The sequence below is a fragment of the Hemibagrus wyckioides genome, linkage group LG07 (genome assembly GCF_019097595.1).
Source record: "Hemibagrus wyckioides isolate EC202008001 linkage group LG07, SWU_Hwy_1.0, whole genome shotgun sequence".
Lineage (NCBI taxonomy): Eukaryota > Metazoa > Chordata > Actinopteri > Siluriformes > Bagridae > Hemibagrus > Hemibagrus wyckioides.
In genome coordinates this window covers 26711058-26999415 of record NC_080716.1, presented here as the reverse complement: position 1 = coordinate 26999415, position 288358 = coordinate 26711058, and the positions used below count along the sequence as shown (strand labels likewise).

General features: G+C 38.4%; 19 protein-coding genes, 3 long non-coding RNA genes and 4 pseudogenes across 27 annotated transcripts in view; 13 read left to right on the top strand and 13 right to left on the bottom strand.

Moving 5' to 3' along the window:
- Positions 1-4327, bottom strand: part of mylk4a (myosin light chain kinase family, member 4a) — a 34518-nt gene extending 30191 nt beyond the window's left edge. The window contains exon 1 of the mRNA XM_058395365.1: positions 4188-4327. Coding sequence (XP_058251348.1) covers positions 4188-4243 — 56 coding nt within the window. The 5' untranslated portion in view covers positions 4244-4327. The remainder of the gene's footprint in view (positions 1-4187) is intronic.
- The window catches only part of wrnip1 (WRN helicase interacting protein 1), a 16753-nt gene extending 3491 nt beyond the window's left edge, over positions 1-13262 (top strand). The window contains exons 3-8 of the mRNA XM_058395366.1: positions 2347-2541; positions 4258-4481; positions 9638-9852; positions 12207-12362; positions 12546-12625; positions 12747-13262. Coding sequence (XP_058251349.1) covers positions 2347-2541; positions 4258-4481; positions 9638-9852; positions 12207-12362; positions 12546-12625; positions 12747-13025 — 1149 coding nt within the window. The 3' untranslated portion in view covers positions 13026-13262. The remainder of the gene's footprint in view (positions 1-2346; positions 2542-4257; positions 4482-9637; positions 9853-12206; positions 12363-12545; positions 12626-12746) is intronic.
- Positions 13263-14463: 1201 nt separating this feature from the next.
- On the top strand, positions 14464-26065 carry dhx30 (DEAH (Asp-Glu-Ala-His) box helicase 30). Its single transcript, XM_058394677.1, has 20 exons — positions 14464-14653; positions 15850-15977; positions 16119-16229; positions 16540-16712; positions 17022-17130; positions 17732-17881; positions 18552-18704; positions 18952-19428; positions 19586-19954; positions 21257-21335; positions 21471-21575; positions 21931-22106; positions 22373-22579; positions 22790-22871; positions 22983-23176; positions 23462-23612; positions 23993-24150; positions 24651-24754; positions 24959-25098; positions 25487-26065. The coding sequence occupies exons 1-20, from the start codon at positions 14482-14484 to the stop codon at positions 25744-25746; spliced, it is 3498 nt and encodes a 1165-aa protein (XP_058250660.1). The 5' UTR covers positions 14464-14481; the 3' UTR covers positions 25747-26065.
- Positions 26066-26216: 151 nt separating this feature from the next.
- On the bottom strand, positions 26217-40009 carry LOC131355988 (alanine aminotransferase 2-like). Of its 4 annotated transcripts, none has more exons than XM_058394680.1 (14): positions 39878-39994; positions 38504-38748; positions 36702-36828; positions 36251-36298; positions 34955-35044; positions 34661-34769; positions 34141-34271; positions 33801-34044; positions 32756-32835; positions 32387-32523; positions 31596-31770; positions 31328-31483; positions 27095-27207; positions 26217-26778 (listed from the first exon to the last, which is right to left on the bottom strand). In XM_058394680.1, exons 3-14 carry the CDS (start codon positions 36756-36758, stop codon positions 26688-26690), a joined length of 1431 nt encoding a protein of 476 aa, XP_058250663.1. In that variant the 5' UTR covers positions 36759-36828; positions 38504-38748; positions 39878-39994; the 3' UTR covers positions 26217-26687. The 4 variants fall into 4 exon arrangements, with proteins under 4 accessions (XP_058250663.1, XP_058250665.1, XP_058250664.1 ...); XM_058394682.1 differs by having other exon boundaries at positions 36251-36303; positions 39878-39993; XM_058394681.1 differs by lacking the exon at positions 38504-38748 and having other exon boundaries at positions 36251-36303; positions 39878-40009.
- Positions 40010-49867: 9858 nt separating this feature from the next.
- Positions 49868-59769, bottom strand: LOC131356286 (alanine aminotransferase 2-like; annotated as a pseudogene).
- Positions 59770-59772: 3 nt separating this feature from the next.
- LOC131356285 (alanine aminotransferase 2-like) lies at positions 59773-69982 on the bottom strand (annotated as a pseudogene).
- A 15763-nt stretch (positions 69983-85745) lies between these two features.
- Positions 85746-93191, top strand: LOC131356840 (lactose-binding lectin l-2-like). The gene is made up of 7 exons (XM_058396048.1): positions 85746-85813; positions 85888-85961; positions 86334-86360; positions 86978-87078; positions 87478-87612; positions 92720-92834; positions 92941-93191. Exons 2-7 carry the CDS (start codon positions 85907-85909, stop codon positions 93009-93011), a joined length of 504 nt encoding a protein of 167 aa, XP_058252031.1. The 5' UTR covers positions 85746-85813; positions 85888-85906; the 3' UTR covers positions 93012-93191.
- A 5033-nt stretch (positions 93192-98224) lies between these two features.
- Positions 98225-101144, top strand: LOC131356718 (lactose-binding lectin l-2-like). Its single transcript, XM_058395905.1, has 8 exons — positions 98225-98286; positions 98361-98434; positions 98757-98780; positions 98869-98895; positions 99755-99870; positions 100415-100549; positions 100713-100821; positions 100945-101144. Exons 2-8 carry the CDS (start codon positions 98380-98382, stop codon positions 101013-101015), a joined length of 537 nt encoding a protein of 178 aa, XP_058251888.1. The 5' UTR covers positions 98225-98286; positions 98361-98379; the 3' UTR covers positions 101016-101144.
- Positions 101145-103425: 2281 nt separating this feature from the next.
- Positions 103426-107172, bottom strand: LOC131356719 (lactose-binding lectin l-2-like). The gene is made up of 7 exons (XM_058395906.1): positions 107130-107172; positions 106976-107055; positions 106508-106534; positions 104363-104475; positions 104004-104138; positions 103765-103876; positions 103426-103623 (listed from the first exon to the last, which is right to left on the bottom strand). Exons 2-7 carry the CDS (start codon positions 107034-107036, stop codon positions 103553-103555), a joined length of 519 nt encoding a protein of 172 aa, XP_058251889.1. The 5' UTR covers positions 107037-107055; positions 107130-107172; the 3' UTR covers positions 103426-103552.
- A 6496-nt stretch (positions 107173-113668) lies between these two features.
- Positions 113669-116201, top strand: LOC131355647 (lactose-binding lectin l-2-like). The gene is made up of 6 exons (XM_058394057.1): positions 113669-113756; positions 113835-113904; positions 114529-114629; positions 115448-115582; positions 115797-115905; positions 116013-116201. The coding sequence occupies exons 2-6, from the start codon at positions 113850-113852 to the stop codon at positions 116081-116083; spliced, it is 471 nt and encodes a 156-aa protein (XP_058250040.1). The 5' UTR covers positions 113669-113756; positions 113835-113849; the 3' UTR covers positions 116084-116201.
- Positions 116202-118779: 2578 nt separating this feature from the next.
- Positions 118780-120992, bottom strand: LOC131356284 (lactose-binding lectin l-2-like; annotated as a pseudogene).
- A 7075-nt stretch (positions 120993-128067) lies between these two features.
- LOC131356730 (lactose-binding lectin l-2-like) lies at positions 128068-130978 on the top strand. The gene is made up of 8 exons (XM_058395916.1): positions 128068-128123; positions 128198-128271; positions 128594-128617; positions 128706-128732; positions 129592-129707; positions 130252-130386; positions 130550-130658; positions 130782-130978. Exons 2-8 carry the CDS (start codon positions 128217-128219, stop codon positions 130850-130852), a joined length of 537 nt encoding a protein of 178 aa, XP_058251899.1. The 5' UTR covers positions 128068-128123; positions 128198-128216; the 3' UTR covers positions 130853-130978.
- A 365-nt stretch (positions 130979-131343) lies between these two features.
- LOC131356731 (uncharacterized) lies at positions 131344-134735 on the bottom strand. Its single transcript, XR_009205063.1, has 2 exons — positions 132555-134735; positions 131344-132416 (listed from the first exon to the last, which is right to left on the bottom strand). It is a non-coding gene; the product is annotated as an uncharacterized LOC131356731 (long non-coding RNA).
- Positions 134736-139416: 4681 nt separating this feature from the next.
- LOC131355679 (lactose-binding lectin l-2-like) lies at positions 139417-141870 on the top strand. Its single transcript, XM_058394102.1, has 6 exons — positions 139417-139549; positions 139628-139697; positions 140322-140422; positions 141239-141373; positions 141494-141602; positions 141710-141870. Exons 2-6 carry the CDS (start codon positions 139643-139645, stop codon positions 141778-141780), a joined length of 471 nt encoding a protein of 156 aa, XP_058250085.1. The 5' UTR covers positions 139417-139549; positions 139628-139642; the 3' UTR covers positions 141781-141870.
- A 4087-nt stretch (positions 141871-145957) lies between these two features.
- LOC131356665 (type-2 ice-structuring protein-like) lies at positions 145958-146967 on the top strand. The gene is made up of 4 exons (XM_058395816.1): positions 145958-146038; positions 146436-146570; positions 146663-146771; positions 146897-146967. Exons 1-4 carry the CDS (start codon positions 145958-145960, stop codon positions 146965-146967), a joined length of 396 nt encoding a protein of 131 aa, XP_058251799.1.
- Positions 146968-150665: 3698 nt separating this feature from the next.
- Positions 150666-153111, top strand: LOC131356283 (lactose-binding lectin l-2-like). The gene is made up of 6 exons (XM_058395189.1): positions 150666-150726; positions 150916-150939; positions 151048-151074; positions 152111-152274; positions 152830-152938; positions 153041-153111. The coding sequence occupies exons 1-6, from the start codon at positions 150666-150668 to the stop codon at positions 153109-153111; spliced, it is 456 nt and encodes a 151-aa protein (XP_058251172.1).
- Positions 153112-155021: 1910 nt separating this feature from the next.
- On the top strand, positions 155022-158323 carry LOC131356471 (lactose-binding lectin l-2-like). The gene is made up of 6 exons (XM_058395525.1): positions 155022-155116; positions 155349-155375; positions 155467-155612; positions 156488-156622; positions 157942-158053; positions 158150-158323. Exons 1-6 carry the CDS (start codon positions 155056-155058, stop codon positions 158218-158220), a joined length of 552 nt encoding a protein of 183 aa, XP_058251508.1. The 5' UTR covers positions 155022-155055; the 3' UTR covers positions 158221-158323.
- Positions 158324-161377: 3054 nt separating this feature from the next.
- Positions 161378-169952, top strand: gpaa1 (glycosylphosphatidylinositol anchor attachment 1). The gene is made up of 13 exons (XM_058395969.1): positions 161378-161491; positions 163054-163151; positions 163355-163534; positions 163687-163798; positions 163897-164044; positions 165156-165257; positions 165682-165878; positions 166553-166749; positions 167142-167295; positions 167476-167547; positions 167828-168024; positions 168375-168545; positions 169064-169952. The coding sequence occupies exons 2-13, from the start codon at positions 163078-163080 to the stop codon at positions 169305-169307; spliced, it is 1848 nt and encodes a 615-aa protein (XP_058251952.1). The 5' UTR covers positions 161378-161491; positions 163054-163077; the 3' UTR covers positions 169308-169952.
- A 761-nt stretch (positions 169953-170713) lies between these two features.
- Positions 170714-180017, top strand: sharpin (SHANK-associated RH domain interacting protein). Of its 2 annotated transcripts, none has more exons than XM_058395856.1 (8): positions 170714-171166; positions 172634-172808; positions 175371-175460; positions 175641-175782; positions 176210-176300; positions 176418-176709; positions 176870-176949; positions 178575-180017. In XM_058395856.1, the coding sequence occupies exons 1-8, from the start codon at positions 170900-170902 to the stop codon at positions 178701-178703; spliced, it is 1266 nt and encodes a 421-aa protein (XP_058251839.1). In that variant the 5' UTR covers positions 170714-170899; the 3' UTR covers positions 178704-180017. The 2 variants fall into 2 exon arrangements, with proteins under 2 accessions (XP_058251839.1, XP_058251838.1); XM_058395855.1 differs by having other exon boundaries at positions 170715-171166; positions 176870-176970.
- A 2230-nt stretch (positions 180018-182247) lies between these two features.
- On the bottom strand, positions 182248-182967 carry LOC131355828 (uncharacterized). Its single transcript, XR_009204947.1, has 3 exons — positions 182838-182967; positions 182423-182742; positions 182248-182327 (listed from the first exon to the last, which is right to left on the bottom strand). It is a non-coding gene; the product is annotated as an uncharacterized LOC131355828 (long non-coding RNA).
- Positions 182968-183720: 753 nt separating this feature from the next.
- Positions 183721-189489, bottom strand: LOC131356282 (pneumococcal serine-rich repeat protein-like). Its single transcript, XM_058395188.1, has 13 exons — positions 189370-189489; positions 186676-186719; positions 186450-186546; positions 186238-186281; positions 186012-186108; positions 185800-185843; positions 185574-185679; positions 185362-185405; positions 185136-185241; positions 184924-184967; positions 184678-184783; positions 184494-184531; positions 183721-184327 (listed from the first exon to the last, which is right to left on the bottom strand). The coding sequence occupies exons 1-13, from the start codon at positions 189487-189489 to the stop codon at positions 183721-183723; spliced, it is 1497 nt and encodes a 498-aa protein (XP_058251171.1).
- A 13829-nt stretch (positions 189490-203318) lies between these two features.
- On the top strand, positions 203319-205126 carry LOC131356785 (uncharacterized). The gene is made up of 4 exons (XR_009205086.1): positions 203319-203397; positions 203478-203548; positions 203938-204004; positions 204144-205126. It is a non-coding gene; the product is annotated as an uncharacterized LOC131356785 (long non-coding RNA).
- A 1228-nt stretch (positions 205127-206354) lies between these two features.
- exosc4 (exosome component 4) lies at positions 206355-208887 on the bottom strand. The gene is made up of 3 exons (XM_058393859.1): positions 208587-208887; positions 207570-207776; positions 206355-206972 (listed from the first exon to the last, which is right to left on the bottom strand). The coding sequence occupies exons 1-3, from the start codon at positions 208755-208757 to the stop codon at positions 206613-206615; spliced, it is 738 nt and encodes a 245-aa protein (XP_058249842.1). The 5' UTR covers positions 208758-208887; the 3' UTR covers positions 206355-206612.
- A 2912-nt stretch (positions 208888-211799) lies between these two features.
- prkacbb (protein kinase, cAMP-dependent, catalytic, beta b) lies at positions 211800-230019 on the bottom strand. 2 transcript variants are annotated; one of them, XM_058395070.1, is made up of 10 exons: positions 229751-230019; positions 221218-221279; positions 220646-220774; positions 219510-219608; positions 219299-219381; positions 217745-217871; positions 216457-216552; positions 215468-215590; positions 214623-214787; positions 211800-214499 (listed from the first exon to the last, which is right to left on the bottom strand). In XM_058395070.1, the coding sequence occupies exons 1-10, from the start codon at positions 229794-229796 to the stop codon at positions 214374-214376; spliced, it is 1056 nt and encodes a 351-aa protein (XP_058251053.1). In that variant the 5' UTR covers positions 229797-230019; the 3' UTR covers positions 211800-214373. The 2 variants fall into 2 exon arrangements, with proteins under 2 accessions (XP_058251053.1, XP_058251054.1); XM_058395071.1 differs by lacking the exon at positions 229751-230019 and adding an exon at positions 221648-222102.
- A 4231-nt stretch (positions 230020-234250) lies between these two features.
- LOC131355667 (desmoglein-2-like protein) lies at positions 234251-260139 on the bottom strand (annotated as a pseudogene).
- Positions 260140-267356: 7217 nt separating this feature from the next.
- LOC131356281 (desmoglein-2-like protein) overlaps positions 267357-288358 on the bottom strand; it is a 23947-nt gene continuing 2945 nt past the window's right edge. Inside the window, exons 3-13 of the mRNA XM_058395187.1 lie at positions 284571-284711; positions 283855-283996; positions 279742-279908; positions 278889-279038; positions 277989-278174; positions 277166-277431; positions 274566-274708; positions 273496-273717; positions 273109-273363; positions 267538-267773; positions 267357-267371 (exon numbers count right to left, since the gene is read on the bottom strand). Of these exons, the coding sequence (XP_058251170.1) occupies positions 267357-267371; positions 267538-267773; positions 273109-273363; positions 273496-273717; positions 274566-274708; positions 277166-277431; positions 277989-278174; positions 278889-279038; positions 279742-279908; positions 283855-283996; positions 284571-284711 (1923 nt within the window). The remainder of the gene's footprint in view (positions 267372-267537; positions 267774-273108; positions 273364-273495; positions 273718-274565; positions 274709-277165; positions 277432-277988; positions 278175-278888; positions 279039-279741; positions 279909-283854; positions 283997-284570; positions 284712-288358) is intronic.

Below are 288358 nucleotides of genomic sequence, written 5' to 3'. Positions count from 1 at the left end.
GTTTAAAAATTTAAAAAAGCACAAAAAACTCAGCAAGTCGTTTTTGAAAAAGAAAATCAAAGCTGCATCAAATTCAAACATTTTATTCCTCAAAAATTACAAAAATCTCTTCTGTAAAGACTTCTATAAAATCTGTTTAGCAATATTTTATTTAGTGTCGACGCTGTGAGCAGCAAAAAATATTCAGGTCATGGTGTCCCGAGCCGCCTTTCCAAGTGAGACACTCAGTTCTGATGTGAGAAAGCCAGTGCTGACAGCGAAGCCTCTTCAGCTGCTGTGGAACGTAACCCAGCCCTGTCCTGCCCCATCATATCAAAGAGGACCTTTTTTAAGGCCTTGGCCTTTTCTCCTCCTCTTGCTTTCTGTAGGTTTGTTGCTTTATATAGTCCAGTGACACTGATGCAGGCTTTCCATTGCCCTTGGCCTCACAGAGGTGATGTTTATTTAGCTGTATTTCACGACTCCATGTTGATGTTGGATAAATAGTTTCTTCCCCGTTAAGGAGGATGAGATTCTTAGGATGGTTCAGTAAACATCTCAGCCTGCCGAGTGCTGAGATCGAGTCTCGATCATAAACGTTCCCCTGAACCATTATTAAGTTAATCACTGAAATGGTTTTTAAGGAATTTTCTGCCCAGTCTAATCACTAAACCTGTTCATGCCACCTAAAATGGACGTCTAAGGACCGTTAGTGGGTGCGGCCTTTTCGTTATTTTCTCTAAACATTATTAAAATATTTGTCCGGATACAGAAGAGTAAATCTCAAACCGATTAAAATAAAAGTCATATAATACTGGATCAAAGATAACTCTCAAGTTAGAACTGATCCTGATTTACTGACTGAATAAACTAACAGCTTTTACATAAAACACTTTGAGATGAAATATCTCTGGCTTTTACATACAAAAGACTCAACTAGACAAAGCTTATTAAAATATAATTTAATAATGCCGCTAATGTCACCAGTGCTCTTTATATTCAACAATGGAACTTTAATGGATTAATAAATCATTATTTTGTGTAAGTGCTCAGTTTTACTCCGGACATCCCTTCCTGTTTTCAGAAAGGATTTGCAAGAAAACATCACTTTAATGACCATCACCGATTAGTGTTGTAAGAAACTGTAAAAGAAATTCCACGCCCCATCAGTACAGATTTATTTTATAAACATTATTTAAATGTCAGCTCTAATATTCTGACCGATTATGGGTTGCCATAGAAGAGAACTTCACACTGAGAACAAGTTGGCGTAGTTTACCAGCCGACTTGTTTTTGAGTTATTGAGGTTTGGATTAAACCTGATCAAGTGACCAGTCAGTCAACTTTATAATGAATATAATGAACTGAAAGTTTTTGGACACATGATTATCACACTCATATGTGCTTCTCATTCCCTTTTGTTATAATAAGCTCCACTTTTCTGAATAGTCTTTCCACTAGATGTTGTAGCGTGGCTGTGGTGATTTTGTTCGTTCAACCAGAAGAGCATTAACAAGATCAGGCAGTGATGTGGGAGCTGGTCTGCTTTCCAGTTCATCCCAAAAAGGTGTTCAGTGGGGTTGAGTCAGAGTCAGGGCTCTGTTAAGGACATTCGAGTTCTTCCACTCCAACCTTAACACACCAGGTCTTCATGAAGCTCTGATTTGTGCACAGGTTTAATGTCATGCTGGAACAGGGTTTGAGTTCTAGTGAAGTGGAATTGTAATGCTGAGAGATAAAAACAAATACAAATTCCGTACAATTGTCTGCTTTCAACTTTGTGGAAAGAATTTGGGGACGCTAAGATGTTTTCTTTTAATCAAACCAAATTTTCTGTTATTTTTTCTTAATGCAAAGAAATGTCAAAGCTCTCATCAGTGGTAATCACACAGGCTTTAGGATTGTCCCGCAGAAGGTGTACGCTACATAATATTAGACTGAAGAGAGGTGAAAGATGATAAGAAGAGGCAAGCCAAGTCAAAAAATTAGGACAGCTTCTTGTGTGTGTGTGGTTTCAGGTTATATTATGCTGCTTAGTTGGACAAGTCTCAGTGATTTGTGATTAATCTTATATTTAGATCAGCTCTTCTGCAGGGCTACGCTTATTTCAGATCCATTTTCTCTCTCAGTCTGCAAATCAGCACTCATTCTGTATCCCTGATGGACAGTAATCGCTCAGTTTAGGATATTTTATTAACATTTGCATATCACCTTTGTTTATTTATCTCACTTTTTAAAACGAGGAAAGAATAATAAACCTAATTTATCGAGCAGCCTTAAAAGGTTATGTTATTTCTGTTTGCACTGCACGGTCAGTGATATCAAGGAAATCTGAGCCAGGGTTCTGATTTTCTTGTTTGTTTACAGACGACTCTGGCCCACATCATTGCCAGCTCCAGTAAAAAGAAAGGCACGGCTCGCTTCGTGACTCTCTCAGCCACCAGCACGTCGACTAGTGAGGTGCGAGAGGTGATCAAACAGGCACAGAACGAGCTCCGACTCTGCAAGCGGAAAACCATCCTCTTCATTGATGAGATACATCGCTTTAACAAATCCCAACAGGTCAGTTCTTTGAGCTTTGTTTTGTTTCTTTTTTAAGAAATGCTGGCGATAAACCTGCAATTTATCTTATATACAACCTTTATTTGAGCATGGGGGTAAAAATTAATTCCACATGGTCCACTAGACAGTAAAAGTTCATTATAGGATTTAAAGGCGTAATAGCATTATAATTCTTGCACTAAATGATTATATTTAGCATTTTATTAAGCATTTTCTTATATCGTTTTGGAAATCTTTATCATTCGATCCAATTTGTGTTGTTATAGACAAGTGGATCTCCAACTTAAGATTTAAAAACTTAAAAAAAAAAACCTAACCATGACCAAAAATCCTAACCATGATGTGAACCAGTCAAATAGGTAGATTCCAGTCCCTGTGATCTGCTGTCAATCAAACAGGAGTTTTTAATAAGTTATTATACACTCAACATTCTTAGAAAGAGTTGAATGTTCAGCTACTTGGAAAGATCAGATGAATCAGACACACGAGGCGTTAGACGACATGGCAGCTGGAATGCGGCGGCTGTGTGGGATCAGGAGCTCTCTGTACTGTACATTATATGGAGCAGATGTTATGCCAAGCATCCCGACTGCCTGTCCTCAGAGGCATCAATACCGAGGAAACTCACCGACAGTAGTCAGTCCAGAGGATTTGTTCAGATTGATTTGGACTCTCGGCCCGTGTTTTAAAAAGCACAGAGGGCTTTAGAGTATACCCTCGATTATTTTTCGATCTGAGGGAGACCAACATAGCCCCATTACGATATCAAAGCCTCGTTGTTGAAGTGCACAGAATTTTACACGTATGTGTTCGTACATGCCACAGTTTTATTAGGGATATGGAACTGAAGCCCTGAAATAGTTATGAGATTCAGGTTGGGACTAAATTAGCACTGGGTTGACTTTATTATTATACTGCAACACTAGGCATTCGTGATATGTGTGTCTGCCTGATAAAGTCCTGTCCTGAGAAAGTAAAATTCTTGCTGTTCAAATTGTGGTTAAAGTGAAAAGGGTGGGAATTTTTTTTTTTCCCCAGTTGTAGCTCACAGACATTTCCACTGATTACAAGCAGATTCTATTAGGATTAGGTCTGTTTTCATTTACTGTAGCTGTCCAGGGACCTCATCAAAGAATCACGTTCACACATCAAGTATGGTTAGACTGACTTTTTACTTATCACGTTTATTCGTCACCCAACATTAAGCCTAGGCAAGATAAAAAATTCATTAAAAGTATTTCCAGCTTGTTTTTGGTAAATATAGATTTTTGGCTGTAAATGGGTTAAATTTTCTAAACGTCCATAAAAAATTAAGAATAATTGTATTTTCCACATATTTTAGATTATACAAAGTGGACAAAAACAGCACATTGTAGTAAATGCTACCGCTGTAGCTGCTAGCACAAAGATTTTAAGTAAACAGAAGGGTAAGGGTAATTTTAAGTAAACAGAAAATTTAATACTTGAATATTTTGAGCCAACTATGAAATGTGTAAATTTCTCATTTGCATGTTGTGTTTTGTTTTACTGTGTAAGACTACAATGCTTAATTAGTAAATAGATCTAAATGTAAATGTAATGCCATCAGGGGTTTTTTTTTGTCCAAACTTCGAATCATCAGAACTTCGATGCACTCACTCACTCACCTTCCATGAGTGGCCACACTTGTGATGCTGAGGACCTTGTTCTCTTTCCTTCCCATCTTCTTCTCCTCAGGACACCTTTCTTCCTCACGTGGAGTGCGGGACGATCACGCTGATCGGAGCAACCACAGAGAACCCGTCCTTTCAGGTGAACAGTGCTCTGCTGAGCCGCTGCAGGGTTCTGGTCCTTGAGAAGCTGAGCGTGTCGGCGATGAGCTCGATATTACGCCGGGCCGTGGATTCACTAGGGCTGATTGTGTTGCCAGACGACTGCTCAGGACCGGACTGCTCGGCAGAGTAAGTGTGTGTTTGTGTCTGAGTACTCCTTGTTATCACTGCACGTGTGGAATTCTAGTCAGCCCGCCTAGCACTCAGATGGATATCTCCCTGATCACTGATTGGCTGAAAAGGAGCTCTAAGCTCTCTCATCGCTCCTCATTTGGGTGTTTTATTGCCTGATGCTGGAAGGTTTCCTCCAAATGACCCTCCCTCTTTCCAGTCTGGTAGCCTGAGATTGCGTGTGTATGTGTGTATGTGTGTGTGTGTGTGTGTGTGTGTGTGTGTGTGTGTGTGTGTGTGTATGTTGGATAAGAAGAGACAGTTGGCAGGTGAATAGAGGCGAGTATCAGGTTTTCAGGAGATGCCAGCTCCATGGAAGCCCCGCTGTAAACATGATGCTGTTTGCACTTGGAAATGACTTTCCCCTCTTCACACAGCAACCTTCCACACAGCATCGGTTAAACCCAATAACACATGCTTTATGAGTCTAACACAACACAGACTTGCACTATCAACATTTAATAATAAAATAAGACAAAGTTTCACTGAAACACTACATCAAAAGAAGCAACATAAATTTTCAAACATGAACAGTCCTAAATAATATTTATATCCTTTAAGGAACTTCTTTCAGAATATGTTAGAATCTGTTTAGATCTTTCAGTGTCTTTTACTTTAGAGTATGACATTTTATAAATTGACTGAATTTCTGTTAATCCTGTTAAATATATTTTGGACATTGTTCCTTAGTTATAATGGAGAACATTTCAGTGTCTAGTATAAATCCTCAACACAGAAGATATAGAGGGATATAACTATGAAATAAAATTTTAAACTTAATTTTTAAACATCAATTTAATTCAGTTTTTTTTTCAGTCCTGTAAAGCTGCTTTGCAACAATATTCATTGTTAAAAGCTATACAAATAAAATTGAATGGATTTAAATAAATAATAACATCTAAACAGTGCAAGCAAAGTCTTTGCTCATTGGGACGTATTAATGACTAAACAAGTGCTTTATTAAAGTCCTCTATTTAAAAGACATTAGAGGTAGATTGTCCCAATAATACAGTCATTTCTCAATTTATTAAGACCTATGATTAGATTTTCATGTTTTAGACAATGACCTTTTACTGGAAGTTTAACATACAGTACATAAGGAATAAAACACATTTACCACATTTACATTACATTTACCACATCAAAGATGATTACATTTCGATACACACACAATCTATAGTATTTTTCCCCTCTTTCATCTTGGCTAAACTAACACTTTTTAACACTTTTTATTTATCTTATCTAGTTTATGATTAAAGATGCGTAACGCTGTTTGCGAGACCTCCTGAAACATCTCTTTATAGTCAGCTTCAGCATCTCAGCTACTATTACTGTCGCTATGGCAACAATAACAGTAGCACAAGCGCATTATAAACCTGTGATTTGTATAGATGTATTCATTAAGTTCAGAATCTTGCACAGTAAAGAACCTTTTAACATCCAGTGATATGTTGTTCAGGTCCTTATTATGGCATTACAGATACAGATCCTTTTGTGTATAAAAATGGTTTTGAGTTTCTGTGGGGGTTTTTGAAGGTTTTGGTTTGATCTCGGAAATATTCTGAGACGGTTAAGGAAAAATGTTGGTTCCTTTCAATAAAAGTATGACTTAATGTGCTGTGGATTAAGACTCACCTTTCTTGGAAAAGCTGCGATGTTGTTTGCTCAAAGTCAGCAGCATGTCCAGTAGAAATTGGACATTTTATTCCCAACATAGCATTAATGGGTACACTGTGATCTTTATCAAATACAAGCAGCAGTTTGTATTCAAGAAGTTCACTGTGTTGCTATGTTTAGACTATGGTGTGTTTCCCATATATATATATAAAGTTCTTCTTCTGACATTAGTGGTTAAAGCCAAATTGGTTCAAACTTAAAAAATGAAATGATTAAAAGTTAACAGAGCAGTTAGTCTTCCCTGTATGACCTCCCAGCATCTGAACTTGTAAGCCTCAGCAGATTTATTATGTCCTGTCAGTTTTAAGAGAGCTCCATGTTCAGCAGACCTCAGGACTTCAGGACTGTGCCCAGATAGTTGGCCTTGTTTTCAGTCGTAATCTTCCTTGCATTTAAACACTAAGTACTCATTTGGTTTTGAATTTTACAAGGTGTCAAGTGGTGACCCTTCCAGAAGACCTAGTGCTTCCAGCTATGTGCAGTTTGTTGTTCGCTGTGCTGGTAGAAACCTTAGAAAGAAATGTCAATTATGATAAACAACATGGATGGAAACTATTGAGTGAAATAACATACTGGAAATACATTGCTATGGATGATGATCATCCATAAGTTGTCATGTTTTTTTTGTTGTTGTTTTTTATCAGCAGAAGATGCAAGCTTGTCAATGCCATAGATGTCAGTTCCATAGCATAAAGATCATGCTTGACCCTGTGTCTTTTTCCCATCAATGAAATCATCATTAAATAATTACTCACTTAACTCACTGGCCATTTAGCTTTCTTTCCCAAGCATGTTCACCTTTCCAGTAAATTTGATAAGATGCACTGGATTACCATGGGCTTCACACATTATAGATGAAACAACTGTTTCTCTTCCTTTCTCATGATGGGAGCTGATTAGTGGAGGAAAATTATCCAGCCATTCATCTTCACTAATCATGTCACTGCTGGTGATAATTCCAGAGTCTATCACTGTGTAGTAAAGGTGGGAATACTTCCTAGATGGGACACACTAACTGACACTCAGAGAGTCACCAATTGGAGGTTGGAGGAAACCCAGAGGAAATCCACTCACTGACTCAGTGAGAGAGTAATTTTGAGTATATAAGGCTAAACTCACCTTAGCAATCATTTTAAGGAATATGTTCATTTGCTTTTATTTTTTCTAAATATTCTTGATTGGACAGTACGTTTTGGAGTGCAGCTGTAATCTGTGAATTTCTCCCTTAGATTAATAACGTTATTTACCTATCTGTCTTTCTGTCTGTCTCTCTGTATATACATGGCTATTAAATCAACGTTATATATGTATAAGACCCTGGAGGCTTGAGCTGGCTACACAGCCACCTGTAAATTGGGATGCATTTGGGGGGAAAAAAAAAAATAGAATTGGTTATTATCTTGAGGAACACTTTGCTTTAAATAAAACTTGTCTAGGCTTTAGAGCTTAACTTCTTACTGGTGTTAACAAAAAAAAACAACTGTACCTCATTTGAAGAATTTTTTCTTGCATCTCTTCCCCCACCAACACTGCAAAAAATGACATCTTAGCAAGTTAAAATATATCGAATCTAGTCAAAATGAGATAGCAAAGCAATCAGAAGTACTGAAAACGTGAATAAACTGTGAAAAACTTCGCTCTCCAAGTCACACAGCTTTAAACACATAACCGTGTTTTCTGTTGTGATTTATTTAGTAATGGTTTATTCATTAGTCTGGTTTTGACCCACTTCCTGAGTGTTTTGAGACCAGTGTGTCAGGAGTCATTTAAGACCCAGCTGGGTTTGGTGTCCCGGTCATGGCCAGCTGACTCAACAATAACATCATCCTGCCAAACCGTGCCAGGAAATCCAGCACAACCCCCCCACCCCCCCAATTGGTCTCAGTTTCTGGAGAAAATTCCACCGAGTAATCCGAGTTCCTTTTGGACGGGTCTGTATCGTCTGCTTGCCAGGGACACCCACAGTAGGTCAGGAAGCCATAACACAGTCCATCACTGTCGAGACTGAAGCAGGCTGTAGGTACGGCTTCCTGCACAGGCTTTATGAGTGATATGTAAATGATGGAAAGATCTTTTAGGAGAAATTCATCACGTTAATGTTAGGTTCTGCTCCGTTTAGCTCGGTGTCTAGGCATTCCTACAATTCATAGATGATGGAGGCAGTTTTATATCTGTTGACTCAGGTCCATAGGATTTTTTTTCTTTCGTACCTCTTTAACCACATTCACGGTCATAGCTTTCATTAGTCCATTTTACGAGACCACTAGATGCCTTTGTGAAAGTCTAGTTAAAGCTTTCCACCAGCAGCCCCCATACATCTCAGAAGAATGACATTTATAGTCTAGCGCCATTTTTAGCTCTACTCTGATCCTGGATTCAAATGTGTCTATCAACTAAAGGGAGCTTTACAAGGTCACATAGACATCCTGCAGTTTCGGTGTACACAACTGCGTTCTACTCAGAACCGTCAGTCAGAAGTTCATTGCAGCACTCTTGAGCAGAAATAGTGCTCATGTCAGCAGCATTTGGGCTTCAGTTGTCTCACACTCTTCTTATATTTCAAGAAATTGAGTTTGGTTCAGATTTTTTATTATTTGGAGTTTGTGCATGTTGTACTCCATGTTGTGTGACAGTTTGGATAACCAATCAGCAGTGAACAATAGTGCTAGCTCCGCCCACAACTACTAGTAATTACTGTTGCTGACATCTTGAGCACATACTGTACCTACAGTCATAATACTGGAAGCTTTGGTCCTGAACCAAAAAACTGTTCCAAAATCTAGTGGAAAGAGTTTATTATGGATGTTATTATTAACAGCAAACTGAATCCTTAACAAGATGTTTATAAATCACACGTGGGTGTAATGTTCAGGTCCACAAACTAATGTCCATCACCATCACTGCACTGGATTTATGAAACGCATGGAAGTAGATGATAGATTTCTTTCTTTCTTTCTTTCTTTCTTTCTTTCTTTCTTTCTTTCTTTCTTTCTTTCTTTCTTTCTTTCTTTCTTTCTTTCTTTCTTTCTTACTCTGTTTTTTGGCATATTATTTCTCCTTTTGTTCAATCTCCCTCTTTGTCTCTTCTTTCATTTTATTTACATTTTTCTCTTCCTTTCTACCTTTATAGAGTCTTTTTTTCTCTCTCTTTCATCCTTCTTTATTAATCCTTCTTTACTGATCTTAATATCTTTCACATTTTTTCATTCCTTAATGCTTAAATTTTTGTCATTTTGTTTGTTTGTCATTCTGTATCTCAGGATTTCTTTTTTTCCTTTTCTTTCTGTTTGCTCTCTCTCTCTTTCTTTCTCTCTCTCTCTCTCTCTCTTGTTCTCTCTCTCGTTCTCTCATTCTCTCTTGCTCTCTCTCTCTCTCTCTCTCTCCCTCTCTCAGGGTTAAACACTGTTTGTGAGCTCTCTGTGTGTGTCTGGGTGCAGGAGACAGGTGTGTATCGAGCAGAAGGCCCTGGACACCATCGCTCACCTGTGTGACGGAGACGCTCGAGCGGCTCTCAACGGCCTACAGCTGGCCGTGCAGGCGTGTGTGAACAAGACCCTCAGCGCAGAAACACACACTCCTCAGAAGACCGTGGTCCAGGAGCAGCATGTCAAAGAGGGTTTACAGAGATCTCACATCCTCTACGACAAAGCAGGCGAGTATGAAGTGTGTTTCAACTTCTTATACCTTTAAACATGATGTGGATGGAAAATTCAAGCCCAGGATTTATTCATTACATAAAACAATGTGTAAGAAATGTCACAAATATGAACATTTATGTGTTTAAGAGCTTTTTTCGGACTTTCAGTCACCTAATATAAGTCAAGGTACACAGTCAAGGTTTCCAAAATTTCCACTTGATGGTGGAAAAAAAACTCATTTATGACATACACTATATTGCCAAAAGTTTTGGAACACTCCTCCAAATCATTGAATTCAGGTGTATAAAATCAAGCACCTAGGCATGGAGACTGCTTCAGCAAACATTTGTGAAAGAATGGGTCACTCTCAGGAGCTCAGTGAATTCAAGCGTAGTACAGTGATAGGTTCGCACCTGTCACTACTAAATATTCCACAGTCAACTGTTAGTGGTATTATAACAAAGTGGAAGCAATTGGGAACAACAGAGAAAACAGTTACCAGGAGAACGGTACTTGCCTGACTGCACTGTGCCAAGTGTAAAGTTTGGTGGAGGGGGGATTATGGTGTGCAGTTGTTATTCAGGGGTTGGGCTTGGCCTCTTAGTTCCAGTGAAAGGAACTCTTAATGCTTCAGCTTCATACCAAGACATTTTGGACAATTTCATGCTCCCAACTTTGTGGGAACAGTTTGGGGATGACCCCTTCCTGTTCCAACATGACTGCACTCCAGTGACCAAAGCAAGGTCCTTAAAGACATGGATGAGTTTGTGTTTAATCTGCCTGAAGATTAGTGATGGTGGATTTTTACATGAATCTTGTCTGTAGACCTGAGAAATGTAAAATAAAGCTAGGTATCAATAAAAAAGCACAACTGTTGGTAAATAAGGAAATCATTAATGCTCATTAATATTCATATTTAACTTTACCTTTCAGATAAAATGTGAAATTTAGTTAATAATGCTGTTTCTTTGTTTTGGCCATCAGAACATCTCAGTTCATTTATCTGCTTAGTAATTTATTAGAGTCCCATGCTGTTAAAGTGGGAGTGTAGGACTAGTCAGCTGTTTGTTAATTAAAAAAAAAACAGTAAAGAACAAGAGTTGGATTGTGCCTTGTGCTTTTGAAATGTTTTTAGAGTGATAGATTCTGCTTTGTAGTCACTTTGAGATATAAATTGCACTTTATGTTAAGGTCAGATTTCAAAGCCACAAAACAGTGACCTCTGGGGGGAAGAAACAGATATGAACACTATTAACACATGACACCGACATCCCATGCCTGCTTGCCCTGAGCCTGCTATTTGGCACCAGAGGGTTTCTAATGTGTCAACAGCCTGTTAGGTTTGAGATGGATTAATTGGTGGCATATCACTATTACAAAACAAAACTACTAGGGTACGATATGATGCATCACAATGTGTGTTATAGGAATGTGTGAATGTGTGTTTCACGATGTGTATTATAGGAATATGTGAATCACATCGCAGTAATCAGTATTCTGTTCATTATATAGCTGATGGAGTTGCACTGTTTGAACACCAGAGGTTCTTAGGTGGCCCTACGTTGATCGCAATGACAGACACATAAGTTATATGATTACACAAAAATGTTATAGCCACTAAAAATTAGCACTTCATTAGGTTTCAAATGACACCAGACCCACACAGCTGTGATCTACAGTGACAGAGAATGAAGCAGTGGAAATGGGCATTTTAGCCAACTTTGGAGCTTTTCCAGTTAAAATATCACCTCATTTAGTGCTACAGAGCAAATCATTTTCCCTGGGTCAGAAACCTGTTTTTGGGAGGGTTTTTTTAATATTTATTTATTTAATTAGATTTATAAGCAATTTATTTCAATGTTGATTTTTTTTACAGACAGAAATGCACATTGTTTTGCATTATTTAGTATTCAGAAATAAAACAAGGAATCTTTTCAGACATTATTTTTCTTTATTCTAGTTTTGTTCAAAAGATTCTCAGAATTAAAATGAACCACCAATCACAAAGCCAGTATTGTTAATCAAATCAAATCACACAGGACCGGGTTTTAAATCTTGATTTACAGTGATCTCCTGTTTAAATGAAGCGTATAAAAAAAAAAATCTTTCCACTTGTATTTTGTGCTCATGATTAAGATCCAACATTCCCAGAATTTTCCTTGAATTTGTCATCACTCTGGATTGTAGAAATTAAACCAAGGAAGAATAGAGAAAGAACAGAAAGTGAATAAATAAACAAGTAGATCAAAAAAGGAAAAAGAAACTTGTGCACATTTGATGGCAAAACAGTAACAAATACATGGGAGGAAACTAATTAAAATGTACACAAGAGCTGAACAGTGATTTTCAGTATGTATCTGACTTACAGGTGAGGAACACTACAACTGCATCTCAGCCCTGCATAAGTCAATGAGGGGTTCAGATGAAAACGCTGCCCTCTACTGGCTGGGCCGGATGTTGGAGGGAGGTGAGGACCCGTTGTACGTGGCACGCAGGCTGGTGCGCTTCGCTAGTGAGGACGTAGGTGAGTTAGTCAGGAGGTTAGTTAGGTGAGGTTGTAAGTGAGTTATGAGTAAAAACAAAATTTTATATATATGTATGTATGTATATATATATATATTTATTTATAAGTTTTATTTAAGTCTCAGTCTTAGAACTTTTCCTTATCACCTGTGTTGAATATTCTGAACTATGGCTTTTGTTTAAGGTTTGGCTGATCCTGCTGCACTCCCTCAGGCCGTGTCTGCGTTCCAAGCCTGCCACTTCATCGGCATGCCTGAGTGCGAGGTAAACATTCATCCATGTTTGTAAGAATTGAATATAAAGATTAATATAAAGATTTATCACTGATTAAAATCAGGAGCAATCAGTCAGAGCTTTACCTGTAAACATTTACCTGCTTGTCTAGGTGATCCTAGCACAGTGTGTGCTCTACCTGGCCAGGGCTCCTAAGTCTATCGAAGTGTATAATGCTTATAACAGTGTTAAGGCCTGTCTGAGGAACCACAAAGGCCCGTTACCCCCAGTGCCGCTTCACCTCCGCAATGCTCCCACCAAGCTAATGAAGGAGCTAGGCTACGCTAAAGGCTACAAATACAATCCAGCATTCAAAGGGCCAGTGGACCAAGAATATCTCCCTGAGGAACTCCGCGGCATCAACTTTTTCACCTGGACACCATCTGACTGATGAACTCATACCACTTTTTGTACGTGGGAGTGTTAGCTGCTATATTTACACTTTTATTGTCTAACTAATAATCATACAATTTGCACTTAAATGTCATGTGTGGCTTTTGTTCATGATTTCTGTTCTTTCTCGCTTTTGCACTATTGTTTTTTGTAATTAGCATACTGTAAAGCTTAATTGTACTTAATTGTAATTAAATAACTTTACTTAAAAAAAGACATTTTTCTTGTTTTGTCATGTTATTTTCTTTTTTTCTAATTTTTATAAATGTATTTTTTTTACTATTTCCTACAGTGTTTTTACTGTAGAATTCATTCTTTCTTTTAAAACTTTGTTCTTTTGGGATTTCTTTCCCCACAAAATTGATTATTTTATTGTTATCATAAAATATATTGTGAAGATAGACACCTTTTATACATCTTTAGCTTTTTTTTTCTTTTCTTTCTTCAGAATTTATTTTGGTATTTATTAAATTTTTATTTTCCTTTTTTTGAAAATCATATTCTAATTCTAAAATTAAAAACAATTTATTTGGAAATTTCAGATTTCAGACTTTTTTGTAAATTTCTTTTTCTTGATTTCCTTCTGTAGAGTAGAATTTCATTAAACATTTCCAGCTATACCAAAGATGGACAATCAGTGATCTTAAAATTTTGTCATAATAAACTTGTTTACTTAAAAAAAAAAAAATTGGCAGTGAGCAGTTTGGATGTCGAAAAAGTCAATTCTTATTGGTGAGCTGAAACAAATAATATGAAAAAATATGTAAAAAAAAAAAAAAAAAATTATATGTAAAAATTTCCCTCACAGCAATCAAGCACAAAATTAGAAGTATAAAAGTTGAACAAATATATAAAAATAATAATAATAAAATAAATAAATTTATACAATTTATAAAACATTTATACATACTCGATTATTAAAGTGTAAATATTTGTGAAAACTGATGAAATTGCTGATCTTCATGGCTGACTGCATGACTAGACATGAATTTTTCTTGTGAATTAGCTATTTCTTTAACAAATCCTTTGTAATGAAACATGCAAGCTAACTTATTTGTCAAGGAAATTTACAACACTTAACTAGCTAGCTAAATAACTAGCTATATTACCAAATATTGAGTCTAAATTACCAAAGCAATAAACAACAAAACTGATCAATCTGCTTAGCTAAATAATAGTGCCCCTTTTTTAATGGTCATGCTGTTTGAGATTTAAAAGCAGTATTTTAAAACTCAAAAAGAGTGGGGGGGGGTGGCTGTGGTGTTTGTAATCTTTTAAATTTACTTTGGACATTGTTTTTCATCTTCATGTTAGCATTTTGGTTATCAATTAGCGCGTTAGCATCACCCTGAGTGTAAACGCAGCGCCGTTCTCATGCCGCACCGACAGATGGCGATGTTGAGCAGGTATCGCCTCCTCACAGAGACCCGAAGCAGTGTGTCTGTTGTGTAAATATGGCGGCGCACTGCAGCTCCATCATGCGTCTCCGGACTCTGTGCAACCTTGGGAGGAAAACGTTTGATTTGAGATTCACAGCCTATTTAGACCGGACCGGAGTAAGCCTATACAGGACCCGAGCCGGAACCGCGCACAGCCGGGGAGAACCTGCCCCTGACACGGACAGAGGTAGTGCTACAACCCGGCTGTCATACCGGCACATCACCATGGCTGCGTCCTAACTTATCGGACATTTACTCATATAGAGTGATGCAGTGTCTGGTGTCAGTGTGTTAATGATGAATATAGTAATATTCAGGCGAACGTGGGATGTTAGAGCAGAAGGATAACAGAGAAAGATTGCTCTGTGTCCTGTGTAGTGCATCTTTATATAGAGGATCTCTGACATCTTAGACATCTACACTCTTAATATAAGATTGATGTAACTCATTGTCCTGTACTATAACAGGATGGAGGTATCCATTATTTAGTGCTCCATCATTTAATGACTTTATAGAAGGGAACGACTCAACTCTTGATACTCTTCTTTTATCTGTCTTGTGTCTGACTTGTCCTTCTCACACTTGATTAAAAGCAAGAAATATCAAATAAATATTTTCATCTATTTTCAGTGTAGTACATCAGTAAGGTGTGTATTCCTAGACACAAGTTTGAGGTGATGTGGTTTGATGAAATCACAGTTTCACATTGCTATGTTAAAATCACACAGGTCATGGTGAAAAAGTTATTGCAGACAATTTTTTTTGAAAGATATGTTTGAGAGCAACTTCTCTAAAACCTTGTTAGTTATCATCTATAACTAATTACCATGCTGTTGTGTTTAATAGGATGCGTTGACTGCAGTAGTAGATAGCATTAAAATGTAAATTGAAATAAAATTTCAGTAAAAATAAAAGTGAGAGGTGAGTTAATCGTCTGCATTATGCACTGTGACTAATCTTAAAATTGGTGCACTTTAATACTTAATACCTTTACTTAAAATCTAAATCTAACGGGCAGCAGTTGGAAGTCAATAAACCTTGTCATGATTTTCTTGGAGAAATCTGTGAATCCTTTCTAATGAGGGAAGACTTTTGTTTTAACAACATATACCACAAAATGCTTGTTTGAGTACATGAGTATTACTTTAACTCCACTGGCATATTTCTCATGTGTCTGCATCATCACACACTTAAAGTTTAAGTATTTTAGTGTTATTTATTATTAATATTTGATAATAATTAATTATGGTTTTGTTAATTGTTTTCTGTGGTATTATTTACAACATTTCTCTACTGAATTTTTATTATAGTTTGCACAGGAGAATGTGTGGATGATTTGTGAGGTAAAGCGTCACCTAAACCTCGACTGTGTTTATTCACTAGGCCAGTCTGACCCCCTCATGGAATTTCCCGAGCCAAAGAATCTCCTACATTCAACTCTGTCTAGATCCCTGGGACAATCAAATATCTCTCGATATATCCAGTATAACTGCACAGATGGAGATGTTAAGGTACAGGCAGATTAAACCCTTACAAGTTTTTCTAATTCAGCTAAACTTTCTAGTAATGTCTATAACTATCACAATAGAAATTCATAAAAAATTATATGAATGAGGTTATGTTTCATGAGATTTCTCTTGTTGTTGTGTTAGAGGGCGACTGTTACACTATTCTGGCCTCAGAGGATCGAGGTAGAAGGATATGGATCACGGAAACAGGAGGCAGAGCGACGTGCTGCAGCAGCTGCCTGCTGTAGGCTAAGAGTGAGTAGAGGCCATGCCTAGATTTGCTTTCTGAAGACATGAATTTTAGTGGCTCTTGAGTCGAGGATAAGGCCACTGAAATATTTATATATCATGTTTATTGTTTACCATTTATGTTAGTAAATAATATGTGTATATATATATAGAGAGAGAGAGATTAGATAGATATCTGTATATGTATAGATATAAATATAGATATTGATGTACATATCTTTCTTTATATACATACATGTAGTGTGAAAGCAGCAAAAAAAAAAGAAAAGAAAAAGGTAGATAAAGCTTCAGATATGTCTTTGTCCTGTGTAAACAGGAACTGGGAGTTTTGGGTCCGAGGAACCAGCTTCCCACACACAGGTTTGCTCGGCAGTCTGGATGGCGCTCATCTGTCTGGGAAGATGCAGAGGAAGACCTGAGAGTGTGTAAAGGGAGAGAGCTACGACAAACCCAGAGCAACAGGATGAGAAGAGCTGCAGGAAACCTGGAGTAGGCTGTTGATTTTAGTTAACTTTGAGCTATGACTTTGACCTTTTCCTTTGTGACTCATTTAAGAATCTTACAAATTTTGGGATAGCTTGTTGGAAATCTTGGGAATAATTCAGAATTTCGGAGCTGCTATTTTAGTATTTGTTTGGAACCATTTTTATTGTTTTATGTTTTAAGTTTATTGTCATGTGTGTTGAGTGTCAAGTGACTTTTTTTCTTAAATAATATTTGTTTATTTCCAGTTTTCCCAAACTTTTTGGGCTCTGCTTTTTGCTTGCCTTGAGTGTATTTATTGGCTGTTGGTTGCAGAGTGGTGGAAGAAGATCCGAAGGTCTCTGAGGCGCTCTCTATCTTCTCAAAGCCAAAGGCACTTTTGTCGAGGGTTATTCAAGTGGCCACAACATCTGATAGCGTCAATGTAAGTTAAAGGAAATCACTAAACAGGTCACATTAAGATAATACATCGGATTTGGGAAGAATGAATTAAAGTCAGGAATATCCTTATGTTACTGACAATACAGGCTGTTACGTAGGGAATGAAACATGGCAATGTGCTGTTGTAGAAAAGCTGGTGTGATACAGTCCTGCATGATGCACAGTTTCTGAATTGGATCAATTTTATGACCGCTATTCCCAGAGTCCTTTATTTCTCTTCTATAAACCTGATCTGTTGTTATAGAAAACAAATCCACACTCCTAGATCAATCTGACCTGAGAATTCAGCAACACATGTGTGGTGTTAACATAAGACTGGAAAACGTAACCATACAGTGATGATATCATGGTAAATTGTCACAGCACTACTTTCTGACTTCTTGTGTATAATTCTATAATGCTGAATGTGTGGGCATTAAAATGTCAATTAATGCACCCACCCATTTTTGCACCCAATCCGTCCATTCAACTTTTAATTGTATTAAACGTCTTTAAAATCCATGTTTAAAACCCAGGTCACATGACCAGCATCTTTTATGTCCTTCATCTCACCTCATTGTTCGATATTTTGTTGTGCTCCTCAGGAGCTGCTGCGCTACCGGACAGTAGGTGGGAAGGTGAAGGAGTGTGAACTCACTCTGCACTGGCCCGAGGAGATGAGCTTCACCGCCCGCGGACGCCGCAGACTGGAGGCTGAAACACGAGCAGCAGCACTCGCCTGCCTCAGACTGAAGGTGTTTTAAGCATAAAATTCTAATTTTGCCACTCGAGAAAAGCAAAGGATATATAAGGTGTGTGTGTGTATATATGTATATATGTATATATGTATATATATATTTAAATATATTTATATATATATATATATATATATATATATATATATATATATATATATATATATATATATATATATATGTATATATATATATGTGTATATATATATATATATATATATATATATATATATATATATATATATATGTATGTATGTATGTATATATATATATATATATATATATATATATATATAATATATATAATGTATGTATGTATATATATATATATATATATATATATATATATAATATATACACACACACATATGTTGAAAAATCTCATTTGTTGGTCCAGTACCAGCTTTAATCTGTAGACTGATATCATAGTAAATTTTTAACATGTCCATTTCCGTGATCTTCTAGGATTAGATAATTAGAGTGAACATAAACACACTCTTTTAACAATTTACCAGGCACAGATTTAATGTGTTGTGATTATTAACCCTGATTTTAGATTGCGCCTTTGTGCTTTCATCAGACTTTAGTTTAAGAGGCAAAGCTAAAAAGGTGAGAGCTAAACTTGGCCTGAGCTGGCTTTGAAAATGTGATGCTGTTGTGATGCTTTCAGGAGCTGAAGCTGTTGGATGAGCAGAATAATCCTCTCACACATGCCAAGTACAACCAAGAGGAGGTGAAGGAGGCAGGAGAGCGAGAGAAGAGGCCGTGCTGCCTGGAGATCCCAGACGACCTGGAGCACAGGATTAAAGATTATTTAACGCGGGTTTGTATCTGTTATATCTGAGCTAAGAAAGAAGCTAGCAAGAGACCATTAGGATTCAAGCTGCTTTTGGAATTGATGCAGTTTTATAGATATGTGTTAATGTTGGGGATTTGTTAGGAAGATGCAGACATTTAATTGAAGAAAGTGATAAAAATTGTGCTTGAACTTTGAAACTGAAAAAAAAAAAAAATTCCCGAATTCTCTTTTGTAGACACATAGATAAAAACGGTGATTTTTGTTATTTTAGTATCCAGTGGAGGAGGAGGTGCAGAAGCTGTGGGAAGAGCAAGCTGAGCAGAGGCAGTTCTCTTCCTTTAACAAGGACGATGAAGAAGATGACGATAAGGATCCTGTGCTCGATGCAATCACTGGCAAGCCATACCGCCCGCTGAACCCCGCAGACGTGGAGCTCCTGAGTGACCGCCTTCTGAGGCAATGGGAGAGGGCGGGTCCGGTTCGGGGAGCGGAGCTTCCTGTAGACTCTCATCGTGAACGTCTAGTGGAGGCAGTGGAGGCATCAAGGGTGGTGGTGGTCGCTGGAGAGACGGGCTGCGGGAAGACGACACGGATACCACGCTTCCTGCTGGAGGGCCGTGTAAGGGATGGGGCCGGGGCTCACTGCAACATCCTGGTCACGCAGCCGCGCAGGATAAGCGCAGTGTCAGTAGCTCAGCGTGTCGCAAGTGAGATGGGCCCCACCCTCAAACCCTGTGTTGGCTATCAGGTACAACAGAATTATTTAGTGCTTCAAGATAAGAGTATAGTTTGGGTTTGTTTAGATTGTTTAGATTTTGTTAATGATGCTCCTAGTTTCTTGAAACTGATCCAAGAGCAGTGATTTCTGGAGTAATAAAAAGTTTTTATTTTCATTTTCTTTGCAGGTGCGTTTAGAGTCTCGTCCCCCCGAGTCCAGTGGTGGTTCACTCCTCTTCCTCACCGTGGGTGTCCTGCTGAGGAAGCTGCAGTCGAATCCATGGCTGCGCGGCGTGAGCCATGTGCTAGTGGATGAGGTGCATGAGCGAGACGTGAACACGGACGTGCTGCTGGCCCTGCTGCGTCGCGCCCTTACCAACAATCCTGAGCTGCGTGTGGTTCTCATGAGTGCCAGTGGAGACACGCAGCGCATTGCCTCCTACTTTGATGGGTGTCCTGTTGTGCATGTCCCTGGCTTCATGCACCCTGTGAGACAGAGGTACCTGGAGGAAGTTCTGAGGGAGATGGGGCGACCAGCGGAGATGGCAAACACACAGGTGAGGAAAAGATGCAACAGGTGAGATGAGAGAGTGAGACAGATATACAGGTGTGATGAGAGACTGAGAGAGATATACAGGTGAGAGAAGGGAGAGTGAGAGAGATATACAGGTGAGAGAAGGGAAAGTGAGAGAGATATGCAGGTGAGAGAAGGGAAAGTGAGACAGATATACAGGTGAGAGAAGGGAGAGTGAGACAGATATACAGGTGAGAGAAGGGAGAGTGAGACAGATATACAGGTGAGAGAAGGGAGAGTGAGAGATATACAGGTGAGAGAAGGGAGACTGAGGCAGATATACAGGTGAGAGAAGGGAGACTGAGGCAGATATACAGGTGAGAGAAGGGAGACTGAGGCAGATATACAGGTGAGAGAAGGGAGACTGAGGCAGATATACAGGTGAGAGAAGGGAGACTGAGGCAGATATACAGGTGAGAGAAGGGAGACTGAGGCAGATATACAGGTGAGAGAAGGGAGACTGAGGCAGATATACAGGTGAGAGAAGGGAGACTGAGGCAGATATACAGGTGAGAGAAGGGAGACTGAGGCAGATATACAGGTGAGAGAAGGGAGACTGAGGCAGATATACAGGTGAGAGAAGGGAGACTGAGGCAGATATACAGGTGAGAGAAGGGAGACTGAGGCAGATATACAGGTGAGAGAAGGGAGACTGAGGCAGATATACAGGTGAGAGAAGGGAGACTGAGGCAGATATACAGGTGAGAGGAGGGAGAGTGAGGCAGATATACAGGTGAGAGGAGGGAGACTGAGGCAGATATACAGGTGAGAGGAGGGAGACTGAGGCAGATATACAGGTGAGAGAAGGGAGACTGAGGCAGATATACAGGTGAGATGAAAGACTAAGACAGATATACAGGTGAGAGGAGGGAGAGTGAGATAGACATACAGGTGAGATGAAAGACAGACAGATATACAGGTGAGAGGAGGGAGAGTGAGGCAGATATACAGGTGAGATGAAAGACTAAGACAGATATACAGGTGAGATGAAAGACTAAGACAGATATACAGGTGAGAGAAGGGAGAGTGAGATAGACATACAGGTGAGATGAAAGACTAAGACAGATATACAGGTGAGATGAAAGACAGACAGATATACAGGTGAGATGAAAGACTAAGACAGATATACAGGTGAGATGAAAGACTAAGACAGATATACAGGTGAGAGAAGGGAGAGTGAGACATATACAGGTGAGAGAAGGGAGAGTGAGACAGATATACAGGTGAGAATTGCAGTAGAATATACCTAAACACTAACAGTTCTTTTCACTGTTTTTGCATTCAGGAAGAACAGGATGATTTGACCCCTGACATTGATTTAGTTGCAGATGTGATTGATCACATTCACACTCGTGGAGAGCCAGGTAAACATAACTCACACCTTTTCACACTTCTTCATTCTCTTTAGTCTCTTTTAAACATCTGTTTCACCTAAGAGCCATGTATTTTTTTCTAATTCCTGCTCAACTTCATCTTTCTCGTCGTCTCTCTCTGAGCAGGTGCGGTGCTGTGTTTTCTGCCTGGCTGGCAGGACATTAAAGCCTTGCAGCAAAAGCTGGAGGAGAAACGGTCCTTCAAATTGGGTTCACAGCTCATCCTACCATGTAAAACACTCTTTATCACTTCACTTCATTCACTCCTTGCTTCTCTACCTCAGTTAAACCTGAATAAACCTCTATTTATTATTTTATCTAAAACATGTACAGTCCAGTGCAAAAGTTTGCATCCCCATGATTTTCTGAAAAACAAACATGGACAGTGTAAGGGCATGATCTGCAAGAACAATAAAAACACTGAACATCTGTTTATTGTGCTTTGTAACTATAAAGCCATCAAATTAACAGTGTGTTAAATTTGTGTAAATAAAACGCATCTTTTATTCAGGGATGTGTTATAGCTTTAAAATAAATCTTCCTCTTTGTCCTCTCTCTCTCTCTCTCTCTCTCGTCTTCCTCTCAGTGCACTCCAGCATGTCTGTAGCAGACCAGCAGGTTGTCTTTAAACGACCTCCAGAGGGTCAGCGCAAAATTGTCCTGGCAACCAACATCGCAGAAACGTCCATCACCATAGATGACATAGTGCATGTTGTGGACCTGGGCACTCAGAAAGAGCAGAGCTATGATCCCAGGACCAAGGTGAGACCAGTGATCGTCTAAGAGGAGAATAAGAGACTTATGGCTTAAATATTCATAACTCGAGCACAGCAAGTAAAGAGATATTTGCATTTGGACAGAGTGATGAAAAATGGCTTTTAAAGAATGCTTATTAACGTCACACAATGCTGATTGGTCCCTAGTTAAATCAATGCCATTAATTTCATTTCATTAACTTTCTTTTGTTTTCTTGCCATTTTGTTTCCAAAGTAGACTGTTGAAACAATCTTTAAATTTTCTCTGTACAGGTCTCATGTTTGGATACAGTCTGGATCTCTCGCTCAAACGTCATTCAGCGACGAGGGAGGGCGGGTCGATGCCAACCTGGACATGCCTATCATTTGTTTCCCCGGAAACAACTAGATGCCATGACAATGTTTCCCATCCCGGAGATTCTGCGCACCCCTCTGGAGAGCCTGGTGGTTCAGGCTAAAATTCATAGTCCTCAGAGTAAGGTATGTTCTGTGGGCTGTACCAAAAACATTCAGGGGTTATGGGGTTGTCTGCGGAGATGAGATTGATTGATTGATTTATTCAAAAATGTATTTCATTGAAGTTTTAGACTTACACTTATCTTACACAGACTTAAGTGTCTCTCTGTGTTCACATGTAGCATTTTAATAATTATTTGTTTGTTTATTTATTTATTCATTCGTTTTATATAGGCTGTAGACTTCCTGTCCCAGGTGATGGACTCTCCAGAACAAGGAGCAGTGAGAGAAGCCGTGAGGACGCTGCAGGAAATCGGTGAGGTTATGCAACAGTTTGTGCGTTGCGATGCCCTGTCTGCCGTAAAACAGCACATAAAAAAAGACATTATTATATTAACCCATGTTTATGTTCCTTCTGTCTCTGTAGGTGTGTTAGACACCCGGGAGTGTCTGACTCCACTGGGGGAGTGTGTGGCATGTATGTCATGTGACCCACGCTTGGGGAAGCTCCTGGTTCTCTCCTCTCTTTTCCGTTGTGTCCTGCCCATGCTGTCTGTTGCAGCCTGTCTTACTCGAGACCCGTTTCAGAACAGCTTACAAAACCGTTCCACAGTCAACAAGGTCTCTCACACACATACACATTTCTGTTTTCCCTGTGTGCTGTTTCTAACGTTTGCGTCAAAATGACAACATTGTACGCACACCTTTTTATTGATTTTACCAACATAAAACCTTGTGTGCTTGGCTTAGTTTCTGTAATGAACCTTTACAAACATTTTTCAAACAGTTGTATAAATATCAAATTCGACTGAAAAGGAGCGTCAGGATTGAATTACAGCATTGCTATAGCTATTATAGCTAAAATATTATCTGTTATTTAATAAATCAGTCTTTCTCTTTCTGCAGGCTAAAGCGTCTCTAAGCGGCTCCAGCTGCAGTGATTATCTGGTGTTCAGTAGGGCAGTACAGGGTTGGCGAGAGCTTCGTGACAGACGTGAACGGCAGGAGTATTTGGACTCGTACAGTCTTTCAGCAGCCAGTCTGCGTTTTATACACGGCAAGTTACTTTCTCTCAGCCCAAACACTCGCTCTACTGTATTGCATAGGTTCCAGCATTGTCCTGGAGATCCCTCAGTATTTTTCTCTGCTCCTTACAAACCTGGTTCAACTAATCAGTACAGGTTTATATCCTGGACAAGAGGTTCTCTAGAGGTGCATCCCAAATCGCATACTTCTGCACTAATCTACACCATTATTCTACTGCTAATAATATTAATATTTGGTCATACCTTCTAATGGCAGAGGAACAAAAGATGCAATTAAACCTGTCATTAAATCACCATCTTCATATTTTGTCATGTCATGCAATATTATAGCTGTGTTTAGATTGCTCTGATGTGTGTGCTGCTCTATGTTTGTGTGTGTGTGTGTGTGTAGGTTTAACTCAGCAGTTCAGTGAGAATCTGGTGGAGGCGGAGCTAGTCAAACACCCTGCCGAGAGTCTCCGCACTTTATCCGTGTTGAATCAGCACAGCAATCAGGAGGAGCTTCTTAAAGCTGTGCTTCTGGCAGGGTTTTACCCCAACCTCATCCAGGTAGTGTAGCGAGCAGGGGTTTACACCAAGACACGCAGTATCGCTATGTAAATAAATCTTATTCTGACATTTAAAATAAAATGTAATCTACTTTTGAGTACTTCTATATTTAACTCTTTTCTTTAAAAACACATTCCCTAAGGTTTTTAGCCTTGTGGTGTGTTGTGATTGAAGAAGTTAGAACAAGGTCATTACATTAATACCAAAATGTACTGAGCATAAGTAATTAATGGTGAGCCTTGTAGGATTCAGGGGGGGTATAGGTCTGTGGTGTAGGCTTAGTTTTGAGACAAGTCAACATCGGATGCTATTAACAGAGGGGTGAGAAATGCATATAGCCCCCTATTAAGCAGTGAGACTCTATTTTGTGTGTGTGCGTGTGTGTGTGTGTGTTCATTACAGAAGCCTTACAGAGTGACATTACCACAGTGTAATCGCATTACACTATACAGTTTGAGGTCTGAATGCACTGCTGAAACAAATCTGTATGTTATTTTCAGGTAAAGAGAGGCATTGTAAGCAAAGCAGGCAGGTTTCGTCCCAAAGACCTGTCTTACCGCACTCAGAGTGGGCCTGTGTTACTCCACCGCTCCTCCGTCAACCGGTAACCAAGTAACCCCATTTACACTCTACATTAAAATACTATCTACAAGTTATATTTTAGCTAAATTATTATTATTATTATTTATTTATTTTTTTTTTAAAAAGACATGGAATGTCTGAAGGCATGATATAAATTACATTTCATTAGTGTTTAATATGGAAGTCTGTTGTGTGTGTGTGTGCTTGTTTGTTTTTATTTATTCAGGACCGAGAGAAAGCTTCCCAGTCGCTGGCTCACATTCTTCTCTGCAGTTAAATCAAACGGCAGCGTCTTTATCAGAGACTCATCTGCAGTCCATCCTCTGGCCCTCCTCCTCCTGACTGACTGTAACCTGATTGAGCGTGGTAATATATTACACATACACACAGGAAAAGGAGGAGATGCATCGATGCAAGTGAGAGAGAGAGAGAGAGAGAGAGAGAGAGATGCACATAGACAAAGATGCTCACAGGCAGAGTGAGGGAGACATGCACTCAGAGAGGAAGAGGGAGAGAAAGATAAAATGTATGCAGGTACATGAAAAGATAGAGACAGAGAGAACATAGACAGTGAGCGAATCTGTTCTGTCTCATATTATACTCTCCTCTCTGGCACGGTTTGCACACATGCACTTTATGTAGTAATGTGTTCTGTGTTGTCTCTCATTATGTAGCCCCATTATCTGGGAGGAACATTGTTATTTTTTCCTATGTACTGCACCAGCTGTTTAACATCACCCCCTTTCTCTCGCAGCATATGGCGATCGGGTGGAGGTGAGCATGCCGGGCCGTTCTCTAATACGATGGGAACTGTCTGCTCAAAGCTGGGAGCTGCTGTGGTCTTTACGCACCTCTCTGCAGGCTATGCTTCAGCGTAACCTCAGACCTTTAACCTCTGGCTGTACTGTCGAACAGAACAGTGTACAAGACAGCCAGCTCATCTCTTTATTAGTGGACCTTCTGAACAGCACAGAGCCGGACGCTAACACTGCAGACTACAGTGACACAGACTGATGGAGCTTTTTTCTGCTTTATTATATAAAGGTTGCACTTTCTTTGCCTTGTAATGTATTTAATGGAGACTAGATATCTAGACAGGTCCATGATGTCTCATAGTGGCGCATACTGTTTGCTCTGACCAAATCCCAGGACGAGTGTGGAGGGAAATCAGACAATGGCAATTTAATGAACTGGATAAACAAATTTGACTTCCACGTTGTCACCCTTGAAAAGCATAAAAGTAGACATTACGAAGTGTTTGACTTTCATCTGTATGTAAAATAAAATGCACACTATTCTTTATTTATTGAACTGACATTAAATAAAGCTCACACTCTCAAATAACCTCAATGCAAATAGTTTGTCTTTCTTATTGTTAGCAAGCAAGTGTGGTGGTGTGTAAGATTTTTATGTACCTGCCAGTGAAAAAAAAAATGTTTTTGTTTTTTGTGTAGTTTAATTTAAAATAGCTACAGTCCTTTCTGATTGAGAAGTGTACATTACCATATATAAAGTGATTTATTACATGTATTTGATTATTATTAATGCAACAGTAAAATATAAGAAGTGTTTAAAATTTGGTGGTGAGTTTGCTTACTAACTCTAAAGGCTCTAAGGACTGAGGGGTGTATTCAGAGTAAAAGATTTAATACAAATTTTGTGCAAATTGGTATACAGATCTCAGACATAACTACAGAACTGATTGCTTTTAAGAAGTTGTATGAGATTTGCACTTGGAGTCTGAATAATAGAGAGAAGTGTCTGACCCTGAATTCAAGAAAAATCTGGCAACCTAGTGATTTGCATGCTTTTATAACTGTACATAAACAGAATGTACATAAATATTGACTCAACCTTTGGACTTTAGTCATGAACTCTGAATACAGCCCCAGAAATGCTGGTTCAGAGGAAAACCTGTATTTGATTAGATTTCTTATGTTTGTCAGCATGGCTGATCAGGGAAACTCTTTGATGAAGCGGAGGTGGAAACTTTTCAGCCTCTGCAGCACGTCCTTCATGATCTCCTCTGAGATTGCCAGGCAAATCCTTTAGAGAAGAGATGATACAAGGCTTAGTGCTAGGACAGTGCATAATAACAGAGCATTATTAAGGTCAATAGAAACAAAACAATAGTAATTATCATGGTCATTTCAAACCAAGATCAAGCCTGTTCATTTGATCTTGATCAATTCACTAGCAGATTTGAAAACCTACAGTCATACTGAACATTTCAATATAAAATTAAACATCTCTGTTTGAAGCATAATTTAAAAAAAACAAAAAAATTAACACCAATAGGAAAAGATGAGTTTTTAATTAAGAAATTCATATAAATAAATCAGCGTGAAGGCTTTAAGAGCACCTGATGTGATAGGTTCCCTCTTTTTGTCCATGTACACATCCAGCTCCCACACACAAGCCTTCATCCTCCAGCAAACTCAAACAGTACAGCAAGTCCAGCTCCAGCTGCTTCTCCTATACACATAAATACTGCAGTTCACATACTGAGTGTGGAACAGAATAATAACCACATGGTGGTGGCTTATTACAAAGTACACAGGACCTGGAACTAGCTACGGTGTACCATAAAGTTGTGCAACTGATGTTTTGCAACATACTAACACCTATCACAATATAACATACAAAATATTAAATTTCAGTGGAAAGTTGCATCATCCAAATGTTTCTGAAAATTACAAAAAAAAGAAAAGAATGTTTTCTCAATGTGTTTTTATAATTATTATTATTATAATTTATACTGTGATATTCACTATTGGGGTCACTGTAAAAGTACAGCTCCCGCTCCCACTCACTGTGTGTGTGGAGTTTGCATGTTCTCCCTGTGCTTGGTGGGTTTGCTCCGGTTTCTTCCCATAGTCCAAAGACATGCTTCTAGGCTGATTGGAGTCTCTAAATTGCCCATAGTGTGTGATTGCGTCAGTGAATGAGTGTGTGTGTGTGTGTGCGTGCCCTGCAATGGGTTGGCACTCCGTCCAGGGTGTATCCTGCATTGATGCCTGATGACACCTGAGATGACACCTGAGGCTCCCCCTGACCCGAGTATAGATCGGTGAGTGGTACAGACAATGAAATGAAATAAAATATATGTACTGGAAGATCTTAGCAGATGTACAGTATGTTCTATTTTGTTTTGACTCTGTGGTGGCCTCAGCCATCTTCTATGGAGTGGTCTGCTGGTGCAGCAGCATCTCTACTGCAGACAGGAAGAGACTGGACAAGCTAATCAGGAAGGCCTGCTCAGTTCTGGGGATGCCCCTGGACACAATACAGGAGGTGGGAGAAAGGAAGATGGTAGCTAAACTATCATCCTTGCTGGAGAATGACTCTCACCCCCTGTATGACAGAGTTACATCTCTGAGCAGCCCCTTCAGTGACAGACTGTTACATCCTAAATGTCTTCTGCGATACAGAAGGTCTTTCTCCCTACTGCTATTAGACTTTACAATCAGAGCTGCTCTCAGTGAACCGGTCACCATAATACACACTGTTCATACTGATTTTTATACTGTGTTCTAATTGTGAAATAACCTGTCCTCATAATACACACTGGTGTATGTGATATTCTTAAACTGTGAAATTACAATTTAAGACAATTTAACAACAATTTAAGATGTGCAATAAGCAAGTGCAACTGTTTGTTTGTGTGTTTTTGTGAAATTATTATTATTGTTATTCTTAATTTTCTTCAATCTAGCCATGGGGTCACAGTCCAGTGACTTCTGTGCCGGTCAGTCATCAGTACTCTGAATTTCATACCGGATCGGTCGAGCTCCGGGTTAACAACGACCACCATTGGCGCCGTTGACCTACAGGGCGCTGGTGGAAATTGGGCTACTGTTGGTCGAAGAAGTAGAGGAGGGAGGAGAGAGCATAGACAGAGAGGAAAGGTAAGGGTGTAGGACTGAAAATAGGAACCCTGAATGTTGGTACTATGACAGGGAAAGGTAGAGAGCTAGCTGATATGATGAAGAGAAGGAAGGTGGATATACTGTGTGTACAGGAGACCAGGTGGAAGGGTAGCAAGGCTCGTAGTATAGGAGCAGGATTCAAGCTGTTTTATTATGGTGTGGATAGTAAGAGAAATGGGGTAGGTGTGGTCCTGAAGGAAGAGTTTCTGAGGAATATTCTGGAGGTGAAGAGAGTGTCAAACAGGGTTATGAGTCTGAAGTTAGAGGTTGAAGGGGTGATGTTGAATGTTGTTAGTGGTTATGCCCCACAGGTAGGTTGTGAGTTAGAGGAGAAAGAGAGATTCTGGAGTGAATTAGATGAGGTGGTAGAGAGTATTCCCATGGATGAGAGAATGGTGATAGGAGCTGATTTTAATGGACATGTTGGTGAGGGGAACACAGGTGATGAGGAGGTGATGGGCAAGTTTGGAGTTAAGGAAAGGAACCTTGAAGGGCAGAAGGGTAGTGGACCTTGCTAAGAGGATGGACATGGCTATGGTTAACACTTATTTTCAGAAGAGGGAGGAGCATAGAGTGACTTACAAGAGTGGAGGTAGGAGCACACAGGTAGAATACATCCTATGAAGAAGAGGCAATCTGAAAGAGATTAGTGACTGTAAAGTGGTAGTGGGAGAGAGTGTAGCCAGACAGCATAGGATGGTGGTGTGTAGGATGACTTTGATGGTCTGTAAGAAGAAGTCAAAGATAGAGATACAGAAGAAAACGAAGTGGTGGAAGCTGAAGAAGGAGGAATATTGTGAGGAATTTAGACAGAAGTTGAGGCAGGCTCTGGGTGGTCAGGTAGTGCTGCCTGATGACTGGGAAACTGCAGCAGAAGTGATCAGGAAGACAGGAAGAAAGGTGCTTGGTGTGTCATCTGAAAGGAGGAGAAGATAAGGAGACTTGGTGGAATGAGGAAGTTCAGGATAGTATTCAGAGGAAGAGGTTAGCCAAGAAGAAGTGGGACAAGGACAGGACTGAAGAGAGTAGACAGGAATACAAGGAGTTACAGCGCAGAGTGAAGAGGGAGGTGTCTAAGGCCAAGCAGAAGGCGTATGACGAGTTGTACACTAGGTTAGACACTAGAGATGGAGAGAAGGACTTGTACAGGTTAGCTAGGCAGAGGGATCGAGATAGGAAGGATGTGCGGCAAGTTAGAGTTATTAAGGATAGAGATGGAAAGGTGCTCACAAGTGAGGAGAGTGTACAGAGGAGATGGAAGGAGTACTTTGAGGAGTTGATGAATGAGGAAAATGAGAAGGAAAAAAAAAAAAAAAAAAAAAAAAAAGAGTAGAAGGGGTGAACTCTGGAACAGAAAGTAGATAAGATTAGAAAGGATGAAGTCAGGAAGGCTTTGAAGAGGATGAAAAGTGGAGAGGCAGTTGGTCCTGATGACATCCTGGTGGAGGTCTGGAAGTGTCTAGGAGAGGTAGCAGTGGAATTTTTAACTAGTTTGTTTAACAGGGTTTTAGTGAGTGAGAAGATGCCTGAGAAATGGAGAAGTGTATTAGTGCCGATCTTTAAGAATAAAGGTGACGTGCAGAGTTGCAGCAACTATAGGGGGATAAAGTTAATGAGCCATACAATGAAGCTATTGGAAAGAGTAGTGGAAGCTAGGTTAAGGAAGGTAGTGGAAATTTGTGAGCAGCAGTATGGCTTCATGCCCAGAAAGAGCACAACAAATGCAATTTTTGCTCTGAGAATGTTGATGGAGAAGTATAGGGATGGTCAGAGAGGGTTGCACTGTGTGTGTGTAGACTTGGAGAAAGCATATGACAGGGTGCTAAGAGAAGAGCTGGGGTACTGTATGAGGAAGTCAGGAGTAGCAGAGAAGTATGTCAGAGTGGTGCAGGACATGTATAAGAGGAGCAGGACAGTGGTGAGGTGTGCTGTAGGGCAGACAGAGGAGTTCAGAGTGGAGGTGGGACTGCATCAGGGATTGGCTCTGAGCCCCTTCCTGTTTGCTATGGTGATGAATCAGTTGTCAGAGGAGGTCAGACAGGAGTCTCCTTGGACAATGATGTTTGCAGATGACATTGTGATCTGTAGTGAGGGCAGGGAGCAGGTAGAGGAAATCCTGGAGAGGTGGAGGTTTGCGCTGGAGAGAAGAGGAATGAAAGTCAGTCGTAGTAAGACTGAGTACATGTGTGTGAATGAAAGAGAGGGAAATGGAATAGTAAGATTACAGGTTGAAGAGGTGAAGAAGGTACAGGAGTTTAAGTACTTGGGGTCAACAGTCCAGAGTAATGGAGTGTGGGGGAAAGAGGTAAAGAAGTGAGTGCAGGCAGGTTGGAATGGGTGGAGAAAGGTGTTGGGAGTTCTGTGTAATAGAAAAATTTCGGCAAGAATCAAGGGGAAGGTGTACAAGACAGTGGTGAGACCGGCCATGCTGTATGGTTTAGAGGCAGTGTCACTGAGGAAGAGACTGGAGTCAGAGCTGGAGGTAGCAAAGCTGAAGATGTTGAGGTTCTCTTTGGGAGTGACAAGGTTGGACAGGATTAGGAACGAGTACATCAGAGGGATGGCTCATGTTGGACGTTTGGGGGACAAAGTTAGGGAGGCCAGATTAAGATGGTTTGGACATGTTCAGAGGAGGGAGCGTGAGTATATTGGTAGTAGTAACTGACCTTGGCATGTTTTATTGCAGACTGGGACAAGTGCAGACGTGGGAAGGCAAAAATTCCTCCATTTACCGGCTGACAGCTGATTCCAGGTAGGCCACTGAGAACCTCCAGAGTCTTCTGGGCATTATTGCTTATTGTGCTCCTAATTAACTGAACCTCCTGAGAAAGTCAAGTTTGCAATTATAAGAATTTACATTTAAAATGTTTCATGTTTTAAAAAGGTAAAACAAATTCTAATGAAAGAAAATGGTTGCATTGTAACACATCATACTTGAGTATAGAGTTCATATGAAGGCTGTGTGGGTTGTGGAGGTTCAGCCATCACATCCACAGCGATTTGACCATTCAACGTTCCACAAGTAAACGTGTTGAAGAATTTGTGGATGTATGGAATCACTAAAGGGTCAAGGTTCACCAACTCCATATAGCCTCCACGCAGACCACACCTGACCACACAGAGGGTTTGCAGAAGATTAGATGTCAGTTGCTGGTATTTCAGCTACATTATTACACGTCTCTTCTGAGCACAATGACAAATACAAATAGTTTAATGAGATCAAATGAATTAGGTATAGTTAAAAGAATAAGGAATAAACTAAGTCTTAACTCCTTCTGAATTTAAAAACATTCAAGAAAATCAGTTATTTCCTTTAAATACCATAAAGGCCAAAATATGTGTCTCTTCCCCAAACAGTTAATTAAAGTTAAAGCATACAATTGTACAGAAAATCTTTGTGCACCACTGGAGCCAAGAGGCCCAAACACTGTTGACAACACATCTGTACACAAAGTGAGCTCCATGGTGTGTTAATGCTGGAGTAGAAGAACCCAAGTGTCCAGCACAGAGCTCTGACTCAACCCCACTCAACACTTTTGGGATGAACTGGAACAGCGATTACATCCCAGACTTTCTTACCTAACGTGAATGTCTGACCTAATATTATTGTAGCAGAAAAGGCACAAAGGCCCACAGACATGCTCCAAAACCCTGTGGAAAGCTTGAGATGATCAGTAAGCAAATATTGGTGTGATTAGTCAGATATTAAAAAAACAAAAACATACTCTCCCATGACACTCTTGGAGATGGAGTTAAAGGAGGCCAGCTCCACACTGCTGGAGTATGGGAGCCCCATTTCAGAGAGCACTCTCCTATATGAATAAAACTCAATTCCTTTCCCGTACACAATGTCCTGATGCACCTGTTGTGACAAAATAAAAAAGAAGAAAGACATTCATGTTTTAAAGATCCCTTATGTCTCTACAGTATTAATTGCCTAATTCATTTTAAAATGCAGAATTAAATGTAAATAATAGGATTCAGTTCAGATATGAAGTTCACATCTTCTAGTGCTTAGTACTTTTAAATGTTGTGTAGAAAATGTGTGAAATGTGTATTTAAGAATTTTATATATTTTTATGAAAGACTGCTACCTCATCTACCATTAAGAAGAGCTTTTCTTTTGCAGAAAAGCGAATCACTTCAGCAATTGAGTCCTTACTCTGCACGTGACCTGGTGAAACATTTATGTTACTTTGGTTAAGAAGCATACAGAGTAATGAAAATGAGACAGTCTTTGTTTTTTAAAGAATGTGAAAATGTATCAAGTCTGTTCCTGGGTGGTTTTATTTATTTTGTATCTCATTTCTATTTCATTTTGTTTTTTACAATCAAATCAAAGGGAAAAGCATTTAGTTAGTATTGCAGTGAGATGATTCCACAACTGGTGTGTCATTTAATGAAAGCCAAAATGAAAATCAAATCTAGGGAGTGTGTATCTCTGTGTAATCACATATACATGACTGTCACCAGGGACAATTCTAGGATTTTCATTTAAAGGGGACTCAGCCACCAATGAGGGTATAATAGTAAAAATATATATATATAAGTAATAAAATTAAACAAACGGTAGGATGGTAAACTTATTGCATAACATTTGAGTTCTGAACAAGCCAAATACAAGTCTTCCTGATCACACACACACTTGTCCTCTGATCCTTGCTCTGCGATGCCGCAGTCTGTGGAATTGAAGTCTGTTGCCGTTTCCATATGAAATTGAAAGGGGACTGAGGCGATCACAAATTTGTGTACAGTTTATGGGGAAATCGCAGAATTTTTAGGGGGGCTGAGTAGAAATGGCTTAGTGACACCCATGACTGTCACTGATAGGCTGCATGACTGTACAGTCTGGGCTAGAAAGAAGTTCTGTGTGTTTAGTATGGCCATTTGTGGTGCTGTTACTCTTGGTTCCACAAAAATCCAAAATAATTTGCATTAAGACATTTGAAAAAACTATTGCTGTTTTTTATGTTAGAAAGAATGGAGGGCTTAGTCCTTCTTGCTCACTCATAGCAGCTTTTCTTATTAATACCCTAAAATCATGTTAAAATGCTTGAGGCTTTTTTGCCCTCATTTATTTATTAAACTTCAGTAACCAAATATACACAAACAAATCTGTAGCAGCAAAATTTCCATTACCTGTTGGACTTCCTGGATTGATGAGGTATAACACAGTTGGGTTGCATTGCCCCCTGGCCATGTGCACAGCTCTTTGCAATTCTTCGATCTGTATTGCCCATCCCTGTTCCTCACACAGGTAGTAGGGCACCACAACTCCCCCCTGAGCAGCCACTGCCATGTTAAAGGTGGGGTGGGATGGTACAGGAGTAAGAACCCCGGTCTTCAGAGAACCCTCACTCTGAACCAGCAGCTTCATTACCATCTACAGAGACAGTATATTGCTCTTATATTACCGTTTATTTTCCAGAGTGAAAAGTACATTATTTAAATGTGTGCTTATTGTTTTGGTGTTTCTCACTATGAGGGACATCTGGGATCCGTTAGTGATGTAGATTTTGTCAGGATCAGGAATAACACCATCACGTTTTGTGATGAATTTACATATGGAGTCCAGGATTTTTTTAATCCCACGTGCAGCAGTGTATGATCCTGTTTATGTAAAGTAGACACATAATATTAATATTTATATATTATTAATAATTTGTGGGACTGAAAAATGTTAAGAGGATTTTAAATTAAAGAAAGTAGCCAGATCCAATTCTTTGCAATATTGCAAATTAAAGATTTTTTAACGTGTACTGATTTATTTGATTTATTTATTTGAATTATTACTATGGCTCTAGAAACACTTTTGAACTAATAATGAATTAAGGGGACTCTAGAGCACAAAGCATGATCTCTCTTTTTTTTTAATATGTTGCTGTTCCTTCATGAACTTTATTTTAGGAACATTACCATTTTTGAATAATGCTTTTCTTAATTGGTTTTAGCTGTCAGGTACTGTCATGATGAGATAAGAAGTTATTTAAATAGGTCACCTATGCTCCCTCCTTCACATTCTGCCAGAATCCTTTGTGCTCTTTCTCTTGCATCCAAGGGTAAACTCTCATCAGTTAGGAGGGAGGGGTAGAAACAAGTGGCCAGAACCTGAACCACAATCCCCCGAGACAAAGTTTATAAAACATGCAAGCTTTAAAAGACACAATGATGTACATGTCCTGTAAATACCTTTATCCATGGTCAATATTTTAGCCAGTTCTTAAAGAAGTTTGATGAACACTTTAGAAAGGGGAATATTAATATAATGACCCACTCTATACAGAACAGTTTACCTGACGAAAGAAGGTGATGGGTTTTAATCCCATTCTGTGGAAATCAGCTGACGAAGCATTGAGAACCTCTTTATAATTTTTTCCCAAGCCCTGTGAAACAGAGTAGCATCACAGAAGAATGTATGATGAACCTAAAGGTCTCACTTCACTTAAATAGTAGGACCTTAGTTCTAAGGTACTAAATTTAGAGACATAAATAATTTCAAAAACAGTCTTTATGGAATCAGTTTCATTATTTGATCACATAGGCAGCTGTTTGACTAATTGTGATACCTTTAATATAAGGAGGCATGTTGTATTCCTTTCATGTTAGCTTAAAAAGAGAAAGTGTAAGTACAGACAGTGTATCTGTGATATAGAGAACCATTTCCATTATTGTGGGAACTAAACAGATATAACCAGGATGTGCTCCAGGGAAGAGAGTGCTTTAGTCTACACCTAGAATGAAAAACTGTACATGGTTTTTGTAATGAACAGGGCTTAGACACAGAGTAAGGTCCTTTTTTGAAGGGGTTATTGGACACAATATAGTCAAACAGTCCAAGGTCAATACCAAAATAACAGCAGTAAATCGAAGCAGATAAATTTAAACTACACCAAAAAGCACAGAGCAGAGTTTAAAAAAAAAAAAAAAAAAAAAGACAGACAGAGGAATCCACAATAACAGTTTAGAAGGGCATGAAAAGGGACTAAAAGCAGTCAAAACAGGCCAGAATCCAAAATATTAAGGATCAGAACTATCATGTAGGCAAACTGTAAAGCTTTGCATATTATGATTTCATTTATAGCATTTGGCAGACACCCTTATCCAGAGCAACTTACATTCATGACATTTTATACAGCTGAGCAATGAAGAGTTTAAGGGTCTTGTTCAAGGGCTGCTTGATGGTCCTGGGATTCAAACTCACAACCTTTTAAGCAATAGGCCAAAACCTTAACCACAGAGCTACCACTTCACTTAGAGATAAGTGAGAATGACTAAGAAAGAAGCAGTTTTTTAATATCAAATTTGATATTTCAGCTTTGTTTTATTTTTCTCCTTTGAATAAATAACGTTGTGACATCAGCAAGACACATTTTTGACTCAGGTGACTAAAAAATGTATTTTATCTAGCCAATGACTGAACAAACCATTAAAGATGTATTTTTTGGCTGAGACCTGAACCCAATCCCAAACCCAAGCATAGCACAAACAAAACAATTGGCTTTGTTACAATACTTTTAGAGGGGACTCTTAGTGGCAAAATCACACATTTTATTTCAGATATAATTTTAAAAGATTTTTTAGAGTCCTACCTGTTCAATTTCTGCCGTAATTTGTCCTGCACATCTGTCTAAGATGTCCTGTGCTGAAACAAAGAGGCCTTTTAGCTTTGGAGTGATTTCTCTTAAGAGAGATACGCTCCTCATATTCCGTATTGTATTTCACACCTTTATTTATTGCCTGTATTTTATAGGTCTTGTGTTGACAGCTGAGCAGAGCCAAAAAATTTTGACTCAACATACTGTGTGTGTGCTGTTTTTTTAATGTCCTCCCACATAGCAAATGTATAACGCATTTGACAGCTTTTTCCTGCTCACATGATTAACAACTCTGGCTGTCAGAACATAGCCACAATTGGAGACCAGGGCACACAGATGAGCCACTTCTAAGATAAGCACATAAGCAGAATGTGTAGATTTTTTTCTTTCTTTCTTTTTTAAATTTCATGGTTCGTGAAACATTTGGACCAGGATTGAATGATACCTGAGTGAAGATCCATGGCAAGATAGTTACTCTTAATTCCTGCACCAGTTCTGGCATTAGCTCAGCTCAGATCCATGAGGACTGATCAGATATTCTTGCTTTCTGCTGTTTTCATGTTGACTTAGTCCTGCAATAATAACAGCTTGTTGAGCATGCCCAAGCACAGACAATAACATTGCCCTATTGTTACAGTGTAATTCTGGGTAAATGCAGGGGTTAAAGAAATAGAGGATTGCTATTACAGGTATGGGTTTTGCGTTTTCTTGAGCTGGGTAACTTGAATACTGATTTTTTGTCTGCAAGCATGCAAAAAATCATGCATATACAGGCCAAGAGCTTCAGCTAATGTACAATTCAAAAATCTGTTCACAGTGACTTTAAACATGTTGTGCTGGTTGGTGCCAGATGGGCTGGTTTGAGTATTTCAGAAACTGCTGATGACTTTATTGTTGACACAGAATATTGAAAAAAGTTTCAATATTCTGAGTGGCAGCTCTGTGCATAGAAACACACTGTTAATATAAGTGGTCAGAGGAGAACATCCAGACTTGTCTGAGCTGACAGAACGCCCAACACTCTTTACAAATGGGTTTAGCGAATTCCTGTCCACTCCTGTATCTGAGAACAGAAGACAGTGGTCACAGGTACACAGAAACTGGACAGATGATTGTTTGAACATTGCCTGGTCTTTCACTAATCATCAACTGTCAAGTTTAATAGTAACTAAAGCTCTTTAACTGTATCTGCCTGATATGTACTGCACTTGTACTGCACTATGTACTGTATAAATGAGCAGGTGTACATGTGTTTCTATTCAAAAATATCGTCCATACATATAAAAAGTATTAAAAGAATTAATTAAATCTTACAGTATACAAAATAACCAATACTTGGCTTGATAAATTAATCTTAGTGATGAGGATTTAGGAGATGTAAGTGGTACTGTAGGTCCAGTTCAGTGAACACCCACAAAGGAAACGAAGAAATTTCTAATTGAATAAATTACTATCAGACTAACAATTTTACCTGTCATGACCTTCCTCTCCCTCTGCCTGTTGCACCTCCTAGTGGAAACTCTGACATTTGGGCCAATTCATGCTCAATTTGTAGTTTGAATTTGAACTTGGACACCCTCTGGCAGTCGCAAGAGGTAATACCAGCTACTACTATGGTAATAAGGTAAGGTAAGCTGTTCCTGCAAAACCAGGAGGGTTTAATAAAGACAAGACATTGAGAAAAAATGTTAAAAACAATCAAAGTGATGATAACTGACAGGAAAACAAACAGGAAAAGCAAACAAACTAAATAAAGGAATGAAAATTCTACACATGAAAAGATACTAGTGGTGGGCTGCCATGGCCAGCAAGGCCTTCTCTGCTGGCCTAAACAGCAGTGATCTGAATCACTGACTTGCATTTTAATATATATAATATATTTTTCCATGAATGTGTATTAAATTATTCCCAATAGTCTATTCTCTACATTTCATGCTTCCAGTAGTGTATATTTACGATAAGAGTATTTATCCAATCATATTTCAGCCAGTGGCTGACATCATGTGTTGCCAGAGTGAAAGAAATCTGCTTTAAGGCCTTCAGAATTAATAGTGCAGACACCCGTAGCTTAAAATAAGTGGCAATGAAACTGTTACATTAACCAATCAGATTTTGAGTTGGCGTCACTGGGGCCACCTAGCAGGCATATGATTATGTAAGCAATTTCCTGTCCTTTGATTGGATAATTGGAGTAGACAGAGGCAGGGAACCGCACAAACTAAATAAAATATATATATTTTAACTCACAATGGCTGACAGAGGAGAAGAAATCGATTTGGTCGCAGACATCCTTACAAATGCATTTTCAATGCGGACTGTAATAAAATTAACTATTCCTTGTGAGGTGTGAAATACTGTAGCCTAATTTCTTTTTTACTTTGCTATTTAATGGTTGATTAGTATCTATTGCCGTGGCGTCATGATGGTATAGTGGTGGATTAATTCAGGAAGGACACCAGTGAAGGCCTAGGTGTGAAATGCACAGCCCGCCACTGCAAGATACAGAGCAAACAAGGTAATCAGAGGCAGAGCAGAATCACAAAAACTGAAACAAAGAAAGTCCAAAACCAGAAAAATTGCTAGAATTACAAACTGCTTGGTAACATGATTACAAACAGCACAGAATGAACAGAGTAAGCAAAGCAGCAGAAACTATTCATCAGCCTCAAGAATTAGAAAATAATGGTGAAATTTGCAGAAGAACATGTAAGAAAGAGAGCAGCTCATGAAGAAATGCCTTATCATCAGATTAATCCAAACTGAACTTAGATGGATCTGATAATAGAGAGTTTGCTGAACTAAGCTGAACTAAGAGCATTATGAAGCATGGAGGTGGCTGAGGCTGTTTTTCCCTCAGTGCTGCTTGTGAACATTCAGTTAATTGATGGCATCATTAACTCGGATGTGTACGGCTGTTGTGAATGCAGTTAGGGAGAACAAACATCCACCAATCAGCTGTTGGAAAAAAGCATTCACCAGCTGATACAGAAACTCGTTACTTCAAAGCACATACGTTATTAAAACTTTCTGCAAAACAAAGGATGGCAAACTATATTCAAACACACGGCTTATTGAAGCCACTACTGTGTGTATAATTATATATATCCATTTTAGCCTCTGACAGCAGCTTTGAACAGTTTTTCTTAGTGAACAATTGAAACAGCGTGCGCAATAGTTTCCTCATAACAAAGACTAGACCTACATATAACTTTCAGAGATAATTCACACATAGGATACACACATACATACACATACTCTATATACATGCATACAAAGAGATATACCTCAATATATATAGATATGCGCATATATTTATACATATATACTAGTCCTGTAAACACATTATCACTTCAGAATGATTGTCCAAAATATATTCAGAGATCAAACATCCAAAACACTCATTCCTAATATGCAAATACATGTAACCCATGTCTTCAGAAAGTCATATAAACATTTATAAACATTTTCAGAGCATACTCCGTTTTAGCCTCACTCACTGCCTTTTTTTTCCTTTCGCTGACTAAAGCATTAGCACGTAACAAAACTTTTACCCATTTATTGAACCAAACGTTTGTGTTCAAAAGATGTACTTTTGAGTATCTTTCTTTAACATGGACTGACCTGAAAAACAGGTGAAATGTTCACAGGAATGAAGACACGAACCGCTTGTTTCTCTTTCCAAATTGCATCTGAAGGGGGCGGATACCCACACCTAGATACATCCCGGAGCGCCACTTCCTGATAATAGCGGTCCCGCTCTTCCGGTTCCTAATAAACTAAATTTATTTAATTTATCACTGGTTTTCTCTCTCCGAAATAAATATAAAATTATTTCTGTGTCATAAGCTATTTATTATCCTTTTAGGACACTTGTCTTTCCCCTTTTGGAGTTAGCAAAACATATAAATAAATAAATAAACAGCACATACCTTTCATTCATTTACTACGAAAAAAAACTCAAATGTGGTCACCCGATTTATGTGCATCACATGCTCCCCGACCAACAAAAGTGGCTCCTGACACTCGACCAAAAAGCTAACTATTGCAACGAAATTACCCCCCTCCCCTTCTTTTTTCCTTTTACTTACTACCCCTTCACAAACTTCTGAGGGCCCTAAAAACAACACACCGAGTAAGTCATAGGTGAGGTTGAATGTGGGGCGATGGATGAGAGTTGGAAAGGAAATAAACAAGGATATTGGCAGCACTGATACAAACAATGAGTTGGTTGGATTGCAACTGCATTCACAGTGGGACATGGCTGGTAGGTTGGTTGGCCAAGGGATGGGTATGTGAATATGTGTGCAGGCCACCTTTCTCTTACAGACCTCCTTGAGGGATTTTGTGGCTCAGAGTGAGGCTCCAGGCTCTGCTCCTCCTGACAAGGTGCTTGAGGTGCCTCCTGTTCTCTATCAGGTTCGAGCTGCTCCAGATCACAGCCACCTTCGCTATGTGTTTCCTCCCACCCCTCAATGGTGACATCCTCCTGCCTCTGTTCGGATCCAACTTGAATCCCCTTGTCGGAACCCAGAGCCCCTCTCCGGGTGGACACTTCAGGGTGGTTCTAGAGCCTTTTTCACTTACCAATATTATCAAAAAGTCTTATAGTTCAGATAAAAAATGCAGGACAGAAACAAAGAAATAAAGTACTCCTCCAGGCTTGGATGAGAAGAAGCAACCGGTTTTATTAAAAAATATCACCGGAAATGACACTCAAATACACAGATTCCTGAACCGATGCAGTCAAGCACACCCCCCTTCACAAATCCCCCAGTATATATACTTTCTAGCCCAGCTGTCTAAACATGCTGGGCTCTACTTTTCTATGGATTGTTTTGACGTTCACTAATTTTTCCCCCTGAAAAACAGCCCCACCTTTCTGTGGCCTTCATACAGCCTATGAGTCACAAGTTTTAATTTTAACACGTATTAGTTGTTGATCTGTCTAAACTTCAGAACTTATTTAAACCAAAACCACATTTATTTCATTACCCCTTTAATTTATCACTTATACTTTAACCTACATAACCCACATGTTCCATATGTTTGTGTACTTGTTTGTTGTTCCTATGTGGTTTATGGTGACTGCCTGGCAATTACTTAGAATCCTGAGGATTTTTATTTAAGGATTATTATTATTTGAGGAAAGGGTGCTGCCCTTATTTTACTTCAGTTTTCACTCATTGCCTAAGTGGTAGTAAAAGGGGTAAAATGGCTCTGTGATATTAGTCTAGTTTTTTTAATTTAATAATAATAATACATTTTATTTATAGGCACCTTCCTCAACACCCAAGGAAACCTAGTTTACCTTTAACCTATTTATTTAGTCATTTATTTATTTTATTATTTATGTATTTAGGCTAGGATTCCAGTTTATTTTAATCTAGTTTAATTTAATTCTCTAAATCTTCCATTGCTTCATGTTTTTAAGTCTGTATATTTCCATTACACCTATTCAGCATTTTCTCCCTATGTTTACATTAACATCAGCCACTACAATAATATTTTGCTGGCGCTTCAATAACATCTCCTCCAAACACACTCCCGCCTCGGTACCTATTGTTTTGTTCTTACTTATGCCACAAGGAGTTTTACCAACTTTCCACTTACTACAGTAAGCTACTTTTTATTTGCATAAGATGATAAGACACAATATAACACCTGTACATTATATAAAGGTAGTTTTAACATTAATTTTTCTAAAATAAACACTCGAGTCAGAGTCGGGTCAAATAAGACTGTTATGGTGTTCTCCCCCCTAAGCCCAAGGATTCTGAACTTTGTCAACATGTTTTCTTGGTCTCAGTGGAGCCAACTCCATGATATGGTACGATGTGCTAGCCCATGCCCTTGTGATGTTTACGCCAAAGCCAGAAAGTTCGAGAATACTAACCCACTAACGATGATTCAGCCAGTTTTGCTCATCTCTATTTTTGTGATTTTATATAATTTTTTCCCCTCTATAATGAACCATCTGATTCCTTCTGACTACTCAAATTCTATAACTATGTTTGTGCTAATTTTATCTATTTATCATAAGTTTAACTGTTGACTAATGATTATGAAAGGTGCTTAATACTGAAAGGATTATTAGATAATCAGATAACCCGTAGATTAGACACGTTAATTAGACAGGCAACCTTGAATGAAACATTGAACATTGAAAAAATGATCGAAGTACAGGGGTTGGACAATGAAACTGAAACGCCTGGTTTTAGACCACAATAATTCATTAGTATGGTGTAGGGCCTCCTTTTGCGGCCAATACAGCATCAGTTCGTCTTGGGAATGACAGATACAAGTCCTGCACAGTGGCCAGAGGGATTTTGAGCCATTCTTCTTGCAGAATAGTGGCCAGGTCACTATGTTCATGTTCATCAAATCACTCTGTCACCAGTCTTGCTGTGTGTATTGGTGCATTATCATCCTGATACACGGCACCGCCTTCAGGATACAATGTTTGAACCATTGGGTGCACATGGTCCTCCAGAATGGTTCAGTAGACCTTGGCAGTGACGCGCCCATCTAGCACAAGTATTGGTCCTAGGGAATGCCATGATATTGCAGCCCAAACCATCACTTATCCACCCCCATGCTTCACTCTGGGCATGCAACAGTCTGGGTGGTACGCTTCTTTGGGGCTTCTCCACACCGTAACTCTCCCGGATGTGGGAAAGACAGTGAAGGTGGACTCATCAGAGAACAATACATGTTTCACATTGTCCACAGCCCAAGATTTTCGCTGCTGGCACCATTGAAACCGACGTTTGGCATTGGCACGAGTGACCAAAGGTTTGGCTATAGCAGCCCGGCCATGTACATTGACCCTGTGGAGCTCCCGACGGAGAGTTTTGGTGGAAACAGGAGAGTTGAGGTGCGCATTTAATTCTGCAGTGAGTTGTGCAGCTGTGGTTTTATGTTTTTTGGATACAATCCGGGTTAGCACCCGGACATCCCTTTCAGACAGTTTCCTCTTGCATCCACAGTTACTCCTGTTGGATGTGGTTCGTCCTTCTTGGTGGTATGCTGACATTACCCTGGATACCATGGCTCTTGATACATCACAAAGACTTGCTGTCTTAGTCACAGATGCGCCAGCGAGACGTGCACCAACAATTTGTCCTCTTTTGAACTCTGATATGTCACCCATAATGTTGTGTGCATTGCAATATTTTAAGCAAAACTGTGCTATTACTCTGCTAATTAAACCTTCACACTCTGCTCTTACTGGTGGAATGTGCAATCAATGAAGATTGGCCACCAGCCTGGTCAAATTTAGCCATGAAACCTCCAACACTAAATTGGCCAGTGTTTCAGTTTCATTGTCCAACCCCTGTAACTTAGGTATATTACCTTAAAATCATCATTTGATTAAGCATACTTGAGTAAGTTTAATGATTAAACACTTTGTCTCGATTTAACTAGTAATGTCTCTTTGTTAGTTTTAATGATTAAACCTGAATTAGATTTGTCTTAAAGACTAAAGGAGAGCATCCAAAGTTATTAGAATCAGAATTAGAATTAGAATTAGCATTAACCTTCCCTTACTGATTAAAATCAAATGTACTTAATGACTAGGTGCATGGAAAGCAAATGTTTAAAAAAAAAAAATTCCCACACCCTCCCCTGAACAAGACTTGCTGGGCTCCCCTTCCTTCGGCGACTCGCGAATGACGATCTGTTCCTTGGAACTGTCTGGAACTTTTGGGTTTCCTACAGGTATTCGTAGCCAGTACTGGACCACGTTTTCCTCTTCTTCTGAGTCACTTGAGTCTAGAATCTGCTTAGGTGTCCTTTCAGGAGTCCTTGGGGGTCTGGTTTTACTTTGCATATTGGCTGTCTTTGTGGCTGGGTCCTGGTCTGGCATCACTGGCAGATCATTCACTTGTAACAACAGGTTTCTGTGTAAAATGCGAACAGGTGATTTCTTTGCCTCTGGACTTACTTTGTAGACTGGATTCTCCCCAACTTGCTCTCTCACGATGTAGATGGTCTGCTCCCAGTAAGGTCTGATCTTGCCAGGACCACCTCTTCCCCTGAGGTTCTGCACAAGGACTCTGTCCCCAGGGTGAAGAGTCACACCCTTGCATCTCTTATCATAGTACCCTTTCCCCTTTAAACTGGACTGCTGGCTGTTTGCATTCGCTATTCGATATGCCTCCACCATTTTCCGAGCCCATTTCTCTGCATAACTCCCAGGGCTTCCAGCTCCTTCTTTGTCTGAGATCAGCCCAAAAAGGAGGTCAATGGGTAAGTGAGGCTGATGGCCATACAATAAGTAATATGGTGAAAAGCCTGTAGACTCGTGTTTTGTGCAGTTATAAACGTGAATCAGATGGGGCAGGTGATCCTTCCAATTCTCCCTTTCTTTGTCCCCCAAAGTCCCCCGAAGCATTTGTAACAGTGTACGATTTAGTCGCTCGGCAGGATTACATTGCAGGTGATAGGGAGCGGTCCTGGAGTGACCCACACCGGCTAGTTGCCTAAGTTTCCTGAACAGCTCATTCTCAAACTTCTGGCCCTGGTCGTGGTGGAGTTTGGTCGGATATCCAAACTTGGGGATATAGTCATTAAAAGGTCGGTCTGCAGCAGACTTACCCGCTTTATTTCTGGTGGGATAAGCCTGTGCAAACCGGGTAAAGTGGGCCACTACTATCAAAACATACTCAAACCCTCCCCGACAAGGTTCCAGGTGGAGGAAGTCGATGCACACGAGTTCAAGCGGTGTTGTTGTGATATTGCCCATGGGTGCTCTGTCATGCACGGCTGGCCTTTTCTGTTTAATGCAAGGACACTTTCTGGTTACATACTTCTCAATCTCCCTCTTCATGAAAGGCCAATAAAACCATCTCTCACAAGACTCAGGACTTTTTCAACACCAACGTGGCCCATGTGGTTATGTAGATGGGTGAGAGCTATCTGTTTGTAGGTTGTGGGAAGGACCAACTGTTTCCGGCTGGTGCTTTGCCGGTAGAGTAAACCATCCTCTATTTGTAACTTGTTCCATTCTCTTAAGAGTCTTCTTGTGTACGTGTCAAACGTCCTCTTCTGGGCCTCTGTTAGCAGTACATTAGTTTCTTTTAACTCCAACACCCTCCCGATGACAGGATCCTCCCTCTGCTGTTTTATCAAGTCACCACAACTAATAGCCTGGAATGGTTCTGTGTCAGGCTGATCTTGGGATGACAATTCGAGGGCTGCTACCCAGGCTACATCCCCCTGTTGGGCTCTTTGACTACCCTCCCATATAGCTCCAACTGTTTCCTCGGTCAGTTCCTCCGAGCACTCTCTCATGAAGGCATCAATGTCCAAGGGGCAACGAGACAAGGTGTCTGCATCTATATTAACTTTGCCTGGTCGATATCAGATGTCAAAGTTAAAGTCTGCAAGTTGTCCCACCCAACAGTGACCCACCACGTTAAGTTTGGCGGTACCCAAGACATATGTCAGAGGATTGTTGTCAGTAAAGACTGTGAAATGTGGAGCGTAGAACAGGTAGTCCCTAAACTTGTCGCATATCACCCACTTTAGAGCTAGGAACTCAAGCTTCCCACTGTGCATGTGGTAATTCTGCTCTGCCGGTGTTAAGGTGCGTGACCCATAGCCAATTACTCTCATCCTTCCATCTTGGTTCTGGTAGAGGACTGCACCGAGGCCTCTTTGCGATGCATCTTTGTGGAGTATAAAGGGGCGGGTGAAGTCTGGATATGCTAATACTGGGGGTTTGGTCAGCATGTTTATTAGATATTCAAGGACCTGCTGACACCCACCGTTCCATTCTATTGGGGCCCGGGAAGACAGCTGGTGGTTTCTGGTTCTTCCTCGTGACGGTTAGAGACTGGGGGTTTCAGACTTGGTCTGAAGCAAGTCATACAGGGGCTTGGCTAAACGCGAGAAATCCTGCACATAGGTCCGATAATAACTCAGGAACCCGAGCAACTGCCTGACTTCTCCAACTGTTTGTGGTGTCTTGTCCTTTAGTGCCCATACGGCTTCTAAGTCTTTTGGGTCCATCTTTACCCCTTGTGTCGACACCAACCGACCAACATAGCGGACCTCTCTGCGGAGTACCTCACACTTCTCTGGTTTCAGTTTTACCCCATGTTGTTGAAGGGCTCGTAGAACCTTCCACATTACTTGTACATGTTCATTAAAAGACTTGGAGAAGCACAGCACGTCATCCAGGTAGGGGATGCAGCATTCATCTCGGAGCGTGTCAAGCATCTCCTCCATGCTCCGTTGGAAGGCTGCCGGCGCATTCGACAGTCCGAACGGTATCCGGACCCACTCATACAATCCCCAGGGAGTTGTGAACGCAGTTAGGTACCTCGATCCTTCGGCAATAAAGCCCTGGTGATACGCTTTGCCCTGATCGAGGATTGAAAACCAGCTGTATCCTCCGAGTGAGTCGGTGAGGTCCTGAACCCGGGGGAGGGGATGTCGATCAGGTACCGTCCAGCTGTTTAAGAGACGGTAGTCAATACACAGACGTAATGACCCATTCCTCTTTCTGACACATACCACTGGCGCGGCATAGGGCAACCGAGATTTAACAATCCACCCCTTCACCTAGAGCTCTTGAATATATTCTTTGACTTCCCAGTAAAGTGGCTTTGGAATAGATGCATACGACTTTTGCACTGGGGTGTTATCTTTGAGCCATATCTCCATTTGTAGAGAAGGGATACACCTAATATCATTACTATCACAGGAGAATGCTCCAGCCTCCTCATAAAGCAACTTCTTTACCACTTCTTGTTGTTCAGGGCTTAGGTGGCTAATCTCAACGGGCGGTAACCAGGGCTCAGTAGGAGGATCCCTAGATGACACAATGTTGTTTACCCCCACCTTGGTGGCTTCCGCTTGTGTCCCCTGTACGTCGGTTTCAAGGACTTTGGGGACATGCTGGATGGTGCCTAGGGGGGTTCTTTTGGGCAGGGTAACCTCATGATTTGAGTGGTTGGAGATGGGCACCTTTACATAAGGCCTTTGAGTGTTCCTGACTTCTAGTACATTTACTGCAGCAAGCTCTCCTTCCCTTTTCTTGGGCAGTGGTCTGACTTGGGAGGGGCTGAGGGGGTTTACAAGGAGGAGGTTGAGGGGGAGGGTGTGATAAAGTCTGGGCTGTTGGTGCCACCGGGCAAGTGACCTGAGTATTTGTTGTCTGCTGAGCCATCAAAGCAGCCACCAGTTGAGTCAAAGTCTCTACCTGGGTACTAAGCTGTTGTATAGTTTCGTAGTTCTTATTGTTAGTCATAGTGTCTTTCGCCTGGCCCTTCCCCTGCCATTCTTCAGCTCCCACCTTGGTGCTATGGACGTATGTTGTCTTTGCTCAAAACGTCTGCTCAAGCCTATGCTGATGCTCATTTTCATCACTTATTATTTTCACCGCCTGGCTGAGTATTTCCTCATCAGTGACACGGCTGTTAGAAATGACGGTCCTTAGTCTCTGGAGGAGGTCTGCATGTTTTGTTCCAAGGCCCTGGTAAATAGTGTGGAGGAAAACTTCCTGTATGGTTTTAGGATCATAAGAAATATCTGTGTTGGCCTGTTTTGACTAGAATAGCAGTTTCTGCTTGAGTGCCATCATGCGATACAAGAACTGCTGAGGTGACTCTTGCTCGCTTTGTCTGGCACACATCAGCTCCTGAAACATCTCGGTAATTGCCCTTTCGCCGAGGTGAGACCTGAGGATGCCCCTGAGTTCAGAGACAGCCATCTCATCTTTGTTCACAAGCATATCCCTATAGGTGCCAGGTTTCACAATTCTCAGCACGCCTCGAACCACTTCTCCAACACTATTATAGCTTATATCAGAGCTTTGATCCCCTATTTGACCTCCATATACCTTAAATTCTCGATGTTGTAGGTAGGAGAGGTCCCTTAAGGGGACCGTCCTGTCTCGCACAGTCAGTGGCATTTGGTGTGACCTAGGCTCAGATTGTAAGCTAGGTGGCACGGCTGGGGAACTAACCCTAGTTTCACACCGCCTTAATCTCTTGCCCAACTCTTCATACGCTATTCTCAGTTCTTCCACTGGCTGTATAGGTGTGTTGAGTGGCATACCAGGGTGAGGGTTTGGCTGCATAAGTGTACTGCTTGCAGGCGGGTGTGGTTGGGGTGGATAGTCTGGGTGAAAGTGTGGCTGTGTAACTGTGCTGGCAAAATGTGTGTATGGTTGGTGAGTGTGTTCTGACTGAGGGTGTGGTCTCACAGTGGGGTCACTAAGATGTGCACGCAGCTGATGAGAGTGGTGTGGGTGTACATGGGGCTGTGTGACTGTGTTGTCTGGAGATGGGTGGGGTGGGTGTGTGCATGCTGTGTGGGGATGTGACTGCACCGTTATAGTGTTTGAGAGTGGATGAGTAGGGTTGGGGAGAATAAATGGATTAGGACTAGTCATGACAGGGGTAATAACATCACTCTGTACATCAACAAGGTCAACAGTAGTAGAGGCACTAATTTTACATATAACATCATTCAATAGCAACAGGTGACTCATACCTTCATCCTCAAGCTCAAGCAGGGTGTCCGATTGGAGATACGAGAAAATATAGTCTGTGAGGGTTTCTTCGCCACTCAGGCTTAGCTCAGCAACCTCTTGGTTGTCAGTGGTGATGCTCTTTGCCACTTTGTAGAGGTTGGTGCCTGAGAGCCTAAATAAGCTCTTTTTGATGCTCCATACTAGTTCCTTACTGGCTGTAGACATGTTTAGGATGGTCTGAATAGCGGTGATGGTGGTTCTCTATGTGTAGTACCTGATGCTCCCACTACGTAGCCCTCTGGTAACCAGCACGTGCTTATCTCCCGGTCCGGTGATGCAGCTCCCTGGCGAGGTGATGACCCTTCTTTACTTGGCTCCTCACCTCAGATGCCCATCAACTGGCTCCCGGATATTCTACGCCCCGTCACCTTGGCTGGTCTCATGGTTCTGGTATCACTGGATCTACTCCCCAGTAGTGATGAAGAGGACCAGATCCCGGACGAGCCCCCACTAATTGTTACGGGCACAAAGAGAACGAGTGTCTCCGCAAAATAAGGATCTTGTAGTCAACGGCTTCCCGCTCTGCATAGGCTGGCCAGAAAAACAGGTGAAATGTTCACAGGAATGAAGACATGAACTGCTTGTTTCTCTTTCCAAATTGCATCTGAAGAGGGGGCGGAACCCACACCTAGATACATCCCGGAGTGGCACTTCCTGATAATAGCGGTCCCGCTCTTCCGGTTCCTAATAAACTAAATTTATTTAATTTATCACTGGTTGTCTCTCTCTCCGAAATGAATATAAAAATTATTTCTGTGTCATAAGCTATTTATTATCCTTTTAGGACACTTGTCTTTTCCCCTTTTGGAGTTAGCAAAACAAATAAATAAATAAACAGCACATACCTTTCATCCATTTACTACGAAAAAAAACACAAATGTGGTCACCCAATTTGTGTGCATCACAGTATACTATTTCATCCTTAGTCCATTCAGTCTGAATGTACAGCAGCAGTAACAATAAACATGTTAAATCATTTATTTAGCCAAACATTAGTCCAAATTCATCATTATGTAAGGATCACCACTTACCTCAGTATGTTACATTAAGTGAGAAAAGACTCCTGATTAGATGAAATAATAGAAGCCTTTATTTGTCACATATAAGTTACAGCACAGTGAAATTCTTCCTTTGCACAACCCAACTTTGGAAGTTGGGGTCAGAGCAGGGTCAGCCATGGTACAGCACCTCTGTAGTAGTGAGGGTTATGGGCCTTGCTCAAGAACCCAACAGTGGTAGCTTGGCAGTGCTTTGACTTGAACCCCAGCCCTCTGATCAACATTCCAGAGCCTTAACCATTTTTTCTACCACTGCCCAAGAGTGGAGTTGCTCAAAGTTGCACACTATTCTTTATTTAATGAACCGACATTAAGAAAGACTAAAATTATTTGCATTTGGGTTATTTAAGAGTATGACCTTTATTTATTGTTAGGAAGCAAGTGGAGTTGTGTGTAAGCTTTTTATGTAGAAGTTGTTTTGTTTGTTTGTTTGTTTGTTTGTTTTGTAATTTAAATTAAAATAACTACATTATTATGGTGTTCATTACCATATATAAAGTGATTTATTACATGTATTTGATTATAATTAATGCAACAGTAAAATATAAGAAGTGTTTAAAATTTGGTGGTGAGTTTTCTTACTAACTCTAAAGGCTCTAAGGACTGAGGGGTGTATTCAGAGTAAAAGATTTAATACAAATTTTGTGCAAATTGTTATACAGATCTCAGACATAACTACAGAACTGATTGCTTTTAAGAAGTTGTATGAGATTTGCACTTGCAGTTGGAGTCTGAATAATAGAGAGAAGTGTCTGACCCTGAATTCAAGAAAAATCTGGCAAAATAGTGATTTGCATGCTTTTATAACTGTACATAAACAGTACATAAATATTGACTCAACCTTTGGACTTTAGTCATGAACTCTGAATACAGCCCCAGAAATGCTGGTTCAGAGGAAAAGCTGTATTTGATTAGATTTCTTATGTTTATGTCAGCATGGCTGATCAGGGAAACTCTTTGATGAAGCGGAGGTGGAAATTTTTCAGCCTCTGCAGCACGTCCTTCATGATCTCCTCTGGGATCACCAGGCAAATCCTTTAGAGAAGAGATGATACAAGGCTTAGTGCTAGGACAGTGCATAATAAAAGAGCGTTATTAAGGTCAATAGAAACAAAACAATAGTAATTATCATGGTCATTTCAAACCAAGATCAAGCCTGTTCATTTGATCTTGATCTTCAATTCACTAGCAGATTTGAAAACCTACAGTCATACTGAACATTTCAGTATAAAATTAAACATCTCTGTTTGAAGCATAATTTAAACAAAATGGTGCACCAATAGGAAAAGATGAGTTCTTAATTTAGAAATTCATATATATAAATCAGTGTGAAGCCACTAAGAGCACCTGATGTGGTTCCCTCTTTTTGTCCATGTACAAATCCAGCTCCCACACACAAGCCTTCATCCTCCAGCAAACTCAAACAGTACAGCAAGTCCAGCTCCAGCTGCTTCTCCTATACACATAAATACTGCAATTCACATACTGAGTGTGGAACAGAATAATAACCACATGGTGATGGCTTATTACAAAGTACACAGGACCTGGAACTAGCTACGGTGTACCATAATGTTGTGCAACTGATGTTTTACAACATACTAACACCTATCACAATATAACATACAAAATATTAAATTTCAGTGGAAAGTTGCATTATCCAAAAGTTTCTGAAAATTACAGAAAAAAGAAAAGAATGTTTTCTCAATGTGTTTTTATAATAATTATTATAATTTATACTGTGATATTCACTATTGGGGTCACTGTAAAAGTACAGCTCCCGCTCCCACTCACTGTGTGTGTGGAGTTTGCATGTTCTCCCTGTGCTTGGTGGGTTTTCTCCGGTTTTCTCCCATAGTCCAAAGACATGCTTCTAGAATGATTGATGATTCTCTAAATTGCCCATAGTGTGTGATTGCGTCAGTGAATGAGTGTGTGTGTGTGCGTGCCCTGCAATGGGTTGGCATTCCGTCTAGGGTGTATCCTGTATTGATGCCTGATGACACCTGAGATAGGCACAGGCTCCCCGTGACCCGAGTATAGATCGGTGAGTGGTACAGACAATGAAATGAAATAAAATACATGTACTGGAAGATCTTAGCAGATATACAGTATGTTCTATTTTGTTTTGACTCTGTGGTGGCCTCAGCCATCTTTTATGGAGTGGTCTGCTTGTGCAGCAGCATCTCTACTGCAGACAGGAAGAGACTGGACAAGCTAATCAGGAAGGCCAGCTCAGTTCTGGGGATGCCCCTGGACACAATACAGGAGGTGTGAGAAAGGAGGATGGTAGCTAAACTATCATCTTTGATGGAGAATGACTCTCACCCCCTGTATGACAGAGTTACATCTCTGAGCAGCTCCTTCAGTGACAAACTGTTACATCCTAAATGTCTTCTGTGATACAGAAGGTCTTTTCTCCCTACTGCTATTAGACTTTATAATCAGAGCTGCTCTCAGTGAACCGGTCACCATAATACACACTGTTCATACTGATTTTTATACTGTGTTCTAATTGTGAAATAACCTGTCCTCATAATACACACTGGTGTATGTGATATTCTTAAACTGTGAAATTAAAATAATTAAAATCCTGTGCAGTACAAGAGTGCAATAACAACAGTTTAAGATGTGCAATAACCAAGTGCAATTGTTTGTTTGTGTTTTTTTGTGAAATTATTATTATTGTTGTTATTCTTATTTTTCTTCTGTATTTATATAGATTTCTTTATCTTTCTGCTTCATATTTGCACATTTTCTTCTTTTGTTGCTGCTGTAATGTGGAAATTTCCCCACTGTGGGACAAATAAAGGCTTATCTTATCTTATCTTATCTTATCTTATCTTATCTTATCTTATCTTATCTTATGAAAGTTTGAATACAATTAGTGTTGCTAGTCACTTTTGTGTTTTTGTTTGACTGACCTTGGCATATTTTATTGCAGACTGGGACAAGTGCAGACGTGGGAAGGCAAAAATTCCTCCATTTACTGGCTGGCAGCTGATTCCAGGTAGGCCACTGAGAACCTCCAGAGTCTTCTGGGCATTATTGCTTATTGTGCTCCTAATTAACTGAATCTCCTGAGAAAGTCAAGTTTACAATGATAAGAATTTACATTTAAAATGTTTAATGTTTTAAAAAGGTAAAACAAATTCTAATGAAAGAAAATGATTGCATTGTAACACATCATATTTGAGTGTGGAGTTCATATGAAGGCTGTGTGGGTTGTGGAGGGTCAGCCATCACATCCACGGCGATTTGACCATTCAACGTTCCACAAGTAAACGTGTTGAAGAATTTCTGGATGTATGGAATCACTAAAGAGTCAAGGTTCACCAACTCCAAATAGCCTCCACGCAGACCACACCTGACCACACAGAGGGTTTGCAGAAGATTAGATGTCAGTTGCTGGTATTTCAGTCTCTTCTGAGCACAATGACAAATACAGATAGTTTAGTGAGATCAAATGAATTAGGTAGAGTTAAAAGAATAAAGAAAAAACATTAAGTCTTAAAATCATTCAAGAAAATCAGTTATTTCTTTTATACCATACAGGCTAAAATATATGTCTCTTCCCCAAACAGTTAATTAAAGTTAAAGTATACAATTGTATAGAAAATCTTTGTGCACCACTGGAGCTAAGAGGCCCAAACACTGTTGACAACATATCTGTACACAAAGTTCAATTCAATTCAATTTATTTGTATAGCGCTTTTAACAAAGAGTATTGTCTCAAAGCAGCTTTACATGAAAAACGTAAATGACATAGAAAACAACAAACATATAAACAGACAAACAGACAGACAATCCTAGATGTTATTAAATGTTATTAAATGTATGCCAGGCTGAAGAGATAAGTCTTTAGTCTACATTTAAACTGGGAGCCTGTGTCTGAGCCCCGAACACTGTCAGGAAGACTATTCCAAAGTTTTGGAGCTAAATACTAAAACGTTCTACCCCCTTTTGTGGACTTTGATATTCTGGGAACTACTAGGATTCCGGAATTTTACGATCTTAAAGAGCGTGGTGGATCGTAGTGTGTTAGAAGACTGGAGCTCCATGGAGACATGGTGTGTTAATGCTGGAGTAGAAGAACCCAAGTGTCCAGCACAGAGCTCTGACTCAACCCCACTCAACACTTTTGGGATGAACTGGAATGGCAATTACACCCCAGACTTTCTCACCTAACGTGAATGTCTGACCTAATATTATTGTAGCAGAAAAGGCACAAAGGCCCACAGACATGCTCCAAAACCCAGCAGAAAGCTTGAGATGATCAGTAAGCAAATATTGGTGTGATTAGTCAGATATTTAAAAAAAAAAAAAACATACTCTCCCATGACACTCTTGGAGATGGAATTAAAGGAGGCCAGCTCCACACTGCTGGAGTATGGGAGCCCCATTTCAGAGAGCACTCTCCTATATGAATAAAACTCAATTCCTTTCCCGTACACAATGTCCTGATGCACCTGTTGTGACAAAATAAAAAAGAAGAAAGACATTCATGTTTTAAAGATTCCTTATGTCTCTACACTATTAATTGCCTAATTCATTTTAAAGGCAAAATGCAGAATTAAATGTAAATAATAGGATTCAGTTCAGATATGAAGTTCAAATCTTCTAGTGCTTAGTTGGTGGTACATTTAAATGTTGTGTAGAAAATGTGTGAAATGTGTATTTAAGAATTTTATATATTTTTATGAAAGACTGCTACCTCATCTATCATTAAGAAAAGCTTTTCTTTTGCAGCAAAGCGAATCACTTCGGCAATTGAGTCCTTACTCTGCACATGACCTGGTGAAACATTCATGTTACTTTGGTTAAGAAGCATACAGAGTAATGAAAATGAGACAGTCTTTGTTTTTTAAGGATGTTCCTGAGTGGTTTAATTTATTTTCCAACTCATTTCTATTTCATTTTGTGCTTTATCATAGAGAAAAGTATGTAGTTAGTATTGCAGTGGGATGGTAAGCATGGTAAGCAAGAAACCTACCACTGAGCCACCAGTGCCCTCCTTCAGTAACCAATTTTAATTATTGTAAATATACGAAATATATACATTATAAAATTTCCATCAAAATTTCCATTACCTGTTGGACTTCCTGGATTGATGAGGTATAACACAGTTGGGTTGCATTGCCCCCTGGCCATGTGCACAGTTCTTTGCAATTCTTCGATCTGCATTCCCCATCCCTGTTCCTCACACAGGTAGTAGGGCACCACAACTCCCCCCTGAGCAGCCACTGCCATGTTAAAGGTGGGGTGGGATGGTACAGGAGTAAGAACCCCGGTCTTCAGAGAACCCTCACTCTGAACCAGCAGCTTCATTACCATCTACAGAGACATACAGTATATTGCTCTTATATTACTGTTTATTTTCCAGAGTGAAAAGTACATTATTTAAATGTGTGCTTATTGTTTTGGTGTTTCTCACTATGAGGGACATCTGGGATCCGTTAGTGATGTAGATTTTGTCAGGATCAGGAATAACACCATCACGTTTTGTGATAAATTTACATATGGAGTCCTGGATCTTTTTAATCCCACGTGCAGCAGTGTATGATCCTGTTTATATAAAGTAGACACATGATATTAATATTAACAATTATGTTTTTATACCAAATAGTCTGTATATGTACCAATTATGTTGTACCAAATACAAAAATAACTGTTTTTATAATTATTATAGTTATCATACATTTTAAAGGAGAAAGATGTAATAGGTAAATATATAAGTTTTGTGCCCTCCTGTCTGTAAAGTGCCTGGCAAATGCAATTGAAACTTTGACAATCCATCCACAGTTAAATATATGTATGCCTTGTAAGTTTCCTTATAAGGAAAAGGGGTCATTGTTTTTGAATAATGCTTTTCTTAATTGGTTTTAGCTGTCAGGTACTGTCATGATGAGATAAGAAGTTATTTAAATAGGTCAACTATGCTCCCTCCTTCACATTCTGCCAGAATCCTTTGTGCTCTCTCTCTTGCATCCAAGGGTAAACTCTCATCAGTTAGGAGGGAGGGGTAGAAACAAGTGGCCAGAACCTGCACCACAATCCCCAGAGACAAAGTTTATGCAAGCTTTAAAAGACACAATTATGTACATGTCCTGTAAATACCCTTATCCATGGTCAATATTTTAGCAGGTTAGTCCTATTCAGTTTTGTTTTAGCTTCTTAAAAAAGTTTGATGAACACTCAGTCTAGAAAGGGGAATATTAATATAATGACCCTCTGAATACAGAACAGTTTACCTGACGAAAAAAAGTGATGGGTTTTAATCCCGTTCTGTGGAAATCAGCAGACGAAACATTGAGAACTTCTTTATAGCTTTTCTCCGAGCCCTGTGAAACAGAGTAGCATCAGTATGATGGTTTAACATAATTTTTCCTAATATACATAGTTGTTTACAGCATTTTTTAAGAACCTAAGCCATGAGAGGGTCTCACTTTATTTAAATAGGAGGACCTGTCTAAATGTCATTTAGTTGCCAAATCACACATTTTATTTCAGATACAATTTGAAAAGATTTTTAGAGTCCTACCTGTTCAATTTCTGCTGTAATTTGTCCTGCACAACTGTCTAAGATGTCCTGTGCTGAAACACAGAGGCCTTTTAGCTTTGGAGTGATTTCTCGTAGGAGAGACATGCTCCTCAAATTCTGTACTGTATTTTAGACTTTCATTTATTGCCTGTATTTAACAGGTCTTGTGTTGACAGCTGAACAGAGCCAAAAAATTTTGACTCAACATACTGTATGTGTGCTGTTTTTTTTAATGTCCTCCCACATAGCAAATGTATAACACATTTGACACCTTTTTCCTGCTCACATGATTAACAAATCCCCAACCAGGGCACACAAATGAGCCACTTCTAAGAATAAATAAGCAGAATGTGTAGATTAATTATTTTTTTAAATTTCATGGTTCGTGAAACATTTGGACCAGGATTGAATGATACCTGAGTGAAGATCCATAGCAAGATAGTTACTCTCAATTCCTGCACCAATTCTGCCATTAGTTCAGCTCAGATCTGTGAGGACTGATCAGATATTCTTGCTTTCTGCTGTTTTCATGTTGACTCAGGCCTGCTGTCATAACAGCTTGTTGAGCATGCCCGAGCACAGTCATAGTCACATTAGGCACAATAACATTGCCCTATTGTTACAGTGTAATTCTGGGTAAATGCAGGTGCTAAAGAAATAGAGGATTGCTATTACAGGCATGGGTTTTGCTTTTTCTTGAGCTGGGTAACTTGAATACTGATTTTGTGGCTGCATGTGTGCATAAAATAATGCATATACAGGCCAAGAGCTTCAGCTAATGTATAATTCAAAAATCTGTTCACAGTGACTTTAAACATGTTGTGCTGGTTGGTGCCAGATGGGCTGGTTTGAGTATTTCAGAAACTGCTGATGACTTTATTGTTGACACAGAATATTGAAAAAAGTTTCAATATTCTGAGTGGCAGCTCTGTGGATAGAAACACACTGTTGATATAAGAGGTCAGAGGAGAACAGAAGACAGTGGTCACAGGTACACAGAAACTGGACAGATGATTGTTTGAACATTGCCTGGTCTTTCACTAATCATCAACTGTCAAGTTTAATAGTAACTAAAGCTCTTTAACTGTATCTGCCTGATATGTACTGCACTTGTACTGCACTATGCACTGTATAAATGAGCAGGTGTACATGTGTTTCTATTCAAAAATATCTTCCATACATTTAAAAAGTATTAAAAGAATTAATTAAATCTTACAGTATACAAAATAACCAATACTTGGCTTGATAAATTAATCTTAGTGATGAGGATTTAGGAGATGTAAGTGGTACTGTAGGTCCAGTTCAGTGAACACCCACAAAGGAAACGAAGAAATTTCTAATTGAATAAATTACTATCAGATTAACAATTTTACCTGTCATGACCTTCCTCTCCCTCTGCCTGTTGCACCTCCTAGTGGAAACTCTGACATTTGGGCCAATTCATGCTCAATTTGTAGTTTGAATTTGAACTTGGACACCCTCTGGCAGTCGCAAGAGGTAATACCAGCTACTACTATGGTAATAAGGTAAGGTAAGCTGTTCCTGAAAAACCAGGAGGGTTTAATAAAGACAAGACATTGAGAAAAAATGTTAAAGACAATCAAAGTGATGATAACTGACAGGAAAACAAACAGGAAAAGCAAACAAACTAAATAAAGGAATGAAAATTCTACACATGAAAAAATACTAGTGGTGGGCTGCCATGGCCAGCAAGGCCTTCTCTGCTGGCCTAAACAGCAGTGATCTGAATCACTGACTTGCATTTTAATATATATAATATATTTTTCCATGAATGTGTATTAAATTATTCCCAATAGTCTATTCTCTACATTTCATGCTTCCAGTAGTGTATATTTACGATAAGAGTATTTATCCAATCATATTTCAGCCAGTGGCTGACATCATGTGTTGCCAGAGTGAAAGAAATCTGCTTTAAGGCCTTCAGAATTAATAGTGCAGGCACCTGTAGCTTAAAATAAGTGGCAATGAAACTGTTACATTAACCAATCAGATTTTGAGTTGGCGTCACTGGGGCCACCTAGCAGGCATATGATTATGTAAGCAATTTCCTGTCCTTTGATTGGATAATTGGAGTAGACAGAGGCAGGGAACCGCACAAACTAAATAAAATATATATATATATTTTAACTCACAATGGCTGACAGAGGAGAAGAAATTGATTTGGTCGCAGACATCCTTACAAATGCATTTTCAATGCTGACTGTAATAAAATTAACTATTCCTTGTGAGGTGTGAAATATTGTAGCCTAATTTCTTTTTTACTTTGCTATTTAATAGTTGATTAGTATCTATTGCCGTGGTGTCATGATGGTATAGAGGTGGATTAATTCAGGAAGGACACCAGTGAAGGCCTAGGTGTGAAATGCACGGCCCGCCACTGCAAGATACAGAGCAAACAAGGTAATCAGAGGCAGAGCAGAATCACGAAAACTGAAACAAAGAAAGTTCAAAACCAGAAAAATTGCTAGAAATACAAACTGCTTAGTAACATCACTACTCACATATAAGTTACAACACAGTGAAATTCTTCCTTGGCACAACCCAACTTTGGAAGTTGGGGTCAGAGCAGGGTCAGCCATGGTACAGCACCTCTGTAGTAGTGAGGGTTATGGGCCTTGCTCAAGAACCCAACAGTGGTAGCTTGGCAGTGCTTTGACTTGAACCCCAGCCCTCTGATCAACATTCCAGAGCCTTAACCATTTGAGCTACCACTGCCCAAGAGTGGAGTTGCTCGGAGTTGCACACTACTCTTTATTTAATGAACCGACATTAAGACAACATTAACATTTTATTGTTAGGAAGCAAGTGGAGTTGTGTGTAACTTTTTTATGTGAAAGTTGTTTTGTTTGTTTGTTTTGTAATTTAATTTAAAATAACTATATTATTATGGTGTTCATTACCATATATAAAGTGATTTATTACATGTATTTGATTATAATTAATGCAACAGTAAAATATAAGAAGTGTTTAAAATTTGGTGGTGAGTTTTCTTACTAACTCTAAAGGCTCTAAGGACTGAGGGGTGTATTCAGAGTAAAAGATTTAATACAAATTTTGTGCAAATTGGTATACAGATCTCAGACATAACTACAGAACTGATTGCTTTTAAGAAGTTGTATGAGATTTGCACTTGGAGTCTGAATAATAGAGAGAAGTGTCTGACCCTGAATTCAAGAAAAATCTGGCAACCTAGTCATTTGCATGCTTTTTATAACTGTACATAAACAGAATGTACATAAATATTGACTCAACCTTTGGACTTTAGTCATGAACTCTGAATACAGCCCCAGAAATGCTGGTTCAGAGGAAAAGCTGTATTTGATTAGATTTCTTATGTTTATGTCAGCATGGCTGATCAGGGAAACTCTTTGATGAAGCGGAGGTGGAAATTTTTCAGCCTCTGCAGCACGTCCTTCATGATCTCCTCTGAGATTGCCAGGCAAATCCTTTAGAGAAGAGATGATACAAGGCTTAGTGCTAGGACAGTGCATAATAACAGAGCATTATTAAGGTCAATAGAAACAAAACAATAGTAATTATCATGGTCATTTCAAACCAAGATCAAGCCTGTTCATTTGATCTTGATCTTCAATTCACTAGCAGATTTGAAAACCTACAGTCATACTGAACATTTCAATATAAAATGAAACATCTCTGTTTGAAGCATAATTTTAAAAAAAAACACCAATAGGAAAAGATGAGTTTTTAATTAAGAAATTTATATATATAAATCAGTGTGAAGGCATTAAGAGCACCTGATGTGATAGGTTCCCTCTTTTTGTCCATGTACACATCCAGCTCCCACACACAAGCCTTCATCCTCCAGCAAACTCAGTACAAACAGTACAGCAAGTCCAGCTCCAGCTGCTTCTCCTATACACATAAATACTGCAATTCACATACTGAGTGTGGAACAGAATAATAACCACATGGTGATGGCTCATTACAAAGTACACAGGACCTAGAACAAGATACGGTGTACCATAATGTTGTGCAACTGATGTTTTACAACATACTAACACCTATCACAATATAACATACAAAATATTGAAAGTTGCATCATCCAAATGTTTCTGAAAATTACAGAAAAAAGAAAAGAATGTTTTCTCAATCTGTTTTTATAATAATTATTATAATTTATACTGTGATATTCACTATTGGGGCCACTGTAAAAGTACAGCTCCCACTCCCACTCACTGTGTGTGTGGAGTTTGCATGTTCTCCCTGTGCTTGGTGGGTTTGCTCCAGTTTTTTCCTATAGTCCAAAGACATGCTTCTAGGCTGAATGGAGTCTCTAAATTGCCCTTAGTGTATGATTGCATCAGTGAATGAGTGTGTGTGTGTGTGTGCCCTGCAATGGGTTGGCACTCCGTCTAGGGTGTATCCTGCATTGATGCCTGATGACACCTGAGATAGGCACAGGCTCCCTGTGACCCGAGTATAGATCGGGGAGTGGTACAGACAATGAAATGAAATAAAATATATGTACTGGAAGATCTTAGCAGATATACAGTATGTTCTATTTTGTTTTGACTCTGTGGTGGCCTCAGCCATCTTCTATGGAGTGGTCTGCTGGTGCAGCAGCATCTCTACTGCAGACAGGAAGAGACTGGACAAGCTAATCAGGAAGGCCAGCTCAGTTCTGGGGATGCCCCTGGACACAATACAGGAGGTGGGAGAAAGGAGGATGGTAGCTAAACTATCATCTTTGATGGAGAATGACTCTCACCCCCTGTATGACAGAGTTACATCTCTGAGCAGCTCCTTCAGTGACAGACTGTTACATCCTAAATGTCTTCTGTGATACAGAAGGTCTTTTCTCCCTACTGCTATTAGACTTTACAATCAGAGCTGCTCTCAATGAACCAGTCACCATAATACACACTGTTCATACTGATTTTTATACTGTGTTCTAATTGTGAAATAACCTGTCCTCATAATACACATTGGTGTATGTGATATTCTTAAACTGTGAAATTACAATAATTAAAATCCTGTGCAATACAAGAGTGCAGTAACACCAATTGAAGATGTGCAATAAGCAAGTGCAATTGTTTGTTTGTGTGTTTTTGTGAAATTATTATTATTGTTATTCTTATTTTTCTTCAATCTAGCTATGGGGTCACAATCCAGTCACTTCTGTTCCAGTCCCAAGCCCGGATAAATAGGGAGGGTTGCGTCAGGAAGGGCATTCGGCGTAAAACATTGCCAGATTTAACCATGCGAATCTAATTTCACTCTGAATTTTATACTGGATCGGTCAAGGCCCGGGTTAACAACGACCGCCATCGGCGCCGTTGACCTACAGGGCACTGGTGGAAATTGGGCTACTGTTGGTCGAAGTAGTAGAGGAGGGAGGAGAGAGCATAGACAGAGAGGAAAGGTAAGGGTGTAGGACTGAGAATAGGAACTCTGAATGTTGGTACTATGACAGGGAAAGGTAGAGAGCTAGCTGATATGATGGAGAGAAGGAATGTGGATATATTGTGTGTACAGGAGACCAGGTGGAAGGGTAGCAAGGCTCGTAGTATAGGAGCAGGATTCAAGCTGTTTCATTATGGTGTGGATAGTAAGAGAAATGGGGTAGGTGTGGTCTTGAAGGAGGAGTTTCTGAGGAATGTTCTGGAGGTGAAGAGAGTGTCGAACAGGGTTATGAGTCTGAAGTTAGAGGTTGAAGGGGTGATGTTGAATGTTGTTAGTGGAGTTAGTTAGAGGAGAAAGAGAGATTCTGGAGTGAATTAGATGAGGTGGTAGAGAGTATTCCATGGATGAGAGAATGGTGATAGGAGCAGATTTTAATGGACATGTTGGTGAGGGGAACACAGGTGATGAGGAGGTGATGGGCAAGTTTGGAGTTAAGGAAAGGAACCTTGAAGGGCAGATGGTAGTGGATTTTGAGATGGAAAGGTGCTCACGAGTGAGGAGAGTGTACAGAGGAGATGGAAGGAGTACTTTGAGGAGCTGATGAATGAGGAAAATGAGAAGGAAAATAGAGTAGAAGGGGTGAACTCTGTGGAACAGAAATTAGATAGGATTAGAAAGGATAAAGTCAGGAAGGCTTTGAAGAGGATGAAAGTGGAAAGGCAGTTGGTCCTGACGACATCCCGGTGGAGGTCTGGAAGTGTCTAGGAGAGGCAGCAGTGGAATTTTTTAACTAGTTTGTTTAACAGGGTTTTAGAGAGTGAGAAGATGCCTGAGAAATGGAGAAGTGTATTAGTGCCAATCTTTAAGAATAAGGGTGACGTGCAGAGTTGCAAAAACTATAGGGGGATAAAGTTAATGAGCCATACAATGAAGCTATGGGAAAGATTAGTGGAAGCTAGGTTAAGGAAGGTAGTGGAAATTTGTGAGCAGCAGTATGGCTTCATGCCCAGAAAGAGCACAACAGATACAATTTTTGCTCTGAGAATGTTAATGGAGAAGTATGAAGAAGGATGGTCAGAGAGAGTTGCACTGTGTGTTTGTAGACTTGGAGAAAGCATATGACAGGGTGCCAAGAGAAGAGCTGTTGTACTGTATGGAGCAGGACAGTGGTGAGGTGTGCTGTAGGGCAGACAGAGGAGTTCAAAGTGGAGGTGGGACTGCATCAGGGATTGGCTCTGAGCCCCTTCCTGTTTGCTATGGTGATGGACCAGTTGTCAGAGGAGGTGAGAGAGGAGTCTTCTTGGACAGTCATGTTTGCAGATGACATTGTGATCTGTAGTGAGAGCAGGGAGCAGGTGGAGGAAAACCTGGAGAGGTGGAGGTTTGCGCTCGAGAGAAGAGGAATGAAAGTCAGTCGTAGTAAGACTGAGTACATGTGTGTGAATGAAAGAGAGGGAAGTGGAACAGTAAGATTACAGGGTGAAGAGGTGAAGAAGGTACAGGAGTTTAAGTACTTGGGGTCAACAGTCCAGAGTAATGGAGAGTGTGGGAAAGAGGTAAAGAAGCGAGGGCAGGCAGGTTGGAATAGGTGGAGAAAGATGTCGGGAGTTCTGTGTGATAGAAAAATTTAAGCAAGAATCAAGGGGAAGGTGTACAAGACAGTGGTGAGACCGGCCATGCTGTATGGTTTAGAGGCAGTGTCACTGAGGAAGAGACAGGAGTCAGAGCTGGAGGTAGCAGAGCTGAAGATGTTGAGGTTCTCTATGGGAGTGACACGGTTGGACAGGATTAGGAACGAGCACATCAGAGGGACAGCTCATGTTGGACGTTTGGGGGACAAAGTTAGAGAGGCCAGATTAAGATGGTTTGGACATGTTCAGAGGAGGGAGCGTGAGTATATTGGTAGGAGAATGTTGGACATGGAGCTGCCAGGCAGGAGGGAAAGAGGAAGGCCAAAGAGGAGGTATATGGATGTAATAAATGAGGATATGAAGCTAGTGGGTGCAAGTGTTGAGGATGCAGAAGATAGGGATAGGTGGAGAGAGATGATTTGCTGTGGCGACCCCTGAAGGGAAAAGCCGAAAGAAAAAGAAGAAGATTCTTATCTTATCTTATTATCTTATGAAAGCTTTAATACAATTAGTGTTGCTAGTTACTTTAGTGTTTTTGTTTGACTGACCTTGGCATGTTTTATTGCAGACTGGGACAAGTGCAGACGTGGGAAGGCAAAAATTCCTCCATTTACCAGCTGACAGCTGATTCCAGGTAGGCCACTGAGAACCTCCAGGGCCTTCTGGGCATAATTGCTTATTGTGCTCCCAATTAACTGAACCTCCTGAGAAAGTCATGTTTGCAATTATAAGAATTTACATTTAAAAATGTTTCATGTTTTAAAAAGGTAAAACAAATTCTAATGAAAAAAAATGATTGCCTTGTAACACATCATACTTGAGTGTAGAGTTCATATGAAGGCTGTGTGGGTTGTGGAGGGTCAGCCATCACATCCATGGTGATTTGACCATTCAACGATGCACAAGAACTCGTGTTGAAGAATTTCTGGATGTATGGAATCACTAAAGGGTCAAGGTTCACCAACTCCAAATAGCCTCCACGCAGACCACACCTGACCACACAGAGGGTTTGCAGAAGATTAGATGTCAGTTGCTGGTATTTCAGCTACATTATTACATGTCTCTTCTGAGCACAATGACAAATACAAATAGTTTAATGAGATCAAATGAATTAGGTATAGTTAAAAGAATAAGGAATAAACATTAAGTCTTAACTCCTTCTGAGTTTAAAAACATTCAAGAAAATCATTTATTTCCTTTAAATACCATACAGGCCAAAATATATGTCTCTTCCCCAAACAGTTAATTAAACAATAAGTTAAAGCATATAATTGTATAGAAAATCTTTGTGCACCACTGGAGCTAAGAGGTCCAAACACTGTTGACAACACATTTGTACACAAAGTGAGCTCCATGGAGACATGGTGTGTTAATGCTGGAGTAGAAGAAACGAAATGTCCAGCACAGAGCTCTGACTCAACCCCACTGAACACTTTTGGGATGAACTGGAACAGCTATTACAACCCAGACTTTCTTACCTAACGTGAATGTCTGACCTAATATTATTGTAGCAGAAAAGGCACAAAGGCCCACAGACATGCTCCAAAACCCAGCAGAAAGCTTGAGATGATCAGTAAGCAAATATTGGTGTGATTAGTCAGATATTAAAAAAACAAAAACATACTCTCCCATGACACTCTTGGAGATGGAGTTAAAGGAGGCCAGCTCCACACTGCTGGAGTATGGGAGCCCCATTTCAGAGAGCACTCTCCTATATGAATAAAACTCAATTCCTTTCCCGTACACAATGTCCTGATGCACCTGTTGTGACAAAATAAAAAAGAAGAAAGACATTCATGTTTTAAAGATCCCTTATGTCTCTACAGTATTAATTGCCTAATTCATTTTAAAATGCAGAATTAAATGTAAATAATAGGATTCAGTTCAGATATGAAGTTCACATCTTCTAGTGCTTAGTACTTTTAAATGTTGTGTAGAAAATGTGTGAAATGTGTATTTAAGAATTTTATATATTTTTATGAAAGACTGCTACCTCATCTACCATTAAGAAGAGCTTTTCTTTTGCAGCAAAGCGAATCACTTCAGCAACTGAGTCCTTACTCTGCACATGACCTGGTGAAACATTCATGTTACTTTGGTTAAGAAGCATACAGTGTAATGAAAATGAGACAGTCTTTGTTTTTTAAAGGATGCGAAAATGTATCAAGTTTGTTCCTGGGTGGTTTTATTTATTTTGTATCTCATTTCTATTTCATTTTGTTCTTTAGAATCAAATTATAGGGAAAAGCATTTAGTTAGTATTGCAGTGAGATGATTCCACAACTGGTGTGTCATTTAATGAAAGCCAAAATGAAAATCAAATCTAGGGAGTGTGTATCTCTGTGTAATCATATATACATGACTGTCACCAGGGACAATTCTAGGATTTTCATTTAAGGGGGGCTCAGCCCCCAATGAGGGTATAATAGTAAAAAATATATATATATATATATATATATATATATATATATAAGTAATAAAATTAAACAAACAGTAGGATGGTAAACTTATTGCATAACATTTGAGTACTGAACAAGCCAAATACAAGTCTTCCTGATCACACACACACACTTGTCCTCTGATCCTTGCTCTGCGATGCCGCAGTCTGTGGAATTGAAGTCTGTTGCCGTTTCCATATGAAATTGAAAGGGGACTGAGGTGATCACAAATTTGTGTACAGTTTATGGGGAATCACAGAATTTTTTAGGGGGGCTGAGTAGAAATGGCTTAGTGACGCCCATGACTGTCACTGATAGGCTGCATGACTGTACAGTCTGGGCTAGAAAGAAGTTCTGTGTGTTTAGTATGGCCATTTGTGGTGCTGTTACTCTTGGTTCCACAAAAATCCAAAATAATTTGCATTAAGACATTTGAAAAAACTATTGCTGTTTTTTATGTTAGAAAGAATGGAGGGCTTAGTCCTTCTTGCTCACTCATAGCAGCTTTTCTTATTAATACCCTAAAATCATGTTAAAATGCTTGAGGCTTTTTTGCCCTCATTTATTTATTAAACTTCAGTAACCACATATACACAAACAAATCTGTAGCAGCAAAATTTCCATTACCTGTTGGACTTCCTGGATTGATGAGGTATAACACAGTTGGGTTGCATTGCCCCCTGGCCATGTGCACAGTTCTGATCACAGATCTGCATTGCCCATCCCTGTTCCTCACACAGGTAGTAGGGCACCACAACTCCCCCCTGAGCAGCCATTGCCATGTTAAAGGTGGGGTGGGATGGTACAGGAGTAAGAACCCCGGTCTTCAGAGAACCCTCACTCTGAACCAGCAGCTTCATTACCATCTACAGAGACATACAGTATATTGATCTTATATTACTGTTTATTTTCCAGAGTGAAAAGTACATTATTTAAATGTGTGCTTATTGTTTTGGTGTTTCTCACTATGAGGGACATCTGGGATCCGTTAGTGATGTAGATTTTGTCAGGATCAGGAATAACACCATCACGTTTTGTGATAAATTTACATATGGAGTCCTGGATTTTTTTAAATCCCATGTGCAGCAGTGTATGATCCTGTTTATGTAAAGTAGACACATAATATTAATATTACTAACAATTATGTTTTTATCACATCAGTTGCAATTACAGTAGTTATAGATATGGGTACACAAAATGACTGTTTTTCTAATTATTATGGTTATTGTACATTTTACAGGCAAGTTTTGTGCCCTCCTGTCTGTAAAGTACCTTTCGAATGCAATTGAAACTTTGACAAGCTATCCACTGTAAAATCTTTGTATGCCTTGTGAGTTTCCTTGCAAGGAAAAGGGGTGGTCTTGGGGCGTGGCTAATTTGTGGGACTGAAAAATGTTAAGAGGATTTTAAATTAAAGAAAGTAGCCAGATCCAATTCTTTGCAATATTGCAAATTAAAGATTTTTTAACGTGTACTTGAAATTATTACTATGGCTCTAGAAACACTTTTGAACTAATAATGAATTAAGGGGACTCTAGAGCACAAAGCATGATCTCTCTTTTTTTTTTTTTAATATGTTGCTGTTCCTTCATGAACTTTATTTTAGGAACATTACCATTTTTGAATAATGCTTTTCTTAATTGGTTTTAGCTGTCAGGTACTGTCATGATGAGATAAGAAGTTATTTAAATAGGTCACCTATGCTCCCTCCTTCACATTTTGCCAGAATCCTTTGTGCTCTTTCTCTTGCATCCAAGGGTAAACTCTCATCAGTTAGGAGGGAGGGGTAGAAACAAGTGTCCAGAACCTGCACCACAATCCCCAGAGACAAAGTTTATAAAACATGCATGCTTTAAAAGACACAATCCTGTCCTGTAAATACCCTTATCCATGGTCAATATTTTAGCCAGTTCTTAAAGAAGTTTGATGAACACTTTAGAAAGGGGAATATTAATATAATGACCCACTCTATACAGAACAGTTTACCTGACGAAAGAAAGTGATGGGTTTTAATCCCATTCTGTGGAAATCAGCTGACGAAACATTGAGAACTTCTTTATAATTTTTTCCCAAGCCCTGTGAAACAGAGTAGCCTCACAGAAGAATGCATGATGAACCTAAAGGTCTCACTTTACTTAAATAGGAGGACCTGAGTTCTAAGGTACTAAATTTAGAGATACGTAAATAATTTCAAAAACAATCTTTATGGAATCAGTTTCATTATTTGATCACATAGGCAGCTGTTTATGCAGATTTGATATTTCAGCTTTGTTTTATTTTTCTCCTTCGAATAAATAACGTTGTGACATCAGCAAGACACATTTTTGACTCAGGTGACTAAAAAAATGTATTTTATCTATCCAATGACTGAAAGAACCATTAAAGATGTATTTTTTGGCTGAGACCTGGCAACCCTGCTCCTGGCCAAACACTCCACAAACAACCAAAAATCTACTCCTGATCCATGATCAAATTTCTGACTTTTCCCCCACACCACAAGTATACAAGTATGGCTACTCTCTTTCTGAGTACTCTAACACTGTAACAGCAAGTTTCCTGCTATCAGTGATAAATATATAATATAATATTATATATAATATTTATATAATATGTGTGTATACGATATATTGTAATCTTTATCAAATCTCACTTATGGAGTGAGAAAAATAAAACACTTCAGGATGTTCTGTTACCAGACAATACTTCTCATAAACTTTGGGGTGCTAAATGGCATCACCCCTGATTATTTTTCTATAATAGTAAACCCTGAGTTTTATTCTTCACTTGTTATTTCTTTTAGCTAACTAAGGGCCACCAATCAAGTAGATTTAAATTATGATAATTTATTATCATAATTTAAATCTTTTATTTAATGTATTGGGTATTGGGTTCAGCCTGTCTAACAACTGAGGGTTGATCTGAATCTTTTTCTGGTTGTAGATTATACAGACAGATGAAGACATGAGAAAGGAGACAGTTTTATAAAGTTAATCATAATAAAGCTTAGAAATAATTAGACTTAACTTGTAAGAAATTACTCAGAATTGCCCTGTCCTGTCTGAATTTTCACACTATAAAATGTGTCCCAAACACTAATTAAACGATTAGCAAAAAGCTGTGCTTGAAATATACAGTTCCCTCTGAACAGCAAGGCCAGTTGTTTTGTTTTTGCTATACACTGAAGACATTCACCACAAAAAGCATGACAAAAGAAGAATGCAACAGTTTGATGATGTCAGTGCATTACTGGTTTGATGCAGTTATTCCAACAAAGGGATATGAAAACAAATAATAAATGGTTGTTACTTTAATATACTATCTGTCCCTGTACATTTGCTGATGGAATGAAAGCTGAAGTTCTATCATCTTATATTCATCTTTTAATCCCAAACCCAAGTATAGCACAAACAAAACAATTGGCTTTGTTACAATACTTTTAGAGGGGACTCTTAGTGGCAAAATCACACATTTTATTTAAATTTTATTTCAGATATAATTTTAAAAGATTTTTAGAGTCCTACCTGTTCAATTTCTGCCGTAATTTGTTCTGCACATCTGTCTAAGATGTCCTGTGCTGAAACACAGAGGCCTTTTAGCTTTGGAGTGATTTCTCTTAAGAGAGATATGCTCCTCATATTCCGTATTGTATTTCATACCTTTATTTACTGCCTGTATTTTAGGTCTTGTGTTGACAGCTGAGCAGAGCCAAAAAATTCTGACTCAACATATTGTATGTGTGCTGTTTTTTTAATGTCCTCCCACATAGCAAATGTATAGCACATTTGACAGCTTTTTCCTGCTCACATGATTAACAACTCTGGCTGTCAGAACATAGCCACAATTGGAGACCAGGGCACACAGAGGAGCCACTTCTAAGATAAGCACATATGCAGTATGTGTAGATTTTTTTTTCTTTCTTTCTTTCTTTCTTTCTTTCTTTCTTTCTTTCTTTCTTTCTTTCTTTCTTTCTTTCTTTCTTTCTTTTTTTTTTTTTAAATTTCATGGTTCATGATACATTTAGACCAGGATTGAATGATACCTGAGTGAAGATCCATGGCAAGATAGTTACTCTTAATTCCTACACCAGTTCTGGCATTAGTTCAGCTCAGATCTATGAGGACTGATCATAGATCTGAGCTGATATTGATATAATGATATTTTTGCTTTCTGCTGTTTTCATGTTGACTTAGTCCTGCAATAATAACAGCTTGTTGAGCATGCCCAAGCACAGTGAGAGTCACATTAGGCACAATAACATTGCCCTATTGTTACAGTGTAATTCTGGGTAAATGCAGGTGTTAAAGAAATAGAGGATTGCTATTACAGGTATGGGTTTTGCGTTTTCTTGAACTGGGTAACTTGAATACTGATTTTGTGGCTGCAAGCATGCATAAAATCATGCATATACAGGCCAAGAACTTCAGGTAATGTATAATTCAAGCACCAGAATGTATCAAAATGTGTTCACATTGACTTTGAACATGGTGTGTTGGTTGGTACCAGATAGGCTGGTTTGAGTATTTCAGAAATTGCTGATCTCTTTGAATTCTTGCACTTTATAGTTTACACAGAATATTGAAAAAAGTTTCCATGAGTGGCAGCTCTGTGGACAGAAACACCTTGTTGACGGTCAGAGGAGAATGGCAGAAAGGTTACAGTAACCTAAAAAAACTGTCATCAACTGTCAAATTTAATAGTAACTAAAGCTCTTTAACTGTATCTGCCTGATTTTATGTACTGCATTTTAGTGCCACATAAAAGGCAAAATGAATAATTGTATAAATGAGCAGGTGTATGTGCATGTGTTTCTATTCAAGAAGGTGACGTCCATACATATAAAAATATTTAAAAAAAATTAATTCTTGCAATTAAAAAAAATTTAATAAAATCTTGAAGTAGACAAATTAATCAATACTAGACTTCATAAGTTGATCTAATGAAGAGGATTTAGAAGATGTAAGTGGTACTGTAGGTCCAGAGGAAATAAACAAATTTCTTTAAGTTGGCACTATCAGATTAACAATTTTACCTGTCATGACCTTCCTCTCCCTCTGCCTGTTGCACCTCCTAGTGGAAACTCTGACATTAAGGCCAATTCATGCTCAATTTGTAGTTTGAATTTGAACTTGGACACCCTCTGGCATCTACTACTATAGTAATAAGGTAAGCTGTTCCTGCAAAACTAGGAGGATTTTATAAAGACAGGACATTGAGAAAAAAATGTCAGAGACAACCAAAGTGATGATAACTGACAGGAAAACAAAAAATGAATAAGAATTCTAAACATGACAAGATATAGAGCAAACAGGGTAATCAGAGGCAGAGCAGAATCACAAAAACTGAAACAAAGAAATTTCAAAACCAGAAAAATTGCTACAAACTACAAACTACTTGGTAACCTCACAATAAACAGCACAGAATGGAAAACCTAAACAAAACACTGAGTATACATAAGGTGAGTGATGAAGACAAAGGATGGCAAACTAAATTCTAAAACACTGCTTACTGAAGCCACTACTGTGTGTATGTATATTTATGTCTAATTGAGCTTGTGGTATATTTCTTTAAAATAAATGCCACTTCATGTGACATGTTTTCTAATGCTTTAAAATTCATGAATTTGTAAGTGTGGTTTAATTGTCCAAATACTTTTTGGGGCCACTGGTCAGTATGCCTCAGTATACTTTTTCATCTTTAGTCCATTCAGTCTGAATGTACAGCAGCAGTAACAATAAACATGTTCATCATTTATAAATCATTTATATAGCCCAAATATCACCTTTTTATTTTATATATGCAATATAATATATTTATAAAATATATATAAAACAATATATATTTATAAAATAAAAATTTTGTTAAGATTATTGCTATTTTTCTTTTTAAAGACGTAGTTTCTATCAGAATTACTATATAAGCATCACCAATTATCTCATTATATTACATTAAGTGAGAAAAGACCCCTGATTAGATGAAAGAATAGAAGCCTTTATTTGTCACATATAAGTTACAGCACCCTGAAATTCTTTCTTTGCACATCCCAACTTTGGAAGTTGTGCACCTCTGAAGTAGTGAGGGTTATGGGCCTTGTTCAAGAACCCAACAGTGGCAGCTTGACAGTGCAGGGGCTTGAACCCCAATCCTCTGATCAACAGTCTAGAGCTTCAACCACTTGAGCTTCCACTGCCCACAGTTGGAGTTGCTGTGAAGTATGACATATGCAATTCTTATTACATAAACTCAATTTATGTTTTTCTTTCAGCACAGGAAAATTCAGAATTATGGCTCATCAGACTGAAGTGGTGATACTTCTAATTCTCACCACAGCAGCTTTGGGTAAGAGACTTAGCTCAAGTAAACTGGATACTTATAACTAAAATTAATACATTTGTGGTGAACATTTATATTAAACCATAATGTGGTGAAGCTTCAGTCAGGTCAAATTTAAATTATAGGCTTGAAAATCATCAGTAGACTTATCACTGTAACCACCTGCACTAACATTTTTCTTAAACTGATTATTTTCTATTACAAAAGTAACAAACATACAAAGACACTGAGCTATCTTTGTGGTTATTTTAATAAGATTTGACCACCAAGTCTCATACTGATGCCACAAATTAATATATTAAGGTCACCGTTTAATGTATTAAGGCCAAGATTTAACAAATAAGGCCCACTTGCTGTCTTCCAATAGTGCATCCTGGTACAATTTCTTACCCAGGTAAGCAATGACACGCATGACATGATGTACAAGAAAATGTTGTTCATCAGACCAGACCACCTTCTTCCATTGCTCTATGGTCAGCTGCTGATGCTCACTGTAAACACTTTTGGCAGAAATGGGGTCATCATGGGCACTCTGGCTGGCAGCTACAGAGCCCCATACGTGTTCTGAAACTTTTCTATCTTAGCAAGCATACATTTTTTTAGCAGTTTTTTGAGACAGTAGCTCTTCTGTGAGATAGGACATGATGGGCTAGCATTCACTCCCTACACACATCAATCAGCCCATGACCCAGTTGACCCTGTTGTGTAGGTACTACCCTCTTCATACCGGAAACACACAACAAGACTGCTCTTTTGGAGATCATCAGCATAGAGAATTGACTATTCACGTGCTGCCTAATATAACACAATTGCCACAGTAACAAGATAATCAATGCTATTCACTTCACCTGTCATTGCTTTTAATGTCATGGCTGATCATTATATGTTTATGTTTTTCTTCAGCTCTAGCAAGCTGTCCATTTGGCTGGTTGAAATATGGTGAATGTTGCATGATATATCAGGCCTCCAAAATAAGTTGGGCTTCAGCTGAGGTATTTACAATTGATGTCTTGATACAGCTTATAAATAATAGCTTATCAGTGAAGGAATGGGTATAAACATACATATAAATGTGATATTAGGAAAAGATAATAGCACATGACAGAGAATTAAATATTTATTTCAAAATGGATGAATAATTTACATCTATACCTACCATATCTGCTAAGTCTGTATTTATCTGCTTAGCAAGTTATATACAGCAAACATTCATTTTCTGTATTAGAGTAACATGTAATGCTGTAACAGCTCCATTTGTTTTTCTAGAAATACTGTCAGAGGTACAATGCACACTTGGTTTCAATACACAGTGAAAATGAATATCAGATGGTTAAATCTCTTATCCGTACTTATGACCACCTGGAGGGGCCGACATGGATCGGCCTCAATGGCTGTCAGAAGGTTAGCTAAAAAAAAGACTCCCTGAGTTCAGTCATATGTGTGAGCAAGGAATCATGTGAATGTATAGTGCATGATTTATTGACAAAACATGGTCACAAGAAAAAACTTTTTAAATAAATATTAAGCCCTGTCATTTCCACTGTTCATCCTTTCAGATGTTTCACTTTTTTTTGGTCTGATGGCACCAAATTCACTTTTACTAAGTGGAATTCAGGAGAACCAAATTTTCTATTTGGAGAGTGCTGTGTGCATATGAACTGGTCTTGTGAGTATAAACTTCTTTGTGTTGCTGTTTTTACAATTTCTTATAACTGTGTTTTGATGATTCAATTTTAATTCAGATGATTTCATTCAGATGATTTCATTTTTAATTCGGCTAGTATAAGTATATATTTCTTATTCCTCTGCAGACAGCAAGAACTGGAATGACATTCCATGTACATGGAGCTATCCCTTTGTGTGTGCCAAGAAAAGTAACTGAATCTGCCCACTTTGCCTTATGTTGGAAAATAAAATGTTTTCTTGTCACTGATGGAGGTGCAAAAACATTAATTAAGGCAATCTCCCCCCAATTTTTTTTTCAATGTATTTCATTGAATGTTATCATTTTGATGTTATTTTTAAATTAACTCGTAGACAAATGAATCCATCTAGCACACAATAAATGGTTTCGACAGTTTAGGCAAAAATGTCACAATAGACACAAATCTACTGAACTGTTACTGTTACTGTAGTCTTTAAAAATGCTAGCTTTTTAAAAATGCTAGCTTTTTAGGTTTTTGAAGCTATGCAGCATTTCTGCCAACTTTCAAAAATAATAATAATTATAATAATCATAATAATAAAAAGTGTGTAATCTGCATTTTTTGCAAAATTTTATTTCCCCCACACAAATCTGGCAACGCAATCAGCTTGGAAACCACCACGTCTGAGACTTGGAGCAGTAAAGATAGATGATAATAAAATGACAAACAACCATCTTGAGCTGCAGATTTTAGCCATATTTTCTCAAGAGATTATGCTTATTTGCTTTGTTTACCTTCTACAACTCATTTTGTTTGTTGTGTCACCACCCACTTCGAAAGGGAACACCTGCACATTCATACGTTATCTAATCAGCCAATCATGTGGCTTTATTTTATAAAAAATAAAAACTACAAAAAAAAATTCTGTTTACCAAAAGAAAAATAGAACTAATGAAATGGCATGACAAAAATAGAAGTCCAAAATGTAAAACCAGTAAATTAAGATCAGCACATGCATTCTCTTTAAAGGATTATACACTACTCACAAAAAGTTAAGGATATTTGGCTTTTGGGTGAAATTTATGGAAAACGTAAAAAGTTCACGCTACAGTGATATTATATCATGAAAGTAGGGCATTTAAGTAGAAGCATGCAATGGTGATTTCCTCATCTCAAACAATTTATTGAAACAAAAGCCAACAACAGTGGTGGGTATACCACAACAAGAATAATTGACATGTGCCCTTGACCATCAATTACAGCTTGACAATGATGTCTCATGCTGTTCACGAGTCGACTTATTGTCTGCTGAGGCATGGCATTCCACTCTTCTTGAATGGCGGCCCTCAGGTCATTGAGGTTCTGGGGTGCAGGGTTACGAGCCGCCACACGGCGACTCGGATGATCCCATAGGTTTTCTATGGGATTCAGGTCTCGAGAAAGTCCACTACATTTGAGGTACCCCAGCCTCCAGCAGCCGTTCCCTAATGGTGCGACCTCGATGAGCTGGAGCATTGTTGTCCATGAAGATGAAATTATGCCTGTGTTGTGCATGCAGGGGCCCAATGACTGGATTAATGATGTTATTCAGGTAGTATTGGCTTTGTCACTGTACCATTCACAAGATGTAGGGCAGCTCTGTATTGAGTAGACACACCTGCCCACAGTGTAACACTACCACACCAGTGGCTCATGCATAGCACTCTCCTTGACATCTCCAACATTGTTGGCGGCCATCATTTCTTCTCAACGTGAAACGACTTTCATTAGAGAACAGCACTGAGGCCCACTGGTTACTTGTCCAGCATAAATGCTCCCTGGCCCATCCAAGATGATGACGCCTGTGCCTGGTGGTGTGGTCAGGTATCCTTGCAGGTCATCTAGCAGACAGACCACGCTGATGTAAATGGTTTTGAATGGTCTGACGTGACACTTGGGTGCCTCTCACCTCCCTTAAATGTGCCTGGAGTTGAGTGGCATTCATCATCTGGTTCCACAGGACACTGTTCACAATGAAGCAGTCATCAATGTGGGATGTGGCCAAACGACGTCCACTTCTATGCCTTTCTGTGACTCTTCCAGTCTCTCTGTATCTCTGTCGCAACCTGCTAATGACACTCTGTGATACTCTAAGCTCAGTGGCCACTTCCCTCTGAGAACATCCTGTTTGAAGACTTGCAATGGCGAGCTACTGTTGATCTATTGTTAGGTGTCGTCTTGGTCTCATGATGTCAAAATGTGAACAGCATGATGAAGAGGACTGTTTAAATACAATTCTAATTGAACCAGAAAATTTATTGGTCGATTCATGGATCAAACACCAGTTGTGAATTTTGCTGTTAAGCACCTTGTTAGAGAACAGAAAGTTATGCAAAAAGTACTGAAACAGTTGGACATGTGCATTCAAAAGTGTAGAGAAGGTCAAATTAAGTTCACCTGTAAAAGTTATAGTGCATTTTAGGTGCATCCTGAAATTTCACCCGAAAGCCCAATATCCTTAAATTTTTGTGAGTCGTGTATGATGAGGAGACATTTTAATGCAAATGGATACCTGATGCTGTGTCAGTGAAATTAGTATGAAGCTATGTGTGCACACGCACCAATTTAAAGTCCAGATAGGACACATGACAAAGGAATACATGCTAACAAGTCCATAGAAGAGCATTTACATCACATTACTCTAACTTCATTGTCTTCAGCAAGTGCTTTGCATATGATTTGGTGTTTGTCTTGTCTGTCAAGAATAGGGAAAAAGAAGACTCACTCCACAATTTCTCCTGACCTGAATGAGATGTTGTTTTTGTCTGCATCAGGATTCTATACCATCATCAATACGTATCAGGAAGCAAAACGCCAGTTGGCGGCATTTAGAGAGTTTATCCCTTGCCGTGGTCAGGAGTACAGGCCTTCCTCTAGCTGGTGGCCTCAATCTAGCACCAGCAGGCAGGAGAAAAAATACAGTGGGCAGTCAGCACACTCAGGGCCAGGCCCGTCAGATGAGACAGGACCTGAGGTCTTTTGTCAATACCAGCCAGGCCAACAAGGAAACCTGACACCACTTCTACAGGGCAGGTATAGTGGTGACATGTTGAGGCTTGTGACTCTATCAGACCATCAGGCAGCATGGAAACTTCTGACAAATGTTTCTCAATGGATTCTGAGCACCATAGAGAAAGGGTACAGAATCCAATTTGTCTCCCATCCTCCCCCCTTTCAATGCCTGTTGTCGGCTCAGGGCAGGATAGTTCCTCCAGCATGAACTGTGTCTTAAAAAAGATCTGAGTACTGGTTTGTGATGATAGAGCTTAAGGACACGTATTTTCATATAAAAATCTGTGATCTGTATTCATGCCCTTTGTTCAGACTGGCGCAGCAGAAACCAGGTTTTTGTCACTGAGAGCGATTTACATTCCAGGGTGCATAAACCAGAGAGCAAACCTCTTGTTGAGGCAGGAGCTAACACCCAGAGAATGGCGTCTCCACCCTCCAAGGAGTCAACCCACTTTCCCCTGTCATTCTCCCTCTTCACTTTCCCCTGTCATTCTCCCGCCACTCTGGGGTTGGACACCATGGTACAGTTGTGGCCAAGGCTTTATCTGTACACCTTTCCTCCAGTGTCTCTGCTCCCAGAAGTCCTTGCCATAGTGCACCAGGACAGAATTTGCCTTTGAGGACTTTGGGACTTTGTTTGATTTTGTTTCTGGTGCAACTGGTGCCAACAGGACTCAGTCAACTGCTCCATTGGTTCAGTGCTGGAATTTCTGCAGATGTGGCTCTCTGAGTGCTTAACACCCTTCACTTTAAAAGTGAATGTTTAAAACACATACACATTTTAGAGCCATCCCTGGGGAGGCACCCTCTTGTCTCTGATTTCTGTGCATTGCTTGGAGGCTGAAGCCCTCCTGTAGACCATGTCTCCCTTCTTGGGACCTCTCTGTTGTCCTAGAGGAGCTGTTAGAAGCCCCATTTGAGCCTAAGGAGGCAGCCTTTGAGATGTTTCTGGCCCTAAAGATGCCTTTCCTCTTAGCCTTGACATCTCTGAAGCAAGTGGTGGACTTACAGGCCCTGTCAGCCACCCCCTCCTGCCTAGAGTTTGATCTAGGGAAGGTCAAGGCTATTTTGCATCCCAGGCTTGGATAGATTCCCATGGTGTCCACTGTGGCCAGCTGTCCAGTTATTTTGTGAGCCTTCTCTCCTTCACTCCTTGAGTCAGCGGAGCAGGAGAGGCTCACCTATTGTGCCCTGTTCGGGATCTCTGCACTTACATACATCTTTCGAGCATGTGGCATAAGTCTGCTTTGGCAGCCTTGATAAAGGCATTCTGGTCTCTAAGCAATGCCTAGTGCACTGCGTAGTGGAGGCTATTTCCAGGGGCTATGAGATGCGCGACATGTCTTCACCTCTAGGCATTAAGGCTCATTCTACTAGAAGTATTGTTTCATCCGGTGCCTTGACCAGAAGTGTTCCTCTTGCTGATATCTGTGCTGCAGTGGTCTGGTCCTCTCCGCACACCTTTATTAGATTTTATAGTTTGGACTTGGACCCAACTCTGGTATTCTGCATCTTACAGGGCTAGTCAGTGTTCTGCTCTCATAGTTGCCCTCAAGGCCCTGCAGTGTGGCATGTGGCGGTATTGACGTTCCCATAGCATCAAGCTATGACGCAGCATTGAGTTCGTTTGTAAGGGAACTACACTGGGTTGCATGTGTAACCCGGTTCCCTGAGAAGGCACTGCTGAACATCCTCTCATGCTTCACTTAGATGCCCTTATGTGGACTTGTTGGTGTGTAATCCTTCGTCATGTGCCCTGTCTGATCCTTTAAATTGGCATGTGTGCACATGCTTCAGACCAGCTTCTTTAATGAAGCGTTCCCATAGCATCAAGCCATGACGCAGCGTCTTGTTCCCTTCTCAGAGAACTGGGTTACATATGTAACCCAGTGTAGTTTTGTCCAATTATAAGCAATCGGATCATAATCTTATAACAGAGGTGTTCAAAGTTCGGCCCACTGCCATTTTTTTTAATTGGCCTGAATGGTCTTAATAAAATTAAAATTGCCTAACTATTAAGAAATTTTAAATGTCAGTTTGAACACTCATGTAAAAATAAATCTGAACTAAGACAGCACCAAAGACATGAAAAAAAAGAAAGACTGTATAGTTATAGAATGTATAGTTTCAGAGCTTGTGTAATTTATCAGAAAACAATTGCTTTAAAAAAGTATAGTGTCGAGGGATAAAATTGGGAGAAAAGTGACCTCATGGAGGTTAGTGCCAGACCTACTGATTTCAGTCTTTCAGAAACTGCTGATCTGCTGGGATTGTCATAGATAACTGTCTCTAGAATTTGAACTAAGAATTTTGATGAAGAAAAACATCTAGTACAAAAACACTCAGTAAACAGTAGGTCTGTATGTGGACACATCCTGTTAATGAGAGAGGTTAAAGGAGAATGGAAACTTGTATTAACATATTAAAAATTACAGGAATGGTAAAGCAACTCAAATAATCACTTTTTGCCTTAGAACAGAAAAATATGACAGAAATCATCTACATTTGCACAGTGTTACCTAGATTTAGCATGAGGTCCTTAATAATTTGGTTGCGTAGATTTTTATTCAGTTGTGTGTGATGAAAGCACAAATGTTACAAACATGGCTCCACATAAAAACATGAGCATTTTGTATGTCTTAATAAAATATTGAAATCTAACTGGTCATGGTGAGTAAGCTAGTCCATATTTGATAAAACACTCCATTAATGCCAATCATTTATGATTTTCATGGGGCGTGTCGTCATTCAATGTTTCACATACTTTTAACCAGTCTCCTACTTACAATTAAGGTGTTTGATTATGGCTTCTCCATCATGGGCTGGAATGATTCCACATAAACTCATTACATACCTGTCAAATCAATCTATATTAATATATAATTAATATAGTCTATAAATTATATGTTATTAATTGTATATATTTATATCAATATTGAATCTGCCAACGTCAAGTAAACAGTGGAGGTTACTCAAGCTGTCCATTTGGCTGGGTGGAATACGGCGGACGTTGCTTCACATATCAGGCCCACAGTTTGAACTGGGCTTCGGCTGAGGTGAAATTAAATTAATTTTAAGTGTATTTACATTTGATTTCAATTTTATGAAAGTCTCATTTATTAGCATATCAGTGGTAGAATTGGTATTAAACATACAGTTAAATGTGATATTAGCAAAAATGTGTGAACAGTAATATCACAGGACAAAGCATTAAATATTTATTTGAAAATAGATGAGTAATTGAATGTCTTTTTCTGTTATATCTGCTTGTTCTATATCTACTTGTTTAGACCTATATTAACTGAATATTTACCTCATGTTTTAGAATATAACATTTAAATTATTCATGGCATTTATACAGTACCAGGGATTCTCCCTTACATTACACATAATTGTGCATAATAACGGCAGTTAATAAACATTAAATGATGTTGCAGATCTTTTTTCTTTTCTAGAAGCACTGTCTGAATTATGACGGACACTTGGTCTCGATACACAGTGAAGATGAATATCAGCTGGTTAAGGCTCTTATCCGTGCTCATGACCACAATGAGAATCCAACATGGATCAGCCTCAGTGGCTGTCAGAAGGTTAGCTAAGAATTAAACAGTACCTGAGTTCAGTCATATATGTGAGCAGAGAATTATATCACTGCATAGTGCATGATTTATTGACTAAAACATGGAAAAATAAAGAAACTCAAACTTTTTAATGACTATTAAGCCCTGTCATTTCCACTGTTCATCCTTTCAGATTTTGACTTTTTTTGGTCTGATGGCACCAAACTCACTTTTACTAAGTGGGATTAGGAGAGTGCTGTGTGAATGTAAATTGGCCTTGGCCTGGTGAGTAGAAACTTCTTTATGTTGCTGTATTTACATTTTATAACTTTTATAACTATAATTCAGTTGTCATGCCATGTGTAAGTATGTATTTCTTCTTCCTCTGCAGGCACTAAGACATGGAATGATGTTCCATGTCTGTGGAGCTATCCCTTTGTGTGTGCCAAGAAGATTTACTGAAATGCGCCCTGCTTCACCTTGCCTTATGTTGGAAAAAAATATTTTCTTTCACTGATGGATGTGAAAAAAAAAACATTTATTAAGGCAATTTACACAATTATTTTCTGTTTTCCAGGAAAAGTTATCATTTTGGTGTTATTTTGAAATGAACTCTTGAAAAAATAAATCCATCTAGCCCACAATAAATTACCTGTTACTTTGGGCACAAAATCTTGTGCTAGCATTTTAGATTTCTGAAACTATGCAACATTCCTGCAAACTTTTCAAAAAAATAAATAAATAAAAATCTATTTTTTAAAAATTTAATACATTTTTTTTGTTTTTGCACTTTTCTTTCTCCACACAAATCTGACAACATGCAGTTCGGAATCCACCACATCTGAGATTTGAAGCAGTAAAGACCAACAACCATCTTCAGCTGCAGATTTTAGCCATATTTTCTAAAGAGATGATGCATTTACATTGTTTCCTTGTTTCTACAACTCATTCATTTTGTTCACTGTGTCACCATCCACTTTAATAGTAACACCTGCACATTCATGCAGTTATCTAATCAGCTGAACATGTGGTATCAGTGCAATGCAAAAGTCTTACAGATACAGATCAAGAGCTTCAGTTACTAATCATATTAAGCATCATAATATAAAAAAGTGATCTTTTTGTGTCATGGCATCACAAACTACTGCAGTTCATACAGCATGGTCTAAAAAATAAAAACTACAAATAAAATTTCTGTTTATCAGGGGAAAAAACAGATACAATAGAACTAAAGTAATAATGACATCTTTTTAAAAAAAAAAAAAAAATCAAAATTCAAAATGTAAAAGCAGTAATTTAAGATCTGCACATGTATTCCCTTTAACTGATTATATGGTGAGGAGACATTTTAATGCCAGTGGGTTCCCTTTTGAGGGAACTCGATGCTGCATCATGGCTTGATGCAATGGGATCACTTCATCTTCTTGAAGCTCTGTGTGCACACATGCCAATTTAAAGGCACATATAGGACACGTGATGAAGGAATATATAAGGGCATCTATGTCACATTACTCCAGCTTCTTTTTCTTCAGGAATCGCTCTGTATATGATTTGGTGTTTGTCTGTTTTGTCTGTCGAGAATAGGGAAAAAGAAGATATATAAAAACTAGCCATTTATTATGTCTTCCAAACAATTCAAGGGATGTGTGCATCCATGTCCACGCTATATCATGGCAGATGACACACATTCTCTTCGCATTGTTTGTTTGGGTGAGCAGCATGCACACATAGAGCTGGCAGAAATGGAACAAGAGATGGGTGAATCCCTTTCTCTTGTCCTTTCCGCTGACTCTGACATCTCCACTTTTGGGGCAATTTCTTCCGCCCCAAACGAGATGTTGTTTTTGTCTGCATTGGGCTCTGAGGAGCTCGATGTGGACAATGACGAGTTTGCTGCTCCTGAATGGGCTTCTCAAGAAAAGCAATCAGTAGCATTTGAAGAGCTATTGGAGGTGATTACGCATGCCGTTTCCAAGCTTAGGTCGGATTGGCCTGATGATCAGGCTACTGGTGTCCGTTCTAAACTTCACGATCATTACCTAACATCAAGCCAAGTGCTGCCTCCACAAAAAAGCTCCCCTTTTTTCCGGACCTCCACACTGAGTACACACAAATACCTGTATTGTGCTCACATGTTTACTCTGGCCTCCTCTAATTATTCATCGGTCATAGGCCTCAACGAGGATAATGCTAGCCAGGGTTGAAGAGACATTAGCTAGCTATCTCTAGCTTGTCTCTGTTGCGACCAGTGCCAACAGGACCCAGTCAACTGCTTCATTAGTTTATAGCTGGAATTTCTGCAGATGCGCCTCTCTGATGGCTTAATGCCCTCCACTTTAAAAGTGTATATGGCAGCCTTTGCTGCAAACCACTTACCAGAGGGCCTACCTTGGGAGGCAGCCTCTGGTCTCTTGATTTCTGTATGGTGCTAGGAGGCTGAAGCCCTCCTGTAGACCACATCTCCCCTCTTGGGACCTCTCTGTTGCCATAGAGGGGCTGCTGGAAGCCCTCTTGCCTATGAGGGCAGCCTCTAGAAGTTTCTTACCCTAAAGTCACCCTTTTCCTAGCCTTGACATCTCTGAAGAGAGTAGTGGACTTACAGGTCCTGTCAGCCACCCCCTCCTGCCTGGAGTTTACTCCTGGTTAGGTCAGGGCTATTTTGCATCCCATGCCAGAATAAATTTCCAAGGTACCTAGTGTATATGTCATAAGTCCTCCGCTCTGCTAGTCTGCTTTGGCGGCCACAAGATTCAAGATTCAAGATTCAAAGAACTTTATTAATCCCAGGGGGAAATTCCTTTGCCATGTTACAGTTGCCCTAATACAAATGTAAGAGAGAAATAAATAAATATATACACCATTACATAAACTGTAAAATAGAATAAATAAATACAAATACTATACAAATATTGTACAAATAATAGTGTTGAACTGTAGTATTGCACACAAGGATTGTAAATTGGTGGTAATTTTAACAAGTGATAATGGAAAGGTCTATAATTAGCGCACTGGGTAGTGGAGGATATTTCCCAGGCCTATGAGGCACGTGACATGTCTTTGCCTCTAGGCATTAGGGCTCATTCTACTAGAAGTGTTGCTTCATCCAGTGCCTTGGCCAGAGGTGTTCCTCCTGCTGATATTTATGCTGCAGTGGGGTGATCCTCTCCACAAACCTTTATCAGGTTTTATACTTTGGACTTGGACTCCATTCCAGAAACCTGCGTCTGAGAAGGGAACAAGACGCTCCGTTGCTTGCCACCCGCCAAACAACCACTTGGTCTTCCTTCAGACTAGTGGAAGCCAGAGTCATGTGATGTAGATGCCCTTATATGGGCTTGTTGGTGTGTATTCCTTTGTCACATGTCCTATCCAATCCGTTAAATTGGCAAGTGTGCACACAGAGATTCAGACCAACTTCCTCAATGAAGCATTCCCATTGCATCAAGCCATGACGCAGCATCTCGTTCCTTTCTCAGGGAACCGGATTACATATGTAGCCCAGCATAGTTATATCCAATTATAAGCCATTGTGTCATAATCATATAACACGAGTGTCCACACTTCAGCCCACTGCCATTTTTTTTAAATGGCCTGAGTAATATAATAATAATAAAATTAAAATTGCCTAACTATTAAGAAATTTTAAATGCTAGTTTAAACATTCATGTAAAAATAAATCTGAGCTAAGACTGGTTAATGTAGTAAAGTTGCCAAGCTCCTGACAGCACCAAAGACATGGGGACAAAATAGTTTGTATAGTTATAGAATGTATAGTTTCAGAGCAAATGTTGTTTAATTTATCAGAAATAAAAAATAGCTTGAAAAAAGTATAGTGTCGAGGGATAAAATTGGGGGGAAAGTGACCTCATGGAGGTTAGAGCCAGACAGACTGATTTCAGTCTTTCAGAAACTGCTGATCTGCTGGGATTCTCATAGATATCTAAACTAAGAATGTTGATGAAGAAAAACATCTACTATAAAAGCACTAAAACAGTAGGTCTGTATGTGGACACATCCTGTTAATGAGAGAGGTTAAGGAGAATGGAAACTTGTATTAACTTGTTAAAACTTACAGGAAGGGTACAGTAACTCAAATAAGCACTCTTTACCCTAGAACAGAAAAACATAATAGAAATCATCTCCATCTGCAAAATGTTACCTAGATTTGCCATGAGGTCCTTAATAATTTGGTTGTGTAGATTTTTATTCAGTTGTGTGTGATGAAAGCACAAATGATACAAACATGGCTCCACATAAAAACATGAGCCTTTTATATGTCTTAAAAAAAGATTGAAATCTAACTGGTCATGGTGAGTAAGCCAGTCCATATTTGATAAAACATTCTACCATTAATGCTAATCATTTGTGACTTTCATGGGGCGTGTCGTCATTCAAGGTCTCACATGTTTTTAACGAGTCTCCTACATACAATTAATGTGTTTGATGGCCTCTCCATCATGGGTCAGAATGATTCCATATAAACTCATTACATACCTGATTGTACGTTCTACTATAACAAGCTATGGTCTGGTGCTCTCTTTCTCTGACCTGTACTTCACCTGTCCTTTCACTTGTTACTATCTGTGAATCTCATTTCAGTTAGTCTTAGTCACCCTACAGAAGCAGTTTTTTGTTAAGTTGCTGGCAACACAGGAAACATCTGTTCACTTGAGTAACAGATGATAATTATTGCAATTATGGATTATAATGCTTCAACCAACAAAGAACATTTTTAACTCTTTTTTAAACACTCTAGTAAACAGCCCAAGAAGACTTATAAAATTATAAAAATTGTAAACATGTGCATGTATACATATATCCAAACAATAGGATGATATGCAATTTTACACCCGTAAGAAATATTACAGTAGAACTGCGATTAAGTTCGTAAACCCTTAAATCCAACGTTTCTGATAACTAGTGATCAATCCTACACAATGGGTTGGAGGAATGTTGGCCCATTCCACCTTACAATTCTGCTTCATCTCAATTATGTCAGGCTTCCTTGCATGAACTGCTCTTTTTAGTTTTTTCAATAACACTTGTATTTGGTGGCTATTTGACCCAGCCGTTCCAAAATGTTACATTTCTTCTGATTATCCATCCATATTCACATCAATAACAGTAAGCCTTGTGCACCATAATACTGCCATCTTCAAGCTTCACGGTTGAGATGAGGTGCTAATGTTGAAATTCAAAGGTCCTGGCTTATCCACATGATCTTGAGCATTTACAGCATTATGCAATAATCATTTATTCAGTTCAGATGATTGTTATTTTTCTTTAGAAAGAGGAAGTTCATGTCAGTGGCACTATATAAGCATCACCACTTACCTTAATTTGTTATATCAAGTAAGAAAAGACTGCTGATTAGATGTAAGTAGAATTGCGAAGATGTATAACATAAAATATTCTTTTTTACATTAACACAAATCATGCTTTTCTTGCAGTGCATCAAAATTTAGAACTATGGCTTGTCAGACCAAAGTGGTGATGCTTCTTATTCTCGCCACAGTAGCTTTGGGTAAGAGTCTTAACTTTATTAAGTCAAATATAACTAAAACTAAAATATTTAAAGAATTGTATGTTATAATATAGTATAGTTTTGATATTGATGTTTGGTTTTATATTTGTACCTTTGAAAATATTAGAGAAATTATGACTTGGTTCCTGTCATGTGTTTGTAACCAAAATGCTAGGATCAAAGCATGACAATGCTTTTTGAACATCAAAATTCATCATCTGTGTGTATAAGTAATATAGAGAAAATGATTGACCAAGAATGATGACCTTTACCCATTCTATTCTTTTTACCTGATGTGGTGAACACTTTCGAATTGTCGTTGTAACCACCAGCACTTACTTTTCTCTCTCTTTTTCTTTTTTTGATTTCTAGCAACCAATTTTGATGAGCTTGTGAAAGGTAATTAAAATACCTCCACAGATCAGCATGATATTAAGAATACCTCATTAGTACCACCGTTCCTGTGTTTTTTTTTATTTCTAAAATGTATATATTGAGACCAAAACTTAAAAGGCAATCTCATTTCAGTTTTATTTTGCTGTTATAAAAAGCTCCACTCTTCTGTGAAGGCTTTCCAATATATTTTGAAGCATGGCTGAGATCATTAGTGAGATCATCTCACTGGTGTTTAGTGGGGTCGTGGTCACAGCTCTGTGCAGGACAGTCAAGCTCTTCTACTACAACTTTGGCAAACCAATGTCTTTATGGAGTTCACTGTGTGCACAGGGTATTGTCATGGTGGAAATTGTTTCTGGCCCTTAGTTCCAGCAAAGGGAAATTGGAATGTTAGCTTACAACAGCTACAACAGCATTAATTACAATTGTATGATTCTGACATTGTGGCAAAAGTTTGGAGAAGAACCACATATTGCTGTGATGCACAGGTGTCCACATACTTTGACCATATATTGTAGATCTCTAGAACTCTTGGCCTCAATATATAATTAATATAGTCTATAAATTATATTTTATTAATTGTGTATATTTATATCAATATTGAATCTGCCAACGTCAAGTAAACAGCGGAGGTTACTCAAGCTGTCCATTTGGCTGGGTGGAATACGGCGGACGTTGCTTCACATATCAGGCCCACAGTTTGAACTGGGCTTCGGCTGAGGTGAAATTAAATTAATTTTAAGTGTATTTACATTTGATTTCAATTTTATGACAGTCTCATTTATTAGAATATCAGTGGTAGAATTGGTATTAAACATACAGTTAAATGTGATATTAGCAAAAATGTGTGAACAGTAATATCACAGGACAAAGCATTAAATATTTATTTGAAAATAGATGAGTAATTGAATGTCTTTTTCTGTTATATCTGCTTGTTCTATATCTACTTGTTTAGACCTATATTAACTGAATATTTACCTCATGTTTTAGAATATAACATTTAAATTATTCATGGCATTTATACAGTACCAGGGATTCTCCCTTACATTACACATAATTATGCATAATAACTGCAGTTAATAAACATTAAATGATGTTGCAGATCTTTTTTCTTTTCTAGAAGCACTGTCTGAATTATGACGGACACTTGGTCTCAATACACAGTGAAGATGAATATCAGCTGGTTAAGGCTCTTATCCGTGCTCATGACCACAATGAGAATCCAACATGGATCGGCCTCAGTGGCTGTCAGAAGGTTAGCTAAGAATAAAACAGTACCTGAGTTCAGTCATATTGTCACGAGGCCTGAACACCAGAGGGAGCCATCGCCCGAATATTAACTGTTTCTGCTCACTTCCGGTTCAGTGACGCATAAAAGCAGCACGCTATCTCAGTCTCATTGCGAAGCATTGTTTCCTTAGTGTTACCTGCCAAGCCTTGATTTATCTATTGTCTAGTTTCCTCGTGTATGACCCTGCTTGTTTTCTTCTGACTTCGTTTTCTGGACTAGCGTTTTGGTTTTGACTGTTTCTACATAGCTTTCTGGTTTTGACCCTGTTTCTCCGTGACCTCGACCAAGATCTTAGCCTTCGGCCCTTTACATTGTCCGCGAATGGATTCTAATACTCCTACGTCTGACGGGACGTTACAGAATGCTTCACCTGAGATGAGTCCAGCGGATATGCAAGCGGCGCTATGCCGACAGCGAGTCCTTATTCAAGCTTATCAGGCGGAGGTCGATGCACTGAAAGCAGCTAACCAACAGCTCCAGCAGCAGCCACTGGATCAGGCAGCAGCTGCGGCGCCAGCGTATGACGCTCGCAGCGAACTTCCTCGTTTTGCTCTACCTGAGAAGTTTGACGGATCCGCCGATCGTTGCCGGGGTTTTCTTCATCAGTGCGATAACTATTTCGCTCACCAACCTGAGGCATACCACAACGAAAGAACCAGGTGCGCGTTTATATTATCCCTGCTAACCGGTAGAGCCCTAGATTGGGCAGAAGCAGTTTGGGACTCCGACCCCCAAGTTAAATCGTCCGCTTGAATGTTAGAATGTTAGAATGTTAGAGTGTTAGAATACCCGGCGGGTGGCAAGGATGTTTCCGTTCAGCTGCTGGAATTACGCCGGGGGGGGGACACAGCCGCAGATTATGCTATAAAATTCCGCACGTTGGCAGCTCAGTCGGGATGGAATGCTACTGCTCTCATGGCGGTTTTCCGCGAGGGGCTCAACCCGGATTTACAAGCAGAAATGGCATGCCGCGACACGAACGCCACGTTGTCTCAATACATTTCCACTGCCATCCGTCTGGATAACCTGCGCCGCCAACACCGACCTACAGCCACCACCTCACGCCCCCTGCCGCATTATAAAATGGAAGTGCGACCGTACACAGAGGATCATTCTGAACCCATGCAACTGGGAAGGGCACGAGTCACAGCGGAGGAGCGTGAACGGCGTACTAAACTCAACCTCTGCTTTTACTGTGGAAAACCCGGTCATAGAGTGCTCCGATGTCCTGAAAAATCATCTACACCACAGGTAGAAAACATAGTACGCTTATCCAAAGTTTCTCTTCTGGCATATCTCTTCTTTGCTCATTCTCAGTTTTTTGTCACAGCATTAATTGACTCAGGCTCGGCGGTCAACCTCATGGACGAGACTCTGGTGCGCGATCTTCACATCCCCACAGTCCCATGCATACCCCCGCTCAGAGTGACCGCCATCAACGATCAGCCCATCGGAGGGGGTCTCATTTCTCAGCAAACCCAACCTATTGACCTCCAACTCGGATTATTCCATCATGAACGTTTATCTTTCTTTGTCATCTCTTCCCCGTCCAACCCCATAGTGCTGGGCCTTCCATGGCTACAGCTTCACAACCCAGACATTTCCTGGAAGGACGGTGACCTCCGAAGATGGGCCCCTTTCTGCATAAAGAACTGTTTTTTGAATCACACTCCTCGTCCATGCCTCGCTACTTCTATTGAAAGCCCAGCTTCGTCCAGTCCCACTTCGCTCCCTCCTGAATACTACAACCTACGTGAAGTTTTTAGTAAGGAAAAGGCAACCAGGCTCCCACCACACAGACCATGGGACTGCACCATAGAACTCCTCCCCAATGCCGTACCACCTAAGAACCGAGTTTACCCTCTCTCCATCCCGGAAAAAAAGGCTATGGAGGACTACATCGAAGAGGCCCTTGCAGCAGGTTATATACGGCCCTCTACATCTCCGGCGGCGGCAGGCTTCTTCTTTGTGGAAAAGAAGGATGGAGGGCTCCGTCCATGCATTGACTATCGCGGTTTGAACGCTATCACCGTGCCTTACCCATATCCTCTCCCCTTAGTTCCAGCCACCCTTGAACAGCTACAAGGGGCCAAAGTATTCACTAAACTCGATCTACGCAGTGTCTACAACCTGATCAGGATAAGAGAAGGAGACGAATGGAAGACTGCTTTCCACATCACTAATGGACACTACGAGTACCTAGTCATGCCTTATGGACTCACTAACGCCCCGGTGGTGTTTCAATCCATGATAAATGAAATATTCAGGGACATGCTCCACAGCCACGTAATAGCCTACATTGACGACATTTTGATCTACTCATCAGACTTGAAACAACATGTTTCCCACCTTCGAGCAGTCCTCCACCGCCTGGCAACCCATAACCTCTTCGTGAAGTTGGAAAAGTGTGAGTTCCACTGTTCCTCCATCACATTTCTTGGTTACGTGATCTCTCAAAAGATGGACCAGTCCAAAGTGTCCGCGATCATGTCCTGGCCTGAGCCCACCAATGTTAAAGGCCTCCAGCGATTCCTGGGGTTTGCTAACTTTTATCGCCGTTTCATTCGGAACTATAGCACCATAGCCAGTCCTCTAACCTCGTTGTTAAAGGGTAAACCACAGAAACTAAAGTGGACTGATCAAGCCCGTACAGCCTTCGATAAGCTTAAGCACAGCTTCTCCTCCGCCCCTATACTCCGACACCCACGACCTGACTTACCTTTTACAGTAGAGGTGGACGCCTCGAACAGCGGGGTGGGAGCAGTACTCTCAACGCCAGCCAGAGTCCGGCAAACTACATCCATGTGCCTTCTACTCTCGAAAACTAACACCGGCGGAATTGAATTACGACGTGGGCAACAAGGAACTTCTAGCTATGAAGGTTGCCCTGGAAGAGTGGAGACATTGGTTGGAGGGGGCAGCTCACCCGTTCCTCATTCTCACTGATCACCGTAACCTTGCGTATCTCTGAGAAGCAAAGCGCCTTAATCCACGCCAAGCCAGGTGGGCATTATTTTTCTCACGGTTCAAGTTCACGGTCACCTATCGTCCCGGCTCGAAGAACGGGAAAGCAGATGCCCTCTCCAGAATTCATGAGGTCAGTGAGTCACCCTCACACCCTAATAATATCCTCCCACCATCTGTTTTAGTAGCCCCCATTCGTTGGGATTTCATAGGAGAAATTAAAAAGGCTTACACATCCGAGGCTCCTCCCCCAAATTGTCCACCCTCCAAACGTTATGTTCCCACCACGTTCCGTCTAAGACTGATCAGGTGGACGCATGAATGCCCCAGCTCCGGCCACCCAGGCATCCATCGTACGGCCCAATTGCTGCGTCAAACCTTTTGGTGGCCTTCTCTTCATCAGGATGTGGAAAAATTTGTACGCTCATGCTCCGTCTGCGCCCAGTCTCGAACCGAGTGCCATCTGCCTGAAGGTCTGTTGGAGCCGCTACCCGTCCCACGCCGTCCCTGGTCTCACATCTCTATAGACTTTCTCACTGACCTCCCTGACTCACAGGGCTTCACGACCATCATGGTCATCATTGACCGGTTTTCCAAGGCTTGCAAATTGGTCCCCATGAAGGGATTACCTACATCTATGGAAACCGCCTTAGCCATTTTTCACAAAGTATTCCGGAATTTTGGGCTCCCTGAAGACATAGTATCGGACTGAGGGCCGCAGTTTACCTCCAGGGTCTGGCAGGAGTTCTGTAAGCAGCTGAAAATCAAAGTCAGTCTGAGCTCAGGATACCACCCCCAATCTAACGGGCAAGCCGAACGTCTGAATCAAGAACTAGGAAGGTTCTTGAGGGCTTACTGCAGCAAGGAACAGCACTGATGGAGTGAATTCCTCCCATGGGCCGAATATGCTCAGAACTCCTTAACCCATTCCTCTACGGGGCTGACACCGTTCCAATGTGTATTTGGCTATCAACCACCTTTGTTCCCGTGGTCCGGGGAGCCCTCCGACGTCCCCGCGGTTGACGAGTGGTCCAGGCGAAGCCAGGAGATCTGGGAACGAGCCCATGTTTGCCTTCAACGGGCTATACGTAGGCAAGTAATTCAAGCCAATCGCTGATGCCAACCCCATCCTACCTACCAAGTGGGTCAAAAGGTTTGGTTATCCACACGCAACCTGAAACTCAAGCTGCCCTGTCGTAAGCTCAGCCCCAGATTCCTTTCAAAATTATTCGCCAGGTTAATCCCGTCTCGTTTCGCCTAGAGCTGCCTGCCTCTTACCACCTCGCACCCACTTTTCATGTATCTCTGCTCAAGCCCTATCACGAGCCACAGACCGCGGGCCCCACTGCCCATGAGCCACCCCCTCCCCTGGACATTGACGGTTCCCTCGCCTATCGGGTTCACACCATCCTTAACTCGCGTCATCAGGGCCGCCGCCTCCAATACTTGGTGGACTGGGAGGGATATGGCCCGGAGGAGCGCTGCTGGGTCAATGCACACGACATCCTGGACCCCGCTCTCATAGAAGCATTCCACCTGAACTTTCCCCACAGACCCGCTCCTCGCCCGAGGGGACGCCCTCGACGTCGAACACCTGGAGGTGTTCTTAGACAGGGGGGTTCTGTCACGAGGCCTGAACACCAGAGGGAGCCATCGCCCGAATATTAACTGTTTCTGCTCACTTCCGGTTCAGTGACGTATAAAAGCAGCACGCTATCTCAGTCTCATTGCGAAGCATTGTTTCCTTAGTGTTACCTGCCAAGCCTTGATTTATCTATTGTCTAGTTTCCTCATGTATGACCCTGCTTGTTTTCTTCTGACTTCGTTTTCTGGACTAGCGTTTTGGTTTTGACTGTTTCTACATAGCTTTCTGGTTTTGACCCTGTTTCTCCGTGACCTCGACCAAAATCTTAGCCTTCGGCCCTTTACATTGTCCACGAATGGATTCTAATACTCCTATGTCTGACGGGACGTTACACATATATGTGAGCAGGGAATTATATCACTGCATAGTGCATGATTTATTGACTAAAACATGGAAAAATAAAGAAACTCAAACTTTTTAATGACTATTAAGCCCTGTCATTTCCACTGTTCATCCTTTCAGATGTTTGACTTTTTTTGGTCTGATGGCACCAAACTCACTTTTACTAAGTGGGATTTTGGAGAACCAAATTTTCTATTCGGAGAGTGCTGTGTGAATGTAAATTGGCCTTGGCCTGGTGAGTAGAAACTTCTTTATGTTGCTGTATTTACATTTTATAACTTTTATAACTATAATTCAGTTGTCATGTCATGTGTAAGTATATATTTCTTCTTCCTCTGCAGGCACTAAGAGATGGAATGATGTTCCATGTCTGTGGAGCTATCCCTTTGTGTGTGCCAAGAAGATTTACTGAAATGCGCCCTGCTTCACCTTGCCTTATGTTGGAAAAAATATTTTCTTTCACTGATGGATGTAAAAAAAAAACATTTATTAAGGCAATTTACACAATTATTTTCTGTTTTCCATGAAAAGTTATCATTTTGGTGTTATTTTGAAATGAACTCTTGAAAAAATAAATCCATCTATCCCACAATATATTGCCTGTTACTTTGGGCACAAAATCTTGTGCTAGCATTTTAGATTTCTGAAACTATGCAGCATTCCTGCAAAAATAAATAAATAAAAATTTATTTTTTAAAAATTTAATAAAATGTTTTTGTTTTTGCACTTTTCTTTCTCCACACAAATCTGACAACATGCAGTTCGGAATCCACCACATCTGAGATTTGAAGCAGTAAAGACCAACAACCATCTTCAGCTGCAGATTTTAGCCATATTTTCTAAAGAGATGATGCATTTACATTGTTTCCTTGTTTCTACAACTCATTCATTTTGTTCACTGTGTCACCATCCACTTTAATAGTAACACCTGCACATTCATGCAGTTATCTAATCAGCTGAACATGTGGTATCAGTGCAATGCAAAAGTCTTACAGATACAGATCAAGAGCTTCAGTTACTAATCATATTAAGCATCATAATATAAAAAAGTGATCTTTTTGTGTCATGGCATCACAAACTACTGCAGTTCATACAGCATGGTCTAAAAAATAAAAACTACAAATAAAATTTCTGTTTATCAGGGGAAAAAACAGATACAATAGAACTAAAGTAATAATGACATCTTTTTCAAAAAAAAAAAAAAAATCAAAATTCAAAATGTAAAAGCAGTAATTTAAGATCTGCACATGTATTCCCTTTAACTGATTATATGGTGAGGAGACATTTTAATGCCAGTGGGTTCCCTTTTGAGGGAACTCGATGCTGCATCATGGCTTGATGCAATGGGATCACTTCATCTTCTTGAAGCTCTGTGTGCACACATCCCCAGCCCCAAACGAGATGTTGTTTTTGTCTGCATTGGGCTCTGAGGAGCTCGATGTGGACAATGACGAGTTTGCTGCTCCTGAATGGGCTTCTAAAGAAAAGCAATCAGTAGCATTTGAAGAGCTATTGGAGGTGATTACGCATGCCGTTTCCATGCTTAGTTCGGATTGGCCTGATGATCAGGCCACCGGTGTCTGTTCTAAACTTGACGATCATTACCTAACATCAAGCCAAGTGCTGCCTCCACAAAAAAGCTCCCCTTTTTCCCGGACCTCCACACTGAGTACACACAAATACCTGTATTGTGCTCACATGTTTACTCTGGCCTCCTCTAATTATTCATCGGTCATAGGCCTCAAAGAGCATAATGCTAGCCAGGGTTAAAGAGACATTAGCTAGCTATCGCTAGCTTGTGCCAACAGGACCCAGTCAACTGCTTCATTAGTTTATAGCTGGAATTTCTGCAGATGCACCTCTCTGATGGCTTAATGCCCTCCACTTTAATAGTGTATATGGCAGCCTTTGCTGCAAACCACTTACCAGAGGGCCTACCTTGGGAGGCAGCCTCTGGTCTCTTGATTTCTGTATGGTGCTAGGAGGCTGAAGCCCTCCTGTAGACCACATCTCCCCTCTTGGGACCTCTCTGTTGCCATAGAGGGGCTGCTGGAAGCCCTCTTGCCTATGAGGGCAGCCTCTAGAAGTTTCTTACCCTAAAGTCACCCTTTTCCTAGCCTTGACATCTCTGAAGAGAGTAGTGGACTTACAGGTCCTGTCAGCCACCCCCTCCTGCCTGGAGTTTGCTCCTGGTTAGGTCAGGGCTATTTTGCGTCCCATGCCAGAATAAATTTCCAAGGTACCTAGTGTATATGTCATAAGTCCTCCGCTCTGCTAGTCTGCTTTGGCGGCCACAAGATTCAAGATTCAAGATTCAAAGAACTTTATTAATCCCAGGGGGAAATTCCTTTGCCATGTTACAGTTGCCCTAATACAAATGTAAGAGAGAAATAAATAAATATATACACCATTACATAAACTGTAAAATAGAATAAATAAATACAAATACTATACAAATATTGTACAAATAATAGTGTTGAACTGTAGTATTGCACACAAAGATTGTAAATTGGTGGTAATTTTAACAAGTGATAATGGTAAAGTTGAATTGTACATGATAGATAAAGGTGAAATTGTAATGTGCATGAAAGGTCTATAATTAATATAGCACCCATTATTAATTATTGTGCATGAAATTGCACATGAAAATGTCCCAACATTTAAAAGGAAGAATTGTACAGTTTAATTGCCACAGGGATGAAGGGTTTCCTAAATTGCTCAGTGCTACACTTGGCAGTGATCAGTCTCTGGCTGAATGTGCTCTTCTGATTAACCAGCACACTGTGTAGTGGATGAGAAGGGTTTTCCAGGATTGAATGGAATTTTGACAGCATTCTTCTCTCAACAACAACGTGAACTGGGTCTAGCTCCATGCCAAGTAGAGACCCAGCCCTCCTGATTAGTCTGTCCAGTTTATTCCTCTCTGCCACCTTCATGTTACTTCCCCAACAGACCGCTGCATAGAAAATGACACTATACACCACAGAATCATAGAACATCCACAGTATGGTGTTGCAGACAATGAAGGACCTGAGCCTCCAACCTACTCTGTTCTTTCTTGTAGAGCGCTGTTGAGTTTAGTATCCAGTCCAGTTTGTTGTCAATATGGACTCCCAGGTATTTGTAATTCTCAACAATCTCAACTTCAACAAGGACAGACAAAGGAGAGGCTGGGGTTCTGGATTTTCTAAAGTCCACTACTAGTTCCTTTCTTTTCCCAGCATTGAGCAGTTGGTGGTTGAGCTCACACCAGGTGACTAAGTTATCACCAGTTGACAATAAAGGCAATTCGGTCTCCAAGCAGTGACTAGCGCACTGGGTAGTGGAGGATATTTCCCAGGCCTATGAGGCACGTGACATGTCTTTGCCTCTAGGCATTAGGGCTCATTCTACTAGAAGTGTTGCTTCATCCAGTGCCTTGGCCAGAGGTGTTCCTCCTGCTGATATTTATGCTGCAGTGGGGTGATCCTCTCCACAAACCTTTATCAGGTTTTATACTTTGGACTTGGACTCCATTCCAGAAACCTGCGTCTGAGAAGGGAACAAGACGCTCCGTTGCTTGCCACCCGCCAAACAACCACTTGGTCTTCCTTCAGACTAGTGGAAGCCAGAGTCATGTGACGTAGATGCCCTTATATGGGCTTGTTGGTGTGTATTCCTTCGTCACATGTCCTATCCAATCCTTTAAATTGGCAAGTGTGCACACAGAGATTCAGACCAACTTCCTCAATGAAGCATTCCCATTGCATCAAGCCATGACGCAGCATCTCGTTCCTTTCTCAGGGAACCGGATTACATATGTAGCCCAGCATACTTATATCCAATTATAAGCCATTGTGTCATAATCATATAACACGAGTGTCCACACTTCAGCCCACGGCCATTTTTTTAAATGGCCTGAGTAATATAATAATAATAAAATTAAAATTGCCTAACTATTAAGAAATTTTAAATGCTAGTTTAAACATGCATGTAAAAATAAATCTGAGCTAAGTCTGGTTAAAGTAGTAAAGTTGCCAAGCTCCTGACAGCACCAAAGACATGGGGAAAAAATAGTTTGTATAGTTATAGAATGTATAGTTTCAGAGCAAATGTTGTTTAATTTATCAGAAATAAAAAAAAGCTTGAAAAAAGTATAGTGTCAAGGGATAAAATTGGGGGGAAAGTGACCTCATGGAGGTTAGTGCCAGACAGACTGATTTCAGTCTTTCAGAAAATGCTGATCTGCTGGGATTGTCATAGATATCTAAACTAAGAATGTTGATGAAGAAAAACATCTACTATTAAAGCCCTAAAACAGTAGGTCTGTATGTGGACACATCCTGTTAATGAGAGAGGTTAAGGAGAATGGAAACTTGTATTAACTTTTTAAAACTTACAGGAAGGGTACAGTAACTCAAATAAGCACTCTTTACCCTAGAACAGAAAAACATAACAGAAATCATCTCCATCTGCACAGTGTTACCTAGATTTAGCATGAGGTCCTTAATAATTTGGTTGTGTAGATTTTTATTCAGTTGTGTGTGATGAAAGCACAAATGTTACTAACATGGCTCCACATAAAAACATGAGCATTTTATACGTCTTAAAAAAAGATTGAAATCTAACTGGTCATGGTGAGTAAGCCAGTCCATATTTGATAAAACACTCTACCATTAATGCTAATCATTTGTGACTTTCATAGGGCGTGTCGTCATTCAATGTCTCACATGTTTTTAACGAGTCTCCTACATACAATTAATGTGTTTGATGGCCTCTCCATCATGGGTCAGAATGATTCCATATGAACTCATTACATACCTGATTGTACGTTCTACTATAACAAGCTATGGTCTGGTGCTCTCTTTCTCTGACCTGTACTTCACCTGTCCTTTCACTTGTTACTATCTGTGAATCTCATTTCAGTTAGTCTTAGTCACCCTACAGAAGCAGTTTTTTGTTAAGTTGCTGGCAACACAGGAAACATCTGTTCACTTGAGTAACAGACGATAATTATTGCAATTATGGATTATAATGCTTCAACCAACAAAGAACATTTTTAACTCTTTTTTTAAACACTCTAGTAAACAGCCCAAGAAGACTTATAAAATTATAAAAATTGTAAACATGTGCATGTATACATATATCCAAACAATAGGATGATATGCAATTTTACACCCGTAAGAAATATTACAGTATATAGAACTGCGATTAAGTTTGTAAACCCTTAAATCCAACGTTTCTGATAACTAGTGATCAATCCTACACAATGGGTTGGAGGAATGTTGGCCCATTCCGCCTTACAATTCTGCTTCATCTCAATTATGTCAGGCTTCCTTGCATGAACTGCTCTTTTTTGTTTTTTCAATAACACTTGTATTTGGTGGCTATTTGACCCAGCCGTTCCAAAATGTTACATTTCTTCTGATTATCCATCCATATTCACATCAATAACAGTAAGCCTTGTGCACCATAATACTGCCATCTTCAAGCTTCACGGTTGAGATGAGGTGCTAATGTTGAAATTCAAAGGTCCTGGCTTATCCACATGATCTTGAGCATTTACAGCATTATGCAATAATCATTTATTCAGTTCAGATGATTGTTATTTTTCTTTAGAAAGAGGAAGTTCATGTCAGTGGCACTATATAAGCATCACCACTTACCTTAATTTGTTATATCAAGTAAGAAAAGACTGCTGATTAGATGTAAGTAGAATTGCGAAGATGTATAACATAAAAAATTCTTTTTTACATTAACACAAATCATGCTTTTCTTGCAGTGCATCAAAATTTAGAACTATGGCTTGTCAGACCAAAGTGGTGATGCTTCTTATTCTCGCCACAGTAGCTTTGGGTAAGAGTCTTAACTCTATTAAGTCAAATATAACTAAAACTAAAATATTTAAAGAATTGTATGTGATAGTATAGTTTTGATATTGATGTTTGGTTTTATATTTGTACCTTCGAAAATATTATATTGTTAGTGAAATTATGACTTGGTTTATATCATGTGACTGTAGCCAAAATGATATGATGAAAGCATGAGAATGCTTTTTTGAACAACATCAAAATTCATCATCTGTGTTTAGTAATATAATGATATAGAGAAAGTCTTCAAGTAATATAGAGAAAATAATTGACAAGAAATGATGTACTTTACCCATTATTCTTTTCAGATAATGTGGTGAACACTTTATCAGGTAAAATTAAAATTAAAATCTTGAAAATCATCAATTGAATTGTCACTGTAACCACCAGCACTTACTTTTCTCTCGTTCTTTTTTCTAGCGGCCGATTTTGATGACCTTGTGAAAGGTAATTAAAATACCTGCACTGATCAGCATGATATTAAGAATACCCCATTAGTACGTTCTTTCCTAATTTTTTTATTTCTAAAATGTATATATTGAGACCAAAACTTAAAAGGCAGAGGATGGAACCTAAATAGTTCATGGTAGCTAATGGCTAAAAATTATGTTGTTGTTGTTATTGTGTTTAATTTATTATCTGGAAAGAAGTATTTTATTAAGCTGACACAGCTAATGGTTTACGCATTTCACAACTGTAGTTCCTCAAGTATGCCTTTATGTGGCTTTCCGAATAAATAAGATTGGAGAGACATTTCTACAAATTGATTTCTGTCACCAAAACAGTCTAATTCAAAAGTATGTGGACACTCCTCCATCACATCATGCGCTTTTTGAACATCTCATTTCAGTTTTATTTTGCTGTTATAAAAAGCACCACTCTTCTGTGAAGGCTTTCCAATATATTTTATTAGTGGGTTAGTGTACATTCAGCCAGAAGAACATTAGTGAGATCATCCCATTGGTGTTCAGTGGGGTTGTGGTCACAGCTCTGCACACTCACAAGTTCTTTTACACCAACTTTGGCAAACCAATGTCTTTATGGAGATTGCTTTGTGCACAGGGTATTGTCATACTGGAAATTGTTTTTGGCCCAAAGGGAAATTGTAATGTTAGAGCTTCTTAGAGCGTTGTGATTCTGACATTGTGGCAACAGTTTGGGGAAGAGCAACATATTGGTGTGATGCTCAGGTGTTTACATTCTTTGACCTTACATTGTATATCTCTAGATCTTTTGGCCCCTATGTTATTAATATATTCTATACATGATATTTTATTAATTGTATATATTTTTATCAATATTGAAGCTGCCGAACATCAAGTAAAAAGCAGAGGTTACTCAAGCTGTCCATTTGGCTGGGTGAAATATGGCGGACGTTGCTTCACATATCAGGCCCACAGTTTGGACTGGGCTTCGGCTGAGGTGCAATTAAATTCATTTCAACTGTATTTACATTTGATATCTTAATACAAAAGTAATACAATTTTATGAAAGTCATATTTATTAGTATATCAGTGGTAGAATTTTAATTAAACATAGTAGTGTAGATATGAATCCACAGTTGTGGATTTAGCCATATTTACATCAGTATTTACATTACAGTACACATGTAAACTGGCAGTAGATAAGAAATCTGAAGTACCTAGAGAGTCTAGAAAAATAGTGTTAATAGTTGTAGTATCACCTGTCACACACAGATAAACTACTGTACAATGTTATTGCGAATGGTTTGAATGATCTCCTGTAACATTCTCTGTGACAACTAATCTGAATGAGTCTTTTAAAGAATTAGCTCTGCTGACACTGTAATGTATTTTAGAGAAGCTGAGATGGATTGTTTTAGAATATAACATTTAAATTATGACATTTATACAGTGCCAGGGATTTTCCTATAAATTACATATAATTGTGCATAATAACTGCAGTTAATGAACATGTAATGTTATAGGTCTTTTTTCTTTTCTAGATACATTGTCTGAATCGTGGTGGACACTTGGTCTCGATACACAGTGAAGATGAATATCAGCTGGTTAAGGCTGTTATCCGTGCTCATGACCATGATGAGAATCCAACATGGATCGGCCTCAATGGCTGTCAGAAGGTTAGCTAAGAATAAAACAGTCCCTGAGTTCAGTCATATATGTGAGCAGGGAATCAGGTCACTGCATAGTGCATGATATACTGACTAAGACATGGAAAAATAAAGAAACTCAAACTTTTAATTAAATATTAAGCCCTGTGATTTCCACTGTTCATCCTTTTAGACATATAACTTTTTTTGGTCTGATGGCACCAAATTGACTTTTACTAAGTGGAATCCATATGAACCAAATGCTAGATTTGGAGAGTGCTGTGTGCATATAAACTGGCCTGGTGAGTAAAAACTTTCTCATATAGCTGTTTTTAGCTACAGTAGATATCTTTTATAACTTTTTACTAGATTTTTAATTCAGATATCATGCCATGTATAAGTACATATTTCTTCTTTGCCTGCAGGCAGTAAGAACTGGAATGACATTCCATGTCACAGAAGCTATCCCTTTGTGTGTGCCAAGAAAATTCACTGAAATGCTTCCAGCCTTTTCAACAATGATAGAAAATATTTCCCTATCACTGATCTATTCATAAAAAAACAAAAAAACAAAAAACATTCAAGTTACTGGAATTTGAGCAATTAATAAAATGTGCTAATCTTATGTTATGAATTAATGAAATTCATTATATATATATATATACATATATGTATATATATATATATATATGATTGATGTACACAACAATCTTTACAGTTTACTCAGATTAGTGCAAAAAAAATTTAAGAAAAATAATACAGATAAGATTTTGTACAATAGATACAATACAATATATAGAAATCAAAAGTAAGTTTAATATCTTACATTGCAAATGCATTCCCATCTGCAACCATATCTACTAACAACAGTTCAGTTCATATGGTTAGAAGACATTTTAAAAAAAATGTATGTCCTTTTTATGGCCCACTGCCATTTCAAATTACAATACAATTTTTAGTTGTACACAGTACATTGAATAACAAATTCCAAACTAAATTTCAATACAATACCAGTATTGATGGTGCCAAGCTACTGGGTGCACAAAAGAAAAATAGAAAGCATTTTAGGATTTAATTTCTGGCAAAATGGTTCATTTCAGGGCAAATTGTATTTATTCCTTCAACGATCAGTTACCACATTTTCAAGGCGAACAAATATCAAAAATAAAAGTTGAGCTACTGGGTTATTGTGTTGCTGTATAACATCAGTAACATTAACATAGACTGCTGCTCAAGAGGTACTGATTATGTTAGCTTATTTAGCTAACTAAAGTGTAACTAGTCATACACTACATAATTATGATAAAGACAGAGGTATTCACATACACAATAAAATCCTTCAATGATGCGAGCTAACATTAGATTCATATTAAAGAAAATCATCATTATGATTATCACAGGACGTGCTCACCTCTACATTTTCGCAAATGTGATGTTGAATTCTTATAAGATAAAATTGTATGTTACTGAGGCAGAGCAGGAATCTGAATTTGAGAAAGTCTTTCTTCTGTTCTACAGCTTAAATCCTGCAGGTAACCGCATGGGTGTGCAGGTGCAGGATGTGGTTAGGGATTTCTTCCATCGTATGCTACAGTATTTCAGGCTGTGACAGTGCAGTTTTAAATGCTCTAACAAACCGTTTGTGCTCTCTGCACTTAATGAAAACAAAAAAGATATGTTGCATTGGTTCAAATAAAATGGGCGCGCTGTAGCTCGGTTTGCTATGCTGTGATTGGACAACTGCTTTTTTTTTTTTACATACAAGTAACAAGAGATGTGGGATAATGTAGTGGAGTAAAAAGTATGATATTGTACTTCAAAATGTAGCAGAGTGAAAGTAAAAATGTTATACTTTAGTAAAGTACAGATACTGGAAAAAGATACTTAAGTACAGTAATGAATTACATTTACTTCGTTACTGACCACCGCTGGTGTCCACAATGTAAAATAAATATCATATGTAGATCTCAATAAGAAAAAGTACAGGGCAATTGAAGCAGAATAGCAGCAGAGATAAACTGAGCTAAAACATGCAAGTGAGAAGTTGACTTGCTGCCTTCTGACCCAGTAGCCAGAAATGTATTCTCCAATACGGGTAGCTCTCCTTCTGTTGATTGTTTTCAATCTAATGAATATTGCTGAAATCTTTGTACTTTTTACTCAGTTTCCTTACTTTTGCTCTTTTTACTCCTTGTCTTTCGACAGTTAAGGTTCACCTGTCTCTGGTTGATCACATAGTGTGCATTCTCATGTTGGATGCCTATTCAAATAATGTGCGATTCATTCATTTCCTGCACATTCATTGCCTTCTATCCCCGCATGAGCTGGTAGTCAAAGAAATCTGACAGCAATTTCTAAATTCTTTATTCTGGCCCCTGTGCTTAAGCAGTATAACCTGTAGTTTCACTTATTGCATCAGTAATACACAAAGTTACAGGACTACTACAAGCATCTATCATTTTCCTTAGTCAAACTTAGTAATTAATCAAATTTCTATGTAAAACCTGAACCTTTTATTGGCAAGTACTATGTAAAGTATTCATCATTATATCACAATACATTATTTAATTACTTACATAAAAGTAATTAAAGCACATCTTTCTGTAATTAAAAAAGCCTAAAAACGGCAGTTGGACAAGATTGCTGGTCATGTTTTTGTCATCCATCTTTACTGTCATGAAACTCAAAAATGGTGGTTTCCAACTAGTGTTTGTTATTATTTTTCCAGAACAGAAGCAAGGCACATCTAGAAGTAGTTTAGACCTCAAAATATATGCCCTTCATCTGCAAAATACATTTTAGAGACACTTGCTAGATGGATCTATCTTTCTGAGAGTGTATTTAAAAATGACAAATAAAGGATAACCATTAATGAAATAAAATCATACACAACAAATAAAAATGAGTTTGTTTGTTTTTTTAGAATTGTTTATTGCTGCAATTATGGTAATCTGCCACAGTTGCTTTTTATTAATCCAACAGTGACAAGGAAAGATATTGTATTAAAGATGGTGAGATGCAGCTGGGAGAGATTCAGCCACTTCTCTTGGCACACACAAAGGGATAGGAGTGGTCACAAGAAATATCATTCCAGTCTTTATAGTCTACAGACAATAGAAAAAAAAGATTTAAATGTTATGATATTTGAAATAAAATTTTGAATTATGTAGCTGTGTGTATCTTTTTAACTTCACACACTGTGAATTTATTAAGATACACACAGCAGCATTAGAATTTTTACTTACCATGATTGGTTATATGCACACAGCTCTCTCGTCCACCATAATTGTCTGGTTGTCCTGGATTCCACTTGGTGAAAGTCAATTTGGTGCCATCAGACCAAAAAAAGTTAAATGCCTAAAAGGATGAACATTGGAAATCACAACGGTGTAAAAGTTGCTTATAATTTTGTCTTTCTTCATTTTGACCATATTTAAGTCAATTAATCATGCACTATACAGTCATGTTTCTGTTCTTAGCTAACCTTCTGACACCCGCTGAGGCCGATATATGTATGATCCGCCTGGTGGCCATGAGCACGGATAAGAGCCTTAACCAGCTGATATTCATTCTCGCTGTGTATTGAGACCAAGTTTGCATCCAAACTCAGACAGTGGTTCTAGAAAAACAAATAGAGTTGTATCATAGTATAATGAGGACTATATATTTACTGAACATTAACCTGTGTTTATGAGATTTATACACTGTCCTGTTCTGTTACTCTTCACAGCCTATTGCTAATATCACATTTAAATGCACGATTAATATCCATTCCACCAGTGAAATCAAACTTTGTTTGAAGAGATCAAATGATAAATACAGTAGAAATGAATTGAAATGAACCTCAGCAGCAACCCAATCCAGTTTGGTGCCCTGATACAAGTAGCAGCGTCCATCATAGTGCACCCAGCCAAATGGACAATTTGCAAAATATCTTCCTTTGATTACATTGTTTTCTAAAAAAAAATATACAATGAATAAAATATCCATATCCACAGAACCCTGACTACAACACCTCTGAACACTGTGCCAAGCATCCTTGAATGACATCAGTGTTTGACCTCACTTATGGTCTTGTGGCTGAATAAAAACAAATCCCCAAGGCCACGCTCTAAAATAAAGTGAACATCTTTCCAGAAAAATGGAGTTTACAATAACATGAAAAGGGAATTAAAACTGTAATGACCATATACTACACTTCTGGCCACATAGTATACTTTGTTGGCCATGAAATACTTTGATAGTATCAATAAACAACACAGAGAAATCAATTGAATTAGACTATTTTGGTTACAGAAACAAACATGTAGAAAAACTCTTTAAATAATCGAAAGATGCATAGAGACATACAGTACTGTGCAAAGGTTGTAGGCAGTTCAGAAAAAATGCTGGTAAAGTAAGGTTGCTTTCAAAAATAGAATTGTTGCTTATTTATTTTATCAATTAACAAAATGGAACATAAATGAACAAAAGAGAAATCCAATTCAAATCAATATTTGGTCTGACCACTTGCCTGGAAAGCACCATCAATTTTTCTAGGTACACTTGCACACAGTTTTTTTTTAAGGAACTTGGCAAATTATTCCAAACAGCTTGAATAAATTTTGGGCCAATCAGATGCTTCCCTATTGGTATTGTATGATGGATAAGTATTTGATTGTATATCTCAGCATTGAGGACACCATTAATCCTATCTCTAACCATTAATCGCTCACACTATTTGCAGAAATGCAGCCCCAAACCTGCAAGGAACCTCCAATATGCTTCATTGTTGCCTGAAGACACTCATTATTGTACCACTTTCCAGTTCTTCAACAAACAACCTGGCTCATGCTACTGCCAAATATTGCAGATTTTCCAGGCATGCTGCCATTTTCCTACACCCCAGTTGCTAAGTTTTTGTTTCCATGTTGGAGGTATGGCTTTTTGGCCACAAATCTTTTATGAAGACTACTTCTGTCCAGACATCTCTGGACAGTAGATGGGTGTACCTGGGTCCCACTAGTTTCCAACAGTTCTTTGCTGATGGTGCTGCTGGACATCTTCTGAGGGGAAGGGAAGTAAGTGGATCTGCTGCATTAAGTTTCCTTGGCTCACCTCTGTGTCTACACTCCTCAACATTGCCTGTGCTTCTTTAAAACAGCTTGAACAGCAGATCTTTAAATCTCTGTTTGCTTTGAAATCTGCCTGAGGAGACCTTGCTGATGTAGTAAAACTACCTTGTGTCTTGTTGCTGTGCTCAGTCTTGCCATGGTGTATGACCTGTGACATGAAACTGTCTTCCAGAACCTCACCTAAGTAGCAGAGTTTGGCTGCTCCTAACCCAGATTTAGCTGTTTCTGTTCAGTTAATGACTGCGTAATTGATTAATCATACAACCTGACTCTGATCCTAGAAAATCCCTAAATTTGTGCAAGTGTGCAAAGTGTTCAAGTGTAACAATTGATGCTGGTCGGGTAGTCACACCAAATATTGTTTTTTCTTAATTTGCTCAGTTTGCATTTTTTTAAATTGCTAAAAATAACCAATTGCAATTGCAAAAGCATTCTTACTTTACACCATTTCTTCACACCTGTCTTAAACTGACACGGTACTGTACTTCAGTTGTGAAATGCATAAACCATCATCTCATGCCAGCTTAAACTATATTTCAATATCTTTTCAGTCATTTTCTCCTCCAAAATGACTGGATGACACATAATGAACATAATTTCTAGCCATGATTCCTACTTTAACTTTTGGCTGCAATAAATAAATTGTGTCCCTTTTTCATTCAATTATGGCCTTAATACATTAACTTACAGCCTTAAGACTCTGTGGTGATGCCTTATTAAAATTTACCAGTATGTTACTTCAATGGCTTTGTATATTTATAACTTCTGTAATAGTAAATAATCAGTTTGAATAAATAAATAAAATAAAACAGTAAAGCCAGTACAATTGAGGTATTCTTAATATCATACTGATCTGTGCAGATATTTTAATTACCTTTCACAATCTGATCAAAATCGGTTGCTAGAAAAGAAAAATAAACAGAATTGTAAGTGATGGTTGTTACAAGGAAAATTCAACTGATGATTTTTAAGTTTTTAATTACATTTTTTTTCCTGATGAAGGGTTCACAAACTTATCTTAAATGGAAAATGGGTAAAGGTTATCATTTTAGTCAATTATTTTTTTCTATATTACTTATACATACATACAGATGACAGATTATGATAATGTTCAAAAAATAATAATAATAAAATAAATTTAAAAAAAGAGAGAGATTATAGCAATTTGGATTCAATCACAATAGGAACCAAGTAATATTTTCATTAATGATATGATATTTTCAAACATACAAAAAGAAAAAAAAAAGAAACAGCTGTATAAAATATTTACATAAAATGTATATCACATTCACTAAATATGTTATTTTTAGTTATATTCTACTTATAGAGTTAAGACTCTTACCCAAAGCTGTTACTGCAGTGGCAAGAATAAGAAGCATCACCACTTTGGTCTGACAAGCCATAGCTCTGAATTTTCAGGTACTGCAAGAAAATCATGATCTGTGTTAATGTACAAAGGAATTTTGTATGTAATACATCATCGCAATTCCACTTACATCTAGTCTTTTCTCGCTTGATGTAGCAAATAAGGTAAGTGGTGATGCTTATATAGTGGCACTGACATGAACTTCCTCTAACTGAAGAAAAATAACGATCTTCTGAACTGAATAAATGATTCTTGCATAATGGTGTAGATGTTCTGTGAAGATGCAAAGATTAGGATAACATTTCAGCTGACAGATAGTATGCTGAGTTGGAAATGTTTGCAGATGTAATTTAACACATTTAATGTTACTGTTGCTGTACATTCAGACATAGATTAAAGATGAAATGTATACTGAGGCAAAACTACATCTGTACAGTGGTCCCCAAAAATGTTTGGACTATCAAGCCACGGTTACAAATGCATGAATTTAACTGTCTATTTTACTTTCTCCATACAAACACTCTACTGCTGTCTTTTAAATTGTTATTCTTGAAGCTGATGAATGGTTTTCCTTGCATTACTTTCCCTCTGTACCCATACTAGTTGATTGTGTTTTAAAGAGAATGAAATTAGTGGAACAGACGGGTGTTCTGGATGAGCTCAATACTCAACACATGCTCTGTATGGGAATAATTGAGGGGTTCCACTGTGACTGGTCCAACCCAGTAGTTTTTAATATAGGGAATTGCCCTGTATTTATTTCCACCCAGCTTTTCTTCAATCTTGAGCGTTTTTTCAGTCCCTGCCGCTGAAAAGCATCCCCACAGCATGACATTTCCACCACCATGCTTGATTGTGCACATGATGTTCTCAAGGTGATGGGAATTGTTGGGTTTCTCCCACACATATTTCATATTTCACATTTCCCTTGATGGTCAAAACATCCCATTGTAGTCTCATTTTCTTCTTAAAAAAAAGTTTCAACCTTCTGTTTGTGTCTTTCATATGCTGTATGGTTAACTCAAAACTTGTTTTTTATATATATATTTTTTTGGCAATGGCTTTTTTTCTGGCCATCTTCCATAAAGCCCCACTCTCTGTAGAGTGTATGGCATAAAGTGTTCCAATGAAATTACACATTCATCACTGCTGTGGATATTTGCAGCTCCATCAGTGTCCTTCAGTACCCTCGTTTGGTGTCTTTCTTGAATCTCTGAGGGATGCCCTTCTTGTCAGGTCTGTGAGTTTTGGTGGTCTGCCGTCTTTTGTCAGGTCTGTAGTTGTGCCATATTCTTTTCATTTTATTATAATGAATATAATAGTGCTCTGTGGAATGTTCAAAGTTGGAGTTTTTTTTATCAGTCAACTCTGATTTATACTTCTCAACAATTTTGACTTTACCCTGTTTGGAGGACTCCTTGGTCACACAGGGGGAGGAAGTTCAACTAATTTAAGGTGTTTAGTTCTCCCTGTTTTTAAGACCCTTTGTTTCAAAGCCTCAGGGTGAAGTATACGCTCCTACGGATCATAATGTTGCTAAACCTTTGTACTTCTGCTGTGCTTTCTGGTTTTGAACTTTGATTGCTTTCCTGTTTTCCCTTGGATACAGCTGTTTTGCCCCTGACTGAACTATATCTGTCTTTCACCTGTGCGTAATAATTACACTTTGGACTTCTTGTATGTTCCATTACTTTTGCACATTCCGGTATTTTTGAATGTTTCTTTTTGTGTCTCTTTGCCATATTTTCTACATTACCTGTTTGTGTGTGTCTCTGACCTTTTGTACTCATTTAAGAGGAACTGTCACATTGTTTACACTGTCTGTTTTTCACTTTTTAAGAGTTTTTTTTTTTTTTTCATTCATCCAATGATTTGGATTAGTCCAATGAGTTGGATTGGTCCATTACATGAAACCCAAATAAATTAATTCCAGCTTGCAATGCAAAAAGCTAAAAAACAAAGTGCATATCACTGTAACCTCCAGTTTCTTCACTTGTTGCTATCTGTAAATCTCAATTCAGTTAGGCTTTGTCATCTTGAAAACGACAGTTTGTTTCAGTTGTCTGTATCACAGGAATCATATGTTCTGTTTTATATCTGCGATAACAGAAGCTTTTTGCCACTCATGTATTATAAAGCATGATACCTCAATCGAACAAAATTTGAAAGTCTCTTGGTTTGTCTAAATTACACAATAGTAAACAGTAAAATGCCTGAAATTTTTAATAAATATCTAGGACACGGAAATAGGGGTAACAATACACAAAGCTAAAATTTAATGTAAAACATTTTCAATACATCCTGCCTTGATTTTCAAGGTTCCCTGTGACCATGTGTAGGATAAGTGCTACAGAAAATGGATGGATACAATAACTTTGGTACAATAACTGTGTAACCCATTCAAACTCTATTGAGCAGTGTATAACAAAATAAAAGCTGAAAATATATTTATTTACTTGTTTCATTTGTTGATTTTTTTTTTTTTTTTAATTTTATGTGCCAAAACACTACAGGAAATAGGAGACAGTAAACAAACAATTAGAGGTAAGAGAGTAATAATAATAATAATAATTATTATTAATAATAATAATAATTAATCTTCTTCTTCTTCTTTCGGCTTTTCCCCTCAGGGGTCGCCACAGCGAATCATCTCTCTCCACCTATCCCTATCTTCTGCATCCTCTACACTTACACCCACTAGCTTCATATCCTCATTTATTACATCCATATACCTCCTCGTTGGCCTTCCTCTTCGCCTCCTGCCTGGCAGCTCCATGTTCAACATTCTCCTACCAATATACTCACTCTCCCTCCTCTGAACATGACCAAACCATCTTAATCTGGCCTCCCTAACTGTGTCCTCCAAACGTCCGACATGAGCCGTCCCTCTGATGTACTTGTTCCTAATCCTGTCCAACCTTGTCACTCCCAAAGAGAACCTCAACATCTTCAGCTCTGCTACCTCCAGCTCTGACTCCTGTCTCTTCCTCAGTGACACTGCCTCTAAACCATACAGCATGGCCGGTCTCACCACTGTCTTGTACACCTTCCCCTTGATTCTTGCTGAAATTTTTCTATCACACAGAACTCCCAACACCTTTCTCCACCCATTCCAACCTGCCTGCACTCGCTTCTTTACCTCTTTCACACACTCTCCATTACTCTGGACTGTCTACCCCAAGTACTTAAACTCCTGTACATTCTTCACCTCTTCACCCTGTAATCATACTGTTCCACTTCCCTCCCTGTCATTCACACACATGTACTCAGTCTTACTACGACTGACTTTCATTGCTCTTCTCTCCAGCGCAAACCTCCACCTCTCCAGGTTTTCCTCCACCTGCTCCCTGCTCTCACTACAGATCACAATGTCATCTGCAAACATCATTGTCCAAGGAAACTCCTGTCTGACCTCCTCTGACAACTGGTCCATCACCATAGCAAACAGGAAGGGGCTCAGAGCTGATCCCTGATGCAGTCCCACCTCCACTCTGAACTCCTCTGTCTGCCCTACAGCACACCTCACCACTGTCCTGCTCCTCTTATACATGTCCTGCACCACTCTGACATACTTCTCTGCTACTCCTGACTTCCTCATACAGTACCACAGCTCTTCTCTTGGCACCCTGTCATATGCTTTCTCCAAGTCTACAAACACACAGTGCAACTCTCTCTGACCATCCCTATACTTCTCCATCAACATACATAGGGCAAAAATTGCGTCTGTTGTGCTCTTTCTGGGCATGAAGCCATACTGCTGCTCACAAATTTCCACTACCTTCCTTAACCTAGCTTCCACTACTCTTTCCCATAGCTTCATTGTATGGCTCATCAATTTTATCCCCCTATAGTTGCTGCAGCTCTGCACATCAACCTTATTCTTAAAGATCGGCACTAATACACTTCTTCTTCATTCCTCAGGCATCTTCTCACTCTCTAAAACCCTGTTAAACAAACTAGTTAAAAATTCTACTGCTGCCTCTCCTAGACACTTCCAGACCTCCACCAGGATGTTGTCAGGACCAACTGCCTTTCCACTTTTCATTTTCTTCAAAGCCTTCCTGACTTCACATCCTTTCTAATATTATCTACTTTCTGTTCCACAGAGTTCACCCCTTCTACTCTTTTTTCCTTCTCATTTTCCTCATCCATCAGCTCTTCAAAGTACTCCTTCCATCTCCTCTGTACACTCTCCTCACTTGTGAGCACCTTTCCATCTCTATCCTTAATAACTCTAACTTGCCGCACATCCTTCCCATCTCGATCCCTCTGCCTAGTTAACCTGTACAAGTCCTTCTCTCCATCTCTAGTGTCTAACCTAGTGTACAACTTGTCTTTACAGTCACTAATCTCTTTCAGATTGCCTCTTCTTCATAGGATGTATTCTACCTGTGTGCTCCTACCTCCACTCTTGTAAGTCACTCTATCCTTCCTTAACTCCAAACTTGCCCATCACCTCCTCATCACCTGTGTTCCCCTCACCAACATGTCCATTAAAATCAGCTCCTATCACCATTCTCTCATCCTTGGGAATACTCTCTATTACCTCATCTAATTCACTCCAGAATCTCTCTTTCTCCTCTAACTCACAACCTACCTGTGGGGCATAACCACTAACAACATTCAACATCACCCCTTCAACCTCTAACTTCAGACTCATCACCCTGTCTGACACTCTCTTCACCTCCAGAACATTCCTCACAAACTCTTCCTTCAGGACCACACCTACCCCATTTCTTTTACTATCCACACCATAATAAAACAGCTTGAATCCTGCTCCTATACTACGAGCCTTGCTACCCTTCCACTTGGTCTCCTGTACACACAGTATATCCACCTTCCTTCTCTCCATCATATCAGCCAGCTCTCTACCTTTCCCTGTCATAGTACCAATATTCAGAGTTCCTATTCTCAGTCCTACACTATTACCTTTCCTCTTCTCTCTCTGTCTACACACTCTCCTCCCTCCTCTATTTCTTCGACCAACAGTAGCCCAATTTCCACCAGCGCCCTGTAGGTCAACGGCGCCGATGAAATTCAGAGTACTGATAATTCGCATGGTTTAATTTGGCAATGTTTTACGCTGGATGCCCTTCCTGATGCAACCCTCTCTATTTATCCGGGCATGGGACCAGCACAGAAGTCACTGGACTGTGATCCCATGGCTAGATTATAATAATAATAATAATAATTATTATTATTATTATTATTATTGTTATTTGTATTATGTGAAATAAAAAAAATCAACAAATTAAACAAATAAATAAGTTTATTTTCAGCTTTTATTTTGGAATTGCTATTGAGTGAATTTCCTACTGAGAACACCAAAAATTTATTTAATGGCTACTTGGATTTGTAGTTAAAATGATTCAGGTCTTTAGCTATTTGAAGTGGACTAAAAAGTGCAGAATAACATGCACATTTAATTTTCAATTCTCCCATTTTCCTATTTCCCAAGAATCAAACGGCAGCCACTTCATCTTTGGTTCTCCAAATTACTATTAAATTTGTCTGATTATTTTGAGATGCAAATATATTACACTTTAAAGTTTTAAGTAGGATATTTACAGAGTAGTTTCAGCTGATAACTTTGTCGAATCATCATGCTGATCACGTGAGCTGCTTCACTGAGACACTGGGCATTTAGCCAATAGGTTTTGTAACATAGTCATCACAAAGATGCTATAACTGTTTGCTTTCTCATTGTGGATGGAGACATTAACATGTGACACAGTGACCTTTGTAGCTTTATTGATACATAAGAGCATGATAATGTTTCCTGTAGTTGGCACACTTATTCACTTATATTTCACAATAAGGGACTTTTGTTACTTAAGGTATGTTTATAATGATGAGGTGTTATGTTCATTTAGCTAGAAAATATTTGGCTTTCCAGGTTCCTTCTTTTCAAATTCAAATTCACATTCAAATTTTATTAGTCACATACATAATCGTACACTGTATGATATGCAGTGAAATGCTTACACGACTGTTTTGACCCTTGAAAAAGGAAAAGGAAAAGAAATAAAGACAGAACAAAAGACAAGGATAAAATATAAAAATACAGGTGACTGAGTGATGTGTGAAGGAGGAGGGAAATGGCATTGTTGTTTGAGCAGTTCAGGCGGTAGGCGAAACTGTAATGGATCCAGTGTGTGTGGTAGTGAAGCAATGATGAAGTCTCTGACCAGCCGTTCAAAGCACTTCATCACTACTGAGGTCAGGGCTAAAGGGCAGTAGTCATTGAGGGAAGCAGGATGGGGTTTCTTCGGGACAGGAACAATGATGGACTCTTTGAAGCACGTGGGGATTGCCGACTGGGTTAAGGAGAGGTTGAATATGTCTGTTCACTCTCTTTCCACTAGACAATGGATTCTCAATCTTATGGACAATATGAATCCCTCCCTCTGAAAAACAAACCAAAAAACTTGAATGCTAGTATTAGTGTTATTGATTAGTGATTATGTTTACCCCTTTCACCATCAGCTACCATTAATCCATGCAGTTACAGCAACAGTAACACTGAAAATGTTCAATCGTTGACGTGTGAAAATTTCCAACTATTACCATGTCCTTGCATCTTCATTTAACTTTTTGTGTATGAAATAACCAGTGACTCAGTAAACTTATAAAGCTCATGTGATTTTTTTTTTTTCATTACTTTTGGGAAAGAGGAAGTTTCTGTCAGTATCATTATATAAGCCGCACCACTTACCACAGTGTGTTACATGAAGTAAGAAGAGACTCCTGTTTAGATGTAAGTGAAAATTTGGTGAGGTATAAAATATTTAAATTCTTATTTCATTAACACATGAAATGCACATTATATTTTTAGTGCTTGAGGTGAGCTATGGCTCGTCAGACTGAAGCAGTGCTCCTTCTTATTCTGGCCACAGCAGCCTTTGGTAAGATTCTTAGCATTATTGAGTATGAAACTACAAATTACATTACATTACTTTTAGGAGTATGAGCACTTTGTGTAAAGTGATATTTTAGTTAGAATACTTTAGCTTTTTTTTTCACAGAAGAAATCATATTATTAGTAAAAATATGATTTGCTTCTTATTATGTGATAAGAGATTTTGATGAGATATAATTTTTTTGACATATATTTGGCATTTATTCCAGTAGTTTTGACATTTTTAAATAATGTATTTTAACAAATATATTTTGTTACCACAAGTTAATTCATTATATGGCCAAACGTTTGTGGACACCTGACCATCACACCTATTTGTGGCACTTTCCCAAAATCTTTCCACCAATTTGGAAGCACACAATTGTATAGCGTGCCTCTATGTTGTAGTGCTTCATTTAAAAGACGTAACGTGTAATATCATTAGTCATTTCCATGCTTGTTCTAATGTAATCTAATTCACTTGTTTTCTCTGTGTCTTTGTGTCTCACTCATTTTAAAATATATTGCTTTAGTAAATTGTGGCCATGAAATAAACCTTTAGAAAATTGTGTCCTCAAGATATCAATTCATGACCACATTAAAAATGTTTGTTTCTTTATTATTTATTAAGCGTCAGCGACATTCCATCTAAGATGTCCGTATGGCTGGAAGAAGTATGGCTATCGTTGCTTCCAATATCAGGCTACCAGACTAAACTGGAATTCGGCTGAGGTACAATTAATATTCATTTTAACTGTATTCACATTTGCTGCCTTTATCCAAGATGCTCCAAGAATGAGCAGCGTTATGAAAATCTTATTTGATTAGCTTATTGGTGAGAATGACTATGAACAGTAATACCACAGGACAGACAGTTTTAAATATTTTTATAGAACACCAAATTTGAAATGGGGATCAGCTGATTTTTTTTAAAAAAAAATTATTAACACATTATTGATTCCAAAGGGAAATTAGAGCGTTCCAGAAACATGCTTAAAAGACAAGGCATAAAATACACATAAGAGCTAAAGTAATAATCAAATAAAGACAACAAATAAGATCAAGTAAAATAAGATCAAGTTAAAATACTGAAATCTTGAAAATATTGAAAATAAATATAATGTAAAAAAGTCAAAATAGAAAAAAAAGCATCAATAAAATATAAATACTAAAACTTCAGTATATAGTATGTATCATTTACATCTAAAGATATTCTAAGGTGCAATTTTAAGTACAGTAGAGTAAGAGTGCAGTTTGATGGCTGCAGGAAGAAATGACCTGCAAAAGTGTTCCTTCCTGCAGCAGAGCACGAGCGATCTGATTTCTTCTAATCCGCTAAAAATATGCTGGTTTTTGTAATGGCTACACTACATCACCCTTATCTGTGTGTGTGTGAATGTGTGTTCATGGTGCATGGCCTGGTGTCCCAGTGAGAATGTATTACTGCTTTTTTCTAACGTTGCTTGAATAGGCTCGGGATCCACCATGACTTATGCCTTATACCTGAGTTAATGTACATGAAAAACTCTTTTGTTGTTGTTGTTTTTTAGCATCACTGTCAGAGTCTTGGTGGACACTTGGTCTCAATACACAATGAAATTGAATATCAGTGGGTTAAAGCTGTAATTCGTGCTCATGACCATAAGGAGAAACCAGCATGGATCGGCCTTTCTGACTGTCAGCAGGTTCGCTAAGTATCAAACAAGATTAATAAAATAAAAATCTAAAATAGATTAATAAAAAATTATAAATATTTTTATAATTTTATAACAAGATTATAAAAATATTTTAATAAAATAAAATAAAATTAATAAAATAAAACATAGTCAGATGAAGAAACTCTCAGGTTTTATCAAATTATACAGCCTGTAATAAACTGTCCAATTTTCATCCCATCAGAAATATAGGTGGGTTTGGTCTGATGGCAACCCAGTGACTTTCACCAGGTGGAACCCAGGAGAACCAAATCATTGGTTCGGAGAGTGCTGTGTGCATATGAATTTTGGCAGTAAGTAGATCTAGAAACTTCTTTTGTAGATGTATTGTCTTTAGACTCTTTTCTAAATTCAGGTTTTGTGTGGCTTTTTCAAATTGATTTTTTGTCTGTGTCTGCAGGAAAGAAGAACTGGAATGACATCCACTGCCACAAGAAATATCCCTTTGTGTGTGCCAGAGGGCTTTGGTGAAATGCTCCCAGCCTCACCTCACCAATTATTATGAACTTTTATATAAAGTTTTCATTTTCACTGATGGATTTAACTGTGCAATTTACCATAATTTGAGCAATAAAAAAATCTTCAGGCATTAGTGTTTATGAAATTATTTTGAAATAAACTCTAAGAAAAGAGATTTCATCTAGACACCCCATGGAGCTTCTCAACTTCGTTAAATCACGCAACAAATGGTCTTCTCTTTGTAATTAGAGGATTTAGAATATTAGAGCAGGAAGACAGTGGTTTGCTACCAAACAAAACTAATAGCCAACACACATTTTGTGTCAAAAAAATATGGAACAGGAGATGTGTGAAGAGGTATGTGTGTATAAGGGGCATAAGCTCAAAAGCCAAAGAATTGTGAGAACACTACAAGGAAATTCATGAACTCCAAAACAAGGAAACTAAGATATGACATTATATTGACACATCATTTGCAATATAATTTTATAAGCTTGGCTTGGATAATGTCCCAGAAGGAAGAAAATTTATTTTAGATGCTCAATGTTATATTATAGTTCTTATGTTTAATTACAAATTACAGAGAATTTTAAAAGTTGGAATATTATAAAGGTGCCGCCAGATTATAAACAAATATAAATATACATTAATGATTCAATGAAATACAGTTTGTAAATATTGGAGTGTTTTGTCTGGATAAACAATTCAATGCAGCATGAATTTTATGAATTTATATATATTTGTGATGCTGCATGCATACTATAAATCTACAGTCACTTTCAAATTACAATACAATTTTTAGTTGTACACAGTACATTGAATAACAAATTCCAAACTAAATTTCAATACAATACCAGTGTTGATGGTGCCAAGCTACTGGGAGCACAAAAGAAAAATAGAAAGCAAATGCAAAGGATTTAATTTCTGGTAAAATGGTTCATTACCACATTTTCAAGGCGTACAAATATCAAAAATAAAAGTTGAGCTACTGGGTTATTGTGTTGCTGTATAAAATCAGTAACATTAAGATAGACTGCTGCTCAAGAGGTACTGATTATGTTAGTTTATTTAGCTAACTAAAGTGTAACTAGCCATACACTACATAATTATGATAAAGACAGAGGTATTCACATACACAATAAAATCCTTCAATGATGCGAGCTAACATTAGATTCATATTAAAGAAAATCATCATTATGATTATCACAGGACGTGCTCACCTCTACATTTTCGCAAATGTGATGTTGAATTCTTATAAGATAAAATTGTATGTTACTGAGGCAGAGCAGGAATCTGAATTTGAGAAAGTCTTTCTTCTGTTCTACAGCTTAAATCCTGCAGGTAACCGCATGGGTGTGCAGGTGCAGGATGTGGTTAGGGATTTCTTCCATCGTATGCTACAGTATTTCAGGCTGTGACACTGCAGTTTTAAATGCTCTAACAAACCGTTTGTGCTCTCTGCACTTAATGAAAACAAAAAAGATATGTTGCATTGGTTCAAATAAAATGGGCGCGCTGTAGCTCGGTTTGCTATGCTGTGATTGGACGACTGATTTTTTTTTTTTACATACAAGTAGCGAGAGATGTGGGATAATGTAGTGGAGTAAAAAGTATGATATTGTACTTCAAAATGTAGCAGACTGAAAGTAAAAATGTTATACTTTAGTAAAGTACAGATACTGGAAAAAGATACTTAAGTACAGTAATGAATTACATTTACTTCGTTACTGACCACCGCTGGTGTCCACAATGTAAAATAAATATCATATGTAGATCTCAATAAGAAAAAGTACAGGGCAATTGAAGCAGAATAGTAGCAGAGATAAACTGAGCTAAAACATGCAAGTGAGAAGTTGACTTGCTGCCTTCTGACCCAGTAGCCAGAAATGTATTCTCCAATACGGGTAGCTCTCCTTCTGTTGATTGTTTTCAACCTAATGAATATTGCTGAAATCTTTGTACTTTTTACTCAGTTTCTTTTCTTTTGCTCTTTTCACTCCTTGTCTTTCGATAGTTAAGGTTCACCTGTCTCTGGTTGATCACATAGTGTGCATTCTCATGTTGGATGCCTATTCAAATAATGTGCAATTCATTCATTTCCTGCACATTCATTGCCTTCTATCCCAGCATGAGCTGGTAGTCAAAGAAATCTGACAGCAATTTCTAAATTCTTGCCCCTGTGCTTAAGCAGTATAACCTGTAGTTTCACTCATTGCATCAGTAATACACAAAGTTACAGGACTACTACAAGCATCTATCATTTTCCTTAGTCAAACTTACTAATTAATCAAATTTCTATGTAAAACCTGAACCTTTTATTGGCAAGTACTATGTAAAGTATTCATCATTATATCACAATACATTATTTAATTACTTACATAAAAGTAATTAAAGCACATCTTTCTGTAATTAAAAAAGCCTAAAAATGGCAGTTGGACAAGATTGCTGGTCATGTTTTTGTCATCCATCTTTACTGTCATGAAACTCAAAAATGGTGGTTTCCAACTAGTGTTTGTTATTATTTTTCCAGAACAGAAGCAAGGCACATCTAGAAGTAGTTTAGACCTCAAAATATATGCCCTTCATCTGCAAAATACATTTTAGAGACACTTGCTAGATGGATCTATCTTTCTGAGAGTGTATTTAAAAATGACAAATAAAGGATAACCATTAATGAAATAAAATCATACACAACAAATAAAAATGAGTTTGTTTGTTTTTTTAGAATTGTTTATTGCTGCAATTATGGTAATCTGCCACAGTTGCTTTTTATTAATCCAACAGTGACAAGGAAAGATATTGTATTAAAGATGGTGAGATGCAGCTGGGAGAGATTCAGCCACTTCTCTTGGCACACACAAAGGGATAGGAGTGGTCACAAGAAATATCATTCCAGTCTTTATAGTCTACAGACAATAGAAAAAAAAGATTTAAATGTTATGATATTTGAAATAAAATTTTGAATTATGTAGCTGTGTGTATCTTTTTAACTTCACACACTGTGAATTTATTAAGATACACACAGCAGCATTAGAATTTTTACTTACTATGATTGGTTATATGCACACAGCTCTCTCGTCCACCATAATTGTCTGGTTGTCCTGGATTCCACTTGGTGAAAGTCAATTTGGTGCCATCAGACCAAAAAAAGTTAAATGGCTAAAAGGATGAACAGTGGAAATCACAACGGTGTAAAAGTTGCTTACAGTTTTGTGTTTCTTCATTTTGACCATATTTAAGTCAATTAATCATGCACTATACAGTCATGTTTCCCTGCTCACATTTGAGTGAGCTCGGGAAGAATTTTGTTCTTAGCTAACCTTCTGACACCCGCTGAGGCCGATATATGTATGATCCGCCTGGTGGCCGTGAGCACGGATAAGAGCCTTAACCAGCTGATATTCATTCTCGCTGTGTATTGAGACCAAGTTTGCATCCAAACTCAGACAGTGGTTCTAGAAAAACAAATAGAGTTGTATCATAGTATAATGAGGACTATATATTTACTGAACATTAACCTGTGTTTATGAGATTTATACACTGTCCTGTTCTGTTACTCTTCACAGCCTATTGCTAATATCACATTTAACTGCATGTTTAATATCCTTTCCACCAGTGAAATGTTAATAAATAATCTTCATACATACTTTATGAATAATCTTTTATTATATACTTTGTATGAAGAAATCAAATGATAAATACAGTAGAAATGAATTGAAATGAACCTCAGCAGCAACCCAATCCAGTTTGGTGCCCTGAGCACCAAGTAGCAGCGTCCATCATAGTGCACCCAGCCAAATGGACAATTTGCAATTTATATATATATATATATATATATATATATACACAATGAATAAAATATCACATATCCACAGATCCCTGACTACAACACATCTGAACACTGTGCCAAGCATCCTTGAATGACATCAGTGTTTGACCTCACTTATGGTCTTGTGGCTGAATAAAAACAAATCCCCAAGGCCACGCTCTAAAATAAAGTGAACATCTTTCCAGAAAAATGGAGTTTACAATAACATGAAAAGGGAATTAAAACTGTAATGACCATATACTACACTTCTGGCCACATAGTATACTTTGTTGGCCATGAAATACTTTGATAGTATCAATAAACAACACAGAGAAATCAATTGAATTAGACTATTTTGGTTACACAATCAAACGTGTAATAAAACTCTTTAAATATTCGAAAGATGCATAGAGACATACAGTACTGTGCAAAGGTTGTAGGCAGTTCAGAAAAAATGCTGGTAAAGTAAGGTTGCTTTCAAAAATAGAAATGTTGCTCGTTTATTTTATCAATTAATAAAATGGGACGTAAATGAACAAAAGAGAAATCCAATTCAAATCAATATTTGGTCTGACCACTTGCCTGGAAAGCACCATCAATTTTTCTAGGTACACTTGCACACAGTTTTTTATGGAACTTGGCAGATTATTCCAAACATCTTGTAGAATAAATTTTGGGCCAATCAGATGCTTCCCTATTGGTATTGTATGATGGATAAGTATTTGATTGTATATCTCAGCATTGAGGACACCATTAATCCTATCTCTAACCATTAATCGCTCACACTATTTGCAGAAATGCAGCCCCAAACCTGCAAGGAACCTTCACTATGCTCCACTGTTGCCTGAAGACACTCATTATTGTACCACTTTCCAGTTCTTCAACCAACAACTTGGCTCATGCTACTTCCAAATATTGCAGATTTTCCAGAGACGTGCTGCCATTTTCCTACACCCCAGTTGCTAAGTTTTTGTTTCCATGTTGGAGGTATGGCTTGTTGGCCACAAATCTTTTATGAAGACCACTTCTGTCCAGACATCTCTGGACAGTAGATGGGTGTACCTGGGTCCCACTAGTTTCCAACAGTTCTTTGCTGATGGTGCTGCTGGACATCTTCTGAGGGGAAGGGAAGTAAGTTGATCTGCTGCATTAAGTTTCCTTGGCTCACCTCTGTGTCTACACTCCTCAACATTGCCTGTGCTTCTTTAAAACAGCTTGAACAGCAGATCTTTAAATCTCTGTTTGCTTTGAAATCTGCCTGAGGAGACCTTGCTGATGTAGTAAAACTACCTTGTGTCTTGTTGCTGTGCTCAGTCTTGCCATGGTGTATGACCTGTGACATGAAACTGTCTTCCAGAACCTCACCTTAGTAGCAGAGTTTGGCTGCTCCTAACCCAGATTTAGCTGTTTCTGTTCAGTTAATGACTGCGTAATTGATTAATCATACAACCTGACTCTGATCCTAGAAAATCCCTAAATTTGTGCAAGTGTACAAAGTGTTCAAGTGTAACAACTGATGCTGGTCGGGTAGTCACCCCAAATATTGTTTTTTCATGGCTAAAAATTATGTTGATGTTATTGGGTTTTAATGTATTATCTGGTGAGAATGTCTGAGAAGTATTTTATTAAGCTGGCACAGCTAATTGTTTACACATTTCACAACTGTAGTGCCTCAAGTATGTCTTTATGCGGCTTTCCAATAATTAAGTAACACTGGAGAAACATTTCTACACATTTCTGTAACCAAAACAGTCTAATTCTATCATCATGCGCTTTTTGAAAATCTCATTTCAGTTTTATTTTGCTGTTATAAAAAGCTCCACTTTTCTGTGAAGGCTTTCCAATATATTTTGAAGCATGGCTGAGATCATTAGTGAGATCATCTCACTGGTGTTTAGTGGGGTCGTGGTCACAGCTCTGTGCAGGACAGTCAAGCTCTTCTTCTACAACTTTGGCAAACCAATGTCTTTATGGAGTTCACTGTGTGCACAGGGTATTGTCATGGTGGAAATTGTTTCTGGCCCTTAGTTCCAGCAAAGGGAAATTGGAATGTTAGAGCTTACAACAGCATTAATTACAATTGTGTGATTCTGACATTGTGGCAAAAGTTTGGAGAAGAACCACATATTGCTGTGATGCACAGGGGTCCACATACTTTGACCATATATTGTAGATGTCTAGAACTCTTGGCCTCAATATACAATTAATATAGTCTATAAATTATATTTTATTAATTGTGTATATTTATATCAATATTGAATCTGCCAACGTCAAGTAAACAGCGGAGGTTACTCAAGCTGTCCATTTGGCTGGGTGGAATACGGCGGATGTTGCTTCACATATCAGGCCCACAGTTTGAACTGGGCTTCGGCTGAGGTGAAATTAAATTAATTTTAAGTGTATTTACGTTTGATTTCAATTTTATGACAGTCTCATTTATTAGCATATCAGTGGTAGAATTGGTATTAAACATACAGTTAAATGTGATATTAGCAAAAATGTGTGAACAGTAATAGCACAGGACAAAGCAATAAATATTTATTTGAAAATAGTTGAGTAATTCAATGTATTTTTCTGTTATATCTACTTGTTCTATATCTACTTGTTTAGACCTATATTAACTGAATATTTACCTCATGTTTTAGAATATAACATTTAAATTATTCATGGCATTTATACAGTACCAGGGATTCTCCCTTACATTACACATAATTATGCATAATAACTGCAGTTAATAAACATTAAATGATGTTGCAGATCTTTTTTCTTTTCTAGAAGCACTGTCTGAATTATGACGGACACTTGGTCTCGATACACAGTGAAGATGAATATCAGCTGGTTAAGGCTCTTATCCGTGCTCATGACCACAAGGAGAATCCACCTTGGATCGGCCTCAGTGGCTGTCAGAAGGTTAGCTAAGAATAAAACAGTACCTGAGTTCAGTCATATATGTGAGCAGGGAATTATATCACTGCATAGTGCATGATTTATTGACTAAAACATGGAAAAATAAAGAAACTCAAACTTTTTAATGACTATTAAGCCCTGTCATTTCCACTGTTCATCCTTTCAGATGTTTGACTTTTATTTGGTCTGATGGCACCAAACCCACTTTTACTAAGTGAGATTTTGGAGAACCAAATTTTCTATTCGGAGAGTGCTGTGTGAATGTAAATTGCCCTTGGCCTGGTGAGTAGAAACTTCTTTATGTTGCTGTATTTACATTTTATAACTTTTATAACTATAATTCAGTTGTCATGCCATGTGTAAGTATATATTTCTTCTTCCTCTGCAGGCACTAAGAGATGGAATGATGTTCCATGTCTGTGGAGCTATCCCTTTGTGTGTGCCAAGAAGATTTACTGAAATGCGCCCTGCTTCACCTTGCCTTATGTTGGAAAAAATATTTTCTTTCACTGATGGATGTAAAAAAAACATTTATTAAGGCAATTTACACAATTATTTTCTGTTTTCCATGAAAAGTTATCATTTTGGTGTTATTTTTAAATGAACTCTTGAAAAAATAAGTCCATCTAGCCCACAATATATTGCCTGTTACTTTTGGCACAAAATCTTGTGCTAGCATTTTAGATTTCTGAAACTATGCAGCATTCCTGCAAACTTTTCAAAAAAAAAAAAAAAAAAAATTTATTTTTTAAAAATTTAATAAAATTTTTTTGTTTTTGCACTTTTCTTTCTCCACACAAATCTGACAACATGCAGTTTTGAATCCACCACATCTGAGATTTGAAGCAGTAAAGACCAACAACCATCTTCAGCTGCAGATTTTAGCCATATTTTCTAAAGAGATAATGCATTTACATTGTTTCCTTGTTTCTACAACTCATTCATTTTGTTCACTGTGTCACCATCCACTTTAATAGTAACACCTGCACATTCATGCAGTTATCTAATCAGCTGAACATGTGGTATCAGTGCAATGCAAAAGTCTTACAGATACAGATCAAGAGCTTCAGTTACTAATCATATTAAGCATCATAATATAAAAAAGTGATCTTTTTGTGTCATGGCATCACAAACTACTGCAGTTCATACAGCATGGTCTAAAAAATAAAAACTACAAATAAAATTTCTGTTTATCAGGGGAAAAAACAGATACAATAGAACTAAAGTAATAATGACATCTTTTTCAAAAAAAAAAATCAAAATTCAAAATGTAAAAGCAGTAATTTAAGATCTGCACATGTATTCCCTTTAACTGATTATATGGTGAGGAGACATTTTAATGCCAGTGGGTTCCCTTTTGAGGGAACTCGATGCTGCATCATGGCTTGATGCAATGGGATCACTTCATCTTCTTGAAGCTCTGTGTGCACACATGCCAATTTAAAGGCACATATAGGACACGTGATGAAGGAATATGTCCATATAAGGGCATTTATGTCACATTACTCCAGCTTCTTTTTCTTCAGGAATCGCTCTGTATATGATTTGGTGTTTGTCTGTTTTGTCTGTCGAGAATAGGGAAAAAGAAGATATATAAAAACTAGCCATTAATTATGTCTTCCAAACAATTCAAGGGATGTGTGCATCCATGTCCGCGCTATATCATGGCAGATGACACACATTCTCTTCGCACTGTTTGTTTGGGTGAGCAGCATGCACACATAGAGCTGGCAGAAATGGAACAAGAGATGGGTGAATCCCTTTCTCTTGTCCTTTCCGCTGACTCTGACATCTCCACTTTTCGGGCGATTTCTTCCGCCCCAAATGAGATGTTGTTTTTGTCTGCATCGGGCTCTGAGGAGCTCGATGTGGGCAATGACGAGCTGGCTGCTCCTGAATGGGCTTCTAATGAAAAGCAATCAGTAGCATTTGAAGAGTTATTGGAGGTGATTACGCATGCCGTTTCCAAGCTTAGGATTGGCCTGATGATCAGGCTACTGGTGTCTGTTCTAAACTTGACGATCATTACCTAACATCAAGCCAAGTGCTGCCTCCACAAAAAAGCTCCCCTTTTTCCCGGACCTCCACACTGAGTACACACAAATACCTGTATTGTGCTCACATGTTTACTCTGGCCTCCTCTAATTATTCATCGGTCATAGGCCTCAACGAGCATAATGCTAGCCAGGGTTGAAGAGACATTAGCTAGCTATCGCTAGCTTGTCTCTGTTGCGACCAGTGCCAACAGGACCCAGTCAACTGCTTCATTAGTTTATAGCTGGAATTTCTGCAGATGCGCCTCTCTGATGGCTTAATGCCCTCCACTTTAAAAGTGTATATGGCAGCCTTTGCTGCAAACCACTTACCAGAGGGCCTACCTTGGGAGGCAGCCTCTGGTCTCTTGATTTCTGTATGGTGCTAGGAGGCTGAAGCCCTCCTGTAGACCACATCTCCCCTCTTGGGACCTCTCTGTTGCCCTAGAGGGGCTGCTGGAAGCCCTCTTGCCTATGAGGGCAGCCTCTAGAAGTTTCTTACCCTAAAGACAGCCCTTTTCCTATCCTTGACATCTCTGAAGAGAGTAGTGGACTTACAGGTCCTGTCAGCCACCCCCTCCTGCCTGGAGTTTGGTCCTGGTTAGGTCAGGGCTATTTTGCGTCCCATGCCAGAATAAATTTCCAAGGTGCCTAGTGTATATGTCATAAGTCCTCCGCTCTGCTAGTCTGCTTTGGCGGCCACAAGATTCAAAGAACTTTATTAATCCCAGGGGGAAATTCCTTTGCCATGTTACAGTTGCCCTAATACAAATGTAAGAGAGAAATAAATAAATATATACACCATTACATAAACTGTAAAATAGAATAAAAAAATACAAATACTATACAAATATTGTACAAATAATAGTGTTGAACTGTAGTATTGCACACAAGGATTGTAAATTGGTGGTAATTTTAACAAGTGATAATGGAAAGGTCTATAATTAGTGCACTGGGTAGTGGAGGATATTTCCCAGGCCTATGAGGCACGTGACATGTCTTCGCCTCTAGGCATTAGGGCTCATTCTACTAGAAGTGTTGCTTCATCCAGTGCCTTGGCCAGAGGTGTTCCTCCTGCTGATATTTATGCTGCAGTGGGGTGATCCTCTCCACAAACCTTTATCAGGTTTTATACTTTGGACTTGGACTCCATTCCAGAAACCTGCGTCTGAGAAGGGAACAAGACGCTCTGTTGCTTGCCACCCGCCAAACATCCACTTGGTCTTCCTTCAGACTAGTGGAAGCCAGAGTCATGTGACGTAGATGCCCTTATATGGGCTTGTTGGTGTGTATTCCTTCGTCACATGTCCTATCCAATCCTTTAAATTGGCAAGTGTGCACACAGAGATTCAGACCAACTTCCTCAATGAAGCATTCCCATTGCATCAAGCCATGACGCAGCATCTCGTTCCTTTCTCAGGGAACCGGATTACATATGTAGCCCAGCATAGTTATATCCAATTATAAGCCATTGTGTCATAATCATATAACACGATTGTCCACACTTCAGCCCACTGCCATTTTTTTAAATGGCCTGAGTAATATAATAATAATAAAATTAAAATTGCCTAACTATTAAGAAATTTTAAATGCTAGTTTAAACACTCATGTAAAAATAAATCTGAGCTAAGACTGGTTAAAGTAGTAAAGTTGCCAAGCTCCTGACAGCACCAAAGACATGGGGAAAAAATAGTTTGTATAGTTATAGAATGTATAGTTTCAGAGCAAATGTTGTTTAATTTATCAGAAATAAAAAAAAGCTTGAAAAAAGTATAGTGTCGAGGGATAAAATTGGGGGGAAAGTGACCTCATGGAGGTTAGTGCCAGACAGACTGATTTCAGTCTTTCAGAAACTGCTGATCTGCTGGGATTGTCATAGATATCTAAACTAAGAATGTTGATGAAGAAAAACATCTACTATAAAAGCACTAAAACAGTAGGTCTGTATGTGGACACATCCTGTTAATGAGAGAGGTTAAGGAGAATGGAAACTTGTATTAACTTGTTAAAACTTACAGGAAGGGTACAGTAACTCAAATAAGCACTCTTTACCCTAGAACAGAAAAACATAATAGAAATCATCTCCATCTGCAAAATGTTACCTAGATTTGGCATGAGGTCCTTAATAATTTGGTTGTGTAGATTTTTATTCAGTTGTGTGTGATGAAAGCACAAATGTTACAAACATGGCTCCACATAAAAACATGAGCATTTTATACGCCTTAAAAAAAGATTGAAATCTAACTGGTCATGGTGAGTAAGCCAGTCCATATTTGATAAAACATTCTACCATTAATGCTAATCATTTGTGACTTTCATAGGGCGTGTCGTCATTCAAGGTCTCAAATGTTTTTAACGAGTCTCCTACATACAATTAATGTGTTTGATGGCCTCTCCATCATGGGTCAGAATGATTCCATATAAACTCATTACATACCTGATTGTACGTTCTACTATAACAAGCTATGGTCTGGTGCTCTCTTTCTCTGACCTGTACTTCACCTGTCCTTTCACTTGTTACTATCTGTGAATCTCATTTCAGTTAGTCTTAGTCACCCTACAGAAGCAGTTTTTTTGTTAAGTTGCTGGCAACACAGGAAACATCTGTTCACTTGAGTAACAGATGATAATTATTGCAATTATGGATTATAATGCATGATGCTTCAACCAACAAAGAACATTTTTAACTCTTTTTTTAAACACTCTAGTAAATCTAGTAATCATGTGCATGTATACATATATCCAAACAATAGGATGATATGCAATTTTACACCCGTAAGAAATATTACAGTATATAGAACTGCGATTAAGTTCGTAAACCCTTAAATCCAACGTTTCTGATAACTAGTGATCAATCCTACACAATGGGTTGGAGGAATGTTGGCCCATTCCACCTTACAATTCTGCTTCATCTCAATTATGTCAGGCTTCCTTGCATGAACTGCTCTTTTTTGTTTTTTTCAATAACACTTGTATTTGGTGGCTATTTGTCCCAGCCGTTCCAAAATGTTACATTTCTTCTGATTATCCATCCATATTCACATCAATAACAGTAAGCCTTGTGCACCATAATACTGCCATCTTCAAGCTTCACGGTTGAGATGAGGTGCTAATGTTGAAATTCAAAGGTCCTGGCTTATCCACATGATCTTGAGCATTTACAGCATTATGCAATAATCATTTATTCAGTTCAGATGATTGTTATTTTTCTTTAGAAAGAGGAAGTTCATGTCAGTGGCACTATATAAGCATCACCACTTACCTTAATTTGTTATATCAAGTAAGAAAAGACTGCTGATTAGATGTAAGTAGAATTGCGAAGATGTATAACATAAAATATTCTTTTTTACATTAACACAAATCATGCTTTTCTTGCAGTGCATCAAAATTTAGAACTATGGCTTGTCAGACCAAAGTGGTGATGCTTCTTATTCTTGCCACAGTAGCTTTGGGTAAGAGTCTTAACTCTATTAAGTCAAATATAACTAAAACTAAAATATTTAAAGAATTGTATGTGATAGTATAGTTTTGATATTGATGTTTGGTTTTATATTTGTACCTTCGAAAATATTATATTGTTAGTGAAATTATGACTTGGTTTATATCATGTGATTGTAGCCAAAATGATATGATAAAAGCATGAGAATGCTTTTTTGAACAACATCAAAATTCATCATCTGTGTTTAGTAATATAGTGATATAGAGAAAGTCTTCAAGTAATATAGAGAAAATAATTGACAAGAAATGATGTACTTTACCCATTATTCTTTTCAGATAATGTGGTGAACACTTTATCAGGTAAAATTAAAATTAAAATCTTGAAAATCATCAATTGAATTGTCACTGTAACCACCAGCACTTACTTTTCTCTCGTTCTTTTTTCTAGCGGCCGATTTTGATGACCTTGTGAAAGGTAATTAAAATACCTGCACTGATCAGCATGATATTAAGAATACCCCATTAGTACGTTCTTCCCTAATTTTTTTATTTCTAAAATGTATATATTGAGACCAAAACTTAAAAGGCAGAGGATGGAACCTAAATAGTTCATGGTAGCTAATGGCTAAAAATTATGTTGTTGTTGTTATTGTGTTTAATTTATTATCTGGAAAGAAGTATTTTATTAAGCTGACACAGCTAATGGTTTACGCATTTCACAACTGTAGTTCCTCAAGTATGCCTTTATGTGGCTTTCTGAATAAATAAGATTGGAGAGACATTTCTACAAATTGATTTCTGTCACCAAAACAGTCTAATTCAAAAGTATGTGGACACTCCTCCATCACATCATGCGCTTTTTGAACATCTCATTTCAGTTTTATTTTGCTGTTATAAAAAGCACCACTCTTCTATGAAGGCTTTCCAATATATTTTATTAGTGGGTTAGTGTACATTCAGCCAGAAGAACATTAGTGAGATCATCCCATTGGGGTTCTGTGGGGTTGTGGTCACAGCTCTGCACACTCACAAGTTCTTTTACACCAACTTTGGCAAACCAATGTCTTTATGGAGATTGCTTTGTGCACAGGGTATTGTCATACTGGAAATTGTTTTTGGCCCAAAGGGAAATTGTAATGTTAGAGCTTCTTAGAGCGTTGTGATTCTGACATTGTGGCAACAGTTTGGGGAAGAGCAACATATTGGTGTGATGCTCAGGTGTTTACATTATTTGACCTTACATTGTATATCTCTAGATCTTTTGGCCTCTATGTTATTAATATATTCTATACATGATATTTTATTAATTGTATATATTTTTATCAATATTGAAGCTGCCAAACATCAAGTAAAAAGCAGAGGTTACTCAAGCTGTCCATTTGGCTGGGTGAAATATGGCAGACGTTGCTTCACATATCAGGCCCACAGTTTGGACTGGGCTTCGGCTGAGGTGCAATTAAATTCATTTCAACTGTATTTACATTTGATATCTTAATACAAAAGTAATACAATTTTATGAAAGTCATATTTATTAGTATATCAGTGGTAGAATTTTAATTAAACATAGTAGTGTAGATATGAATCTACAGTTGTGGATTTAGCCATATTTACATCAGTATTTACATTACAGTACACATGTAAACTGGCAGTAGATAAGAAATCTGAAGTACCTAGAGAGTCTAGAAAAATAGTGTTAATAGTTGTAGTATCACCTGTCACACACAGATAAACTACTGTACAATGTTATTGCGAATGGTTTGAATGACCTCCTGTAACATTCTCTGTGACAACTAATCTGAATGAGTCTTTTAAAGAATTAGCTCTGCTGACACTGTAATGTATTTTAGAGAGGCTGAGATGGATTGTTTTAGAATATAACATTTAAATTATGACATTTATACAGTGCCAGGGATTTTCCTATAAATTACACATAATTGTGCATAATAACTGCAGTTAATGAACATGTAATGTTATAGGTCTTTTTTCTTTTCTAGATACATTGTCTGAATCGTGGTGGACACTTGGTCTCGATACACAGTGAAGATGAATATCAGCTGGTTAAGGCTCTTATCCGTGCTCATGACCATGATGAGAATCCAACATGGATCGGCCTCAATGGCTGTCAGAAGGTTAGCTAAGAATAAAACAGTCCCTGAGTTCAGTCATATATGTGAGCAGGGAATCAGGTCACTGCATAATGCATGATTTATTGACTAAAACATGGAAAAATAAAGAAACTCAAACTTTTAATTAAATATTAAGCCCTGTGATTTCCACTGTTCATCCTTTTAGACATATAACTTTTTTTGGTCTGATGGCACCAAATTGACTTTTACTAAGTGGAATCCATACGAACCAAATGCTATATCTGGAGAGTGCTGTGTGCATATAAACTGGCCTGGTGAGTAAAAACTTTCTCATATAGCTGTTTTTAGCTACAGTAGATATCTTTTATAACTTTTTACTAAATTTTTAATTCAGATGTCATGCCATGTATAAGTACATATTTCTTCTTTGCCTGCAGGCAGTAAGAACTGGAATGACATTCCATGTGACAGAAGCTATCCCTATGTGTGTGCCAAGAAAATTCACTGAAATGCTTCCAGCCTTTTCAACAATGATAGAAAATATTTCCCTATCACTGATCTATTCATAAAAAAAAAACAAAAAAAACATTCAAGTTACTGGAATTAGAGCAATTAATAAAATGTGCTAATCTTATGTTATGAATTAATGAAATTCATTAAATATATATGTATATATATATGTATATATATATATATATATATATATATATATATATATATATATATATATATATATATATATATATGATTGATGTACACAACAATCTTTACAGTTTAAGTACATTGAATAACAAATTCCAAACTAAATTTCAATACAATACCAGTGTTGATGGTGCCAAGCTACTGGGTGCACAAAAGAAAAATAGAAAGCAAAGGAATTAAGGATTTAATTTCTGGCAAAATGGTTCATTTCAGGGCAAATTGTATTTATTCCTTCAGCGATCAGTTACCACATTTTCAAGGCGTACAAATATCAAAAATAAAATTTGAGCTACTGGGTTATTGTGTTGCTGTATAACATCAGTAACATTAGCATAGACTGCTGCTCAAGAGGTACTGATTATGTTAGCTTATTTAGCTAACTAAAGTGTAAATAGTCATACACTACATAATTACGATAAAGACAGAGGTATTCACATACACAATAAAATCCTTCAATGATGCTTCTTTCGACAGTTAAGGTTCACCTGTCTCTGGTTGATCACATAGTGTGCATTCTCATGTTGGATGACTATTCAAATAATGTGCGATTCATTAATTTCCTGCACATTCATTGCCTTCTATCCCAGCATGAGCTGGTAGTCAAAGAAATCTGACAGCAATTTCTAAATTCTTTATTCTGGCCCCTGTGCTTAAGCAGTATAACCTGTAGTTTCACTCATTGCATCAGTAATACACAAAGTTACAGGACTACTACAAGCATCTATCATTTTCCTTAATCAAACTTACTAATTAATCAAATTTCTATGTAAAACCTGAACCTTTTATTGGCAAGTACTATGTAAAGTATTCATCATTATATCACAATACATTATTTAATTACTTACATTAAAGTAATTAAAGCACATCTTTCTGTAATTAAAAAAGCCTAAAACGGCAGTTGGACAAGATTGCTGGTCATGTTTTTGTCATCCATCTTTACTGTCATGAAACTCAAAAATGGTGGTTTCCAACTAGTGTTTGTTATTATTTTTCCAGAACAGAAGCAAGGCACATCTAGAAATAGTTTAGACCTCAAAATATATGCCCTTCATCTGCAAAATACATTTCAGGGACACTTGCTAGATGGATCTATCTTTCTGAGAGTGTATTTAAAAATGACAAATAAATGATTACCATTAATGAAATAAAATCATACGCAACAAATAAAAATGAGAGATTTTTTTTTTAGAATTTTTTATTGCTGCATTTATGGTAATCTGCCACAGTTGCTTTTTATTAATCCAACAGTGACAAGGAAAGATATTGTATTAAAGTTGGTGAGGTGCAGCTGGGAGAGATTCAGCCACTTCTCTTGGCACACACAAAGGGATAGGAGTGGTCACAAGAAATATCATTCCAGTCTTTACAGTCTACAGACAGAAAAAAAAGATTTAAATGTTATGATATTTGAAATAAAATTTTGAATTATGTAGCTGTGTGTATCTTTTTAACTTCACACACTGTGAATTTATTAAGATACACACAGCAGCATTAGAATTTTTACTTACTATGATTGGTTATATGCACACAGCTCTCTCGTCCACCATAATTGTCTGGTTGTCCTGGATTCCACTTGGTGAAAGTCAATTTGGTGCCATCAGACCAAAAAAAGTTAAATGCCTAAAAGGATGAACAGTGGAAATCACAATGGTGTAAAAGTTGCTTATAATTTTGTGTTTCTTCATTTAGACCATACTTAAGTCAATTAATCATGCACTATACAGTCATATGTTTCCCTGCTCACATTTGACTGAGCTCGGGAAGCATTTTGTTCTTAGCTAACCTTCTGACACCCTTCTGGCAACCCAATCCAGTTTGGTGCCTTGATACAAGTAGCAGCGTCCATCATAGTGCACCCAGCCAAATGGACAATTTGCAAAATTTCTTCCTTTGATTACATTGTTTTCTAAAAAAAATATATACAATGAATAAAATATCACATCACATCATATCCACAGAACCCTGACTACAACACCTCTGAACACTGTGCCAAGCATCCTTGACTGACATCAGTGTTTGACCTCACTTATGGTCTTGTGGCTGAATAAAAACAAATCCCCAAGGCCACGCACTAAAATAAAGTGAACATCTTTCCAGAAAAATGGAGTTTACAATAACATGAAAAGGGAATTAAAACTGTAATGACCATATACTACACTTCTGGCCACATAGTATACATTTAGTATTCTGTTTGTGTCTTTCATATGCTGTATGGTTAACTCAAAACTTGTTTTTTATATATATATTTTTTTGGCAGTGGCTTTTTTTCTGGCCATGTTCCATAAAGCCCCACTCTCTGTAGAGTGTATGGCATAAAGTGTTCCAATGAAATTACACATTCATCACTGCTGTGGATATTTGCAGCTCCATCAGTGTCCTTCAGTACCCTCGTTTGGTGTCTTTCTTGAATCTCTGAGGGATGCCCTTCTTGTCAGGTCTGTGAGTTTTGGTGGTCTGCCGTCTTTTGTCAGGTCTGTAGTTGTGCCATATTCTTTTCATTTTATTATAATGAATATAATAGTGCTCTGTGGAATGTTCAAAGTTGGAGTTTTTTTTATCAGTCAACTCTGATTTATACTTCTCAACAATTTTGACTTTACCCTGTTTGGAGGACTCCTTGGTCACACAGGGGGAGGAAGTTCAACTAATTTAAGGTGTTTAGTTCTCCCTGTTTTTAAGACCCTTTGTTTCAAAGCCTCAGGGTGAAGTATACGCTCCTACGGATCATAATGTTGCTAAACCTTTGTACTTCTGCTGTGCTTTCTGGTTTTGAACTTTGCTTTCCTGTTTTCCCTTGGATACAGCTGTTTTGCCCCTGACTGAACTATATCTGTCTTTCACCTGTGCGTAATAATTACACTTTGGACTTCTTGTATGTTCCATTACTTTTGCACATTCCGGTATTTTTGAATGTTTCTTTTTGTGTCTCTTTGCCATATTTTCTACATTACCTGTTTGTGTGTGTCTCTGACCTTTTGTACTCATTTAAGAGGAACTGTCACATTGTTTACACTGTCTGTTTTTCACTTTTTAAGAGTTTTTTTTTTTTCATTCATCCAATGATTTGGATTAGTCCAGTGAGTTGGATTGGTCCATTACATGAAACCCAAATAAATTAATTCCAGCTTGCAATGCAAAAAGCTAAAAAACAAAGTGCATATCACTGTAACCTCCAGTTTCTTCACTTGTTGCTATCTGTAAATCTCAATTCAGTTAGGCTTTGTCATCTTGAAAACAACAGTTTGTTTCAGTTGTCTGTATCACAGGAATCATATGTTCTGTTTTATATCTGCGATAACAGAAGCTTTTTGCCACTCATGTATTATAAAGCATGATACCTCAATCGAACAAAATTTGAAAGTCTCTTGGTTTGTCTAAATTACACAATAGTAAACAGTAAAATGCCTGAAAATTTTAATAAATATCTAGGACACGGAAATAGGGGTAACAATACACAAAGCTAAAATTTAATGTAAAACATTTTCAATACATCCTGCCTTGATTTTCAAGGTTCCCTGTGACCATGTGTAGGATAAGTGCTACAGAAAATGGATGGATACAATAACTTTGGTACAATAACTGTGTAACCCATTCAAACTCTGTTGAGCAGTGTATAACAAAATAAAAGCTGAAAATATATTTATTTACTTGTTTCATTTGTTGATTTTTTTTTTTTATGTGCCAAAACACTACAGGAAATAGGAGACAGTAAACAAACAATTAGAGGTAAGAGAGTAATAATAATAATAATTATTATTATTAATAATAATAATAATAATTAATCTTCTTCTTCTTCTTTCGGCTTTTCCCTTCAGGGGTCGCCACAGCGAATCATCTCTCTCCACCTATCCCTATCTTCTGCATCCTCTACACTTACACCGACTAGCTTCATATCCTCATTTATTACATCCATATACCTCCTCGTTGGCCTTCCTCTTCGCCTCCTGCCTGGCAGCTCCATGTTCAACATTCTCTTACCAATATACTCACTCTCTCTCCTCTGAACATGACCAAACCATCTTAATCTGGCCTCCCTAACTGTGTCCTCCAAACGTCCGACATGAGCTGTCCCTCTGATGTACTTGTTCCTAATCCTGTCCAACCTTGTCACTCCCAAAGAGAACCTCAACATCTTCAGCTCTGCTACCTCCAGCTCTGACTCCTGTCTCTTCCTCAGTGACACTGCCTCTAAACCATACAGCATGGCCGGTCTCACCACTGTCTTGTACACCTCTCCCTGATTCTTGCTGAAATTTTTCTATCACACAGAACTCCCAACACCTTTCTCCACCCATTCCAACCTGCCTGCACTCGCTTCTTTACCTCTTTCCCCACTCTCCATTACTCTGGACTGTCTACCCCAAGTACTTAAACTCCTGTACATTCTTCACTTCTTCACCCTGTAGTCATACTGTTCCACTTCCCTCCCTGTCATTCACACACATGTACTCAGTCTTACTATGACTGACTTTCATTGCTCTTCTCTCCAGCACAAACCTCCACCTCTCCAGGTTTTTCTCCACCTGCTCCTTGCTCTCACTACAGATCACAATGTCATCTGCAAACATCATTGTCCAAGGAAACTCCTGTCTGACCTCCTCTGACAACTGGTCCATCACCATAGCAAACAGGAAGGGGCTTAGAGCTGATCCCTGATGCAGTCCCACCTCCACTCTGAACTCCTCTGTCTGCCCTACAGCACACCTCACCACTGTCCTGCTCCCCTTATACATGTCCTGCACCACTCTGACATACTTCTCTGCTACTCCTGACTCCCTCATACAGTACCACAGCTCTTCTCTTGGCACCCTGTCAAACGCTTTCTCCAAGTCTACAAACACACAGTGCAACTCTCTCTGACCATCCCTATACTTCTCCATCAACATTCATAGGGCAAAAATTGTATCTGTTGTGCTCTTTCTGGGCATGAAGCCATACTGCTGCTCACAAATTTCCACTACCTTCCTTAACCTAGCTTCCACTACTCTTTCCCATAGCTTCATTGTATGGCTCATCAATTTTATCCCCCTATAGTTGCTGCAGCTCTGCACATCACCCTTATTCTTAAAGATCGGCACTAATACACTTCTTCTTCATTCCTCAGGCATCTTCTCACTCTCTAAAACCCTGTTAAACAAACTAGTTAAAAATTCTACTGCTGCCTCTCCTAGACACTTCCAGACCTCCACCAGGATGTCGTCAGGACCAACTGCCTTTCCACTTTTCATCCTCTTCAAAGCCTTCCTGACTTCACATCCTTTCTAATATTATCTACTTTCTGTTCCACAGAGATCACCCCTTCTACTCTTTTTTCCTTCTCATTTTCCTCATCCATCAGCTCTTCAAAGTACTCCTTCCATCTCCTCTGTACACTCTCCTCACTTGTGAGCACCTTTCCATCTCTATCCTTAATAACTCTAACTTGCCGCACATCCTTCCCATCTCGATCCCTCTGCCTAGCTAACCTGTACAAGTCCTTCTCTCCATCTCTAGTGTCTAACCTAGTGTACAACTTGTCATATGCCTTCTGCTTGGCCTTAGACACCTCCCTCTTCACTCTGTGCTGTAACTCCTTGTATTCCTGTCTATTCTCTTCAGTCCTGTCCATGTCCCACTTCTTTGGCTAACCTCTTCCTCTGAATACTATCCTGAACTTTCTCATTCCACCACCAAGTCTCCTTATCTTCTTTCCTCCTTCCAGATGATACACCCAGCACCTTTCTTCCTGTCTCCCTGAACAATTCCCAGTCATCAGGCAGCACTACCTGCCCACCCAGAGCCTGCCTCAACTTCTGTCTAAATTCCTCACAACATTCCTCCTTTTTCACCTTCCACCACTTGGTTTTCTTCTCTATCTCTATCTTTGACCTCTTCTTACAGACCATCAAAGTCATCCTACACACCACCATCCTATGCTGTCTGGCTACACTCTCTCCCACTATCACTTTACAGTCACTAATCTCTTTCAGATTGCCTCTTCTTCATAGGATGTAGTCTACCTGTGTGCTCCTACCTCCACTCTTGTAAGTCACTCTATGCTCCTCCCTCTTCTGAAAATAAGTGTTAACCATAGCCATGTCCACTACCATCTGTCCTTCAAGGTTCCTTTCCTTAACTCCAAACTTGCCCATCACCTCCTCATCACCTGTGTTCCCCTCACCAACATGTCCATTAAAATCAGCTCCTATCACCATTCTCTCATCCATGGGAATACTCTCTACCACCTCATCTAATTCACTCCAGAATCTCTCTTTCTCCTCTAACTCACAACCTACCTGTGGGGCATAACCACTAACAACATTCAACATCACCCTTTCAACCTCTAACTTCAGACTCATCACCCTGTCTGACACTCTCTTCACCTCCAGAACATTCCTCACAAACTCTTCCTTCAGGACCACACCTACCCCATTTCTCTTACTATCCACACCATAATAAAAGAGCTTGAATCCTGCTCCTATACTACGAGCCTTGCTACCCTTCCACTTGGTCTCCTGTACACACAGTATATCCACGTTCCTTCTCTTCATCATATCAGCCAGCTCTCTACCTTTCCCTGTCATAGTACCAACATTCAGGGTTCCTATTCTCAGTCCTACACTCTTACCCTTCCTTTTCTGTCTCTGTCTACGCACTCTCCTCCCTCCTCTACTTCTTCGACCAACAGTAACCCAATTTCCACCAGCGCCCTGTAGGTCAACGGCGCCGATGAAATTCAGAGTACTGATAATTCGCATGGTTTAATTTGGCAATGTTTTATGCCGGATGCCCTTCCTGATGCAACCCTCTCTAGTTATCCGGGCATGGCACTGGCACAGAAGTCACTGGACTGTGATCCCATGGCTAGATTATAATAATAATAATAATAATAATAATAATAATAATAATAATTCTTCTTCTTCTTCTTCTTCTTCTTCTTCTTCTTCTTATTATTATTAATTATTATTACTATTATTATTATTTTTATTACGTGAAATAAAAAAAAAAAAACAAATTAAACAAATAAATAAGTTTATTTTCAGCTTTTATTTTGGAATTGCTATTGAGTGAATTTCCTACTGAGAACACCAAAAATTTATTTAATAGCTACTTGGATTTGTAGTTAAAATGATTCAGGTCTTTAGCTATTTTAAGCGAATTAAAAAGTGCAGAATAACATGCACATTTAATTTTCAATTCTCCCATTTTCCTATGCCAAGAATCAAACGGCAGCCACTTCATCTCTGGTTCTCCAAATTACTATTTCATTTGTCTGACTATTTTGAGATGCAAATATATTACACTTTAAAGTTTTAAGTAGGATATTTACAGAGTAGTTTCAGCTGATAACTTTGTCGAATGATCATGCTGATCACGTGAGCTGCTTCACTGAGACACTGGGCATTTAGCCAATAGGTTTTGTAACATAGTCATCACAAAGATGCTATAACTGTTTGTTTTCTCATTGTGGATGGAGACATTAACATGTGACACAGTGACCTTTGTAGCTTTATTGATACATAAGAGCATGGTAATGTTTCCTGTAGTTGGCACACTTATTCACTTATATTTCACAATAAGGGACTTTTGTTACTTAAGGTATGTTTATAATGATGAGGTGTTATGTTCATTTAGCTAGAAAATATTTGGCTTTCCAGGTTCCTTCTTTTCAAATTCAAATTCACATTCAAATTTTATTAGTCACATACATAATCGTACACTGTATGATATGCAGTGAAATGCTTACACGACTGTTTTGACCCTTGAAAAAGGAAAAGGAAAAGAAATAAAGACAGAACAAAAGACAAGGATAAAATATAAAAATACAGGTGACTGAGTGATGTGTGAAGGAGGAGGGAAATGGCATTGTTGTTTGAGCAGTTCAGGCGGTAGGCGAAACTGTAATGGATCCAGTGTGTGTGGTAGTGAAGCAATGATGAAGTCTCTGACCAGCCGTTCAAAGCACTTCATCACTACTGAGGTCAGGGCTAAAGGGCAGTAGTCGTTGAGGGAAGCAGGATGGGGTTTCTTCGGGACAGGAACAATGATGGACTCTTTGAAGCACGTGGGGATTGCCGACTGGGTTAAGGAGAGGTTGAATATGTCTGTTCACTCTCTTTCCACTAGACAATGGATTCTCAATCTTATGGACAATATGAATCCCTCCCTCTGAAAAACAAACCAAAAAACTTGAATGCTAGTATTAGTGTTATTGATTAGTGATTATGTTTACCCCTTTCACCATCAGCTACCATTAATCCATGCAGTTACAGCAACAGTAACACTGAAAATGTTCAATCGTTGACGTGTGAAAATTTCCAACTATTACCATGTCCTTGCATCTTCATTTAACTTTTTGTGTATGAAATAACCAGTGACTCAGTAAACTTATAAAGCTCATGTGATTTTTTATTTTTTTTTTCATTCCTTTTGGGAAAGAAGAAGTTTCTGTCAGTATCATTATATAAGCCGCACCACTTACCACAGTGTGTTACATGAAGTAAGAAGAGACTCCTGTTTAGATGTAAGTGAAAATTTGGTGAGGTATAAAATATTTAAATTCTTATTTCATTAACACATGAAATGCACATTATATTTTTAGTGCTTGAGGTGAGCTATGGCTCGTCAGACTGAAGCAGTGCTCCTTCTTATTCTGGCCACAGCAGCCTTTGGTAAGATTCTTAGCATTATTGAGTATGAAACTACAAATTACATTACATTACTTTTAGGTGTATGAGCACTTTGTGTAAAGTGATATTTTAGTTAGAATACTTTAGCTTTTTTTTTCACAGAAGAAATCATATTATTAGTAAAAATATGATTTGCTTCTTATTATGTGATAAGAGATTTTGATGAGATATAATTTTTTTGACATATATTTGGCATTTATTCCAGTAGTTTTGACATTTTTAAATAATGTATTTTAACAAATATATTTTGTTACCACCAGTTAATTCATTATATGGCCAAACGTTTGTGGACACCTGACCATCACACCTATTTGTGGCACTTTCCCAAAATCTTTCCACCAATTTGGAAGCACACAATTGTATAGCGTGCCTCTATGTTGTAGTGCTTCATTTAAAAGACGTAACGTGTAATATCATTAGTCATTTCCATGCTTGTTCTAATGTAATCTAATTCACTTGTTTTCTCTGTGTCTTTGTGTCTCACTCATTTTAAAATATATTGCTTTAGTAAATTGTGGCCATGAAATAAACCTTTAGAAAATTGTGTCCTCAAGATATCAATTCATGACCACATTAAAAATGTTTGTTTCTTTATTATTTATTAAGCGTCAGCGACATTCCATCTAAGATGTCCGTATGGCTGGAAGAAGTATGGCTATCGTTGCTTCCAATATCAGGCTACCAGACTAAACTGGAATTCGGCTGAGGTACAATTAATATTCATTTTAACTGTATTCACATTTGCTGCCTTTATCCAAGATGCTCCAAGAATGAGCAGCGTTATGAAAATCTTATTTGATTAGCTTATTGGTGAGAATGACTATGAACAGTAATACCACAGGACATACAGTTTTAAATATTTTTATAGAACACCAAATTTGAAATTTTTTGAGATTTAAAAAAAAAAATAATTATTAACACATTATTGATTCCAAAGGGAAATCAGAGCGTTCCAGAAACATGCTGAAAAGGCAAGGCATAAAATACACATAAGAGCTAAAGTAATAATCAAATAAAGACAACAAATAAGATCAAGTAAAATAAGATCAAGTTAAAATATTGAAATCTTGAAAATATTGAAAAATAAATATAATGTAAAAAAGTCAAAATAGAAAAAAAAGCATCAATAAAATATAAATACTAAAACTTCAGTATATAGTATGTATCATTTACATCTAAAGATATTCTAAGGTGCAATTTTAAGTACAGTAGAGTAAGAGTGCAGTTTGATGGCTGCAGGAAGAAATGACCTGCAAAAGTGTTCCTTCCTGCAGCAGAGCACGAGCGATCTGATTTCTTCTAATCCGCTAAAAATATGCTGGTTTTTGTAATGGCTACACTACATCACCCTTATCTGTGTGTGTGTGAATGTGTGTTCATGGTGCATGGCCTGGTGTCCCAGTGAGAATGTATTACTGCTTTTTTCTAACGTTGCTTGAATAGGCTCGGGATCCACCATGACTTATGCCTTATACCTGAGTTAATGTACATGAAAAACTCTTTTGTTGTTGTTGTTTTTTTAGCATCACTGTCAGAGTCTTGGTGGACACTTGGTCTCAATACACAATGAAATTGAATATCAGTGGGTTAAAGCTGTAATTCGTGCTCATGACCATAAGGAGAATCCAGCATGGATCGGCCTTTCTGACTGTCAGCAGGTTCGCTAAGTATCAAACAAGATTAATAAAATAGTAAATAAACATAGTCAGATGAAGAAACTCTCAGGTTTTATCAAATTATACAGCCTGTAATAAACTGTCCAATTTTCATCCCATCAGAAATATAGGTGGGTTTGGTCTGATGGCAACCCAGTGACTTTCACCAGGTGGAACCCAGGAGAACCAAATCATTGGTTCGGAGAGTGCTGTGTGCATATGAGTTTTGGCAGTAAGTAGATCTAGAAACTTCTTTTGTGGATGTGTTGTCTTTGGACTCTTTTCTAAATTCAGGTTTTGTGTGGCTTTTTCAAATTGATTTTTTGTCTGTGTCTGCAGGAAAGAAGAACTGGAATGACATCCACTGCCACAAGAAATATCCCTTTGTGTGTGCCAGAGGGCTTTGGTGAAATGCTCCCAGCCTCACCTCACCAATTATTATGAACTTTTATATAAAGTTTTTATTTTCACTGATGGATTTAACTGTGCAATTTACCATAATTTGAGCAATAAAAAAAAATCTTCAGGCATTAGTGTTTATGAAATTATTTTGAAATAAACTCTAAGAAAAGAGATTTCATCTAGACACCCCATGGAGCTTCTCAACTTTGTTAAATCACGCAACAAATGGTCTTCTCTTTGTAATTAGAGGATAATAGAGCAGGAAGACAGTGGTTTGCTACCAAACAAAACTCCCAGCCAACATATATTTTGTTTGGTCACAAATTTCACAATTTCCCTTTCTATTTCAACTGCATGTCAGTTGAAAACATCTCAGGTACAGTGTTGAGAATATTTCTTTCCCTCTTAGATGTTGTAAGGAAAATATCAAGGAATAAATTGCAGTGTTCATGCTCAAGGAAAAATGAAATAAAAATATGGAACAGGGGATGTGTGAAGAGGTATGTGTGTATAAGGGGCATAGGGTCAAAATCCAAAGAATTGTGAGAACACTACAAGGAAATTCATGAACTCCAAAACAAGGAAACTAAGATATGACATTATATTGACACATCATTTGCAATATAATTTTATAAGCTTGGCTTGGATAATGTCCCAGAAGGAAGAAAATTTATTTTTGATGCTCAATGTTATATTATAGTTATTGTGTTTTATTACAAATTACAGAGAATTTTAAAAGTTGGAATATTAAAAAAGGTGCCACAAGATTATAAACAAATATAAATATGTATAAATTATTCAATGAAATACAGTTTGTAAATATTGTAGTGTTTTGTCTGAATAAACAATTCAATTGAGCATGAATTTTATGAATTTATATATATATTTGTGATGCTGCATGCATACTATAAATCTACAGTCACTGTCATTTAACAAGGTAGATGAAATGCTTATGAACATAAAATAGAAGATAATATATTAAAGAAACTGATTATCTCAGCTTTGTACCTTCAGGTCTATGATCATGAGTTGTATTTTTCACACGGGGCAGGATTACTTAGTTTAATGGGTAAACGTGACAGTTTTGTTTACAACTGGGATTTTTTTTGGTATAATAAATATATGATTAAAGGTCAAAGGGTTGAAATTTTATGTCCAGTAAAGTTAATCTACAGTCTTTTAAGAAAAAAAAACATCCTCCTTCATTTCTATGTTTATATTTTTAGGGCCTTAATAAAAATTGGGTGGTCCAAACAAACTTCTATAAACAATAAAACCCCGGGTGACAACAAAATACACAACAGATTTCTTTTTCTTTTCTTTTTTTTCAGAAAGTAAAGCATCATTTTGAAACCAGGTGGGAAAGACATAAGTCCCTTCCTGCATCTGCAAACATAACGAGATTAACTAGCAGCCAGGTTTTCCTAATGAAATTCATAAGAGTAATTATTGATCAAGAAGTGTGACTACCTCTATAAGAGCAGGTGTTTTGGTAGTTTGATGTTGTTGAGCACCATCCATGGACATCAGCCATGATCTCAGGGAAGCAATTGTAGCTGCTCCTCAATTTGGAAAGGGTTATAAGACCATCTCCAATGAATTTGAAACTCACCATTGGACAGGGAGAATCACCAGTTACAAATGGACAGCCCTTCCAACAGCTGCCAGTCTTCCCAGAAAATTTCATTTGCCAGCATTTACATTTACATTTCTAGCATTTGGCAGACACTCTTATCCAGAGTGACGTACAAGAGCGCTTTGAACTGTTTATCAATGAATACATTAACACTGGTTCAATAGGTTACAAACTTAGGATACCATCAGCCTAAAACTGTGATTTTTTTTTAATTTTTTTTTTTATTCAACATACGGCACACAACAATGGAAAAAAGAAATAGGGAAAATAAGAGCTATAGCCTAAGTGCTTAAGTACAATTTAGTCTAAGATCAGACCATTTAATGCTCAGAGATCTAATGAAAACCCCAAGAACCACATAATGTGTCCTACTGGCCTCTATAAGCACATTTAATGCTGATGTTGACAAAAGTTCTGGAGAAATATCTTTCAGTCTGATCTGACCAACGTGGGCATATTTAGTCATCATGCACAGTTCTGTTTGGTAAAATAAAACAAACACAGCAAATCTGCACAAACACTCTGTACCAACTGGTGAAGGGTTGACCTAAAAAACTTGCAGTCATGGAAACAATGTTCAGCTCAACTTTATACCATAATACTCTTGAAAGAAATGTAAAGCCATCTGTCCAGCAGCTTAAGGTGATCCAAAATTGGGTCACACAATGGGTCAAAGATCCCAAACACACCAGCAAATTGATATCTGAATGACTGAGGAAGAAGAAAATTGAGGTGTTCAGAAATCAACATATTCAAATTTATTTTATTTTTTTTGTGACCTGAGGTTATTTGATTATTTATAAAAGTTGGTAAGGACCAACCAATCGTTATCTTGGCCCTAATAAATAAAAGTATAGAAATATATTTTCTTTTTCCCATGTCTGTATGTTATTTCCTTATCTAGTTACTAGGTAACTTTCTGTCATAACATTCAGTAATGCCAAATAAAGACAGTGATGTTTTAACACATGGATCCAAATGTTAACACCTTTAACACAAAGTCATGTGTTGACAATTTGTCTCACCATTGCCAATGGCTGTCTAGCGTCCATCTAAAGTCCAAATACTAACCAAATTTCTGGATCTAACCAGGAACTGTGAGGTAGCAATGCTCAAACAATTGCCCATTGTCCAAGCAAATCAGTGGGGACAATAACAAAAACTCTACCTCAACATGTCATCTCTGCCAAAACAACAGTGTCCTTGAACTTGTTTTAAGTGGAATTATGTTTATACAATAATCATTAACTATATTATTCAGATTTATTTTTTCAGTAGTGGTGGTGATAGTGGTTCACATTACTATATAAGCACCACCACTTCACCCATGTTTCATATCAAGCAAGAAGAATCTCCTGAATAGATGTAAGTTTAATGAACTTTTAAGCAGTGTTACCTGTTCCATGTTTATTCAATGAAAGTATATAATCAATGAATGGTTTTCTTTTAGTGCATGAAAAACTAGAGCTATGGCTCCTCAGACCCAAGTGGTGTTGCTTCTTATTCTCACCATCGCAGCAACAGCTTTTGGTAACTGTGATAAATATACATAAAGCTTTTTAAATCTGTCCACATGATCCATAAGTAGTGATAATAGTCTTATAGATTTATTAGATTTTATGTTATATTGTCTTTAATAGCTGTTTAAAAAATAATATGCAGAAGCATTTGCTAGTGAATCCCTTTTAAATTTTGCAACCTTACACTTTCATTCAAATTAACATTGATGGATAAATGTGCTAAAATAATCCTTTTTATTCTCTCTTTTTTTAAGCTGATGAGGGGAAAACTCTTCCAGGTAATGATGATATTAAAGCCTTGATAATAATTATTAAAAGAGTCCTTATAGCCACAAGTACTAACATGTCTCTTTTTTCTTGTTTTTCTGTTTTACTACATATGATTTTGATCTGCAAGTAAACGGTAATTAAAACCTGCACAAATCAGTAACATGACTTAAATAATCTCTAACTACTCACTCTTTAAATCTAAAATCATTATTTAGAAGTAGGATTTATATGTTTTCTTTGTATATCCCAGTTTGTTAAGCCAGAAAGTGGCCTAATATACTGAGGCCCAGAGTTAATACAGCAAGGTCTCTTACTGAGCATCTCATAAATTATTATGATGATATACACAATACCAGACTTCCTCTCATAACTCAATATGTTGTGTGAATGTCATTTTTACTATATGGCCTCCAGTTAATTATTTGGTAGAACAAGTTTTAAAAAAAATCCACTTTAATAATTGTGTGTAAAGGGACACAGGATAATGGCGGGTATTCTTCAGTACCAGTGACTGTGTGATTCTAATTCTTCTTATCTCTGTGTCTTTGTTCTTACTTGTTTTAAAATATGATAGATACCAGAAATGAAGTAAATTGAGGCCATGAAATAAACTTCTAGGAAATTTTTAACTTCACTGTATTAATTCATGGAATTCATGTTACCTCTGCAGTTCTGTCTAAAGTTTTTTGTTTATTTGTTTGTTTGTTTTTATTATTTATTTTTTACGAAGAGCCAGATGGACTCTATCAAGCCAAAAGCATGTGTCCAATTGGCTGGATGATGTACGGGAAGCGTTGCTTCAGGTATCAGGCTACCAGCATGAACTGGGAATCAGCTGAGGTATAATTCATTTCATTTCAACTGTATTCACATTTGCTATCTTTATCCAAGCATGAGCAGTGTTATGAAAATCTTATTTGATAAGCTCATGGGTGAGAGTGACTATGAACAGTAATACCTCTGGACAGAGGGTTTAAATATTTTATAGAACTTAAAATGGGGATCAGCTGATTTTTTTCTTTTTTACAAATAAGTGGAAATTACAGCATTCCAGCAACATACACAGAAGATTAGGAAAGATAAGGTATAAATACCCATGAGACTCAAATAAAGCTAAATATAAGTAAATATAAATATTAGACTATATAATAATAAGACTTGTCTTCATAACAAAATACAAAATTATGCATTATACCTGAGTTAATGGACATGAACTTTTTTTTGTGTTGTTTTTCAGAAACACTGTCAGAGTCTTGGTGGACACTTGGTCTCGATACACAATGAAAATGAATATCAACTGGTTAAGTTTCTTATTGGTGTTCACGAGCTCAAGCAGAAGCCAACATGGATCGGCCTTTCTGGCTGTCAGCAGGTTCGCTAAGTATCAAACATGATATAAAAATTAATCTTTTTATTAAATATTATAGCCTGTAATAGACTTAGCTACACTTTACTTTCTATCAGAACTTTAAGTGGGTTTGGTCTGATGACACCAAAGTGGCTTTCACCAAGTGGAACCCAGCAGAACCAAATCGTATGTTCGGAGAGTGCTGTGTGAATATAAACTCTGGCAGTAAGTAGAGCTAGAAACTTCTTTTGTGGCTGCATTGTGTTTAGACTATTTTCTAAATTCAGGTTTTGTGTGGCTTTTTAATGAAAATGACATTATCAAATCAATATTTTTTTCTGTGTCTGCAGTAAAAAAGGACTGGAGTGACATGCACTGCATAATGAAATATCCCTTTGTGTGTGCCAAAGAGTTTGAATGAAATGCTCTCAGCCTTACCTCTTTGTTTTGTGAAGCACCTCTAGTCCAGGAGGAACGTTGTTTCATTTTTCCATGTACTGCATCAGCTAAATATTGTTGAAATGACAATAAAGCTTTTTTGACTTTGATCAACTACTTCCAACTAATACAAAGTTTTTCTTTTCACTGAAGAATTTACAAAAATCTGACTGTGTACTAACCATAATTCAATCAATAAAAAAATCTAGCTAGACACCCTATAAGGCTTCTCTGTTTGTTCCTTTCATTTCATTAAATCACCCAACAAATGGTCTCTCCTTTATTAGACTTTTAAGAATTTTAGCGCAATTAGTCATCCAAGATCTGTGTTTCTTATAGGATGCATTGATTTGGTTTGTGTTTGAAGACAGCAGTTTGCTTCTAAACAAAACTCTCAACCAACAAACAATGTTTTGGCCCCAAATATGCCATATATGTAAATGTAAATGCAAATATAACATTTTTTATTTCCATTTTAACTGCTGTAGTTTAAGCCCCTGAACACATTAAATGCATTTCTCCTCAACTTTATTCATACAAAAACAAAGGAAAGGCCTTTCTGAGCAATAGTGACATGCCTGGCTCCACCCCTATACCATGAACCCATTTGAACTGAAAATCTCATATTTCCTAGGACAGGTGTATTCAACTAAAAATTCCAGACAATATGACCGAATGATGGCAACAGCTGCCTTTAATAATTAACCAACAGTTGATTCGTTCAAGTCACCAATATGAATTGGGAATATTTTGTTTTACAGTCGCACTTCATGTCACACCTTTTGACAGTCCGCATTGAACATTCTGCTCTTCTTGACATTTATTAATAAAATCATTGGTCATCATTTCTTTAATCAGAACAAAATTTCCTTAACATTTTCTCAGTGGCACACTGGCAGTCCTGGGATTTGAGCTTGTTGTCATATTGAGGTGATGCAGCTGGATGAAGTTGGATGGGGATGTGGTAGCTCAGTGGTAACTACTAGAACATGCAGCTTAAAAGGCAGGTTGTGTATGACTAGGATGTCAAGCAGAAAGTGTTTTTTTTTTAAGAAATGGAAATTGGCCTTGATAGTTTGGTTATATTTAAAGCTTAGATAATTCAAATATTTTACAATAAGCTTTTAGAATAAATCTGGGCATATATTTAGAGGCATGCTGTTCTCTTTCTGATTAAGCTGGTTTGTGGTTTGGCGGTGATGCACACCACCATATGATGATATCTGTTACTTTTGGCAATGTAGAGTTTATATCATTCACAATGGGTGGGATCAGATCACAACATCTTGATAAGGAGATTATAATCTTTACAGTAACATGTAATAATCTGAGGCAATAAAATGTAAGTAAAACTTATCTTATAGTAGTCTTTTAAAGGATCTGCAAAATTCATGGTCTAAAACAATGCATGTGATTAAAACAGGCTAAACATGATTCTTCTAAAAAAAAATAATAAAATAAAATAAAAAATCTATAACCATTGCAGAGGTTTATGGTAAAAAAAAAAAAAAAAAAAAAAAAAAAAACAGGAGATAGCTGTATAAGATTTAAGAACTCCAACACAAGGAAACTAAGATATAACATTATATTGACTCATCATTATTAATATGATTTTATATCTTGGTTTCCTTGTTCCTTGGAACCTGTGGATATCCCAGAAGGAAGAGACTCTATCTCTGCTATCAATATGGTTAAGGATATCTTATCATTACTCTTTAAGTCATATACAATTCCAAAGGTGCAGCAAGACTATAAAGAATTTACTTAAATGTTTAAGTATAAAAAGCAATAATTGAGTTTTGTCAGAATAAATTCAAATCTACAGTAACTCTCATCTATCTAAGTAGCTCTTCTGAGTTCTGTTTCTCATTGCTGCATTAAAATACAATATGAAGTGTTGTTTATTACTAATTCCTGATTCGATGCATAAAACAAAATGTTAAACTTCTGCAAACAAAATAAATGATAATAATAAAACTGCCAATGGAAACCAAACAAAATAAATTGGTTATTATAGTTTTTTTCACAGCTGTATCTTTCACTAGGGGCAGGATTACGAAGTTTGATGGGTGAATGTGAGTTTTGTTTACACTTGAGATTTATTTGCTATAATAAATTCACAATTAAAGTTTAATGGGGTAGGAATGTTATGTGGCCAGGAAAGAAATCCATTATTTAGAAACCAGTTGGGCCAAAAAAATAAGTCCCTTCCTACATCCATCCTTATACCGTACATCGTCCTTTTTTGTTTTAATGAAATGCATAAGTGTAGTTAATCATCAAGAAGTGTGACTGTCTTTATAAAAGCAGATGTTTGGGTAGTTTGTTTTACTGGAGCATCAGCCATGACCTCAGAGAAGCAAGTGTTGCTTCCTGTCAATCTGGGGAGAAGGGTTATGAGGCCACCTCCAAACAATTTGAAATTCAGCATTGTACAGTGAGAAGCATGGCATACAAATTAAGAGTCTTAAATAGAGGAGTGGATTTAACCTCCAAGCAAATTCAGAAATCAGAAAAAATACTGAATAATATGTGTTTTATGGAATGATGGCTTGGAAAAATCTCACCAAACAATATGGATGACTTGTGTTTGAAAAATTGGATCTGAACACACCCTAAAAGATCTGAAACAGTATCCTTCGGAATAAACAGTCTAAGGAGGAGATGTTTGGCCAACTCCATGCTGTTGTAGTGAAGATGATTTGGGTTTGTTTTCCAGCCTCAGGACCTAGAAAATCTGCAGTCATTAACAGAATGATGAGTTCCACTTTATTTAAGAATATTCTTGAGACAAATGTGAAACCATCTGTCCAGCAGCTTAAGCAGAGTCAAAACTGGGTCACAAAATGCAGCAGTGATCTTACACTTAACACATGACATCTGCATGGCTAAGGAAGAAAAAAAATCTAAGTATTAAAAAAAAAAAGTATTGGAATGGCCAACTTAAAGTCCAGACCTTAACCACTGAGATGCTGTGGTAGAATCTTAAGAGAGCTGTGAATAAATAATTGCCTTCTTGTAAAGAAGAGTGGGACAAATATTCTTTATTATATATTCTTTAAATTCTTTATTTCTTTATTGAGGACCACCAAATTGTTATCTACACCCTAGTAAATAAAAACCTAGCTAGTTATTTCCCTATCTAGTTACTATTCAGCTAATTTTCCATCATAACATTCAGCAATGCCAAATAAAGGAGGTGATGTTTTAACACATGTTAAGAAGAAAGTTATGTGGTGACTATTTGTCTTAGAATTTTGCTTTAAAAATACCAATGGCTATAGTCCAAATACTAACCCAATTTCAGGCTGTAACCAGGACCTGTGAGGTAGCAATGCTCAAACAATTGCCATTTTTAAAACAAATCAGTCGAGACAGTAACAACAAGTCCACCTCAACATGTCATCTCTGCCAAAACAACAGTGTCCTTGAACTTGTTTTAAGTGGAATTACTATATGTTTATATGCTAATCATTAACTATATTTTTATTTTTGGGAGTGGTGGTTTGCATTACTATATAAGCACCACCACTTCACCCATGTTTCATATCAAGCAAGAAGAATCTCCTGAATAGATGTAAGGTTATTAGATTCTTAAGCAGTGTTCCATGTTCCATGTTTATTTAATGAAGGTAATTAACTTTTGAATGCTTTTCTTTCAGTGTATGAAAAACTAGAGCTATGGCTCGTCAGACTGAAGTGGTGTTGCTTCTTATTGTCACCATCGCAGCAACAGCTTTTGGTAACTACGATTAATATACATAAAGCTTTTTAAACTGTCCACATGATCCATAAATAGTCATAATAGATTTGTTATATTTCATGTTATATTTTCTTTAAATAATTTTTAAATATCATAACCTTACATGGTCACTCAAATTAACTGAGATAAATGAATGTGCTAAAATAATATGTTTTTTCTCTTTGTAAGCTGATGTGGAGAAACCTCTTTCAGGTAATGATGAAAATGAAGCCTTGATAATAATCAATAAAAGAGTCATTATAGCAACCAGCACTGACATCATCTAATGTCTTTTTTTCCCTCTCTTTTCCTGTGTTCTAGTGGATTATTTTGATCAGCTAGTAAAAGGTAATTTGAAATATGCACAAATCAGAAATATGATTTAAAGAATTCACATCATTCTTCATGAGAAAGCTGTATTTCACACAAAAACATTACAGTACATTAAAGTTACATATTACATATCCAAGCTTGTTAGGAAGCTGAGATCAGACATGATATGGCAGACCCTGGAGCAGAGAGGGTTAAGTGCTTTTCTTAAGAGCCCAACAGTGGCAGCTTTGTGGTGTTGGGGCATTAGCCCTTAATCTTCTGAACACAAATACAGAGCTTTAACTGTTGAGCCTCCACTGTCTTTTGGTTCCTATAATAAAAGTTATAAATAATCTACACTTTTATTTTGTTTTTGTTTTCAGATGACATGAACAACTGTTTTCATATTTACTGTTTTTAAACAGGAATACAGTAAATTTGCAGTGTGATGAATCACATTGATGAATAGATTATATTAGAACATCATTGTGTTTTTTATGTTAGATATTCACCCTTAAATGATTAATCCTGCAAACACACAATATACATAACCATGTTTATCCATCAGTTATTGTTTTTGTATTTTCACAGTGTAGAGACAACTTTCAGGGAACATTTGTCAAATGTTGCTTTTACTTATTATTATTTAGGTGTTCAGCTATTATTATTATTATTATTATTATTATTATTATTATTATTATTATTATTATCATTATTATTTACAACTACATCCTTTCAGTGTCAGAATTTTTGGTATGCTATAAACTATAAAGAAATTATAATTATAATGCCAGAATACAACTGGCAAAGGTAGATTTTCACTTACAAAAACATTGCAGTGTATTGTAATTACACTGTTTACATTTTACCATATTGTGTAACTAATAATTGAATGGTTTAACTCTACTGTACTTCACAAAAAATGCGATTTCAAATATAGAGAATAATATTTCAGAAAATATTCAGTTTAGAGTGAAGTGTGAATTAAAATACACAGTGTCATGTAGGCATTGTATATTGAAAAAACGTACATTGATAGGAGCCGTACTAAGTATATTTATTGAATGTATAGTAATGCCACTGCTCTTCTCTTCTTTTCAGAATCACTGTCTGAAATTTGGCTCAAACATGATGTCAGTGCACAACAACAATGAGTACCAGCTGGCAAAGTCCCTTATCCGTGCTTATGACCCCAAGGACCCCCCAACTTGGCTTGGCCTCTCTAACTGTCAGAAGGTAAAACAACTTCCGGAGTAAAACAAAATACCTTTTGAGCAAAACTACACTGCAAACTACGAGAACTCCATTAAATTATGAAAATATACTCCTTCTCTTTAACTTCTATTGTCATGACAAGTTTTGGACATTGAAATTATACATATTCAAATGTCAACCCATTGTCTTAACTACTTGTGATTTGAAACAAAGGTTATCTATCGAAGGTTATATACCACTTTTTCTTTGCAAGACATTTCAAGACGGTTAAATGAAAGTTCACCTGCTCCATTAAAAACAAAATCAAGACAATGGATTACTCTACATTTCATTTTTTTAAAACTTAGTAAGTTGAGTTTAATATCCACAACTGGTCAAGACAAAATTATAGATATAAAGTGAAGAAATAACTTCACACAGCTTAATGGGGCTATCATTGCAATAATTGCTTTTCTCTAATGTCTAGTTCCAAAAATAATATTCAGTTATTACAGGATGTCTTCAGTCTAATACTGGTATCAGGTGTAAAAATCAGTCTTATTTCTAGTAATAAACTGTCCCATTCTAAACTTTCAGAGGCACAACTGGTTTTGGTCTGATGGCACCAAAGTGACTTTCACCAAGTGGAACCCAACTGAGCCAAATTTTCGAAATAACGAGTGCTGTGTGCATATGAACTGGGGAGGCAAGTGGGACAAGAAAACACTTTTTTGTGTTGCTTTTAAAAATGTGTTCCACAGTAAATGTAACATCATTTAATTCTTATTATATTTATTTCTGTTTGTAGGGCAGAAGGACTGGAATGACATTCCATGTGAGGAGACCTATCCTTTTGTGTGTGCCAAGAAAATTAACTGAAAGGAAATGATCTGAAAGAAAATTAACAGATTTTTTTGATGGCACAAATACATTTGTAAAACCACACTGAAGAAACTTAATAACATTTGATCAATAGAATCAATAATACAATAAACTATCATTTTTAAAATCTTGGAATTATTTCATATTCTGTTATCCTTTTTTGGTATTAGCATTTTTTTTTGTTTGTATCAAGTGTTGTACTTATCTGCGAGTGACTTTCCAGGAAAATGCTATAAAATATCCTATAACGTGAGTGAAGCTAGATGTTGTATCACTAAGTTCGATGATTTATAAGTAACTAGTTTGTGTGTAGGTAACAAGCATATTAGTAACTAGCATATTAGTCTAGTGTATAGACTGCTGTTCGATGATTTATTATTTCAGATCAATGAAAATATAATCATTTGACTCCAGTCAGTTTTAGCCTCCAGTAGGCTTAGTTTATAATTAATGATCAAAATGTCTTAGGAATAATAAATAATAATAATAGTAAATAATAAATAAATAAATAAATAATAAAATAATAATAAATGTGTCTATTACTCCATATTAAATGGATGCTAATGATCTAGCATAAGAGAATAAAATGAAACGTTTCCTCGGAATAAATCAAGCAATGTTAAGAGATGATAATGAGAGATGAGATATACGATTATTGATTCCCAATAGGGGAAATTCAGGTTGATATGGTAAGATGAGCAACATCACAGAAAATATATACAACAAAAGTTAACATTAAGAGTAAGAGTAGCAGAAATACAGTAACAGTAAGATGTCTGAGCTCATCACAAAACTGTTAACTATATACTACAGACTGTAATGGTGACATCTCAGAAAAAGAAAAGAAGACTTCTAATATCTATATCTGTAATCACAATCATTAAGTTCTCCGTGTGTTTCCATAAGAAAATGGCTTGACGTATGGGACATTTTCACTCAGTATAAACAAATGAATTATTTTATGGCTGCAAGTCTGATATCAAATTGTCTTTCAACTTAAGACTGTAAACTTGTTTTTTTGGAACTTTTCCCCTGAGTAGACTACATAAAAACATACTTTCATATGAGCTTCATATTAACCACCACTATGGAGTGTGACATGACAGACATTCAATGCTGAACATAGACACAACAAAACAGGAGGAAATTCTGGGGGGGTTTTTGGCCTCTGGGGAAAAACATTTAAGTAATCATGGCTCAGACAGAACCATTCAAACCCACAAAGGGAAAAAATTATAATCAGGAAGAAGTAGCTATTTGCTTAGAAACCTACTTCAACAAACTAAAAAAAAATAAAAGTGGACAATAACCCTAACAAAAGTTAGGCTTGTGATTACATGGCTTATCTCAATTCTGATTGGACAGAAAGTGTTCATAAATTCCTCAGGTTTATGTCAAAGCACTCATTCTGATACGTCATCGTTTCTATAGTAACACCTTATACACCTTATATGACTTGTATACAATGACTTACAGTAGATGCACCCCTCCATGCTGTTGCTTTGATTTTCTCTGAGGAGATTTACTGAGTGTTTTAGGAAGGAGTCTCCAGTGTCAGCTTTTCATCACAGTCAGAGATAAAGCTGTCCAACACAGGAAAGCTTTGTGCTTTGTGATAAGCTGAATATTTCTTTTTGTATAAAGAAAAAGAGAGGTTGATAAGCTGCTATTATATCAGTGATAACAGAATCAAATTGTTTTTTTATGGCTGGTTCACAACATAAAAGGAGATAACTACAGTAGTGTGATTAGTGTAGAGCATCCAATATAAATCTATTGTGGTTATTATATTATACGATTTTAAATATCTGACAATGAGTATTTCCACAGATGAGCACAAATGAATAAATGTACAGTACATGCGCTCCACCTCCCCGTTTCACATTAAAGCTTAAGTGACACTTCCCGAATCATTTGGGGCTTAACTCAGAAATCACAAGCATGGTTTGTCAAATCAGATTTTCATTACTGTTTGTCATCTGCGTGGCTTCAACAGCCTTTGGTAAGTTTTATATTCTGAAGTATTTCTGTTGAGTACTAACTAAGGAAAGGATGTATAATTATATGACTAGAAAAAAATGAAAACTGTTCATTTTCATTGTTAAATTCTTTGAGGTCTGGTTGAGATATCTGTAACAGGTAGCTCTCACAGACTAACTCACACTGTCAGCACAACAAACCTGTACAAAATGGAAAATAAAATTTAATAACACTCTTTTTTGTCTGTTTTCCAGCACCTAAGTGGGATGAATGGGTCAAAGGTATAATTTCTGATTTTAACAGCATTTCTGCCAAAAAAAAAAACAACCCAACCTATTATTTATATTCTAATTGTTTTATTTTATTTTTTAGATTTCTTGCAAGATACAGAGCCAGAAAATGAATATTTTTCTTTGGATGGCTCTTCATGCTCACCATATTGTCCGTCAGAATGGGTGAGGTACGGCAGACGATGCTTCCTGTATGTTACCCAGCACATGAACTGGACCTCTGCTGAGGTAAACCACATTTTCTTCATTTCCTTGAGATAAGAAATAAATTAGTATTTTAAACCTCCAAATATTAAGAGAGGGAGAGATTAAGATCACTCTGATACATATCTGCTGTGATAAGGTATGTGTACAGTACTAGAATTTTATCTTTGAGATAAATATGTGCTTGCGGTTACTCATACTAGTCTCTGGATAAAAGTGTCTGGTAAATGCATAGCTATAGGTATAAATATAGATATAGATATATAGATGTAAAAGTTATATACATTTATAAGTAAATATAAACTCCCTGACACATCCTTTTTGAAGTCTTGAAGTCTTCTTTTTATGAGCTCTGTGATATTTATTATTAAAATGTTGTACTTTATTTCAGCACAGTACAGTAATATCTCTTTTTTAGCATCACTTGTTTTATTAGACTAAAGTTTTATTAATCGTGTCTTTTATGATCATATTTCAGTTTATTTAACTTCAATTTATCTCTATTTAAAGCACTTCGAATGGCTCTCTCAGTGAGCTGTAATATGATATATAATATTATATATACATTTAAATCTAATGAATTGTATAAATACATTTTCCTTGCTGTACCTTGACTTAAAATAGCACTAAGTGACTTTAACACCTCCAGGGGAACAGATGCTTATCTTTACTGCCACAGCTGTGAAAACCACAAACGTCTAACAGAAAACGTATCTCTGAAATAGAAGAGTAAGGGCTGTGTGTTTTTATATATTATAATTGAGTTATATATTATAATAATAACTAAAGATCAGGCAATCATTGTTTATTCCTTTAAAATATAGAATATTAGAGTGCAGTAATACTAATTCGTCTTGTCTTTCCTTTTGTCTTTTTTTTTTCTTTTTTACATTTACTAGAAACACTGTCTGGATCTTGGGGCCAACTTGGTCTCGATAAACAGTGAAGATGAGTATCAGATGGTCAAGGCTCTTATTCGTGCTCACGACCACAAAGAGAATCCCACTTGGATCGGCCTTACTAACTGTGTGGAGGTAAAAGTGCAGCAAGCAGATTTTCAGCACTGATTCCGGCTCAAACAAAATTACAAAAAGTTGTCAAAAAGTCATATTTTTAGGATTCATGGTTTGTTTGTATTTTTAATGAAGGTCTCAGGAAGGCAAACTGATATGAAACAGAAAAATGCCAATACACATACCAATATTAAATCTGAAACAAAAGGAATATAACAATTTTTCTAATTTTTTAGAATTTATTTGAGACAGTTCAGCTATCAGCCCTGTCTGAGAGCACTAGTAACATGCACTTTCTTCTCGTTTAATTCAAGTAAATATCTACACTGATGTCAAGGTTTTTACTAATAGGTTATTTGCTTTAATGACAGTGTGACTCAAGCTGCATGGACTCCACACCGTTTGTGCAAAACCTTATGAAAAATAATCTGTTCCGTATAGTCTGATTCAGTCACGATTCAGTAGAAGATTTTAGACATGAGTTAACATGCTCAATATCACACATTTGCTCACATTTAAATTGTGACCTGGAAATAGTGCAGAATCATAAATATTAAATATTTAACATTATTACTTCATTTTTAATATATTTACATTTTACAAGTATTTACTTTCTTTGTTTTCAATATAAACATATTTTCAGTAATTGATAGTAATCATAATAATAATGTAATATTATTATTATAAATAATAATAATAATAATAATAATAATAATAATAATAATAATAATAATAATAATAATAATAATAATTTAATTAAACATTATTTTAATGATTATTTATAAACTTTCTGTTTATTTCCCATTTTAAAAGGAAAAATGAATAATCTCAGATTTTCAGTGTGGTCTCAGACTTTGAGGACTTCATAAATTACAGCCTTTTTACTGTAGGAAAACATATTTTGAGGTCACTCTAGAATTTACTGTAACACACATTTCTCTTTGAATAATCATTTACATATCCCAGCTCTCACCACCAAATGGGGATCAAAGCAAATGGTTATCAGGAACTGTGAACCAGCTCACAGTTGGTGGTCAGTGTTTTCTTTAAGAGTATCACCCCAAGGCTTTTGTATTGTCAAGGCCTGCCCATTCAAGGTCTTTAAAACTGTAATGCAAGCTTCTTTTCACTGGACTTGGTGACTACAGTACCACCGCAGTGTGTTCTGATCTACAATAAAACATTCCTGCTGAGCACTACTTCCGAGTCCTTCTCGTCTGCTTCGGTGAATTCACAACAATACCCAGTACTATGCTTTTTTCTTCTTCTTCTTCTTTTTATTTTTTCACCCCAATGTGAACTGACTTTTTTGTCTTTTTTTTTTCTTTTTCTTTTTTCAGACACATAACTGGTTTTGGTCTGACGGCACTGAACTAACTTTCACCAAATGGAATCCGGACGAACCCAACAATTTTGAAAGTAGAGAGTGTTGTGTCCATATGAACTTTTCTGGTAAGTTGACCCGCTTGTGTAGTTGTTTCCTTATCAATTCCTTAAAATAATTGTTGTTCAATTTAATTAAAGTTCTATCTTTTTTTTTGTCTACAGTCTTTATGAACTGGAATGACATCCCATGTGAGGAGAAATATCCCTTTGTGTGTGTCAAGAGGCTTAAGTAAGACTCTCACAGCCTCACCTTACTAAATGTAATGAACATTTTCTTCCTGATCTTAACTGACACAAAAGACTTACTATAAAGTGTAACGCACATAAGAATAAACAAACAGAATCTATATACATGATTCTTGGAGGAATTCTTTCTTATTTGTTATCTGTTTTAAAATATTCTGTTATTAATATTAATCAGAATCAGAAAGAGCTTTATTGCCAAGTATGTTTGCGCATACAAGGAATTTGTTTTAGTGTCACAAGCTCCAGTGCACAGAGACAACAACAACAACAACACACAAACAATAAAAATAAAAATAAAAAATAGGATAAGAAAAAGAAATACACATATTTAAATAGCAAAATAAACTAAATTATACATACAGAATACAATAAGATGAGATGTAGGGATGTTGGGTGGTAACAAATAAATATAAGGTTATTGCACATACTTTTATTGCACAATGGGGGTGGGGCATTTAACTGTTTATGAGGTAGAAGAGGTGGAAGAAACTGTTCTTGTGCCTGGCTGTCCTGGTATTTGGTGCTCTGTAGCGTCGGCCAGAATGCAAAAGTTCAAAAAGGAGATGGCGTGGATGTGAGGGATCCAGAGTGTTTTTCTGAGCTCTGTTCCTCACTCTGGATGTATCCAGTTCTTGAAGGCTGGGCACAGGAGCACCAATAATCCTTTCAGCAGTCCGAACCAATCTCTGTAGTCTTCTGATGTCTGATTTTGTAGCTGAGCCAAACCAGAGTTGAAGAAGTGCACAGAACAGACTCAATGACAGCTTAATAAGAGATGAGATGAGATGAGATGAGATGAGATGAGATGAGATGAGATGAGATGAGAAGAGATGAGATGAGATGAGATGAGATGAGATGAGATGAGATGAGACGAGATGTACTTTATTAGGAAATTTGAGATTACACAGTAGCTACATTGTAGAGCTACTACCCTAAATTTAATTCATTTCCAATACCAGCACATTTCATTCCTATTCCTCTTATACTACAGCTATTTGCTAATGATATGTAGATATTTTTTAGAAATCCTCATCATAAGATTTCACTTATTACCAGGCCATTTATTGTTAGATTTATATTCTGTGGAGCATCCACCATACAAGTCCCTGTGTGATCTGTTACTATAGAAACACAGGTGACTTTTAGTACCTTCCTGTTTATATCACACATTTCAGCTTGTGCTGACAAAGAAGCCCACAGTGCCCGTGGTGTTTTGGGGTTTTTCACCACTGCACTAGCGAAGATAAGGATCTGTTCCACTGATGATGGTGTTAAATATATTTACATTCGCTTTATAAGACTCAGAGATTCATTAGTACTAGATAACACAATATTTTTTTATATGTATGTTTGTAAACACTTTTATAATGTTTCAAAATCACTCACAATATATTCAAAAGCGTGTAAATAATATAGAACATTTATGGGTTTTTTTAAATCATTAAAATCAGTCACACCGCAGTGTTGTTGAATTCTCAGTTCTGATTGGTTAGACGGTGTTGATCTATTTTCAGTAACAGAAGTTCTCACAGAAGCTGAAAGGTACAGGTTATGTTATGTAATACAGGTTTTGTTTATGTAACTATTAAAAATCTTTGGTAATGCTGTGCTTAAATCTTTGGTAAATTTTTGGTAATGCTGTACTGTTAATAGGAATTTAACTCTTTTCCCCAGAGGCTAAAAAAATCTGAATTTCCTCCTGTTTTTGTTGTGTCCCTGTTGATAATTGAATGTCTTTGTCATGTCTCACTCTACACTGGAAGTTAACATGGATCTTATATGAAAGTAGACATTCAGAATTTTTAAGAATTTGTAGTGTTGTAGGAGCAATATACTCAGTGAAAAGTTTCACAAAACAAAGACTGTTAGTTTTTTTTTTTCCACACAAATGTTTATATCTTCAAAGTAAATTGTTAAAGTTGATATCAAACCCATTTCTGCTCTCTGAGATGCCCCAAGTGCTTGTTCATAAGCATCTAAAATTTGAAGGTGTTTATCTTCAATCACTAAAATTCTGTGTAAGACCTGACTCATTCTATATCAGACCAACAGCCAGAAAATCATTCATTTCTTTAAGGCAAGATAAGATCGAACTTTATTAACCCCAGAAGGAAATTATTTTGCCAGAGACTGCTTCATATTACAAATATATATATATATATATATATATATATATATATATATATATATATATATATATATATATTTATTTGTAATATGAAGAAGTCTCAAGCAGCAATATGAAGCAGTACAAAAATTACAAAATATTTATAATATTCGTATATATACGTATACATATATATAAATATATATATATATATATATATATATATATATATATATATATATATATATATATATATATATATATATATGTATATATGAAAAACATTTCAATAATCTATATATACAAATGCATTCAAAATACAATAAAGGTGCTAGGGAACTAAGTACATAATTACACTGACTATAAATGTCCAAAAGCAAACATTTTAATGTTATTAACCATTAACATTTATATGTAATCTTTGTGATTCAGATTAAAGACAATGTCAGATTAGAAAAATGCAGAATTTAAATATAAATGGGAAACCAGTGTCTGCTCTCTTTTCAATAACAAACTGCACAGATCCTTTAGAGGATGATATTTGAAGGTATTTGAGGTATTTGAAAAGAATTTTGTTTAGAAACTATTATAAACTTATTATAAACTTAGTTTATAATTATTGGTTAGAATAATATAAATACAACAACAACAACAACAACAACAACAATAATAATAACAAACAAACAAACAAACAAACAAACAAACAAACAAACAAATAAATAAATAAATAAATAAATAAATAAATAAAACTGTCAATGTATGAATTCTCTGTGTGAGAATTATTCAAGGAATAAATGCGATATTTGTGTAGTTTACACAGATTAATAATATATTTTATTATAAATACACAGAACACTGATAATTTAAAAAAAAAGCACAAAAACATAACATATTAAAAAGGCAGAAGTTATCTATTTTAAACAGAGAGTGGGAACCTTTTGAGATTCTCTTCTATTTCAGGGGTCGGATGTCAATGCGTGCCGCGCAGATTCACTGATATCCAACACATTACGTTCCGGAAGTGTGCGTTGAGAATTATTTGTAGATCTCATCTTTTACCGGAAATTCCGGTGTTATTTTAATTCCGATGAAAGCCAGGAAAAATGAATGTGTCTTTGCGGTCTTTTGGATTTTAACAATTTTTATTCAAGGTAGGAATTGGAAAAATCTAACAGTGTGTGTTTTCTTTTATATATAAATAATATAAATAATACGTTTATTTTCTTAACGTTACACCATGGCAACTGACACCGCGGTGGAGTGTAGGCGGTTTGACAGCTCTCGTGCAGCTAGCTAGGTGCTAAACTAGTTAGCATTCAACAGAAAGAAGGAATCGGGAACAGCGTCTTTATTCCTGTATTGTCCAATTTTTGAAAAACTTATTTTGTTTCGTACTTTTTTTTATGAAGGATGTCTGCGATGTGGAAGAAATTGTTTGCACATTTATTTAATGTTAGTGAAGAGATAATCTGGTCATAGATGTATAACCTGTTCACCAGGTCCTGTTCACTCACGCGCACATCATGGTGTGTTCATCTGATTTTGCCCAAATGCTTTGATATTAGTGACTTTTCTCGTTTATTGATATTTAATTGCAGCCTAAGATTTCCTGTTCTCGACTGAAAGGGAGTGGAACCGGATGTGGTCTTCTGCTGGTAACAGCCATAACATTATGACCACCTGCCTAATGTAGTGTTGGTCCCTCTTTTGCTGCCGTAACAGCCCTGACCCCGTCGAGGCATGGACTCCACTAGATCACTGGAGGTGTGGTATCTGGCTCCAAGATGTTAGCAAGATGTCTTGGACTTACAGGACTTAATGGATATTTTTGATAGATACTGACCACTGCAGACCGGGAACACCCCACAAGAGCTGCAGTTTTGGAGATTTGTTCCAGTGGTCTAGCCATCACAACTTGACCCTTCGCTCAAATCCTGCCCATTTTTCCTGCTTCTAACACATCAACTTTGAGGACAAAATGTTCACCTAATATATCCCACCCACTAACAGGTGCCATGATGAGGAGATATTCACGGCACCTCTCAGTGGTCATAATGTTATGGCTGATCGGTGTAGCCTTCCTGTTACCTAGAAAAGGTGTGGTTGTTCTCCACTGTGAATGGCCGTTTGGAGCATTGGTGGTCATCTATTGGTTATTTGGATCAATGGCAGTCAGTGATTGATTATTCTGATCAATGGTGTTCAGTGAATAGTCTCTGGGAACAAGTAACCAGCTGCTGTGATGTAAGATGGAGAGCCATACCGATTGCAGAAGAGTCTGCATCATCTCCTTAAACAGTCGGGAGGTTTGTTGCTAGGCTCTGTTTTTAAAATACAGTCACAATAGGGGTCTAGGTACAAAGTAAGCTAGTAAGTCAGCAATAATGTTCTGTGGTGCTCCAAATAAAAATTAGAAGTAGGCCCTTTGTCAGTCTTGTTGCCCCTCAGTTCAGAAAGCTCCACCTCTTACACTAGCGTTCAGGTGTTTTACCATAAAACAGGGCCATGCCGGTCAGTCACTGTGAGGATGACATTATTATTCAAGTCTCAGCTGATACTCAGAGCCCTGTTATTTTATTTATTTTTTTATTGAAAACGGAAAACAGTGTTATTGTTGCATCCCTGGCTGTATTAATGTAGATTTCACTTGTTCCGCTAACTACCAATATCACTGACTCCTCTTTGCATTTCATGACCGTTTCCTATGTCACAGTGAGTCCAGTGACGGTGAGACAGCATGGGTCTGTTATCTGACCCGAACCGAAGGAAGGCGTTGACGAGTCTCCTCACTCGCCTCAACACGCCTATATGGTAAGCCTATATGGTCATCAGGCCTCAGTTTTATGGGTGAGAAGCTGAGAAGCCAGAAAAAAATTAAGTATGAAATTTATGATCTAATGTGTTACACTTGTGAGGTGTATATTTAAATGTAGTCATTTAAATAGGGTTAAAGATGTTAAAAATGCCATGAATTGCGTAAGTAAAGTCTTGTTAATGCTCTGTTTGTACCACAGTGTGGTGTGCTACCTGGCGGGAATTGCCTGGTTCATGGGCCTGGCGTTTGAGCCGTTCACTTTGCGGACGTACATGTCAGAGAATGCGATGGGTTCCACCATGGTGGAGGAGCGGTTCCCCTCGGGAGAAAGAGCACTGGCTACCGGACGGGAGTTTGCAGCTAATAAGAAAAAGGTTGGGTAAGTAGAACAGATTTTAATCAAGCCGAATGAAAACCAGGGACTCAATTGGACTGTTTTGTTTCTGTTGGTTTTGAGAGCTAATGTTTACATGTGATTGTGTGAGTGGCTTTTCTCTTTGTTAATCCCTGTCTTGCTCTTGGTCCCTCAAGGGGCATGCCAGTGGACTGGTTGGTGAAGACAATGCAGGACAGAGGGCTGGAGGTTTTCACTCAGAGCTTCACACGCACTCTGCCCTTCCCTGACGAGAACAAGGAGAGATTTGTGAGTTTGTACACTGGCATATACACACAATTCAGTTCAATTCCCAACCGCTTTATGGGAAATCTCTCTCTCTCTCCCTCACTCATTCTCTCTCTCAGATGGTTCGAGGCACTAATGTGTACGGGATCTTGCGAGCACCTCGAGCTCCTCGAACAGAAGCCCTGGTATTCAGCGCCCCCTGCAGTCCTGGCAACAACAACAACCAGGCAGTGGGCCTTCTTCTGGGTCTCGCCCAGTATTTCAGAAGTGAGAGGCTTTATAAACTCCATTTACACACCATTCCATGTTTCACATCATGATTTCAGGAGTTCTATGGGGAGCGATTTCATTCACACTTAAATTTCTGCTGTGCTTTTCATAGAAGAAAAGTAGAAAAGGTGATCCATGGACAAAAAAGAAAGACAAATCCACTAATAAGAGCATCTTATTATACAGTATAATAAGCAGCAGCAGTTGGATAGCAAGATTACAGGATGGTGACTGTAGTGTGTATGTATGCATGTATATGATGGAATATCAAGATACTTTTTTCCTGTAAATTAAACACAAAAAAAAACTGTGCAGTTGCGGGAGAAACACTTGATACATATACTGAACAATATCCAGGATTGTAGAGAAACCATCATGTGCTTGGAGCGAAAGAAAATGTTTTCGTTTGTAGCCTGTAGTGCTGAACATTTACAGTAGACAGGGTTGCATTCTTAAATGATGTATTAATAATAATGTGAACTTTTATAGTGTCTGCATCTTAACTAAAACAGATACTTTTTGTTCTGCAGTAGAGCAAGCAGCAATGTCTAATTATCATTATCATTCAGATTATTTAAATAGTGTTTGTTTGTTTATTTGCTGATGTTCCTAATATAGTTAAAAATTATACTTGAAAATATACATGAATGAATTTGCAGAAAGTGACAGGAAGCGAGGTTGCACCTTTCAAGCAAGAAAATCAACACTATAGACTGTGGTAACAAAAGGGGGAAAGGGGCGGGGCTTCAAGGGTGTGTGTGTTTGGGGGACAAACAAAACCTTGCAACTTTGTCAGTCCATTTCAGATTCATGTAAACAGAGTTTTGTGAGTTTACTATGCCGAGATGTTTACTATGCAAAGAAATTTGCACAGTCAGTGGAAGAGCGGACTAAAAACGGCAGGAACTCTCTTGAGAGACACTGTTAGAATTCTCACCTGATGTTATCAAGGCCACAGGAGGTGTAAACAAGTACAATACCGAGAAAGAACCGATGCAGCTTTCTCTCTGAGCAGCTTACTAAAAGACTGAGCAAGCAACATTTTATGTTATGTTGTTGTTTACTTTACTCTGCTGTAACCCGGGTGTTTTTAATGTTGTAATCACAGGTCAGATTTATTGGGCCAAAGACATCATATTCCTGGTGAATGAGCACGATCTTATTGGTATGCAGGCTTGGTTAGAGGGCTACCATCACACCAACATCACCGGTGAGTTACACATCTCCTCTCAGTAGGAAAGAGCCTTTTTCCCTTCAGTTTGCACATTTATTCTGTTGTCAACTGAGTGGCAAATAAACATTAGAGCATGCTGATAGGACTCAGCAGGATTCAGAGTGTTTGGTTCAGTATTTTCTTGTCCTGCTTTTACGACCATTATTATAAAACATATATTATATGAATAAATTCTTTCCAGGTGATTGATCAGTAATTTACACTCATTTACAGTTATAGTTATTTTCAGTTCATATTTTCCTAAAACTGTCCATGAGTGTGGACACTGCATTAAAAAAATTATAAATGTGTTATAATCTGAACTTTCTAGCATCTAGTTTAGACACAAAATTGTTTTTAAATTGTTTCTTTTTTTATCTTTTGCCGTAAATCCGACACTATACTGTAACGTATCAATCAGGGATGAGCTTCACACCGCTTCAGGGCCGAGCCGGCTCCATCCAGGCGGCTCTCTCTCTGGAGCTCAGCAGTGATGTCATTACCAGTCTGGACCTGGTCCTGGAGGGTCTAAACGGGCAGCTCCCCAACCTGGACCTGGCCAACCTCTTCCACGCCTTCTGCCAGAAGCTTGGCGTCCTCTGCACCATTCAGGGGAAGGTAAGAGAAACGTCAAGATGTACAAATAGCATTAAATTATAATGATATACTCTGTGTGTGGAATCCATGAACCTTTTAAACACTATAAAAGTTTTGTACATTTGATACAGAAATATATCTGATATATATTCGAATATATTCATTTAATAAGGCTGGAAGTATATTTTTTTAATATTTGCAGATTTTTCTTACTGTCAAATATTGTAATGGTTTACTTGATTTACTTGATTTTTAAAAATTCAATAAAAAGTCAAATCAGTTGTTTTGCCTAATTTTAAGTAGTACATTTAATTATATGCAAGAATATTAGATTATATATTTATTTACTTATTATTTTCTTCATATAGGCCTTAAATGTTGCAAGTGATTTGTTTGTTTATTTATTTTTTATCTGCATTATCTAATAAAATTGTATAAAATAACCCTAATGCAAAAATTAGGACTAAAACTCCTATTAAGCATAAAAATGTCTGCATCTGTAAACATGCATGATTATCTAACTTGTCCTCCTGCCATCCTAAATATTTAGCTTTCTGTCTCAGGTAGACATGAGTGGAATCCTTCAGCTCACTGATTATACCTCACAACAGTTACATTCAGCCGTTTGTTAAATGTGCACATAAGTATTTACAGTACAGGTATTTATTGCATGAGACCCTTGTATCCTGTCTCAGCTCCAGAGGAACGACTGGGACAGTACGGAGGGTTACACTGTCGCTGCACAGACCATGACACTAATGGTGCTGAAGCAGGCGAGCGGTCGGCCTTGGGGTGACCACGGTCTCTTCCTGCGCTACCACATCGAGGCTGCGACCATCCGTGGCATCAACAGCTTCAGACACTACAAGACTGACGCCACCACTCTCGGCAGGTCTGCCATGTTTTCGTTTATTTTAACCATAACATTGTGATTGATCATGTGCTATATAGGCAGACACACACACACAAGTAGGTAATAAAGCTTAGTAAGTATCAATAAATTATATTCATGCTGTATGTGTGCGCATGTAACTGCTCATTTAAATACGGACACGCCCACAGTTAACTGTATTAGCTATGTAAACGCGAATATTAACCAACTTGCATTAATTCTACATTTTGCATTTTGCTTTGAAGCACATTTACACACACTTGTGCTTACACAACACTGATAAAGGACAGAATGCACAATTATAATCCTGAATTCTACTAACGATATGAACCTCGTAGATAACTAGAATTGTGAATGAAACTTCTCAGTCTTTCACCCTCAACTTTTCACAGGCTGTTTGAGGGAATGTTCAGGAAGCTGAATAATCTCCTGGAACGACTTCACCAGTCCTACTTCTTCTACTTGATGCCTTCGCTGTCTCACTTCGTCTCTATTGGCTACTACATGCCTGCGTTTGGCCTGCTGGCTGCCATCCTGCTGCTGCGAGTATCCTCTCAGCTACACAAGTCTCTAAAACACCAAAATACTCCTCTATGAGCACTTTGTGTTTGTTTTTAGTGCTCTTTTGCTAAACTGCATCACCTCTATAGTCTACATGACTGTAGTAATTGTAATTGGATGTTTTAGTGAAAATGTTTTCAGGATCCTTGACATCCTTGATTGCAGGCATTGGATCTGTGGGTCCAGATTGGGAGTCCAGTTCCAGTAACCCAGGATGGAGTCAGTGAAGAAGAACCGGTCAGTTAGAAAACACTCGAAACCGGCCTCCTAAGCAACTTTGGCATACATCATAATCCCCTAATCATTTCATGGGTTCTTTAATATAATATTTAGTAATATTTACAATTTACAATATAAATAAGATTAAATATATCACTCATTCTCACTGGCTTTACTTAGCCATTTTGTGTAAATACAGATTGTCCATGTCGTTTTCTCAGTATGTGGTATTGAATCCTGATCTGGATCTGGTGCAGTATGACTAGTATCCTTTTCCCAACACTCTCCATTCCTCCAGCCATCTAGTCCGGGTGTCCTGTCTGTGCTGACTCCGATAGTGATCAGTCACCTGACGGGTGTGGCTCTGTACACACTTCCCATCCTGTCTCAGGAAATGGCAGTAGAGCACTTCCCTGTGTCTGAGACCGAGGCTGTGGTTCTTACCGCCATCGCCATCTACACCGCAGGCTTGGCTCTGCCCCACAACACACACAGGTACTCTCTCTCTCACGCTCTCTCTTCAGCACATTTATATTATATTGTATTATATTATATTTATATTATATTTATATTATATATATATGAACCACAGTAAGATTTATGATGACCTCTAATGTTCAGTCAAAAGATGCAGTTACTTTTCCCATTACCTCTAACTGTTACCTACTGGAGGCTCCTTCTATAAATATCTCCTTACAGAAAGCCTCACCATATGAACACTTATACTTGTTTCTTTGTGAACAATGAAGTTTTAAATCTGTTTATTAGCAGTCTAGATGATATGTTCGCAATACAAAACTAATTTATGATACACATTATTAAAATAAAGTGTGTGTGTGTGTTAGGTTGATCTCAGGTGAGGGCACAGAGCAGGGTTGGCGGGTGCTGAAACTGGCGGCTCTACTCTACTTAGCTGTGCTGCTCGGCTGCACGGCCCTCATCAACTTCTCCCTGGGCTTCATCCTGGCTGTCACGCTGGTGCCTGCTGCTGCCTGTGTCACACCACACATGCCCAAGTATGTTACCATGATGAAATGTTTTATAATCACACTCACCAATGTCACTCAGATGAGGATGGGTTCCCTTTTGAGTCTGGTTCCCCTTAATGTTTCTTCCTCATGTCATCTCAAGGAGTCAGAGAGTCTTTATCATCACCTCTGGCTTGCATTAATACTTTTATGTATTTTAAATGTATATCCTGAATTTATATATTTCTGTAACTCTGCTTTCTGACAATGCCAATTGATTAAAAGAGCTACACAAATGAACTGAATTAAAAGTCTCTAGCTCTTAGGTGTGATTCCCACCCATATCCCTGAAGCTCCACCTCCAAAATCAAGATCAAGAGTAGACCATATAGCATGTATAAAATGACTGAGCAGAGACACATCCAAACACAAACAACCTGAAGTCTGTTACAACTGGACATTTTAGTCACTTTAGCATTATAACAGTTCAGTAGGAATCTGTATTTGGATTGTCAAAAATCTTTGCATGTAAACAAAGCCTCTGTGTTTTGTTTCCTGTCTCTCAGGTCATTAGGTGCCTTGGCGATGGTGCTGCTCAGTCCAGGCTTTACAATCCTCTACTGCATCTTCCTCTTCCAGGACCTGCAGGAAGCGCCAGTCACACTGCTCGAGTGCTGCGTGCTCTTCCTGTCTGTCATCTCTCAGGGCATCCTGGACCACGCCCTCTACGGGTCACTGGTCTACCCACTGTTGGCACTGTTTGTGTATCCATGTTGGCTGCTGCTCTGGAACATCCTGTTCTGGAAATAACAAGATGGACAAACTGAGCCTGTAATGTGCCTTGGGGTGAACCTAAGAGGCAATTTGGGGGAAAGACGGGCCAAGAGGAAATGAGTGGTCAATAATATGGGTGGAGCTACTGAAACATAAGCAAAAAGAAAATTGTGGAGGACAATTTCTCCTGCAAGCTATTTCTTTGTATGTTGTTTGTATTTGTTGACTTTCTAAACAATGAAAGTCATTTGTTTAACACTGAAAGGAAAACATAAACATGACGACTTCTTTTTTTTGTTGTAGTTTTTTTAAATAAAAGTACGCATCAGTGTTTGCCTGGGTGGCCGTGGCCTTAAAACAGCTATCAAGGATCACTGAGTGTTGACACCAGTGATACGTTACACTTTGTGAAGATGCAGCTAGAAAGAGAACAAGTTTGCATTCTAAGCGTCACTGGCAGCAGGTAGCTGATAAACGTGGTACTTTTCTCCTCATAATGTGATGAGCTTTTCTGAACAACGTAAATGAGGCACGTCGCCATGAAGGCAAGCATACAGTACACTAACCCAACCTGTCATTATGGCTTTCTTTCCTGTTGAATCTGTTCTCAGATTTGATGAACAGGTTTGTTTCTTACTTGATAGTCCTTTTTTTTTGTTAATAAAATGCCTCAAAACTGAACGTCTGTAAATGAATACTGTCCTCGCAAGACATTCACACTTAATAAGGATCCTTGCAAGCACATTAAGCACTCTGGTCTACATTACCAGGAAAACATCATTTATCTCATAATCTTTCAGTGAGTAATGCACTCAACATCCTCTGTACACTGACACATTAGTGTGTAAAAAGACTTCCTTGTTCCTTATTACATTTCCCTATTACATGGCTCTCTGCATTCTGCACAGGCAAAACCCAGAGCTCAAAACCTATTCCTGGAGATATGAATTGTTTGAGTCGGTCTATCAGGAAAAACAGCCTTGTCAGTCGCGCGTTCCAATATTTTTGAAACTTTGGCACAAATCGGTGCGTTCAGATTGAATGTGCCATGTTTTAAGTTCGGGATGTAAACATCACTTGTGGTGCATTGTCTCATAGTCATCTTTTCATTCACACTTAAATCTGCTCCAGTACTTTTGCGTGATATTCTGGTTGTGATGGTCGGGTGTCCGCATACTTTTGGTCATTCCGCGTGCAGGAAAGGTGCACCTTCAGGGCACCACAGTGTGATATAGAAAGCAATCGTATTGAGAGCGTAAACCGTTTAATAACCTTTTTTTTAATACATACATACATACATATATATATATATATATATATATATATATATATATATATATAAAAAATGTTTTTGCGCACATTCAGAGAGAGAGAGAGAGAGAGAGAGAGAGAGAGAGAGCACGGTCACATAATTTCCGAGTCCTGAGTTTCCAGAGGAATTAAAAATCAGACGGACCTTCTTCCTGTTTTGATTAATTTCCCCCCTGTGTCAGAAGGAACAGTGATGATGAGGATGAAGATGAGGATGATCGCAGCGCTCTGGGCGTTTATCTCTACATAACTCCATCTTGTTCTTTACTTTTGTTTTGTTTTCTCATCCCGGGGAGTTACGTATAAAGCAGGTCGTCATGTCTCTGAGTTCGGGTGTCTGGGCTCCGGTTTTTCCGGCTCCGGCGCTCCAGCAGGGCTCGGGCTCGGGCTCAGGCTGCGGCACGGTGCTGATGTCAGTGCGGGTGTCGGTGTTACGGGGGACGCTACGGAACCTGCGCCCGCTCCGCTCTCCCGGTGCCGTCGAGGATGACGCAGCTCTCCGCCTGCAGCTCAGCATGGACCCGAACCGGCCCGGAGACTTCCGCCTCACCCTCAGAGACTCCGGCAGTAACGGCAGGATCATGGTGAGAGTCTTGGCCTTAATGGAGAGACCTAACCTCATGTATATGTATCTGTCAGGTTTACACCACCGCATGTGTTTGATGCTTTATTTTTTTTTATATAATCGTTTTCATAATCGTTAAAGATCAGACTCTACTGAGGAAGCCAGTGAACTGCCAAGTGAAACCAAAAGCAGTGATGATTACTAGTTATAACTTTTAAAAACAACAATATATAAAGTCCCTTACTATACCCCCTTTTTATTTTCCTTTGCACATTTTCTCTCTGCTTGTTTTCTCTTTGCCTCAAATTAAAGGTGCGGTCTGTAACCTTCAGAAGAGTGTCTCTCAACCCATAGCACTCTTATAAGTCCATAGATATGGTTTAATAAAAATAATAAAGAGGTCTCTGATTTAGTTTTTTTTTCAGGCCCGAGGATATACCTGGAGCCGTGGCTCGCAGCCCCGCCCCTTTTCCTTATTAGGAAAGCTCACCAGGTGTGTGCACACTAGCAAGTGACCAATCAGCAGGAGTCCACTGTTTTATTTTGTACACAATTTCAGGGAGAGTAAAAAGAAAAAGAGATCGTGATCGTGAGTCTGCAGCTGATACAAATTGACTACGAGATCTGTGCAGGTTAATTTGGTTACAGTTGTCCGAACGGCGTCGGCATTTCCTCTGGACAATTCTGACGGTCTGATGTTCATTCGGTTCCCTACTCAAGAGTTTACATGGAAATAGTGCATCTCACATGCAACTCATGATATGTGTATAAAGACATTATGAAACTGAATAAATGAAGCCTGGAAGGAAGTGGCAGAGGTCAGGTTTAGCAACAGAGTTATTACACAGCCGAGCACATGACATAAATTGTATAAGAAACAAATTTCACACTGATTAGTGTATTATATCCTTTTTGTTGAACTAGTTAACTCCTAGCTACACATCTTAGCCTCTACAGCTCTTCTCATTTAGTACAAAAGGAGGACAGTGTGTTTTTTTCACTGTGCTTGTATTTCCTGCCAATTTGGTTAAAGTGGCTACAGCATACTACAATCAAAATTCAGGATATTCCTCTTGCTTTATTTGTGCTTTACACTAATTTGCTCCTTCTCTTTGCTATTTTGTTTGCTTTCATTTGCTTTTGCCTAAAGAAAACTTACACAAACATGAATAAGGTGTGGTTCTGTCTCGGTTCTGATGGTCCTCTTGCAGTAAAGCCAGCGGTGACACTGATGGGTCTCTCTAACATGTCGTAACTCTTTGTTTGAGAATCGCTGTCTGTACGTAAAGATGAGGAGACTGAAAGAATATACTTAAAAACAGCACAAGCGTTATAAATCCAGGATCGTGTCGAATGGTCTAAGGAATCCACGTGTGAAGAGCACGGCCCCCGGGATTCATGAATCATGTAAAAATGAATGTTGTCACATGCAGCCTGTAATGTGCTGTCTGTTCTCTTCCTCCCTCTCTCTCTCTCTCTCTCTCAGTCTCTGGCAGAGTTCGAGCTGCGTGCGGTGAGATATGAGATCAAGTCGCCTCGCTGCCACGAGCTGTATGTCATCAAGCCACCGCACGACACATTGACCTTCACTTTCCGCAGCGAGCAGGAGGCCCAGGAGTGGGCCACCGTCATGATCTCATCACTGAGGGAAGCCCACAGAGGTCAGAGTTCACGTTCAGTTTTACATTTCTGCTTTCGGAAGTAGGTCATTTCCAGTCCAGCACTTTTTACTCTGTTTATTACGTCTGAATATTCCTCCTCTTCCTGATTTATTCATTTTGCCCCATTTCAATACCGCTCGTAACACCCTCACAGACCTGCCCTCAAGGGCTTTTACTATTTGATGTAAGACTTCAAACCAATGTTAATGTAGCCTTGCCCCACACCGACAGCATTCTGATAAAAAAAAAAAAAAGCAGACAAAAGCTGTTTATATGTGTAATTCTTCTTTCTGTTCGCCATTCTTACAGCAACTTGTGTAGAGACAGAAGGATAGGGTTAGGGTTAGATAGGTAGAGGCACACAGGCAGATTGACACATGCAGATGCAGACAGATTGTTTGCAGGTGCATGCACAGACAGACAGGTGTACAGAAGCACAGAGAGACAGGAGCACAGGTACACAGACAGGTATAGGCAAGTGTGTATACAAACAGACAGGTACATGCGCAGACACACGCAGATGGACACACGCCGGTGCAGACAGACATTCAAACATATGTAAACAAACACCAACTCACAGACAAACATGTAAACATAAACACAAACTCAGATAAACATGTAAACACAAACTCAGATAAACATGTAAACAAACAGACAAAAACACACAAATTCAGAGACAGATATGTAAACAAACACAAACTCACAGACAGACATGTAAACAAACACAAACTCACAGATGTAAACAAAAACACAAATTCAGAGACGGACATGTAAACAAGCACAAACTCACAGACGGACATGTAAACAAGCACAAACTCACAGACAGACATGTAAACAAGCACAAACTCACAGACAGACATGTAAACAAGCACAAACTCACAGACAGACATGTAAACAAGCACAAACTCACAGACAGACATGTAAACAAGCACAAACTCACAGACAGACATGTAAACAAGCACAAACTCACAGACAGACATGTAAACAAGCACAAACTCACAGACAGACATGTAAACAAGCACAAACTCACAGACAGACATGTAAACAAGCACAAACTCACAGACAGACATGTAAACAAGCACAAACTCACAGACAGACATGTAAACAAGCACAAACTCACAGACAGACATGTAAACAAGCACAAACTCACAGACAGACATGTAAACAAGCACAAACTCACAGACAGACATGTAAACAAGCACAAACTCACAGACAGACATGTAAACAAGCACAAACTCACAGACAGACATGTAAACAAGCACAAACTCACAGACAGACATGTAAACAAGCACAAACTCACAGACAGACATGTAAACAAGCACAAACTCACAGACAGACATGTAAACAAGCACAAACTCACAGACAGACATGTAAACAAGCACAAACTCACAGACAGACATGTAAACAAGCACAAACTCACAGACAGACATGTAAACAAGCACAAACTCACAGACAGACATGTAAACAAGCACAAACTCACAGACAGACATGTAAACAAGCACAAACTCACAGACAGACATGTAAACAAGCACAAACTCACAGACAGACATGTAAACAAGCACAAACTCACAGACAGACATGTAAACAAGCACAAACTCACAGACAGACATGTAAACAAGCACAAACTCACAGACAGACATGTAAACAAGCACAAACTCACAGACAGACATGTAAACAAGCACAAACTCACAGACATGTAAACAAGCACAAACTCACAGACAGACATGTAAACAAACAAACTCACAGATGTAAACAAAAACACAAATTCAGAGACAGACATGTAAACAAGCACAAACTCACAGATGTAAACAAAAACACACAAATTCAGAGACAGACATTTAAACAAACTCACAGACAGATATATAAACACATGTAAACAAAAACACACAATGTAGACAAACATATATAAACAAACTCACAGACAGATATATAAACACATGTAAACAAAAACACACAAATGCACAGACATTTAAATAAACACACAAACTCAGACAAACATGTTAACAAACACACAATCTCCCAGACAGATATATAAACGCGTGTTAACAAAAATACACAAACATGCAAACAAACTCACAGACAGACAAATTAAAAATAAACAAAAACAAACTCGGACAACCATGTAAACAAAAACACACAAACTCAGACAAACGTAAACAAAAACACAAACTCACAGACATATATAAATGTGTGTAAACAAAAATGCACAATATAACACACATGGCAAACAAACACAGATTCACAGACAGACAAATAACAAACAGGTAAACAAAAACACACATACTCAAACACACGCAGGTACAAAGTCACATGCAGACACACAAGTAGATGCACAGACAGATGTAAACAATGACAAGTCTCATGACAAGCTGAGAAAGCAATCAGATGTACACAGACAGACCCACACAGAGGCACGTGGACAGCTAACTGACACCGCTGAACGCTGGAAGATGATTAACGTACAGGACGTAGAGTAAAAGCTGAGCTGCAGTTCAGCCGTCTCTTTTAATGTATTTAAGTCTTCTCTTCTGTTTTTTTATTTTTTTTAATTTTTTTTTCCAGTCGCAGGCATCGCTTCTCATCCCACTGAGGACTCAGTACCTTATCTGCAACCCACAGAGCAGAGTGCAACCTTGTCATTGTCAGCTAAAGGTGAGTGAGATGAGGAACCGGCTCTGTGGTTAGTGCCGTAAGACACCGTGTCATACAGAGGATTCAGAAGTGACGTCTCATTAAGTCGTTTTATTTATATTTAATGTTTTGTGTATTTAAATTGTGTGACATTTTGTTTAATGTTTTGTTTTCATGATTGCCTTCATTTTTTTTTTTTAGAGGAGCTGTGTGCTGAGCTGGCCAGAGCCATCAAGGCTGGAGATGCTCAGGCGGCGATGCAGCATGCTACATCACTGGCACATCAGCAGATGGCGCTCACCATCCAGTCGGCTCAAAAGGACTCTGAAGACGACGAGATCAGGTTGAGATTCTTTTATTTATAATCAGTTTCACCTTCCACACAACCCGGGACAGTCAGGTTTAATCTAGAGTCCCAGGATATTGCACTATGTAGGTTTTTGACCTCTGAAACATTCTATAGCACTTGTTAACTCCATTTTCTATATCAATCTGCCTTGTAAATTTTACTACATTTACAATAAATTGTTGTCTTTTATCAAGCTAAACCTCATATATTAGGGACAAGTTCATGTTTTCAAATATTTGAGAACATTTTAGTTATAGAAATCTAGTAATATACTTTACTTTTATAAGGGTTTTTTTTATTGCAATAACATTACTCTTTTCAACAATTAATGAAGTATTTTCAGAAGAAAACCACAAAATGATAAGTCTTATAGGTTTAATGTATGTGTGTTGTGCACCGCCTCTCCGTCGTGTGTTTGCAGCTTAGCAGTTGCGGTTGAAGATGCCACGTCATCCTGTTGCGTCACGGTGAAAGTCGCCCCCCACATGACTGTCGCGTCTCTCAAGCAGCAGGTAAGTGAGACAGTATAATGCTACTGGATGTGTACGTGTATAAACAACTGGTTTTTGTGATGCGTTAGATCAGTCGATCCGCTCTCTCACTCTTCCTACCTACCGTCTCTGTCCCAGATGTTTGCCGAATACGGTTTCCACCCGCGAGTGCAGCGCTGGGTCATAGGTCAGTGTTTGTGCTCTGAGCAGCGCTCTCTGGTGTCGTACGGCATCTGTCGAGACGGAGACACTGCTTTTCTCTACCTCCTCTCGGCACGGCACGCCGGGGTCAGCCGACTGCAGTGCCAGCAGGACCAGGAGAGCGCCCTCCTCGCACCCGCTCCCAAACCGGCACCGACCCCGGCACCAGTCAGCCACGACTGGAGAGGATACAGCACGCTGCCTCCCCGACTCCATCACACCAACACAGGTGACACTTCACTCTCCAAATCACATTCCGCCTATTATACTTTCTGACCCTGACCTATTAATGGAATAATTTCTCAGGGTGATTTCACTTCTGTCTTGGCTCAGAGTGGTCTCTTGCTGCACTGTGTATGTGAACGTGTGACTGTGTTTTGAATGAACAGGCAGCAGTGGGGGCGGAGCTGGGAAGCACAGCATCGGTGACATCATGAACCTAGAGAGACTGCAGCTGCGTAACCCCGGGGTGAGACCAACAAACACACAGGTACAAACAGGTGTTCTTGATGAAAATATCACAAACATTAATAGTGCAAATATTCATTGAGATTGCGGCTTTACTTTTATTCATTCAAAGCACAAATACACCAGCAGATAGTGAGGCTTTAAATGCAGGCTGAAAGCTAATCACACATGCCCAAGTGCTAAGGAGTTTTATCATGGTGTCATAACTAATGAGACAAAAGATTACATTTTTCACCAAATTACACTTGACTAATTCTTTATATATTATATAATATTTTATAATTATATATTATTAAATGTTTTCAGTACACATATTTATGCATAATTAAAAAATGAGAAGCATTCATTTATCAAAGGTGTAATAACGGCTCCAGTCACATGACAATAGCAGAAATGTCAATGTACAAAAAGAGAAAATAAACACTGGATGCAATACACAAATCATTTGCAGCTATTTGCAGAGACTGAAGATATACTGTAAATACACTATGTAGCCAAAAGTTTTGGAACACCCCTCCAAATCATTGAATTCAGGTGTTCCAATCACTTCCATGGCCACAGGTGTTTAAAATCAAGCACCTAGGCATGCAGACTGCATCTACAAACATTTGTGAAAGAATGGGTCGCTCTCAGGAGCTCTGTGAATTCAAGCGTAGTACAGTGATGGGTTCCCACCTGTCACTACTAAATATTTCACGGTCAACTGTTAGTGGTATTATAACAAAGTGGAAACAGTTGGGAACAACAGAAACTCAGCCACAATGTGGTAGGCCACATAAAATCACAGAGCGGAGTCAGAGCATGCCGAGGCGCACAATGCACAGAAGTCACCAACTTTCTGCAGTGTCAATAGCTACAAAACTTTGAGTGGCCTTCAGATTTGCTCAAGAATAGTGTGTGGAGAGTTTCATGAAATGGGTTTTCATGGCCAAGCAACTGCATCCAAGCCTTACATCACCAAATGCAATGCAAAGCATCGGATGCAGTGGTGTAAAGCATGCCGTCACTGGATTCTAGAGCAGTAAAGACATGTTCTCTGGAGTGACCAATCACGTTCTCAATCCAATGGAGGAGTCTGAGGTTTGGTGGTTACCTGGAGAACGGTACTTGCCTGACTGCATTGTGCCAAGTGTGACCTCACAAATGCGCTTCTAGAGGAAGGGTCTAAAATTCCCATAAACACAAAACCTTGTGGAAAGCCTTCCCAGAAGAGTTGAAGCTGTTGTAGCTGTAAAGGGCGTAAAACCCAACAGATTAAGAATGGGATGTCATTGAAGTTTATGTGCATGTAAAGGCAGGTGTCCCAAAACCTTGGGCAGTATAGTGTGTGTGTGTATGTATATGATTACATAAACCAGTATACGTATGTGTATATATATACGCACACATACATATGCACTTGGCACTGGTGGGATTTGAACATATGCCTTCAGATCCACAGTCTAACATCCTAAACTCTGAGCTACTGCTCCATCCGGTGTTATCACAAATGCAAATGAACTGACAGTATGCAGGGTCTGAATCAGAGCAAATCAAATACAGACTAATGTATGAAAGCATTCAGATTTCTCCACTGCTTTAAGTTGACACTTATCACTAATATTTTTTTCTTCTCCTCCCCGCCAGCTGGGTTGGTCGTGTCCTTCATGCACGTTCATAAACAAGTCAACAAGGCCCGGCTGTGAAATCTGCAGTACAGAAAGACCCGCTCGACTGGAGCTCAGTGCGTCTGAAGAGGCGGCTCTTCTGCTATAAGAGCTCTCCGGACAACACTGTGAACTTTTTCAGCTGTAAGGAGGCCAGTACAGACATGGAAAGGATATATCCATGTTACACGCCTCTAGCTAGCAGAGGATTCAATGTGCTGAGAGGACTGAAGTGAGGAAAAAGCCTCCCTGAACTCTAGGAACTCTTGACATATCTAGGAATCTCTAGTGCATGCTATGTGCCATGTTCTTTTATTGGAGTCGCCATCTTTCAAAGACTCACAACTGTGCTGAGATCAGCTGAACGATGGAAACGAAAATGAAACTTCACAATGGAGATCATCAAACATCAGCTACTGTCCATAGAGTGCAGTGTCTCTACAAATAAGTTTTTATTAAAAGTACCCCTGAATTTTTGTTTTTCTTTTAGTAAGCAATAAATCACACGTGGGATAAGAAAATGGTCAATGAGCAGGTGATGTGATAAAGTGTGATAAACTGTTACCGCTGTGACGTTGTTTGTTTTCCAAGTTGTTTTTAAAGAAAATGCATCGTACTTGTACTCATTTACAGTTAGGTTTAACGTTGTGGAATGTCTGTGACACGAGTTCCTTACAGCAGCTTACATTACAGCAGCTATAAACACTTGTTTTCCTCACCAGCCTTTTCTTAACCGCAAACTCCTCTGTAGCCTCCTCTGTCCCGTAGCAGAAAACTTACCGACTGTAACAAAGAATCCTTCGTAAATGTTAGAAGTCTCCTTCTGGAAAACGTCTCACTTTCAGCGATTTATACATCTTTTGCTAAATAACATGTTTCATTTTTTTTTTTTTTTTCACTTTTAGGTTGTGAGGAACGTCCAATAAATTCCATGCACACATTGTTACTACAGAAAAATCAATTTATTAGAACGAGCACAATTTACAAATCTTGTAAATTACAAATACTGTCAGACTTGCTGTTACAGAAAATCGGTAACCTTCCGACCAATCAGAATTGAGAAATTGGCATTTCGGTCACAAATTTATCCGGTTAGCTTAAAGATCTCCGATTCGGTATCCAAATGATTATAATGATTATACTGAGGAGAATGTGATACTCGTACAAGACTCAAGAAATCTTAGTTGATGCTAGAAGAACTTTTGCTATTTAAATTCCATTTAAAGTGCTAGTGTTTGTAATGGTTTCCATAAACGATGTTAAACGATGTTAAATGCAGCACGATCACAAAAACCTGAAGATTAATAGTATTGACCTGGGTGAGGGGCATTTCAATTTTATCATATTCATGCATATGTTTTCATGCATGTGTAGAGATGCTCCAATTTTTTTATTTTTTTTGTAGTTTTGAATAATTTGTACATTTAATATAATATGACCTGTTCAGGGATACTTTAAATAAGAGGTGCATAGGGGGGAAAAAAAGGTCATCTCTTCATTTGTAAATACACAATATCAGTCATAATTTCTGCATAACATCTCATCTTCACCACAGACTGGAGTCATGAGTTCTGTGTCAGTTCTATTGAATGTTTTACACTAATTAAGATTGTAGTAGGATTTTTTTAAGGCAATTTTTGATGCAAGCTCCACCTTACGAGTGTAACAGTTTCGTTAAGACTCATAAATGCATATTTGCATAATTAGAAATGACCCTGTTTGAAAAATTGTTGCTGTTCCCTAAGTTGATTTTAAAGATCCTACAAAATTCTTAATTACTGATACTGATTTTTTGTTGTTGTTGTTGTATGTTTGGCTTTATTTTATAATGTTACTGGACCTCAGTCTGGCCTTTGGTCTTCAAGTTGTTAAAAAAATGATTATTGTCCTGATAAAGACCCTGATGTAGCAGCTCAGTGATATGCTCTTCACCAGCCATAAAACACAGCCATTTGTAACACAAATCTGCTGAAAAAATTATTACAAAATCAAAACCTGTCTAAGAAAATACAGTGTCAGCATATCACCACACAAGCTCATCATTGTAAATGATTGCATTTATAATATATATATATATATATATATATATATATATATATATATATATATATATATATATATATATATATATATATATATATAAAAATAAATTATATTTGGTGTTCATTTTATGGACAATAAAATTATAAGAGGAGAACAAACATGCAGTTTTCTTTTGTGTACTTTTTTCTAATATATTAATTTGTTTTGTGTGTCTAATACATGGCTATGGTGATGAAATACACACACAAGGTGCTTCTGTTCACAGAGCTGCTGTTCTCTGGATGCCTTTGTCTTTCTTACCATTTGGTGTCCAGCTCACCACAACTGGACAGATGAAGATGACATAAGACCAGGCAATCTGTCATTGCCATTCTCTTCTGGTTACATGTGTATTGATTCATTCATTCATTTATTTTTTTATTTTTTTTTTTTGCATCATTCTGTTCAAGCAAATCCCAGTAAATTAAGGAGTTTCTGAACTGTTCAATCCAGCCTGCCCCTCATTGTGATCTGTGATGTAAACAAGACTTTATGTAAATGTTAACAAAGACTCATGGCCTTCATCTGCAGGAATTTGTGCTGCTGTTGTCATAAGCGTTAAAAAGGGAAATGCTCTGTAGTCTCCCATCTGCTCCAGGTTTCTGACTTCAGCCAGTGCTCACTCTCTCGTAGAGGAGCACATAGGCGTCAGACGACCTCTTCGTTAAGACGTCCTCCTCGGTGATCGGAGAGACCAGCATGTCATTGTAGGTTTTCCACTGTTGACAACTGCGACTGTAACAATCACTCAGATAATGGCCTGGAAAAGACACACATACAGCAATAGTATACATATGGACCAGTATACATGGTGTTACAGGGTGTTACATGTGTTTTCCTAAATAATTCCTAAACATGTAGTCTGTATTTCTAAATATGTGTGTATGCGTGTTTATATCTTACCGTATTGAGCTGAGGATCCAACATGGCTCATGACACTGATCAGCCGATACGTGGAGGTTGATCCACCCTAAAAACAACACACATCACAATACAGGTCACACACACACAAATCATGTGTACACACTACACTGTTCATTCCTCCTTACAACTCTCTTTCCTATCTTTCTCACTTCATCCATTACTGTGTCTCTCTGTCTGTCTCTCACCAGGTGGTTTCTGCCTGTCTCTCTAACCTCAGCTTTGCTGTTCTCTACATGAAGAAGAAAAGCACAAACCGAAAATTACCTTTGGTCTGTACCTTTAACCTGGATGTGATTTATACTGGCTGTAAACATTAGAGGACTTTCTTGGACTCTTGTTGGTTGATGGGCCCGGACCATTTACTTGTTTGTGACCTACCTGTTCCGGGCGTGTCGGATTGAGGAGGGCAGGCTTCTATCTGCAGCTCAGGTTGGATGTCCATCGGAGTGTTCAGCTTGACGACTCTGTAATATTCAGTCACCGTGAACCTATTTAGCTGCATAACCAGAAATCTGAACAGAAAAGAAATGAAAAGTTATAGAATAAGTATTAGAGCAGATGATATGCAGTTACCAGTTGCACCTTTTATAGCACCTGCAACCCAGCAGTGTGTGTGTGTGTGTGTGTGTGTATAGCAGCCTTACTTGGGCAGAGTGTGGAACGTCCACCTGGAGCTGGCAAATTTTCCTCCACACGTTGTGCATTTGCTCTCTATCTCTGTTGCTTTCTGTAATAGACACAATATTCATACACAAAGCAGTCAGTGATAATATGAAGTGATGGACGAATAAAAGAAAGAGAAGCAGACTGAGAGTTGCTCACATTAACTGCGTCATAGAGGCACTGCTCCACCGAGTTGTACACCAGAGGCAGAGAGATGTGATTAAACACGTCCACTTTGTTTTGCTGCTGGGATCCACAGCTGCAACAAATGAAATACATCAACATCTGCCCATCATCTGCATCATGTACAACCTCCAAACTTGTTATGTGTTGTACCTGGAGCATGTTATAATATTCCTCATCTGGAACATGAAATTGTTCTTGACGGGACATCTAGGGTATGCATCCTCTTGCCAACCCTGCAATTGCCCAGACTCCTCCATTTGGGTCAGACAGTGGCAGAAGAATTCATGGGCATCCTACAGACACACAGTCAATAGACAAATCCACTCTAGAGTGTTTACTTCTGTATGTTCTAATGTGTGTGTAATTATGGAGGTGTTTGTGAACTCACATTTTGATTGTCGATGGTGAATTCCGGATTGATTTCGGCAGCTGATTCAATGAGGGCCCCGAGGAGAGCCTCTGTCTGATATCGAGGCTCGGATCCCTTTCTCATCCTCGACAATTCTGCAAAACACCTGAAAAAGATCCAGGGAAAACTGCCTTTAAACTCAACCTTCAGTGATATTCCTAAACCTGGCTCTTGTCATTTTCTTTGCCAAAAATCAACTTTTTTTTGGAAGATTATAAATATACAGTAAAATGTTGGTACCTGATGAATGTGTCCTCTATGGTCTGGTTAGAATTGTCCAGCAGGTTGCAGAGCTGTTCACAGAAAGCCTCAGCTGTGAACAGACACTGCAGACTTGCATTAATGTAGCAGTTGTTACCAAAATTAGGCAACCTGCAACAGATCCACATGTTAGATCCACATTCAGGTTCACAAAAGAACACTAGCACTGTAACATATGATTATTAATATTCTAATGCATTTCAATACCAAATATTAGTGTGTATAAAATCTTTAAACTAATTCCAATCTGTCTTTTATTTTTGAATGAGAGATACACATCAACTCGTCATACCCGCCAGGGAGCACTTCATTTTCTAAGATGTGGGAACGAGTCATGCTGGTTCCCTCAAAGGTATCTGATGCCCAGTTTTTTACAGATGAAGCTGAACTCTGGCTCTTTCCATCACAGGGATCCGTTGTTGTGCTCTTTGTCTTTGCCTCAGGCATCATCTTTTTGGAACTGAAACAGTGAGGGATAGAGGTTATACTGAACTATTTGTATCTGTGCATATCTGTGGATATTAAGTAGTAAATTTGTTCATTCCACTGTACAAAATAATTTAAATACAGCTTTCTTTGCCATATTTTACTTGTCTGTGTCTCACCTGAATGCATCTGGGTCTGTTATCCTTTTCTCCTGTTGCACGTCTAAAGCCAACTCTTTCATTTCCTGGAGGAACTTTTCCATTTCACTCTGCCAGTAGTACTGGGCCATTCTTTCCAACTGCCTTTCATGCTCATGAAGCATCACCTTCTTCTTATCCTCCATTACCTTGCTCTTTACACTGGTCTGAAATGACCTTTTTAAATCTGTCGGAATACGGTGCTCTTTGTCCGTCGGGAGTTTATCGGTTGGCTTCATGCTGATCTTCGCTGTTTTACCTTTTTGTGTATTAACCCTGTTTTTTGTCTCTGTCTTTGCTGCAGTCTTCTTTGCTTGCTCACGAGGTGTTGTGTTCTTCTTATCCGTCGTGAGTGCAGTGATCATCACCAAATTTTGTAAATTTGGCTGCACCTCAGCCTTTTTCACTTCTTTAGGTTTCATCCCTGAGGGTTTTGGCTTCACACTGGCCTCCTTCCTTTCTGCATTTTTCTTTGTGCTGCTGGCTGTGGTCTTCATGTTTGCCTTCGGGTTTTTCCCTGGGGTGGACCCTGCTAACAGTTTCAGTAAGACCATTCGAGGGGTCTCTTCTGAAGATTCTGAGGTGCTGAGGAAAAAACAGATACTGTTTGTCTTCACAGTAACTATCAGTCAAATTCTACAGTATTTTTCAAATCTGGGCTCTGTGCCTACACAATTTATCTCTACAAACCTAAAGTTCTTACACTTTTCTGATGTCAACATGGAGCTGTAAAGTTTTTGCTTAAACCTACCTTTCTGTAAATGCCATAGGATGCACCTTATTCTTCTTCTACACATAAAGAAACAAACAGACATCAGAAAGATGTTTATAAAACACAATAAACTGTGAATTAAAAAAACGTTTCATGATTTTTCAGTAAGAAATGATGAATACGATGCTTGTCTGTGAATATTTTGAATAAAAAATGTTCTTACCCTCCAGAAACACCATCTGGAGATTTTCCTTGCTCGACCCTGCTTCTTCTTTGTGGACTCCTCACTAGATTTGGGCGTCTCTGTAGCCGTTGTTGAGCTGATAGTGCTGAGGAATAAACAGAAGCTGTTTGTCACACAAGGCTCTGAGCCAACACGATCTCTGCCTGAATTCATTACCAATAATACCTGAAGCTTCATTTAAGTTTGATCTTATTATGAAAATACCATGTCTGTAATGTGTCCTACCTTTCTGAGGTCTTCACAGATACTGAAGCAGACGTCTTGCTCTTCTACAGATAATAAAAGAAACACAGACATCAGAAAGATGTTTATAAAAACAAAATACACTGTGAGATTAAGAAGACAATTCATGTCATGTCATTCCAATGTGATATTTCAGTAACAAATGGTAAATATGATCTTTGTTTGTCAATATTTTGGATAAATGTAGTTATTACCTTCCAGAAATGCCATCTGGAGATTTTCCTCGCTCCACCTTGCTTCTTCTTTGTGGACTCCTGTTTAGTTTGGGACATCTCTGTAGCCTTTGTTGAGCTGATAGTGCTGAGGAATAAACAGAAGCTGTTTGTCACACAAGGCTCTGAGCCTAAACGATCTCTGTCTGAATTCATTACCAGTAATAATGCTGTTAGCTGAGCTGTACATATCTGTAATGTGTCTTACCTTTCTGAGGTTTTCACAGATGCTGAAGCAGACATCTTGCTCTTCTACAGATAATAAAAGAAACACAGACATCAGAAAGACGTTTATAAAAACACAATACATTGTGAGATTAAGAAGACAATTCATGTCATGTCATTCTAATGTAATATTTCAGTAACAAATGGTAAATATGATCTTTGTTTGTCAATATTTTGGATAAAAGTAGTTTTTACCTTCTGGAAACACCGTCTGGAGATTTTCCTCGCTCCACCCTGCTTCTTCTTTGTGGACTCCTGTTTAGTTTGGGACATCTTTGTAGCCTTTGTTGACCTGTTGGTGCTGAGGAATAAACAGAAGCTGTTTGTCACACAAGGCTCTGAGCCTAAACGATCTCTGTCTGAATTCATTACCAGTAATAATGCTGTTAGCTGAGCTGTACATATCTGTAATGTGTCTTACCTTTCTGAGGTTTTCACAGATGCTGAAGCAGACGTCTTGCTCTTCTACAGATAATAAAAGAAACACAGACATCAGAAAGATGTTTATAAAAACACAATACATTGTGAGATTAAGAAGACAATTCATGTCATGTCATTCTAATGTAATATTTCAGTAACAAATGGTAAATATGATCTTTGTTTGTCAATATTTTGGATAAAAGTAGTTTTTACCTTCTGGAAACACCGTCTGGAGATTTTCCTCGCTCCACCCTGCTTCTTCTTTGTGGACACCTGTTTAGTTTGGGACGTCTTTGTAGCCTTTGTTGACCTGTTGGTGTTGAGGAATAAACAGAAGCTGTTTGTCACACAAGGCTCTGAGCCTAAACGATCTCTGTCTGAATTCATTACCAGTAATAATGCTGTTAGCTGAGCTGTACATATCTGTAATGTGTCTTACCTTTCTGAGGTTTTCACAGATGCTGAAGCAGACATCTTGCTCTTCTACAGATAATAAAAGAAACACAGACATCAGAAAGATGTTTATAAAAACACAATACATTGTGAGATTAAGAAGACAATTCATGTCATGTCATTCTAATGTAATATTTCAGTAACAAATGGTAAATATGATCTTTGTTTGTCAATATTTTGGATAAAAGTAGTTTTTACCTTCTGGAAACACCGTCTGGAGATTTTCCTCGCTCCACCCTGCTTCTTCTTTGTGGACTCCTGTTTAGTTTGGGACATCTCTGTAGCCTTTGTTGACCTGTTGGTGTTGAGGAATAAACAGAAGCTGTTTGTCACACAAGGCTCTGAGCCTAAACGATCTCTGTCTGAATTCATTACCAGTAATAATGCTGTTAGCTGAGCTGTACATATCTGTACAGTGTCTTACCTTTCTGAAGATGTCACAGATACTGGAGGTGACTCCTGAGTCTTCTACAGAGAATAAAAAACACACGAGAGATACTTATAAAAAACTATTTTTAATACGTTATAATTATTTTTCTTACAAGCTTAGATTTGTGGTTTTTCTAAGCTGCCCCCCCCACCCTGGTCCGAAAAAAAGAGATCAATATTAAGGCTTTTAACATGTTGTATTAACGTTAATATTTACAATAATAAAATAAACCTGTGTCCTTAATTATAATTCAGTATGAGCAGTATCCATCAGACACGTACTGAAGTCAGACTCCATAACACCGTTATATTGTGCTATAACCTCAATGTCTGACCTTTTTTTCTCCTGTTGTAAAAGTGGCATTAATATCAGCGACAAGACAACATTACTCTCGGTAAATAAATCTTTTTAAAACATTCAATTCGTTGATAAAGTGATGAATTTGCCTGTACATAAGATTTTGTTGTTCGTCTGTTGAAGCGCACTGGACTCATCAATCTGGTCAGTTTCACAGAAACGGACAGTAAAAGTAAAGTGTGAAAGTTTCCTGATTAAAGGATTTCTTACCTTCCGCCAAATACACTGGCAGCTGAACATTTGATCAAGTTTATCAACTAAAAACAATCTTATAAAAATCTTATAAGTGAATACGGTCGGAGTAAAACGGGGCTCTTCAATCCTGTCTCTACGTCGTTTCTATAACTACATGACGTGCATTTCTGTTCCATCCACTGTGACGTCATCTAATTCGCACACGCAGCTCAGTGGAACACACACGCACGCGCACACACACACGCACGCGCACACACACACGCACGCACGCGCACACACACACACACAACATATACACAACACCGGTCAGAACGTTAACTGAAGCTTGTTATCTGTATCTGCATGATTTTCTGCACTGTGCTGCTGCCACATGATTGGCTGCTTAGAGGACTGCATGAATGTACAGGTGTTCCTAATAAAGTGGACAGTGAGTGTATATTTATATATACTATATTTTCATACCCAAAGTCACTGTACAGCCATAACAAAATACAGAGCCCAATGAGAGAAGAAAAGAAAAAAAAAAAGGCTGAATAAACACTGGCAAGTAATATACACTTCAATAGGATCAGCTGTACTGCTCTTCATGCTGACAGAAATGTTACTGGACAGAGGAGAAAAACCTTCACTGTTCTTATTGCAAGCTTTAAACTGTCCACTTTTAGCCTGTACCTAGTGTAGCCTCAGATTCTTGTGCTTGTCTGAGATTAGCAGTCCATCTGCATCAAGGTTTATCATGTTGTGTGTTCTGAGATTGTCTTCTTTTTGGCTCAGCATGGTTGTATAAAGCGCTTATTTCAGTAACAGCTTTCCAAATGACTTGAACCAGGCTGGTCATTCCTCTGAACTCTCTCTCTCTCTTTTTTTTTTTAAAGAATTGCATATATAAATATTTCATTAATCATGTGTGATGAAACAAGTCAAAACAAGAAAAAATATTGCTTGGTAGTTTTAATGTGAAAATAAAAGAACACACAGATGCTGTCTTCTGGTCCATTTTCTTTTCCATACACTTTGGTTTAATGTTATGAAAATAAATGCACTAAAACATTTAATACAGACACTTATTGATACTTAAACCCATTGTTAAAATCACTATACAAATAAAACTGAATTGAACTTTTGCATAAGCAGCATCTTTTCATCATGAGAAAATAAAACATAATAAGGAGATGCAGAGTAAAAGTAAAAGTGAAAGTGAAAGTTCCTTAAACAAAAATTTTCAACACATTTTAGTGACATCTGGTGGTTAAAAAGGGCGAGTTCAGGTATCTAATGAGTGGATTTTGAAAAAACAAGGCCTACATAGTATTATTCCTGGTTTCTTACACAGACACAAGTCTAAATAACAAGAAATGGATGCATTACGCTTCTGATTATTGACATAAACGTGCTACTAAGAAATACAAGGGTGGGTGAGCTGTGAGATAGTGAGCTGCAGGAGAGCTTCACCTGTAGATGAAGTCACACCCTGCCAAGTCATTACAACACATGGCAAAACTCTTTTTTTTTTTCTTGTGTGTTTTATTATTGTTTCAGATGTGCAAGTGATGTCATCGCACCTTATGTTTACTAAATGTTTATATGTTTATTTAGACGTTTGTGTTTTGTTATGCTGTTTATCAGTATTATGTTTATTAAGAAAGTTTAGACATAATTGAGTGCTTATACTTTTGTATAACTGTTTGCATACTTTATATATGCATATGTTTATTAAGGATTGTTGTTTAATTACTATAATATTACTGTAAAGCTATAGTCTCTTTGTTATAAGACATAATAGCTATTATCTTTGTATGTTGTGTCTACACCTGTAGATGAAGTCATTACAACACACGGCAAAATTAATTTGTTTCTTGTGTATTTTATTATTCTTTCAGAGTGTGACCACAATAAAAATAACAAATGTGCCACCAGAAAATCTCTGTTAATTCTGTGTATGCAACACAAAGCGTGGGTCAAACACAATAATCCAAAACACGGAATAACAATTGCATGGCTTGGTAATGTAGAAAATACAATACTAAAAGTGAGCACACCGCATGTCTGTAAAACCCCAGAAATGTTCCTTCGGTGGTGGCACTAGTATTCGGGTAAGGGCTCCCTCTGGTGGTCTGGTGCTGGCAGTGGCGTTACAGTAGTGGCCAGTAGTCTCCAAGGCCGTGGGTAACGCCTTTGAAAACCAGTCGATTGCCACAAGGATGGTGTTTTATATCGTCCCGAGTCAGGGAGGTCGGTGACAAAATCTACCGCCATGTGGGACCAGGGCCGCCTCGGAATGGGCAAGGGCTCTAACAACCCCATCAGACACTGACGACTTGTCCAGTCTTAGGCGCAGGTTACACAAGACCCCTGTAATATTTGGGGACGTAGCATGGTCAGTAAGAAGAGCTTGGAGGGTGGGCATGACGGAGGTGGTGGCTGGTCTACTTGGGCCATCTGAATTTCTTCCACTAGGTCCCACCGGACTGGGGTGATCATAGCCACAGGAGGCAGTATGGGTTCTGGCGTGACGGGTGAGCCTACGGGGTCATGTCAGGAGGACAGCGCGTTGGCCTTGCCATTCTTAGAGCCAGGTTGGTAGGTCATCTTAGCCTGCTTGGAAGCCACCGTGTGCTCTTCAGGCCACTAAAATGTGTCACTTTCTCATCTCAACTGCACACTTATTTCTGTCAGTTCTCTTCGTTTCATCTTAAAGATGGATTAAAGTGTATCTGCAAATTTCACAAAGACAAAAGTTTCACTAGGGTGAAGTTATTATGCATGTACTGTATGTTATTATGTAAGTATTATGTATGTTAACACCAATTTAAGACAAATATGGCGTAATTTAACGGTAAGTTATGTGAGAGGCACGGCAGGATTTTGAACGGCGTTCTGAACCGTCATAGACGCAGAGTGTAATAACATTTTTTATGCAAAATATTCATAGACAAACATCATATTTACAATTTGTTATTCAAATGACAGATATTAAAAGTCTTTTATGTAACAATTTGGTATGTTTTCATGAGCATCATTCTGATGTCTGTTTGTTCAGAAGTGTGTAGAAGAACAAAGTGCAGCATTTATAGAAAGGTACGGTAAGGACACAGTTATTTTGATTTTAAATATGTTAATACAACATTTTAAAATCCTTAATATTGATCGTTTTGTTTTGTTTTTTGACCAGAGTAGAAAAAACAACAACAAAACTAAGCTCATGATAAAAATAATTATAACATGTTTTAAAAAAGTATCTCCCGTGTGTTTTTATTACCTGTAGAAGACTGAGGTGTCACCTCCAGTATCTGTGTCTTCAGAAAGGTAAGATACATTACAGATATGTACAGCTCAGCTAACAGCATTATTACTGGTAATTGTGGCATAGAAAATCCGGAGGTGTTAGCGTTAGGTTCCATAAGCAGATTTATTGAAAACGAAAGACAAAGGCAGCATCAGTAATCCAAAAATAGCAAAAACAGAGAAACAGGCACAGGTAAAAACACAGAGAATCCAAATAGCAATATAGCATAAAGCAAGGCTTTATAAGGTCAACTGGAGACAATACTTCGCGTTGGACATGGTGAGTGCTCTGCTTATATATCCGGGTGGCAATCCTGGAAGAGCATCAACACTCGAGGGAGGGCTCTCTCTGGTGTCTGGAACTAGGATGTGATGCTACAGTAATGAATTCAGGCAGAGATTGTGTAGGCTCAGAGCCTTCTGTGTTTATTCCTCAGCACCAACAACTCAACAACGGATGCAGAGACATCCCAAACTAGTGAGGAGTACACATAGAAGAAACAGGGTAGAGTAAGGAAAATCTCCAGATGGTGTTTCTGGAGGGTAAGAACATTTTTTATCCAAAATATGCATAGACAAACCTCATATTTACCATTTGACAGATTTACCAATGACGGACATTAATAGTATGTTTGTTTCTTCATGTTTAGAAAAAGAACAATAAGCATCCAACAGCAGTTGGTTTTAGCAAAAACTATACATCTACATGTTGACATCAGAAAAGTGTAAGAACTTTAGGTTTGTAGACATACATTGTGTAGGCTCAGAGCAAAGATTTTAAAAAAATACTGTAGAATTTGACTGATAGTTACTGTGAAGACAAACATTATCTGTTTATTCCTCAGCACCTCAGAATCTTCAGAAGAGACCCCCCCAAAATGTTTTACTGAAACTGTTAGCAGGGTCCACCCCAGGGAAAATCCCGAAATTCTCTTTCTTTCATACATCCATCACTTCATATTATCACTGATCCCTTTGTGAATGAATACTGTGCCTATTATAGAAGGCAACAGAGATAGAGAGCAAGTGCACAATGTGTGGAGGAAAATTTGCCAGCTCCAGGTGGACGTTCCACACTCTGCCCAGGTAAGGCTGCTATACACACAGACCGCTGGGTTGCAGGTGCTATAAAAGGTGCAACCAGTAAAAGCATATCATCTGCTCTAATACTTTTTCTACTACTTTTAATTTAATTTCTGTTCAGGTTTCTGGTTATGCAGCTAAACAGGTTGACTAACACGGTGACTAAACATTACACAGTCGTCAAGCTGAACACACCGATGGCCATGAGATTTTTAATAGTTTAATATGCTAGAAGAAGTGAGGATGAAAATAATGGAAATTCAATGAGCCAATAATGGGATAAAAATAAATAAGCATAATTTAAAAAGCTGAAAACAGAAAGTAATGGGAATTCAAAAGAAAGCCAAAACCTTAACATAATGGGAAAATTTTCGGGCACAAAAATATGGGAGGGGCACCAGGGGGCTCCATGTAGGACATGTAACATAAGAGTTTGGAGTTTGTACAGGATGCAGATGATATGCAGTTGATGCATTTTGTGTGTTGCAGCTGGGGATCCCAGCAGTACAACAAAGTGGGTGTGTTTAAACACGTCAGAAAAAGATCAGACTCTAAATCAAGGCACATTTTCTTCTTTACCTCTTTTTACTTTTCCATCACAGACACCTGTCAGTAAGTTACAATAATTAAAAGTGCCGTGAAAGTGGCATGTCGGCAAAGTAGCTTACACAAAATGGCGTCACGGCAAAGTAGCTTACACAAAATGGCGTCTCGACAAAGTAGCTTACACAAAATGGCGTCACGGCAAAGTAGCTTACACAAAATGGCGTCTCGGCAAAGTAGCTTACACAAAATGGCGTCTCGGCAAAGTAGCTTACACTAAATGGCGTCTTGACTCTCTCGCTAATCGAGGCCACCAGGGTCAAAAAGATCGTGGATTTGGATGTAAATACCAGGTGCAAATCCTTCGTTTCAAAAATACTTCTGCCTCAAAAGAAAGGTCGTAATCTATCCTTTCGCAGTATAAAACCGTTTTGGCTGTAGTGTGGTATATATTGAATGCAATTTATGTAAAATGCCATTTTTCTAACATTGCTTAAAATGTTTGATTGATTGTTCGTGCTTTTTCTAAGATAGGAGTGTACTGTGCCTTTAAAAAAAATTACTTACTTTTGGTTGGTATACCTGAGTCATGACGCCATCGCGCGCGCGTGATGTGCTTCATTAATGTTAAATCGAGGAAAGACATCGCTGCTATCTCTTTATTAATCCTCTTTTCAGGTATTTGCAAGAACCGATTGCACAAAACACACTTCTGTTTGAATATAGACACGGTCTCAGTGAGATATTAATGAGTGCTATGTGATTAAAGTAGTTCATTTTTTTACTAAATTAATGGCCAGCACGCTTAAGGTCACGCTGAGGTCAGCACGCTTAAGCACGAGAGTAGGACACAGAGAGTCTGCCTGTGTCGATGCGCGTGCCCGCGTCCAGGAATGTCGCGTGCACACACTGACACTATCTGACTAATGTAATGTAATGAGCAGGTTGCACCACAGTCCGCGATTAAACGCTAGAAGCAGCAACAGATGACTTTGTCATCCTGAATGAAAAGAAAGAAAGGAGATGCGAGTCGGCTGATTCACTAAATTAGCTCAGGATAATCATATTTCCTGTCTACACCTGTTGATGTTAGCTTAACGGTGGCTGAGCTAACGTTAGCGTACACTGTTGTTGCTAGGCAACTGTGAGAAGCTTGCATCCTGTGCACCAAATAAGTAGTGTATCTATTGTGTTATCAATTTCCCCATCCTTTTGGATTACAGAAGTAATTATTACAGATCATTATTCCTACCCTGCTATAATACAGTGTTGGATGCATTAAAATGATCTAATTTAGGTATTTGTGCTGCACAGAAAATGAGCACCAGGAATGTAAACATTTTAATTTATTCATTAAATAAGAGTGGTGGTTTATGCATGAGAGACAATTATTAAAGTAATGATCAACATTTCCATATAATTCCATATTAATATTTCTGCTGTCTGTCTGCACCTGATATTACACAATAGTGATTTAACACACACACACACACACACAGATAAAAGCTTTTTGCTTTTTCTAGTCTAAACCCCTGCGGTTGGGTGGATGTGTCTCTGACAGACGTCCTGTACAACAAGTCATTTATTTTACGTTTTCAGCTACAGCGCTTAGTTTGAAGTAAAAGATTGTTTAATAGTGGAAATTGAGTCTTACATTATTTACATTTTATTCAAACACAAAACATTAATGGTGAACATTTTTTAAAAATTCTTTTATAAAATGATTCTCTCAAGTCTTGGTGATCGGTCCCTATTAAACAATAAAGAAATTAAGACATCTTTTTTATATACATAGTTCAATAACATACTATTCTTTTTGGCAGAATTTATCATTATAATCAACTTAATAATTTCCTGGAATTTGTATCACCATAGTCCCTAAATGTATTCACATGCAAAAACATTTCGCCCCATTTTGTGCCTCCCCCACCTTCTCAAACCAAAGTTATTATTTTATGTTATGTTATGAGATAACTTACACTTGCACTTAACAATTTGGGTAATTTAACCCCCTTCCTCCTGTTATATCTGATTACTGTGAGTTAAGCATGACATCTGTCTTAATCGTTTAGGTTTGTATTTGTTGTGTTGAATGCCCTGGAGGCCATGGATGGAGCAGTGTTTAGACATGAGTATATGTATTATTGCATTAGCAATGTCATACAGTCATTTCATTGTTAAAGGTAGATATTAATGATGATATATATATTCTGTCAGTGTCTGTGTGCGTTCTGAAAATCCTATTCCGTGTGTAAAGCATGAGGTTTGAGTGTCCGCTGTAAAGGCCATGTCTTTTGTTGGGTTTAGTATGTAAATTGTGTGGAGGATGCTTGTTAAGCGGACTGCTGATTATATTTTCTTTGTTTCTTCTACTGTGATGGAAAGTCTCTCATGTTTATAGTCAGTTATTACTGCAAGCGTCGAGCCGTTGTTATATGAGTAAGTCTTTATTTTTTGATTAATGTTAAATACAGAGTCGAGGAAGCCATCACTGCAGAGTTTTCTTACCTTTTTATTAATCCTCTTTTCATGAGTAAACAGTTATTATACGAGATGATCAATTTTACCATGATTACTGCAGCCTAATGTGTAAATGAGAGGCACTTTGGGAGACATGCAGTTGTGACAGGAACAAGGCTGCAAGTTTAAGTATTGCTCACTGTCTGCCAGGTCCAAGTCTGAAATTTGACCCTCTTTCTGTATTTCCTCAGTCTGAATTCGCTTACTTTGTGAAGATGAAGGTGCCTCAAACTTATTATAATCTGTACAATTTGCAGTACAGATAGATGGCCGAAAGTCACCCAGTGTGTGTTTCTTGTGTTTCTTGGTCTTGTGAGCTCTGAAAGTGATGAGGTTGTTGCTGCTAAAATCACAGTCTGAAAATGGACAGCGAACCCTCTCATGGTTTTTCCTAAATGTTGAAGAAACTTTTTAGGATGTGCTCTCCACAGATGGGTTTTTAAGGCCCCTGTTGTTTGAAAAGTACAAATACACTCTGGATGCAAACAGGGAAAAAGTCCTTTACCAGCTTTCCAGTGATGAAGTCTGTATTGCTTCAGCAGAATGTCTTGCTTATCTGTTGAAAATTTACAATAACAGCACTGCATTGTGTTTAGGGTTAATGCAGCACCTGAATTATGAAAACAAAATAAAATGTATTAATTACTAATAAGCTTATTATTATGCCATTATTTACAAAATGGCAATTGGTGTTGAAATGTGGTTGAATAAAGTTCATTTTGTGGAGTAATGTTTACTCTTAAATGTGTAACATTCAGAATTATAAGAAAAATCACCCTAACGGCTAATGTGTACCTTATTAACTAGCATTTCCACAACCAGTTATTTCCTTTTAATAGTGCATACTGAATTGCAGGTATTGTATCATCTTCAAATGGATCTTTACAAAGATACATTTGCTAACTTGCTAGCTACCACCAAAGTGTTAGTTATTCTACTGCCTACTGAAATCGCCAACCAGCTAGTTAACCGAAAGAGATACCTCGTTAATGTCCATTATAATTTTCGTCAACCATGCTAATTAGGTAAAACAGCCTACAACTCCTAACATATTAATGGAGTTTGGGACAAAAACTAGCGATCTACCACCAGAGGACTAATAATCACTATAAGCTGTATGGATGTTGAAAAGCTTATTTTAAGCCTTATGTTAATATTATATGTGTTTTATAGGACTCACCATTCCATTCGTGTAATGTCAGATGACTCCACACAAGTTAAAAAAAATTGCGCTGCAACATCCAAAAGTCCAGACGTATCCTTCTGCACATGTGGATGAGTAACCATGCCCTGTGTTTTGCTGGGCAAACACAATTTTGTGTGTTTGAGTTTATATTGCCTTTATATTAGTTCACTTGATGCAACTGTTAAGAGTTGAATAATTGAAATTTTGCGATCATTGATAAGGCTCATTTTTCTTTTTTGACTAAACCATTATGTTGAGCCATCATATATTTTTTTCATTTACACACCTTTTCTTAACCTAATTTTTTACAGTGTATGTGTTATGTCCAATATTTACTCAATGTATGGTTGAAAATGATCCAAATTAGGTTCAGATTTTTTAAGAGTGTATGAACAGAATGGAATACAAACTTTTCTGATGTCTGTATGGTAAATTGTTTAATTTCATACCTTCTTTAGTTTTTTAGTATTGATGTATTTACTTTTATCATTAATTAATCCTTCATTATATTCCTGACACGTTTATGTCAGTAATCAGAAGCCTAGTGCATCAATTTCTTGTTATTTAGGCTTGTGTTTGTGTGAGAAATCAAGAATAATTCCTTGTAGGCCTCATTTCAGGTGTAGGAGTCCTGTCCCATGGGGACTGTTTTTTCAAAATCCACTCATTAGATACCTGAACTCGTCCTTTTTAACCACCAGATGTCACTAAAATGTGTTGAAAGTTTTCGTTTAAGGAACTTTCACTTTCTCTTACTTTGTGATGAAAATCTGCATCTCCTTATTATGTTTTATTTTCTCATGAAGAAAAGATGCTGTTTATGCAAAAGTTCAATTCAGTTTTATTTGTATAGTGATTTTAACAATGGACATTGTTGCAAAGGGAAAAATTCCCTGACCTGAGTTTAAGTATCAATAAGTGTCTGTATTAAATGTTTTAGTGCATTTATTTTCATAACTTTAAACCAAAGTGTATGGAAAAGAAAATGGACCAGAAGACAGCATCTGTGTGTTCTTTTATTTTCACATTAAAACTACCAAGCAATATTTTTACTTGTTTTGACTTGTTTCATCACACAAGATGAATGAAATATTTATATATGCAATTCTTTAAAAAAAAAAACCTTGATGAGAGTTCAGAGGAATGACCAGCCTGGTTCAAGTCATTTGGAAAGCTGTTACTGAAATAAGCGCTTTATACAACCATGCTGAGCCAAAAAGAAGACAATCTCAGAACACACAACATGATAAACCTTGATGCAGATGGACTGCTGGTCCACTCTGTCCACTCAGACAAGCACAAGAATCTGAGGCTACAGTAGGTACAGGCTAAAAGTGGACAGTTTAAAGCTTGCAATAAGAACAGTGAAGGTTTTTCTCCTCTGTCCAGTAACATTTCTGTCAGCATGAAGAGCAGTACAGCTGATCCTATTGAAGTGTATATTACTTGCCAGTGTTTATTCAGCCTTTTTTTTTTTCTTTTCTTCTCTCATTGGGCTCTGTATTTTGTTATGGTTGTACAGTGACTTTGGGTATGAAAATATAGTATATATAAATATACACTCACTGTCCACTTTATTAGGAACACCTGTACATTCATGCAGTCCTCTAAGCAGCCAATCATGTGGCAGCAGCACAGTGCAGAAAATCATGCAGATACAGATAACAAGCTTCAGTTAATGTTCACATCAAACATCAGAGTGAGTAAAAAGAATGATGCAGAAATGCATCTCAGGATGCTCAGTGCATTAAAGGCTTGAGGTGGATGGGCTACAAAAGCAGAAGACTACATCATCAGGTCATTTCTTTTGTGTGTGTGTGTGTGTGTGTGTGAACATTAATTTTTAAATCTTGCAAACTATAGAGAAAGTTGTCTGAGAAAATCCTAGGAGTTTAGAAATACTCGGACCAGGCACCAACAACCATGCCATGGTTACAGTCACAGAGATCCCACTTTCCCCCCCATTCTGGTGTTTGAGGTGAACATTGTGAACTGAAGCTCTTCACCTGGATCTAAATGTTTTTGTTTTTTGCATTGTGCTTCTGATTGGTTGATCAGATAAATGTAAAAAACGAGCAGGTGTACAGATGCTCCTATTAAAATGACCGGTGAGTGTATATGGCTATCGTGTGTGCGCGTGCGTGTGTATGAGTGTGTGTGTGTTCCACTGAGCTGCTTGTGCGAATTAGATGACGTCACAGTGGATGGAACAGAAACGCACGTCATGTAGTTATAGAAACGACGTAGAGACAGGATTGAAGAGCCCCGTTTTTACTCCGAGCGTATTCACTTATAAGATTTTTATAAGATTGTTTTTAGTTGATAAACTTGATCAAATGTTCAGCTGCCAGTGTATTTGGCGGAAGGTAAGAAATCCTTTAATCAGGAAACTTTCACACTTTACTTTTACTGTCCGTTTCTGTGAAACTGACCAGATTGATGAGTCCAGTGCGCTTCAACAGACGAACAACAAAATCTTATGTACAGGCAAATTCATCACTTTATCAACGAATTGAATGTTTTAAAAAGATTTATTTACCGAGAGTAATGTTGTCTTGCCGCTGATATTAATGCCACTTTTACAACAGGAGAAAAAAAGGTCAGACATTGAGGTTATAGCACAATATAACGGTGTTATGGAGTCTGACTTCAGTACGTGTCTGATGGATACTGCTCATACTGAATTATAATTAAGGACACAGGTTTATTTTATTATTGTAAATATTAACGTTAATACAACATGTTAAAAGCCTTAATATTGATCTCTTTTTTTAGGACCAGGTTGGGGAAAAAAACAGCTTAGTATGTATTAAATAGTTTTTTATAAGTATCTCTCGTGTGTTTTTTATTCTCTGTAGAAGACTCAGGAGTCACCTCCAGTATCTGTGACATCTTCAGAAAGGTAAGACACTGTACAGATATGTACAGCTCAGCTAACAGCATTATTACTGGTAATGAATTCAGACAGAGATCGTTTAGGCTCAGAGCCTTGTGTGACAAACAGCTTCTGTTTATTCCTCAGCACCAACAGCTCAACAAAAGCTACAAAGACGTCCCAAACAAATGAGGAGTCCACAAAGAAGAAGCAGGGTGGAGCGAGGAAAATCTCCAGATGGTGTTTCTGGAAGGTAAAAACTACTTTTATCCAAAATATTGAACAACTAGGATGATATTTACCATTTGTTACTGAAATATCACATTGGAATGACATGACATGAATTGTCTTCTTAATCTCACAATGTATTGTGTTTTTATAAACATCTTTCTGATGTCTGTGTTTCTTTTATTATCTGTAGAAGAGCAAGACGTCTGCTTCATCATCTGTGAAGACCTCAGAAAGGTAAGATACATTACAGACATAGTATCTCCATAATGAGATCAAACTCAAACAAAGCTTCAGGTATTATTGGTAATGAATTCAGACAGAGATTGTTTAGGCTCAGAGCCTTGTGTGACAAACAGCTTCTGTTTATTCCTCAGCACTATCAGCTCAACAACGGCTACAGAGACGTCCAAATCTAGTGAGGAGTCCACAAAGAAGAAGAGGAAGAAGAAGCAGGGTGGAGCAAGGAAAGTCTCCAGATGGCATTTCTGGAGGGTAAGAACATTTTTTTATTCAAAATATTCACAGACAAGCATCGTATTCATCATTTCTTACTGAAAGATCATATGAAATGTCTTTCATGGCACAGTTTATTGTGTTTTATAAACGTCGTTCTGATGTCTGTTTCTTTATGTGTAGAAGAAGAATAAGGTGCATCCTGTAGCATTTACAGAAAGGTAGGTTTAAGCAAAAACTTTACAGCTCCATGTTGACATCAGAAAAGTGTAAGAACTTTAGGTTTGTAGAGATAAATTGTGCAGCCTCAGAGCCTGGATTTTAAAAATACTGTAGAATTTGACTGATAGTTACTGTGAAGACAAACAGTATCTGTTTATTCCTCAGCACCTCAACAACATCTACAGAGACCCAGTCTAATGAGGAATCCACAAAGAAGAAGCAGGGTGGAGCAAGGAAAACCTTCGAATGGCGTTTCTGGCGTTTCTGGAGGGTAAGAAATCTTTTCTCCAAAATATTTGAGAAATTTACCATTTATATCACTTTACATATAAGACTTGCAAAGTACATGAGTTTTCATAAGAACCTTGTTGACTTGATAGTGCTGAAATTTTTATCCCTCGTGTCTTATGGATGAACAAAAAACACCCCATCACTTCGAGGACGAGTACAAAAGTAACACATTATTAAACATATGTTGGGTTGAAAAAAGAGGTGTTTTAATTAAACAATATGCATTTATTTAGACCACATATTTTAGCAGTGGTAGTTCAACTAAGAAGTTCAACTTTTCCTAAATAGAAACCCACACATATGAGTCTTAACTAATTCTGATGAACACTGGCAAATTAGAAAGCAAAACTGCCAAAGAGAATGGGGAAAATGACTAACTTCAGATGTAGCATGTTTAAAATACACAAACTGTTGTGTTTTCATAAGCATTCTTCTTATAATCTGTGTATTTCTTTATGTGTAGAAGAAGAACAAGGAACATTATACAGGATTTTCCGAAAGGTAAGTTTAAACTATAACTATCCAGCTCCATGATGAAAAAAATACTGAAGAATTTGACTGATAGTGTCCATGAAGGCAAACAGCATCTGTTTATTCCTCATCAGCTCAGAAACTCCAAGAGAGATTCCACAGATTCCAACGTCCTCTCTGCAGATGAAGGACTTCGTTGTGGATTCAGACGAGGAGAAGGAAAGTGTCCAAGAAGGGCAGACTGCAGAAAAGATGCAGGAAGTGAATGAGACAATAGTTTTGCTTGACAATGAGCTAAAGAAGTTTGTCATTTCATTACACTTGGAACACCACGAGAAAGAGACAAAACCAAATAGATATAGGTGAGAGACTGACCTTAAAAGAAGCCTTATTTAAATTTCTAGATACAGTGGAAAGTAGAAATGTACTCCAGTCCTGCAAGCATACCAACACAAACGTAAAATATTAATATCTATATCTATGCCTCACTTTTTCAGGCCTGAGGGACCTACGAAGAGCATGACTCCAGCTCCAGCTGAGGAACACCTGACTGTGACTGTGGCTGTCGCAGAAAAGCAAATGCTCTTTGGCGGGTATGACACATCGATGTGTTCATCTCTCATTTTGATTTAAAAGTAATATTCAGATTTGGAATTAGTTTAAAGATTTTGTGTGTAGTAATATTTGGTATTGAAATGCATCAGAGTCTGTGTGTGTATGTGTATATATACCGGCTGTAGTGCCGTATTAGATGTTGATAGAAGGTCAGACTGTCATGGTCAACTAAAGACACGTTAAAACATCTATGTGCCTTGAATTGAACTGCATTTATTTCTTCATTACCTGTTTTTCCCCAAACATCAAAAAAAAAAAAATTAGGAGCTTAATTATTGAATAACATAAATCCTAAAAATAGCCTTTGTTTTCCCAGCCCTGTGCTTCTGTAAAACTGCCCCTAATCTGTAGGGTTTGTATTTTTTACAGGTTGCCTAATTTTGAAAATAACTGCTATATTAATGCAAGTCTACAGTGTCTGTTCAGAGCTGAATCTTTTTGCCAAGAGCTCTCCACCCTGCTGGAGGATTACACCGACAGACCAGAGGCCTGGTTTCTCAGGTACTAAAGACTAAAGCTTACTGGATGTTTAGAATTGATTATGATACACTACTTTTATATAGCATTTTTTATGAATCTAGACAATATTGCTGATAATGCCTAATGGAGAAGCTGAGCACTTATATTAAAAAAAAAAAATCTATATAGTCAGTGTTTTGAAATTAATATGGTAGCTGGGAGTGAGATTACTCAGCTCTTTACACAAGAGAAGGAAGATGCTGTATCTGATTCCTGTAAGAAGAAGGGAACATCAGTATTCTCCAAAAATGTTGAGAATATGTGAGAAGAGCCGAGTTCAGGAATATTTTCGAAGGTTAAACTGATGGGGTGTTTTGTCTGGATGCATTTGCAGCTGTTTTGTGAATTTGTGGAAGCTGAGGAACACCTCTGATGCCGGCCTCAACAAGGATATTCTCCTCCTGTCCCTGATTAATGTAATTTCAGCCATCAACCCAAAATTCACCATCCACAAACCGAATGTGAGGACGCACGAAACACATGCAAAACACACACATTAGAACTCGCAATAAAATAAAATGCTCTCTAAAATATTTACTGTTGTGTGTGCAGGATGCCCGTGTTTTCCTCAATCAGTTTCTGTTTGAAATGGAGAAATGTGGCCGAAAGCTGGGTTGGCAAAATGATGTGGACCCTCGATGTCCAGTCAGGTCAAACTTCAAGTTCAAGATAAGGGACATTATAACATGCTCCAGGTACAATATGTAACATAACTTATCGAATTAACCTTTTCCTACATTTGCTGAAGCAGATGATGAGCAGATGTTGACACACGTTATGTGTTACAGCTGTGGAAACCAGACAGAGAACAAATTGAAAGGATCCTATTATCTCTCTGTGCCCCTGGTGCACAGCACAGTGGACTTGTGCCTTGATAAAGCAGTTAATGTGAGCAACTCTCAGCTTGCTTCTGTTTCTTTTTTTTACATTCATAGTATATTACCACTGATCCCTCTGTGTACGAATAACGTGTATATTTTAGAATCAGGAAGTGTTTGAGGCCGAGTGCAGTGTGTGTGGAGGACAGTTTGCCAGCTTCAGCAGGACGATTGAAACTCTGCCAAAGTAAGGCTGCTACACACACACACACACACAAACACTCAGCTCTATCCTAGATGAGGCACAAAATGTTTTTGAGTCATTGAGGCTCCTTACTCTGAATGCTCAGGTGAAGTTTGTTTCTCTTTTTCTGCTGCTTTTTCTTAAATATTTTTGTAAAATAAATAAAAAATATCAGCTTCACTTTTTCATTCAAACTCGGTGAACAGGCCAATAGGTGTGTAAAAGCATCTTAAGAGTCCATCAGCTTGTGTGTGAATAACGCTGGTGCTAAAATTACAATATCTGTCATTTAATAAGTGTGTAAATAAAAATCAGATCAGTGTTTTGCAATACAAATGTAATGTCGCATAATTAAACAGTATTCTGCCAAAGCAGCTGTTCCATATGTTAGCTTTTTCAAGAAAAATGTAAACAGTTCCATCAAGAATTTCGTATATATCAAGTATCACACAGTTTAGGCTCATTTTCTGATTTTGCTTTTCAAAATATTCCATCACATTACTTGCCATGTGCTATGAAACAAGAGACAACAAACTGGGCAATAAGTCATGCATCCATTCTGTTCTGTCTGGTCCAACCTCCAAAGACAATGGTGTAGAAATATCCCAGCTAATAAGCACAACTGCTGTAAAAGTGCCAGGGGTGATTTGTATCTTCAGCCCTGACGTTACTTTTTTATTTATTTTCTCTCCAGGTTTTTGATTCTGCATTTTAACAGAGCCAAAAAGACCAAAGACTGCAGACAGGTCAAGGAAAGGAAACCAATTTTCCTCAATCCTAAGCTGCATATAAACAATCCAGAGCAGAGGTTAAAACACACACACACACACAGTTAATATTTTCATGCACTTCCACTTTATCAAACTGAACGTTTCATATGTATTGCAGTTCTACCTTGGACCAGACCAAACAGAGCAGTGTTTCCCAATCCAGCCTTTCTCAAAGTATTCCCGAACACGGTATGTTGCACTTTTCACATACACATCTGTCTTAATGGAAGTCGATGATCATTCATTACATTCTAGCTTCTTTAAGCACACCTCTTAATCTCTTACAGCCTTATATTTGCTGCAATCATGTTTACAACCAATATAAATCACATCCAGGTTAATTAAAGACAAGTTAATGTTTCGTTTCTGTCTTCATCCTTCATGTAGAGAACAGCAGAGCTGAGGCCAGAGAGACAGGCAGTGAAAAAAGCCTGGAGAGTGAGAGACAGAGAGACACAGTGATGGATAATGTGAGGAAGATAGGAAAGAGAGTTGGGAAGGAGGATTGAACAGTGTAGTGTGTACACATGACTTGTGTGTCTGTGTGTGACCTGTATTGTGATGTGTGTTGTTTGTAGGGTGGCTCAATCTCCATGTATCAGCTGATCAGTGTCCTGAGCCATGTTGGAACCTCAACTGAATACGGTGAGATATAAAAACGCATACGCACACATTTAGAAATACAGCCTGCATGTTTAGGAATTATTTAGGAAAACACCTGTAACACCTAAGGAAATATAGTGGTCCATATGTACTATTGCTGTGGCTGTGTCTTTTTTTCCAGGACATTTTGTGAGTGATTGTTCCAGTCACAGACCTCACCAATGGATTACATACAATGACTTGGACGTCACTCAGACCACTGAGGAGGACGTCTTAAAGAAGAGGTCGTCTGACGCCTATGTGCTCCTCTACGAGAGAGTGAGCACTGGCTGAAGTCAGAAGGCTGCAAGTTGATGTGGCTAGGTTTGGAAGGATATTGGGGCAAGTGAGAGATTGTGGCAACATGCAGGAGTGTTGCAGATCCTTTCCTTTAAAGGAAGTGATCCCAAACTCTAGTCCTCCTTCATGAAGTGCTCTAGAGTGGTGAATCTGTGCTGAAGGTATGTAGCCAGCATCTGAAATACAGGTGAAATGGCATCACCTTCTCACAAAAGGTGAAAGAACGGCACATCTTGGTGATAAGTTCGCCACGCATGCTCTGTGGGCCGAATGATTCTGGAGACACCTTGTGCCTGGGTTTCTGGCTGAGGTTGATCCATGGACATTGTAGAATTGTAACTGAAATAGAAATTTCTGTTGTAACTCCCTGATATTCAAAATGGACATATTATATATAAAAAACCCTGAGTACAATCTATATATAGTACATGACCGAGAAAAAGTAATTTATAATGTCACGATCCGGTGTCACCCAGAAGAGCATGGGTTCCCTTTTGAGCCTGGTTCCTCTCAAGGTTTCTTCCTCTCGTCACCTGAGGGAGTTTTTCCTTGCCAATGTCGCCTCGGGCTTGCTCATTAGGGATTTAAATCTACATCCGGATTTATGTGACTTTGCTATGGCATGTATGCACATGCACAGTACTCTACTCAATCCTTAAAGAAGATTTCATCTCTCAAATATCTACTGGTCCAGCAGCTTTAAGTAAATTGTGTTTTCGTAAAGTTTTGTGTCTGCAACTATAAAATTAATTTAATTATGAAAAATGTTTTAATAAGTTGTGTTTTCATAAAGCTTTGTGTCTACAGCTTTCAATTAATGACATTTAAAATAAAACAAATCAATTGTTTTCATAAAGCTGTCTGCAGCTTGAAAATGTTAATAACTGAATTACAAAAATAAATAAATGTTCTCATACCTAGCGTGTGTTTTTGCATTTGTTGTAAAATTTAACCCATGTTGTAGATTGGTAGCTGTCTGACTTTGACGCAGGGAAACCATATGTCTTTCTCTTACCTTCCCTTGTCTGTGCTGCCAAGCAGGTAATACCATGCTCGCTTTTCATGCTTGAAAAACATAAATGAGGGCTTACATTTAGAAAACGAAACATTTGGGCTACTTACAAAATCCAAGAAGAATTCAACAAGAATCTAATTAAATAGCTGTTGAACATGGTGCGTAGACACAAATGCTTTATATTATTTTATACATTTGAAAAAATCCAGTTTGATAATGAGCTTAGTTAATAGAGCTAATAACTAGTCAGTTTTTGATTACAGTCCTGAGTTCAGTTTTGCAAGCATGACTTACTTTGTCATGGCAGATACCGCCAAAGTGTAAAGAGTGTCCGGTATTTTTATGCTGTAATAATGTAATGTGTATGACACAGGACCTAGCTCACAAGTTACATGCAAAACTAGCATTTTACAGGTCTATTATACTGCATGATATACACACACATACGAATATATACACCTACATACACACATGATCTAGTTTATTAAGAAACACCTGCACATCTCATCAGCCAATCATGTGGCAGCATCACAGGTCATGTGCTTCAGTTAAATTTCACATAAAACATAAGAATGGGGAAAATTACAGGAATAGTACAAAAAAATACAGGTCACAAGATTCAGCAAATATTCACGTCACTGTGACTTTAACCACGGCATCCACTGGGATTTTCACAGAATGCAGTATGCAGAATGGTGCGGGGGGAAAAAAAAACACTTCCTGTGTGCAGAGGATCTGCAGGCTGAAATACCGTGTTGATGACAGAGATCAGAGAAGGATGACCAGACAGGAAGTCTGTAGCAACTCAAAGAAACATTCAATACTTCACAGTGATCTGAACATTTGCTGAAACTCGTGATCGGTATCTGCATGATTATATGCATTCTGCGGTCACGTGATTGGCTGATTGGATAACTGCATAAGGTGCACAGATATTCCTAATAAAATGACTGGTGAGTGAGAGTGTGTAGATATTACTGCTTTTCTGTTTGTTTGTTTTTTTTTAACCAAATGTAGATAACACACTTTGCACTGTGATTATAGTGGATGTTTATTCTTCCTTTATTTCTTTTCTTACCCAATGACCATGCTCTGTTCAGGAAATACAAATAATAATAGTACAGAAATATTATTCAATGTCAAATCTTAAACATTTTTGCACCAGTGTTATCTCTTCAAACACCAAGAACCTGTGTTTTAGACATCCAGGTCACCTGGGTCAGACCTGACGCATTCAAGCCTGGTACAAATATAAAACAATAGTTCGTTCTACAGACCAAACTGCAGAAGGACTCGTCACTCTCGTGTCTGCACAGAAACTTCCTGCAGATGTTGGCGCACAACACTGTCCAGCACTTTGCTAAGACCCTTACAGGCCTCCATTGCTGCCTCCATCAGAGCTGGTAGGTGGTCCTGGTGGAGACGGGCATCCATCTGCACCAGTGCGATGTTCTCACTGCGAGGTAGAAGTGCCAGAGACAGTGTGGTGCCACCACCGCTCTCCTCTGCGTGACACAGATCAGCCAGCGGCGTGTCCTCCACAAAACCAGCCGTGCAGGCGCACACGTAATCACGCATGGGAATGCCAGCATCCACCAGGGCCAGAGTAGCCGCATTAACACAGGCACTGTAGTTTCCCCCGTCTGACTGGAGGATCTGCAAAGGAGAACAGAATTTATAAGTGCATGCACCAGAAACATTAAAGTGCAGTTTAACTGTGGATTGCTTTCTTTAAATTACATTTAATGCTTACTAGAAATGCGATTTAAAAAAACCAGGGCTAGTGTTCCTGAGCTAACGCTTTTGTTTAAAAGGGGATAACGCTACACTTTCAGGAAGATAATTTTCTTCTTTTGGTAGATACATTTATTGTTCCTAAAGGATAATGCTCAACTTGGGGGATAAGTCAACCCCACTGGGGGATACTCTTGTCATTCGTGAACTACCCTTCCTAGGGGATAACTCTCCACCTCTCCTACCCTTCCCCTGCCCCGACCTGGGCGATAGCTCTCCCCTTCCTGGGGGATACGCTTGTTGTTCCAGACGGATGACATCTCCCTTCCTGGGGGATTACTTTCCCTATCTCAGGAACTAATCTTGTCATTCCTGAAATGATGGCTTTACCCTTCTTAATGGATAATGCTCCCATTTCTCCATCCACCACTTCCTTAACCTTTAGTTCGGTAACATGTTTCTAAAATGTGGGTAACATTACATCTGTGTGATTTGGGTGAAGTAACCAAGGTCAGCTACCTTAACATAGATGTCAATCTGTGAGCGTGGGTAGAGCTGGGTGAGGACGGCGGCTTCGAAGGTCTGTTTCAGGTGAAGACTCATCTCGCTGGACTTGCGATCGCCGTGTGGTCGTCTTTTCCTCTCTGCCGTACTGAACGTGGCCATGCTGTACTGGCAGTTAATAACTGCTCTGTCGTGAAGGGATTTACTTCTGGACCCTCGAACCTTAAAGAAAACAGTGAAGGATGACGGAAATAGAGTAAGGATGGACAAACACTAACACATTACCTTGCTCACCAACTATATGCTATAGTGTACTGCCCAGTACCCAGAAACTGACCAAGTGACAGTTCATGCAAGTTTGTTTGTTAAGACTAAATGAAGGAGTATGTAATTATTAACCACTTAACAACAGTGTTTTGATGTTGTTAGGAATAATTTCAGCTATGAGTTCCGTCCTCTTATCACACACACAAAAAAGAAAGGAAAAGAGTCCTTGGAGATGTGATGTGGCCCAACATGAAGCAGAGGAAGGAGATGACCCCTTCCTGTTCCAACATGACCGTCACCAGTGCACAAAGCAAGGTCCATAAAGACATGGATCAGTGAGTTTGGTGTGGAGGAATTAGAATCAGAATCAGAATACGTTTTATTGCCAGGTACAGCAAAGGGTCAGCAAGGAGCACTTTACAGTACTAGGAATTTGTCTTGGTGTCAGGTGCAAACATATACACAGGAACATGACTGACCTGCACTGCTGGCCATTCTGTTCCCACACAAAGTTAGGAGCATGTCCAAAATGTCTTGGTATGCTGAAGCATTAACTGAGTGGTCAAGCCTAGCCCCTAAAAAACAACTCCTGAATTCAATGACCTGGAGGCGTGTCCCAAAACTTTTGGCCATGTAGTATATCTATCCATCATACATATTAAACAACACGTTCACGCACTCTTTCCCTCCTAGGGGTATTTCAGTGTTCGGACAGTGTAGTGTGTATTATTAAAAGTCTAGTGTGGTCAGCAGTAGAAGGTGTACCTCATGTGGTCCGTACACCACCGCCAGCGCCTTGGTGTTCCCCTGCTCCATGTACGCAGATCCGTCCGCCTGCGCGAACACCCCCATACGCGCCTGAACTTTTCTCAGCTCGGTGGCCTTCCGTCCATCCAGCCGGTAGCCCTGATCGGACAGCAGCTCGAGTCCAGCCATTCGTAAAAACTTCTCGGGTTTTTTCCCCCTTCTTTCTCCTGTGAAATGCTCAAATCAACCAAACAGGAAGCGCCATGTGCTGATTTACTGCTGCGACTGGGTTTTTGTTTTTCCTAACCACATTCCGGCAAGTCCCGCCTTCTGATTTCTGATTTTGTCGGAATACGGGTGGGGAAACAATGACGTTTTAATAGCGCGACACTGATTACGGGTTCTTGTTTGGTCCAAACATGTCCAACAAGAAAAGAAAAACAACTTCTATTCTCCTCTTAAGTCGCTCTGTCAATAAACACAAGAAGAAGAAGAAGAAGAAGAAGCCTTAAATGATTATCTTCTTGATTTTAAATAAAATATTTCATCCAGCCTTTATCAAAAGGCTCTATTTTATGGGACATTTAATAAACTAGCTGAACTGTTCATGTTTTAAATAATTAGTTATCTATGTAAAAGTCGTTTTTTTCAGTTTCTGACTCAGAAATTGTTTTGTCATATTCTCTGTAATTAATTAATTATATTATAATAAATAAACAAAACACCCTAACAAAATAAGCTTAATCTCATTTATTTATTTGCTTACTTACTATTTATTTTCTTTCTTTTTTTAATTTAACAAAATAGCCTTAACCCCAACCGTGTTTACTTTCTGCCTGTAAATGTTTACAGTTAACATGTTATTATCTTCAAATATTCTGCATATTGGACATTCAAGCTGCTTTATATTCTCCTTTCAGTTTCATATAAAAGTACTGAGATAGAAATGTGAATGCTAGCCCTAACAACAGTGGAAAGTCTTTCCAGAAGACAGAAGGTTATTATAACAGCAAAGGTGGGTGTGAGATGTTCAACAAGCACATATGGCTCTGAGGATTTAGTGTCCATAAACATTTGGCCATATAATTTATGTCATAAGATGTCCAAGTATGTCATATGTAGTCCAAGATGTCCATGTTTTATAAAAAAAAAAAAATCTCAATATCTGTGAATGCTTTTATCTAAAGCATAGATGAGAAAAATGGACACCATCACAGAGCATTGGTGCACACACACATTCTCACCTAGGAACAATATAAATTCCCAAGTCCACCTACCAGCATGTTTTTAGGAGGATTGATTTAATCCAGAGAACGCACAAGACTCTAAACAGGCAGTAAACTAAACTTACGATGAAACTGATGACCCTAGACTTATGAGGAAGCAATGCTAACTACAGCACCACCATCACCACCCTGCATACACCAACACTTTGTTATGCAGAAAGCAACGATTAGAAGGGGGAATGTTCATTTTCAGTACTTTTAACGTGAAGCTTAAAACAAGAGATTTCCCTGATATTTAACAATAAATCACAATGAGGTACAACAACAAAAAATATCTTAACATATTGAACATTCCCCCAATCCTACGCTCTTCCCCTGCTGAACTTAGCGCCACATGATCGGCGCTTGTGATTTATGATGTAATAACACTCATGTAACTTGTTCAGCTCATTTTCCTTTTAAGAATGCAGGACACATTAAAAAACACATTATTTCACAAGGCTCACACTCTAACCATTAGCCTATTTAAATGTAAAAAATATATATATACACTACCGCTCAAAAGTTTGGCTCAAGTGGTTAAGGCTCTGGGTTGGTGACCAGAAGATCAGGGATTCAAGCCCCAGCACCACCAAGTTGCCACTGTTGGGCCCTTGAGCAAGGCCCTTAACCCTCTCTGCTCCAGGGGTGCTGTATCATGGCTGACCCTGCACTCTGACCCCAACCTCCAAGGATGGGATATGCGAAGAAAGAATTTCACTGTGCTGTAATGTATGTGAGACAAATAAAGGCTATTTCTATTTCAGCTACGAAGGAAGACTCCATCAGCCAATCCATCTTGTGGGAGATGCTCCAGGAAGCATGGGGTGAAATCTTATCAGATTATTTTGAAAAATTGACAGCTAGAATGCCCAGGCTGTAATTGCTGCAAAAAGTAGTTTTTTGATGAAGGCAAAGTTTGAAGAAAACATTCATCATTTCTATCAAAATCATTATTTCTAACTCTGACATGTCAGCATGTCCTGTTCTTTTGCTATATTTACTTCAGACTCATTTCTATTCAGTGTGCGTTTCCTGGGAAAACAATAAAAAATTTTTTAATGATCCCAAACTTTTGAGTGGTAGTGTGTGTATACATTATATATATATATATATATATTATATATATATAAAAAACAAATAAATAAATAAATATTTACAAATAAATAAATATTTAAATATTTCAGTGTAAACAATACATTATATATATATATATATATATATATATATATATATATATATATATATATATATATAATTTAGATGTATTGTTTACACTGAAATATTTAAATATTTATTTATTTATACAACATTTAATTTTATTTAAGTATTCGTTGCTTTCTTATTTTGTCTAGGGAAACTTATTGCGAGATTGTATTTAATAGGGATTATATTCAATTGGGAAATAAATATCATCTTTAGCTTTAGCTTCAGCTCATGAAAACAATAGAGAAAGTGTGTTTTTATTTACTCCTGATTTTTTAGCAATGATCAACATGATAATAATTAATACAATGTAGAAGTAATGATGATGTGAAACACTGGTCTCCCAGAATGCAATGCAGTTTTACAACCTGGTTATGACAGAAACACCGTAAGACAGTAAGCGATCTATGAGATGATGAGTGCGATGGCACTGATCTGTTTGCGCAGAGCGTACAGACGGGGAAGTGAGAGAGAGAGAGCTGGACAGATAAGAAAGGATTAAAGCGCCGCTGCATTACTCTGGGGAGGTAGAGATGATTCCAGAGGAAAATCCAACATCACTATCAGCAAGTAGTCGAAAAGCAAAGTGGGGAAAAACTTCTTTTGAATTGAGAATAATGTATTTACAAAATAAATCTTGGAGGTTAATGCGGTTAGTTATAAAAATGAACATATAAAACATTCAGAGTGGGATTTTTCCTCAAAGCGGTGGTTACAGTCGGATGAACGAACGCTGCAAGGAATCAACACAAGCACTATGCAATTTTAAAAATAAAATTTATTAGCATCTCTAATGTGTATAAATAAAAACATATATAAGAAACAATGCATATATGCATTATGAGCAGAACAATAACTGAATTCTGTGATACAAAGGAGCTGAGGCTATCAAACCCCAGTCTGTTTTTTTTTTCTTTCTTTCTTTTTCAAATCATTTTTTGAAGTATGTGTGTCTGTGAGAATGTACCTTGGAAATCAAGCATCGCAAACAAGATCCATACCTACGAGTTGCAACTCTAAATTCAGTCAGAACAATGAAAGAATCAAGGATAGAAAGAGACAGAAACTGGAGAATGGTGTGGTGATTCTTTGGGGGTGGGGGTGGGGAGGGGGCTTAGAAAACAAAAACACAAATACGAAAAGATTTCATGTGCATCTGGCGATTCTCAGGGTCGGTTTCCACAAAAACGCAGGAAACCACGTTCACAGCAAACGGTATCTGCTACACATCGTTTAATGAAAATATACAGTACTTTGAGTTGTTCTGAGCCGAATCGGAACGATGTACCAGGGCATTTTAAGATATAACCTTCTTCACATCAAAGCTTTAAAATAATACAGAAATTATACAAAAAAAAAGCCTAAAAGCCAGGGCAAGTCTGGATTAAGTGCAGGTTGTACTAACGATCACTCTAACACTCATCATGGGTTCAGTCATGATGGATCAAAACCTCCAGCAACCACAGCTCAGACGTTTTGGTCATGCTTGCAACACTGGCTGAAGTGTTCTTCACAATTTAACAAGAAAAACCTTCACAAATCATTCGTTGTGCACAGGAGAGAAGCGGCACCTCTGCGAGCTGAGGACGGGAAACAAAATAAAGTGGTCAGAGGTCGAGTCTGAGGTAAGATAACTGCTGCTGTTACTTGAAAATGAAGGAAAAGAAAATTGCACAAAAGCTTGTAACAGACACAACGCGAGATGCGTATCCTTCAAATCATAGCTACATGACACTGCTGAGATCACGAGTGGCATCGAGTCTGAGCAACGTGCCGGTTTATTAAGCTCACCCACTGTGGACTCACCCAACTCCAGCTGTTTATTTATTTATTTATTTTCTGACTGCAGCCCATCTGCTGACATCCATCCACATCAAGTCAGTAAAAAAAAAAAAAAAAACGACCACCAGAGGAGCTCGGGTATCATTTGGTTCATTCTGAGGCGCAGCATTGACACTGACGTGGTAGTGATGCGTCCTGAAGCTTTCACACACCTAAGCGATAACATGCTTCGAGATGGTTAAGGCTTTGGGCTACTGCTCAGAAGGTTCAAATTCCAGGACCATCAAAACCTGCTTAGTGCTGAGCTCATAAACAAGACCGTTATACTTTACTCGGTTCTACCTGAATCAAGAGAGTATTTTTTTTTGCAATCACAGTAAACAAGTAGAACTCGACAGCGAGTTATGCTACAAACGTTTTGCCACTTGTTCTTCAGATATCTTGCTCAGATGGACGACCCACAATCCCACAGAGTGGCAGAGGCATAGTATTGTTTTTTAAACTACAATATTACATCCACTAAAAATCCTGCTAATGAACTATAGTAACAATAGTGGATGTAGTAAAAATAAAGTATAGAATGCAAAGGTTTCCATAAAAACAGGACATATACAGATAAAAGTCCATCAGTTGAACGAGTGTAGTGTAAAAGGATGTAACAGGTGAACCCACCTCTCTCTCTCTCATATATATACACATGTGGATGTAGTAATGTAGTAAGTGATCCACAGCATGCAAGAAAAGTGACGTGTAAACAAACGAAAAGAAATGACTTGCGCCTGAATCGGACGTTTGGTCTGCGCATTCTTTGAGCTCATGTTGCTCAATGGGTACTAAAGTTTTGATTCCTGCTCTTTGTTTGGATTTGTTGCTTGACCCCAGATCTGAAAAGTTGCAACAGAAAATCTCGATCGAAACGCCGCTTGCTCTGTAATCTTTTAAACACATTTTAAAATACATCTCTATAAATCCCCACATTGGTACGAGGCCCCCTGGTGGAGGGTGTGCACTTGGAGTTTCTGTTATGCTGCTATATTACCACACACTCCGAACGTGGAGCGAACGGTCGTCCTGTGATGGAACAGCAGAAGGGCTGAAGAAGTGTCAGAAGACGGCAGGGTTACCTGATAAACTGGCACTCGGAGTGTTTTGGCGTTGGAAGTCCTAGTCCTGAACACTTCTGACAAACCTTTTCACCTTTCAAACAGCCAAGACAAACCACAAAAAAAATAAAAATAAAGAGGGTTGCATGAGCAAGTGGAGAGTCTGATGTAACGTGTAAAGCGTGAGGGCTTTTTGTTGGCCTCTTGATGAAGAACCAGACGGAATGAAGGAGCTATGCAGTAACTCTGACGTAGTGATGTGGTCTCCGCTCCGTCCCCGTGTCTTTAGAGTGCAAAGATCCCCTTACTTCATTTGCTGTGTGGTTATACACACGCTCGCACACGCATTCATGCGCACACAGTCACACACACTCATATATATATATATATTTATATAGATAAATACATATACGTATATATGTATACGTATAGCTCTGAGGTGTCCGCGACTAAAACTCGGCAAACTCCTTCGCACATTTTTCTGTAACAGACACGCGGATGTCCTCCTCTTCATAGTCGTCGAAGTTGCTCGTGTCTCCCGGGCCTCTGCATTTAGGAATAAACGGAGCCTCCACCTGTGGGATAGGGAAAACAAAATAAAACAAAAATGAGTGTGATGCTTCCACATTTAGAATATTACTGTGACCATGATGTCAGTGATGATTATGACTACAATTATGATGATGATGATATCACACCTTTCTCTCATAGATGGCGATCCAATCTGTCGTGGCAAACCATTTGTGGTTTTTGATGTCGTTGACGCCGTTCTTGAGGTTGCCATACCGCTTCGTCAGGTCCACCTGAAGCAGATTCCTTAGCAGGTCCTTCAGATCTGAACTGAAGTGAGACGGGAACCGTACCTGCAGAGAAGACAGCGGGATGTAATACAAGCTCTGCAGTGTTCGACATGGTGTCGCAATGATCACTGCTGATTTGAACGCGGCTTAGTTCTATAGTCTGTGAAGTTCACGACTGCACAGTGCGTCACGTGCTGCGTCCCTAGATCTATTTTGTCCGTCTGTGTTTCTGAACCTGTCTGACTGTCGATATCAGTCTGTGGGAATAAACGAATGTCTGTCTATCTCTGTCTGACTTTCTAAATCTTGTCCATCTGAATCTTTTTGTCTCTTTACCCAAATCCATCTGTCTCTGACTGAATCTGTCTGCTGTTTTCTGTCTGTCTCAGTCTGACAGAATTGGTTCGTCTGTGTGTCTGAATCTGTCTTTCTCTGTCCGAATCTCTCTTTGTCTTTGAGCGGGGTTAAGACATATTTCCCACATAAACCGATCAAATTCTAGTTTCTGTTCGAACAGAGGAGTCACTGAGGGACGAAGAAATAAAATCTTCGTTACCCTCATAAGCCAGCACTAAATTTCCCTGTTTTTAGGTGCCACTGCTTAAACAGCCTGTGTGGTGTCACATTCAGTTGTGAATCTGTAGCACTGTAACACCACATGCCACTGTGAAATGTAGGTTCTAGGCTAAACTACCGCTTTTACCATGAAAGTGAGCGTAACACACAGCGTCAACTGTTTCTACCTTTCCAGACACGATCTTCTCGTAGATCTGAATGGGCTGGTCAGCGAAGAATGGAGGATAACCCGCAGCCATTTCGTATATGAGCACTCCCAGGGCCCACCAGTCTACTGCTTTGTTGTAGCCCTACACAGAAGATAAGAGGACACAGTCTCACATAACAATATACACAGAACAGAAGACTGCTTCTTTATGCTTATATTGTACCCTTTCACAGTTAAAGGTTTCTTTATGAAATCTGAGACAGAATCAGATGTGGTCAGAAACTACAGTGTCGAGACAATAAGAGCAAATTAAACAGTAACAATAAACAAAATGAAACTCTATATAACACAGGTATTCAGATTCAAGTGAACCGAAGGAAAAGTTTACCTTTAAAATCTGAAATACATGACATCTTAGAGATTGGAGGATATAATGTTAAATAACACACACACTAATCAGGCATAACATTATGACCAGGTGATGAGTCAGTGTTATTCACATCATGGCACCTGTTAGTGGGTGGGATATATTAGAGGCAGCAAGTGAACATTTTGTCCTCAGAGTTGATGTGTTAGAAGCAGGAAAAATGGACAAGTGTAAGGATTTGAGCGAGTTTGATGAAGGGCCAAATTGTGATGGCTAGACCACTGGATCAGAGCATCTCCAAAACTGCAGCTCTTGTGGGATGTTCCCGGTCTGCAGTGGTCAGTATCTATCAAAAGTGGTCCAGGGAAGGAACAGTGGTGAACTAGCGACAGGGTAATGGACGGCCAAGGCTCATTGATTCACGTGGGGAGAGAAGGCTGGCCCGTGTGATCCGATCCAACAGACGAGCTACTGTTGCTCAGATTGCTGAAGAAGTTAATGCTGGTTCTGATAGAAAAGGTGTCAGAATACACAGTGCAGGACGGGTCAGGGCTGTTCTGGCAGCAAAAGGGGGACCAACACGTTATTAGGCAGGTGGTCATAATGTTACACCTGGTCTGTGAATAATGCTCAGTCTTTACCTTGCTGAGGATGATCTCTGGTGCAAGGTACTCCGGGGTTCCACACAACGTCCAGGTTCGGCCCTTCACCCGTTTTGCGAAGCCGAAGTCGGTGACCTGTGACGCAAAAAAGAGCAAATTAATAAATAAAGTTCTGGCTTTTTTCAAATGCTAGGAAATATATGCAAAATCTGTTACTTAAAGCTGCAAAGGTTTTTATTTATTTGTTTAAAAAAAAAGAAAAGAAATCTAAACTGGTATATACAGTTACTAGAAAAAGAAAGTACATCCTCAATCAATTTTATGTTTAATTTATTTATTTTTTTTTTACCAGGGTCTAAACAAATCATAAAAAATAACTAAAACTGACTACATATTGAAATCTGCTGTGGTGTGTTGACCCCTGCAGTTGTTTACTGCAAAATATTCCGTAAATAAAATGTACAGTAAATGTAAATGACTTGTGTATTAAATATTGCAATCAGCAGAAGCTGAAAGAAACTAAGTGGTTGAGAAATGTGATGCTTTTCCTCAGCAGAATAAAAGAAGGGGAGTGCACTGGAGGTTACCGACCCTGGGAAAGACCCTAAAAGTCCAGCAGATATTACACAACTGTAACAGATCTTAAAAACAGAGACACATCTGGAATGGTGTACTGTGAAAGTGTCTACTGTGTGCAATTCGGTATCTACTGCTCGACTGTTGATACGGTACGTACTGATCAGTGTAGTATGAATACATTCTGGATATACTACATCCGTCATGTTGGCATGGTAACGTTACCCGTGACGTGATGTTACCCTCAATAACCTTAGCAATTTACTCGGGTGTTAGACAAGTGCGGATTAACCACAAGGAACATTTAATTCCTATAGCACTTTTTCTGACAGCTCTTCCAGGCCAGTCCTGAGGCATGATGGGAAAGAGCAGTTAGTTGGCTCTGTTCCCATGCTGCAGAATCACGGTGGAAGCAGTCAGTCAGTCAACTGGCTATTTCTCAGCAGCTCTCACTCTATGATGTTTTATGAATACTGAGAATTTGGACATGCTACTCTTTCTATATGCTTCCTGCTCTTCACCTACTGTACAGTAGAATAGTAGGGACATGGTCCATCACACACTTAACCTCAGATAAGAATTTCTTGTCTTTTTTCAAGACAGTACTTGTGGGAATCTCAAGATTTTTTTTTACTTTGGTACTAGTGTGTTGATTATACACAATATATACTTTCAGTAACACAGCGCCCCCTGGTGAGACACTCCATCATTCTGCACATTAGGATTTAATAAAAGCCTTTTCGCTGGTGACCTGTATGTAGCCATGCTGATCGATGAGAAGGTTTTCAGGCTTCAGGTCTCTGTAGATGAGGTCTAGCGAGTGGAGGTACTCAAAGGTGAGGACTATCTGCGCTGCATAAAACCGTGCATGTGGTTCACTGTGGAGAGGGGGGGGGACAGAATCAGAACAGGTACATTATACAAAACTACTAAACAAAATATATGAATTACACTAAGGCAAACGTAATGGCCAAGAGACGGACAGGAAACAGACTGGGGATTTTTATGCGTCTCCATAAAATTCATGTGGATGAGAGTTTCTAAGGAGATGTTTTACCTATAAACTGGATGTTTTTGCATCACACAGCGTCCTATGTGGTTTTATACGTATTAGCAGTTTGAGTATAGAGAACTTTATGGATCATTTACAATTATCCCTTTGTTTTAGCAGCATTTATTATTAGATGATTAATATTATACGAATAAAGACCAATGCAAATCCATGTTTATTTATTTCTAGAAAACAAAAAGTTATAGGACATTTTGTAACATGAATATACAGTGACTTTATCCCTGTGGCCGTCATTATAACAGCCGATTTATTCAGTGTGTGGGATCATGCACTTTTAATTTCTCTATATTCTATGGCATAGCTACAGAGGGTCTGTGTTTCTAAAAATGTTTAAAGTATGTGAATATGGTATTTGTCTTTTCCGATCAAAAACCTGTAGACCTATTTTAAAAAAGAATATATTCTTATTTTTTTTTTAAAAAAGATTATATTCTATATACTGTGTCATTATTAGTACAAGGTCCAACACTGATCATTGATCAACTAAAGAAGTAAATAATAATGCAGAATGATGGTCAAATTAGGTGTAAATTTAACAATACTGTCATAGATCTTCAGTTTGAAGCTTGTAATGTGAAATGTAAACGCAAAAAAAAACAAACAAAACAACTCATGCATTAATATATATTAGGTTGTGGGTCTGTGAGGTTTTGTCAGAATATACTGGGGGTCTGCGGCATCTGCCTGATAAACTACCGAGACGTCTATCTGCTTGATGAGACTAAAATGATCAAATGCACAGTTTGCAAAAATCCAAATTTACTTCAATGCTGAAACAGGTGATCCAGACAGAAATAAAATCATCTGGGAATGCTGGAACTGTCCCAGGCCCTCATGTAAATCTAATCCTGTCTTACAACTAAAACTTGACTTTTCATTCCTAAAGCATTTTACAATTAAGTCTTGAGAAATCTACCACCACAATTAGAAGTCTCGTCTGGCAAAGCACGTTCAAAACCGCCCGCTTGGGATTTATATAGAAAGGGGACTGTGTGTATAACGGGGTATATGCTCTTTATGTGGATTGGTTTGTTCTGCCAACAAATCTTAGGATGGACGCTGGTTCGAAGCCCTAAAATTGATCCACTAATTTAAAAAAGAAATAGATGCACGCCCTGACACTAATTTAATACAATATGTTAATACAGCACCTTACACCACCCTTTATATAGAGACACTCATGTCCACAGAAGTGACCATTTTAATGCTCCAGTCTCTGACACACGGGCGTACCTGAACCTCCCGATTCTTCGTAGATGTGAGAACATCTCGCCACCCGGTACGTACTCCATCACCATATACAGGTTGGAATTATCCTGAGGAGAAGCAAGAAGGAGTGTTCAGTTTCTCTCTCTCCCATTCTCTCTCTCTCACACACACACACACACACACACACACACACACATACAGCACTGCAGAAAGCAGGAGGAGATTGAAACAACACCTTGAAGGCATATTCCAGTCTGACGAGGAAGGGGAATGATACCGCCTGTAATATTCTCTTCTCGTTTAGCGTGTGTTCTATTTGCTTCAATTTCACCACCTGTAAATACACAAGACGACAGGCAATCAATCAATCAATCCATTCATCCATCCATCCATCCAACCAGGTACTTACTTTGTTGCTTAGTTTCTAAGTACCCAAGTAACCAAGTAATCATGCAACTTCTTCAGTACATAACTAAATAACCGCACAACTTACAAGCAAGCAAGAATCAAGCAAGCGAGTACATAACTACATTACCAAACTACAAAGTACACCAAGCAGGTTACTAAAAGCAGTAGTTAGTGATGTACTTACTTAGTCATCCTAAGTAACCAAGCAACAAAGTAAGTATTTAACAAAGGAACCAAGCAACTAAGTATGTAACTAAATAATCAAGCAACAACGTAAGTAGGCAACAAAGTAAATAAGCGACTCTGAACATAATTAAGTTACTACATAAACAAACAACTAAGTAAGTATTTAACAAAGTGACGAAGCAATTAAGTAAAGTACGTACGTAACTAAAGTAACTGAGCAAATAACTAAGTACATAACTGACTAATCAATGGCTTGGTTACTTTGTTGGCTATATATGTTGTTGCAAACAACTAAATCAGCAAGTAACTATAATTAGCAAGACAAATTTAAGTATTTTCTAGGAACTCAAGATTCAAGAAGCTTTATTGTCATTTCAACCACATATAGCTGGCGCAGTACATAGTGAAATGAAACAACGTTTCTCCAGGACCTGGTGCTACATAAACATACAACAACAAGTTCAACACAAAACAACAAACAACACCACAGAGCTAAGACAGAAGTTTGTCTTAGCCACGTAAAGTGCACAGTGTGCAGCTAGGTGCAAACTGTCCCTGATCCGTCCTGCAACGTATCATCAGCCATCCTGAACTCAAAACTATTTTCCCAAATATTCCAATCTTTTGTTTATAATACTGTTTATTTCTTGATTTAAGTTCCCTTATTGGTACTTTTAAGTAAGTTACGGTAAGTAAACATTAATCTAGGTCAAAGAAAAAGTTAATAAATAACGAAAAAAGCCTGGCACTAATAAAAACCTACACACACACACACACCTTCTGTTTGTCCAGAATCTTCATGGCGTAGAACTGTTCTGTTCCCTTGTGTTTTACCAGCATGACTCTCCCGAAACTGCCCGTGCCCAGAGTCTTCAGTCTGTCAAAGTCGTCTAAACAAGTTGTGCTCTAGAGAGAAAATAAAGCAAATGCCTTGATGAAGGAGAATCATTTGAAAATAAATGCTAAAACAATTCAATACAATTCAGAGAAGACACTATAGTTATAATTAAATATAGAAAATAAAAAAATAAACAAGTACATCAAACATTCAGAAACTTCATGCAAACAAACTCAATTAAAAAAGAATAAATAAGAAAGGAAGAATTACTGAAAGAGGGAAGACAAAGTAGACAGGAGGTAAGAACGTTTCAAAGGAAAAGAAAAGGCTAGAAAAATGAGAAGATAGATAGATAGATAGATAGATAGATAGATAGATAGATAGATAGATAGATAGATAGATAGATAGATAGATAGATAGATAGATAGATAGATAGATAGATAGATAGATAGATAGATAGATAGATAGATAGATAGATAGATAGATAGATAGATAGATAGATGTGTCTCACCTGTGGTGGACATTCCCATTTCCTCAGGAAATCTTCTTTGGCTTTAGCTAAGAACTCTTTGACTGCAGAGGGAAGAGAGAGAAAGACAGAGATCAGCACACCTGTGCTAGCGCTGCTAATCAGAATACTAATAACGCTAATAATGCTAAAACGCACACAACGACACCATGCTAATAGCTCTAGCTGTAGCGCTAATCCACTCTGCGTATAGCTCATTCTACACAAAAGAGGAGCATGCAAACGCAAAAACACACACAAACTCACACAGTCACAACTTTAGATGACCCAATGAGGGAAAAGGGAGGATTTTAAACAACACACGGGTCGGGTCACGTGGATTTGTGGCAAATGTCGTGCTTTCGCACTACTGAGGCCAATCAATCAGCACGTTTTCGGTCATTGTGATCATCTAGTGAAATAATGTTCATACCAAACGTCTCTATAAATCACCAGGGGTTTGCAGCAGCATTCACCCAGATGGATGGGATGATCGAGAGACAGACAGGGACAGAGAGAGAGAGAGAGAGAGAGAGAGAGAGAGACACAAAGAGAGAAAAGCAGAAAGTTTCAGATGAAACAATAACATCATATGCACAAGACATGGATCAGATGTGCCACAGTTTCATTCAGAGACACAGAAAAGGGAAGACTACTGACTTTCAGCTCCGTTACCCGACATGCCATAATACTTACTGAAGAAACATCAACCCGATTAAACAGAAATAAAGAAAAAGTGAAGGCAAGACAGAGTGAAAGCAGAAAGGAAAAAAAGAAAAGAAAGAAGGCAATAGAAAACCAAAACAAAAATGGTGAAGGAAAAAAGAGAGGAGATATGCAGAGAAAATTGGATATTGGAATGAAAAATGGAGGAAAAAAAATAAATAAAAGAAGGAAAAAGGGGGGAGTATCAAGGAGAAGAAAAAGAGAAAGAACTTGAGAAGAAAGAAAATAGAGAGTAGGGGGATAAACAGATGGAAAGTTAAATAAAATTAGGAAAGAGAAAGACAAAGTAAATAGGAGAGAGAGAGAAAAGAATGTAAGAACACTTTTTCCTGCACTACAGTGTGTGTGTGTGTGTGTGTGTGTGTGAGTGAGCGAGTGTGTGTGTGTGAGTGAGCGAGTGTGTGTGTGTGTGTGTGTGTGTGTGAGTGAGCGAGTGTGTGTGTGTGGCTACAAATGATTTATTCTGAGATTTAAACAAGGGTTAAATAAGTTTTTAAAGTAAACTCGGTTCCTCTCTCAGGAGAAGTGAACATCTGCAGCATGTCTCAGATCCTCCTTTTATGGTTCTCTGTTTTTCCTCTCATGACCTGTGTGTGTGGAGAGATCTTTACAGACAGACACACACACACACACAGATAGACACTCAGAGAGAGACACACACAAAAGCTCACAGAGACAGACACACACACACACACACACAGAGACACACACACACAGACAGATAGACACTCAAACAGAAAGACACACACACACACACTCAGACAGACTCACTCACTCTCTCTCTCTCTCTCTCACTCACACACACACACACGATAGTGAGAGTGACCTATAGAGTTTCAGGACACTGAGATTTCAGCAGGACTGAATACGAGTGTTCACACCAACAGGTTTAATGTGTTTGAATCAAACCCTTGTGTGTGTCCTCTCTGTGGTTCAGCAGGTTCACACAGTAATCACACTCGGGTCACACGAGGGAGAGCGAGGACTGAGTGTGTCTGAATGAAACATCAGTGTAAGTTTCCTTTATTCTGGATATAGTAATAATAATAATAATAATAAGCAGAAGAAGAAGAAGAATGCCTCATCCTCACGTGTCAGGAAAGAGAGGGAAAAACAGAAAAAACAAGGATGAACCAGTCAAAGAAAGAAAGAAAGAAGGAAAGAAAGAAAGACTTGTGATCCTTGCGACATCACTCTCTACTCCTTTCTATTCCAGATTTCTTCAGAAGTACTTAACCCTGTACTGGGTTAGTTGTTTATTTCTTTTTTTCCTGCGAGTTAAACACACATACACTACATTAACATTAACTGCCAGGTTTGCTTGGCGTGAGTCAGTATCCGGCTTTCCAGAAAACAGCACCATGTTTACGTGTCTGTTAGCTCGCTATCAGATTGTAGTGCATCTGCTGCGAATTCAGACCGAGTTTTATCACAGCATGCGCTTCTTCACATTTTCCCCATTACAAGATTTTATAAAGAGTCGATGCTGAAAACAACCTAAGAGTGGCCGATGCTGAAAAGTCAGAGGAGCGTCGAATTTCTCTCTTAACTCTACAGAGTCTGATAGTCACGCTGATAAAACTGCACACTTCGTCTCATCGGCTTTATGAACTTGGAGCTTGAGGTTTGGAATACCAAGTGAACCCCCCCCCCAACTCCCGCTCTCACACACACACACACCAATGTGGTGAAAAAGCATTAGGTTTCACACAACTCTTTCTCACATGAACTACACACTAAACGTGGATTCAAAGTTCCTCAAATCCCACATTTTACCCTTATTGAGTACTAACATTAACTGGTTTTTCGATTACAGTTACAGTTTGAGGTTTAAAAACCCATTATACCTATGGGGAGGTCTGTTTTTTCTAGCAATCTACATTATTTTAGATGAGACTAGCAGTGATTTGAGATGTGGATCATGACAACAATCCCAATGAAGGCGGAAGGTTTTAAAGAGACACAAAGCTTGTCGGGGGTGTTTGATGTGAAATCGGCAAACCTTACAGTTAAACCAGACGGACAGGGATGTTTTGGCTCTGACGAGGCGTCTGGCGGATGTCGCTTTTTAAAGAAGTTATGCAAGCGAGTGTGAGACCAATGGCGTACATGAAGCAGCTGTGTTTTGGTGAAAAAGTGAAGTATGTACTGTAATGCACCTGGCTGAAAATGCAGTTTGCAGAAAGATAAAATAATTTCTTGCACATCCATGCCTCACTGCAGACGAACAGCAAATACTGACAGAAAAACAAACAAACAGGCATTCCACCATCTTGGGGTTGTGGAGATCGGGCTACAATCGCACAGGGTTTCTCTCATCAGCATGATTTTCTCTCATCCAATTCGGAGAGCAGACTTCGGAAGGATACGTTGCCCATGAGCATAGATAAACCATAAAGAAAATGTGCTTAAATGTTTAGTATGTAGAAAGGAGGAAATACCTTCTATTCAGGTTTCTTAAATAAAGTTGTGTTGTTTTGGGTTGTTCATTTTTTTATATTAGCAGCCAGTAAGCATTTTATTTCTGGTGTTAATTCTGATGTTGGCTCTGAATCGTAAAGGGAATCAAAAACTGAGAACCGGTTTCAAGAGCGACACTGATCATTTCACATCAGAGGTACACACTTCTCAAAGTTGCCTGGCCTGGCAGACAAGTAGGTTCAACAACCTTTATAAATATTAAAATGAAAAAAAAAAAAAAAACTACTCTACAATGACTTTTCAAAACAAAGATTTTCATTCAGGATGGATTACAGATTCAGGATTAAATCGCAATGGAATTATTCTGGAGTTCGACTGAAACCGAGGTCACGGAGCTCAGATGTTGGACCTGAGAGTGTCACCTAAATGAACTGCGCTGAAGAGAAGAACCGCACCAGGGTTCGATTCAAGAACTAATGCAGCATTTGGTTCAGATTACCAATAGTCTCTTTGCCTTCCTGCCTTCTGGGAGGCGCTACAGGAGCCTCCGGATCAAGACTAGCAGGTTTGGGAACAGCTTTTTCCCCACAGCTGTTTCTTTGCTGAACTCTGCCTCCACCGATCACACACACATTGACTGAGCACATTATTATCACTGGTTATAACCTTTTTCTGTATATAACCCTTTCTGTGTACAGTTTACATATGCAAATTATTTATCATAGTATACAATATCTTCCTCATTGCACACATCTAAATCATTGCACTCATTGTACATAACTCCTCTGTATACTGTTTACATATTTATTTATTATCATGGTATACAATACCTTCTTTATTGCACCATTACAATCATTTGCTCATTTGCACTCATTGCATTTACCTCCCACTGTATACTGTTTATATACTGTTATATATGCAAATTATTTATTGTTATATACTTATTATACATGCTAATTATTTGCACTGCGAAATGCACTTCTGGTTAGATGCTAACTATTTCGTTGCCTTGTACCCACATGTGCAGTGACAATAAAGTTGAATCTAATCTAATCTAATCTAATTATCCAACTTTCTCAACCGGGAATTCCTGCTCGGGAACACAGAGGCTCTCCTTGACTTTGAGTTCAGCGAGTGACACGAAATTAACATGGCTGATAACTGCATGAAGAGTGAACTTGGAGTTGTACTGTATATACTGACAATCTGTAACACTGACTGCACAGTGCGCTGTTTTGTGGGCCGTGACGGCACTTTGTTGTTGCTCTTAGGGTTAAAAACGACATAGAAATCGACGTCGTGTGACGTCATCACAACACGCCTTCAGCCAAATCCCTCTTTCATTCACGTGTGTGGAAGATGAGTGCAGTCATTACAGGTGTGTCTCACTGCTAGGAATCTGAAAGAAAAATCCTGGGCTGGAAATTTCGCCAATTCTAGTAGCTTCCCACAAACACACGCACAAAAAAGCTACAGCACAATCATTTTGGCTGCAAAAATCACACCAAAACTCTACGAAATCCTGAAGGGTGTGATTAAAAAGCTTTTTCTTTTCTCTTTAGTGCACGACGGCACAGGTTAGTGGAAAGAGCAAAGCTGCTGCTCTGTATTTGTTCTGTAAGTGTCGTCCATCATCCTGCTCCTCTTACTGTACGGTGTGTTTGAGTTTCTCAGCGTGAACAGCGTGTGAAATTGTCTAAGGTCATACAGAAGTGTGCCGTTTGAACCGCAACACCTCGGAGCTCCTACTTCCCTTAGACAAAGTGAAGTTATCGCGCTGTGCTTAACCCTAAATCATGTTTACACGACTCGAGCCGGCGCTATCTCACGGCCCAGGGTGTATTTGCTATCAGCATCGTGCTCAAACCAACACGAGCCCGGGGCTGCTTGCGTCAAGCCTTTCAAAGCTCGTAATTACACTTATCCTCTGACGAAGGTCTGATGACAAGCTGCTCGAGTCAATGACAAATGTATGTGTGTGTGTGTGTGTGGAAGAGCTTCATGGTGCTGAGATTAAGACGCTCTAGGGGAAGAGTGTGAGTCTACACAGAGACTTCAACAAACCCTAGAGCTGAGTTGTGAGTTTTATGAATGGGCATTAGTCACTTCTTCACCATATACGGGCAGAGCTGAGCTGTGCTCCAGTGTTTACAGAACAGTACAACCATCTGAGCTTGTGTGCATGTCTGTGCGCTTCTGTAAATGGACTATTTATTAATCCGAGAAGTTCTTCTGAGACCGCTGGGTCATTTTCCGCAGAGCTCTGCATACCAACGACAGACTGAAGTAACAAGGAAATGACACTAAAACAAACTTCTTTTTACTGACACAGAAACTGAGACAAACACTTCTTGGGCACTTGGAAAAAGTTTTTGACATCAAATTCACTTGATACAGTTTTAATATGGTCCTATGTGTCATGGTGGAGAATATCACAGTGCTGTGGAATTCTCTAATCCAATTGGTTGGAAGGTGTTGATATTTAATTAACATCTGGAAAACAGTATGGTAAAGGTGACCCTGCATCATGTCATCAAGACATACAGACATATGTACCTGTTAGATCTAACGCTCACTACACAGCGCAAAGGGGAATATATACATCCTCCAGCAGCTTGGAGGCAGCCGTGTTTTTAATCCGTATTGCACCTCAAATGTACACATCTTAATTTTGAGCTATGGTGTAAGTCAAACGCAGCATTATTCCTCACTTAAGTAGCAGCATTAATGAAAGAATCGTGATCACACCAGCAACTCAGTACTGAGACGTGAGTTTCTAAGGATATACCACAATATCTGATTCGCTTCTGCAACACAAGCTTACAGCTGGCTCGGTGTTGGAGTAATACCGAATATCGGCTGATATTTAAATGTCTGATAGTGAAAAGAGGAACGAAAGTGATTGGTTTATGTTTGATTTTGCTCCTGATGTGTGTTTGTACACCTTATAAATATTGTACTGTTTTGCCAGTTTGCAACTGATTTGCGACTGATTGGGATTGGTCTTAATTTTTAGTGTCATGAGGACTTTTCTTTACATTACTGAACACTGTAAATCTAACCCCAGCAAAACAATACTTAACACAATCAGTTAACAGTACATTATGTTAAGTTTAGTTTGCCTTTTTTTAAAGATTAGAGTCAGGGTGAGTTTATTCTTGCGTAGCCAGACCTTCAGAATGACAGCAGAAGGTCTGGACTCTATAGCAGCTTTTATAGGCCAAGGACCGATCAAGAGGGCATCTGACGGACACTAATTACATTTCATTTTGTTCAGCATCAAGTTTGGGCCATGGAAATGTAAACCATAGATGGATCATTGAAGTAAGACGTGCAAATTAATGAGCCTGTACCTTGAATTTCATTGTTTAGCTGATCCTCCTAAACTCTCATTGAAACAGTACAGAATACCACTGCTTTCTTCTTCCATGAGGAAAGTAAAGCATCACTGTGGCTTCGTTTTCCAGCCGGACCATTGAAAAAAAAAAAAAAAAACACAAAAAAAACCCGGACACACGTCTCCCAGAATTCCTGTACAATCCATCCAATCAGATGTCTACTATAAATCTCTTGAAGTGTTTGCATCAGTGTGCCATATGCATCAGATGTTCAGACAGCGGTTCGTCTGACTAAACCAAGTTGTCTTTATTTGTCACATATACATTACTGCACACTGAAATTCTTTCTTTGCATATCCCATCCTTGAGGGTTGGGGTCAGAGCGAAGGGTCAGCCTTGATATAGCGCCCTGGGAGCAGGGTGGTCTAGGGGCCTTGCTCAAGGGCCCAACGGTGGCAGCTTGGCAGTGACTTGAACACCGGGCAACGACCCAGAGCCTTAACCACTTGAGCTACCACTGCCCCGAGACTAAGGTGTGTTCGACATCTGAGTGATTCCTGCTCATGTTCATGAAGCTCTGCCTCCAAAAAACTCATTGGCCTGTACAGTGTTTATAAATTGACTGACATGAGGCGCATCCAAACAAAAATTCCAGACCGTTTCCCAAACTGGTTTTCTCCTTCAATTTATACACATTTCCTAAAACCAAGAGTTAATCTGCTTTTGTTTTTTTATCATGTTCTACATATAATCCAGGTTATATACACTCAAGTAAATAATAATAATAATAATAATAATAATAATAATAATAATAATCAACTATTGCACCTGTAAGTGAACACTGCACATGCTCAATGTGCATATAAACAAACTGTACTAAATGTATGGGCTTTTTCATTTAAAAAAAAAGTCTATTTAGAAGAAAAAGAAATGTGTGGTTTATATTTAAGTATAGTAATGATGTTTAAAAATAAATATCCACAGATAAATACAGGCGATCAGATTATAATCGATACGTGGTGCGTTCAAACTCATCTAAAGCTCCAAATTTACAGTTACACTGTTGTTGGTGTTCATGTACACACTCATATATACACACACGAAACTGCAGCAAAGACCTCGGAAAAGTTGCTATCCTTAAAGCAATAAGGTCTGATTTTTCACCTAATTTTTTTTAAAAAAAAACAACTAAATCTAAAACAACTCTCAGAGTTGTAATTGACAGTGTAGACGTTTTTATGAACGCCTCTCATTTGTCACACTGCCAAGTTAACGGTTTTCTTATCTTAGCTCAACTAGCCATGACACTTTTAACCTGCTAACACACCAGAAAACGACTTTCTGGCTTTCTTGTCGGATGCTAAAGTTAGTTTGCTGCTTAATCCCGAGGTCAAATCCACTTTAGCGGACGTAAATCAGTGTTATTATTTTGTTTAATGACAAGTGATGCGTTTGCGATATCTAATTTTAACCGAAAATAGCACGGTATCCTGAACGCACCTTTTGGGCCTACACCAGTCGAAAAGCCTAGCTTAGCCGGTACTTGTTTACTATTTTCTTTAAAAACAAAAAACAAAAAAAAACAATTGCAATAAAATAAAATTTTTAAACGCTGCATCCACCAGGTTACTTGTCAAATTTATTCACATAGTGCAATTTTATCTTTAATAGCTAATAACGTTAACGCTTCATTCTTATATGGTTTCCAACTAGCAGGCTAACTGTTATTCCATCTTGGTTAGCCAGCTAGTTTCCACAAAAGGTTGGTTTAACTAGGAGTTAAACCATTAAACAGTTAACCTAGACTAATTAAGAGTTAAACCAAGTTGTCCTGCTTGATTGGTTAACTTTAGGTACGCTTATACCAAATCAACTGCTATGGATAAACGCTAACAAGCTACAATAACAAACAATACGAGTTTGTGCCATACAGTGCAGAAAGGCACGGATCAATGAAGGTGTGCATTTATTAACTTATTAAAAAGTAAATGAAATAAATGACAGTGGTTATTACTTTAATAAATATACATTATGAAGTTAATGCACGTTACCACTCTCCAACTCGTTGCCTTTCTTGGCGGCCGCGGCGTTTCCCATCTCGTCAACAATTTTACACTTCAGTCCGTCTTTAATGCTGCAAAAAATGCAAATTTAACTTCTCCGGGTGATTTATAAAACTGTAGAAAAAAACAAATGGACTATTATGTATCACAATTCCTTCGGGTGATGTATTATTCCCTGTTTTTACCCGTTGTCACTGATTTACAGTGAGCTTTAATCTTCCCTTCACTACACTGTAGTAGGAGCAGGGTTGCCAGATGTGCGACAAAAATCCTTCACCTTAAAATGAAAACTAGCTAAACCTTTACAGCAGAATATATATATATATATATATATATATATATATATATATATATATATATATATATATATATATATATATACATACATATACATACATATAGCTGAGCTGTTTGCTTTTTTGCAAAAAGAGTGGTATAAAGTTCCCCAACAGCATGTGAAAAACTGGTGGAGAGCATGGAGCCAAAACGCCTGCAAATCGGGTTTATTCCACCAAATACTGATTTCTTAATGTTATTTAGCCAAAGCACTAACACAATTTGTTTACAAATTATTTGCATTTTGTTTTATTTGAGTTATTAAAGCTCTGCAAAAACTGCATGATCTTGGGTTATTTTGACATGTTGTAGTTATGTTTTGAATTTAGGAGAAATATTGTTAGCAGTTCACAAAAAATGAAACAAAACAGTTCATCTCACCAATACATGAACCTGTAAGAAAAAAAAAACACAAGAAACTGATTATTTTGCACAGTGGTGTCTCTCTCTCTCTCTCTCTCTCTCTCTCTCTCTTTTTCCAGAGCTGTATATTATTCCTTCCTACTATATGTACATGTGGCCATAACGTCATACGTGGTTATTACCCCAAATTGCTCCCACATACACCCGCCAGAAATAACATTATAGAATTATTTTGCTTTCTGATTTGTTATTTTGTTTTCTGATTTGTTTGTTTTGTTTTTGGATTTGTTATTTTGTTTTCTGATTTGTTATTTTGTTTTCTGATTTGTTGTTTTGTTTTCTGATTTGTTATTTTGTTTTCTGATTTGTTATTTCGTTTTTGGATTTGTTGTTTTGTTTTCTGATTTATTATTTTGTTTTCTGATTTGTTATTTTGTTTTCTGATTTGTTATTTTGTTTTTGGATTTGTTGTTTTGTTTTCTGATTTATTATTTTGTTTTCTGATTTGTTATTTTGTTTTCTGATTTGTTATTTTGTTTTTGGATTTGTTGTTTTGTCTTCTGATTTATTATTTTGTTTTCTGATTTGTTATTTTGTTTTCTGATTTGTTATTTTGTTTTTGGATTTGTTGTTTTGTCTTCTGATTTATTATTTTGTTTTCTGATTTGTTATTTTGTTTTCTGATTTGTTATTTTGTTTTTGGATTTGTTGTTTTGTCTTCTGATTTATTATTTTGTTTTCTGATTTGTTTGTTTTGTTTTTGGATTTGTTATTTTGTTTTAGGATTTGTTGTTTTGTTTTCTGATTTATTATTTTGTTTTCTGATTTGTTATTTTGTTTTCTAATTTGTTATTTTGTTTTTGGATTTGTTGTTTTGTTTTCTGATTTATTATTTTGTTTTCTGATTTGTTGTTTTGTTTTCTGATTTGTTATTTTGTTTTTGGATTTGTTGTTTTGTCTTCTGATTTATTATTTTGTTTTCTGATTTGTTATTTTGTTTTCTGATTTGTTATTTTGTTTTGCACTTCTCGTACAGTGCCACACTGTAAAAAACGCACTCACTTCCAAAAGAACCCCAGTGTGATTTAATTGCATTTAGAAAGCGATTTATTAAGTCATTGGTAGATTTTTGCCTCACATCTGATATTGTTATCCGCTTTAACTGCGTTAACACATCAAGATACAGTACAAATGCAGAGCTAATGTAGATATAAGATAAAAATGTAGTCGCAATTTGGGTATCTGTGAAATATTTTTGAAATTTGCTTAAACTGTTATTTTTAATCTTTAATTGAACGTGTACATGAAGTACACAAAAGTAGCACGCGAAACCTGCGGATCTGGCAACACAGGTAGTAGGGAGGTTTGCGCCTCAGCGCCATATTTTCTACGCCCCCGCCCCCCCCGTCGTATTATTATTATTATTATTATTATAATTATTATTATTATTTATTATTTATATTTATTTACTTTTTTTTTTTTTTTTTTTTTTTTTACAAATCCCGGCCCCTACACTCTAATTGGTCGGGAATATCACGTACTGTTCACATTGTCCAATCAGATGGCTGCTCTTATAAATTCTCGCTATTTTCTAATTTTTTATTTTTTTAAAACCTGTACACAGAAAGTACTTTTTCCGGAAAAAAATCCTTCTTTACCTCATGTTCACTCTAATAAAGGATGTCCACACCCTGTGCACTACGTAGGGCACTATTTTTAGAGATTTGCCATTTTGTAGTCACAGTGCAGAAATTGCAGTGGGCGTGTGAAATGCCACAGTGTGCGGCTCAGGGTCCAAATAACACACTCCTGCACGTGACGAACGCACCTTTACTCTTTATAGGGCATAGAGATACTTTTAATGCATCACAGACAAGATGTTCTTGCATGCAACTTTCACTACAAAAACACACCCAATCATTATAAAATCACAAACATGTATTCATCCTTCTAATCAAATAATAAAGAGACTAGAAAATAACCTGCCTGTTGGGAAGGATGATTTACCAGACAATGGTGGATTTTTTTATTTTTTATTTTTGGATTCAAGGAAGAGCCTATCCTGGCAACACTGAGCACGAGCCATGAGAACACCAACCCATCACAGGACACTATGAACACACATTTATACACATTTATATCAGAACATCTATCAGAAGTGCAAATAGTAGAAATTGTGCAAATGAACAAGTGTAAATATGTAAATATGTACATCAGTAAATAAGGCTATGGCAGAATGTGCATGGAGAAGTATGTGCAAGTTGTATTTACAGCAGATAAAGTGTCTGGTGTAATTATAAATTGTGCAAAAAATGTGTGCATTATGTTCATTGGTTAAATTTAGCTTAACCAATCCATCTGCATGTTTGTCCACAGTGGGAGGAAACCCACATGAACATAGGGAGAACTCCACACACACACACACACACACACACTCTCTAACTTGAGCTCAGGATCAATCCCTGGAGCACTGCGAGAACATGAGAACTCCATGCACACAGGTCTGGAAGCTGGATTCGAACCCTCAATCTTCAAATGTGCTAACCACTAAGCCCTCTGTGCCCCCTATTGTTCAACAATATGAATAAAAATACTATATGGGTATAAACAGGAAATATGAAAACAATGGTTCTAAATGCTGACTTGCATCTAGCAGGCATACGATTACATCAGCAATTTCCCGTCCTTTGATTGGATAACTGGATTAGTCAGGGGCAGTGACCCGCCCATATACATTGTTTCTATATTCGCTGTGTCTCATTTCAGATGCTGCGTCCTCCGGAGATTGCAGTTTGCTGCATACGTCATCAAGAATGTCTTTTTTGAGAAAAGTAACCGTAATAGAATGGACTATTCCTTGTGAGGTGTGAAATACTGTAGACTAATTTCTTTTTTACTTTGCTATTTAATGGTTGATTAGTTGATTAAGAAGTCCAGGGGCATGTGAGGGTATAATAGGAAAATATAAATAAATAAACTAACAGGGTAGGATGGTAAACTTATTGCAGCATTCCACTGTATAACATTTGAGTACTGAACAAGCCAAATACGAGTCTTCCTGATCACACACACACACACACATATACACACACACACACACTTGTCCTCTGATCCTCGCCGAAGTCTGCCGCCGTTTTACTGAGGCGATCACAGATTTGTGTACAGTTTATGAAGAATCGCAGAATTTTAGTAGGGCTGAGTAGAAATGTAGATGTGGAAATGGCCTAGCGACGCCCATGGTGGCGTCATAATGATGGTATAGAGGTGGATTAATTCAGGAAGGACACCAGTGAAGGCCTAGGAAATGCACGGCCTGCCACTGGGAGGCAGTAGTCCTGGTGTTGGTCACAGTGCAACTTATGTGCAAATTATCTATTGATTTGAAACTTGTACCTCATTGATATAGTTTTTATTAGGAGATATAACTTTTACTTTTATGTTTTAGTACTGAGTGTCAGTATTTTTAATGCTCAGTAAAAACACTGGTTTCTGGGTAACCTGACAAGCTGTCGTCTGTGGCTTAACTTCAGGATAGGCCGCTACATCGCTTTTTAAATAGCAGCTAAAACTTATGTGAGAACAGTAACTAACTTGTCTCAATGAGAAACAAGAAGGATTGGTCAAACTATCTGCAGCAGTGGGCAGGATTGGTCAGAAATCCTGGAGGGCAGGGTTAGTCAAATGTCCCTAAAGTGTGTGTGGGATTAGTTAGAATTGTTTTGGAAATGGGGGACTGGTCAGAATTGCATCAGAAGCAGTTGGAAGTGGGACTCATCATACCTTTATTCAAAAGTACTACATTAATCTTAGTTACAGCAGTCAGACAGAACACATCACACAACACAATTACTGAAAAATTTAATATGTGAAAAAAACAGTTTTCTGGTTAAAATGCTCCTGAAATGTTGGAGAGAACAGACATTTGTAGTCATTGGTATCTCTTTCTATAAATAACTCTATGTTTATAATAGTCATATTCGACATGCATCATATTTTCATATCAGTCTTTCACCATCACACACCTTCTGCACACCTTTATTTAAAATGATTATGGTCATTTTTTAAGCCACGATGAAAGGTAAAGCATAAAAAATGTACCATCAGTAACACACAAACACTGCAAAAAAAAGTCTGACAGGTGGTAAGAGTCATAACAGAAGAATGTCAAGAAGATGCAGACAATCGGACTGTGGATAAACAGAGATAACACAAGATGATTCACAGGGTTGTGATCTTGGTCAACCCTCACAGCCAGACAGCATGTGTTTACAACCACAGGTGAATATTTCCATTAGCACACTTTGTGTCTGTGAAGATTCTCAGTTGAGTTCAGGAAGTTGGGTTTCTGTGGGGTGTTAAAAATGGTTTCAAATCCAGAAAAAGGCACATGAGGTTTGGCTTCCAGTATATTCCAGCACATTTTTATCAGACTTACAAGACAAATTCACCCAGTTGACATGTCAACCGCACGCAATCCTTTGCAGTTTAGGGTGTGTCTTTCACCTACGCACTAGATGGAAATCATTTTCATTCCAGTGTTTTATTCCAGAAGGTGGCACTGCAGTGTCATCATAAATAATCACAACAGGTGTGTGTGTGTGTGTGTGTGTGTGTATGTGTGTTTATAAGAGAGAGAGAGAGAAAAAGAGAGAGATATGCCATTTAATCAGTGGAAAAGTTCTGTAATCAAGATCCAGTAATGAGACGATACAATGCACTCAATTTCCATGATTGGCTTAGAAATAAAAAAGGAAAAGAGGAAAACAAACAAACAAACAAACAAAAAAAACCCCAAAGAACATCATCTGATAGCTGAAGAGCAAATAAAATGCTGAAGAGCAATAAAATGATATATACATTGTCTAGAAACCTCCTGAAAAGCCAATACTACTATTTTTAACAAACAGATGGACATTATTTAGTTATATGTAGCAGTACTAATTTATGTGAATAAGATAAAAAACATTCTAAACTAAATATAGAATCTAAATATAGAATCGACAAACGTTGTACGATTAAAACAACTAATGCATATAAAACAAAAACCAAACATCCAGACTGCATGAACTCTGGATGGCAGAGTTATAATGTATGTTTAATCTTTAAACATGTTACAGATAGTACCCTGAAATCCAGTAGAAAATATGATTTATATGAGTAATATTTTAATTAATTTTAATTGACTACTAATACCCATTACTATGAATGAATGCCTGGCTCCTCTTTCCTTTTTTTTAGGTGCAAACTTGCTCTTCTGGTTAATCAAGATGGTGACCTATTCTTCGGAATTAATGGCTGAATTCACAAAAATAAGGGCATGCATGTAGAATGCATGAGTGTGTTTACAGTTTCATTAAAAGGTGGAGCTTAACTGGAAACTTGTCTCGAACACCGAAACCCGTTCCTCTCACACCTCTTGGTGAGTATCACAATTTGAGATAACAAATAGATACACATCTTTTGCCACAGTAAAAGGGTACTTGGGAATTCTGATGCATTTCCTTAAGCCATGATCACACCACTTTGCCCTTTGGCCTGCATACTCTGACTCTTGCTGATGCTGGAGTGTGAGGAGCTCTGCACGACATGCACAGGCTCCATGCTCTCTACTTGTTGGCTCTCCATAACATGAAAGGTACCAAAAGCAGTGCTCTGAGGCTCAGAGTTGCCTAAGAACCCATGCACCACTGTGCCTCCATTTCCTGGATCCACCATTACTCTGGTGTTTGCTTGCTGCAATCCAAGGCTTGGAAGGGTGTTCTGTGCAGTGACAGCCATGTTCATAGCCCCTTTCTCCACCAGCACCACGTTCCTTTCTGGAACACCCAGAATTGGACCAGAAGCTAGAAGAAGCCCAGGTTGGTGTTGATGCTGTTGCTCCATTACATACATGGGTGTAGAGGAAAGGTAAACAGTTGGCTGCTGGGCGAACAGAGTTTGGCCTACAGTTGCTGCTGATGTAACACTTCCACTGCTTATATTCTCTGTATAATTTGAAGTTGTGATTTGGGTGGTGGAAGAGGAGCTGGATGCAGAGACAGAGGTTGCTTCATTGTTAACAGCATGAAGAGCACCTTCCACTTTGATGCCCTCTTGGGAACTGGAGGAGATGGTTTTGGCAGGCGTGGGAGTGGAACTGACCTCAAGTTTGACCGCTGAGCCACAGCATATCTCAGCAAGCCTTGTGAAATTAGGTCCTAGGTCATCAAGGAAATCCAGATTGTTTTCTTCATGTAAATAGCCGCTGAAATCATCAAAGGAGCTTGTGACTGAGATGCAGTCTTCATAGCTAGACACCAGCAACTCATTTGTATTAGTTTCCTGGTTCATAATTTTCCATGTTTTCTGTAACAACACACAGGAAATCAGAAATTAACATTGCTAAAACAGAGAGAATGTTTCTGAATGTGGAAGTTGGCAGAAAATATTCTAGCTGTATATTATGGTCCACAAAGTTCCATTGCTGGGTGACTTTGACACATTTTTAACAAAACTACAATTCTACCTAAATTATTCCCCATAAAACTAAATATTATTAATACAAAGCTACTTTTTAAAAAGAATAGAGCCAATCACAAACTTGCTCATGAATTGTGGTGAGAACAAAACATAAACAGCACAGTAAACAGTAGTTAACAGTGCCTCATCACATCCCTTGTGCAGTTTTCCATGTTCACATTTGTTTGGATGTCCTCCTGGTTAATGTCAAGAGAAGGAACAACGTGTCGAAAATTAATGTTTAACTGAGTGATTTTTAGATTGTTACTGTTTCGTTTTGCTACATGTATATCTGTATATATGTTACAGTCACTTTCACTTTTTACATTTTTTATTCCACTAATTTTCATACAAGTCACCTTATATTTAAATTATTTACCTGTGTATATGTTTGCACCTGACACCAAGACAAATTCCTAGTACTGTAAAGTGTTCCTTGCTGACCCTTTGCTGTACCCGGCAATAAAACTTTTTCTGATTCTGATTCTGATTCGCATGTAATCGTTTCTTCACACACACACACACACACACACACACACACACACACACACACACACACACACACATGACATACACTATATTGACAAAAGTTTTAGGACACCCCTCCAAATCATTGAATTCAGGTGTTACAATCATTTCCATAGCCACAGGTGTATAAAATCAAGCACCTAGGCATGCAGGCTGCATCTACAACCATTTGTGAAAGAATGGATTGGTATCAGGAGCTCAGTGAATTCAAATGTGGCACTGTGATATGTTGCCACCTGTGCAATAAGTCCATTCATGAAATCTCCTCAATACTAAATATTCCACAGTCAACTGTTAGTGGTATTATAACAAAGTGGAAGCAGTTGTAAACAACAGCAACTAAGCCATGAAGTAGTAGGCCATGTAAAATCACAGAGTGGGGTCAGTGCATGCTGAGGTGCACAATGTGCAGAAATCACCAACTTTCTGAAAAGTCAATAGCTACATACCTCCAAACTTTGACCAAGTGCAATACAAAGCATTGGATGCAGTGGTGTAAAGCATTATCCGTTACTGGACTCTAGAGCAGTGCAGACGTGTTCTCTGGAGTGATGAATCACGCTTCTCTGTCTGGCAATCTGATGGACGAGTCTGGGTTTGGTGGTTGCCAGGAGAACAGTACTTGCCTGACTGCATTGTGCCAAATGTAAAGTTTGGTGGAGGGGGGATTATAGTGTGGGGTTGTTTTTCAGGGGTTGGGCTTGGCCCCTTAGTTTCAGTGAATGAATCTCTCAGTGCTTCAGCATACCAAGACACTTTGGACAATTTCATGCTCCCAACATTGTGGGAATAGTTTGGGGATGGCCCCTTCCTGTTTCACCAACATGACTGTGCACCAGTGCACAAAGCAAGGTCCATAAAGACATGGATGAGCGAGTTTGGTGTGCAGGAACTTGACTGGCCTGCACAGAGCCCTGACCTAAACCCCTTAGAACACCTTAAGCCAGGCCTTCTCATACAACATCAGTGCTTGACCTCAAAAATGCGCTTCTAGAGGAATGGTCATAAATTCCGATAACCACACTCCTAAAACCTGTGGAAAGCCTTCCCAGAAGGGTTGAATCTGTTATAACTGCAAAGGCTGGGCCAACTCCATATTAAACCCTACTGATTAAGAATGAGATATCATTAAAGTTCATGTGCATATAAGGGCAGATGTCTCAAAACTTTTGGCAATATAGTGTATATACTTAAATGGTGTCTTAATTGGCCATTTCTTAGCCATTAGATTTAAATCCATTGTATATATCTATGGATACTTAATTACTTCTGCTCCTGTGAAATCAATAAATGTATGACATTCTGTCATTCTTATGGTTCTGTTCCCTGTGAGAAATGTACTAACCGTTGCATAATAGTTGCTTAAGAAGGACTCAGATAGAGCCATGGAATCGAGGGTAAAGTGCTCTCTGGTGCTCTCTGTAAAAAAGTCAGAATGTCGTTTGATTCCAGTTGCCTTAAAATCAACAGAGTCAGCATGTTTAACATGCCACTGGTTATTTATGTATTCCTCTTGAGATTCCCATCCATATTTCCTCCAATCTTCATGGGCCTCCCATCCAGCTCCCAGTTTCCCACTGCTGCCACCTTCTATATTCACAGGCAACTGAGCCATCAATTCTAGTTCCTGATGAAACAGAGATAGATCACTGTATTTTAGCTTGTCATCTTGGTAGAATTTAACATAATATAACTTAAAGGTGCTACACACTCTACTGATGCCCTCATGAACACTGTAGAAAGCCACCAAGGATGTGTGGTGACAATATGTTTAATTCCCCTTATTTTTTTCGTTTAGCCATTTTCATTGTAGCCATTAGTCTGATGCTACTACTACTACTACTCAAAGTTAGAGCACTGCAATGCAGGAGGAGTAATAATATACAATATATATAATATCCTCTTATTATAATATAATATCCTCTTTATACAGGTGCATAAATTCTGAAAACTACAAAAAATAGTCCAGAAATTGTAAGATAACATCATACTAGACTCAATCCACAATGCTGTCAAACTGTAGATCAGAATGTATACCTAAAAAAAACAAAACAAATGAAAATGTATGCTAATTGTTACAATTTCAAGTAATAGAGAAAAGACAGTGGTTAGCCCATTTCATCTATTTCTATGTGTTCAAGATGACACTTACTATATTTTTGAATAAGTTTTGAAAATAATCAATTATTTGTAAGTCTTGAAAATAATCTATTGATTTTCTGATGTAAAATATATGTATAGGTTATTGGAATTAATAAGTAGACTTTTCTGTACTTGAGCACTAACCTAATGCATTGTACCATTCTAGTTAACAATTAATTTGTATTTTCACTCTGTTTTATTTAACTATTAAAGCTTATGAAATAAAAAGGAGCACATGGTGGGCCATTTCATTTGCAGCACACATTTACTTATGTAAGTAATGTAATGTTTGTACTCCAGCTGTTTCTATATATACTCTATTATTATTGCTATATACAGTAGATTTATTGAAATAACACATGTATGTAACCTTGGTTCAGTAAACTGCATAATATGGTAGATTGTTATTACAAATGGTCTATGTATGAGATTGAAATGATACAGACATATGCATTCAATTTAAGTAATTTTGTAAAATATTTTAATAATAGTTTAGAGGTAATAATGCACTGCATCTAATGCAGTTTGTCATTTGAATATGAAAAGGTTTGCTGTACATATATGTTTCCCTTATAAATAATTATATTTAATTTATTTATTTAAGGATGGATGGAAATATTGATGTGAAATAGCCATATGAAATCTAGTATGAAGCATAACACACACTACCTTATCCTCTCCTTGGCCTTCAGTGTTATAGGTGATGAGTTGCTGTTCTGGCTCGAAGGGGAAAGCCAGGTTGGTACCAAGACCTGGTCCACACTTACACACCAGCAAAAGCATTGGAATTGCTGCAAACATATTTAACAATATTCACTTCAGGCAGCTGAAACCTGACAGAGGTAACAGATATCTCCCTTTGCCCAACTTCTCTTACTTGCATATAACTTGCTGTCATAGTCTGATTAATAATTTAACAGTCTGTCCAATATGTCCAATAAATTAAAAATGCATTGGGTCATAAACAAGTCATCATTACTCTCCATAATTCAGTTGAACTCAATAAAACTAGATATCACTTTTAAATGCTTAACTTATCTCATTCTTATCTTCTTATCTAATTCCAATTACACAGATTTTTGTTTGTTCAAAGATGTAAAAGTACTTTTTACCACTTGTTTTGTCTTTTAAGAGCTAACTTAATGTTAGAGAAAAACTGAAATTCAAGCTACTGTACTACTGTAGCAGTTAAATCATTGGTTAACTGGAGACTGTTTCCAAATAGCACATTCATATATATTTGTAGATTCTACTATTTTTTAAAACAGGGGTAAAGATATAATGGGATCAGAATGCTGTTGTGACACACTAATACCACTAGATGTGCCACAATATTTTTTAGAATGCCTACAAATTCTGTTAGGTTCTTCTGGCATATCATATGCAACAACCTCTACATGATGACCCTAGTAGCATAAAGTGGCAGTGGGAATAGGTGATATCTAGAACCTCTGGCTATGAGAAGGTAACTCCAACTACAAATCAATGCTGTCTTCCAGGCATTGACTCAAAGGTTGGCCAAGACACCAGTTTCCTATTCTAGTAAAAACTAGAGGATTATTGACATCATCCAGAGATATGAATATGTTATGTGCAGAATCCCAAACAATGAACACCTTAACTGAGAAATAAAGGCACTTTGGGAAAGTCTTCAGGAAGCCAGATGACAGAAAGTGTTACTGAAAACATCCTTGAGTGCACCAAAACTGCTCTATGACTAGGATTCTGAAACATGAGGACAATGTACCAATTAGGGGAAAAAACCTAAACATTGTGAAAGAACTTAGGTGATAGAGGTTAAGCATCCTGGGTCTAAAAGACAGTCTTTAAAGAGACATGGAACATGAGAGAAAACACCACAGAGGTGTAGAACTAGTCCTGAAAAAGGAAGCAACTTAGGTGGAACACCAGTGACCGTAAAATTGATCAGTGTCCCCTTTCTATAGGTGTATATCCTGAAAATGAGACACAGATTGAAGAGAAGGGTAATTTCTATGAGCTAATGCACAGACAGATTGAGGAAGTGGCAGGAGTGTTTGTGGGAGGCATGTCAACATTCAGATAAGCACAGAGGTGAAAACATCCATCAAGAAACACCAGAATCAGTGGTGTCACACCCAAAAGACAGCTAAACCTGAGCTCCATAAGTTGTTCAACTGCATCCTGAAGGAGCAGAGAGTTCCTGATGCCTGAATGAGACCCCCCATTTTAAAGATGCCAAAAGGACGTCTCACTCTCTGTAAAATCAGGTGGGAGAATTGAGACCATGAGAATTGTTCAAGGTAATGAGCCGTTTAAAACAAAGTTGTGTAATGTTTGGATTCAACTTCTTCACTGCGGTTGATTGGATCATGAAGAGCACCCACATCACAAACAAGGGAATCTGATGGATATTTACTGGTAAAAGACTTGCTAATGCTAATGATTTTGTGCTTTAGTCCAGCAATTACAGTGATCTACAGGAAAAGACAGTTCCATTGAAAGAGGCAGCAACGCACATTGGCTTGATAATAAACACTCATTATCACTATGATGAATCTGCAGAGATTAACAAAATACAGCACCATGATGAAATTCAACAACAGCAATGTAGTATTCAGTCTGCCTTATGGGCCCAAAATGTGTTCCATGGGAAGTGTCTGAGAAGGATCCTGAGAATCTTTAGGAGGAACAACAACTTTGGAAAGGTCACACTCACATGGACACATGGAGTGTTGCAAAAGAGAGGCCCAGGTAGGTAAGTTTCTTGTAAACGCCCAAGGTGGCAACTAAAGACAAAAAGAGATGGAAGAGGATGCATAGTGGCTTTAATTCTACAAGGTATGAAGAGGATAAGGAAAGAGTAAAGGTATAAGGATTTTCCAAGGAAATTGTAATATTTCTTTGGCATTAATATGACATTTTCACTATTATTAGTTCTGCACAAGTTGCTTTTCTGGTTTAGAGAAATATATCCACATGTGAGAGCTACTGTTGTAAAGTCCAAGCATTATGTGCTTAGGTTTTTGCCCATGTGCTTGCAGTGGTTGGCTATCCAATTGTGTCCACCTGTTTTGTGTTAGGTCTTCATTAGTTTGTCTAAATACTGTCATGGTACACAAAGAAAGAACCCAAATGCTGGATACCAGCCACAAAACTGGTGGAAACAAAAGCAGAGTTCAATCACAGTAATCCACACAATGGGTGGTAACAAAAGGGCTGAGTTATCTCAGGTAATTCCCCAGAATGGGTGGAAGCAAGAAGCAGTAATCCAAACAACGGGTGGAAAAGCTGTAGTTCACTGATGGTAATTCCCCAGAAACGGTGTGAACAGTGAAATCAGTGAACAGGCTTGAACAGTCTTAAGGCGGGAAACGTGAAATATGGAGCGGATCCTAAGAACCTTGGGAATCCAGAAACAAATGGCCACAGAGTTGAGGACCTTGGAAATGGGGAATGGCTCAACAAAGCAAGGAGTCAGTTTACAGCAGGTGGTCTTGAGGTGAAAGGTCATGGGTAAACAGCCAGACCCTTTGGCTGACACGGTAGGAAGGAGCCAGATGACGCCTATGAGTGGTCCAGCGAGGATCAGAGCTTGACCAAGGCAAGGGGGGCCTTAAGCAGGGGCAGAGTCCATTAGCATGTTGCCTTGCTTTTTAGAGTCGGATAGATGATGGTGCCTTATTTCTAAGGGTTTAGGGGGGATTGACTGGAAGATTGAAGATTGTGCCACCAAGGCTTGGGGTGAGGCAGAGTAACCTGGGGTGGCCCCTGACAACTCCTGCAGGTAGCACTCATGAGAGGAGGAAGTCTGTGTCAAGGACTTTAATTGGGCCTGGAAACCCGAGGCGCCCGCTGGGTCCATGTCTGGCCAAATGGTGTTGTCAAGGTACACAAAGAAAGTACCCAAATGCTGGACACCAGGCACTCATAGTAATATCCAGAACAGGTGAAAACAAAAGGCTAAAACCCACAAAATGGATGGAAACATAAGCAGAGTTCACTCACAGTCATCCACACAATGGGCTAAGTTAATTAGCTAAGGTAATTCCCTAGAACTGGTGGAAGCAAGAGGAAGTAATCCAGAAAATGGGTGGTAAAAAAGCAAAGTTCACTCATGGTAATTCCCAAGAAACAGGTGGAAACAAAAGCGGTACTGTACAAAATGGGTGGTAAAAAATCTAAGGGGTGATCCAAGAGGCATAAATCAAAAACACAGTCCAGGTGATCTGATAGGCAGTAATTGTCAGAAGTGTCCTTAAATAGCACTGAAGTGTGTTAAATGTCTGCCAACCCAGAAGTCGACGATCCAACATGGCCACCAAACGGGAAGTGCTCATCTCGATGGGAGAAATGCTGTAATGGTGTGACAAATACCCCCTACTGTTTGTTTTGTTAAAAAACCTATCATGCATGTTTGTATGTTTAAGTCCAAGCCTGGGTTCCTTACGAACTTGCGTCCTTCCTTTCACTGCAAGTTGTAAAATGATGGAGAATATGAACAGGGCTGAGATGATGGTACTCACCCAGGAGAAGCAGGATTCCTAGTAGAATTCCCTGAACACCTTTTGCTCTCAGAACAGTAACGGTGCTTTGTGCTGCCTTGGTCTCAGTGCACATGAGTACGAGTACCTGAAGCTTTTGAACCCCAGAGGACTTTTTCTGCTGGTCTTTCACTTCCAGCTCCACTGTGTATTGTCCCGGCCACAGGATCTCATGACTGCGCAAAGTTTTTGTTGTATCTGGAAAATGAACAAGTTTAGTCATGAGATAAGAAAAGGAGTAACAAGTAGGAGGTATTAAATTGAGCATTTACATTTACGTAAGTGTTACAGCATTAATGTTAAACCACAGTGAGAGAGTTTTAAAACTTAACCATTAACATCCTCAAAGCTCCAGTTCTCTTTTGTGCCCTTGGAAGATAGTATGAAATCAAAAGGGGCTGCATTGGAGGGGCCATCTGCGTCTGTGGCTGTGACGTTTACTCCGCTGTTGCCATAACACAGATTGACTGATGAGCTGTCCAGAATGGGAGCGTTGTCGTTGATATCCTCCACATGAATTGCAAGAGTTCCTGTCACAGTTTTGGGTGGAAAATCTATGGAAAGTTTTGAGACATTAGTATATTTTAGCCTCTATTGTAGAAGCTGTAAATTAGTGGTTAAGGTGTTGGGCAACTGATTGGACAGTCCAAATCCCAGGATCCCCAAGCTGCTACTGATGGGCCCATGAGCAAGGCCATTAACCCTCAAATGCACCCTTGTATGAAATGAGATAAATGTAAGTTGCTCTGGAAAAAGGCATCTGCCAAATGTTGTAAATATATTGCATTACAGGTAATTCACTTATACATGACTTTGTAACTTATGGTATTACAGGTCAGATGAGCACTAATTCCTGGTTTCAACTGAGAGCTTGAATCTGCTTCAGATTTGTTGAAAATGAAGACATGCGCTCATGTTTAGCATAAACATACACATACATTATATGTTAATGCTGGATAATGTTAGATGAAGAAAAACTACCCCCATTTTTATATAGTAAACAAAACAGCAATGTGTAATCATCATGTTGGAATATTGAGAGGTTTCTCCTGACTTCTCATGCATGACTTGAATCTAGCATCACGATTGATCTCTAGATTGACCAATTAAATAAAAAACAAACAAACGAATGAAGAAAACAACAACATATTATTCTACACTGCTATTGAAGTCTCCATTCTAAAGTTCAGAGCAGGTTCATATTAATGTGCTTAATCCATCATATTTCTATAGCAACAACTAAAACAGGAACTTAAACAGTGGACACTCCATATCATCAAAGTTTAAAAATATATTGATTTAGGAAAGTTTTTTAACAACAAACAAAAATGTATGCTTGTTGATATGTTGAGGTTATCTGTAAGGAGACATTGTGGATGGAGAAGCTCCATTGTTGGTGTTTCATAAGTCAGACATAGAGCTGTAACCTGAAGAGTTTTCTGACACTCTTTAGACAGGAAAGAGAGCTTTCTTGGCAACATGCTCAATTTTTGTCTATAAAGGAAGTAAGGGAAGTAACTGTTCATTGCTGTTATAACATTAGTGAAAGAAGGATCTACCTCTTTCTATGGAAACATTAAATTATACAAAAGGAGAAACATTTATATAAATGAATAAATGTGCAACCATGTCATTCTTTATTACATTTTTTTTTAATGTTGTTTACAGAATATACATCATACTGCTGTGCTTCAGTGTGGTAACAGTATCCACACTGTCCTGTTGTTATTATCCTATAACAGTGTTTCATTCCTTTTGAATTTCACACAGAGTAACAGTGATCAGATTCACTCAACTGTATCATTGGTGTGCATGTTACATATGTTGAAAGACCAACCATGAGGCTACTCCCATCTCAGTTTAACTTACCTTCAGTGAGTGCTAAGATTTTGATGTAGTATATTCCATTATTATTTTTCACAATCTCTGACTCATAGTCCGGATATTTGATTAGTCTGATCTCGCCTGTTTGCTCATCAATGGTCACCCAGTGGTCAACATCTTCTCCTTTCAAATACCTACAACAATAAAACAATGTTAGCAATTTCTATCCCTGAAAACAATTTCAGCCCTAACTTTAAATAAAGATAGAGTATATTTTTGAACAAGCCTAAAATACAGTAAATAAATAAATAAATAAATAAATAGGAATAATTTCCTATAAACTTCATTATTTATTCTAAAGGTTGTACCATGCTCCCTCAGATTTTCTAAGTGTTATATCATGCTCCCTCAGATCTTCTTAGTGTTATTGTTATACCACACTACAACAGATCTTCTCAGTGTTGTACTATGTCCTCGCAGATCTTCTAGCACTGCTTGACTGGTCCCACCCTCTCTCAGGTTAAGAGGTAAGTATATATGAAGACTTCTCTGTTCTGGCACTAAACTGGTGGAACAAACTTCCCATAGACGTCCGAACAGTTGAGTCACTGGCTGTCTTCAACCAAAACCTAGCTCTTCCTGATAAACTCGCACTTATATTTACTTGTTTGTCTGTGTGACTTCAAAGCACTTTCATACGTCACTGTGGATAAGGGTGTCTGCCAAAAGCAGTAAATGAAAATATATTCCTTACATGACCACCAGATGCTACAGATAAATTGCAGTTATGTTATTCCCCAGTATACTTCCTCCATGAGGTGAGTGTGAGGTAGCTGCTAGAATGAACACTGCTTAAAATAAATAAACTGAGTTTATGTCAACATTAAATAATAAGTATGTATGTAATGTTTCCAATTAAAATTTAAATTTAAATTTTATTTGTCACATACACCATCATGTGGTGAAATACTTTATGACTTTGTTATATAAAAAAAGTCTGATTAAATGGAGAAAATGGAATTTACAATAAAATAAGATAAAAAAATAGAAATAAAATATATATAGAAACATATGGAATAAAGTGCAAGCTTTAATAAAAGTGATCCTGTGCTTGGAAACAAGTGTAAATGAGTGTATGAATGAAAGAGTGTGTGCAATCCCATTAATGGACTGGCTCCAGATAAAGTGTGACTATTACTAATATTCATCTTAATCACCTTATCTTAATTACTAATATTCATCTTATTGTGCAGCTGTAATTAAATGTACCACGCTATAATATCTAAAGAGGTAATTCCAGTTCAGTCTTACATCTCGTGATAAAAAAACAAACTGAAGCCTTAATAATAAAGTGAAAGTCAGCTCCCACATCAACCTCTGATTGGTCGGTAATTTATACATGGCATTTTTCTTCCATACACTGAATTGAGGCAAATGCCTGCATTTCATGTCGTGTCAAAAATAGGAAGAAAAAAGCAACTTTTTTTTGTCACACAGACTGATCTGAAACCTAGAGCCATTAACTTGTTAACCATTTAACCACCACAGTCCATAAATAAATTGATCATGTTCAAGTCTTTATACGTGTTTTCACTGATAAATTCTATTGCTGGCTTCTGTTCTATGAGAGATAAGTAAAGAAACGCTAATGTTTATCATAATGTTTATGGTAGCTAATCATAGATTTAAAAAAACCCTACAGTTTTATTTATTATAGTTTCTATATCTCACCTGACATTAGAGGCAGTTAACAGTGTATCACTGTCTGTGGCTGTGTAGGTGGTGATGACCTTCGTAAGATCTTTGCGGTCTTCAGAAACTCTGATGACTTTGACCGCGGGCTGGAAATGAGGGGCTTCACGCACATTCTTCACTTTTATCTTAATGGGGTATTCTATGATCTTGTCGTTCACCACTGACTTGTGATAAGCCGCCTTGTTGTTGACAACCAATTTCAGACTGATCTCTTCAAACTCCTCATAGTTCAGCTCCTTTAATAGAAAAACAATATAAGAGGCATAGATCCATAGTGGAGTCCATGTGGAATAGCCAAAGGGGTCTGTAATTTCTTTAAAAGTTTATTTAGATACAATCTTTACCCAGAAATCTTACCCCACCATTCTTGAGTTATTTATGTTTATTATTATAGCTCTTAACCTGTTCACATAAATGAGGCAACATATTATAGTACACATTTAAACAACCAGCTTATTATGTAGAATATGAACAAATACTGTATGTAAAAAAGGATCAATACATATTTATTTTTTAAAGTTATAATAGTTAAAGTGATTCCCTGAGTGTAAAACATCTGAGATGTTTGTTCCAAAAATTATGTTATGTTTTAAATAAGTCAGATTATTTAAACTTTCACTTTCATTTTCAGTCAGGAGCATTTATTTAGACTTTAATGTGCATGATAAAGACCTTTATAAAGACTATTTACAGAGTCATATTCACTGAAGACTGCTGTGTGAAATAAAGGCTTCCAGGACGATCAGAGTGTTCATCAGTTATGCCACATGTGTAAATGAGCTGTCTTACTTTAGTGACCATCAGGATGCCCTCATTAGTTTTGGGATCTGTGGTGATGTTGAAGTAACCAGCCTCATTTCCTGAAATGATGGTGTACACAGCCTCCCAGTTCTCAGTGTATTCCTTATCCTTGTCTATGGTCTTAATCCGGATCACTTCCTTATTCTTGATATTCTCCTCCACGATACCCTCATACTGCGCACAACACACACACACACACACACACACACACACACATACACACATACAAGAATAAGCATTTAGCCATTTGTCAGATTTTTATGCTCTGGTTTGGAGCTGATTGCAACCCAGTCTCAGAAAAACCCCTTCGCATAAAACCTTTTACACATTGAATGTAAACATTATGCTTCAAGTATAGCAAAGTACCAAATTTTGAATCAAATGCTCAATACCAATATATTTGAACTAAGGTAACCTTCACCATCTTCACCACCCTTTAGCCATCTGAATATGATCAATATTAAATAAAAAATTCTAACTTACTGAACATTTGCATATGCAGGTGCAACATTTTTGCTTTTCACAACATATAATTAGACTTACCGACTTCATGAAAGTTATCCTGTTTTCAGCTAAAACAATCAGGCAATTGTTTAAGTCACATGTATAAAAAATCTGCATTGAAAATATGTTACTATATATGATGTAGTCAAATTAATTATTGCATATCAGTCTTCATCAAAGAGGGCAGTGAGGAGAGATTAGCTTGGTTAAAATACGTGTCATACAGAGAGTCTGAGTGAAAGTTTGATACATGGCTATGCAACATATGCTTGTGCTAGAATGTTAATATTCAGTGCATAGAAGGTGCTGTGACACTGGGTCAGATTGGTAACACTGTTTTTACTGCAAATAACTGAGATTTATTTCAGTTTGAGACAAATGACATTAGGAATTCATAATAACAAATGAACCCATAGAAAAACACTCACAGACACGTTCTCCAATGTGGGGACATCACTGACGATTATCATTGACGTCAAGTATGTTGATGGTCACCGTCCCTGTTCCTGTCATTGGTCTGTTGTTGGGATCAGAATCTGCTCCATCCATATCTGTAGCCGTGATTAGCAGTTTGTATGTTTCTCGTTTCTTTGCAAAATGAAAAGTTGAAAATAACGTCATCCCATAAATCTTAACAATTTAAGATTTATTGTTTTGAATTCTTTCTTGTATTAAAGGAGCACTCAATAAAAAAAATATCAGTAGATCAATAGAATGCCTCATATGGCATCACAGTTCACAGTTTGAATACCGTCAAAACCCTGTCATGATAAGGTAAATGATCATGGTTAGGCCAGAATCCTCACTGAACTACATTAGCCATCAGCTCCAGAACATTTCATTTCACATTTCAAAGTTCTTCTTTTAGAGATTGTTAGTCAAACATTTGCTGTTGCAGCTCTGGGTTTGTGGAGTGTGTGTGTGTGTTCCACAGCCTCACCCATAGCCTTTGTTTTTTGCCTTGTATTTATGGTTTTGGCTTTCTTTGGTTTGGTTTTATTTGTTTTGCACTTTATAAATACATTGTCCGCACTTGCATCTGCCTTAGACTCCCATGACATAAAGAGATATATAAATACATACGCACATAAATGTTTAAGGAATACAAAAACTCTGTAGAAAAGCATGGATTACTCTAAAACCTTTCCAGTGGTTGTGTGACATTTGATTAATGAACACTGGATACTTTTAGTTTAGATGAAAAAATATGATAATCACAAAATCTACCAAATTCTTAAACATGTTGAGCTGAATGACAAGTGCATTAGAAATGTCATAAAAGTTAAATTATGCACAAAAAACAAACAAAAAAAGCCTATATGGAAGATGCGCCAGAAGCTCCAAAGTAAACTAAGTGTATGTACCTGGAGATCACTATTGGAACAGGGTTCTATGGTCAGACCATAAAATTGGTTATACAGAATAGAACCTATCCCAACTGGAAAATCTGGCTGCCTCTGGCAAAAACTGGGTCATGACAATAAACATTCCAATAATTCTAGTAATTCCAGTTGATCTAAACCCCTGTGGTGTGAGTTGAAGAGAAGACACCACAAGAACTACTAGAACCCACAACATCCACAACATGATCTCTTCACTACTCAACCTCCCGGTTTCACTGCTTTATCCTCCATGACTGCTGAAGACTTTGCCACCTTTTACAATGAGAAGATTGAGAAAATCTGCCAGACCTTCACTAATGCCCAGACTACACCTACATTATGCTTCTTAGATAAAGGAGTAGATCTGTAAGGTTCATGGGCATAGAGTGCCCTGCCTGCACTTTGAACATAATGTACATTGGTCACAAGCATACCTAATATTTTTCTTTCTTTCTCTCTTTCTGTTTCTGTTTCTCTTTCTTCACTGTCTCAGTCGAGCTATACATCCCACTCCCAAGCTCCCAGTGTTCTGAGTTTCCAGTGTGACTGCTTCTTCTTTCTGGATCTGCCTGATCCATCCAGACACTCTCCCTCTGGTTTTGTTGCTTGGTGGTGCTCACCGCTGCTGGGGATAGATCTGCAAGGACAGCCCATGACCCAAGGGACTGCCATGGCTAGAACCACTCAGAAAATATCGTGCCATATTTGAACTGCCATTGCATCAGTCAGCCTTCGGCAAGAAGGAATTAGTACTAAGTCAATAACGAACTCAGAAACTACACTGACCTATTAGTTCCTCAGGAGATCTTGGTTGCACTACTGCATGTGACTATAAACCATTGTAGAAATACTAATATTTACATTATTTACTGTCCAGTGTCACCCAAATGAGGATGATGTTCCATTATGAATCTAGTTCTCAAGGTTTCAGAGTTTTTCCTTGCCACCTTCACCTCAGGCTTGCTCATGAGGGATAAAGGTTAGGGATAAATAGTAACTTAACTTTAAACTTTATAATTTTTTTTCTTTACTCCTGTCAAGCTGCTTTGAGACAATGTCCACTGTTAAACAAATTAATTGAATTGAAAATTACACAACCAGGATTCTCCTACTCTTTCATTGTCACATCTCTTAAGTGTCGCAGCAAAAGAGATTCTACAAATCCTCCAGTCTTGCAACCCTACCACTTTCCCACTGAATCCAATCCCTTCCACTGTGCTCCAGACCATCTTCCAAGACCTCCTGCCCTTCACCTGCACTATAATCAATAGATCCAAAGCATCTGGTTATGTTTTAACTAGCTTTTATGGTTTATTCCCATTCTGAACAAGCCTGCTCTGGATCCCTCAGACATCAGCAACTACAGACCATTATCACTTCTCTCTTTTCTTTCTAAAACTCTTGAACACATTGCTTTTAATAAACTCTCTGCCTTACTCTTGCAGAACAATCTACAAGCTCTTTCTTCCTCATACCATCTAAAGGATTGACATCTGCTGATCTCAGATTCTCCACTGGTGTCCCACAAGGCTCAGTACTTGATCCTCTCCTCTTCTCCATCTGCACTCACTCTCTAGGTGAAGTTATATCCTCACATGGGTTCTCTTACCACTGCTATGCTGATGACACTCAACTCATCTTCTCTTTCACAACCTCAGATACCATGGCCTCTGCTCGGATCTCAGCATGTCTCGTGGGTATATCATCATGGATGATGGCTCGTCAGCTGAAACTCAATCCCAATATCATCATGCTTTATAAGAGGAGACTCAATGCTGTTATTTTGGTGACGGTAGGAAGTACTAAATGCAGAGTTGCCAGGATCTGTTTGTTTTTCTTGGAATAAAATTGCTTCAATGGATTAAGGTTAGGATTCCCTCACATTAGTAGTATGAGATTAGGCTAATTAACCAGTTAATCTAGTAGTAAATAGTTCAGATTCTAAAGTTCTCTAACTAAATATTGTGTCATTTTATGTCTACATTTGATATATTTCTCTTTCTGGAAAGACTGACTTAAATGAGGCTTACAATAGTGATTGTGATGTCTGTCTTTTTTGTGAGTGATGCTCTCACCTCTCGGTCCAGAGTGTTCATACTGACTTTGATTTCACCAGACGTACGGCTGATTTTGAACATCATCTCTCCAGCTGGATCCTGCTGTATAACTTTGTAGGTAATTTTTGAATATGTTGTGCCTTCCTGGTCTTTATCCATAGCTGTGACTGTAAATACCATGGTATCTAGGAGAGAGTTTTGACAATTACAATCAAACAGATAAGATTTTTTCATTGGACAATATTGTGCAATGAGCATTTTCCCCTTTCCCCAAAGAAAATCTACATACAAAATAGGTTATTAAATAAATACATTTTGTAGGCAGGGTGATATGATGATACAGTACTGATAATGTGATAAATGACATCAAATTATTTTCCTGACATATCACAGATATGGACAGATAATGAAACCTTGCTGATCCTGATTCTTACTCTTATGTGTACCTGACTGGACATTAAAATATTCCAAAGCTCTGTCAGTTTCTCTATATGGTGCTAACAATTGTAATAATAATAATAATAATAATAATAATAATAATAATAATAATAATAATAATGTGGAAGAGGGGGTGTGGTTGATTTGAGGTTTGTGAATAGGAAGAGCAAAGAGAAGCGAGTGGTAAGGATCACACACCTGTGCTGAGTTGTTTTAATGACTGTTCTCTGTTGCAATATGACATATAATAAAAGAGAAAATAAAATCCATGTACCTTTGTCACTGAGTTCTTCGACAGAACCAATCATTTTAAGCTCAAACTCAGGGGCATTGTCATTCTGGTCAAGAACTATGATTTCCAAATCGAGGTCATTTTCAACAAGTGTCCCATCTGGGAGTGTAGCTCTCCCTTTGAGCTAAAAGAAAACACACACACACACACACACAAAGATTTTTGCATGTATAGAGCATTCTATAATGCATATGATGATGTTTTTGATTCTAATACTGTATAATGCAAAGCTTTCAGACCTCTGGCAGACATGCATTGCAGGTGATTTCTAAAGAACAACTGTCTAAATCATACAAATTAGAGTGAGAGAAAAAAATGTGAGCACTATCAGTTTTGAAGAAGTGATTCAATTTACCACAAAATTTGAAATTACTTAACATCAAATCAAATTTCTAAGAATTTGACCAAATTTTCACATTACCAAAGTCAAAATTTCACAACAACTGCACCGCATAAAATTATAGTTTAGGTATTTTGTACAGTGAGATGAAAATATGTGAAACTCCACACAGACAGTAACCTTCTTCTTCTTGTTCCTTCTGGCTTTTCCCTTCAGGGGTGGCCACAGTGAATCATCTCTCTCCACCTATCCCTATCTTCTGCATCCTTAACACTTGCACCCACTAGCTTCATATCCTCATTTATTACATCCATATACCTCCTCTTTGGCCTTTCTCTTTGCCTCCTGCCTAACAGCTCCATGTCCAACATTCTCATACCAATATATTTACTCTCCCTCCTTTGAACATGTCCAAACAATCTTAATCTGGCCTCCCTAACTTTGTCCCCCAAACGTCCAACATGAGCTGTCCCTCTGATGTACTCGTTCCTAATCCTGTCCAACCTTGTCACTCCCATAGAGAACCTCAACATCTTCAGCTCTGCTACCTCCAGCTTCGACTCTTGTCTCTTCCTCAGTGACACTGTCTCTAAACCATACAACATGGCCGGTCTCACCACTGTCTTGTACACTTTCCCCTTGATTCTAGCTGAGATTTTTCTATCACACAGAACTCCCGACACCTTTCTCCACCCATTCCAACCTGCCTGCACTCGCTTCTTTACCTCTTTCCCACACTCTCCATTACCCTAGACTATTGACCCCAAGTACTTAAACTCCTGTACCTTCTTCACCTCTTCACCCTGTAATCTTACTGTTCCACTTCCCTCCCTTTCATTCACACACATGTACTCAGTCTTACTATGACTGACTTTCATTCCTCTTCTCTCCAGCGCAAACCTCCACCTCTCCAGGTTTTTCTCCACCTGCTTCCTGCTCTCACTACAGATCACGATGTCATCTGCAAACATCATTGTCCAAGGAGACTCCTGTCTGACCTCCTCTGATAACTGGTCCATCACCATAGCAAACAGGAAGGGGCTTAGAGCTGATCACTGTTGCAGTCCCACCTCCACTCTGAACTCCTCTGTCTGCCCTACAGCACACCTCACCACTGTCCTGCTCCTCTCATACATGTCCTGCACCACTCTGACATACTTCTCTGCTACTCTTGACTTACTCATACAGTGCCACAGCTCTTCTCTTGGCACCCTGTCATATGCTTTCTCCAAGTCTACAAACACACAGTGCAACTCTCTCTGACCATCCCTATACTTCCCCATCAACATTCTCAGAGCAAAAATTGCATCTGTTGTGCTCTTTCTGGGCATGAATCCATACTGCTGCTCACAAAGATCAGCACTAATACACTAATTCTCCATTACTCAGGCATCTTCTCACTCTCTAAAACCCTGTTAAAGAAACTAGTTAAAAATTCCACTGCTGCCTCTCCTAGACACTTCCAGACCTCCACCGGGATGTCGTCAGGACCAACTGAATTTCCACTTTTCATCCTCTTCAAAGCCTTCCTGACTTTATCCTTTCTAATCTTATCTACTTTAGTTCACCTATTCTACTCTTTCTTCCCTCTCATTTTCCTCATTCATCAGCTCTTCAAAGTACTCCTTCCATCTCCTCTGTACACTCTTCTCACTTATGAGCACCTTTCCATCTCTATCCTTAATAACTCTAACTTGCCACACATCCTTCCCATCTCGATCCCTCTGCCTAGCTAACCTGTACAAGTCCTTCTCTCCATCTCTAGTGTCTAACCTAGTGTACAACTCGTCATATGGCTTCTGCTTGGCCTTAGACACCTCCCTCTTCACTCTACGCTGTAACTCCTTGTATTCCTGTCTATTCTCTTCAGTCCTGTCCATGTCCCACTTCTTCTTGGCTAACCTCTTCCTCTGAATACTATCCTGAACTTCCTCATTCCACCACCAAGTCTCCTTATCTTCTTTCGTCCTTCCAGATGACACACCCAACACCTTTCTTCCTGTCTCCCTGATCACTTCTGCTGTAGTTTCCCAGTCATCTGGCAGCACCCTGTACCTGACCACCCAGAGCCTGCCTCAACTTCTGTCTAAATTCCTCAAAACATTCCTCCTTTTTCAGCTCCCACCACTTGGACACCTCTTCTTCTTACAGACAGACAGTAACCTAAACTTGGGATTAAAACAGGGACATGGACATGTGAAGTGGCCATGTTCTCCATTGCACAACCATGCTACTGTATTATTACAATAAACAAACCAAAAACAAACAAGTAAAAATATATTATTGCAATAAATTACTAAAGAACCTTTCACTAAACATTTGCATAACTTTTAGGACATCACAACCATCACTATCATTATAGAACAAGAGGTACAGAGGATAGACTCACTTCATAAAAAGCTTGTGTCTCTCTGTCCAAGATGCCATGGATCTTGACTAAGCCTTTGTTTTTGTCTACGGTGAACAATCCTTTATCCACTGCAGGTCCTAATAGAGAATATACAATATTCGTCCTGGTTTCTTCATCTGATCGGATCTGAAATCAAACATGTACAACTTTACATACACGTGAGTGTGATGCCATGTAACTGTGACCTGTTGCAGATGTAAAAGAACTTTACTGACTTGTTACGCTTTTTTATAATTGGACTTACAGTACAGTGTTGCTGAATTCCTAATTCTACTTGTTCAGAGAATATTTATTAATTTTCTACAGCAAGAGAAATCATGGGTTTAAATGAACTTGCACATTCTAATACAGGACAGTTTTAACAGCAACAACACAATAAAAAAAATAATAGTTATCATGGTCTAGAAAATTGTTTATGTATAACAAACAAAAATGTTATAAATAAATAAAAAAGTTTTGGAAAAATCTCCAGTGTCACTTTGTGACAGTTAGGGATATTGCTGTAATCTTATGAATAAGTAAGCTGTATGAATTCTGGCTAGGGAAAATGAGGTTTTGTCAGTTTGGTGTTCTGGGGTACCCAAGTGTATGTCTACATTATGCCAAGAAGGCAAGACATCAGCCATGAACTCAGAGAAGAGTTTTTTTTTTTGTTTATCAATCTGAAAGGATTAGAAGGCCATCTGAATTTGCTAGGAGGACCACTCCTCCGTTTTAGTCGGAGTTCAGAGATCGGATCATGCACAGCAATATAAGGAAAATAAACAAAGGTACATCATATCACCTGTTCTTAGTAAACACATTAAAAATTTATGGTCATGAAAACTAAACAAGTTTAGCTTTCATGAAGGGGGCAAGGAAAACGCTCTTCTTTCCAAAAAGAATATGGCAGCACAAATTAGATTTGCAAACCTACATCTGGATAAACCATAATGGTTCTGGAAATATATTCTTTAGACTGATCACAACAAACACCTCATGCCAACTGTAAAGCATGGTGGTGAAGGACGGTGATTTGAATTTGTTTTGCTGGCTCATGACCTAGGAAATGTGCATTTATAGTGATAAAGATGAACTCAACATTATACTAGAATATTCTTAAGACAAAATATGCTTAAACAGGAATGAAATTGGTAAATGGACATCCGCATGGCTTAAGAAGAAAAAAAATCAAGATTTTGAAATGACCAAGTCAAAGTAAAGACCTCAACTGCATTAAGAGCATTCTCTAAAACTGATAGAGACTGTTGCAAACTTTGTTTGTTGTTTATTGCTCTTTTTATTTTTGCATTCACATCAAATGCAGTAAGTGGCCTTAATGAGCAAACTTGCAGTATTACGCACTAGTGTCCATTTTCAGTCTTCTATACTAATATTAGACAGATGTCATTAGATATCAACAGTAGATCTCAAGTTAAGCCTGTGTCCTAAACAGTAGCATAGTAAATAGTATGGTAAAACAGTATGTTCTTTATAGCACTAATATGTCCTTTATATTCTTTATTGCTAACCTACAACTGTGTACAATTTAATCTGCTATTTAGTGCACTGGTATGAGATTTGGGCAAGTGAAGCAATATTTAAACTCCACTTTGAATACTCCAAACTGTGGGATTGCAGTGTTTATTACCAAAATAGAATTGCAGTGTGTTTATCAGAAATAGACAGCCCATTTTTGATGGATTCTGACAGTAACAGACAATTAAACATCATGGCATTTATGCACAAACATTTCCTCTCCATAATTTTTGCAGGAACTCAACTTGAATTATGGTCAAGAGGGGCAGGACATATCATTGTAGTGGAAAAACATCTTGTAGTCTTTCATTATATGCAACTCTGATGAAATCCAGACTTAAGGCTAAGAAAACTTTTTAAGTACAAAACAACCTTTAAACACAATACAGTTACTATAGCCAATACTGAACTTACTTTTTTAAAATATTTGCTGTAATTCAACAAAAGGGCTCTATAAAAGTTTTCATTTACAGAATATTTAACATTAAAGAGAATTCTGTGAAACAAAGTATGTTCAAAACACCATAAGTAACCTTTAATAAAGCCACTATTGAGTGTACAAATCCTTTTTTTGTATAATTTTGAATATAATATTCTAACATTTTATTATATTTTTCATGTAACACAACACTTAACTTAAATGTTTACCATGGATGACTCATGGAAAAACCCTTTTCCATCTTTACTTCATGCTTGAAAGAGAGACATGCTGAATTCTCTGGAAGACATGAGTAACTCCCATAGTCAGGTATGCTGATCGTGACTAACGATATTCAAGATATAATCTGTTGTTTTATTCTGCCTAAATATAAAGTGTGTTCATAAGAGAAACAGACTAAAAAGAAAAACATACAAAACAAAACAAAAGCCATTTTTGTGCCAGTCTTGTAGTACAGGAGCTCTTATCCAGGTCTAATGTGAAAGTCAGTGATGCATTCAACTGGCACTACTATCAAGAATGCCTGAGCTGCCTTTTTTAAATCCTTAACTTCTTTGGGTTATAGGCTTAGTACAGTTTAATTTTATATATATATATATATATAGAATATTAAAAAAGTATTTATAGAAATTATTAGAAACTATATTTTAATATATATCATTATCTTTATTTCATATATACATTAAGAAACAACTTTCACTACAATATAACATTATGCATTGATGCCATTTAAGGTAAATGCCAAGAAACATGGCCAGTATCATATCTATTTATTAATATTTTTTGTAAATAAAAATATAGCAATATCTTCAAGTATCATGTCACTTGGCATCAATCATTTTGACCCTAAACTTTGCATCAAGAATTGAAATGATGATCTTGAATTGTGATGATCTTGAATTCAAACTCCATGATGTCCTTGTACTTGACTATTCTTTACAGGAAGTCAGCTAAATGGAAATGAACCGTAAATAAATGAGTAGAATACTCATGACCAGCTCTAGTCTTTTGAATCTGTGCTCAGCGTGAAGGATAAGGAAACAAAGAATTAACCAGATAATTATGTGTACAAAACACATGGCAAAATCCTTGTTAGAGGCTTTAAATGTTTGGAAAACATGTAAACAATTACCAGAAATTCTGAGAAATTCAGCCGTAAATCAAATTATCACTTCTTCTTCTTCTTCTGCTTCTTTTTAATATTTGAATCATTCTTTAAAAATCTAAGTCTAAAGAATAGCTTTAGAATATAAAGAAAGAATTGAAAAGCTACAATATTTATAGTAGTATTTTTTATATTTTTACATTTTTTCTTGTGCCTTTAAAACAGTTGCAGTAAGAATTATAATGCAATGTGTAAGCACTTAATTTTTTCCTTTAATACATAATTTCACATTCAGTAACCTTTCATGATATTCAGTGACCTTAATGAGAGCATGTAATAATTATTCATATTGTTGTGAATAAATATAATCTATATAAATATAAATATCATATAAATACTCACTTTGGCAATAAATTTTTCATTGGTATAATTCACGTTTTCAAACAGTCTTTTTGGAGGGAGGATCCAATTTCTTTTCTGTCGATGAAGAGTTTGTAGGTCTGTTTTATTAGCCTTAACCCAGATTACCTGTTCATGCACAAATACATCACACAATATATCACACTTTCATAAACATATTCATAAACAGAAATCACACTTAAGCAGTTAAAGAAACATGATGTCATAGTTCTCATGAAACACAGCCAGGACTTCAGGGATGTCTTTTCAATTAAAGTTATAATGACTTGACAACCCACTGTCTAAGAGCTATAACATTTTAAGTGCATTTTACTAGTGATTTTCTCAAAAGTAACCATGTAAACCATACTAAACAAACAATCAATTCTTACCCAATAGAACCAACACATATGGAACTATTTTTTATAAAGCATTATAAATAAGTAACCAAACTAACAGACAAATACCCCAAAACAAAATAATAAATAAGTATGTTAACATTTTAACCCAAATAACATGTGAAATACTTACAGTAGTAGAGAACATGGTTGTGAAAATGCAGAAAGTTAGAAACATTGTCATCAAAACAGTAATTCTCAAAAGTAGCGGGATGTGTCAGTGTGAGTGTTAGTGTGTTAGTGTGAGTGCTGCAGCTAGAGCTCTATGTTTTGTATCCAGAGTGTGGGTGGTGCCAGAGTGTGGCTCCATCACATCATTGGGCACTACAGAGAAGGAGTCACCCTGGAAGACTGACATATAAATAGATATATTTTCTTGATCCTGCAAGAAAAAATCATGAGTTTCCCAATCCTGCTGCTACGATACTCTACAAAGCATGTTCATATCTTCCTTAATGGACAAATCATGTGAAAATTCTTTTTAAAGTTAAGGTGATTTTTTTTTATATCAGATTTACATTGAAATTCCATTTTGTTACTGTAAGTTCCAAGTTAGAAAAGTGCCATAGGCACCACACATCTGCATAACTAAATCAGGCCATAGAAGATTTTTTGGAGGAGGTGCCTTAAACTAGTCTACATTCGACCCTCCATGTCACGCATATGGGTTTGATTCTTTTTAGTGGAAAAGAATTTTGGGGTGAACTCAGGCATGCCTTGACTTGATTTAATCTTGTCTCCATAAAATATTGTTGCTCTCTTTCACTGGTTCCATCAGCCCTAGAGCAACTCCAAGAGGCATGCATATTCACCAAGTTGGACTTGGGAAATGCATATAACCTCATCCACATCACAGAGGATGACATATGGAAACTAGCCATTAGAAACACCTTTTGTCAATTTGACAGAATATGGCCTCTCCTGAGTGACTTCTGTATTCCAGTTCCTTAATGAAGTCCTTCCAGATATGCTGAGCAAGTCTGCAATCACTTAAAATGGTGTTATATTCTTCTATTCCACATGTTAGGGACTCGTGATTAAACAAGATAAATCCACTATCACAGTACACTTGCCGGGGCAGGGGCAAATGCAGATAAGAGAGATTTTTAATGCATAACTCGGACAGAGAATCAAAAATGGCAGCCCAAAACAATATTGTGGTCAGGAGATCAGTGCCAGACACAATAGAGGTAGACACAAAACACAGGGAACATGAAACAGAAACAATGATCAAATGATAAAATTAGCACAACAAACAAAGTCTTGGTAAAGAAAGAAACTTGTGTAAACTGAGCACATAGTTTGCAGTGTAGTGAATGAATGAAAGTCCTTATAAACAGTCTGTGAATATATAGTATAGTGAGTATATAGAGAGTATAGTGAACACAGATATATTCAATCACAAGCTTAGTGCGAAAGTGTGTGTGTTGTGGGGAGTTTAATCTAGTGCAGTAGTCCATATTGTCCGTTAGGAATTGGAGTCCATTGAAGGATGGGCTCACACTTCAGGCATAAACTTTCCTTGTCCTCCCCCTGATTTGAAGGCTGGGAACATCAGGGTGCCTTCATGAAATTCTCAGATCAAGTTAGAGACAAGCATATCATGAGTTTATACCTAGAACTGCTCCTCTTTATCCATGTTGGTTACCTGCATATTTTATGGCCTCCTCCCTCATCCAAATAGGTGTATTGGCTAGGCTAAATTGTCCCCAGGTGTTAAGTTGTGTATGTATGCCTATGATTGAGTGACATACCCAGGATAGACTCTGGAACCACCATAATCCTGACCAGGATAAATATAGAGAATCCAGATCTTTATGCAAGTCCAGAATTAATTAATGGCTTTCTTCCAGTCCAGTTCAATTCAATTCAATTAAATTCAAATTATTTGTATAGCGCTTTTAACACTGGACATCAAATAGAGACAAAGCATGTCTCAAAGCAGCTTTCCGGAAGTATAGAAACAGAGAAGGAAAAAAATTATGAAGTTTCAATTAAAATTACTATTTTATCCCTATTTTATCTCTATTTATCCATAATGAGCAAGTCTGTGGCTACAGTGGTAAGGAAAAACTCTCTGAGATGATATAAAGAAGAAACCTTGAGAGAAACCAGGCTCAGAAGAAACCCATCCTCAGTTGGGTGACACTATACAGTAAATAATGTAAATGTAATTGAATAATGTCCTTTTTACTACAGCAACCAAGGGCTCATGAGGAACTATTAGGTCAGTGTAGTTTCTGAGTTCATTATAGACAATAATTCCTTGCTGTTGCAAGCTAACAGGTGTAATAGCAGATCCATGAGAGTGTGATAGTCTCCAAGTGGATCTGTCCACGGCTGTCTTCTGGTCACAGGCTGTTCACACAGATTCATGCATAGCATCAGTAAGTACCACCAAGCGATGAGACTCCAACCAAGGGTAGAGCCAGTGGTCACACTGGAAACTTAGAACACTGGGAGCTTGGAGGTGGGCCGTATAGCTTGACAGAGAAAGACAGAGAGACAGAGAGAGAAAGATAAAGGAGAAGTTCACTTACAGAACAAAAATCTACAAATAATTCACCCCCTTGTCATCCAAGATGTTCATGTCTTTCTTCAATTGTAAAGAAATTATGTTTTTTGAGGAAAACATTTCAGGGTTTTTCTCCATATAGTGGACTTCACTTGGTGCCCGCAAGTTTGAACTTCCAAAATGCAGTTTAAATGCAGCTTTAAAGGGCTCTAAACCATCCCAGCCGAGGAAGAAGGGTCTTATCTAGTGAAATGATCATTTTCATTCAAGATCATAGTCATTTTTTTTAGAAAAATAAAAAAATTGTATACATTTTAACCACAAAAGCTTGTCTAGCACTAGCTCTGGGATACGTGTCTGTGACGCTACGTACTACGTTATCACGTGGGAAGGTCATGTGTGACGTAGGCGGAACTACAGACCCAATGTGCAGTGAATAATTTGTTTAAAAAAATATAGCTGTAGTATGTAGCTAAATGGGATGCTTACTCTACTCTTAGGGTTCCACCAGGTCCTTGTGGCCTCAGACGGCATCTCCTTTATTCGGGGCAAACTGAAAAACACCTCCAAGATGCTGACACTCAGTAATGGTGAAAAACCACTGTCTTCTGTAATAGTAGTCTCACCACCTGACTTGCTGATTCTTTCCAACAGTGGAATAGATATGATCAATTCATGACAGCATTGAGATTCCTGCTCCATTGGCAATGGTTAGCATTTTCCCCATGTGCACCTCCACGTCTCATTTGAACGTGATGGCTTCAGAGGCTTGACGTGTCACCAAAGCAGTCTCCTCTCTCTGTCTGAGTTCCTTGTCTGTGTATTCCAGCTGTGTAAAATTGTCTGACATCATTGTAACTTTTTGTTAGTAAAGAGCATTTGACTTATTGGCACTTCCTTGTTCGCTTTGTAAACACTGTGTCTGTTTTTCTGCCTATGTCACATGTGACCTTTCGATGTGATTAAGTAGCATTGCGCACACGTATCCCAGAGCTAGTGCTAGATGAGCTTTTGTGATAAAAGTATAAAATTTTCATTTTTCTAAGAAAATGACCAATCGGTTTCACTAGATAAGACCGTTCTTCTCTGGCTGGGATCATTTAGAGCCCTTTGAAGCTGCATTTAAACTGCATTTTCAAAGTTCAAACTCACAGGCACCATTGAAGTCCACTATATGATGCCGTATAGGCCTGAGACCATTTAGTGCTTTATAGGCCAGTAATAGTATTTTATAATCAATGCAAAATTTGACTGGGAGCCAATGCAGTGTGACTAAGATAGGAGTGATGTGTTCATATCTTCTGGTTCTATTTAGCACTTTAGCTTCTGCGTTCTGGACTAACTGAAGCTTGTTTATGCTCCTACTGGAACATGCTACTGGGCATGTTTGTTTAAACCAGGGGTGTCCAATTTTTTCCGTAAAGGACCAGTGTGGGTGCAGGTTTTTATTCCAATAAAGCAGGAGCCACACCTGATTCCACCTTTTTAAACAACTGATCTACACTGGCCCTTTGCACATAAGATTGTACATCCTTGCTCTAAAGCATATTTAGAACATACTAGAAGCATATGGTTTTTTTGGCAGAGCTATACAGTGAGTGTCAGGTTGCGTACATCCATAAAATGTCAAAGACAGCACTTCATAAGAACAAGGTCAAGCTGCAGACATTAAAAACAACAAAACTACAGACCAGCAAAATGTGAAAGTGACTCCACTGACAGGGATGACTGTCAACTTAACACTGACAGGGATGAATGTCACTTAACAACCATAAGATGTGACCTACAAAAAGAATGGGCCACTGGAGTGAAATGCATGGCAAGGACTCTTCGAAACAGGCTCCTAGATGCAGGACTGAAGTCATGCAAAGCTAGAAAAAAAAACCTTCATCAATGAGAAACAAAGAAGAACCAGGCTGAAGTTTGCAAAAGACCATAAGGATTGGGCCGTAGAGAATTGGCATAAGGTCATCTTTCTTGGCATAAGGTCAAAAACTTTTCATCTTTTTTTTTATTAGTGTCTACAGCAATAATAGCTGTAGAATGTGGCATGTAATATGTGAGTGTGTATGTAGTTGCATTACGAGTTGGATGTAGAGCTCTACACAACCCTACCAGAAATGGTGCCCTGAGGCTCAAAGTAGCCTAAGAGTGAGGAAAGTTAGAGAGTTGGCTGCTGGACAGGCAGAGTTTGGCCTGCAGTTGCTGCTGGTATAGCACTTTTACTGCTTCTATTCTCTGCATAATTTGTAGTTGTGACTTGGGTGGTGGAGGAGGCGCTGGATGAAAGTCATGTTGTATTTTATTGCTTAGTAGGTTCAGGGTCCTTGGTTCAATCCTGAGTGACAATATGATTAATTCCAATTATTTGTTTCATTTAATCATTTTCATTGCCATTAGTCTGATGCTACTAATACTTGTCAAAGCACTGCAAGGTAGGAGGGGTTATGTCAAAAATATATCAACCAATAATTAGGAGAATTTTAATAATCTATTGAATGCAATCAGTTTCTTATGTCTTACTATTTCTCCTCTTTATGCAGGTGAATTAATTCCTAAAACTATAAAAACAGAAGATAACATTATACTAGACGGAATCCATATGTCACTGCTGTCAAATTGTATATCATAAATGTATACTTTTCACCAGATGTTCAATCCAAATATACAAAAAAGTCAAACCACAGTTGTTCATTAATTAAGTTATGTGTAATAATGTAAAATAAGACACAAAAAATATTGAACACATGATGAAAGGGAGGTGCAAAAAGGCATGGAAGCCAAGACACCAACTGAAGTCAATCAATAATTATAAAGCAGTCCTGCCCATTTGTCAGTGCAAATTAAAATCAGTCCCAAATGATAGCCTATAAAAAGGTGTCTCATTACCAATGTATCACACAAGAAACATCTCATGATGGGTAAGAAGCAAAGAGCTTTCTCAAGACTTTTGCAACATTACAGTTGTAAAACATACTGATGGCATTGGTTAAAGAAGGATTTCAAAACTTCAGAATGTTCCACTGAGCACTGTTGGGGCCATAATCTGGAAGTGAATAGAACATCATTTCACCATAAACCAGCCCAGACCAGATGGAATTAGCAGATACAATTTTTAAAGAAAACAATAAGTAATGCACTCAACTGCCATTGCCTGTATGCACGCTCACCATGCAAGACTCCATTGCTGAAGCAAGTTGAAGCTTGTTTAAAGTTTGCTGCACAATATTCAGACAAGCCTGTGAAATACTGGTGGAATATAATCTGGTCAGATGAGAACAAAATTGAATGCTTTGTATGCTGTAATACACACCATGTTTGGAGGACAAATGGCACTGCACATCACTCTAAAAACACCATACCAAAGTTTGAAGGTGGGAACATCATGGTGTGGGGCTGGTTTTCAGCATACAGTGCTAGCACACTTCATATAGGAAGGATGAATGAAAAAATGTACTGCGATATTCTTGATATAAATTTGTTGCCATCTATCAGGATGATGAAGATAAAACAAGGGTGGACATGAAATGAGGCCCTCAGAGCCAAAGAAGTGTCCTAGCATGTAGCCAGGCACTGGTTTTTATGGGCCCTACTACTGGAGGAAGGAAAGCTTGGGGACTACAGGGGGCCACTAATCCTAAAGAGATGCTCAATGCCCTTGAGTGTGCTGTAGCAACCCAGCAGATCAACTAGGAGCTCACCTCTCCTCTTGGTGTGGTAGTAAAGTAAGCTGTTTTTTGACTGTACAGTAGGAGGTGGGCAGAGGTTGGCTCAACAGTGCTTTAGTCGGTCAAAACTGCAGGATCGACTCACCTGGCCTGGCATGGATGCAGGCCTTTTGCTAAAGGTGCTTCAACACGTGACACCCTGGAAGCCAGCACCAGCACCCTTAAACCCTCTCCCCATTAATGGCATCCAATTTGAGTGAATGCATGGATCTTGTTGGGCTGCTATCAAATTCAGCTTGGGGACATGAGTACATACTTGTCATCATGGAGCATGCCACCTGCCACCCAGAAGCAGTCTTGGAACCACTTTGGAAGTCTACCTCCTGAAACATCACCAGGGAACTCCTCATGCTCTTCAGTTGAGTGGGCATTGCAAAGGACATCCTCACCAATCAAGGTACACCCTTTGTTTCTCCACTAATTGTGGATCTGTGTTGGTTGAGGACATCCATTTTGCACCACCAAATGGAGTGGCCCAGCTAGACACTGAAGATGATGCTACAGAGGGTGACAGATGAAGAAAGGTGGAACTGGGACCTCCTCCTTCCCTACGTTCTCTTCGTGAATCCATTCAGGTCAATGATTGACTTTGTTCAAGACATGCAAGGATTTATGAATTAACAGAGTGGCTTCCATCGTTAAGGAGCCTATGGAGGCCGCCCTATGAGAGCAGTAGCACACCTACAATCACCCAGCACAGCTGTGAGAGTTCAGCCTGGGTGATTAGGTACAGCTCCTAGTCCTCAATGCAGTATGCAAATTCCTGGCAAATTCCTCACACAGTTGGTTCAATATGAGATCAAACCCCCTCTCACCATGGTGGTTTGCCACCATCAAGGAGTCCACCAGCCCATGGACCAGCCCCATTGTGATTGTGCCCAAGCCTAACTACCCCCCCGTCAGACTTGACCAAGCAAGGTCAGCCAGACTGTATGTGGTGGACCAACGACACGACAGCAGGTGTTTATCAAACTCAAGGAAGTTCTAGTCAACTATCCCATACAGACGAACCCTGACTTCGACCTTCCACTACAGAACAATGCATCAGAAACTGGGCTGGGGGCCTGTACCAGAGCTTCAAAGGAGACAAGCACCTGGTCCTCTTCAGGCCTGAACTTCACCCATGCCACTGCTCTGTAAGCCCAAGGTGAATTGCACCAGTAACTCCATGGTTTATTTCTCTGCAAGACTTTCATGTTTCAGGTCAAGCACAAAGTGGGGATGCAGCATGGAAAGACAGATGGCCTGTAGCACAGCTAAACACTATGGGCAGGACAGCTGGTAGATGGGGGCTCAGTGCTAAGGGAAGGGGCCCTGTGACAGCAGCACACACACGCAAACCACACAAAACCACTCCTCAACCCTTTAAAACAGTGGAACTGAAGAAATCACAGCACCAAGGCCAACACATCTGAGTATGGCTGCAAGCGGGGCAGCAAAAAAACAGCAACAATAAAACCTTCAGAGAAACTCCTCCTACTTTGTCAGTCTTCGCATACTCTTTAGTTTGGATTGGTTGCATAGCCACAGCAAGTGCTATTAAACATCTGTTCCACTTGAGAGGCTGAAATCTAATATGAAGCATAATATATACCTTATCCTCTCCTTGGCCTTCAGTGTAATAGATGATAAGTTTCTGTTCTTGTTCGAAGGGGAGAGTCTGGTTAATATCAGGAACTGCTCCACACTCACACACCAGCAAAAGCACTGGAATTGCTGCAAAACATATTTAACAATGTTCATTACTTTAGGCAGCTAAAACCTGTGAGAGACAGGTAACATATCTCCCTTTGCCCAGCTTCTCATACTTGCATAATAATTTTGCGAAATTTATCAATGTCCATTAAATTAAAAATGCACTGGATCATAAATGAATGATCATTACTCTTCTTAATTCAGTTGAACTCTTTGGAATTAGATATAATTTTTAAATTCATTCATAATCATTTAAATATCATTTTTTAGTTCAAACATTACCTTTTAAGAGCTAACTTAATGTTAGAGAAAAAACAAAATTTAAATTCAAGCTATTGTACTAGCAGTTTAGACATTGGTTAATGGAGACTGTTTCCAAACAGCACATTCATGTATATTTGTAGAATCTGCCATTTTTTTAAAAAACATGGGTAAAGATGACCACCAGAAGGGGTGCTGGTATGTGATTCATCATAGCCTGCTTTGTCGTTTTTGTATTCCCCAGGTGGTTCATGCCATGCCCCACCTATTGTTCTGTTTTCCTGCCTTGTCACCTGTTCCCCATTAGCCCTAATGTTCTGGCCATATATAGGAGCCCTTTTGTACCTGTCTTGGTCAGTCATTGTTTATTTATTTGTTTGCTTGTTTGTCTGTCAGTCCATTTGTCAGTTCATTTGTTTGATGTTTTTATGTTTATTTGCAATTGTGGAGTACCTGACCTTCTTGGAGACCCTGCGAGGAAGGTGCTTCATCTGGGGACTCTCTGTTGTGCTGGGGGACTTCAACACCCATGTGGGCAATGACAGTGATACACTATATTGCCAAAAGTATTTGCTCACCCATCCAAATAATCAGAATCAGGTGTTCCAATCACTTCCATGGCCACAGGTGTATAACATCAAGCACCTAGGCATGCAGACTGTTTTTACAAACATTTGTGAAAGAATGGGTCGCTCTCAGGAGCTCAGTGAATTCATGTGGCCTTCAGATTAGCTCAAGAACAGTGCGCAGAGAGCTTCATGGAATGGGTTTCCATGGCCGAGCAGCTGCATCCAAGCCATACATCACCAAGTGCAATGCAAAGCGTCGGATGCAGTGGTGTAAAGCACGCCGCCACTGACTCTAGAGCAGTGGAGACGCGTTCTCTGGAGTGACGAATCGCGCTTCTCTATCTGGCAATCTGATGGACGAGTCTGGGTTTGGCAGTTGCCAGGAGAACAGTACTTGTCTGACTGCATTGTGCCAAGTGTAAAGTTTGGTGGAGGGGGGATTATGGTGTGGGGTTGTTTTTCAGGAGCTGGGCTTGGCCTTTTAGTTCCTAGTGAAAGTAACTCTGAATGCTTCAGCATACCAAGACATTTTGGACAATTCCATGCTCCCAACTTTGTGGGAACAGTTTGGAGCTGGCCCCTTCCTCTTCCAACATGACTGTGCACCAGTGCACAAAGCAAGGTCCATAAAGAACACCTTTGGGATGAATTAGAGCGGAGACTGAGAGCCAGGCCTTCTTGTCCAACATCAGTGTGTGACCTCTCAAATGTGCTTCTGGAAGAATGGTCAAAAATTCCCATAAACACACTCCTAAACCTTGTGGACAGCCTTCCCAGAAGAGTTGAAGCTGTTATAGCTGCAAAGGGTGGACCGACATCATATCGAACCCTATGGATTAGGAATGGGATGTCACTTAAGTTCATAGTGCGAGTCAAGGCAGGTGAGCGAATACTTTTGGCAATATAGTGTACCTGGAGGGGCATGACTGGGAGGAACGCCCCCCCCCCATCTGAACTTGAGTGGTGTTCTGTTGTTGGACTTCTGTGCTAGTCACAGGTTGTTCAAAATGAACACCTTGTTCAAGCAGAAGGATGCCCATCAGTAAACATGGTACCAGGACACCCTAGGCCAGAGGTTGATGATCGACCTTGTGGTCGTCATCTGACCTTTGGCTGCATGTCTTGGACACTCGGGTGAAGAGATGGGCTGAGTTGTCAGCCAATCACCACCTGGTGGTGAGTTGGATCCACTTATGGAGGTGAATGCTGGACAGACCTGGCAGATCCAAACATATTGTGAGGGTCTGTTGAGAACATCTTGCTGAACCATCTGTTAGGGGGGTCTTCAACTCCCACCTCTGGAAGAGTTTCAACCAGATACCAAGGGAGGTTGGGGACATAGAGTCTGAGTGGACCATGTTCTCCTCCACCATTGTTGATACAGCTATCCAGAGCTGTGGCCGTAAGGTTTCTGGTGCCTGTTGTGGCAGCAATCCCTGATCCCAGTGGTATACACTGGAAGTAAGGGATGCAGTCAAGCTGAAGAAGGAGTCCCACTGGGCCTGGTTGGCTTGTGGAAGCAAAAACTTGGGTCTGGGAGGAGTTCAGTAAGGCCATGGAGAAGGACTGTTGGTCGGCCTTGGGAAAATTATGGCAGACTGTTCGGCACCTCAGAAGGGGCAAGCAGTTCTCTGCCAACACTGTTTACAGTGGAGGTGGAGAGTTGCTGACCTCGACTGGGAATATTGTCAGTGGAAGGAATACTTAAAGGATCTCCACAATCCCACTGACACACCTTCCATAGAGGAAGCAGAGTCTGAGGACTCAGAGGTAGCTTCATCCATCACCCAAGCTGAAGTCTCTGAGGTAGTTCAGCAGCACCTCGGTGGCAAGGCACCGGGGGTGGATGAGATTTACCCTGAATACCTTAAGTCTCTGGATGTTGTGGGGCTGTCTTGGCTGACATAGCGTGATGGTCAGGGACAGTGCCTCTGGACTGGGTGACCCGGGTGGTGGTCGCTCTTTTTAAGAAAGGGGACCTGAGCGTGTGTTCCAAATATAGGAGTATCACACTCATCAGCCTCCCAGGGGAAGTCTATTCCAGGGTACTGGGGAGGATAGTCTGACTGTTAGTTTAACCTCAGATTCAGGAGGAACAATGTGGTTTTCATCCTAGTCATGGAATACTGGACCAGCTCTATACCCTCCACAGGGTACTTGAGGATTCATGGGAGTTTGCCCAACCAGTCCAAATGTGTTTTGTGGACTTGGAGAAGGCATGTCCCTCATGCCATTCTGTTAAGGGCTGTTCGGTCTCTGTATAACCAGAGCAGGAGCTTGGTTCGCATTGCTGGCTGTAAGTCCAACCTGTTCCCAGTGCATGTTGAACTCCAGAAGGCCTGTCCTTTGTCACCGGTGCTGTTCATTACTTTTATGGACAGAATTTTTTGGCACAGCCAGGGGCTGGAGGGAGTCCGATTTGGGGACCACATGATTTCATCTCTGCTTTTTGCACCTCCAAATCCGACCGGAAAAAGGTGGCTTGTCCCCTCTAGGTTGGAGGGGTGTTCCTCCCTCAAGTGGAAGAGTTTAAGTATCTTGGGGTCTTGTTTACGAGTGAGGAAAGGATGGAGCGTGAGATGCAGTCTATGTATCAGTCTGTTGTGGTGAAGAAGCAGCTAAGGCGGAAGGCGAAGTTCTCGATTTACCAGTCAATCTACATTCCTACTTTCACCAATGGGCTTTGGGTCATGACCGAAATGACAAGATCCTGGATACAAGCGGCCGAAATGAGTTTTCTCTGTAGGGTGACAGTCCGTTAGAGACAGAGTAAGGAGCTCTGTCACCCGGGAGGAGCTCAGAGTAGAGCCGCTGCTTCTCCACATCAAAAGGGGCCAGTTGAAGTGGCTTGGGCATCTGTCTCAGATGCCTCCTGGATGTCTCCCTGGGGAGGTGTTCCGGGCATGCCTCACCAGGAAGAGACACCAGGGAAGACCCAGGACATGCTGGAGGGACTATGACTATGTCTCCAGGCTGACCTGACACCTTGGAATCCCCTTGGGAGAGCTGGAGAAAGTGTCTAAGAGAGGGAAGTCTGGTCATCCCTGCTTAGACTGCTGCCCTTCGTGACCAGGCTCCGGATGAGCAGAAGACAATGAATGAATGAATGACTGAATGACTGAATGAATGAATGAATGAATACATGTTTATTTGTTTGTTTGTTTGGGTGCTGTCTTGTCATAGGTTTCCATGCTCATGTTATGGTTTGGTCATCATGTTTATTTGCCCCATGTCTTGTCCTGACTACAGATTGAGTTAGGTTCTTCTGGAAAGAATGGCAGTGGGATAGGTGATTGTCCAGCACATTTGATATCTAGAACCTCGAGCTATGAGAAGGTAACTCTAACAGAAATCAGTGCTGTCCAGGCATTGACTCAAAGGTTGGCCAAGAGGCCAGATACCTATTCCAGTAAAATTAGAGGATTCTACACGTCACAGAGATGCCACAGAGCCTTGGAACATGACCGTACAACACAAAGGTCAAGATAAGGAGCAGTGTAAAACAAAAGTGTGATGTCTAGATTCAGCTTCTTCATGCAGTTGATTGGATCTTGAAGAGCACACACAACACAAACAAAGGAATCTGACAGATATTCACCAGTAAAATAACTTGCCTATGGTAATGATATTGTTTTACAGTCCAGCAATTTCATTATCATGCAATGTCATTGAAAGAAATGCAACAAAGTACATTGGCCTGAGAATAAACACTCACTATCACTAGGATTGATCTGCAGAGCTCAACAAAATACAGCACCAGGAAGGAGTTGTAAAGGAGTACGTTCAGGAAAGGAAGCAAGAAGGTAGGTAGGTAGGTCTCTTGTAAAAGCCCAAGGTGGCACCTAAAGACAGAAAGGGATTTAGGAGGGCATATAGTGGCTTTAATCCTGAAGAGCATGAAGATGATAAGGAAGTAAATAAAGGCATAAAGATTTTCCCAGGCACTTGGGCATAATAAATGACATATTATATTATTAGTTCTTCACAGGATGCCTTTCTGGTTTAGAGACATATATCCAAATGTGAAAGCTACTGAAAATAAATGTTAAACATTCAACATACATGCTATCATGGATTGTGCCTCAGTTGCTCTGGTGCCAAGCATCATGTGCTTAGGTTTTGCCCATGTCCTTGCATTGGTTTGCTATCCAATTGTGTCTGAGTACATCAGAGGGACAGCTCATGTTGGACTTTTGGGGGACAAAGTTAGGGAGGCCAGATTAAGATGGTTTTGACATGTTCAGAGGAGGAAGGCCAAAAAGGAGGTAAATGGATGTAATAAATGAGGATATGAAGCTAGTGGATGCAAGTGTTGAGGATGTGGAAGATAGGGATAGGTGGAGAGAGACGATTTGCTGTGGGGACCCCTGAAGGGAAAAGCCGAAAGAAGAAGAAGAAGAGGTCCGAGGCTGGTTTCCTTACAAACTTGCATCCTTTCTTTTACTTCAGGTTAATCAGGCTCAGAACATTAGTTTCATCTGAACTGACACAGAAAATATGAAAAGGGCTGAGGTGATGGTACTCACCCAAGAGAAGCAGGATTCCTAGCAGTAGTACCAGAACACCACCTGTTCCCAGTACAGTACCAGTGCTGTTCTGTCTCTCTCGTGGGCAATTCGGTTTGTCTTGCACTGACCTGGCATAACGTGTGCATTTGCACACAAATACCTGAAGCTTTTGAACTTCAGAGGACTTTCCTTGCTGGTCTTTCACCTGCAGCTCCACTGTGTAGTGTCCCGGCCATAGGATCTCCTGGCTGCGCAAAATGTTTTTTTTGGAATCTTTGTAAAAGGATTTCATTTAGTCAGGAGAAACAAAAAGGAGAAATAAATACAAGGTATTAAATTGAGCATTTACATACAAGTGTTATGGCATTAATGTTAAACCACAGTGAAAGAGTTTTAAAACTTAACCATTGATATTCTCAAAGCTCCAGTTCTCTTTTGTGCCATTGGTAACCAACATGAAACTAAAAGGTTCTGCATAGGGGAAATAATCCTTATCTGTGGCTGTGACATACACTACGCTGTCACCATAACACAGCGTTTCAGATGAGCTGTTCAGAATGGGAACATTGTCATTGATATCCTCCACATGAATTGCAAGAGTTCCTGTCGCAGTTTTGGGCGAAAAATCTATGGAAAGGTTTGAAACATTATAATATTAAATTACAGGTGATTCACATATACATGACTTTATAATATAACTCATAGTGTTAATGTATTAATTTATTATACAGTGAGATTATAATGTTGCATTCATGTCATATTTGAAAAAAACAAACAAACAAAGAAACATACAGAACAGAATTCCACCTTCTGACTAGGGAAACAGAACACTTCACTCAGATATTGTTTGAGCACTAATTCCTGGTTTCAACTGAGAGACAACTGATACATGAACATGGTATTTGTCCTAGAAAATTAAGTAACTAAAGGAAAATTTTAGTTTATGTTTCAATTTTAGTTTGGATTTAAAATTTATATTGCCCAATCTGCTTCTTTTTTGCTTCAGGTTGCTTCTTCTGAAAGTTTTGTTGACTATCAGAAATAACATGTTTAACATAAACACACACACAGTATATGTTAATGCTGGATAATGTTAGACGAAGAAAAACTACCACAATTTTTATATAATAAATAAAACAGTAGTGTGTGACCATCTTTATGTCAGAATATTAAGAGGTTTCATCAGACTTTTCTGAAACTCCTCAATATACAAAGGGATAAACATGTATATAAATGAATAAAAAGTGTGATCTTGTCATTCTTTAAACTTTTTTTTAAATGTTTTTTGATTATATTTCATACTGCTATGCTTCAGTGTGGTAACAGTATCCACAATGTCCTGTTGTTATTATCCTGTATCAGTGTTTTATTCTCTACAAATTTCACACATTCATAAGATTCACTCATCTATATCATTGGTGTTACACATGTTGAAAGACCAGCCTTGTGGCTTCTCTCATCACTGGTTAACTTACCATCGGTCATTGCTAAGATTTTGACGTAGTATATTCCATTTTTCACATACTCAGACTCATGGTCTGGATATTTGATGAGTCTGACCTCGCCTGTTTGCTCATCAATGCTCACCCATTGGTCAACATCTTCTCCTTTCAAATACCTACAACAATAAAACAATGCTATCAGTTTTTAGCCCTGACAATTTCAGCCCTAACTTTAAACAAAGATACAGTATGTTTTGAACAAGCCCAAAATACAGTAAGAGAAATAAATAAATAAATAGGAATAACTTCCTATAAACTACAGTATTTCCTATAACAGCCACATTCAGATTTTCTAGCACTGCTCTAGTCCTGTAAGTTGAGAGGTGGGGCCTCCATGGATCGGACTTGTTTGTCCAGCACATCCCACAGATGCTTAATTGGATTGAGGAATTTGGAGGTCAAATCAACACCTCAAACTCATTGTTCAAACCATCAACCATCAAACCATTCTTGAACCATACTGAACCATTACCCTGCTGAAAGAGACCACAACTAACAGGGAATACCGTTTCCATGAAAGGGAGTAAATGGTCGGCAACAATGCTTAGGTAGGTGGTACATGTCAAAGTAACATCCACATGAATGGCAGAACCCAAGGTTTCCCAGAAGAACATTGCCCAAAGCATGACACTGCCTCCGCTGGCTTGCCTTCTTCCTATAGCACATCCGGGTGCCATGTGTTCCCCAGGTAAGCAACCCAAACATACCCGGCCATCTATGTGATGTAAAAGAAAATGTGATTCATCAGACCAATCTACATTCTTCCATTGCTCCGTGGTAAAATTCTGATGTTCACATGCCCATTTTTGACATTTTTGGTGGTGCACTGGGGTCAGCATGGGGAACCTGACTGGTCTGCTGCTATGCGGCCCCATTCGCAACAAACTGCGATGCACTGTGTATTTTGACACCTTTCTATCAGAATCAGCATTTACTTCTTCAGGAATTTGAGAAACAGTAGCTCGTCTGTTGGATCAGACCACACAGGCTAGGCTTTGCTTCCCACATGCATCAAGGAGCCTTGGCCGCCCATGACCCTGTCGCCGGTTCCTTCGTTGGACCACTTTTGGTAGATACTGACCACTGCAGACCGGGAACACCCCACAAGAGCTGCAGTTTTGGAGATGCTCTGATTTAGTCATCTAGCCATCAGAATTTGGCCCTTGTCAAACTTGCTCAAATCCTTAAACTTTTTTCCTGCTTCTAACACATCAACTTTGGGGACAAAATGTTCACTTACTGGATAATATATCCCACCCACTAACAGGTGCCATGATGAGGAGATCATCAGTGTTATTCACTTCACCTGTCATAATGTTATGGCTGATCGGTGTATTTTCTTCTTAGTCTGTGTCCTAGTGAATCAGTATTAAGTGATAGATACTTCAAAGCACTTTTGTATGTCACTCTGGATAAGGACACCTGCCAAATGCCATAAATGTAAATGTATTCCTAACATGACAACCAGATGATACAGATAAATTACAGATTTATTATTCACAAAAATACAACTTCCTCCATGAGGTCAGTGTAAGGTAGCTGCTGGAATAAGCACTGCTTAAAATAAATAAACTGGGTTTATGTGATTCAACATGAAACAGAGAATAAGAGGTAAACCATTATAATATGCAAAGTTTTCTCTGAATTCTCTTCTCTCACCTATTAAAATATGAATGAATTCTGTTCTTCTCCTTACAAGTCACTGTTGAATAAATGAACTAAAGCTAAATTCAAATTCAACTTTTATTTGTCACATACAATCATATACAGTCTGACATGTGGTGGAATACTTTATATAACTTTTTTATGTCTTTGTTATATAAAAAAGTCAGATTGTTAAAAAATTAGAGAAAATGGAATTTACAGTAAGATAAGATTAAAATAAAATAAAAGAGGAAACGTAAATAAAGTGACAATTTCAAAAAGACCCTTCTTTTAAAGGCATGCTTTAATAAAAGTGATCCTTTGCTTGGAAATGAGTGTGTAAATGAAAGAATGTGTGCAATCACATTAAAGGACTGGCTCAAAATAAAGTGTTTCTATTACTAGGATTAATCTTAATCATTATTCTCCAGCCGTAATTAAATTTGACACACTATAATGTCTAAAGAGATAATTCCAGCTCAGTTTATTGATAAAGAACAAACTGAAGCATTAATAAAATGAAAGTCAGCTCCCACATGAACCTCTGATTGGTTGGGAATTTATACATGGAATTTTTCTGACCATGCACTGAATTGAGGCAAATGCCTGCATTTGCATGCATAAACATGTCATGTGTCAAAAATAGGAAGAAAAAAGCTTTTATTTGTCACACAGACATGCTGATCAGAAACCCAGAGCCATTAAGCTGGTAACCATTGAACCACCACAGTCAATAAATTGATCATGTTTCTGTAAGGAAACTGTCTTTATATTTTCATTGAAAAATTCCACCACTAGCTTCTGTTCTATGAGAGATCAGTAAAGGACATGCTAATGTTTAACATAATGCTTATGGTAGCTATTCATAGATTTAAAAAAAATACCTCAATTTTTATCTATTAAAGACCTTCAAGTCTAGAATCTCTCACCTGACATTAGTGGCGGCTAACAGTGTATCAGTATCTGTGGCTGTGTAGGTGGTGATGACCTTCGTCAGATCAGTGACTTCAGGGTCTTCAGAGACTCTGACATCTTTGACCGCAGGCTGGAAATGAGGGGCTTCACGCATGTTCTGCACTTTTATGTTAATGGGGTATTCTATGATCTTGTTGTTCACCACTGACTTGTGATAAGGCGCCTTGTTCTTCACCACCACTTTCAGATGAATCTCTTTCACCTCCTCATAGTTCAGCTCCTTTAAGAGATAAGACAATATTTAAGGCATAGATCCATAGTGGAGTCCATGAGGAATAGCCAAAGGGGTCTGTAATTTCATTAAAAGTTTGTTTTCTATTTAGATACAATCTTTACCCAGAAATCTTACCCCATCATTCATGAGTTATTTCTGTTTATTATTATAGCTCTTAACCTGTTCACATGAATGTGTTTCTTGTAATTGAATAAAGCCAGTAGGTTTGCTAAATATAACAAAGATACATCATATTATTGTACACATTTAAACAATCATCTTATTATGTGCAGTATGAACAAATTTAAAGTTATAATAGTTCACTGACTGTAAATCATCTGAGATATTTTATTTATTTATTTATTTTCAAAAAAGGTTTTAAATTATTCAAATTATGTAAACTTTCACTTTCACTTTCAGTCTGGGCATTTATTTAGTCGTTGTACACAATAAAGACCTCTACTATTTTCAGAAACAGATTCACTCAAGACTGTCATGTAAAAGAATGGCTTCCAGGATGATCATCAACTGTGCCACATATCTTACCTAATGAGCTGTCTTACCTTAGTGACCATCAGGATGCCCTCATTAGTTTTGGGATCTGTGGTGATGTTGAAGTAACCAGCCTCATTTCCTGAAATGATTGTGTACACGGCCTCCCAGTTCTCAGTGTATTCCTTATCCTTGTCTATGGTCTTAATCCGGATCACTTCCTTATTTTTGATATTCTCCTTCACACTAGCCTCATACTGCACATAACACACACACACACACTTTATAAGAAGAATTATTCAGATTTTTTGTGCTCTGGTTTGATCATTTTTTTGGTGGTGATAGCAACCCAGTCTTACAGTAAACCCTTTGCATACAACCTTTTAAATGCTAAATTTAAGTATTATGCCTCAAGCATAGCAATGTATACAGTTTCTGTTTAAATGCTTATAACCAATATATTTGAACTAAGGTAACCATTACTATCCTTCGGCAACCTTGAACCATCTGAATAAGATCAATATTTAATAAAAGATTTTAACTTTTTGAATGTTAGCAAAATTTTTGCTTTTCACAACATATTTACCGGCTTCATGAAAATCCTGTTTTCTGCTAAAACAATCAGGCTTTTAAGTCACATGTATAAAAAAATCAGCATTTTGAAAATATGTGTTACTATATATGGTGTAATCAAATTAATTGGATATCTTCATCAAACAGGGTAGTGAGGAGAGATTAGCTTGGTTAAAATACGTATCATACAGAGAATCTGAGTGAAAGTTTGATACATAGCTATGCAACATACTGTATGCTTGTGGCAGAATGTTAAAATTCAGAGCATAGAAGGTGCTGTGACACTGGGTTAGATTGGTAACACTGTTTTTACTGCAAATAATTGAGATTTATTTCAGTTTGAGACAAATGACATTAGGAATTCATAATAACAAATTAATCCATAGAAAAACACTCACAGACACGTTCTCCAATGTGGGGATATTATCATTGACGTCAAGTATGTTGATGGTCACCGTCCCTGTTCCTGTCATTGGTCTGTTGTTGGGATCAGAATCTGCTCCATCCATATCTGTAGCCGTGATTAGCAGTTTGTACATTTCTTGTTTCTTTGCAAGAAAAGAAAAGTTGAAAATGATCTAATGCCTTAAATCTTAACAATAACTTAAAAATGATTGTTTTGAATTCTTTCTTGTATTAAAGGAGCATTCGATAAAAAATATCAGTAGAACAGTAGAATGCCTCAAATGACCGTGAGGAAGTTTCCCGGTCTGAGTACAAAGAAAACCCTGTCATGATGAGGTAAATGATCATGGTTATGCCGGAATCCCCACTGAACTACATTAGCCATCAGCTCCAACACATTTTATTTCACATTTCAATGTCCTGCCTTTCAAGGTCTGTTTGTGAAACATTTGTTGTTGCAGCTCTGTGTTTGTTGTGTTTGCGTGTGTAGGTGTGTGTGCGTGTGTGTGTTTTACAGCCTCACCCATAGCCTTTCTTTTTTTGCCTTGTATTCATAGATTTGACATTTCTTTTGGTTCAGTTTTTTTGTCTTGCAATTTACAAATACATTGTCAACACTTGCATCTGCCTTAGACTCCCATGACATAAATAGATACATAAATACATACATACAGTACCTAAACATTCTCATGAACCCTCTGTAGGAACAAATGGATGACTCCAGCTGAATGAGAAAGATTGTCTATAATATAAAATATGCCCAGAAAATGATAATCATTGACTTCATCAGACTGCTGAAAAACCTAGTGGTTGTGATGCCTGTATTTTTGTGAGTGATGCTCTCACCTCTCGGTCCAGAGTGTTCATACTGACTTTGATTTCACCAGATGTACGGCTGATTTTGAACATCATCTCTCCAGCCGGATCCTGCTGTATAACTTTGTAGGTAATTTTTGAATATGTTGTGCCTTCCTGGTCCTTATCCTTAGCTGTGACTGTAAATACCATGGTGTCTAGGAGAGAGTTTTGATAATTAAACTCAAACAGATGAAATTTATTCACTGGGCAATATTCTGGAGGATTTTTCCATTTCCCCAAAGAAAATCTCAATGCAAAATAAAATTGTGTAAAATTGGGGAGGGTGATAAGATAATGCAATATTGATAATGTGATAAATGACATCAAGTTATTTTCCTGAAATATCACAGATATGGACAGATAATGAAACCTTGCTGATCCTGATCCTTACTCTTATGTGTAGCTGACTGGACATTAAAATATTCCAAAGCTGTCAGTTTCTCTATATGGTGCTAGGAATAGCATTATTATTATTATTATTATTATTATTATTATTATTATTATTATCAACAACAACAACAATAGTGGTCTAGTTGAGGTTTGTGAATAGGTAGAGCAAAGAGAAGTGTGTGATGTAACATCACCACTGGCATCAGCAATGCTACAGCAACACTACAGCAATGCTACAGCAGCGCTACAGCAAGTACGTGCCCCCATGCAGTGAAGAGGTGTGCATGATCCTCCTGGAGAAGTTGTTGTGACGTACTGGTGCAGCTTCTGGAACTGCATCCGGGCTCTGAATCAGCTGTGGATTATGCTGTAAAATTCCACACCTTGGCAGGTGTATAGCGCGGGAGGACTGATCCAGCACTTCTGGCCGTATTTCGTGAAGGTCTTTGCTGGCAGAGTTGGCGTGTCAGGATATCCTTCTCCGTCTTAACAAGTCCTTCTCTGACTACATTACCACTGCCATTCCCATAGAAAACCTGATGCACCAGCAATGTCCCCAGTCCCTGCCTCCACCCTAATCTTGTGACTCAGGAGGAAATACCAGAGCCAATGCGGCTAGGACTTGCTGGGGTGTCCCAGGAGGAATGATGGCGATGAGTTTGCCTCCAGCTGTGCTTCTACTGAGGTGGATCGGGCCACCAGATCATGGCCTGCCCAGAAAGACCTACCAAATCTAAGGAGAGGGAGAACTGCTGGTGTGCATGTTTGACATTAAAGGTGAACTTATATTGCACTCAAAATTCTGTTGTAGTCTCAGCCCAAGTGGACTTTGGAGTGGCCGTCAACCTGAATGACCACCACCTCGTGGAAGAGCTTCACCTTTCTACTCAGCCCTGTGATGGCCGTCAATAACTGTCCCATTGGGAAGGACCTCATCAGCCGACAGACCAGCCCGCTTACCCTCCTGTTCGGTTTGTTACTTGTCAAGGAGATTCAGTTCTTCGTCATCTCCTCCCCAACCAATCTGATCAACCTGGGCTTCCCCTGGCTCCAGAGCCACAACCCTCTTGTATCTTGGAGGAAAGGGAAGCTATTCCACTGGTCACCTGGTTCCTGCCTGGATATCATCTCATGCCCATGCCTCACTACTTCCATAGACAACCCAAGTACCTCTGAGCCTGCCGTGATACCATGAAAATAGCAGGAGCTACGAGATGTGTTCAGTAAAGAAAGGGCCACTCAACTCCCTCCCCACCTCCCTTGGGACTGTGGCATTAACCTGCTCCCAAACACTGTGCCACCTAAATGTAAAGTTTACTCTCTCTCCATACCTGAATCAAAAGCAATAGAGGACTACATTGAGGAGGCCTTAGCCGCTGGGTACATTCGACCCTTGACCTCTCCGGCAGCCGCCAGCTTCTTCTTTGTTGAGAAGAAGGATGGTGGTCTCCATCCTTGTGTCAACTATAGAGATCTGAACGCTATTATGGTGCATTACCTCTACCCACTGCCATTGGCCCCAGCGGCTCTGGAACAACTACGGGAGGCCCGAATCTTCACCAAGCATGACCTATGCAGTACCTACAATCTAGTGTGTATCAGAGAAGGTGATGAATGGAAAACCACCTTCCACACCACCAGGGGGTACTATGAATACTTAGTCATGCCATATGGACTTACCAATGCCCCAGCCGTGTTCCAATCTATTATAAACGATTTTCAAGGAACCTAATCATTGTTGAGGTGGATGCCTCCAGCTGCAGGATCGGGGCCGTGTTATCTCAACTCCATGGGAATCCATGGAAGGTCTACCCCTGCTCACATTTCTCACACAAACTAACCCCTGCAGAAGTGAATTATGATGTGGGGAACTGGGAGCTCCTATCCATTAAGGTGGTACTGGAGGGGGCGCGACACCCGTTCCTAGTTCTGATGGATCACCGAAATTGGGAATACCTTCGCAATGCCAGGTGGTTGAACCCACACCAATCTCAGTGGGTGCTGTTCTCACTAGGTTCCATTTTTCTGTTATGTATCACCCAGGAATGAAGAATGGCAAGGCGGACGCTCTGTCTCAGCGACATTACCCTGCAAGCGCCCCTTCACTATCAGAGCCCATACTGCCCCCCTCGGTCATGCTTGCGCCTATCCGGTGGAACCTCGTGGAGGAAATACAGCAGGCCCAGGTCAACAAACCACCACTGCCTACCTGTCTGGCCAACAAGGTATATGTACCCACCTCGCTGTGTGCCTGGGTACTACAGTGGGTGCATGAGGCACCCAGCTTGGCCCATCTAGGCATCCGGTACACCATGGCACTCACTCGGAATTGATTCTGGTGGCCTTCCCTGTTCCAGGATGTAGTGGACTTCCAGGAAGTACGTTGAATCTTGTGCAACCTGTGCCCAGGCCCGGACAATCCGTCAACTCCCCACGGGGCTTCTGAAACCTCTGTGGCTATGGTCACTGATCTCCCAAGCTCAGGTGAATTCAACATGATCATAGTGGCCATTGATTGTTTCTCCAAGGCCTGCAGGCTGGTGCCACTGAAGGGTCTTCCCACAGCTGTGGAAATAGCCATGACTCTGTTCAACCAGGTCTTTCGCACCTATGGGCTCCCAGAAGACATTGTAACAGCGACCTCCAGTTCATGTCCCGGGTCTGGAAAGCATTCTTCACTCTCCTGGGAATCAATGTCTCAGTTCAGGCTATCACCCGTAATCTAACAGCCAGACGGAGCAGCTAAACCAAGAGATCAGCCAGTACCTGCGATCGTATTGTAGCCATGAACAGCATCGCTGGAGTGAGTTCCTCCCATGAGCTGAGTATGCTCAGAATTCCCTCACCCATTAGTCAACGGGACTCACCCCGTTTCATCCTGGGCTACCAGCTGCCCATATTCCCGTGGTCAGGTAAGACCTCCAACGTACTGGCCGTGGATGACTGGGTCTGTCGCAGTCAGGAAATCTGGGTGAGTGCCCATGTCCACCTGCAGAGGACCATACAGAGGCAGCGGATACAGGCAGACTGCCACAAATGCCCACACCCCAGGTTCCAGGTGGGTCAAAGGGTCTGGTTGTCTACCCATCTGTGGCTGAAACTACCCTGTCGCAAACTGAGTCCACGTTTCATTGGTCCCTTCCTTATTGTCTGCCAAGTTAACCCGGTCACCTATCGCCTGTAGCTCCCACCATTACACCGCATCTCGCCCACATTCCATGTGTCCCTGCTCAAGCCGGCTCTTCTTCACCAAGATGAAACTCCATGCAGTGAAGAGCCACCACCACCTCTTGACATTGGTGGGGCTCCAGCCTACAGAGTCAACACTATTTTGAATTCTCAGAGCTGCCGGAATCACTTGCAAAACCTGGGAGATTGGGAAGGCTATGCCCCAGAGGAACGCTCATGGGTAGATGCCGATGACATCCTGGACCCCTCCCTGGTAGAGGGCTTTCATCGTCTCTACACCAACTGACCAGCCCCACGTCCCTGGCCACAGAACACCTAAAGGTCTCCTTGGGGATGGGGTAGCTATGGGTGGGAGGTTGGGGGGGGTTCTGTGACATTGTCACATCAGGCCACCAGAAGGAGCCCTCGCCTAAATTTTAGTGCTACCAGTGGTAAGGATCACACACCTGTGCTGAGGTGTATCAATGACTGTTCTCTGTTGCAATATGCACTATGATAAAAGGGAAAATAAAAGCCATATACCTTTGTCACTGAGCTCTTTGACAGAACCATTCATATTAAGCTCAAACTCAGGGGCATTGTCATTCTGGTCAAGAACTATGATTTTCAAATCGAGGTCCCTTTCAACAAGTGTTCCATCTGGTAGTGAAGCTCTCGCTTTGAGCTAAAAGAAAACACACACACACACATCCACACACACACATGCACAAATTGTTGCATGTATAATATATAATGCAAGACATTCAGACCTCTGGCATACATGCATTGCTGGTTATTTCTAAAGAATAACAAATTAGGGTGAGGAAACAAATGATGTGAGCTCTACCAGTGCTGTAGCAGTTTGATTCAATTTACCAAACCATTTGAAATTACTTAATATCAAATCATTTTTTTAAAGAATTTGACCAAATTTTCATATGACCAAAGTCAACAACTGCACCTCATAAAATATATAGTTTAAGTATTGTGTACAGTGAGAGGAAAACATGTGAAACTCCACACAGACAGTAACCTAAACTTGAGATTAAACCAGGGACGTGGAGATGTAAGGTGGCCATGCACTCCATTGTACAACCATGCTGCTGTATTATTAAAATACACAAACAAACAAAAAAACAACAAATGCATATTATTACAATAATTTAATAAAGAACCCTTCACTATACATTTGCATTACGTTCAGTACATCACAACTATCACTATCATTACAGAACATGTGATGCAGAGGATACACTTACTTCATAAACATCTTCTTTCTCTCTGTCCAAGATGCCATGGATCTTTACGTAGCCGCTTTTTCTGTCTACAGTGAATAAATTCAATCCCTCCTCTAACAGAGAATATATAATATCCGTTCTGGTTTCTTCATCTAATCGCAACTGAAACACATACAATTTCATATATATAGTATCTCACAAAAGTGAGTACATCCCTCACATTTTTGTACATATTTTATTATATCTTTTCATGTGACAACACTGAAGAAATGACACTCTGCTACAGTGTAAGGTAGTGCGTGTACAGCCTGTATAACAGTGCAAATTTGCTGTCCCCTCAAAATAACTCAACACACAGCCATTAATGTCTAACCAGGTGAGGAGTACGAAGACAAGTGTGTCTTGCCTACAGTCAAGCATGGTGGTGGGAGTGTCATGGTCTGGATCTGCATGAGTGCTGCTGGCACTGGGGAGCTACAGTTCATTGAGGGAACCATGAATGCCAACATGTACTGTGACATACTGAAGCAGAGCATGATCCCCTCTCTTCGGAGACTGGGCCACAGGGCAATATTCCAACATGATAACGACCCCAAACACACCTCCAAGACGACCACTGCCTTGCTAAAGAAGCTGAGGGTAAAGGTGATGGACTGGCCAAGCATGTCTCCAGATCTAAACCCTAAGGTGGGGGAGCACAAGGTCTCTAACACGCACCAGTTCTGTGATGTCATCATGGAGGAGTGGAAGAGGACTTCAACCTGTGAAGCTCTGGTGAACTCCATGCCTAAGAGTGTTAAGGCAGTGCTTGAAAATAATGGTGGCCACCAGAGGTGGGTAGTAATGAATTACATTTACTTCGTTACATTTACTTGAGTAAATTTTTTGGGTAACTTGTACTTTTAGAGTATTTTTAAAGATGTGTATTTTTACTCTTACTCAAGTACATTTTTAGTGAAAAAACTTTACTTTTACTTCGCTACATTTGGCAGCATTCCTCCGTTACTGTCAAATGTTAATAAATATGAGCTTTTTAAAATAATTTGTTTATATGGCTTATTTGCAAGTCTCGCGAGACGTTGGAGAGGCTGCTTCGCGAGAGGCTGTTACGGATCTCCCGCTTACATTTAGCATGTGTTTAGAGTAAGATGATGTTTGAAGCAGAGGAAGACGTGAGCGAGTTGTCGGAGGCAGATCACCCATGGCCTCAAGTTCAGTCTATGTTTTCACTCCATGAAGTCAAAAATAATAGTTTCATTATGTGATGCATGCTGTATTCACCAAATCAAACTGACATTGCAGCGTACAAGAATTCCAGCTCCAACCTGAAAAAATATGGAGCAGTAAGTGTCAAATTTAGGCATATTTCAATCCTATTAATGGTCATTTGGTAACTATGAGCACACTGACCTTATTTTAATAGCACATTTCTCACACTGTCTGAATGTTTTTCCTCATATGCCCTTTCATGCAAGCAATATCTTGTGAACCCTACAAACAACACAGGTTCATGAACAAACGTTCATTCTAAACGTCTCCACAATTTCACACCCATTTTCCACAAAACAACATCAATTTTACAGCATACTGTGACGTCATGCATTTATACACAAATACGGACACCTCAACAAAGTGTAGAACATACATACACAATAAAAACGGGATTGTATTTGATTTTACCTACCTAAAGAATGCATGTACTTATAAAATGTAATATATGCATATATTATTATTTCATCAGCAAACAAGCTTAAGTTTTATGCAGAACTAATCAAGTCAAGTAAATTCTGTAAAACTGATTGTTCAAGAAAGAACATATGACAAAATAAACATTCACATACTGAAGGGCAAACACACAAACAAGTTCATACACAAACATAATAACAAACACACACTCTGCACACACACACCTTCTCTTTTGTTCTCTATTAGTTTGTTTAAATGCAGATGCTGACAAGTTTGTGTTGTGAATGTGAAAATAAAGACAGAGTTAACTGTTAGAAAAACACCTGGGTGTATTTGAGATTTTATTGCAAATGATAGGTCATGTAATGTTAATGTGCCCATCACTGGACTGAGATGTGCCCATCACTGGACTGAAATAGGCTACTTCACTTCAACCTATGTTTTATATAAGCAGAACAAAGAGACTTTCAAGGAGAGGTGTGTGAAAGCTCTCCAAGTAGTTTGAAATTCTGTTTTTTTGTTCAATCAGATCAGAAGTAACTAGTAACTAAGCTACTTGAGTAGTTTTTTCATCCGATACTTTTTTACTCTTATTCAAGTGACTATTAAGAATGTTACTTTTACTTTTACTTTTGTAAATATTTCTATAAGTACTTGTACTTTTACTTGAGTACAGATTTTGGATACTCTACCCACCTCTGGTGGCCACACAAAATATTGACACTTTGGGCCCGATATGGACATTTCCACTTAGGGGTGTATTCACTTTTGTTGCCAGCGGTTTAGACATTAATGGTTGTGTGTTGAGTTATTTTGAAGGACAGCAAAATTACACTGTTATACAGGCTGTACACTCACTACTTTACATTGTAGCAGAGTATCATTTCTTCAGTGTTGTCACATGAAAAGATATAATAAAATATTTACAACAATGAGATACTGATATATATATATATATATAGAATATGGCAGCAGGAGCTTGTCCAGGAGCTTATACCGGGATGAAATTTGGTCATGCAACAAGACAGTGATCCAAATCACACCAGTAAATGGACATTTGTATGGCTTAAGAAGAAAAAAATCAAGATGTTGGTCTCATCTCCATGGTGAGGACCACCCAATTGTTATTTAGGCTCTCATAAACACAAACCTTGAATTGAAAGATTGTGTACTTTCTTTTTTCATGACTGTCTTACAGCAAACCCTGTCATTTTTTATTCCCTTCATGGTGAGTACATCACTTACAACTTCAATGCTTTGACCAATTCATGTATCTAGCCACAGGTGACAACTTCTATTTGATCTGGATCTCAAGAAGCCCCTATATTCATGATGAAATGAATTCTTGAATTTAATATATGCCACATATATCAAATGCAGTATTTTGACAAAAATTTGCTTTAAGGGGCATAAAACAAGCAGTATTACCCACTAGTGTCCGTTTTCAGTCTTCTATACTAATGTAATCCTTTCAAAGCAGATAAATGTTAGTAGTTGTAAACAGTATCTGTCAAGTTAAAGTTTGTGTCATAAAAGATTTTATGGTATTATATTTTAATTTTAATATTATATTATAATATTATGGTATACCAGTATGTCCTTCATAGCACAAGCTAAACTATTTTGTATAATTTAGTATACTATTTAATGTGTTATGTGATTTGGGCCAGTAAAGTAATATTTGTTTTTCAGTAAAGAGATTCACTACTCTTAAAAATAGACAACTCATTTTGACTCATTTTGATAGTAACAGACAGAATTGCACATCATGGATGCCATTTATGCACAAACACTTCCTGCCAGTATTTTGTGTAGGACCTTGATTTATGGTCAAAGGGAGCAGAACATCTCATTTCAGTGGAAAAACATCTTGTAGTCTTTTAGCATAAGCAACTATGAACAAATCCAGATTGACTTAAGGCCAAGAAAGCTTTTTACCTTAGAAACAATACAGTTACAATAGAGTTTCTTGGCGAATATCTATAACATTTACTCTTTGTGACCCATTTCCTCATGTAATTCAACAAAATGTCTCTTCAAAAAGTGTCAGCTTCAGAATATGCAATAAAAAAGTTCGGTTAAACAAAGTATGTTAAAAACACTGTAATTAACCTTTAATAAAG

Coding starts and splice junctions, on each gene's coding strand:
- dhx30 (XM_058394677.1), top strand. CDS start 14,482: ATGGCGGCGCACTGCAGCTCCATCATGCGTCTCCGGACTCTGTGCAAC. Junction 16,230..16,539: donor CTGCCTGCTGTAGGCTAAGA/GTGAGTAGAGGC, acceptor CTGTGTAAACAG/GAACTGGGAGTTTTGGGTCC. Junction 25,099..25,486: donor CTGTAACCTGATTGAGCGTG/GTAATATATTAC, acceptor TTTCTCTCGCAG/CATATGGCGATCGGGTGGAG.
- LOC131355988 (XM_058394679.1), bottom strand. CDS start 36,758: ATGCCAGAACTGGTGCAGGAATTAAGAGTAACTATCTTGCCATGGATC. Junction 31,771..32,386: donor TCCAAGAGTGTCATGGGAGA/GTATGTTTTTGT, acceptor CTGTGTGGTCAG/GTGTGGTCTGCGTGGAGGCT. Junction 27,208..31,327: donor CTGCAATAAAACATGCCAAG/GTCAGTTACTAC, acceptor TTATGTGTATAG/GAGAAGCAGCTGGAGCTGGA.
- exosc4 (XM_058393859.1), bottom strand. CDS start 208,757: ATGGCTGGACTCGAGCTGCTGTCCGATCAGGGCTACCGGCTGGATGGA. Junction 207,777..208,586: donor TGGTGTACGGACCACATGAG/GTACACCTTCTA, acceptor GTTTTCTTTAAG/GTTCGAGGGTCCAGAAGTAA. Junction 206,973..207,569: donor AGATTGACATCTATGTTAAG/GTAGCTGACCTT, acceptor TCTCCTTTGCAG/ATCCTCCAGTCAGACGGGGG.
- LOC131356719 (XM_058395906.1), bottom strand. CDS start 107,036: ATGGCTTGTCAGACCAAAGTGGTGATGCTTCTTATTCTTGCCACTGCA. Junction 106,535..106,975: donor CACTGCAGTAACAGCTTTGG/GTAAGAGTCTTA, acceptor TTTCTTTTCTAG/CAACCGATTTTGATCAGATT. Junction 104,139..104,362: donor TGGATTGGGTTGCTGCTGAG/GTTCATTTCAAT, acceptor TTGTTTTTCTAG/AACCACTGTCTGAGTTTGGA.
- gpaa1 (XM_058395969.1), top strand. CDS start 163,078: ATGGGTCTGTTATCTGACCCGAACCGAAGGAAGGCGTTGACGAGTCTC. Junction 163,152..163,354: donor CGCCTCAACACGCCTATATG/GTAAGCCTATAT, acceptor TTTGTACCACAG/TGTGGTGTGCTACCTGGCGG. Junction 167,548..167,827: donor GAGTCAGTGAAGAAGAACCG/GTCAGTTAGAAA, acceptor CCATTCCTCCAG/CCATCTAGTCCGGGTGTCCT.
- LOC131355647 (XM_058394057.1), top strand. CDS start 113,850: ATGGCTCGTCAGACTGAAGCAGTGCTCCTTCTTATTCTGGCCACAGCA. Junction 115,583..115,796: donor GCCTTTCTGACTGTCAGCAG/GTTCGCTAAGTA, acceptor TCATCCCATCAG/AAATATAGGTGGGTTTGGTC. Junction 115,906..116,012: donor TGTGCATATGAATTTTGGCA/GTAAGTAGATCT, acceptor CTGTGTCTGCAG/GAAAGAAGAACTGGAATGAC.
- LOC131356730 (XM_058395916.1), top strand. CDS start 128,217: ATGGCTTGTCAGACCAAAGTGGTGATGCTTCTTATTCTTGCCACAGTA. Junction 128,618..128,705: donor TGTGGTGAACACTTTATCAG/GTAAAATTAAAA, acceptor TCTTTTTTCTAG/CGGCCGATTTTGATGACCTT. Junction 129,708..130,251: donor TGGACTGGGCTTCGGCTGAG/GTGCAATTAAAT, acceptor TTTCTTTTCTAG/ATACATTGTCTGAATCGTGG.
- LOC131356283 (XM_058395189.1), top strand. CDS start 150,666: ATGGCTCGTCAGACTGAAGTGGTGTTGCTTCTTATTGTCACCATCGCA. Junction 152,275..152,829: donor GCCTCTCTAACTGTCAGAAG/GTAAAACAACTT, acceptor CTAAACTTTCAG/AGGCACAACTGGTTTTGGTC. Junction 152,939..153,040: donor TGTGCATATGAACTGGGGAG/GCAAGTGGGACA, acceptor TTCTGTTTGTAG/GGCAGAAGGACTGGAATGAC.
- LOC131356282 (XM_058395188.1), bottom strand. CDS start 189,489: ATGGCGGTAGATTTTGTCACCGACCTCCCTGACTCGGGACGATATAAA. Junction 186,282..186,449: donor CCAGACGGTGTTTCCAGAAG/GTAAAAACTACT, acceptor TATTATCTGTAG/AAGAGCAAGATGTCTGCTTC. Junction 186,109..186,237: donor TCTGTGAAAACCTCAGAAAG/GTAAGACACATT, acceptor CAACACCAACAG/GTCAACAAAGGCTACAAAGA.
- LOC131356840 (XM_058396048.1), top strand. CDS start 85,907: ATGGCTTGTCAGACCAAAGTGGTGATGCTTCTTATTCTCGCCACAGTA. Junction 85,962..86,333: donor TCTCGCCACAGTAGCTTTGG/GTAAGAGTCTTA, acceptor TTTGATTTCTAG/CAACCAATTTTGATGAGCTT. Junction 87,079..87,477: donor TGAACTGGGCTTCGGCTGAG/GTGAAATTAAAT, acceptor TTTCTTTTCTAG/AAGCACTGTCTGAATTATGA.
- sharpin (XM_058395855.1), top strand. CDS start 170,900: ATGTCTCTGAGTTCGGGTGTCTGGGCTCCGGTTTTTCCGGCTCCGGCG. Junction 171,167..172,633: donor GCAGTAACGGCAGGATCATG/GTGAGAGTCTTG, acceptor TCTCTCTCTCAG/TCTCTGGCAGAGTTCGAGCT. Junction 176,301..176,417: donor TCGCGTCTCTCAAGCAGCAG/GTAAGTGAGACA, acceptor TCTCTGTCCCAG/ATGTTTGCCGAATACGGTTT.
- LOC131356665 (XM_058395816.1), top strand. CDS start 145,958: ATGTGTCCAATTGGCTGGATGATGTACGGGAAGCGTTGCTTCAGGTAT. Junction 146,039..146,435: donor TGAACTGGGAATCAGCTGAG/GTATAATTCATT, acceptor GTTGTTTTTCAG/AAACACTGTCAGAGTCTTGG. Junction 146,772..146,896: donor TGTGAATATAAACTCTGGCA/GTAAGTAGAGCT, acceptor CTGTGTCTGCAG/TAAAAAAGGACTGGAGTGAC.
- LOC131355679 (XM_058394102.1), top strand. CDS start 139,643: ATGGCTCGTCAGACTGAAGCAGTGCTCCTTCTTATTCTGGCCACAGCA. Junction 139,698..140,321: donor TCTGGCCACAGCAGCCTTTG/GTAAGATTCTTA, acceptor TTATTTATTAAG/CGTCAGCGACATTCCATCTA. Junction 140,423..141,238: donor TAAACTGGAATTCGGCTGAG/GTACAATTAATA, acceptor TTGTTTTTTTAG/CATCACTGTCAGAGTCTTGG.
- prkacbb (XM_058395070.1), bottom strand. CDS start 229,796: ATGGGAAACGCCGCGGCCGCCAAGAAAGGCAACGAGTTGGAGAGTG. Junction 220,775..221,217: donor AATGGGAATGTCCACCACAG/GTGAGACACATC, acceptor TTTTCTCTCTAG/AGCACAACTTGTTTAGACGA. Junction 219,609..220,645: donor AGATTCTGGACAAACAGAAG/GTGTGTGTGTGT, acceptor GTGTATTTACAG/GTGGTGAAATTGAAGCAAAT.
- LOC131356471 (XM_058395525.1), top strand. CDS start 155,056: ATGGTTTGTCAAATCAGATTTTCATTACTGTTTGTCATCTGCGTGGCT. Junction 155,117..155,348: donor CGTGGCTTCAACAGCCTTTG/GTAAGTTTTATA, acceptor TCTGTTTTCCAG/CACCTAAGTGGGATGAATGG. Junction 155,376..155,466: donor GTGGGATGAATGGGTCAAAG/GTATAATTTCTG, acceptor TTTATTTTTTAG/ATTTCTTGCAAGATACAGAG.
- LOC131356718 (XM_058395905.1), top strand. CDS start 98,380: ATGGCTTGTCAGACCAAAGTGGTGATGCTTCTTATTCTCGCCACAGTA. Junction 98,781..98,868: donor TGTGGTGAACACTTTATCAG/GTAAAATTAAAA, acceptor TCTTTTTTCTAG/CGGCCGATTTTGATGACCTT. Junction 100,822..100,944: donor TGTGCATATAAACTGGCCTG/GTGAGTAAAAAC, acceptor CTTTGCCTGCAG/GCAGTAAGAACTGGAATGAC.